Source organism: Cheilinus undulatus, linkage group 12, assembly GCF_018320785.1.
Source record: "Cheilinus undulatus linkage group 12, ASM1832078v1, whole genome shotgun sequence".
NCBI classification, from domain to species: domain Eukaryota; kingdom Metazoa; phylum Chordata; class Actinopteri; order Labriformes; family Labridae; genus Cheilinus; species Cheilinus undulatus.
In genome coordinates this window covers 8,328,949-8,561,209 of record NC_054876.1, presented here as the reverse complement: position 1 = coordinate 8,561,209, position 232,261 = coordinate 8,328,949, and the positions used below count along the sequence as shown (strand labels likewise).

Sequence of the window (232,261 nt, the reverse complement as noted above, 5' to 3'; positions counted from 1 at the left end):
TATAAAACAGTGGCTAGAATCCACACAGAAATTGCACCAGTGTAAAACTTTCAACTACCTTTTTTTTTTTTCTTTTTTTTTTTTATCATTAGGAAGAGTATACTTGGGGTGCTTTCACATTGGGTGAGATCGCTCCTCCTCCCCTCTCCCTGGCCTGCTTTCACATTAGCGACAATTTCCCCTTTTCACATTTATCTGTTTGCAATGTTCTTACTCCAGCTGTCTATGAAAGTGATGGGAATTAAGGCTCTTTTCATGGATCCGGCTCATTTGGCTCGGTTTAGAAAAAACAGCCGGCTCTTTCAGCTTCTCAACGGCTCTTCATTTGGCAGCAGTTTGGCTTCATTTGACCTGCCAATTTTAGCAGTGTGATCACATAAGACTGTTATTCGGGCAGGTATTTTACTCCAACTATGCTCTTTTTTTTTAAATTGATGAAAATATCAGGTTATTACTTTTCAAAATCTACTGTCTCCCCAAAAGACCTTGTGGGTCAGATGAAATCTGCTCACTGACTGGGATGAATGACCCACCTGACATAAAACATTCATGTTACACCTTCAAACATGAGTCCTTAATGCATGATGTGCCTGTGGTAGAGGATAAAAGATCATCCCCACTAATCTTAAAATTACACAGACACACACAATCTATATAAAAATAATGATAACAATAATGATGATAGTTATAAGAATATAAAACAGCTCTCAAACCAGATCCGGCCCTTTGAACCGGCTCGTTTAGGAACCACCCATCACTAGTCTATGAGTTGACCAGATGAATCAGAGGTACTAATGGAGGGCCATACTGCAAAATTTAATATCGATCCAATAAATGAATACAAGACCAGTATCACCGATACCGATACTTATAAAAGCAGCAGTATACATAATTATAAAATTGATAAATTTATCAATCTTAATAAATTGGACATTTTTTTATGAGTTATCTTTAACTATTAACTAAGTATTCAGACTAAAACATATTTCAATGCAGGATTTTAACTTAATTTGTATATATATATATTTTTTTTTTTTAGTAATACGGGACTTGTTTTTATCTATTTTGTAGGTCCTACTGTACCTAATGGTTGGACTGTTTAAATAAGTGAATTAATCTGTGTACTATTCAATGTGTGGTTTGAGAAAATGCTGCAAACAACGATCAAGATTTTTGAAAAAGGCAGTCAGATTATTGATGGAAAAACTAGTAAACAGTCATGAAGGGGAACAGCTTTCGAAGCATGCTCTTAAAGTCAATTAAAATAAATCACACTTGCATTAAAGTCAGAACTTATTTCTTTCCTGTCTTTTTTGTACTAGCTGTGCCTTTGGCTCAATGAAAAATGCCAGCCTGTCTTTAGTTGGAAAGTCAGCGGTGCAGCTTAGACTTGACTCTAACATCCTCTTCTTGTATCAGTTTTTTATAACTCTGAGATGAAAAGTTGTTAGACACTGAAAATGCTGACTCATTACAGTTATCCCACAAAGCAGAAGCCCCTCACTGCAGTGTGCAATAGGGGGCAGAGCTCAACATTGAGCATCACCCACTCAGTGCTGCCTTACCCTTCCTATGAAACCTGCGGGGTACGAGGAAAATAGCACTGATAAAGATAGTTTGCGACTCACCAATAAAACAATATTCAGAAGTGCTAAATGGAACAAAGAGTATCTGACAAAAATCATGATGATTGAAGGCTTAACAACAATAAAAGTGGAATAGATTGACAGTTGAATTTTATGTGTTAAAAAAAGGTTTAAATAATTGAATATTAAAAATCACATAAATCTATCTGTGAGTGTGTGACACTATATATATATATATATATATATATATATATATAATAAACTATGGTGTAATCGATTTTTGAGGATAAATGATAACTTCAGTAAATATTTGTGTTCATTTGTAGCAGTCATCTCATGGCGCTAGCTGGTTAGCCTGCTAGCTATCCTGAACTGAATACAATGAATAAAACAAAGAAAATGCATGTTCAAACATGTGAATGCCGTATGTGGAGATGAAAGCTAATTAAAACATGAATTATATCCATATATAAAACATATCAAAATGTTTTCTTTAGATGAGTCATTTCCATTCAGAATCATTTTCCTAGCGTACTGTTTACTTCCTGTTTCTTGAAAGCAGATGTAATGACATTGATCAATGGTGATGATGGCGTAATGATGTAGACCAAATGTCTGATTGGATGACAGCTTGAAAGTGGGCGGTGCCCAACGCTTGACAGTGGGCAATGTCAAACATTCATTGTCACCGCCCACTACTGCACATTGCATTGAGGGCTACTAGCACAAAGCTGCAGTAGTTTATTTATGCTGTTCTCTCCAGTTTGATACTGACATGAGGACTCAGAATTACTGTGTGTGTTCTGATGCCTTGAGGGTGTATGTGCACGTTTGTTCCATCTGATTGGTTGCCACAGTCACATGACACAGAGAGCAGTGCTACAGCGGACTTTTGGCACAACAGACAGAGGAGAATGGCTACAAGCAAACAAATGAGGTACATGGTTAGACGTTTTATTAAAGTACTCATTTAATATTGATACTCTTAAAAAGTACTCGATACCAAATGAGTACTTTGTAAATATCGATACACACACTACTACAGGTAACTACACCAGACAGCTTGGTTCGAGGTGCAATGGCTCTGTTCAGACTGCTGTGATACTGGCGCATGACAACTTAATGCAACCGTAGTGTTCAGGTGCGTTTTCAAAAAGTGTCTTTTTGCACGTTTACACGGAGCTAAAGGTGTTTTAAGAGCTTTTCACTATGGAGCCCTTTTCCAAGTTAATCCATTTTCAGGCACTCAGCACTAGCACATTTGAACACTTTCTCAGTGAGTGTAACATCTTTTAATTTTTTTTTCCTTTAGCTTTGCTTTCAGCAAAATCCATTCCCTCCCTCCCCCTCTTTCTCCACCTTTCCGAAAATGTGTGCTGAAACAAGCAATTCTCAGATTTTCCCCTCATGATGTCAGGTGGGGAGTTAGCCCCGCCCCCTGGTTCGATTGGCCCTTGGAAGAAAGTTCTGCCCTCCGAGATCTTCCTGATCAGGAGAGCCACAACCATAAAGCCATCCGTTTCCTGAGAGGGGCGTGGTCAGGGGCGGAGTCAGAAAGCTCAGTAATATTTAAAGACACAGAAACAGTTCATTCTTGGTAGGGAGAGCTTACAGCTACCTGAAAGATAGCGAGTGCTATGATGTCATAGAGCTGATATGACGCTCTGTCCACGGGTGCGGGTGTATTCACATCTCATCTAAACCATGCCACAGTTCACTTGAATCCGAACGAGACCACCTCCCCAAGTGGGCCCCAGTTTCTTTGCATTCACACTAAAACGAAACAGACTCTGGTCTCAAGTGCTCCACCACCTAAAAGTCCCTCATGTGGTAATGAGCTCTAAAAACACTGAAACAAAGAAACAGATCATTTGGTTAACTGCTGGTTAGCAAGCTACACCACAGAGCTTAATAAAAGGTTTTGTGAACGCACAACAAAATGTGTTGAGCCTAAATTACTCATTAACAAATCAATACCAACACAGAACTGTTTGATCTTGATTTTAGAGATTCTGATGTTTTAGTACTTTTCAATTCTATCAAAAAATGAAAGGACCATTTTTTAACACTTGGTATTGAAAAAGCCTGGAAGTATGGAAACTTTGATAATCTCTATCCAGTACATCAAGAAGACCCGAATGAGCTGGCCTGATCTGATGGGGTTTCGCCTCTTTTTTTGTTTTAATATCAGACTGCATATATATTGAACATTACCTGATACTGATTGATGGAAGGGACGGAAAATCTGATTAAAATCCCTGCAGGAAATGCATGAAGTCCAGATACCAATAATAGTTTTACTACTTGTGTCACATCTGATTCTTCAGTCATTTTGTAAAGCATGGTTCAGGTAAGGACACTACAGCCCACAGTAATAGGACAAGGTCATTGTACTGACTCTGTATTAAAGTAACAGAAGTTAGCCAGTGGTTCCCAACTTTTTTTCCCTTGAGCCCCTCCAAGACTGACACACAAGAAAAAGCAAATACATTGCAGTCAAAAACAAATGTCAATTTTAATTTTATTGTTTCAATCCAAGCAAAATAGACCTAAACACAAGTATTCTTACAAAAAGACCTTTGTACGAGCTATCTATTAATGCTTTAGCGTTATTTTAGTTAAATGTGAAAATCTTAGCTCAAAAACCTGTGAACAGACAAAGCCCCAGACCCGCCTGAAAACTCTGGGACCACCGTAAGGGGTCTTGGACCCCAGGTGGGGAACCAAGGACTTAGGTCATATATTGCTACAACCTTTTGAAGCTTCAAATTTTTTTGGAGTTGCATCCTGGCTTTTTTGTGACAAAAAGTGTATATATATTTAAAGATATTGTAGATAAAGCAGCACCCCCGTCCTTCTTGTTGCATAAAAAAAAAGTTGTGTACACTGCAAAACCTCAAATCCAAGCAGATTTGTCTGGTTTTCATCAAACATTTCTCATAGACTGAATATATGCACCTACAAGACCAGATAGATATCCCTCCTAAAGATATTGCAGGTGAAAAATAAGGTCTGAATTTTAGAAATCTGTAATTGCAGTGGAGATGACCAAAGTTTCATCTTATGACATCTTAGCCAGTCTGCAAATCTGCCAAGAAGAAGAAATAAGAAGAAGCAACCATGGCAAGCAAAAGGTGTGAGAATGGATGAAATGGGCCAGTGGTGCACAGATACAACAGCTCTTGAGGAGGCAAGACATTTAGAGTTATACCTAAGGTAAGTTATAACAGGCCACTTGTCAATTAGATTATTATAATTTCCACAGTGCATTTGGAAAAATATCTACAAACTGCTTTAGCCAGTGAGAGAAGTTTTGTTGCTGTAATTAAGGCGTATAGCTGCTTCTACTCTCAGTCCTGTACCAGGGGAAGGTTGCATTCATCTCCTGTATGCCATGCCAGAGTCCACATGAATCATTCCTGAGACCACGTTTGAATTCACACTGGAGTACTCTGATCCAGGCCCGAGCCCTGAATTTGAAAGCAGCCTTATTGTCAGACCTCAAATAGTGAGAGTTGGCATTAAGACCACATTGTTGTCCTTTGTGCCAAGAAATCTCAGAGGTATATGAGACAAATCAAGAATAACTGCACTCTTCCTCCCCTGTAAATGAATTTGAGAGCAGAAAAATCTCTGAATCAGGCACACGAACCATAAACAAAGCCAGCTGTCAGCTTCAAACTGTTCAGAAAGGTACAGCTCTCATTACTTCAGGTCTGTGCTGAGCCGTCGTTATTACTTTACATTTTCAGAATCATTTCCCAGGCGCTGCCGGCGACAGCTTCATATTTCTCCGTCTGATCAGGGGGAAGAATCCACTCCACCTGGATGTTGTTTATGACATCCGCTGAGTGTGGAAGAAAGTTAATCTTAATTTGTTGTGGACCTGAGACGTGGAAGGCAGATATGGATGTCATGCTGAGTAATCGAGCCTCCTGCTAAAGCCATGGCCTGTGATTTAAGATCAGGAATGTGTAATGAAGCAGGAAAGACAAGGGAGTTATGAATACAAGGTGAAAAGTGGCAGGTTAAACATCTTCAACTGCTTAATGAGTGGTGCAATTTTTGTTATTTTGGTCTTTTGCCATCTTTAACAGCATAGATGAAGACCGTAAAAGTCAAACCAGAACTTTTTACAAGCAGTTCTGTTATGGTCGCACTAGCGCTGCATTCACATCTAACTTTATTTGAACATTATGTTCTCCTTTATGATGAAGTTTACACTACCAGCATGTAAGTTGTAGCTACCCCAGCTACTCACGCTGCCCAAATCCCTGTGTACATCTGGGATGGATATTAAATCACTAGAGTTCTCAGTCTCAGGTGGAACTTGGCCACTCCTTGGTTGCTGCTCAGTGCGTTGACCTTATCCTCTCTCTGTGTTGTAGTGTCCTGAACTGAAACATGCTGAACAAGGTGCCAAAAATGGAATGTGACAAAAGTAGATATATGTTTTATTCTACATGCATTTCCTGCAGAGATTTTAACCAGTTTTCTGGTCACTTGCATCAATCATCATCAAGTAATGTTTAATATATATGCAGTCTAATATTGAAATAGTAAAAGAGGCAAACCCCATCAGACTGGCCAATTATTTATTTATTTATTTATTTTGCTGTATTGGATAAAAGAAATAAGGAGGGGAAACCTAGAACTTAAAATCTGACACTTTGTGCTTTTTTACCGTACAACACCATGATCCCCATGGAGGTATGAACCAAACTGTGACTGTTGTTTGGATTTATAATGCTAGATTTTGGTAATTGTTAAAATGTTAATGCTTATTACTGGGGCTGTCAAGAATAATCAAGTTAATCCCGATTAAACATGGTCAATAATTAGTTTAAAAATCGTGGTTAATCACATGCTTTATTGTCTCTTTCAATACACAGTTAATCCACATCAGTGTCTCCCTGCAGTCATAAAAATAAGCCAACACTGCTCCTTAATGTCTCATATTAATTTGAAACTACACAGACAGCTCAGTGGACAAGTCAGTCATCTGAACCTTTTAAATGTTTTATTTCTTAATTTTCAATCCATAATAAGTTCCCTTTTCCTGCAGTTAAGTTCATGTCTAAATTTTTGAACTCCCAATATCTGTATCCGAACAGGAAGTCAAAAAACATGTTAAAGAGAGTAGAAAATTTTAAAACAGACACAAAAACAGTTAAAATTAAAAATAGTAATATTAAAATAAAAATAATAAAAGAATAAATAAATAATACAAATAATAATATTGAAAGGGGATAAAAAGAGTGCAATTAATTGCGATTAATGGCAGAAATTCTGAGGTTAATTGTGATTAAAAATGTTATCTTTTGACAGCCCTACTAATTATTATTAAACTTATTAATGTAAATAAATACATTTATCTATCAGGATTGATAAATAACAGGGCACCACCCTAAAGAGACTGAGCAACAAACCCAAAAGAAGAAAAAATCAGTCTTCGAGTTAAATCTTGAAAACTAATATTATAAATAATGAATAAATATTTTTTTAGCCTTCTGAGCCCTTTTTTAACCATTGTGTCTCTCCTGGACTTTTTGTCTTAAAAAACTTGAAAACATCAACCCTGTGGTGCACAAACTTTAAACATCTTTTTTTTTCAGGACTACCCAAGCTTTAAGAATATCTGTGTTGCATTAATGTGACTTGAATTTTTAAAAAGTTTGGGGATTATAAAGACAAACACAAAACCTAATCAGAAATGAAAACTCAAAGATTGCTGTGTACTGAACACAGGAAACACAAACTTGTCTCTTTTGGACCAAAGAATTGAAAAGATAATTTTGTGACAGTGAGTTTTAAAATGTATATATAAAAAAAGGTCCTTGGACTTTTGGGAATTTGAGTCACTATTTAAAGCAGTTCCTGTCTGCAGTGACTCTGAGGGACACATCACAGCCTCTCTGTGTCTGTTTCTCTCCATTCAGGCTTTCTTCTCCTAGCATGACGTGAAAACGAACAGCCTACCACTGATCTCACAGCCCAGCCGCAATGCATTCTGGGATACAAACAGACAATGCGGTGGCATGCTAAGCTGCTACCTGCAGAAACTATTGAAAAATGTTAAAAAGATGTTCAATATTGATTGTGATTTAATCTTTAAAGACCCTGAAAAGTCAGCCAAAGGCAGGCTCCCTAGAAAACGTTCTGTAAGAGCTACGGAGGTGTGGATAGCGGCGTTATATGGTACAACTGCGATTTATGGTTGAAGAGTTATTTAGCTTTGAATGGCATGTGTCCCTCCTGGTCTTAAATGACAACGTCGTTCTCAGAGGGTTAAATAAATTAAAGGTGTGAAACTGTATGCTGACCTCAGCCAGCAGACTCTTACAATGTGTATGCACTATAATCACAGACAGCTAGTCTTTAAATACTGAATTTATCAAAGCAGTATCACTGTTAGCAATGACATTTATTTCAGCAGAACTAGCATAAAACTGAACTGCAACAAAACAAACATTTACAAGCAAAAGTGGTGAATCTGTGTGTGTGTGGAGGTATATGTGTGTGAGGAGGAGGGAAGATTGCCACACCATCAGGTGACTAAGATGGGGAAGGAGAGACAAAGGAGGCTCCTTGGTGTGGCCTAGGGTCTGCAAATGACAAAAGAATGAACAAATAACACTTCCTGTTCACTTCCTGTCATGGCCAAGGAGACTAAAACTCTATATAGTTATTTCACCACACAGAAACCCAGTGGCTGGACTTTAATTCTAGAGGCAGTTGTGTTTGTGTAGGTAAAGGCACTGTAGAGGATATAAACGGACACAGCAAAGTAAATCAACAAAACGTAAGACCACGGCAAGTCTCTTGTGATCACTTGTGATTAGAGTCTGATGTTCAACGAGGTCCAGGAGTGAGCAGAGGTCAGTCCATTAATGTTTCCTCCAGTTTCTCCACCCAGTGATTAATCTTATACTGTCAAGATCCAGCTTAGACGAGAGCAGGGCATTCATTTTCCTGGTGGCAGGAGGAGAGTTGTGTGTCCTTCTTCGGGTACTGCTGGGCTTTCTGCAGCATTCCTATCCAGACGACACTGAAGGAAGGAAAAAAACAATAACCATTTTCTACTCTACTGGCAATGGAATGGCTCATGAGAAGGATGGTCACGGGAGCTTTTATTATCTGTGGACACCCCCGCAGTTTTTTTCCTAAGGTATCCATCTATCAGATAAAAGAGTGAAGTGCTGCAAAGAGTCCTGGGATGATGGGCCCCTCAGTTTTTATAGCCCATTGTCTGAAATTTCCATCCAAACTACAAAATCAGGCTTCTAGAGTGCTTGCTATTATTTTTAACAGTTTTTGTGTCGTTTTTAAAATTTTCTACTCTCTTTAAAACGTTATGTGACTTCCTGTTTGGATATAGACTTTTATTGGGAGTTCAAAAATTTTAACATGAACTTCGCCTTCTGCACCAAGAGGCCTCAAGATAAAGTCATTATAGGTGGGCATGGTATGTGAAGTATACTTTAAAAATAATTCCAGTGACTAAGGTGAGTATTTAGAATGCAAACATGGTGATTGATTTGGCTGCACAGCAGTGCAGACGTTAGGGCTGTTTGCATGTTCTCCCTTTCAGGTGAGTTCTCTCTGAGCACTCTGGCTTCCTTCAGTCCACAAACAGGCCCGTTACGATGATCGATGACTGAATTGGTGAGAATGTGAGCATGCCTGGTTGAATGTAGGGATGAGCATCGACTCTGGTACGGGCATGGTACCGGTGCCGACATTGGATATCTACCAGAACGAATTGCAACTCAGATATCAATACTTCATTTCAACCTCTGCCACCCCAAATGAAAGGCAAGAAGAAAGCTATGGAAGTTACACAGGTTTCCTTTTCTTATTCCATGTCAGATGGACATTTGATAAAGATATTTCTGAGAATCATTTACGATGCTTTGACAGCTTTTATTATCCTGCATTTCAACACACTTTTTTTTTCTCTAAACTGTAATGATTCAGGGACCCTTTTAGGAACCAGCATTGTGTAAAAAGTATCTATTAAGCATAGGTATCAGTAAACCCAACCCTAGTTGTATGTCTTTATGCTGTATGTCAGCCCTGTGATTGACTGGCAACCACATCTTGGACTGGCTCCAGCCCTCTGCAACCCTGAACAGGATAGCAGGTGTAGATAAAAGATGGACAGACAAGGTGCTCAGCTGAATAATCAAGCATCAAAGTAGTTCATCCAAAATAACTCCCTGTGAATGAACTCTAGACCAGGGCTATTTAATTACAAATTTAACTGGGCCAAATTTTAAAATCAAGAAATATAGCTGGGCTAGACATGTTGGGCTCCAGTAAGCAGCTGGTGATGTCAAATTTTGAACCAATACAGACCAGTTTGATGAAAAATATGCACTTTTTTTTCATAGTCTCCCTTTGAAATTTGGCAACATGACAAAAGCACATCAAAAAAAGCATAAAAACACAACAGAGCTGTATTTGACCATAATCTGAGGAAGCAGAAATGGTTTTTTTTTTCACTTAAAAAAAAAAAAACAGAATAAATAGAATGAAAAAATAAAATGAAGTTTTCTAAATAATAATTTTGGTCACATCTTACCCAGGCATGTCTTCAAGTGCATAAAAACTAATTTTGCACAGTTGTAGCTACAGTTGAAAAGGACATGTTTTATACTCCGTATTTTGGGCTTCTTCTGTCAATATTGCTGGCTAAGGAGTGTTGCATTCACGGTCTGAAATACTGTGGGAATTTATGAAAACTTGCAAAACAGGTTGCCCTCTGCATCTCTGGCATGACCACAGACTGGGCCACTTGGGGGTTGGTTCTGGGCAGCATGTGGCCCCCAGGCTTCTAATTGAATAGGCCTGATCTAGACCCTTTACCAAGGCCTAAACCTGGACTCCTTTACAAGGTCTTAGCCCTTAAAAAACAACAACAAAAAAAACAAACAAACAAACAAATAGCTTCATTTTAGGCAAGAAAATTAGGCAAGGAGGATCTATATGGAACAATCACATAAAAAAACCAGTGGTAATATTGACTTGAACAGATTTAAAAACAATTGATTCATATTTGACATCTGTAGAGCATTTCAGTTCTATTGTTATTAATGTGAGGTGATGAGAAAGTTCTTCTAGATCACATCAGGGTACTGTAGTTTTGCTGCTCTGTGGCTTTGTTAATTGAAAAGAGACACTTTAGAAATATTTCCCTCACTTGGTTTAAACAAAGTGGAGATGGGCTCGTCTTGCCTGGGGCCTTCAGATGATTAAAACTGCCTCTGAATACCAGTTATTCTCCTAATGGTCCAATGCACCAAGGAAGCAGTATGATACTAGCCTGTAACTGAAAATGTGGTGACAGAGGGTTAACTGTGAGGGCTCAAAACAGAGGAATGATATGACTAACCAACTGAATCAGTGATCACTTTCAAATCTTTTTGTAGTGCAAATTTTTGTTCCAACCCTTTAAATGAATATCTTCTTGTATTAAATGTCTTATTTCTTCATTATTTTCTTAATCTTTGCTGAGCTCTATAGTCCAATCATGGTTCTACCAGTGAAGGCTCTAGCCCCGCCCCCTCTGTCCTCGCCTCCTCTCTGAGCGCTGTAGTTTTAGGCTGAAGAACCCCAGCTGGAGAGATCACACGGAGGCTTAACTTGGAGTGAAGAGAAGAAGCTGACACTGCAAAACGCAGGGATCACTGTCTGTTTGACATGTGGAGCCACAGCTGTAACCATCACAGAGACATGGGATTTTATTGTTTCTGTATTTCTTTGTTGCATTTCATAGCTATAAATGGTTAACGACTAAAGCTGTCATAATGAGAGGGGAACAATTATTGTTTTATTATATATAGGTTTATCTTAAAAGATAAAGAGTGTTGTGGAAAGAAAGGAAATGTCGGAGCAGAGACAGAGGAATGGCATGGACTGAATGGTTGTTGATTGGTGGTTGCACCATGGGGCCCCTGCTCTACCAGCTGAGCTACATTTATAAATCATAAGATGTTTTAATATTTCAATTTTTAATCCAAAATTTAATACAATTTGTTAGTGCGTGCCATGCAGATAAATAAATAAAAGGTTTGTACCAAGGCACTCTGGTTTCCATTTTACTGTAAGCTATGAGCTCTCTGTTTTGTAAATGGATATGTGTTATACAGGGATAAGGTCAACACAGCGCAGACTTAGACCCATTTCTAAGTTTAACCTTTCCCCTTGACACAGAGGATGAAGAATTAGTGGCGAAATCTTCTACGAAGTGGGACAACCCTTCTAGTTCCTGATACATCATCAGTGGTCACTGACAGCGGTCATAATGGCCTGAAACATTAAATTATGGCAAAGCTTTGTTGTTGTTGTAATTTTCAAAACTTGAAAATGACTCAAAAGGCATTCTGGGAGATTTCCCATAATACTCAGTTTGGAGAGTGCCTTTGGATAATCTCTGATTTATGGCCATGCAGCTCCATCAGCTCACCCCGTGGTCCCTCTCTTTTGGTTTTTGAGTAAAAGGTTAGGAAACAGTTATTAGAAATTGAAAAATGAAGATTTATTTGAAGTTTGTTTGAAAATGAATGAAAAAAAAACATGATTTTTTTTTAAACAGAAAAAGAAAATAATTATTATTTTAATTTTGTCTTTCAAAGAGAGGCTATAATGCTTTTAAACTAGGGCTGGGCAATCAATCGCAAATTAGATTAAATCGCAATTCGGCAATTTTCAAATCGCAGACAGTGCAATATTTTTTTATCCTGAAAAGTGCAAAAATAACCAGTTTGATACAGTCATTTACCTTTTTTTATGCTTTACACATTATTCAAACATTCAAGTGTCTTTTTATTTTTTTTGACAAAAATCCTACTTTTTTTGCTCGTGTATTTATTTTTCTTCATCAAAATGACAATTATGAGAAATGATCATCCTCTTCAATACAGCAATTGATATCAAATTGGCTATACGAGCCAAAATTGCAAGATGATATCTTTTTCTAAATAGTTTATCTCTAGTTTTATTTATCTAATATTGTGCTTGTTATCATATGAAATGATTTCTTTATGTTTGTTGAACAAACCATAAAATGAGGAACCTAAATAATCGCATGTTAAATTGCAATTGCAAAATTGCGGGAAAAAATTGCAATTAGATTATTTTCACAAATTGTTCAGCCGTATTTTAAACCATATTTTCCAGACCCCTGTGTCTCCAAGCATTAAGCCGGTGGGTTTAACTCAACAGGCTTGCAGGCTAACATGCTAGCTTCAGATGGTTTAAGAGCAATGCTATTAACCTCACTGATCAATTCAAATTTTTTTTCCATCTGAAATATGCAGCAGTCATATCTGCCTCACCCCCAGATTCCACATACTCTGCCTGAGCTACATTCCAGTTGCACAGTGGTTTGCTTAGACCGACAGTAGCACTGTTGCCACCTAAAAGCCTTCCTAGAGTGTAGTTCTGAGCAACAGGAGACTCAAGATCATGAGAGAACTATGAGTTCACAAGGGTAAAGTATGCACACAACAGATTATTTAGCCTTTTTGGGGTTGATGTGCATTTATTTTGATGTTGTTCTGTGATTTTTGCTTTAACCATGGGAGAGTAGCTGTTAGCAGTAGCTGTAGTAGCTCTGTGACCCACTTGCCTGTGATTGAGATGTAATGTTGATAAAGTGATGATATACTGTCTGCACTGTGTTGTTTTTGAAATATGAGCTTCATCCCGTATGCTGCATATGAGAATATGGATCATTTAGCCAAACAAAAATACAGTATATATCCAATGATTTGTCAACTTTTAACAAAATTAGACCAGACTATGTAAACCCTTTCTCAGGGACATCCCTACTTCCCTAAGATGATCGTTGTCTAAACATCTTCAGTTATCCACGTGTTTCCTCAGGTTCTTCTTTTATTAGACGTCTGTAGATTATGCAGCATACACTACAAATAAAGGCAAGATCAAAAGACACCAGAAAACATCAAAATTACTCAAATAGAAATGCCTTTTAAAATGTTAAATGTTTTTATCACATGTAGAGAGGTTGTTTTTTCCTCAACTATTCTCAGCTTGTAGTAGCTGCAGTGAAGGAGGATGAGAATGCACTGAAGAGCATCCAAACTCTTGACAACACTGCCACCTGCTGGCAGGGATGCACTGGGACAGAAATGTAGCCTGGGGCTTTGAGACAATGAGCTATAATATTAGTTTGTCTGATTTCCGTGACATTTGCCATACAGTATGTAAGCTCATACAATTCCAGCACCATATGGAGGTCCCTGGTTTTTATGTGACTGAATGCAGAGCATTAATGACATTTCATAAAATATGTAGGCTTTTAATAGCTGCCTACCCAACCCTGCACATTGCACCTGTACATGTCAGTGTTTATTACTTGTTTCATTTTAGTTCAAATTGCGAGGGCTTGCTCGTAGTAAAGTGAAGTATTTGGCTGAGTGTCACAGGCAGTGTTATGCTCTGTTCTGCACCAGACTGATTTATGCTTGCCACAGACAAAGGCTTCAAAAATCTTAACCTACTTGTCTTAAATCTTAACAGATTCTTTGCAAGGTTGGAGACCCCATACATTTAAAAAAAGAATGACAGATGTAATTGTTTTGTTTGTATGAAGCCATTTTTGCCCAAACCTCCTTCAAGAAAATCTTTGAACATATTTGAACCTTCTAGTGAAGGTGCTGCAGTCAATTAAGTCTTTGCCTAAACATCCATTCCAAATCATTATGCAAATGATAAGGCTTTTCTTATTTTACTAAATATTAATGAAAATGACAGAATATTTTTCAAGTCAGCTGCCGTTGGAGCATAATTTAAAAATTTCAAAGAAAATGGGTCTTGGGTTTCTAAAAGGTGGCAGAGGATTATGTCTCCAAACTGCCACTCACTAAGTCTATCAAATAATAGATTGACTAAAAATTTGACCCAAAATAAGGATAGTTGGGAGTCATTTCAAGTAAGGGCTAAGTGAAATTAAAAAAAAAAACATTTCTGATTTTCTCCCTCACACACAAACAAAAGGCAGTGAAACAAAATTTTCTCTTTTTCTTTAAATTCAAACACAAAGCACACCAACTGATGGCGTTGAACCTCTGACACACACAACCCAACTGAACTCCTTATATAGCCTCCCTGCTGACCACCAACAGCTCTCAGCTGGGAGCAGCTACCTCAGGAGCTCCAAGTTTCCCTAAATGAGCAGGGTGAATCTTCACTGAGTTTTTTGGTGAAAAAAAGCCGTCCAGTTTCTTAAAATTCTAAGTATTCATAACAATTGCAATTTTTTGTACTTCCTCATTGTCTTCATTTTTTTGGTATCCACATAATACACAGGCAAACTACGGTGTTTAAAGTGAGTTTTGGTGTAGACAGATGGGGAGGGGTTGGGCAGAGTGAGCAAGGCAAGAGAGAACAAGGCAATAGCCACTGATCTGAATCATCAATCATCCATCTATCCTTTATATTCTGTTATAGATCATGGTTGATATCCACATAATAAACAAGCAAATCACAATGTTTAAAGTTAGGTTTTGGTGCGAGAGAGCGGAGAGGTCAGGTGGTGAGCAGGTGAAAATGAAGCAGCGGGCACTGCTCTAAATCATCGATTTCCCGTTTATCAAACCTGCAAACATTTTTAGAACATGAGATCGAGCAAAAAATTAAGACAAAAAATGGACTCAGTCTGCAGAGGCCTTAACAGATTTTGTTATCTATCTGAGTCTCCATCGGGTTCCAAACTTAAGAACTCCAAATTTTGGTGGTCAAATGTGACTTTGGAGTAAAGAAGCTATTGTGGCTAGCTGTTAGCTACATGCTAATTTTCACCCTTTTTGTTTTTTGATTTTCGCTGCAACTGTAACGCATACAAGGACAGCCTGTTATGGAAAGAAAGCCAGCCAAAGATATTGATAGCCATGTTTGCTTTTCTTCTGAAGTCACGTTTGATCATTTGAGATCTTGTGAAATCGAATCTTCACAGTGAGGTTGTTGGCAGGTGGTCAGGTCAGCAGATCAATGGAGCTTAAAGGATTATAAGACAATAAACATTTTTAAAACTGTCCTTAAGTCTGTGGTCTGTAAATTGTTAAGATTTGAAAATGGTCATGAGAAACGGACACTCTGTAACCACCAGTTCTACCTGACATGGGTCAGCCCTTTGGAAGCCCTCCTGATGGACTTCCCCAACCCTGCCTGCAGGCAGAGAAGCAACTTAGTTACATTAAATCTTACCATTAAATCTCTCTTAAGGATGTCTGCCTTTAGGTCGGCGGTTTGTTGTTGTTATGAAGGTCAGAAGAGGTGCTTTCCTGCACAGACTGACGTCTCAAACAGTCAGCCATGACAGCCTCAACCCTCTTCATGTTTCTTCTCCTCCACCTCCACACCAGCATCAGTCACTCATGTCAAACCCTTAGAGGACACTTTGGGGAACAGCCATTTTATTAATCAAATTTGAACTTTGTGTTAGTTTCTCTTTATTCCAGTGCCACCATGGTGAACACTCATGTTAAAAATAAAAAGTGACATTTTTTTTCTTGTTAAAATGTATAATCATAATGAAGACAGTTAATCATAGAAACTAATCATAGAAACTGACAAAATGACCTCACAGCATTTTGGATCAAACTCTTCTCCCTTCAAAGAAACAGAAAGAACAGAAACGGGCCAGGGTAGACAGGAACAAAAAACAGATTCTTACGTATATCCACATTTTTTTAGATATTTCCCATAGACATTATAGGTTTGGTTTGAAGGGGGGATTCTGCTGGATTGTCTCACGTTTATTTTTTTTCCCTGTAGAGGAGCGTCACTGCGATTTACGCCGCGACCGTAAATCTACTGAGGAGAGTGAGAGCCCTGAAGACTCTACCTAGTGCACTGAGAGTAGGGGGGTCTATCTGGACACACTTGAGTCTGGGGGGGTGTTGTGAAGTGCAAACCATCAGTTCTCTAAAGCCTCCCTAGTCTAGCTAACATCATTCACCACCCTGGCAAACAAGCAGTGGCAAACTACACCTGAATACACAGCTGGAGAGCGTCCGGCCCCTTAAGTATACTCACAACATAGTTATTTCATCATTACAGTACAGTATAGAGCAATAGTTCTCATAGACTTTTCATATCTTTTTTTCATATTGCACCATCAGAGAATGGGACACAGAGAAAGATCAACAGAGACTCCATTTCCTAATTAAAACGAGATATGTGCAAACATGACTAAGGACTTTATTAACCAAATCAATTCTTCCCTGTAATATCCACAAATAAAAGTGATTTCTCTTTTTATATATATATTTATAGTAATAAGAATAATAAATCTTCACATTGGATCATTTCATAGTGTGACAAAATGCTCGACTGGGCCGTCCAGCCTCGATCGTAATCCTCATTGTCTTTTTAAATTGGTCAGTCCCCATGCATCCATAGGAAATAGATTTTTTTTTCTTCAAAAAAAGTAACAATTTGAGAGCAGCTGAAAAGTTTGGACTGGTGTCAATTGCTTTCATTCCAAGATTTCTCCAGAGTTTCGTTCAGTGTTTCAGAAGGATATTCCATAGGAAAAAAATGACTCCAAATCGTCATCTTCCACTCCAGAAAACTAAAGAAAGATGTCCGGCTTCTTATGAAAACATCGTGATCATTTGGTAATCAATAATTAATGATCATTAATAGCTGACAACTAACAATTAATAATCACTGATTAATTATAAAGAATTAACAAGAATCAAGAATAAATAATGCTCCCTCGTTACTCAATTAGTTTGGCAAAGCTCCGGCTGGAGTCGTTTCCGATGAGTGAATTTTTTCTCAAGTGAAAAAAAAAGAAAGAAATACAAAGTCGAGATAAAAGAAAGCTCTAAAATAAATAAAAGGAGATTAGTAAAAGTGACCCCGCCTTGTCAGGACGGGGCGTATATACAGAACTGCGTGGTGAGAGTCAGTTTACTGCACTTGAGTGTTAAGTCCAGTGTTAGAGTGAGTCCGAGTCCCGCCCCAGGGGCCCCTGCTGTTATACCAGCGTGTAGGACTTTGCGTACGGGTTGCTGCTCTGTTTGAGATGTCCTCGCGAGTCCAGCAGGGACTCCTGGGAGGTGCTGAGCTTGGCGGCCTGAGCCAGCTCCGAGCCCTCTCTGTGGGGGAGCGTGGCTGCCGAGCCAGGCTGCCACTGGGCCACTGGGTCCCTGCTGGCCTGAGGGGCCTCCGTGGGCGTGGGCGGCGCCATGCGAGACGGCCGCTTCAGAGAGCGGCTCTTCTGCGGCTCCAGGCACGCCTGACCCATGGCCGCCCGCTCCCCGCTCGCTGTCCCCCTGGAGGAGCCTGAGCAGGACATGCCCCGGTTTAACAGGAAGTCCATGCGCAGGTATGGAGGAAGGTGAACCAGCTCGCCTCCTGCAGGATGACACGGACAGAATCAGTCAGGTACGAGAAAAAAAAGATTACACATTTCTGCACAATATCACCGACAATCTTTAAATTAGTCTATAAATTTACCTTCACCTGTAATCTAAGGACCCAAACAGTCAAATAAATCAAATAACTTGTTCAAATAGATTTGAGTTCCTCAGCACTGGGAAGTTTGATTTTCTTAAAATATATTTTACGTGTATTACTGTCATGTTGAACTCTACAAAGAAACTGAATTTGACCTGGAAAAGCTGTCAAAATGTGGAAAAGTAATTGCTCAGTTTTGCATGGTAAACATCTTTTTGGAACAGTTTTAACAATTAATTCAAATTTATCTTGGCCATTGCTTTATCGCTTGTATTAGTGTGTAAAATTTGGGAAATATTTTGTATTCTTTTTAAAATAAAATGCCCATATTTAAGGCTTAGCATATATTTTTGCTCCAATTTAAAAAAAAAAAACAATAACTAAACAAGGGCTGATTATTGGCATGACCACAGCCACCACTAGAGGGGGCAGTGTGGTGATAAATAGAGTGACTATACCTGTGCAAAGTGTGCTATAAGTAAAAGAAAAGCTGTATAAAAGAAGCTTGAAATTCCCCCAAAATTCTACAATTTCTAGTGTGTGAAAAGGTACCTGAATTTCTTCTCATGTCAACTTAAACTGAATTTATCAGATGGGTTCAGGAGTTGGGCAGTTGTATGCTACACTGAGACAACCATCAATTATTCCCAACACTTAATCAGGATTATTGTGAGAGTCACAGTTATTGGTTGGTTATCAATATTAGACAGGAAGCTGATGTTTAGTGATTAGTGTCATCAGCATCAGTAAGTAGGAAGTAGGGATAAAGGTTAGGCATGAAGTCGGGGTTCAGTCTGACACCCCTCTGTGGTCTTTGCCAGCAGGTCTCACCCGGTCTGTGGGCCTTGGGCACGGCCATGTTCATGACCCGGCTGACGTCCTGAGGCTTGGGCGGGGAGGCGGTGAAGCGGCAGATGCCTGACTCGGACGGCGTGCTGGACGTCAGGCTGTCGGTGTAGTCGTTGGTGCCTGCCGTCATCTGCTCTGAGGAGGTGTCGGAGATGAAGCACTCGGTGATGGTGAACTTGGCGTGCCGCAGCTGCTCCTCCATCTTGGCGTGCTCGTAGGCTCGGGCCAGCTCCTCGTAGGTGGAGGAGGCGCTCTCTGTTGACACCATGCTGCTCCGCGCTCGGTCTGCACACGGGCGGGGGTTAGTGGAGGGATCAGTGTCAGAGTTAGTGGACGCACAGTTAGGATGTTAAAGTTGTCAGAGATGATGAGTGGTGTTATACTGTTAATGGTTGCTTTAGAGTTACTGATCCAGGTGTGGCTCTTACCTGTGTCCTGAGATGGGCTGACGCTGTAGCTGTCACTCTCCTTGTCCACTGAGCCAGCCACTCTGGGTGTGGGCAGCCTCCAGTCGGTGCTGAGGGTGTGTGAGGAGACAGGTGGGTGGGGGCGGTTCAGGGTCCATTGGCTGGCGTAGCGGTTACGTGCTGCTGGGCCGGCTTTGGCTGTGCGGCGGGCTGTTGGGTCTGAGAACAAGGAAGGGAGAGAGGGGTTGTCTTTAAATCACTGAAAAATAAACAACTTAGAACTTAAATAAAACTAAACTTAATCAAATGGCCATGATGGATAGAGCTTGGTGAAATAATGTCAATTTTAACAGCTGGTTCAACAAAAAACTCATGGATAAGCAGCTTTTACTCAAAATTGCAATATTTACTTAAAATCATGCAAGAAACATAGCAACAGCTTTAGTGCGTAGCTTTTAATCCATCCTTTTTAAGTAACAGAGATGACAGTAGATATATAATATTCTAAAATTTTAAGAAGATGCTAAAGTGTTCAGAATAAAGACAAACTTCTTATATTAGGGCGGGGTATCAGACATAGAGACATAAAGGGAGGAATTTTGGGGATTTACACCAAAGAAGGAATAAAGGGTAGAGTCCTTTGGGAAATTAGCTTCTGGAGTTTCAGTGAACAAACAATGGCTAACACCTTTGTTTGTCTTGTGCATGCATGACAATTAACATAATACAGAAGGGACAGTCCTGCTAGACACTAAAGGGGCTGACTGACAATAAATCAAGTAAAATACTTATTAACCTGGCCTTCTAACTGTTTCATTATGAAGGGGAATTTAATGGTTGCTAAAGCTATAGATGGACATGCTTTGCAGTTTTTAGGGTTTTTGCAACACTTAAACTTTGAACACTTGCAGTTGCAGTTTAGGGATCCAGCAGAGTTAGTTGTTAATTGTAATTGTAATCAATTTAACAAAATATACACTGCAACACTCTCTCTAACCAGCAGAGGGTGTCAACTGCAATTACTTTTTCATACAGGGCCAGATAGGTTAGAATTTTTTTCCCCTTAATAATTAAAATCATCATTTAGAAACTGCATTTTGTATTTACTTGGGTTGTCATTGTGAGGTGTTAAAATTGGTTTGATGAAACATTTAAGTGTGATAAACATGCAAAACAATGAGGAATCAGAAAGAGGGTAAATACTTTTTCACAGCGCTGTAATGAGTATTTGAGTGTTGTGGATGTTTGAGATGTTTAAACTAGCAAGCTTCAGCATTAAGTTAAAGCATTGATCACAAAAAAAAAGTGTTCACCAAAGAATAAAAAATAGGACATGACAAAAGGAAAAGTGGTTTTAGCACACACAAACTAAAGCACATGCACAGCTAATGGGGTTAAAATGAAAAAAAAGCGTCCGTACTGGACTTACTGGTTCCTGGTCTGGCGTCAGACACGTCCACCAGTGGACCTGTGGCCTGGGACAGAGACTGATAGTGGACTGTGTGGGTGACTGTGGATGACTTCTGTTTCTGGGTCTCCCCAAAGTCGTTGTCAGTCAGCAACACAGTGGACCTGTCGTCTGTGGGACGGTAGTGAAAACATGATCAGAACAGTCGTAAGGCCCGTATTTGAATAAAAGACTCTCCTCAGAGCTGCGGTGAGCTTACCGACGGTCTCCATGGTGTCTCTCTCCTCAATCAGCAGCTGGGCTCTGGGGATGTCGATGTGCATGCGCAGCGTCTGTTGCTGTTTGTTAATTGGCTCTGCTGGACGTGTGTTTTTACTGTGAGGAACAAAACAAGAAGGGATCTTCATTATCCAAAGATCCTGTCATGATGAACCCTCCTCTGATGACAGTAGCATGTGCATAATGAGAAATCTGTTCGTGAACTTTCTTACCTCATGAGCATCTCTGCCAAACTTTTTGCATCTGGAGAAAAAACAGAGAAACAGTAACTTAACTTTTTGAACATAAAAGTTTCAGACATATTTGAACCCTTAGTTTGATTGATTGGCAGATTTAGATCACCCAACTCTTTGGCGGATTTTTTCAGACATTCTTTGACTGAAAAGTGTATAAATAAATTACTCTAAAACCTAACCATTAACATTTATGTAACATTCTGACTATGTTTGCTGTTAGGCTTCCCATTTAGAGGAAAACTTGAGAGAAGAGGGAGAGGGAAAAACGTTTGGTGTATGTGTCCTTTGCCACTGCACTGTGTGTGTGGTTTGGTGCCATTTGTGTCGGTATGATATGTTTACTTTGTGAAAACATTATGTCAGCTGTTGAAGTGGATAACTGAGTTGAAATAAGTAGTCTGAGCTCAGTTTGGTGGTGTTTTCTCTGCTGAAGCCTGCTGACCCAAACAGCTGATCAGAGATTGAAGAGCACATAGCTGGTAGCTGGAGTATGCATTGCACACTAGTGCCAAGTGCTATGTGAGAAATAAAATGCTTAAAAAATGCTCAATTCAGTACAAAATTGAGCCAGCGTTGTTTTTGGCAATTTTTATCTAAAACTTGCAAAATGATGTGGAGCAGCTGTACCCGTCTGTGGAGCTATATAGCCTAGCACTCCCAACACTCATATGACACAGCTTGAAAAATATGGAAATATCCCTTTGGGGCGGCAGTAGCTCAGTCTGTAAGGATGGGCTCAGAAGGTTGCCGGTTCAAGTCCTGGTCAGACCATATCTGGACTTTGAGGTGCCAGTTCATTTACCGAGTACTGTCAAAGTGCCCTTGAGCAAGACACTGAACCCCCAACAGCCCCTGGCAGTGCTTCAACAAGACCAGCAAGGCCTTCACTCTGACATCTCTCCATTGGTGCAGGTCCATGGGGATCCTGTTTATGCATGATTACATGTAACTCAGCCTCTGTGTGTGTTCAACAATGGAGTGTAAACTATGACTTTCCCTTCAGGGATTAATAAAGATTGTCTTAATCTTCTTCTTTAACATCAGAGAGAAAAGAGCATGACTGGCAATGTTTCGAGTCTTTTTACAGTGCTGTTATCTTTTACAAAGCACAAAGCATCTTTTACTGCTGCATCATGTCTCCTGTTTAAATAGAAAATGAGCTTAAATGCACCCTACCTTTATAAGAAATGATGAATTAAGGATACTACAATTTGGTTATATTACACATTAGCCTAGACAAAACTAATTTCAGAATAAAAGAGATAACACTTTTTTGAGAGCTCCTCAACTCCTGTCTATGATTTATTTTCATTTATTTAATTCTATGTGAATCCTCAACAGCTTTTTTAGCTCTGTTTTTCTGAGTTGATAAATCACATTTTAGTTATGAGTAAAAGGTCCTCTATTACTTTAAGTATATTTTGTCACTGTAATAAAACTATTTGACAATCATCCCTTAATCTGTATTGTTTTCACCATGAGTGAAGTTACCCACACAGTTAGAGATGTACCACCTTTGGGGACCAACTTCAACATATGAAAGCTGATGTATGATTTCCATGGAAGAGGACTTCCTGGGTCAAAGGTCACCTTTCAGTCTTTGTTACTTGCAATCAATCAAATCAGCTTACTTTGGGTGGCATGATTATTTAAAATTGAAATATGTGAAAGATGTCAGGTAAAATTACAGCAGATGAGAAACATGTAAATTATTTATTTTAACTTGAGTCATACTCAAATAGTTTATTTCCATGACTTTAAAACTTCTAAATAATCATTTATGACAAACATTTGGAGTATTTTCAGCTGTTTGGTTTCACAGTGCACCTTAAAGCCATGAAGTCTGTAGACATAATTGCCTGATGGTTGAGTTACACTGCTATCAGCGGATGTTTTCACTGTTTAGATTTAAAACATCAGGTTATGGTATGATGTTTAAATTTACATCAGAGCATTAAGCAAAAATTATTTAAAAAAAAAATGCTAACGATGCAGACTGCCTGCTCTAAACAACAGAAAACTTTTTAATGTTAACAGTCTTGAAAAACACTTTATCACTGACCTCTGAATCAAACAATAACAGGTCAACTGAAACTTTCCCACATTGCTCGTGAAAACCTGAGCTCTATCATGTTGGATGGACTCTGATATCTCACCTCGAAGTCTCTTGAGCCTCTGCTCCCTCCTCCTCCTCCTCAGCACCAGCAGCCCGATGAAAATCACCACGATGCCCACCAGCACACATGAAATGGTCACCATCATCTTCAGACCTTCGCCTCCACCAGAGCTCTCCTCTCTCACATTGGGAGGCTTCACCAGAGGAGCGATGGTACCTGTGCAGAGGTCATGACATGTGTGAACTTACAAATAGCAGAGTGTAACACGGACAGCCAGCAGGACTGTCTGCATAGAAGAAACCAACACTTTTACCTCTGATATCTACACAATGAAAGTTATCATGTTGTGTAACATTTTAAAGATAAAACTGATTTGGGCTTTTTCTGTCATAAGCCAATCTGATCTGTGTGTCATGACTGGCTTCTCTCTTTCCTCCTCAGATATCTTGAGTAATTGCCAACAAGCTTATATTACATCAGGGCCCCAGGTCAGTCAGGGAGGTCACGAGTGGCTGCAGTAGAAGACAGTATTTCTTGTCTAATGGTTGTAAATTCACGGTGTGAACAGGTGGTATGACAAAAAATTGTCTGTCCCTAAAGTCATGTTCCTCCACATCCCACAGATGCTATCCTTTCACACGGTTCAGTCAGACAGAGAGACTCCAAGAAGGTAACAGAGAGTCATTCAGTTAGACTAACCCTCTAAATCCTGATCTATAGCTGAACATGGTGAAGGTTAGGGTTGCCATGCAGGGATGAATAAGCTTTTGCAGACAGGGCGTTTATTCACTGTTCTCTTTGTACCAAACTTCCCTGAAATGCCAGTGAACTCAACTTGTTTCTGATTTTTTTCTCTTCAGGAGCTACAGCATGTTCTTCATGGAAGAAGAGGAATTCTTCTGTTGAAAAATCTTTAAGTCTCCAGCATGCAATGTGAGCTGGAAGTATCTTTTGTCTTCTTTATCTCCTCAAAGATCATAATATCATTTAGCTTTTGCGTGGGCATACTCAGTGATCAAAGTGTCACAAGGAGTGATAGACACACACTAAATTTAGCCTCTGGAATCTGTGCAGAATGCCTTTTTTATTGCCTGATTCATCAACGGAAACTCAATCACCTGCAGCCTCCAGCTCTGACAGTCCTACTGAGGAAGTTATTTATTCCTCTTTGTCTCAAACTGCAAATGCTGCATCCTGGATCAAGGCGATACATGCTCGTGTTTTTGTTTGAAAGTTATTTCTTTTGTTTTCTTGCTACCAGGGGCTGAATTGTTTTGGTGAACTTTTTCTGCAGGACTTTTTTTTTTATCTTTCTCACCAGCCAGTGTGTAAAACTATTCATAGAGCAAAAAAAAAAAATGAATCAAACTGCTTCCCTGTTACCCTCAGCAGGTCATAAAAATGTTTCTGTGACTCTGAACTCTCCATATAAACTTTTAAACAGGATTGTCCCATTTTATCATGTTTACTCACTGCCGTCATAGCTCAGCGTTGCAAACTTGACCCTCTTCTCAGCGTAGCCGGCGCTGTTGTACACCTTCATCTGCAGCTCATACCAGGTGGCCTCCTGCAGGTCATACAGGATGTAGCTCTTAGTGAGGGAGGTGCGCTGGGCCGTGGTCCAGGTGGGAGAGTCTACGGGCCGGTACTCCAGAGTGAAGGAGGTGATGGGACAGCCGCCATTATTCCAGCCGTTCAGGTTGAGTTTGACTCGTGTGGCGTTGATGCTGGTGAAAAGCTCCTGTTCTTTAGAGTACTGAGGTTCTGCAGAGATAAAGAGGAGAACAGGGCATGAAAAAGGCGAGAATAACAAAGTATAACATCTGGAAAAGATCCCAATATAATATTTATTTTCTATTCCCCAGAAGTATGCTATGTCAGCTGAATGAATGCATAGATTATATGTATGTAGGTGTCTATCCTATTATCAGATAATGGAAAGAAGTTTAAGTTAATATGAATTTGAAGATTTGTGATTTGGGTTTTTTTTTTTTTTTTTTTGCAGAATTTTGTTAAAATGGATGGTCATTTTGCTTCTCTTCTTTGTGAGTTTAATGTTGCAGTTTCACTAAGTGTATATGACTCTATGTGTGCTGGACCCCAGGAAGAATATCAAATGCTAATGCTAATGCTAATCCTCAGAAAGAAAGAGATAAAGAAAGAAGGAAAGTTCTAAACAACCAGAGCACATGACAGAAGAAATTTATGGCAACAAAAAGATTTGCTAAATTAGCACAAAACTTCCACAAATTTCTAGAAATCTAAAATAATGTACTCTATTTTACACTCTACCTTTCCCATGAGTCTTTGCTTCAATAATCTCACTGATGCGTCCAGGTCCCACTGCATTCTGGGCCGTGAGTGTGAACTTGTACCAGGTGCCACACTTGAGGTTCTCCAGACGATATGAGCGCTCGCTGGGACTGATGGGAAAGTTCCCCCACTGCTCGCTGTTGTCCTCTGAGTACTGCAGGATGTAGCCTGGAAAAGCAAGAGCACAAAGAACATCAGTGTGAGTGAGATCTTTAGGAGGTAACAAAAAATAAAAGTAGAGTCAAATTGAGATGATCTGAGTTTGTGTGACCTCGTATAGAGCTGCCTCCGTTGTCTCCAGGGATCCAGGAGAGGGTGATGGAGGTGGTGGTTGTTTTGGTCACTGTGAGGCGAGGCTGATCAGGTGGAACTGAAAAGGAGAAAAGACCAGGAATTATCATTATAAAGGGTAGGTAAATATTGGCAATGTTGTGTTAAGAAAGTATTTCATTCTATGCAATGGCTCTCAGAACAAAAGGTCACTTGAGGCTAAAACTGCTTCATGTCTGTAACCCACTCCTCTAGTTTAATCCTGTCCAGTAGGTGGCAGCAGTGAGCTTCTAAGTAATATAGAATATATATTATATAGTAATATAGTAATATAGAAGCAGAAGACCAGCACTTCTTACTACCAGCTGGTAATAAGGTATTCTCATGTAAGCAAACTTTTTAATTGCTGCAAAAAGAATAAAAGAAAAACAATTAAATGAAGCAAAAGGACCCCAGTTATTTTACTACTTAAATGCTCTTTTGCATCAATAAAAGTGTTTTTGCTGCTGTTACAAAACATGAACACAAAGTTGAAAGTTCATCCTGCTTCAACACCACCTGCCTACAGGTGATTCAACCGCTTGTTTGATTGTTGAAGTTTGGAACAGTGATGCTGCTTTTCTCACCTTGAACCTGCAGGTTGAGCACGATCTTGTCTGACCCAAAGCTGTTACTGGCCACACAGGTGTAGTTCCCAGAATCCTCTGCTTTAATTGTGCGTATGATAAGGCTGCCGTTTCCGTGGACGCTGCGCCGACTGTCAATGGCAACAGGTGCTGGGGTCCCATTTCTTAAACATGAAGTAGTCATGATTAATTATGCCAGTTACAGCACTAAACATACTGTATGTGTCTGTTTATTCTGCACTCACATCTCCTTCATCCACTTGATGGTCGGGGATGGATCACCCACAGCTTTACACGGCAGAACGATGTCTCTCATCCAGGGCGTCGTCACCGTCCTGTTGAAGGTCAGGATCCGAGCAGGAGCTGCAGAAATAGAGAGACTTTATCAGCAAACAGAGGAAATACACATAAATATAGAGGTGTGTTTGTTTTCTTAAAGCTCTTTCAGGCAGGGGTTCTCAACCTTTTTAGCCGGTGACCCCCAAAATAAAGGTGCCAGAAACCGGGGACCCCAGCTGTGCCTGAAGGTGGTTGAACACAAGCAGGAGCTTTCAGGGGCCCAGGCAGACTGGGGGAGTATGGAGGTCAGCAAAATCCTGGTACATTGTCAAGTTAAGCTGGGTATCCATGTCTTATATTTAATCTGAATAACAACCACTCTTCTCATTAAATAACTATATTTTTTTAAATTCATTTGTGTAGTGAATGGCCTTCATAAAAAAGTAAATCCCTTGTGTTAAAACCAGAAATAAAATGGGTTAAAAATGGCTAAAATGGGTTAATGATGGCAAAAAATGGCGGAAAAGGTGGTGAAATGTGATTTTAAAAGTAGGAGAAATGGCTTAGAAGTGGCAACAATGGGTTTAAGTGCAAAAACGGCATAGATGGCTTTAAATTGGCAAAAATTGGTGGAAAATTTGGTGAAATGGGATGAAAAATTGATATAAACTGGCAAAAGGGTTAACTGAGACAGAAACATTGGCAGAAATTGCTTAAACTGGCAAAAATGAGCATATCAAATAGTGAAATGTAGTTAATAGAGGCAAAATTGGTGTAGAGTGGCAACAATGTAATTTAAAAAACATTCTTAGTTTTTTTAGGGCGTCTGGAGACCCCCTCTCAGTGTCTCGCAACCCCCATGGGGGTCCCAACCCCAACGTTAAGAACCACTGCTCTAAGGTACCACAGGCCAGCTTCACAAACCTTCAGCCATGGGTTTGACAGTGATGATTTCACTGGCGTTTCCTCGACCTGCAGCCGTGACGGCCACCACCCAGATACTGTACTGACGGTTCCTGCTCAGGTTGGGGATACGGTAGAAGAAAACATCCGGTGCTGCCTCGAACTCACTGCTCACCTGCATGAGAGAGGGCATTCAGAATGGTCAGAACTTTGTGGTACATATCAAATTAGAAATAACTATTAAACATGACAGCATAAATAAGCAAACCTACTTGCTTATTTTAATTATGAACTATTACTTTAGGATCTGTAGATCTCAAGCATAATATTGCATTACACCAGGCTAAGCTTTAAGATAAGCTATTCATCAAACAGAACACAGTGTGAGCAGGTGAATACTTCGAAATATCTTCAACTTAAAAATATCTTAGGGCTCAGTCTTGGGACTTGTTATTTATACATACATGTACAAACACTCATCTTCTTAGTGCTTTAAATCTTTGGATATTGCATACCATGTGCTACTGAGGTTCATTAACAAAATAAAGTCCTAACTCATCACTTCATTCTGTACGATTGAGTCGGTTGGTCATTATTTTCATGTCGTAGGCTAAATCATTGGGATATCTTCATTTATAAGGCTATACTCAATCTGTTTCCATCATACTTGTGTGATTCCATGCAAGTGGAAAGTGCTGGAAGCTGGTCTTCGCTCTGCGACTAAGCCACTAGGTTTACTTTTGCTTTTTAAAAGTAGATTGAAGGCATTAGAGGAAGGTGCATTTGGTTGTAGATGTTTTAATCTGTGACTTAGGATAGGTTGACCTGTGTTTATAACTGTTATATTTCATGTCTATATTTCTGTTAATTTTGCTCCTGCTGCTAAAGTGTAACCTGGCACGCCAGATGGATTTGTTTCACACATCCATCTGGGAAAGCTTCTGGAAAGAACTGCCCCTCGTCACTGATTGGTCCTGTCACTTTCTAACTGGGCCCAAACGGTACAGACAGGAGCTTTGCAAGATGGATTCACCAGTGAGAAGCAAGGAAATGGGCGTATCCATCTGCTTTGCAAGGTTAGCTGAAGTGTAAGTTGTATCAGGACTTCATGACATTTCTTTGTTAAAAGAAGAACAAAGAACAGCATTAAGTTGTTTTCTTTTCAAAACCGACATAAGTCGTGTACTGACATGTTTACAGTCACCATGGACTAAGCTTTCCCAAACACTGTCTATGAGTGGTTTCCCAGATGGATGTGTGAAACACATCCATCTGGCGTGTCAGGTTAGGTTTTCTTGGTTAAATAAATCTAAATAAATAAATAAATAAGAATAAACTAGTCAAGGTATTTAATAAGTCATTCATATATTTCAATCTAAAAATGACTTTGTTGGGGCGCAGACAGCCTTACGGTTGGGTCGCATCCATGTACATTCAAGTCTGGCCTGCTGCTCCTTTCTCTCATGAAATAAAGGCATAAAAAGCCCAAGGATGTATTTAAAAAATATTTTGTTCAAAAGCTTTATTCTATCAAAAGCTGACTGTGTACTTTAGCATTGTTTAAAGTGTTTTACCGTGGGGTGTGGGTTGGAGCAGAAGACGGTGTACTTCCTGATGATGCCGTTCACTTTGAGAGGAGGAAGCCATGACACAAACACTACCGAGTTTGATGCAGCGGCCGCCTTCACACCAGCTGGAGGACCAGGAACTACACAGAAAAGACAGTTAAGTTACAATCAATGAAAAATATCTGTACTTATATGATTTTTTATGTTTCTTTTAACAGTGTGATTAATAAAGACAACAGAAGCTCTATCTGCTATATGCATGATCTCTCCACTTAACAGTCATATTAAAACCCTGCTTCAGTTTTACCACAGGGCTTCAATCACTGCAGGAAAATACTGTCGAGTTAGCGAAACCTACATTTTTCACTAAATATCTGGAGTAGACTTATTGTAAATTCTTTAACAGTCTACGGCAGGGAGTCAAATTTGCTCTTCAGCACAAGTATCAGAGAATAACAGGCTTTTATTTCCACTATGTGTCTGAATCTTCCTACCGTCCTCTTTGGTGCGGGTGTAAATCTGTTCACTGCGGACTCCGTCTCCGGCTCTGGTGAAGGCTAACACCTGGATGCTGTAGTTGGTGTATTTCTCCAGTCCATCCAGCTCCAGGGAGGGCTTTGAGGTCGTCACATTCCTGATCTCTCCCAGCTCTGATGAACAGAAAAATCATTAAATAGGAGAAGAGAGAGTGAATATAATTTACTTAGGACAAGTCTGGTTAAAGGCCTTTTTAATTACAAATCTCTGATTGTAAATAATCTTCTGATATGACAACTGCTCTAGACCGGTGATGAATATGGCACACAGCAGATCAGGAACATGGAAATAGATGTCAGGCTCCAGGGTTTAATACAGCAGCCTTGGATTTGATGTCATGTTCAATCATGAAGTTTAAACAACCCTGAGTCCAAGGTCCGCCGCGGTGAAAAGCCTTGACTTCCAACCAGCTCATCTCCGCTGTTAGAGTCTGAATTATTGATGTCTCTCTTAATGTCTAAATCCCTACTTAACAATGCTGTCTTCATCCTCTTTTACATGATCTATGAGATGAGATGCTTCACTCAGACTTAAGCTTTTAATAAGGCATAAATACCTGAAATATACACATGCTGGACTGCAGACGTTTCACCGTACTGTAAGAACATTTTATGCCAGTCTGAGTGTTTGCTTTATTGTGTTTAATTCTGCTGTCATGTTCACACACAACCAGGTAACCAGGGGTTTGGTATCTTTCAAACTGACCTCACTGTAAGCATGAACTAATGCATCAGCCACTTTGATACTAAACTGATCCAAACACAGTTTTCACAAGAGCTTTTGTCTCCCTCTGCTGGTCACAGACAGTAAAGCCTCTCCTACTGATGAAGTGATCTTGTGTGGGATTGAGGGGTGGGAAAAACCAGATAGTTAACCCACAAATGACACCTCTTAACAGCGAGCTATTAACTACTGCATTTGTGACAGTTACATCAATTGTGATCAACCATTTGGATATTATACAATGTCTACTTTGCCTTCCTTGAGCTGCAGACTGTTACCAAGCAAACAAGTGGAGGCTGTCACATCTGGAGCGGTCACAGTCTGTAAGCTGGCCAACATGATGTGACAGTGCAGGGGTCAGAGGTAATCGTGCTGTCACAACCGATCCCTCTGACACAAAGCGGCATGTGACGACGGCATGGCACGCTGGCTGACTTCAACATGCAGACTGTTTGATAACAATAGTGAAAACTCAGATACCCATAATACACCTGGGCTACTAAAGCTCCCTCTCTGGCATTGATGGCAATATTTATAGCGTACTGTCATTTATGCCTTGCTTTCTGTTTGATTTTAATTCAAATAAAGCTGCCTCCTGTAAAAGTATTGCTGTTGGATTTACATGATTATTATCATACAGTAAATTCTGCATGATTATTATTTCTTTTGCACTGATAACACCAAAAAGAATTCCTTGTATTTGTGTTTTTCATTGATAATAAATTTTAGTGATTTTGATTTTTTCTCTATTCCAAAAGCTCCTGAATTCTGCACAATGGTTGTCAAACTTTTCGATATTTGAGATAGTTGCCGATATTTCCAACTGCATGCAATTGCAGAGTCTAACTATTTTTCTTATCTAATGTTGTAAATTCAGGTTATTTAATTTCAAAGTGTTCATTGTTTATAATATTATCTCCATTTTGATCAAAATATGAATTGCAATCGCCCTAATTTCTCATTAGATAACATCAGGGGTGTAGCTAGGGATTTTGGGCCCCCAGAAAGAATACTTTACAGGGCCACCCTTTAATGGCTAGCCAAGCAACAAATGTTAAGTCATTTTTACAAATATCAATGCATTTTAATGTATTTTTGAGCCAAAATTTCCTCATTTATGAACAATATTTATACTAAGGTTAAATTAAATTTTTCTGAAGCGCTGGACTACACCATTTGGACATTTTAAAGGGTGGAGCAGCCCCAGCCCCCCAACCCCAGGTTTTTTACTCTATTTGACACAAATTTGAGTCTGTTGACTGATTCATTGAGTCGCTATTGATTCAATAATGACACTAATTACTATGAAAAATTAAATTAAAACACACTTCTCATTGCAGGTTTCTCAAGGCCGCCTCCCTAGTATAGGTGTAGGTAGTGTTAAGTGTGAGCATATTCCATGGGGACTCTATGGTCAGATAATCTATAACACACGTTTTAGTAGCACTCTTTCCTGCTAAAGTTAGAGTCAAGCAGCTGGAATATTTCCCCATATTTTTATAAAGTTCAGATTCCTTCAGAAAGATTCATTCAACATCAGCTTTTTTAGCTTTTGTCAGAGACCTCTCCTCTTAAACATGATATGTTACTGAGTTAATAGAAGTGTACTGATAGTGTACCTCCATCAGGCAGGTTGGCCCAGTAGATGACTCTAAAGCCCAGCAGGTTCCCATTCAGAGCGTCTTTGGGAGGAGTCAGCCAGGACAGAGAGATGACCTCAGGAGATGTGGCTGTGGCCTGGACATTCTCCGGAGGACGACTCGGCACTGAGGAAGAGGAAAGACAAGAGACACATTATGAAAAACTCAGGGTTAAATCGAGGACCTGCAGCATGCTGCAGTACTCTCCGTCTCCACCTGGGGGTGATACAACCTCAAAAATCTCCAACATGCTGCAGTACTCGCTGTCTCCACTCAGGGGTGATATAACCTCACAAATCTCCTACACATGTGCTGTGTTGCCTTGGGAAAATGGTAAACTCAGTTTTGTGTTGGCATTATGAGCACTGGGACGCATGGGAAAAATGGGCTGTATGTCAAATTTACCACTGCTTTTATTTTTGTAAAATCTTATTTAAATGTTCAACTGCAGAAAAATGTCTGTCTGTATGTTCTATCAGACCAAATTTACCGATATTTTCAAGTATAATTCAGAGTATTCCTCATGTTTCAGTGAATTTTATATTGTCATGCCCTCTCTTACCGTCCTCTAGTGTGGTGGCAGCGACCTCTGTGGATGAAGGTCCCGTCCCGGCGCTGTTACTGGCCTGAACCACGACCCCGTACTGCGTGAACTTCTTCAGGTTGTCCAGCACCAGAGTCTCTGCGTTGTCTCCTGTTGTCTCCACGCTGATGACACTGAACTGATAGTTTCCACCTGAGCTGTACTCCCTGTAGCCCACCTGGTAGCCTCTGATGGCGCCGTTCTGAAGGTGCTTCTTGGGTGCCTGAAGACAATTAATAGATTGTATGTGAGACAATGGGGTAACACATTTTACAAAAGAAATTTCAACAGTTTTCCCTGTTCACTGTGGCCATCTGACTTAAAAAGGGGACACAGGAAGTTTCACCGAGATGAATGTCATTTCTTAAATGTTTTGTCTACAGAAGAGCTTAAAATTCAAGTTGAGGGCCCCCTGCTGTTTCCCACATATGTTCGTGACAACAACAATAGTTCAGGAGAGACATGGAGAGATTAAGATGCTAAAAAAGCTAATCCCAAACTGCCTTAAAGATTAATCCATATCTAATCCAGTTGATCGTCAGGACACAGAGGTAGAGAGAAATTATTGTGCCACATATGCAAAAGTTTGTCTGATCCTTTGCTCCTTGTAGTGAAAAGCATGATCTACTTTGAGAGACTACTTCATTAAAAACTTATCTCTAAAGTAAGGTTTTAAAGATTTATCCACATCAGAGCTTTGATGATCCTGTGTGTTGGAAATTGATTGGATCGCAACATTTGATTCGTGCAAATATCTGATATTTGCAAATCAATTTTGACCAATATCAATACTGATATAGAAATGTCAGGCCTCAAACTTCAGTCCTTAAATCACACTTTAAAGACCAAATAATGGGGCTTATTAATACGTAATAATAATAATAATATGTATGGTAGATATTTACATCTGTTTAAGCCCAGTAACAGCCAATAAATCGTTTGCAAGTATTGGGAGACATTTTCATATCTGCCGATAATATTGTGCATCCCTTATATAAGGAGTCAGAACAGAGAGTGCAGTGTCTGAAATACGTTGGAAATGAACAATGATGGATGTTTTCTTTTTCAGATATACTTGGTATTTTGTAGGGATGTTCTGATACCATTTTTCCTTCCTGATAAGATTCTGAAACTAAGGTGTTGGGTATCAGCTGATACCGAGTACTGATCCAATACCAGTGTGAACTTTCTGGACTGACTGTGCAGATTAGCAAATTATTTTAGACTTATATTTGACCAGCAAATAGAATCATAATGTACAGCATCTCTGTGACCCTAAAGTTGTTTTTCTGCTGATTATTGAGTTTATCTCCTAAATATTATAGTAACAGTAAAACAGGAGGCTGCTTCACAGGCTCTCTCTATCTCTCTCTGCTCTATCTGGGCAACATGACGTGATTATAGAACATCCTGCAACTGACTGACAGACACTAACAAAAAGTACACAACATGGTGGTAATATTATTCCCATTAGCATTCGAGCTAGCAGTCATAAATGATCGTAATTTGCTTAAAATGCATAAAAAGGCATTCAATGTTGTGTTTACTGGCGTGGATACAATAATTAAAATCCCCAAAAGTCACGCGAGTTTCAGGATCGTTGAAATTGAAACTGGTACCAGAATTGGAACAACCCCAGTATTTTGTCATTAAAAATTGAAAGTAACATCTTTAGATTTCATGTACATAATAAAAGCAAAATGTATTTTTAGCAGTAACAGCCAAACCAAGCTCCTGTTTTTTTGACAGGAACAAACATCCCTGAAACAACCTGACAGACAGTGAGCGAATGAAGATGTGACACATTTATGGAGATTATGCTTTAAAACTAAGCTTTACCCTTCAAATATTAATCATTTTTGTACGTTGGTTCCCTGAGACAAATCATGACAAAGTGCTTGGAACCAAGGTTATTATAGTTAAATAAAACTAACTAAATAACTAATACTGAAATTCCAAAGTCATTTTAGTTAACTAAAACTAAATTAAAACTAAGCTTTACCCCCCCCCCCCCAAAAAAAAAAAAAAAAACTAACTAAAACTGTATAGTGCGCTTACAAAACAAACTAAAATAAAATAAAAATAGAGACAAAATATCCCTAGTTTTAGTCTTTGATAAAACCATACTGACTGACACCTACACTCAAGTCTGGGGAGTGTAAAATGGCCTGAATTGATTGGTTAAGACTTTGCACAATGGTAGTTTTATGTCTGGGGTTGTATTTAAACATTATCTTTAAATAAATAAAATGAAAAGTGAAGAGCAGCCTGTTTGAATATGTTTTTAAAATATATGACATTCACTCACCCCTGACATGTATTCAAAAAAACTCAAACTAACACTAAAACTAATCAAAACTAAACTAAAACGAAGCATTTTTGCAAAAAAAAAAAAAAAAAAAAAAACTGAACTAAACTAACAAACCAGCAGTCAAAGCTAATTGAAACTAAACTGAAAATAAACACAGGAAGTGAAAATTCATAAAAATAAAAACTCATAAAAAACCAAAACTATAACACCCTTGCTTGAAACAACACAACCCGACCTCAGAGCAGGCAGAAATTGTCGTATCTGATAACACATAAAATGACTTTATTTGACTTTTCATTCTATACAGTATGTGAATACAGATAGTCTGCTGATAATATTGTGCATCACTAGGAATAAAAAGCCTGATATTGGTCTCAGAAACTGTAGAAACACTGGTGTAAATGGTTCCCCCAACAGCTTGTTAAATCTAAGAGCGACCAGCAGAGCACACCGACTGTTTGCCTTTAATATCCTGCTTTACATTCATGGAGAAAAACAAAGAAACACCTGGGAGCTGATCTCTCCTGCCTTAATCTTCTGCTGCTTTCTGCTCAACGGCTCACCTGAAGCATTGGCAGGTTAAATGTTGAGTTCAAAGACTCGCTGACTTACAGGAATAAAAACTATTCTGAATTTATTTAGAGCCTTTAAAAATCTTTCTTTCAGTCAGAAGCCAAAACTCTCTGCTGTCATAGCTGTTTGTATTTCTATCCAGTTACACGTTCGCCCCATGGAAACACACAAACATCTTTAACCTGCAGAGTGGGATAGACTCACCCTCCAGGTGACTCTGATGCTCTGAGAGGAGAGGGCTTCCAGCTGCACCTCCTGAGGGGGTCCATCAGGAGCTGAAATCACATCACAGACAGGAGTTTTATTTGGAAACTAAAACACAGGCATGGATTGCACATCAATTACCACATGTGGCGAAATTGGAAAGATACTCCCATTTTGTTTTGAACTATACAAAATATGATGATATAAAACTGATCTTTAGTTTGTGTCCATGATCCTTTTTGGTTTCATGAAAATTAAAGAACTACTGTGCACTCTGATCCTGCTTTGTTTACATTCTTGGTGGTCACGTTGGCTGGACATATGATTGTATAAATGACACAATAATAAAATAAATTTCAAACTTCAGACTCAATTTAGCGTTATCCTGATTCATGGTCTATATAGACAAACTCCCAGCCTGAATTATTGACCCAGTCCACCCCTGATGACACAAGTAAACATCTTTAAAAGGCACAAAAACCCTAGCCCAGATTTGTCTAGTCTAAATAATGTGATGTTGAATTCATAGGTGGATACTGAGGGAGGAGAAGTGCTCTGTTTGGGGGTCAGACACATGAGATGAAGGGATGGCGGGGGCTAATTTGCAGAAGGGGTCCGGCCTCAGTCTATTGACCGGGGTGTGACATTTACTACTGAGGCCGCTAATTGAAAAGTTCTGCTTTTAGTGCGAGGTCAGCGTGTGTTCAATAATGCAACAGAGCCGATGGAGCTGATGTCACCGGGCTGTTAATGAATTGACTCTGGCAGCTCTTTACCTCCTTCAGCCTCTTGTCTTTCACTCCACACTCACATCAGACTGTTGTCTTTTAAACTGGGGTTTTGTTAGCCAGTCATTGTAAAAATTTTATATTTTTGTGCATTTGAAACAACAACATTTGTGCATGCATGACCTCTGGGCAGAACACACTGTGGACTGGTATGGTGCAGAAAAGGACGCCATCCTGTGCTGCTGATCCTCACCTGCTTCGTCCGTGGTGATGGTCAGCTCGTTGCTGGCCTCGCTCTTCCCAATCAGGTTCTTGGCGAACATGCGGATGTTGTAAGTGGAGGAGGGGTGGAGGTCGATGATGGTGGCCTGGTTGAGCTGAGGTGAAACATCTTTGGTCTTCTGAGCTGTGTCCCAGGAGGCTGTGGAGGGGAGAGGGCGAGCTTTATTGGGGTTGCTGAAGTCAGGGGAGAGGTCAGATCCAGCTAAGTGCATTAAGACAGGCAGTATTAAATTATAGCTCTTAGACAAAGTGAATACAGTGATTTATCAACCCAAAGACAGTATTTCATACAAGCTTACTCATTTGAACAAATGCTGGCAAGAACTTAAAAGACAGAGGAACCATCCGGTAAAACTATTGACTTATTAACCTCCAATATTCATATATCAGTAAAGTTTTGTAGTATTTATGATATACATGAGTACAGAATCTCAGATACACAACACATTACTCAGAAAGCAATGCAAGAAATGAGAAAAACAGTTAAAAAGTAGCACCAACCCTGTCTCATTGTAGCCTGCTGCATTATAGATTATTTATTTATTTATTTGTTTGACTTTATTTAACCAGGAAAACCTCACTGACAATAAAAATCTCACTTACAAGAGTGTCCTGGCCAGGACAAGCAGCAGCACAATTAAAGGGGACATATTATGCAAAAATCACTTCTTCAAGCTTTTCTCACAAAAACATGTGCCCCTGGCCTGCCCACAATCCCCTCAAATACAAAAAGAATCCATTCCCCTCCACCCTCTCTTTCTCCACCTTTCAAAAAATGTGTACCGCAACAAGACGTTTTCAGATTTTCCCCTCATGACTTCATGTGGAGAGTTAGCCCCGCCCCCAGGTTTGGTTGGCCCTCCCCGCTTGGAAGAAAGTTCCACCCTCCTCTCCTGATCCTCCTCTCAGCTGCTAGCTGAGATGCTGGATAGCTCAGTGGGTTGCCCTGCTGACTTAGGCCTGAGAGATTGATGGTTCAAATCCCAGTCGGTCCCTAAACTTTGGATAAAACTGTCAACTGTAATGATGTAACAGAAGGAGTGCGACATCCATTTCCTGAGAGGGGTGTGGTCAGGGGTGGAGTCAGACAACTCAGTAACATTTAAAGCCACAGACACAGAAACAGCTCGTTCTGAGCAGGGCTGAAACAGAGGGTTTTTTTAGACATGCAAAAATCCTATACTGGAGTGTTTTTTCAGCAACAAACTTCACAGGTGTGCTTTAGGGACCTCTCAGACCAATATAAACTTGTCTTAAAAGGGTAAAATATGTCCCCTTTAACAAAGGCAGAGATACAAAAAACGAACTAACTAATAGGGATGGATCTTGCCGGCAGGGCCTATAATTCCTATGTTTTGAAAGAAAATACAAATTTCAATCCAATAATATGTCAATCAGACCAAAGTTTTTATTTAATTTCTGTTTATTTGAAAGTCCGGCCCCCTAAGTCTCTGTCAAGACTAAATCTGGCCCTTGTGCAAATGGACTTGATGACCCCTGGTTTCAATTCTGCAGTTCAAGAAGTGTCACCTCCTCTGCTCTATCGTTTCACAGGAGACTGGCTCTTAACTTTTGCATGTTTATCAGAAGACAAAAGGACCTGACGAGTGTCAATATTTGCCAAACTGTGAAATTCAATAAATCACATCTACACTCTGTGAGCTGAGGACCAAACCCCTGACTAGTGATGGGAATTTAAGCTCTTTTTAATGATCTAAGTCATTTGGCTTAACTCAATGGGAAAAGTCAGTTCTGTTGGCTCCCAAAGACTCCTCAGTTGGTACTGTTTTGGCTTAGATCAGCCAAATTTGGCAATGCTTTGACATATGATTGGTATTTATGCTTTACTTCAGTTGTAATTGTAACCCTAAAATCCCTAAAATAGCTTGCAGGCCAGATGAAACCTTTTTTATGTGACCTTTGGTTGGTGTGCCAGAACAGAACAGTGTGGAAATAAGTTGCTACTCTGCTAATCACATAACAACATCATCAACAGATCTGGGATCTGGATCAGTTCTTTGAATTGTCTTGTTGACAAGTCACCACCTACAACCTTCTGGCTTAGAGAGGACCGACTCTACTTACTGAGCAGCAATGCCCCCTTTAATCTCTTGATACAGATGGTATTAATACCGATCAGTCTGGAGATCATTCAGTCTTATTTAAGATATGAAAGTATTTCCTGGTACCTGATTTGTTCTTGCTCTCGATGTCGAAGCCTGTGATTGGACTGTTTCCATCAAAGCCCATTGTCCAACGCAGTGCAATGGTTCTGTCCTTCACCTCTCTGATCTCCACCTCTGGGGGATCCGGGGGCTCTGTAAGGACCAAATTAGACAAAAACAGTTGTCATTCCAGGGTCAGAGAATTCTAATGATATGGCAGTTTGCAATTTTATACATTTGGTGTTAAGGTGGAGGATGTCTGCTACAGCAATTGTTGCACCTTGCACTGTGAGCTGTATGATTCCTCTGTCTTCACCAAAGGAGTTGATGGCATGGCAGGAGAAGAAGCCAGAGTCCTCCCTCACTGTGGGCATGATCTGAGAAGAGCAGGGATAAGAGTGGTGAAAAAAACTCAACGCAAAAGAAACATACACAGACGTCCTTTAAAGAATAGTGCTGAGGAGAACTTTTACCTCAGAAAACTTTCAAACACAACATCTTCCAAGGTACTGTGTTGACCTGAGTGGTAAATCACTGACCAAAGCGCTATTTTTCATTTCAAAACTATGCCATTAGAAGAATTCATCCAGTCCTTCAGTAGAAGGCAAAAAGTAGAAAAATGGGCTGATAAATACAGACCAAACTTCTCTTCTGTTCTGTTCAGGTAGTGATGCCTCCTTACCTGTAGAGTGGAGATGACTTCATCGCCCACCTCCTTCACTGACACCACATAGCGGCTGGTCTCAGGGTTGATGATTCGTTCCTCCTTCTCCCAGCGTACCATGATGGGTTTCTCTCCATGAGCCGTACAGCTCATCTTCTTCTCCTCGCCCTGCGTAGCCAACGTGGTGTTCGGGTACGACGTGATCATGGCAGGAACTGAGAAGAGAAAAACACAGAACGTCAGATTTTCTAAATTAACTTCATTCTTATCTTTGGAGATATATCGTTTAAGGGAACAGGAATAAAACAGTGCAATGATTTTATTTTGTAGAGACAACAACCAAAGTGTGTGGAAAGGGAAAATCATTATGTGATTATTTCTGATTTAAAAAAAATCATGAGTGTGGACATGAATTTATCCCATTTAATGAAATTAACCTCCCGAGACCTGCATGTACATATGAAGATGCTACATTTTGGCTTTCCTACACCATGGTAATCATTTGTGCTATTGGAATTTTTGAGATAATCTTCCAGAAAGTCCATTTAAGTTTAACACAACTTGGATGAAATGTTGGAAAATTTGCTGTCTTCATATTTCTGGGAATTTACTTGGAAATTTCAAAAGTATTTTCACTGGAATTTAAGGGGATTTATTTATATTTTTGGAGAGTTTCAATAAAAGTTTTGGGAAATTAACTTTGAATTTATTTTGGAATTCTAATGGGAATTTGGGAATTTTGTCTGGAAGTCTGATCCTTTTTCATTAAGAAAAAGGGAAACTGTATTTGCAATTTTGGGAATTTCCTTGAAATTTTTAAAAGTATTTTGAGTAAATTAAGGAGATATGTTTGTATATTTTGGAGAGTTTCATTGGAAGCTTTTGTAAAATTCTCATGGGTCTTTGGAAAATGTATTTGTTATATTTAGGAATTTGATTGGGATTTTTTGGGGTACATTTTCTATAGGAATGTTAAGGCTTTGTGATAAAGTCTCAATGAAATGTTTGTGGAATATTTTAAGAACTTTTTGGGTATTTATTTAAGGGATTCTTAAAAAAAGTTTTAAGAATTTCACAGAAATTTTAAATATTTCTTTGAAATCCCAGGGGATTTGTTTGGATTTTAGAGCGGAAAATTTCCAAGAAATTCCTGACTAGAGACATGACTGATGATTTAATTAATATGGGCCAACATTGTCCCAAATAAGTGGGAGAAAAAAAATTCCTTCCAAACAAAAGCTCAGGTCTCAGGAGGTTAATCCTGACAAGCCTAAAAAAGAAGAGGGATAAAGTCTGCCTACTTGTGGACAAGCTCTTAATTTTGATCAAGTTTGAAAGATCTCCAGAATTAACACATTGTTTTGCAGGGAAATGGCGAAGAGCTCCAAAGATAACTACATTATTAGTAAAGATCTTAAGAAAACCAACACATTTACCGGCTATCAGGAAAACTGAGCCAAATTAAACACATGTAAGTATGTCTCCTTAGGGCTTCCGTAGTTGAGAGTGTTTTCTTGCATAGTTAATGTAGTGTAAGTGAACATCCAGGTTTCTTTTAATGCTGTGTTGGTGTGTATCTTGTATCTGAGGGTCTTTAATGCTACAGTGATGCTCTAACAACACTCTGAGGACACAACACTAAACACACTAACGACATACATGCCTCATTACACCTACAGCAGAGTGTAGAACAACCCTCTGCTCCCTGATGCTCCCTCCTCCTCTCATACACAGAGCCTGAGCCGGATGATGTGATGGGAAGTGTCAGGCAGGAGGTTGCAAACATTTAAGCCTCATCTCTTATTCACTCTGCAGCCATTTGGGGCTCGGCTGTGGAATAAAACGCTGATTTATTTTGCATGACAAGTATGAATTTTTTGTTAGGCACATTTAGAAAAGTGAGGGGGAAAACTAACTGCTCAGGCTTTATTTAAAACGCTATCGTTTTAGCGCACAGCTCCTTCGTTTTGCAGTGTAAGAGTCTCAGAGGAGGCAGGACGATGTTGTTGACACCCTGGCAGAGAGGGAGACCCGTGAGGTGACAAAAAGCACGGATGGAGAACCAGCTGACACGGCTCTGCCTGCTGTAAGACTTTTAGGATGTTTATACAGTAAAAAAAACTACAAGAATTTTAAAGCTACATAATATCTGTCTTTAAAGTTACTGATTTTTTAAATTTAATACTCCCCAAGACAGAAATATACAGAGATACTGAAAAAGGATGTTTTTTTTTCACTGATTGATATTGAAAACCCTTTTTATGCATCGGTGGAGGACGTGGTAGCTGAGATACACTATATGGACAAAAGTATTCAGTCGCCTGACCATTAAACCAACAGAGACTGTGATGACATTTGGAAAAACAATGGTTCCTCAAAGGAAAGAGTCTGGGAATAAAAGCAGTCGATGATGTTAATGTGAGCTAATGAGAGTCGACCAAATGAGGCGTCTCTGGTTTGGTTTGAGGGGATTATGAGGAGTCTCTTTTGATCTTAAAGCTGAGGCTCTTCTGGCTGCTAGACACGCCTTTATTCTGCTCTTTGTACCATAAATTACATTCATTTATTGATTGAAACTCAGCATTAGGATGTGGTCTTGCTAGACTCACTAAACACAAACATGTGTGGACTTAGTAGGAGATAAAAAATGAGCAAAATTTGAGGGCAGTAACACATTCATGAAAAAACCATACATACAGTGCTTAACAAATTTATTAGACCACCTGTCATATTTGTCTCAAAGACCATCCAGCATCATTAAGTGCTTTAATGCAGACTCTTTCCTTTTTTAGTGAGCTCTCTACGTTTTACCATTTTGAACAGGAATGAGGAATTTCAAACTGAATTCACCCAAATTTGAGCCGGCTCACTGGGCTTCTCTGAGAAGTCAGAAATGAATCAAGCATAACATTCAACCACTAAAACTCATTTTCTGTTCAGGAATGCAAGTAAGTAAGCATAATCTGACATATTAATCAAGAAATAATAATGTGCTTTACTATTTTTCAGTTTTTTTGTAAATCAGTGAATTTGAAAATTCATGGATAATAATAATAATTACATTTTAGCATTAAAAATATCATTTGGGTTAAAGAGCCTCTACATATTGGTGTATTAACCATTGCAGAAACATAAAAAATGATTTAGGTAATTACCAATGCTCTTAATTTAGGGCAGCTGTGGCATAAACCTTACTTTGGTTAGGGTTAGGGTCGTCTAATAAATTTTTTAAGCACTGTACATATGTAGGTTTGTCTAATGATTGGAAAAACTGATGAAAACGGATGAATTTAGGCAGCAATACATTATCAAATATAGTCAATATCATTGTGGGAAACTCATTTAGAAACATTTTCAGAAAACCTCAAATTCACTGATGAAGGAGGATTTCAAAGAAGGTAAGAAAAGATATATAAAAAGAAATATTTAACCTCCTTAGACCCTGCATGTAGATATGAGGACTTTATTTTCGCCTACATAGTGATATGTTCTTCTGTTAGTGTGTCAGTATTTGGAATGTCATTACATTTCTTCAACATTTTCAGAAATTTCATGACCATTTTTGATGATATTTTTGTACATTTTGAAGACTTGGACTTGATGTTTTGAATGAGATTTGTTTTGAAATTTTACTTACTTTCAGTGGAATTTATTGGTAAATTTTGGTAATTTGATAGGACACTTAGGGTTTGAATTTTCTTTTAATTTTTCTTTATTTTTCCTAAAAATATTAAGAGGATTTATTTGGATGACTGGTGCAGTTTATTTAGAATCTTTCCATAGTTTTCCATGGAATAGTGGGGGGATTTATTTGCAATGTACTTATAAATTTTTGTAAATTTGCTTGTAAATTTGTGGCTGACATTTTTCTTGAAATTTTCCTGAATTCCTATGGAAATTCTAGAGAATTTGCATTTTTTTGGGCAGTTTGTCTGGGAATTTTTCATTTTTTAAAGATTATTTAAGGGAATTATTCCAAAATTTTTGCTTGAAAAATTTTGGGAATTTGATTGGGAATTAGGGGTTGGAGTTATCTTTCAAATTTTTTCAGAGTTTTCGTGCACATCTAAGAGAATTTGTTAAGATATTTTAGGTAATTTATCTTGAAATTTTACATAATTTTCTATGGGATTTTGGGAAAAATTATGCGTAATTTCTTTGTTAATTTGCATGGCATATTATGGGAGTTTTATTGTTACCTTGGGGTTGGAATTTTCTTTACTATCCCCCTGAATTTTCATGGAAATTTTAGATAATTCGTTTGGATGTTTGGGAAAACTATTTGGGAGATTATTTTCCATAGAACTTTTTTTTTTTTTTTTTTTTGTAAATATCTACTATTTGCTGGAAAACTATTTGAAATTTTCATGTGACTTTGAAAGAAACATTGATCTAATTCTTTTTCAGAAAGTTTCACTGAAACTTTTGGGGAAAGATGTATGGAGGTGCTTCTTTTATAGGGTAAGAATTTTCACAGATATTTTTGGTATTGTCTTGGAAATTTGGGGGGATTTTTATGGTTTGGAAATCTGTAATAATAATAATTAAAAAAAAATCCAAGACCTCCAGAACTTTTAGTGGAACTATATCTCATAGGTCTCAGGATGTTAACTTTTCTGCTACATTCACCAACATCATATTGATCTTTCATTTTTTTCCACATTCAGATATATCTAAAAGTCCCTGATTAAAACAGCAGCTGAGCAGTAAATATGTTGTCTAAGTCAAACTATCATCCTGATGCGAATGGACAGAAACACGAAACCAGACAAACGTCATTGACATCTGCGACATGAGGAGATGAGACAGTCTGAGCGTCTGTGTCTGAGTGTTTGATCAAGAATCAGCTGGTGTCTGTGTCCATGCATGTTTGTTCAAACATGTATGTTTGTGCACAGCTGAGCTCGCCCTGAGGCACAAACTGTGATTGTTGTGTTGATGTATTTCTTTAATATCCAGAGGAATTACGGAAACATGAGTACAGGGAGGGACAAACAGAGGAGACAGAAGGAGAGAGAGAGAGAGAGAGAGAGAGAGAGAGAGAGAGAGAGAGAGAGAGAGAGAGAGAGGGACTCCCCAGTCTCATTAGGCATCGACTCCCATGATATCTCAATCAGAGCTGGAGGAAAAACCAAGTAAACACAGTTCTAACACTGAGCTCAGCTGTCTGACGCTAGAAGGAGATTGAACCTTAAATCTGATCTTACAGAGCAGTTCTGACTCACTTTAGTCACCTTTAGCTCATACTATCAGTAGAGGGGTTTCAATTCAAATAGATTGTACAACTTAAAAACCACTTGTTCTGGAAAAGCTATAAAGAAAACACAGACTCGTGTGTTTTCTCCACTAGTGAGCAGTAGGTGGCGTGACTTGTGACAAAAATGGAAGAAAAAAAAAACCTTTCCAGAAGAAGAAGGCTCATCTCAATGTTGCACAAGGTTGATAGATTCTATCTTGGAAGCTCGAGAAGAGGCTGAGTAGTTTTAGGTGAGTTTAACCCTTGAGAGCCTACACATCACTTTGTTTCCATCTACTACTGAAAAACTGTCATACCACACTACACGCTAACTGCTAACTGCTAAGCTGAGCTTCTCATGTTTATGTCCAGTAAAGTGCTGTTAACTAAAGCTACAGCGGCTTCTAGTGGCAGGAGGTTCATCACAGTTTAAAAGAGCATTAACGACCAGGATTTCAAGCCTGTGTTTTTTAAAAATTACAGGTAATAAGTTTAACGGGCAAACTTGATACAAGAAGTTAACCATTCACATGTACGTATCCCTTATTAAATGTAGTACAGACCTAAAACGTCTTTCTTTAAGTCACGCTTAAAAGTTTTGGGATGACCAGTCACATTAGATTTGATAGATCTGTACTTGAATTTACATGCAAATAACTCCATCATATACCTGCACCAAATGTCTCTGCATAAACATTAAAGTGGAAAAAATAGGGATACATGATGTTGGACAATACTCTCCAAAAAACTACAGGAAGGAGTGCTTCTTGGACTCAATAAAGACTTAGTTTGAGGCGCTCTTTTGGAATGGGATTCATGGAGTTGATGAATAAACAAGAAAAAAACTCCGACTCACTCACTTCCAGCTTTAAAATGCACTTATTTTCATGGCATGGTCGCATGTCACATGTTCCGGCATCAAGCCTTCATCAGGAAGTCAAACAAACAGAAGCCAATAGGCCAATAGGCCCACCTGGGCGTACAGGTTATGGACTGCAGAGGGTGTTAACATATAAAACCTCGTGCAGATGGTGTTACACATGATGAAAGGTATTAGGGAACAGTGCAAATAACATCATATCACTGGTTAGATGAGGTAAAACATGATGCTCAACTTTTAAAATACAAAAAAAAAAATATTGCAAAGACACAGTATGATCCAACTTTAGTGGCCTGTAGTTTGTAAATTCAGAAAGCCTCCCGTTGATTCAGTTTCTTTGTCTCCTTTCCTTATAGATGATGGGATGTGGTCAATACCAATAGCTTGTAACATTGCTGGGTTGCTGTTCTGGAGTTTAGGGTAATGTTTTGCCACAGAGTAGTTTAAGTTTCTGGTTCTGATTGCATATTTGTGTTCTGCCAATCTGTAAACATTTTTTTGTCCTGCGGATGTAAAGTATTTTGAAGGTTGGACATTCCAGCTTGTATCGGACAAATGTTGTTTTACAGTTAATGAGTAAATTCCACCCTCCTCTCAGGAGAGCCACATCCATTTCCTCAAAGGGGCGGAGTCAGACAGCTCAGTAACTTTAAAGCTACAAACACTCAAACAGCTCGTTCTGAGCAGGGCTGAAACACAGGGGGTTTTAGGCATGTAAAAATCCAATACAGGAATGTTTTTTCAGGAAGAAACTTCACAGGCATGTTTTGGTGACCTCTGAGACCAATATAAACTTAAAGGGGGTAAAATATGTGACCTTTAAGGAATGAGAATAAACATGACTTGGTCCAGCCTAAAACTTAATATGCAGAAATGGTCATATCTGCTGATACTGATCATGCTGATATCAATGTGCATCCCTAAGATAAACCGAAACAAATGCTATAATTTAGCATTCTTGTCAATCGTCTAGCTTCCTGTTTTACACAGTAGATGTTTGTATCCCATTTCCTAGGTTCAAAATAAATCAAGAAATTTTTATATTCACTGCAAATTTAGAAAACATCCCTAAATGTGCACATGCCAAGCAAGAAAACTATATTTTGTTGATATGATTTGCCTTTCTTGTTGCGATAAATGCAGATTTTGCAACCAAATTTCGCATATGGAAGTCGCAACATTTTCTTTGATACTATGAGAGCTGTCCTGAAATTGCATTTTGAAATAACTGCTAAATATTGCAATGATTTGCTTAGAAAAGAAACATACACCAGCATAAATAGAGTTGTATCTATAATGAATCTTGTAAATAAACACTATCAGTGTATGCACTGCTAGGACAAAGCGTACGCCCCATGATGTTTTGCTGTGTCAGAATAAAGCTTTAAAGGTAGCTCCTCCCAAAACATGTCTAATATTTTGCATCATGTTTATGCTGATGCTTTAGTTTGAAAAAATAAAAAATAACATCATTAGAAGAGCTATTAGAAAAAGAGGAATAACGCTGTGCAGCCTGTGCTTACTGTTGTGTATTTTCAGTGGAGGTGAGGAGAGCCCTGTTCCTCCACAGCAACCCAGAGGGCAGTGATGATACGCTTAAGCCTGCAGGGGATTGTGGGGGATAGGCTGGCTGCTGATAGGCTGCTCCCGTGAGACAAAAGCCCCCCTCTCTCTCCCTCCCTTCTCCCAGGCTCCCTTTCACCTGGCCAGGTTACCATGCCAACCAGCATCGGACAGTCTCTCCTCTCCTCCCTCCCTCCTCTCTCTCAGTCACTACTCTTAGAAAAAAACGTCCATTTCTAGTATCCAGGAATAGAACATGGACCTGTCATTGATTTTCACAGGAGTACAACGACGACAACGATGATGATGATGATGATGATGATTACACAATCACGGCCTGAATGTCGCAATGCAGGAGCAAAATAAGAAGAGTTACAAATAGAGAAATGTTCCTGGCTGGTGGTGTGGAAAACAGAATTAGCCAAATGGAGAAGGAGTCAGGAGAATTCTAATAACACATAATGATATGAGAGAGGCTGCTTCAGTGTGGGGTTATTCATGTGTGGTCAGAGGAGCAGAGACACCTCAGAGGGTTCAATGAGACATAAGAGGTGAGGAGAAAAGGCCTGGATTATTTCAGAGGGCATTGTTTAATCCAGATTAATTTTCATTAACCATGAACACTGAGATAAAAAAGGAATTTGGGAGAAAATGGATGATGATGATTTAGTCAACAGATTAAGGAATGGGAGATTGAACCTTTTATGTCAACAGAATGAGAAAATTTGACGTCAGATTGTTGTATTTTTATCTAATGAAGTATTATTTCTTTCTCTTTCCTTTTAAAGGTACAGTACGTGGAATTTCTACACCGAAATGTCTGAATACTTAATAGGTGAACACTCATATAAACTCAGATTTTCCAACATTTTTCAAATCCAGATAAACATTTAGAATTGTCCTCATATTGTACTTGTGCTCCAAAAACGTTACAACTCAAATTCCAAAAAAGTTGGGACACCGTGTAAAAAGTAAAGATAAGAAAGCCATGACATTCAAATCTCTCAAACTTATATTTTATTCACGATAGAACATAAACAACATATCAGATGTTGAAACTGAACCATTTTACCATTTCATGAAATATACTAGCTCATTTTGAATTTGAAGACAGCAACACATACCAAAAAAGTAGGGATGGGGCACCAAAAGGCTGGAAAAGTAAGTGTTACTAGTGAAGAATAGCTGGAGGAGCAGTTTGCTAATCAGGTTAACTGACAACAGGTCAGTAACATGACTGGGTATGAAAAGAGCATTTTAGAGAGGCAGAGTCTCTCAGAAGTGATGATGGGCAGAGGTTCACCAATCTGTGAAAAACTGTCCAAAACTTGAAAGAACTGCAGTAAGAATCTACAGTTCATAATCATAATCATCATAATCATGACGGATTCAGAGAATCTGGAGAAATCTCTGCCAGCGAAGGACAAGACAAAAGGCTGAATATTGGATGTTCGTGGTATTTGAGTCCTCATTCTGTACTGAAAACCACTGCATGGACTCAGGAACACTTCCAGAAATCATTGTCTGTCAACACAGTTCCCTGTGCTATCAAAAAATGCAAGTTAAAACATAAAACATAGAAACATCTGGTAAACAGGACCCAGGATTGTTGAGCAGCTAGAATCCTACATCAGACAAGAATGGGACAACATTCCCCTCCCAAAACCCCATCATCCCCATCTCCTCACTTCCCAGATGTTTACAGACTGTTGTTAAAAGAAAAGGGGATGATAAACATTGGCCCTGTCATTACATTTTTTGGGATGTGTTGCTGCCATCAAGTTCAAAATGTGATATTTTTCATGAAATGGTAAAATGTCTCAGTTTCAACATTTGACATGTTGTTAATGTTCTGTTTTGTATGAAATATGGGTTTACAAGATTTGACAATTGTTGCATCCCAACTTTTTTCGAATTGGGGTTGTAGAACTGAACATGTGTAAACTGTTGCCACAGGTTGTACTGTAAGTGACCCTCCACTCTACTTCCTGTCTGTGTTTGAACATTGGATTAGTAACAACAGCAGTAAAATGTTTAACTTAAATGAGAAGTTTCTCTTTTATAGCATTTTGTAAAACAGACACCTGTACACTCACCTATACGCTCCTGTATATTTATACGGTAACATTACATTGTTTCATTCATGTGAGCCAGGAACTTAAATGTGTCAGTTTGTTTTCATCAGGGTGTAACAGCAGGGACTCACTCAGTATTCCCCTCTGCTCTACATGATTATTATTGTTTTGATTGAGAGACCCAGGCAGCAGAATTTTCACACTGTGCATTTGATGCTCTGAGGTGTCTAAAAGTGTATATCATACAATACATCATATTAATACTGCTGTTTATAGTGGTAACATTTGTAAGGAACAGACTGCACTGATTATAAAGTGTTTAAACCCCCATAAAGATTCAAAATGCTCCAAATCAACACCTAATTCAGAAGGAACAGGACCAAGATGTTCTTATTCCTTTATTTTTTAATTTTGGTCAGCAAATTTAAAAGTAGCTGCATATCTCAACCTATGACTGGGAAAAATAATGAGTTGATGCAGGTTATAATAGACTGAAAAGGCTTATTTAAGAGACACACATGACAGACATCCTCAGACAAAAAACAAACTGGTGGAGATAGTGGTTTTGATGTGTTTCAGCTATTTCTGCAGGCCACACAGCTGCTCAAACATAAACACAATGGCAATGAGGTTAACAAAATGTTTCATACTTTGCATCATTTTAAAGCATGTGGTCTCATACTCTATACTGCAATGATCAGTAGTATTTAAAATAGGTTGAAACTTAGAAAATGACATCTAGACATGTGCATAAAAGAGGCATTCAGTACAGATAAACTATCTACATTTTTTCCAACCACACCTTGCCACTTTTTTGTGCAATCTGGAAAATGTTCAGGAGTTTCCCTGCACTTATTTCTGATAAAAATAAAACATTAAAAAATATCAGATGCCTTGTTGACCCAGACTATGCCACATTAGTACACCGGCCTACAGTGCACACATAGATTTCCCTCAAAGTCTGATTCTCTCATTTTGTCAAATTTGTAACTGTTCAATACTTTTATTTTATTTTGTAAAAGCTGAGCTTCTGAATACAAAAACAGCCTCTTTCAATGCCTCTTCAGTGTAAAGATGCTCGTCAATACAACGCTGTGTCTGTGGCTTCCTAGCTGCTCAGTGTTACCCACAGGGCGCCCCCGCTCAATGGGGGCCAGACAGGAGAGGGCGAGCTGAGATGTGTATAGCTCCCTGCCCTGCAGGCACACTGTAAGTGGGCACTGGGGAGGAGACGGCGTGGGTGCGGGGGATGGGAAGAGCTCTGTGGCGATAGCACAAAGATGACTGGTTCACTGGCTGCCTGCATGCAATGTACTGAAATAATTCCCTTAGCTGCACAATTGGCTTGGACATGGAGCATGATACCGAATGTATGCCTGCAGACTGGGCGTGCGCCTGTGCAGAAGAGGGGGCAAGGAGCGAGGTGGGGAAGGAGGGGAGGGAGGGGGGGCTTGGATGCAGATGAGTAAATAAGATGAAAGAAATAGAGATCAGAGGAAGAGGGGACTCTCTCTGGTTGTGTGAAGGACGTTGTGCTGCTCAGTGACCACAAGACCGTTTACCACTTCTGTTCAGTGAAGCCTCATTAAGTGCTCGGCCCTCATTGCTGCGTCTGCCGACATTATGATGTCTAATAGGCTTGATTGGTCTTAATTGGCCCTGATAAACATTGAGTGGCTGTTGACTGACTCTGATAGCATCCGCTGTGGATTGGTAATGAATTGACTGAATTGCATCTGTTTTGGAGGTAGGGATGCTTGACTAGAAATTGCCAGAAAACCATTTGTTTAAGCCACCATCTGCAGCTAAGATCATGACACCACAAAAACTGGCAATGAAAATAAACGTAAACACAAGCATCTACTCATGCATGACTTGTGCAGCTAGTGCAAGCAGGCTGTTAGTGCAGCGGCGGTCTTCATGCAGGATGATGCATGGAGTATTATGACGAGACATTAGCCTATGCACAGACACTCATAACAATGAAAGTGCCAAGCTAGGACATCACAATAGCTGCAATTCATTTCCCGGGGAGTCCACCACAATGGCCTTGCAGAGTGGGATCTGTCTGAACTACTGCATTAGCCTCCCAGCCCATTACTCTTTTGTAATGGTTGCACTGTGCTGCACTATATCTGCACCTTTATGTTCTGTTTTTTCCATTAACGCCCGCACGCCTTTGTGTGCAAATGTCCATCTTTGTGTGCATGTGTTTGCTCACCTGTGCCACATTTATGACCTGACTGCATGCATGTGTCCTTACAATACATCTCAGGGTTTCTGATTGACTCTATTGATTGTCCACTGTTTGTTTACGGATACATCAAAGTGCACTCGGACAGCCAATAATACACAGCCAAGAACATACTATCCATCACGTGAGCACTTCAGCATGCGTCAGCCTGTGTTCCTCCCTAATTGGCTCCTAAGCCTCTTAAGTAGCTGCCAGCGCTCGAGTGGTGGCTGGCCTGAATAAACAACATGAAAACAGCACAGAGTGTACCCAACATCACAGAAATACAACCGCAGACTTTGAACCGGACCGAACACAGATTCCGCTGTGTGGCTCTTTAATACATGGAGAGGCTTTAAGGGTTAATGGGCTCTTCGTTTATGCACACAGAGATAGAAACACAAACGCAGGGCGAGATGAGGTGTGGCTCCCCTGGCACATAGGGGGAGTCGGGTTACCACAGAGCACAACGTCACAAATCAGGACAGGACTGCAATCACAACAACAGCCTGACACTTCAGGAGCACCTGAGGGACTCACACTCACATTCACGGACTCACACAGACCATAAGACAGAGAAAAGACAAAGATCAATAGAATAGACTTCAGTTGTAAAGTCACTTCTTCACTACTAAGCAGCAGCTTATGAGCCTGCAGAAAGGCAGCATGTTAACTGTTGATTAATCGTTATGAAGCATTTTTGAGCTGAAATAAGACAAATAGAGTGTTTGGGATGCATGCAATTAGTTGGCTAAACAGTTCAATTTAGACCCCTTTATCGAGTCAGTTAAACCAATTATTATGGGTAGACTGATAATTGGCCCGGCCAATCGAGACAAATATTTTGCATTTGACCGATTATTGGTATTGGTGGTGCTGTTTTATCTTACTGAGGAAATTAATGTAAGATGTGCTGTTTTTGCTTCACTGCAAGGTCTGTCTTCCACTATGGCTCTTAAGCCTGGGTACCGCTGACACAGTAAAGGTATGGCATCACTTTGTTTTCCTGCTGCTAATGTGGTGCACTGTGCCTTTTCTTATGCTGATGGACTTAGGGATAAATTGTTTATTTTTACTTCATTTTTTGATAATGAAATTTTACTTTTTCCCTAATGAGTACAATGTTCATCTAAATATTTGGGACACATTAGTCCCAAATATCGGTTATCTATCTCATCAACTACTGATGATCAGTGTCAGTAGAGGCCCTGAAAAACCAACATCAGTTACCCCCACACATTGTCAACATTTATTGTCCGCTTAGGCCAGGGGTGTCCAAACTTTTTCCACTGAGGGCCACAAATTGAAATATATAAGAATGGTGGGGCCACTGCACCTTGAAGATGTTAAAGTTATAAACCAGTCTAATGTAGATTAAGATGTTCTCAGTAATTGAGTGTGCTCACATGGCTAGTCAGTGGCTGACAAGGCAAATAGCCAATCAATTTAGGATTTTGGGGAAGCCAGTTGGATTTTAGGGGGACATGGCCAGCCCTGGCCACCACTGGCTACGCACCTGTAACACTTTTGGTGCTGCTATTTAGTAGGGTAATTAATCAGGGCATTATAAATCAAATAATGTTATTACTTTGGTTGCCAATATGTTTAACATTTACAGTGTCATCTTAGTGCAGTCACAAATAAATAAAAACATCAATTCTTCTTGTCAAAATGTTTGTTTACAGAATTAGCATGGTAGTACTGCTTTGTGCTGAAACTAATAAGTACAATACAGGCAAGCCAAAGCTTCATGTATTAACGTGGGCCATATTTCATTTTATATTTAAAATTTTCTAAGGGCAAAACAAAGGGGGGCCATGGGCCGCATTTGGCCCCCGGGCCATAGTTTGGACACCCCTGGCTTCTAACTGCACCACTTATATTCACTACTGCATCAATTTATAGTTGCGTTTGTCACTGAAATGTCATTAAGGTAATAGCTAACTTTAAAAATGATGAGTTAGGGTATGCAGATGGTTGGGTGGCTCAAGGTGTGCACCGTGTACGTGGGCAGCCTAGGTTTGAATCTGGCCTGTGGGCCTTTACCGCATATCTCTCATCCCTGTTTCCCAGTCTATCCACTATCCTCAGCTATCTAATAAAGGCATGAAAAGGCCAAAAATAAATATATTTAAAAAAAAAAAAAAGAAATGATGAATTAAGTATTAACTAAAACTTTACTAAAAAAGTGAAATCATGCTTGAACTCATTTAAAATTTGACTGTGCAACGTTTACTTGTACTGGAGCAACATTTAACCAGGAGCATCTAAACTCTGATTCATGTAATGGAGTTGTGAACTTTGTTCATCACTGTTTTTTTTTTTTACATTTTCTCAAGTAAATAAACCCAGAAACAATACTTCATCTGAGTATGCCTTATTCTTTTATGTGGATTAAAGATGCAGAGCTCTTTCCATATTGATAAAATGTGAAGCCTGGTTGTGAATTGCAAGTAGGCTATTAAAGACACTGACATAATCAATAAGAAATTGAAAAAAGGAAAACTGTTTAGTTAATTATGCATCATATGGATAAAATCCATATCTACAAAACAATATACATATTTCTACCTTCTTCTCAAATATTTTTTCCCAACATTGTGGGTTCTTTCAGCATTATGATCTCTATTTTATCTAGAAACAACACAAAACAATATTAAATTAAAAAGTATCCATCCTCTGATTACAGTTATTATCCTTATGTTTAATATTAAAACCCCAAACCCATTCCTAATATTTACTTTCTTTCATATTGATGCACTGACTTTTCCCTTTATATCTTCTTGCTAGTACTAAGAGCAGACCTATCTGAGACATGTTTGCTTTTTTCACTGAATGAAGGATGTAAGGAGCTTTGTTGTGATTTTACAACATGTGTGCAGCATTTGCAGAATGATATTATGTTCTCAGGTTTAGAAATAGCATAGAATAACAACAGCAACAAAATAGACTTTAGAAAATGAACTGCAAAAGAACTATACTTACAAATACTCAAGCTAAACAAGTGCATACAAACAAAGAAACAATGTCCTGACTTTTGCAATGTAAACAGGATGTGTGTGTGTGCAATATTGCACTGTTTTCAAAATTGCAATATTGCTTTTGTGGATGTGAATAAATGTAAAAAATATAAATTTGCTTTACCGCAGATATGACAAAATTTAAAAGTGAAATCTTATTGTTATAAGAAGAAACACAAAAGATTTAGGAGAACTTTAAGTACACTACAGTAGGTCTCATAATATGACTCCTCATTGTAAAACTGTGAGAACATACGGGCCAGCTAAGACTCAGTGTCTGTTTCTGCACATATGTGGCCTGAGAAGGAGCGTGGCAGCCTGCGTGCAGACAGGACGGGTCATGACGGAGCCGTAGCCTATTTGGCTGAGACTCACAGACAGTGAGACTCTCAGCAGGGAGCGCTCTGCTCGGGCTTGATAAGAGTCATGGGGGCATAAGCCACATCCAGCAGTGACTGATCAAAATGAGGACCCAGACTCTGCAGACACACAAACATGCAAATCCATAATCACTACCAAAAGCTCAAACTCCAAAAGGGGTGAGTTTCTGTTGAATTCTGATATACATTATTTGTGACGCTGTGTTGTTGGTGCATCGGAGGAAATATGCAGACTGTGAAATTCCTGATTTTAGCAGCTTGAATTCTGGGCAGCTTGGGTGAATTAAATCATGTATCAGACTCTCATGGATTATTAAATGATCTATCATCCTCAAGAGGGCAGCGTTCTTAATTTAAACATTCTATTAGCCATAAAAATGTGCAATGTGTGCAGGAATTCAAAAGTAATGAATTCAGTGACATAAACATACATTTAGATTGCAAGCAAAGGTTTTTGTGTGTCTTAAAGATTAAATGTATTATTTTTTTCTGTAGAGAATACATGCATTATAAGGAGAAATGGACTAAAAGGATGAGAGAAGAAGGACATGGGATAGGTTGGATTGGACATGGATAACCTTTTCCTCCTCCATCCCTCAGCCCTCTTTTCCACATGGCAGCTCCTGCCTGCATGCAGAATTCAGGGCTTAATGGAGGGGAGCTAAGTCCTTGGCTACACAGCGGATAAATGCTGTACTTTCTCCAAAAAGATGCGTTCGGTGGCAGTGGCTTTGTGTGCCGCTTTCGTGGGATTCATTCAGGCAGAAGGCACAGGCCAGCGACCATGACGGCATCTAGCTGGTGGCTTCACTGTCACAGATGAAGCCAGTTCAACTCACTTAACCTTTGTTCTTCAGTTTAAACTTTAATGTTACCTGAAGCCCTGAGCAGATAAAATGTACAAACATTCTCTGATTTAGCTTGTGTTTGTCTTCTCATAGGACTTACTTTTGACGTTGAGATACATGGACTTGCTGACATCGGCTCCCACGTCGTTGCTGACTCGACACAGGTAGAAGCCGCTGTCCTCTTCCAGCACATGCTTGATGAACAGAGAGCCGTTGACCAGGACCTCGATCCTGAAGCCTGAGTTAAGGGGGATGGGTTTGAACTGGGGGACCCCAGCACCTGGAGAAGACAAGTGGAGTTAAAAATTAGGGAGGAAGGGTTTGTTCAAAATACAGGAAAAGATTTACCACATGGGCAACATCTAACTCTGTTATCAGAGAGGATGAGCACTTTCAGTCAACTTTAAAACATTCAGGATGACTCACTAGCTCGCAAAATGGTTTAACCAACTTGTGGGGTAACTGTGATTTATCACATTTAAACTACATGTTAAAAATCAATTATTTTGCATCTCAACACTCACATTTTTAAGTCCATATTGCCAATATGAAGCAGTTCTGTTTCTTGATTTGTGAATCAAATGAAGCCAGGAGGCTTCATTTTTATGCAGATAACTCTAAATGAGTGCTGCACTGCTATACCAGCATGGTCTAAAACTAGGACTTAGAGCAAGAAGACCGCTTTAAAGAGCTTTTAATATTAGATACAGTGTTTTAAACCCAAAACACACTGGCGCTATCCATCACGTCACATGACGTGCATCAGTTGTCCACCTTAGCTAAAACAGACAGCAGCAAGTCAATGGTCAAACTCTGGAACTGTCTGCCCACGTCGATCCGTTGTTTTGACTCGGCTGAGTCCTTCAAAAAACAGTTAGACATAAATGTTCAGACAGGCTTATGGATAATACTATGCTCCTTGTCAATCTACTGTAAATGACTTTTACCTTGTTGTACCAGTAATTGTATCTGGTCACTGTTTTTGACATTGCTTATTTTTGGCTCTGTTTGTTTTTTGCTTCTTGTGTTGTGCTTCGTTTCATGTAAGGCACTTTGTGACCTCTGTCTGTGAATATTATAAATAAATTTATTTTAAGAGTGAAGTGCATTTACCCCCCCCCCCCCCCCGAAATAAATAAAAAAGAAATTGTTATTGATTAATAGAAAACAAAAAAAGATTATTTTATTTTTATCTTCTATTTTGCAAATTATTTTAGACTTGTACACTGGGTTGTCTGTGAGTTTATGGTGAAATTAATCATTCTTGAGCCTATTTCAGACCGAAGTATTTGCAACACCAGGAAACAACTGCAGAACATCCCTGGCGTTGGTCGCAGCTGTCTGAACTGGGCAGTCATGGCTTGAATCAAGCTGTCTGATGATTCAGTTCATCTTACAGCTGGTTGCTGGACATTGCAAGAGAGGTCTCACTTTGAAAGGCCATAAAAACCACCAAACACTTGTTCAAGTAGAATATTTCTTTAGATAGCATCATGCTGGGAATTTAGGAAATGATTACATCTTTGATTACTAATCACATGGAAAATTAAGCCTGATAAACACTCCTGTCCCATCCATCAGCTGTGCACATAAGCAGGATGCACAAAATAATAAACTGATGCAGAAAAATTTAAATACAATAAAATTAAATAATATAGATTTACATCCTTTTAAATTGAGTGTCTGTTAGATTCAGTGCAATGGATGCATGCATCGTCTGCCTTGGTTGCAGTGGTGTGCACAGACTCTATTTCAAAATGTTGTGGATAAGCTTGTTGAAAGCAGTTGAAAGTTTCAGCTTATCTTGTTACAAATCTTTGGTCTGATTTCAGGTGTCCTAATTTTACATCACAGCTAGAGCAGAGAGATGCTACATTGAGTAGCATTGATGTGCTGCTACTGTAGCTTAACTGCAGCAGGTGCTAAAGCTGAGAGTACAAAATAGCACATGATGAATATAAATAAAAGCTTTATGTCTAAATGTTGGACTTTAATCTCATTGTGATTTAACGTGTTAATGCTGGCAGCCCTGGTTGTAACTGACAGTTATGAGAGCATTGCACATCCGAGCCCATGCTGCTCCTGTTTGTTTAGAAAAAAAAGCCCTGTTGATGTGGCCGTCCAGGATAACATTACATAATCTTACTGCTATTTCCTACTCCCAGAGAAATAACAGAAGCTTCTCCTTGAACTGCTCCTGTTTTCTGTCTCTGTGCTTGTTTGGACCTGATGTGGGTGTTATTATGTATTCAACCTCAAGGCTGTGGACATTATGTTTGTTGTGTTGGCATTTGTGGAAAAAAAAAAAAAAAAAAAAACGGCATCCAAAGCAGAAAATAAGTTCGCTGGAGGACAAAAAATCTGAACAAACAATCCAACAGATAGTCAGAGGAGGAGAGAGGAGAGTTCGAGTGAAACACTTTCACCAAACCTGGAAGGTAGGATACTGACAGTTGGTACTTATGCAACATGTAAGCTGATATTTATTTATGTACGTGTATGTTAATGTGCATGTTTACCTTTAGAGTACTCCCACTGGATGGTAGGAACAGGATAGCCTTGAGCTGAGCAGTTCAGTATCACAGCTTTGCCATAGATACCGTCCTGGTCCTTTGGTTGCACCACGAATTTTGGAGGAACTGAAAATCAAGAAGACATCGGTTTACCACACAAGACAATTTGATTTTATCTGCGGGTCACTATCAATTACCGCTAATGGATCATAGCAATGTAATCATATTCAAGAAGGAAGGAAAACCTCGAATCATAAACAGCTGTAACATTTAAGGCAGATGTTGAATGACCAATCTGACACTGATCAGGTCTTTCATCAGTCTTCAGGATTTACTCTGTATTTATCTCAAGTCTTTTATTGTAAGTGCGGGTTTCCTCAACATTTTCTATCACAAAAGTCAAATTGTCCATGTGTCTGAATAACTTTAAGATCCTATTGGATATCAAATTTGCATTATGCAGAAACATGTTTTATCACATAAGCTGGGGACACACTGCACAACTTTCACAGTCTTTACAGATTTTGCAAAGACTAGGAGTACACACTAACAGACTGGGTTCAGCAGATTTTTGTATGACGACTGACAAACAGGGGATCACACACTTAACAACTGCGCCTGATGAGGGATCACAGACTACATGATTTGGCAAGCCAACTAAACGCATCAAACTCCTGCGAGGGTGACAATATTTCCTGTCACCCACCATCTCTTTTTCATTGGCTGTTGGTGACACGTGTTTGCTCTGTAATTGCTTCACACAACCCAACTGCATCCAGATTTGGCTCAAAAAATTCCAACATGTTTCACTGACTGCGACTTTGGTTGGGTTTGGTCTGTTCCACTCACACCCTTGCTGAATTGGACAGAGCTTGTGTGACATTAGCCGTTTGGTTACAATAGGTGGACTCAAGCAGCTTTTCAACTGAACTTGGGTCCTTTCCTTTCCTTTCCTTTCCTTTCCTTAACTTCCCTTACTTTCCCTTCCCTTTTATTCACTTTACCTCCCCTTCCTTTGCTTTGCTTTCCATTCCTTTTCCTTTCCTTTCCTTTCCTTTCCTTTCCATTCCTTTTCCTTTCCTTTCCTTACTTTCCCTTCCCTTTTATTCACTTTACCTCCCCTTCCTTTGCTTTGCTTTCCATTCCTTTTCCTTTCCTTTCCTTTCCTTCACTTCCTTTACTTTCCCTTCCCTTTTATTCACTTTACCTCCCCTTCCTTTGCTTTGCTTTCCATTCCTTTTCCTTTCCTTTCCTTTCCTTTCCTTTCCATTCCTTTTCCTTTCCTTTCCTTACTTTCCCTTCCCTTTTATTCACTTTACCTCCCCTTCCTTTGCTTTGCTTTCCATTCCTTTCCCTTTCCATCCTTTCCTTTCCTTCACTTCCCTTTTATTCACCTCCCTTTCCTTTGCTTTCCTTTCCTCTCCTTTCCAACTTCTCTTTACCGTTCCTTTCTTGTTTTTCCTTTACTTTTTACTCTCACCCTCATTCCTCACCTCTTACGATGAGCTGGCTCTGATGCTCCACGGCGGCGGCCTGATTGCGTGCGATGCAGGTGTAGTTGCCGTTGTGCATTAATGTGAGGTTGGAGATGCGCAGGGAGCTGGTGAAGTCGATGTTGTCTATAGTGACGCCCAGGCTGGCGGGGATCGGTCTGCCGTCTTTCTGCCAGGTGATGAAGACAGGCTGGTCTCCGGACATGACCACGCAAGGGATGAAGACTCGCTGGCCGATGGAAAACCGAGGAAACTCAAACGGATGGATGGTGGGTGGGACTGGGAAAGAGATATGCAGATTAATTTCACCTTCGGCATATAAATTGGGTTTAACAACAGCAAATATTGCTCCAACCTAATCCCCATTCAGTTTCATATAAAAAGGCAGCAGGTTAATATATATGTCATGGCTGAGCTACTTATAACACACTCCCACTGCATGTCATTTTGTCACATCTCTCTTTCTGTCACCTCTCTCCCTGTCTGAAAACATTAGGCTGTGATTCTGCATAAATGAGAGAAATATTTTATTAGCTCTCTGCACACATAGCAGCTGAATTCTCTCTCAAACAACATGCATATAACATTCTCCCTCACTCTCTTTGCTCTCTGGGGACACTGTAGCCATCGTGAGAACCAGATGCTTTGGAAAATTAATGATTTAAAATAACATTGGAATAAGCGGCACTTCAGCGCTTATTTAATTCACAACAAAATAGGCATAATAGGCTCCTGGGGATTCCCTCTCGGCAGCGCTGGAATGCTAAGCAGCCGAGAGGCAAATTAGTTGAGGCGGAATGGCGGCATAGCTTTGTCTACGCTGTGTGATTTCCCCCTCGCACACTCGTTAGCACGTCGAGACCCGCCAGAGAGAGGGAGAGACAAGGAGGAGGGGGTGTTTGCCCATCCGACATTTCAAATTATGCAGCGTCATTGAAGGAAGAGAGCCATCTGAGGTTATCATCATGTGGCTCAGCTCTGCACCGCTGCATATTCAAATGAGGCCCGTAAGCAGGCCGGGATGATGGAGATGCTGCTCTGCTATCAGTGATGTGAGTCTGTTTCTCTTACAGGTTGTGACTTACAACTAAAGCTCCTCATATCTGTGTTTTCTGCCACAAAGAAAGTAGATACTGACCTGATGCTTTAATGTATCTTAAATGCCAGATGGAGGGACGCAGGGTCAATGTGGGGACAGATGAACTGATTTTATTTTACTGTCCATAGATAATTTACTAGGAAGTGTACACAACAAATACCAGGCTGTGATACTTTGTGTTTATGCATCTCAAATAAATGATTTATCCTGCTAAAGTCATCTGAGTCATAATTTTGATGAACTATAGATCATTGAAGTCAGCTACAGCCACAAAACCATGAGTTTTTCTCTTAATATCTGACTTACAAGTGTGGATCTGCCTCCACAAAAGTCATTATTTGGGTCAGAAGTTGAGATGGCTGCTTTTTTAATAACTTATTGTCAGTTAGATCTCAGCAATCTTTATTTTTGTTTTCTCTCAGCACATTTTTAATTGCATCCTTGTACACAGATCAAGGTAGTTGCATGACAGAAGGTAGATTTCACAAACATGTCTTGAGACCCCCCCCCCCCAGAAAACATCTCAAATAAACAGGGATGCATGATATCATGATATTGGTGTTGGAAGATGTTTGCTTCAAGGTGAATCTATTCATCAAAATTATCTAATTTCTGCTGTTATTGGCAGTAAGTGCCAATAACTTTGTGAAATTTTAGCCAAAACCAACAGACCCATATCAGTTAAAATCTTTAGTTGAATTCTTATTTCTTACATCCTATGGTGCATTTAAAAAAAATGAGAATATAGCATGGTTCAAGAAGGCTTCAGAGTCAAGTGCTGCCATAAAGTTGAGATCAGCTGATATCACACAAGTCCCCTTCAGCTGACGGCCAGCTGATTTGTACTAAGCCCACTATTGGCTAATCGCTTTGCTGCTATCTCTGCAAGCTGCTTATTGTAACCCTCCTCCACCCCAGCTCCTCTTTTATTCTGCCGACTTTATCAATCAGTCAGTGATTGATTCTGCTTCACTCCCTGCCTCAGGTTTTCCTTGTAGGCACAGGAAAGGCAGAAATGTGTACTGTTCCTGCTTGGTGCTTTCCACGTAAGTTTGTAGAAGGGCAGGGGTCCCGCACCACCAAATTTAAACAATGGCAATAAATGAGAAGTAATAACTGCTAGAACAACATTTATACCTGCATTTCGTGTGTTTTCCTGACAAAGTGCTTGTGACTTTACTGAAGTTGTAGGTCTGAACTACATTTAAATGTCAATACCGACACTGGTATTGGCCCTAATGACTTTTTAAATGTTGGCAGATCACATGCCGGTAAAAATCTAATATCGTGCATCCCTACAAATACATTGTTTTCAGTGGTGCCCAATGGTATTGCCCCCTTTTCATATGTAAGATAAGCTGAACCACCCCAGGACTCAGAAGAAAAAACATGTTAGATTGTTGTGAAAATTCACATGAAATTTAACTGTTTTCATTAATTAAAATTTCAGTATAATAGGCCTCTGTGATTGACTGGCGACCAGTCCAGGGTGTATCCCGCCTCTCGCCCAATGACAGCTGGGATAGGCTCCAGCCCCCTTTGACTCAAAATGGAATCAAAATGGAATAAGGGGTATAGAAAATGGATGGATATAATAGGCCTAACAGTGTTAATTTCGTCAACTAAAACTATGACTAAAAATGTTTGTCAACAGCCTTTATTTCAATGACAAAAACTAGACTAAGACTAACAAAAATAGATCTGTAATGACTAAAACTGACAAAAAGTAAATTTAGTTCCCGTCAAGATGACTAAAACTAGACTTAAATGTAATTTAGTTTTTGTCAGACATTCAGAGTTCATGATATTTCTGTACTGGTGGTAAATCTGTCAAAACAATGCATCTGTAGCTGTAGAAAGCAGGGACCCAAGGTTTAGCAGAGTGCAGAGAACACACTAACATGATTTGGTACCAGATTTAGGCAAGAGAATAAATGCTTGGACTAAAAGCAAAGACTAAAAATGTGAGGACTTCTTATGGACTAAAACTAGAGCTGAAAAGGGTAGAAAAGACTAAAATGGGACTAAAACTAAAAGACATTTAGTCTCAAGACTAAGACTAAAATTAAAAATAGCTGCCAAAAATTAACACTGAGGCCTAAATCACCAGAACACCTTTGAAACACATGCTTTATACAGCTCAGTTGTGGTTAGTGTGATGGATACCATAATAAAGGGCTTCAGGGGCTGTGAGCTGGGATTAAGCCCCCTTTGGACCATATTTGGATAACCATGACCTGGATGAAGACATAGCACCTAGGACTTCATTTGGCACTATAATATCAAAACTGGTGTTGATGTTGAAATTTTAAGTTTACATTTCTGGTATTTTAACAACGCTACAACAAAGAACCAAAAGTCAAAGCTTCACACTGAACTGAAGACAGATAATGTTGTAGCTCATACCTTTCACAGTTACGTAGACGCTCTGGTGAGTGGAGAGCTGAGGCTGCACCAGCACGTTACAGGTGTATTCTCCTTCATCCACATCCTTCTGCACGTCAAACAGCTTCAGGGTCCCGTTGTTCTCGAAGGCCCGCTGCCGGTGGTTGTAGGGCAGCAGGTTGGAGTCCTTGTACCACTTGATGGAGTAGTACGGGTAGCCGATGACTCGGCAGTGGATGTACATATCCCGACCAGCGATGGCAGTGAGGTTTTTCATTGGTCTGATGCTGGCAGGCCCTTGAAGGACACATTGGAGAGACAACTCTCTTAAAATGATTTTGAGGCGGAGGTGGTGGAAGAATAGTAAGTTGTGCTGTATTGTGCGTGTTTTTGAGACACCACAAAGATAACATGCCTTGATTCATTCTGATATTGAATGTGTTAACACTACAAACTTTAATTTAGGAGTTTAGGCTGCCTGACTAAGATTTAGATGAGAAATCAGGCCCAGAATCATTAGCAGCAGCTTAGATCTGCTTTGTTTTCTTCATTCTAAAATTGCCTTTCCCCCAGTCAGAACCAGGGACTTGTGTTCCCTCCTTTTACCTTCTGCTCCCACCTCTTTGGCGCTGACTCTGATTGCTTCTGACAAGCACTAGAGAGGAATGTTCCCTTTCCCCACTCATGAAGCTATTATCAAAACCATTACTCATGTTCCCGGCTTTCACACACACTTGTGAAAAACCAACAGAATAACCAATGGGCTTCCATGGCCGGGTGTCTATCAGGGAAATGGACTGTCAGGCTTCTCTTCAAAGCACTGCAGAAGACAGTTTAACTGGGCTCTGTAGTGTGCTTTGAGCACAAGCATGACGTGGGTTGCTACTCTCTTTAGCACGATTAAGGAGCCAACGATGTGAGAAACAGTCATTACACTTTCTCCACAATGGCACCTGTGGAGATTTATCTTCATTGCTTGGCTGCATTCGGCATCCGCAGACCCTCGCTTAAGGGCTACAGGATCGGCCTATTTAGCCTTACAACATGCACGAGTGAACACAATCAAATTAAACCAATCAGTGTGCAGAAAATACCTTTCCCTCCCTGCAATAGAGAAACACTAATAGCCTTTGCACCACGCACAGAAAGCCTGAGCGCCCCAGTATTACCGCAACATGACATCAGAGATCCAGCCAACCATGTCCGTGTTCAGAGCAGATCTCACTGCACTCGCATACTGGAGCTGAAGGTAAATCACCCTGATGGTGCCCTGATATGAAGCTATCAGCAGGAGTTAGATGGGATGCAATAGAAAGATTGGAGCTCCTGGAAATTTATTTTGAAGTAGTAATAGATGACCTCAAAGTAGGGTAGGCATAAAATCAGAAGCAAAGTAAACAGTCATACCTGCAGAAACCTGAGTTCAAAATGGCTCCTTTTTATATTGAGACCATTTCTCAAACCAGTGAAGCTATGGCACATTCTGACTGATATCTACCTACTTCAGGTAATGGTGCATGTGAAAACCAGCATAGTGCAGCCCTGAATGTTATGTTAGAGTCCTAAGAATCAGAATAAGATGAGGAACAGTGCCTAGCTATCCTTAAATATCAGTATTGGTCACATGACCGGTGGTTTAAAAAATGCAATGCAATCTATATCATATCATCATTTAGCACAGACATGTAATTAGCCCTAGCTGGTGCGTTATTCTCCACACATGAGGCAGCTACTCAAAGTTGGATGCAAACAGGCCAATTATTAACTTGATGCTAACACATTGGGAAATTGCCAAAAACAGGCTAACAGAGTTAGCAATTCAATCATGACATCTTTAACTTCGAATCAATCTATTTCAATGTACACAGTTAAGTAAAACAGATTGCTTAAAGGTGCTTAAGTTAAAGGTGTTTTCACATCAGGCATGATTGTTTGATACTGTGCTCGAGCCAGGTTGCCTCCCTCTCCTCCTCTGGTCTGTCTAATACAGTGGGAGTAGATGCCAGTATGTGCATAGCTGGTTTGCAAATCTGTTTAAGAACACAGAAAAAAAGAAGAGACAACCGTGGCGGGTTGGCACTGATTTGTGCTCTGTCCAGACAATGGAGTCCATCCCACTCCTACAGATGCTTTTGTTATTTTTGAGCAGCGAGCAAAGACCCTCTTCCGCAGTTACAGTGTTGCTCAGAGGATGAAATCAGTCTGTACTGCAAAGATTTTATGTAGAGAAAGGATGCATTTATTATTGCCTTTGCAGCTGTACTCACTGACCGGTGCCCTGTACATGAGACCACCTTTTCATGCAGACTCTGGCATAGGGGAAATGCGGGTTCACACTGGACTTGGGACTTTGGGGTCAAGTTTACAAGTATCCAGGCCAGGGTCCTTGTGTGAATCCACCCTGAGAGACGTTGTTACTGTACAGTTGTATCATTGATCAAAAGTTGGTGGCCTGTGGGCTGAATCAGTTTAGCCCAAATTATCAGCAAATCAAGGGGGTGTGTCCTAACACGTGTCAGTCAGATAAAGGCATACCTGACATGCCAGATAGACTGTTTAATGAATTCGTTGCATGGATACTAAATAGTTCACTTTCATCTGAGAAACCTTCAATACAAAGTGTTTGGGAAGGGCAGGATTTTTCAAAAAATTCTCAAAGAGTGATTGGACTAACGTTCTGTCTGCTGGTAACTAACCTGAGCTAAGCAGGCAGACGCTGTCTTAGTTCACGAATGGCGGAACTAGTTTGTGGATCAAACTCATGCCGAGGCCAAAACATCTTCACTGCTAAAAAGGCTTTCAGTGTGGTGCTTTGCTCCTTTCTCCAACAAAAAATAATTTCCAGATTTTATAGAAAACTGTCGCTAAAGCTATATCTGAGCTAAGGGCTTCACAAGGTGCAGTCATTGCTACTAGCTTGCAATACAACTAAACCCTGCATGTAGCTATTGCAAACTCATGGTGAAGCAGGATGAGAGAAGAATTAAAGCATCTTATCCACCAAGAATAGCTTTTGGTGTGGCTCTTCCTTTAATAAAATGTAGTCTAGTTCTGATAAAACTGCTGTTATACTATAACAACAGTCGAGCTAATTGCTACACCAATAGCAGCCATTACTACAAACCCGCCTCATCCTCCTAAAATGACGCTGATTGGTCTGTCAGTTCTCAGACCTGATTAACCAAGACTGGATCTTTGCAAGACATATATGTGTGTGGAGACGTTGAATCTGCCCAATCCACTGGCTTTGCAAGGTTACAGCTGTGTTTTGGCTGTGAAAAAAATAAGCTCATTCAGAGATATTACATGTATCTCTACCACCATTGGGTTAGATTGCTATTCCAGGCTTCTTAACATTCAAAACAATCTGTTGAACGCTGTCCAAAGAAGAGTTTTGTCATTTTTATATAAGAAAGGAAGGGCTCAGTTGTCCCTGCATACAGTCTAGCTTAGATGCTGATATTAGCTCTCCAAACATTTAACACAACACTAGCTCTGAGATAGTGTTATGTATTCATGAAGCCTAGGTTTCTCTCAATGAGACAAAACAAGACTGGCACTCAACACTCTCAATGTGATCCACTTTCCATGGTTGCAATGGTCAACATTTGGCCTTTACATGGAGCAAATGCTAGCCATAAGCAGCTAAATAACTGCTGTGTGACTACTTCTGGCATTGGATTGCAAATTAAGTTCAAGATTTCACATCCAAACAATAACATTTCAAACTTCATGACAGGAACGTTTGCTGATACTGCTATGAAAAAATCTCATATTGAAGTTGAGGTTTATTTTCTGTACATTTAAAATTCAAAACTGCAAAAAACTCCTGATTTACAATAACTATTTGTTGTATTTCCAGTATAAAATTCTCTTTAGACTTCCTATAAGCCTTTTTAACTGACAAGTCTTGATAAAATCTAGTTTCAAGATAAGGGCAAGCATGTTTTATGTAAGTTTTAAAATGAAATACAAGTCTTATTTCAAGAGTAATCACACATACATTTTTGTAGAGTAACTATTTTGTTCGTAAAACCCTACATTTGGTTTAAGAGGCCTACACACTGACCCAGGACAGTATGACAGGAGGACTTCTACAAAAGACTGTGAAAGAAAATCTCAATTTCTACACTAGAGGAAATACAACGAGGCTTTTAAATCTACTCTCTAAATGTAAGAGGGACTGGCAGCAAACTGAAAACCACTTCACAAACTTAGCCAGGCATTCTTTCAACATCTGCACACTCAGGTGCGTCCATCATAGCAATTAGAGACTGTGTAAAACAGAATGAATCAAGGCATGTTGATATGTATATGTGATGATGTGTTGGAAGAGTTGATCTGACAAGCACCTCTTACGTTTATTCGCGCCTGGTAGGAAACGGTCCCGGCGGAGTTGTTGCAGATGCAGCGGTACACCCCACCATCAGGAACCTGGGTCTGGCTGATGTTTAGGTGGCTGACCACATGGCCCTCTGTGTTGGTGTAGTGGGAGATGCGATGGCGGCTGTCCCGAATCACCGGCTCATCATCCAGAGTCCACGTTACCCGGGGTTCTGGCGTGCCCTTCACCGTGCATGACAGCGACACAAACTCGTTGATGTTGTAGACCTTCTCGCTGAATGAAGCCAGAATCTTTGGGGTACCGTCTGAGCGGAGGAAGGAGAGCCAAAGCAACTTTCATGTTATCAAAACCTATACAGAGAATTAGAATCCATATAAAAGAAACACTTCTTTGCTTCAAATTCAAACATTCTCCCATGCTTCTGCCCAGCAGATTAATACAGCTCATTTCTCTTGGCCCACAACATCATTGATAATCAATATTCTCCTTTTATTGGCGGTCATGGGAGGCAAACACTGCAGCAAACAAGCTCATGTAACAGTGTGAAGCCCATTTCAGAAAATCTCATTTTGCTGATGCCATCTTGGTGTTTAAGAGGACACAAAATTTAACATCATGAGAGTGTTGCTAAAGCTGAGACCCTTAAATCTTAAATCTATATCACTGTATTGCATTTTTTTAAATTTATTTTTCTTACAGTTTGCCTTTGCTGTCTAGAGTCATTAGATCGTGTTTGAGGCTGGCTACACACTGGCTGATTTTAAGGCTGATTTACACCAAAACGATGGGAAGGAGTTCCCATATTTGAGGCTCTTACCACCAATCATTTATCCAAGTAATCCACAACAGTGTGGTGTCACTAAAATCTAAAATCTTTGGTTGCTAGCTCAAATTTCACAAACTCATGCTCCAACCGTTCACCTCTAAATCCGGTTGCTTCTAGTTGTGAAACTCCCACTCTATATTTTCTCTGTGTGCGTACGAAACTTTCTCTGTAAGCTCAAAAGCTCAAGGCACGTTTCTGGTCTTGGATTGTTGTTGAAAAAAAAAAACTGTTAAAAAACAGGTGCAGGGTGGACCAATCATGTTTGCTCTGCCTGCTGTTGCTATGCTGTTCTGCAGGAGACATTTGCCTTGATCTCACTGAGATCAGTGCAAACTTCACACATTGTTGAAGTTTTAAAGCCAAAAAAATCACAAAACTTTAATAGTAATATTAAAAGTCTATAAAAGATATCAAACAGGGAATCCAGTTAAATTAGCAAATAGTTTGTCTACTTTTTAAAACAAAAACAAAAAACATTTGGAGGGCCTAAGAAAACAGGCCATAGCAAACATTATAGGTAGATCCTTTGCCTGTTTCTTATTGGTTGGTTCATTAAAAATCCAAAAGCAGAAATATGTTATGAGCATGCAGAGAAAGTTTCGTACGCACTCAGAAAAATAAGAGTGGCAGCTGCAGAAGCAACCAGATTTGGGGAGATGCTTCGAGCACAAGCAAAGAAACTTTGAGCAAGAATTTAAAAATTTGAGAGCAAGCAAAAATTTGCGCTGTAACAGAGAAAATCTAAGCACAGGTAGGCAGTTTGTAACTCAAAGGCAATTTAAACACTTTTCTTATTTGTAGCAAAAATTAAAAACTGCAATGTGCTTGCAAGAAAATTGCAATCCACTGTGCCCCCTTACTCCAGTCCACACAGAATCTGTACCATAAAAGCCACATATCCTCAAGAAAACCACTGTGAATTCCTGACCTTCCAGTATGACTTGGACAAAGTCCTGGGCGGACATCTTTCCATGCCGGGCAAAGCACTGGTAGGCTCCTCCATCGCTCTTCGCCATACCCGCCATCACTAAGTTCTCTCTGTGCTGTCCTGTCATACGAACGCTGTTACTGGGGTAGATGAGCTCTCCGTTTCGATACCAGGACAACTGGTACTCCTCAGAGCCGGTGACGCTGCAGGACAGGGACACCTGGCTTCCCACGCTGCCCTTCACCTTCCGTGGGCTCACCACCACCTTCAGGGGTTCTGTGGGTTAGAGGAGTGAGATTCAGGCGCTGATTTAAAGAAATGAATGTTAAAATAAATTGAAAACGTGTAGCAGCCTTAAAACACCTAAATGCCCACCAGTTCTTGTGTACTAACCTTTGACCTGCAGCCTGCCCACCACCTCGGCGTTGCCGTACCCGTTCCACACCTCACATACATACGTCCCTGTGTCGCTGGGCTGGGCTCTCTCTATCAGCAGGCCTGTCACACTCTGTCTGTAGCGCGTGTCGGGCTCCAGTGGCCGGTTGTCCTTTAGCCAGCGATATTTGGGCGCGGGGTGACCGGAGGCTTTGCAGGGCAGCTCCACTCGATGAGACGCCATCACCTCACGACGCTCGAAGCTGTCCAGGATGTGGGGCGCTGAATTGGTGGGGTCTGAAGGAAGGAAAGAGTTGTTTTGGTAAGAACTATGAAGAATTTCAATTTTTACTTCAGAGTAAATGCTTTTATATAATCCTTGACTGGAGAATCCTCATTGCTATGGATTCATACACCTCAGTGGGTGCTAAAGATAATTTGGTGTCTGATAGCTAAGACTGCATACAGAGGTGATCATGGATGCCTTCATCTGGACTGGTTTGGTAGTGTAGAAGCAATGCATACTGGAACCCCATCGAAGACCACCCCATCATTTTTTATCGTGTGGTTAAGTCAATCTACACTGTCTTGACTTGGTCTGATAAAGATTATGACTTGGCTTACACCTATTCAACAAAAGATCCTTAATATATAACCTAAGCATCTCCTCTGATTAGTAAAAGTGTGTTTAAACCAAATGTATTAGCTTTACAACACTAGCGTATCCATTTTAACCTAAGACAACATGACATTTAGGGTTATTTTCAGCTCTTGTCAGAGCCACAGAGGACACTATGGCTGTTTTCAGCGGCTGTTTTGTCTCCACTTGACGAGAAAAATGATTTTCATGTTAACATTTCCCCTTTTTAAATGGTTGAAGGGACAGAAGGACATTTTCCATCCTGAAGCCCTCCCCCTCAGACATCGCTGGCACGAATCTAATGACCTTTCTCACATGTCTCACCCTCTTTAATTCATGTGTTTTTTTCCTGTCACTTTTTATTCCGTTCATATTGTGTGGGTTTATTTCAACAAGCATAAAAACGTGTCCATATGCTGCAGTTGTGTTGCAAATGCCTTTAGTGAAACCGACCAAAACAGACATTTAAAACTAGACAGGATCTGCAGATGAACTAAAGAAACCATTTCAGTGAGTATAGACCAAGGTTTGATAGGTTTTTGTGCTTGGATAGTTAAAAATATTCATTTGGTTCTCTTTAGTTCTGCTGTAAGAGTCAGTTATACAAATGATCATCATTATAAACTAGGGATGCAAGATGTTATTGGCAGTAAATCGGCATCGGCCAATAATAGCTTAAAAAGTTAATTATCAATATCGGCCAATAGTAAAATGTATGCCCGGCTGATAATGTGACCTCGTTATTAAGCACACTCGATGACGCCGGATGTGCGCCAACAACAAACTCAACATGTCGGCTGTTTGGGAGAAGATTTAGGAGTGGGAACAAGACAGTAAAGTAGCTGTTTGCATCGTTTGTAAAGTACATGTGATGCAACAACACACCTATAACACCACCACTTTAATTCTGCATCTTAAAAAACGTCACCCCGATGACAACAAGGACTCTTAGGATAAAGAATGACAAGGGAAAACTCATCAGCGGCCTCTACTTGAGTCATTCAACCAAGCTAAAAAATACAGCAGCGACCACCCAAAGGTAAGGAGCTGAGCAGGAAAATCATTGATTTTATAGCTCTTGATAATCAGCCTTTCAGTGTGGTGGAATAAACGGGCTTCTGCAGGCTAATGATGCATTTAAAGCCCCACTACGTTACAATAGGCGCAATTGCAGCCACTTTTGATAACAGGTTTCAGATGTGGAAAATAGAGAAATAGAACATGCATGTCATGCTACAGTGCGCCAAACATGGCAAAGCAATGATGGCCTCCGCCGTGCCAAGTCCATTGTGCATGGTGTACACCCTGCAGCTGGCTGTTCATGAAAGTGTCCTGTCTCCAGGATTGGAGATGTGGGTGTCACTGTGTTGTTACAGAGCTGTTTACAGTGAAATGCCCATTAAACTTAGTTGCTTAGTTAGTTTTTGCTGTTTAAAGCAGAATCAGAAGTTCTACTTAAGTTGAAGTTTTATTTCTTTTGTTTATCTTGAGTCTCAAAACTTTAAAATCACATTTAAGCCCTGAATATAGCTAGATTTTTTGCATTTAAGAATCCGTCTTTTTGTTGTTGTTGTTATTTAAAGCACTTTGTCAGGAGTATCTCAGGGAGCCATCCTGCAAACTGGCTGAGTAATAAGGAGAATCAATCTAAATGTATAAGCTATTTGTTTTTGCACCGTGGAGCTCAGTGTCAGCAGGTTGTTTTGCTGCTTTTTATTGCCCTCAAAGATGCAGATGACTTTGGCTGTACTGTTAGAAATACATGTAGCATGTAATATACATGTAACCCAAAGACATTACTGTAAGTTTTTCATTAGTGTATAGCTGTATTTGAAAAAAAAAACAAAAAACATTACATCCTTCATTTCTGATAAAAATCTAATGTTTTGTCTGTTTCTAAAAAAATAGACTACCAATAATAAAAAAATATAAATGGAATCAATATTTTTTACAGTGGAAAAAATGTAATTAAATTTCAGAATCGGTATCGACAAAAACAAGTTTTAAATATTGGTTTATCGGATATCTGCAAAAAATCCAATATTGTGCATCCCTATTATAAAAGAATAAATAATTCCAGATTGCAGATGTGTTGTAGTTTTGTAAACCAGCCTTGTACTGATGCATTACTTCCCTACTCTACACCAGGGGTTCTTAAACTTTTCAGCTCACGACATCCAAAATAAGGTGCCAGAGACCGGGAACCCAACTGTACCTGAAGGTGGTTGAAAACAGTCACGCACATTCAAGAATAGTCATGTGCAGACAAGGTGGCCCAAAATGGGGGATAAATGGTAAGGCTTTCTGGGGCCCAGACCAACTGGGGGACAATGAAATTGGCCAAATGGTCCATTGTAAAGTAAGACTGTGATATCCATATTTTCTGTTTTTACGTGAATAATAACCAAGCTTATCAAAGGCAACAATATTAAACCATCTTAAAAATGTGAATCCCTTTTCTTAAAAACAGAATTAGAATGGGTTAGAAATGTCAAAAATTTGATAAAAGTGCTTAGAAATTGGGGAAAAGTGGCAAAATGGACATAAAAAGTGGTAAAAGGGGATAACAGTGGTGACAATGACTTATAATGGAGCAGAAATGGGATTAAAAGGTGGGAAAAATTGGTTTAAACTGGCAAAATAAGTTTACTGGTAGAAAAAATGGCAGGAAGTGGCAGAAATGGAATAAACTACCAAAAATGCGCATAACAAATCATGAAATTTGGTCAAAATTGCAAAAAAATTGGTGTAAAAAGCTGTGACACAAGGTTAATAGTGGCAATAAAAGCATGCAAAATTAGATGGAAAGTTGCAAGACTTGATTTAGAAGAGGCAAAAATGTGAAGATAAAGTGGCAAAAATCGGAGGGAAAAAAATGGCGAAAACGGGTTAAAATATGGCTACATTGGTGTGAAGTGGCAAAAAGGGGTAAAAAGATGTACAAATGTGCACAAATTTTGCCAAATTGATAAAAAGTGGCAAACAAAAGGGTTAAAAAGTCGCATCGACATTAGAAACCAATAATAGTTTCACACACTTTTCAGCTCCAAAATGAAGAAATTGTAAGCCAGGATGCTCAACCAGTACTACTGACCCAGCACACACACAGTGATGTTATCAATACTCACAACTGGGGAGGGCCCATTCTCCAGCTTTGTCAAAGGGCTAAGCCAAATCTGCCTGCATGCAGACTTACTTTTTACTGAGTTTTTAAAAACGTTACATTGATTACAGCATAAATCTCATCAAATGATCGTGTTCTTTTTACATTTAACAAATTTTATGCACATATTTTTCATAAAAAATAGTCAAATATACAGTTTGACATTTTTAGAAAAATGTTCTTTTTTTAAGGTGTTTGGTGACACCCTCTGGTGACCTCCAAAGGGGTCCTGACCCCCAAGATGAGAACCACTGCTCTGCAGGACATTTTGGCTGTCTTACCTGAGACGATGAGGCGGGCGCTATTGCTCTGTCGGGTCTCTCCTGTGTACCGATGGCGTGTCATACACCTGTAGTTGTACAGCCCGTCCTCCATTTGCACATCCAGGATATACAGGGCTCCCGTGGATGTGATGAGAAACCGTGACACTGTAAACAGAGAGAGACAACAAATTTAGTCACTGAACTGGACATTACAGTATCTGGAACAATCTGCAAACTGATTTTAAACTAAAAACTTGGTTATTATGCCTTTGAAACGTTTAGTGAATTCTCTTGAGTCCAGGATTCTGAGTGCAGAAGTTTTAACTGAACAGTTTAATGTCGTTTAAATCTACTGAATGAATGTGATTGCTTTGTTTTAAACTGCATGTTGCTGCAACTATTGAACCAGATCATTACAGTGGCTGACAAGTGCAATTAAGGGTGTTTTAGCATTAGGCATGATTGTTTTGTATTATGCTTATTGCTCCCCCTTCGTCCTCCACGTCTAGTCTGCAGCATGTGCAAAGTTGGTTTTTAAATTTAGTCAGAAGAAAAAGAAAAAGGAAGAGACAAGCACGGCAACTTCTCCGGTCGACATTTGTTTAAGCTCTGTGCAGACCATTAAGCCCATCTTACAGGCTACTATGGATGGTGTAACTACTCTGAGATGTCAACAGTATCTTTCTTAATACTTCCACATCTACTGTGTCTGACATCTCTTCATTAGTGCATGCCCATATGATCCTGTTATGTTAAATTGTTATATGTGCATGTATTTCAGCCAATGCTAGAGAAGCATGCTGAGAAACAGAGTGTAAAAATGTCTCTTTTGAAAGATTATATAAGAAGTTTTTCTTCTTATTTTTATCAACAAACTGTTTCACCACTAAAGGCATAGGGTCCTGGATCTAGACTTGCCTTCATTTGTTAAAGCATGCTTTAACACCAGGCCAGTAAAAGGCCTACCCCTTTAATTGGGATGTGCTTTTATTAGAAGGTTTATGGTCATTAACTAGAGCTGAAAGGCCGTTATACTGTACATGACAAGAGCAAACACAGGATCAACTGTCTGGGAGTTTCATCTTCAGAGATGTCTATCGTTTTATATGAAATAATATCCTACACTTCTACAGAAGAAGCACACTGTGTATTCATTCATATGCACTGGAAATAGCCACCTTACACATCCTCAAAGCAGAAAATACAGAAAATCCAATTTTGAAGTCTCTTAGCAAATATTTGCAAGTCAAGTGAGGTACGCAGCTCTGTGTGATCGTAGTCACCAAACATCTGCTGCAGCCCATTTAGCTCGGCACAGCTCTGAGGCGCTGTGACAAGGCTGTGTGTTGTGTAGCGGTGTAACACAGCTCGTTATCATGTAGCTCATCGCTCTCTCTCCTCTCTCTCTCTCTCTCTCTCTCTCTCTCTCTGGGGGGAAATTCTCTCTCTCTCTCACTTTCGCAGTTTCTCTCTGCTCCAGACTAAAGCGCAGGGAGCCCAGGATCACAGAGCGCTTTGATAAGGCATGGCTGCGCAGGTCGGATGTGCTAATATCATGCTGATGTTATGCTAATTTGTGGGAACACATGAAGGTAGAGAGAGGTAGTCAGTGTTTATGAGGAGTGATGTGAGCTGGAGCCGCTGGCAGCCAGGGTATTTCATGTCAGCGATGATGGAGGAGCCTATTTGAGAAGGGATCAAATGGGGCCGCCATACGGTCGGGGATTCTGGCAATATTGGTAGAGATATCATAATGCAGACTTTATGAGGTGTTGAATTACTCTCATTTAGTCCTGCCATGACAGTTTAACACAGATTAGGACTGCTGGGACAGGCGCTTTCACAGCTTGTAGTGAAATAATGGAAAGATGCATAATAATGCACAATGTGATTGGTAGGTTCAAGGTGCAACAACCCCTGAAAGCATCTTTAATTGAAGAAAACATGATGAAAACTGCATAATCTGACAATACATCTAATACTTTTTAAGACCTTCTTTAAGACACTCTCAATTAGGCCTTGCAGCTTATATTTTTAACACCCTTAAACTTTCCCAAAATTGTCTGTATTATTGCCAGGTGTTTAAAGACCACATTATACGAGGCAGTTCAGAACAAGGACTTGCCGGTGTGCACCTCTCCAGGCCAGTGGTTTTCAACCATTTTTTGCCCAAGATACACCTAAAACCAAGACAAAATCTCAAGGCACACCGTATCCACCATATAATGTTAATGTCAGTTGTTGTATAGTTTTAGAAATGCTGTATGTACAGTACAAATTTCCACGGCACCAGAACCACTGCCCTTGCCGTTTCATTCAATCCTTTAACAAAGTCCTAAAAATATCAGTGTGGATGTATGAAAAGGGCACTAAAAGTGAGTTATATGCAGCAATATTTTCACACTTTACAGGTAAACTCTCAAATGAAGTTTTCTGTTTTATATCTTTCTCTCTGTGTGTAATGGGCATATTCCTCTCTGCTCTGGTTAATATAAAGTAGTAATCCAAAACTATCTAGCAGGATCTTGGACTGTAGTGTTCCCTGTGCTTTTAAACAGTGAAAGTTAGGTCATATAATATATTTATTTTTTTCATTGAGCAACAATAGCAAGCTCCTTCCAGCCGTGACACCACTTTGCAGGAAGTTTATAAAATATCAGGATACTTGACTACCCAAAATAACCAACAACTACTGACTGATCTAAGATTAAACGTTTAAAAAAATTTGATGTTTTTAATTGTGCCTGATGTTGCTGCTGCTGGTTACTGGTGAACTAAAATCATTTCTGATTTACCCCCAGAAAGACGGATTAAAGTGTTTTAAACTCACATTGCAAAGCATCACATTACAACCAGCAGGGCATGTTTAACACATGGACTCTAGATCAGACTATAGCCATACCATACAGCACAATGCTACTGTATGTTGTGATGTGCAAGTATACATGAGTGGGTCTTTTTTTTATAGGTTCATTTTTTGACAGTTTGCCCCAACATCATTTACAGGAGTTCTTTAATCACTTTTTTTGCATCTTGACACACAGGCAGCAATGCTGCTGCTGGAAATGGACACACATTCTTGAAGAATTAATTCTACACATTCACTTATCACACAGCTTCATTTTCATGATGGTAATTAAATCAACACTGAAAATATATTTTTGAATACTCTGGGGATACGGTAGCCCATACTCTCAGTATATATCTTTTAACCCCACTGCAAGTTCAAATTTCTAAACAGTTACATTGGTGACAAAGTTCTGTGAGTGTTTTGTGCAGATTGTAATTTATAATTCTGACAACAAAGGCAAGAAAATGAAGGCAGCATTTGTTATTATAGTATGCACATAAAGCTTTCTCTGAGATGCTAGCAGTGCTAACACTGCTAGTATTACACCATGCAAAAAAGCTTTACTAACAAAAAGCTTTTTATTTGCAAAATCCTGTAAAATGTTAAAAGGTATCAACCCGAGCCTCAGCTCTAACACCCTTCCCTCCAACTACTTCTTGTATTTACACAGCAATATTTGGGGGATTTTAGCCCTTTATGTGCCTTTTTAACTACAAGAAGTCATTGTTTTTTAATGAAAAAAACAAACAAAAAAAGATGGTTATCTAAAAAGAATTAATGTCAGGTGGCTGCAGAAATTTTTAAAGAATATTTCTGGATATGTCAAAGATAAGAAACAAACAAACAAACAAACAAACAACAAAAAACAAACAAAAAAAAAAACAAAAAAACAAAAAAAATCAAAATTTTGATGCATAATACGTTTTTGTGTATATTTCAAATTTACAACCCTAGTTAGCCATTCCTGGAAAAAAAAATATCTCCCAAATCTGCAATAGAAAATAATCATGCATTAAAATATATTTTGTTTCTAGTCTTTCACTCCTCGTTTATAAACCCACCCCATCAAATATTATAAAAGGATATAGAAATGTCTTTAATTTTGGTCCTCTCGGTCTCAGCCTGTGTAGCTGGGTTCCTGCTTTGCCTGGGCTCCTATCATTTTATGGTACTGATGTCTGTGTCTTGCCTGCATCCTGATGTTTATGATGTCTTAGCTGTGCAGTATGGTTTCATGTCTGCACTCTGATTCATGTCTGTGATGTCTTAGTTTGCACGGCATCACAGGTCATCTAGGTTTGGTTCTATATTGTTGCTCTTTATCGATGTAGATGAATTATTATCTGTCTACATGTCACGTTCTGTTTCTTGTCTTTTGTCTGGGTTGTTGCTTTGTTTTTGTACTTGCTTCTGCACTTGTCAAAGCACTTTGTAAACCCATGTTTTTAAAAGTGCTATACAAATAAAGTTATTATTATTATTAGAAGGATTCACTTTATCTACACATTTTAATTTAAAACTGGCATTTAAAGGCTTAAAATCCTTAAAATGACAGAGTATCTGATAGTTTTGATCAGAACTGAATCTTAATAAAAAAAATGCTTAAAATGATCCTTTTATAATTCTTCACTGCATGTTTTTTCATGGTGGACATTTTGTCCTGGATGGCTTACTAGGGTGCAAAATTTATAGAAAACTACAGGCCCATGAAAAATTTATCAAGAAAAACAGGTTCCCACAAAAATTGAGCCATATGCAGAGACACAGATAAAATGTTTGCAAAAAAAAGTGAAAGATTCACCCTGATGTTGAAAAATGACTATAGTGACACCAGAGTTTTGATGCTTTTCAAGACCCTTCTGACACCACACTCTGACATTAAGGCTGCAACACCATAGAGGAAACATAATTCTTAAGGGAAAATAGAGTGATTGGCAAAAATGTCTTATAAAATGTTAACAGGTTAGAGAAATGGTGCAACAATAAAGCCCTGCATGAGAGGACAGAGAGAAACAAGGGAGAGACAACAGTGAAGGTGAGGGGAGAATACACAGAGGAGGGTGGTGAGGATGCTATTGTGAGCAAGTGATGACCTAGTTAGAAGTGAGAGACCACGGATTTGGTATCCTGAAGGGATTTTTTAGCTTGTGGTCGAGAGGCTCTCATGTGTGACAGACAACTGGTGGTGAAATGTGGGGGGGCAGGAGAGGTATTATACACCCACATGTGTAAGCATGCAATCCTTAAACAAATAAGCAGAGAGAGGAGATACTGAGGGTTGTCTTATGTGAAAGTGAAGGCTTTAACATGCATGTTAAAGAAAGATACAATTCAGAGAAAGCAGATCTTAAAGATCAAAACATTTATTCTGTCTCTCCTTTCAGTCTTCTTCTTTTCTTCCTCTCTTTTTGGAAGTCATCTGATAACAATAGTTAGAATATCAGGTTATGAATGAAAGAAGCGTTCATTAGAGCAGATAAGTGTATATATGTTTGCTTATGCAATATACTGTATATCAGTGGTTCTCAATTGGTGGGTGGGGACCCAAAAGTGGGTCGCAAAGCCCTTTTCAGTGGGTCACGGATGTGTGCCTGGGGAAAAAATTGCACCAAACTGTCTATGAGACTCCATAAAACATGCATGTTTTATCCTGTTTCATTGTTTTGTTTTATCTTTTGCACTCTCTTAGGCCCAAACTCTACTATTTTTATTAAATACATCTCATTTACCAATAATATCTTCCAAATTTGGGTTGCTATCCTCCTTGAGGAGTTGATGGTGAGTCCCCAGCTCAACCAGTTGAGAATCAATGCCATATATAACATGGACATAGTCTCAGTGATGTCACCCATTAGTTTCTGAAGCAAAGTTTGCAGCCCAATGATGGTGGTTGCCATATTGGAAGTGCTAATTCTACCTAACTCTAACCTCACAAACAGAAAATTTAGTAACACTTAGGTCCAAACAAACAAATTTAGACAGAATTCTTAGCTTTTAAATAATCAAAACAGATGAGATCTTTGAAAATGTGAACTCTGTGCAATTTTAACAACAATGAATTGAGCCACATATGAAAGAGTTTTACCTCCAGGCTGTCAGCTACCATTACAATAGTAACAACATGCGGTGTTGGCAGTTTGAAGCATGTAGACAAGCAGGAAGAGCTGGCTCATATGGAGGAGTTAGAGCTGCAGTAACATTTAGGAACAGGCATGTGTAAGTTTTCTGCTTTTAAACCTGATGATAATGTAGAAGGAGTCATCATTTGCAAGCAAGGCTGTGGCACTGCAAGGTAACACCACAAATCTTTATAGCCACCTCAAATGTCACCACAAAATCCAGCATGAACTAGCAATGAATGCAGAGGAATCCACATTGTAAATCCCAGCCACCAGAGCACACAAACCTCAGTAACACAGTCATTTTACATTGCACCATACATCAGAACATGACTACGTCCCTTACTGAGGATTCACGTGGTTGTTACATTCAAAGTCTAAGGTGGTGTTCATGGCAAAGTGTCCAAACAGCACAGGTGCTAGGCTTTATTTTATGTTGTGCTCATGTATTGTATTTCAAACTTAAAATTCTATGTTCTACAGTATCTAGGTTATCCTCTTTAAGGGCTCAAAAATAGTAAAGGAAAGGAGATCATGCGTTTTTAAGAGACTCCATGGTGGTTTCGCATTGGGAATCAAGGCCTGAATCTGAGTACACTTGACTCCAGAGTCTGTTTCCATTTGGTCAAAGTAAATTCAAGTGTACTGTATTTCGGCATTAGCTTGGGTCTGCTTGAGGTGGTCTTGGCCTTGGTTTATGTGGACTCAGTCACAGTAGATGACTGAGATGTAAATGACACAGCTCCAGAGTACAGGATACTCATCAGCACGGAGAGTTGTAAAGACCAAACTAAATGGTAAAAATGGACTTGAGCTTGTATAGTGTTTTTCAAGTCATATGACTACTCAAAGCACTTTTTCACCACAGGTCACACCTACCCATTAACACTACATCAACACTGATAGCAGAGGCTGCTATGGAGAATTAGCCATCAGTAGCTAATCCCATTCATACCCATTTACACGCCACAGACAAAGCAGTGGGAGCAAACTGGGGTCAAGTGTCTTGCCCAAGGACACATCAGCATGTGACTGCAGGAGCCACAACCTTCCAATTGAGAGACAACTGATTCTACCTACTAAGCCACAGTCACATCATCTCAGTGTGTCTTTAAATGTCAGGCCAGAATATGGGTACTGGAAGCAAAAAACACCCTGTAGTGTGATATAATTAACTCTTCTTATTTAGTCAATGTCCCCTGTATCTCCAAAAGCTGTCATATGCATGCATCATGGACCCATTTCTTACACTAAGCTGCACTTTAGATGTGAAAGTAAGAAGATGATCATTTTTAGACACCTTAAACATCCACAGAAACCAAAAGGACTCCGATGTTTGCTATTAAATGTTGACCGAAGTGATTACAATGGATGCATCTTCTTCTTTCCTCTTCTTGGCAGATCAGAAAGCAGACTGCATGCATACTGCTACCTACTATATTGGACTGTGTACAAATGCAAGTGTGACTGGCCATAACACAGGGGTGTTAATGTGAAAGAAGAACGGCACCGGAGATGGGATGGGGGACCGATTGCAATTGTCCCGAATGTGAAAATGCCCTCAAGTACTTTATTCCAGGCTATGTCTGTTGAAAGCTCTGGACAACATGTGGTTTTCTCTCTGAGAATTAAGATCATGTTTGTCTAACATGATTCTTATTTTATCTAAACAAGATTAAATTGCTCTAAAAAAAAAAAGTGATTCACATTTTTGCAAGAACCATGCAGTCCTGATCCAAAGCACTTTACATACTGATCTCAATAACATTTGAATACTTTAAGGCAGCTGCAGTCCACTGAAGCACCTGATAAATCCAGATTTTAGAGTAAAATTAAGAGAGGTATGCCACAACATGATGCATATTCCACTTTTAAGTCACTACTGTGGTAGCATGTTCTGCAGATTGCTGTTTGCAAACAGCTGAGTGTGGATCTTGATTGCCTTTGATTCTAACGTTGTTTACATGATGAATATTTAGACCAGTGCAGTAAAAACAGAAGGTGGTAGTAGTTGATATTAATCTAAAATATAACAGCCATTGTAATTCCTGGTTAGATTCTCTCCTCTCTTCCCAGAGGCGGCTCCTGCTCTCCACCAACAAACAGAATTGATTGTCTCTCTCTCTCTCTCTCAGAGCTGCAGGCCTTCACTACTGTACTGTGTGCGCATGTCCTTGTAAGCTGAGGGCATTTCTGTGTATGCTCGTACCACTGCAGTTATCTCAAATCCCACTGGCTTGTGTGTCTGCATATTAAAGCCTTTGTGTGTTAACACGCGTTTCTACGTGTGTGTGTGAGCGGGCAAGTGTGAATGTGTTTATGCAGCGTACAGCTGCATGCAGGAATGGTCAATAATAACGATCGAAGGCGCTTCACTACGCTTTTCCCTGCTCCTCTCTGCTCCACCTACTGCATACTAACAGCGCTGGAGAGACAGCCTCCACTGTTCCTGCAGTGTTTGTGTGTTAGCATGCTCCACATATGAGCATGCGTGTGTCCACACCTGGCTGTATGAGTATATTTTTCTAACTATGGCTTCACTTCACACCAGGTGGCTTGCTGGACCATCAGTCGTCTTCTCTCCGCTTCCTCAGCCCGCACAGCTGCTTTGGCATCGCCGGTGCCACAAACACAAGAACCTTTCTGTGCATCCACCTTCAATAGCTTCAATTAATCCTGGTTTTAGCCGCACTGAGCTGCTAGGAGAATCTTTGTTCATGCAAATTGGGCGGCCTTGCAGTTTTTTTTCCGAGTCCTGACTTGCTTGTGAGACATAATAGAAATAGGAGAAAAGGCTGAATCATGTCCATGATGAGACACTGTTTATCCACTTTTCACTGGTGATGCACAGACCCAACTTAGTGATACTAACCAGATCTGACTCCAATGTTAGATTCATGTTTATGAGCAGACAGCCAGAAACAGATTCCATAAGTATTATAAAAATGCTTCAAATCTATTTTAACATTTTTCTAATGCAGGTTGGTTGCCCTAAGGTGACAAGGTTTTTCATCATAGACATAAAATGTGCACTGATGAAAAATCATATTGCACCATGATCTCATACATTTGTGGTAAAATTCAAGTGTCCTGTTCTGGAGGTTTAAAAATATGGCTACCTTGTTGTAGAGGTCATGCAGGACATCTATAGAAACTGGTTATATAACAAATAGGGATGGCAATCAGTAGGCTGTCTTTACTGATGATAACTGACCCTGTGCCTGCATAATAGCAACTGCCATGCTGCCATAGTGCTCTTTAACCTGAGTGTAAACAGCAATGAACCTATAGCAGCGATAGCCCCTTATAATGTTGTTTATGTAGGGGGTTACATCAGGAATATATTTTTTAGAGAAAAAAAGAGCAGTTAAGACTTAAGATGGAACAAAAGCTGTAACAAAACAAAAGACGGACACCTTCAAAATAAAAGCACATCATAGATGCTACACATTTGTTTTCCAGCCATACATCAGCAACCCACAGGAAATGGCTTTGCGGCCTGCTTCTGGGTCTTAAACACCTGCTGAGAACCAAGGGGTTATAATTGCATATAATTGAAGAAATGAGTGACAACATTCAGTCCAATGAATGGGTTGTAAACCTGCAAACAGGATTGGAGGCTGGCAGTGCTAGCACTGCTAACATTAGCCTTATTCTTCACTCATTTTACCAGTTGCTCCTGTAATCCAGTCCTAAATAAATAATGATTTTTGCTAATTTCTGCATGCATTCTTGACATTAGACTAGTTATCTAGGTGCATTTTACTTTGTGTTGGATTGCATGTAACATTTTTCACTTTGGAGCATCACTAAAGATGACTGTTGCAGCATTTTGTTGCTTTCAAACCACTTTGAAACTTCTTGAGTCTTACTTATATGACAGGCGTAGTTAAATCACTGTATTTTGTTTGGCACACATTATAAAACTAAAAATGGTCATTAAACCACCATTCCTTGAGACGTTTGCTTGGCAAATGTGGAGGCTGATTTGACATCCAACACCAGGATGGCATCAAGGTGCCCCTTCTTTGACCTAAGGACAGGTTGCTTTCCTGAGGATGTGTCGTCACATGCATGCAGGTCAACATGTGACAGAGACTTAGAGAGAAGGATTTCAAATAAGGTGACACCCAGTGACATAGCTGAGCACTTTGACCTGCCCTCACTGGGTGACCATCTGCCCTAAAATCAGCTGAAAGAGTTATCTCCCTGTCTTGATTCATTTTAATATTCTATAATTGAGACATGAGTGGAGGAAGAGATGAGATGGGAGGAGGCAGAGCAGAGATGGAGAGAGAGGCAGCAGGAGAAAAAGAGAGAGAGAAAATAAAGGATCAAGAGAGGGGGAAAAAAAGCACCTCTGGGATACAACCACTCTCTGTCATCTTAAGTGACTTACAAATTAGCTTACAGCTATGCGCTCCCAGTGACGGGAAAAAAAGAAACAACTTTCATATGCTAATTCAGATCATGGCTAGGCAGAGCAATTATCAAAAAAAATCTCAGCTCTGTCTGTCTGACAGATCTCACCAGGAATCCTGTACCTCGGTCTCTTCTTTACTCTGCCTGTCTTCATCCTTTTATAAAGGCGGCTGGTAGTAAAACTGAACTGTACGCTGTACTACGCTTTCAGAAGCACTGATTTATATTTCGGTAAGTTTCCTCCCATTAAATTGCTTTTATTTAACTAGAATATGCCAGAGTTTTCACCATGTTGCTGAAGGAAAAGAAAATTCAGAATCATGACAAAAAGTTCTCCGATTTTTGAGGGGAAAAAAGTCACAATTATTTTTCACCTGGTAGGTCTTTATTCTTTAAGATTTTTTTTTTCTTTTTTTACATTTTGTGCCTTTATTGACAGAGGAGGACAGATTTAGAAACAGGGATGAGAGAGTGGGGAGAGACATGCAGGATAGGACATCAGGCTGGATTCGACCCTGGGCCACCTGCACACATGGGACGCCCCCCAAACAACTAGGCCAGGGGTGTCCAAACTTTTTCCACTGAGGGCCACATACAGAAATATATAAGGAGGGTGGGGCCACTTTCATATTCCTCACCTTTAGGATATTTAAAACCAATAAAACCAACCTAATGTAGGTTAAGATATGCAAAGTTACCGAGTAGACCTAAATAGCTTGTTCACTGCTGACAAGGCAACAAGACAATCATTTTTAGGATTCTGGGGAGGCCATTCAGATTTCAGAGGGACCTGTTCAGCTCCAGCAACTACTGGCTCTGCCCCTGAAATGTTACTGATTCTGTTTTTTGTTTCTGTAATCCATCAGGAAGTTATAAATAAAGATATTGCTATTATTTTGGTTGCAAATATGTTCACTATTTACAGTGTTGTCCCAATTTAGGCATTAAAAAACCACAAATACATCCTTGTCAAATGTTTGGTTACTGAATCAACATTGTAGCACTGCCTTGTGCTGAAACTACGAAGTGCAGTACAGTCAAGCACAATGTTACTGTTCAAATGTGGGCCGTATTTCATTTGATATCAAGAATTTGCTGAGGGCCAGTCAAAAATAGAATGTGGACCGCATTTGGTCCCCGGGCCAAAGTCTGGACATCCCTGCACTAGGCAATCTGCACCCCACCTGTATGTCAATAACAATGCATTGCTACCTTGGTACTTAGGGTTAAAGGAGGTAAAATGAATTACAAACTTGATATAAAAAACATTTTTTTTTCTTAATTCATTGGTCCTGGCATGTCCAGAGGAGGAGGTAACATCTAGTGTTGACAAATTAAGTCAATGAAGTGCAAAAAGCCTGCAGTTCCTTGAGTGTCCAGTAGAGGCTGGTTGCAAAAACCAAGTAATCCCCATAGGGTTTCATATATAAATGTCAGCAGACATAAACATGTTTCCTTGGAAGAAGAAAACAGCTATGGTCTCTGTTGGTCTTTTTTCTTTTTGCACACACTCTTTGAGTGACTTTTGAATCACTTTATTATTTAATTTATTTATCATTTGTAAAGCCTCACACACAAGGCGTTTGGGAAAGGCAAGACTTTTTGAAAATTCTCAAAAGTGATTGGACATTCTGTCGGTCACATTCATGACGTGCAGATCAGAGCAACAAGGCAAAATGCATTAGTAGACATGCATGGCTCCAGTGCTTACCTTAGCTATACAGGCTAGAATGGCAGAGCTAATCAGTGGCTAAAGATGTGCAAGAGATGTGCTAAAACATCTCTGCTGAGGAAAGCTTTCAGTGTGGCTTTTTACTTTTGTTTTGATAAAGAAATGTGTTAGGAGTCTGATTAGACTGCCACTTTTCAGCAGCTACATCCAAGCTAGTGGCTACCACAGTACAACTCAACCCAGTCACTTTCTCTGCATTGACTGGCTGTAAAACCAGATTAAAAGACACATACAATGTTTTTTCTCTACATAATTTTCATTTTACTAAAAGAAGTTTTAGCTGAAACCAGTAAGTGCCGGTGTTAACATCAGGCTACTATGCGTTTAAGTCGATAATTGTGTTGGAAGTGTATCTCAGGGTCATAAAAGTCACACAAAGTAACATAATAGAATTAGCCTACTTAACACAAATGTCAGTGACTCTGTCAAATGAGGTGAGTCACCTCGAGGACACTCACAAACACAGAAACCTGCCAGCACTGTATTAAAAGAGGCGTCAGTGATCTTAAAGCATACAAAAGCTTTGATACCATTTTGTCCCTACGTCTTCACTTAGATTTTCATGGATTTAAGAGAAAATACACAAAGAGGCATTTGGCAGCTGATAGTCACAGATAAGCAAGGTCACATTTTAAACTGTTACATCAGTGTTCGCTAGCATTGGCTCTTTCAGTGCTTCTGTTGCTTAACTTTCCTTGTGCAAAATGTGCACTACACAGATTACCAAAGGGAATATGTAGGCAAGCATTTGCATTATAACATACCTCCTTTACTGTCCAAGCTGGGGCAGGAAAGATCCTGTGATCTCAGCTACAAAAGGTCTGTCCTAGATACATAAACTCCCTCTGTTCATTGAGGAAACATCAGCTATTTTCTCTGTGTGACCTTGAACACCTTAGCCTACAACCCTCTGCCTGTGAAGATCTCTGAACAGCCTGACCTATCAACACCAACCGTCTGGACGACAGTTCCAGGAAAGCCGTGGAGTCAGCTAAACAATGCAGATAAAAATTGCTTCCTCATCACTCTGCTGGCAGCGACCCCACTGTGCGACTGTCTTGGAGTGTATTAGCATTAGTGGAGTGCCGTCCCTGGAGACAGCCGGGGCCTCTGGTGTCACAGTAACCTTGGACACTCAAAGTCACACAGCTTGACACAATAAATTAAAAGAGGATAATCCATGCTGCTTGCACAGGTGTACGCTAACAGACCAGCTCTCATCTGCATCTAAAGTTGAAGAGGAAATATCAGATTCCTGCATGTTTTGACTGCTTGTGCTCTTGATAAAATCTTTAAAAAATGTTGCAAAAATTGATCATGCATGCCTGGTTTCTGCAGGAGAGTTATAGCCAGATGCTTTTCTCTTTTAATAATCCGGAGTCTGATTTGCAGGGATTATCAGCATTGCATAAATGTGACATAATGAGAGCAACCAGGATTAATAGTGAGATTTTACCAAAAGCTCTGCCAAATGTTATATTAATGCCATATGTGGCGGCACATTGTTTCCCCACTGTGACAGCATCACACAGTGAGTGGAGCCAGGATGGCGGTGCGGTGTCTGTGAGTAATAATGAGTGTATGATGAGCCCAGGAGGGCCGTGTTGTAATTAGACCTGGTCACAGTTATTGGCAGACTGACTTGGGTTTGATCAGGCCGGGATAAGCATCTCTATGGAGAGGGGGGATCCCTCCAATTTAAAACCCCTCTAATAAAAATCATCCGTCATTCGTACAGGAGCAGCTCTGACAGCTGCTGGGGTTGCCATGGCAACACACTGGCCACCATCCGCTTAGCAAGCAATATTCCCAGTTAGAGAGGGGTGGAAACACAAACACAGGCACGTTTACTGTCCAGTCAAATCTCAGCGCTTACCAACATTTATGATCTTAATCTCCATCTAAGATATCAGTACTTTGATTTAGTAGCTTAGAAATTAATTTAAACCATTAAAACATAATAAAATTTGATGAAATGAGCACATAAATGCTCATTATACTCTGTATGTTTGCATTTCTTTGTCATGCAATGTAGTCTTAGCAATAATCTAACATTACATGATCAAATTGGGTTTGTAATTCTTGAATCTACCACTAGAATAGCCTTTCTTTTTTCCCCCTATTTTCCTTCCTAGGGATTATTATTGATTAGACCCGAGACTAAGAATACACATCTGCCCAGGCAGAGGCATTTTCAGATCATTTTTTTCTGGAAGTTATAATCTAACTCACTATAGCGCAGCATATAATTGATAATTAATAAAGTAATAATTGAAGTTACAAATGTACACCTTGTCAACACTGTATTGTAATAAAGTCATGTAGAAATCATCCTACTTGGATGTCAAGTAGCAAAGGAACATAAATTATGTTTAATGATAACTCACTCGGTGTTCAAACAGATCATTCAGGGGAAAGGGAAAGCTTTCTTTAGATTCAGGCTGCCAAACATCATCAGTTTTCTAACCATTTGTCAGGCTTTAATAAATGCCGTCTTTGTTTCTCTGTCTGATGTTTTATTAATCTAAGAAAAATAAAATCAACGAAAGTTTATGTTGTCGTGAATTATGCAACTATTAAGGTGCAGCTCTAAGTTATTTACTGTACATTAAATAAAGCTCTGACAGGAAATCTGCACATTTGCAAAAATTTCAAGATTCCAAAAGTCAACTTTCTTCTTAAATGAAGTTCTAGAAGCTCAATACTGAAACACTTATATTTTGAACTCCTACTGAAGCAGTGCATCTCTGAATTGATCCTTCTTAGGGATGCACGATCATTGATTTTTGCAGACATTCGATACGAAGATATTTACTAATTCCAGCCAATCCTGATATCGATATTTAAGTGTAGTTCAGACCTAAAACTCCAGTCCTTTAATAACACAGTTTAAAGTATAAGGTTGAACAAATTAGCAAACTTCAGTCCTTAAAACAGGCTTTAAAATGTACAGAATGATGATAAATAAAGAAAAAGACTTCAGCTGACTTGGGTCTGTTGGTCCAGAATGACACTCCACTAACTTACTTCTTAATAAAGTTATCTACAGCTGATATAGGCAGATTTTTAAAGCCACGATACACCCATCCATTTTCTCAACCACTTCTCCCGTTCAGGGATGCTATCCCAGCTGTCGTTGGGTGAGAGGTGGGGTACACCCTGGACTGATTGCCAATCAATCACAGGGCTTCTTTTGTTGCAACAAATGCAGAAAAGTTCTGAGATAAAACAAGTGCACTTAAGCGGTAACCTTGCAAAGCTGATGGACTGGTCGGATTCCATGTCTATCTTCTGGCTGATCTATCTTGCAAAGATTCAAACTGACGTGCTAGTTTCTGGATAGAGCATGACTGAACCAATCAGTGTTATCTGAGAAGAAGGAGGCAGTAGCTATGGGCGGGGCTTAGTTTTACTGAAAAACAATGGCAAACCATGAAGAGACTAGCTTGAATGTAGCCAAAGCAGCAGCTGAATCAAAAATGAACAACAGTTTTATTCTTTATTAAAATAAGAGCAAAGAACAGCACTGAAAGTTCTCCATGGAGTTAAATATGTCATGCCAACTAGCTTCAGTAAAAGTTTAATTCACCAGCTGGCTCCACTGATAGTGAACAACGACAATGGCTGCCTGTTGATCTTGCATTATGTAGTTCATTCCCTGGGAATCATTATGTTTTTTTTGCTCTGAATTGCATGTAATCATTGTGACAGGCAGACCTAACACCCGCTGAGATTTTCAAAGGTTTGTCTCTTCCCAAACACCGTCTATGGGCTGAGCTCTGATGGACGTAAACTACTTCCCGTGCTATGCATACTGTATGCTAAGCAGTATATCTGGCATGTCAGGGTACAGAAGTGGTTCTTTTCATTAAATGACAACTTGTGTTTTGTTTTGTTGGATAAAGTTAGAGGTTAGATATACTATCATTATGTTACTTTTGGTAGTGAGGGCAGAGTCTGCCTACGAGCTTGTTTGTAGAGCACAGTGAGATATAATCAGACTTTAATACGTCTGTACTTTAAAATTCTCTTTTCCTTTCTTAAAAGAGACTAAAGTATTTGTGCTCATAGTGCCAAAAATCCTAGACTTCATTAAAACAAGCCCAAACACAAAACCGTGCCCAAACTCCTCATCACACCTGAACTATAAAGTTGCAGCAGCGGATCTGGATTGAGTCTTTGCTCGCTCACAGTTGAGTCAGACTGGAAGGCTGAGCTTTTTTTATTGCCGCTCCTAATCAGCGGCAGCATCCCTCTGCTCATTAACTAGACACACGCTAGCCCCAGGCTAACGGCCTCATATGTCAACCACAGATAAAGATGTCATCTTCTGCTTGACTGAATTAAAACGAGATGCAAATGGACGTTGAACGATATTCAAATCAGGAGGCAACAGGGAAGCTTAAACCCTGAGGCGCTTGGCCTCATCTTTGCCCCACATTCCTCCATCGTGTTAAAACGGGAGAGATTTTAGATTCTGACTGTCTGCATGGAGATGTTGGAGTATATGTCTGACATAGAACAATACTAGAAGGAGAAAAATCAGGAACAATATGACAGCTGTTCACTTGTAGAAGGCATGATGTCACTCACTACTGTGGAAGTATCGGTGTTGACATTTGGCTGCTATACATCTCAGTCAATAATCACAGTCAAGGTTAATTTGGAGCCATAGAAGCAACAGAGAGTAACATAATGGAATTAACCTACTTAACACAAATGCCATGACTCTGTCAGAGGAGGTGAGTCACCTCGAGGACGCTCAAACTCAAACAGAGAAACCTGCCAGGACCGGATTGAAAGAGGCATTTCTGCGTACACAGGAAGTGATCTTAGAGCAGACAAAGCCATGATAACTACGTAGCTGTCCTTGTGGATACCTCTGACTTCAGTGTTTCATTAAAGAGTCACAATAAGCTCATCAGACCACACAAAGAGGCATTCTTGTGTTCTCTTTCTGTTTTCAACATCTTACTGAGCTGATAGACACCAGTAAACAGGGTGAGGTTTTAAACCACAACACCGGTGTTTGCTGGTGTACGCCCATTCAGTACTTCAGGTGCATTTGAGACATTACTATGGAAAATGCCGTTTAAGGCCTTATAAAATTATTTTCAGAGTTGTCATACCAGTAGAGCTTTCCCAACTTTCCTTGTGCGATGTTTGCACTACACAGATCACTACAGGTATTTATTTGGGTATATTACCACGGATACCTCCTTTCACCATAACTGTTAAGCAATAAAAGCTCATCAGCTTGCTTGACAACTATTGGAAACCTTTCTTATATGTCCAAAATGAGAGCCATATAAGCTGCTGTCATTCTGTTTCATCAGTGAAATATGACACTGATCTAACTGTTATGATATTCTGTCAATTTCATACATTGTTGAACCCCTGTTTAAACGTTGTCCATCCATTTTCCATCCATAATCCCTTTTGGGTTGGTATGAGGCTGGAGTCTATCCCAGCTTTCATTGAGTGAGAGGTGGGGTACACCCTTGACTGGTAGCCAGTCATCACAGAGCTGACATATAGAGACAAGCAACCAGCAAATTTAGGGCCACCAATTAATCTAACAAGCATGTCTTTGGTGGTGGGAGAAAGCCTGTTGAAATGCCACGCATGCACGGGGAGAAAATGCCAACTCTACACAGAAAGGTCCTGACTGGGATTAACTAGGAACCTTCTTGCAGTGAGGCTACAGTGATTTCAGCCTCCCATGATCATAAAAAAAAGATAATCTAAAATAAATTGTTACTGTGCCACATGCCGTGATACACTCATTTTGTAATGTGTGGTAAACGGAGGGCACACACCTTCCTTTTAAAGCACAGCAGCTTCTCGCAGCGTTGCGCTTGAGCATGCTATGCTAAAATTTCAATTTACACATCATGAGCGAAAATGTGAGCATAGCTCAGTCTGAAGCCACTGATTTAGCAAATCTGTGAGGTTAAGAGAGTTGAAATCCAATAGCCTGAAGCAGATTCACTGAATGCATCCTGCTGGTCAGTACGTCCCTAAGAAGATGGTGCGCGTTTGGAATGTATTTCAAAGTAAAAGTTCAATCGGCTATTTCCATAATGAAACAACCTACGTTTTCAAACAATGCTTTCATTCTGCAGTTGATTCTGGGGAGTATAACTTTGCAAAGCTAACAAATTTCTTCAGGTCCATGCGAAACAAGATGGATTTGTTTCACACACACAACTAGGAAACCTTCCATAGACGGTGTTTAGGAGAAGGGCAGAGCCTTTGGAAAAAAAAAAAAAAAAAAACGGGAGGGTGATAAGATGCTCACGTCACGACTCCGCTGCACCCAAAAGTACTGCCCCTCATTGCTGATTGGTCCTGTCACTCTCTTACAAAGCCCAATCCATTCAGATGAGAGCTTTGCAAGATGGATTCACTAGTGAGAAACAAGGAAACGGGCGAATCCATCTACCTTTGCAAGGTTAGGTCAAGCTTTCTTCAGTCAGAAATCACAAAAGACCATTTGCACATGCTATTTTAATGATTTGTATCATGAGGTTATGGTGATATTCATTCAGGATTTCTCCCATTGACTATTGCAGTGCATGCAGTGTTTGTTTTTGCACCATAATTTTCTTGAGCTCATGGGTTTAAATGTAAAAAAAAAAAAAAACTTTATTGTTTAAAAATCTGTGGCTGCCACTAAAGACAACACAATGATTTAATGAAGCCTAAATATCTGAAATTTAAGCATATATGCAGATATAAAATCAGTTAGTAATCGTGCTTAATAATTATGATCTCGGCATAATAAAAAAAATTGCAACATCTCCACAGACTCAAATCAAGCATAGGTGTCATATTTAATGATAAAATATCCGTTTTGATGGTTTTACTATGAGGCATGACTTTTTAAAGATTTGTTGACAGATTTAAATGAGGAATAAAAATGTGTAATCCCCCTTTAAAGTAACTGTAGAAGTTTTGTGCATCATGACACACTGCTCCTGTGTTCAGTAAACTGTATTTCTCTATCAAACAAAGCATTGTATAATAATGGAGTTTATTAGAACAGGATTTCTGTGTCAGACTGATGCGCTGACAGGACGTCTCTGTTCTACTACAGACTTGTTTTTTTCTGATCCAGACAAACGTTTGTCTGCTGATTCAACACTCAGAAGGATCTCCACCACAATCTAATCTATGTGTTTCTATCTCCACTGTTTGTGTGTGTGTGGTGTAATTAGCCAGTAGTGGAGTCGAGCTATTAAACCCCTGATGGTTGTGTGTTTACAATGCTATCATTGGCCCCTCTCTGGCCAACACTAAATGAGCCAGTGTTGAGCCTCAGCTGTATAATCATGAATATTCATGGCTCTGTCTGTGAAGACCTCTGTGTTTATGTGAGTGTGCCGCTCTGGCAGGCGTTAAGGAAGCTATTACTATCTACTCAATCACAATCCGTCACTTTGTGTGGATAATAAGTCAGGCCCACAACAATTCCACTTATCAACCAACACAAACAGAACAGGCTTTGTTTCAGGAGCTGAGTGTTTCAGCGGTACTGCAACCCTGGAAGATTTTATTGTGAAGAATTACGCAGGCAGATCAATGATATTTAACATTTATAAGTTTAGTCCAACTCAGGGCAGCATGTGTTTATGAATGCAATGAAATTTGCAACGTCAAAACACTGTAATCCTTTGATTTGCATGTCCAGAAATGGGGCAATGATAAGTACTGAATTGCATAATTTCATGGGTCTAAGCTTCACGCTGTCTTGAAGAAAGCTTTATGGTTATTTGAGAATAGAAGCAGTTGATTCATGGGAAATAAAGACTTTCTAGAAATGTATAAGTGTGTCACACACCATGTCCCAAAAGTTCATGCACTCATATTGGGCAACATATTTGTCTGTCTGTCTCCAAAATGGGTTGCACTTGGTCAGTCAGGGTTTTTTTCATTAGTTCATCTGTATGTGAAAGGCCTAGAAATTTCATGGTTGACCATGGAGAATGTCACTGAGAGAACCGTTTTGGTAGCCAAACAAAAATCTGGAAAGGCCACTCTGTCAGAGCCTCAGGTCCGTGCTCAAGCCATTGCCTTGCAAAGGGCAGGAAAACTTGCAGGGAGGTAGCTCAGGACCTTGGCTGAAGCATATGATGGGTGAAGGAAGTGGTGGCAGAGACACTAGAGTTGAGACCCCCTTCAAAACAAGCCCCTCAGTCCTAAGATTGAGGACCAAGGACCTCATCCTGAAAACCCCAAGGAAAGAGACACCAATCCTGCAGCAGGCTCAGTCGAAGACCGAAGAGTCTTGGGAAGCAGTCTCTAAGAGTACCATCCATCGTTATCTGACTGAGAAACTGGGTCTGAGAGCACACAGAAGACAGCAGAGTCCTCACCACCAAACTGCAAAAGGAGAAGCGGCTGGCTTTTGCAAATAAGTATGCCACAATGACCTTAAGAGAGTAGGAAAACTGGGTTTTCTCTGATGAGTGTCCACTCTGATTATTTCCAACTGTCAACAGCCAAAATGACGGCATCTACACTGATGATCGAAAGAAAGTGCCACCTTCTGAACAAGTCAAGACTTGCTAAAGTTCCCATTGCATGGTCTTTGGGGTCGATGTCATCTTCAGGTCTGTCTTGACTTGCATGTTGTACCAATAGAGTATTCTGAACACAGCCCAACCCCTACCACCATGAAGTAGCTGAGGGGGATACTCTGGCTTTTTTGAATAAACACATTCTGTTGAATATTCACAACCTGAGTTGACTTTTCTGTGGGGCATGAGGTCGGAAGACTATATAGTCTGATGCAGATTATAGTCCAATATGGAAGACATCTCGGAAGATGCCCACATCTTGAAAGCTTTCCTGCAAAAAATCTAGCACATTTTATTTTCCTTTCTGCCTTCAATGATGTTCTTGACATTGACCAATAAGAGCACAGGGAGCTGTGCACATGCAGAAGTCAGCGGCTTAAACTAACAGATTGGCAAACAGAAATACGAGTGACGATTATGGCGCTGTGAGATGGAACAATTACCTTGGAAAATTTTGAGATCTGACAACATCCCTGTTTATAATGTGTCATAAACAGATGACCATGACAGACTGAAAAAAAGGGAAATGTTGGCAAGAAATAGCAGAATTAAGCACTTAGCATTAGTATCAAGTTAATGTTATATTCACCACAACATACAGACTGACAAATAAAGTACGTAAGGGCAAATACTGTTCTTGTTTATAGTCTTCGTTTTGGGTGTCATCCTTCTTCCTTCCAATGTCATCAAGTCTGCCATGATGACAGGATGGCTGATTTATTCCTTTTCAGTTAAAATATTTGTTTACAGACAGCCTATGTACTTATTATTCATTGCAGTTTATTCTTTTCCTCTGTTTTTGATCTCATTATTTCAAACTCTGAGCTTGCAAAGCCATTTTTGGGGAAGGCTTGCTATTCTTGGTGCATGACAAAACAATCAGATCACAGCAAACATGCTAATCTGAAATCAGTATTTCCAAAACGCTGCCTGCAGGGGTAGAAATACTCTTTATTTAAGCCCTACATTTTAGGCAACCCATTCAGCAAAAGATAAACAGCCTAGATTATAGACTGCTTTTGCATAATGCAGCTAAAATCGGCTGTGTGTATTTGCACATCAACACTTAGCTTCTGCTGCTTGTCTTCAAGTTTACACCTTAGAACGTTAAAATAAGGGAAGCAAACTGTTGGAAAGTAGAGCTTCTGGCTCTGTTTGCATCCCTAGATTAAGACCCGCCTCATTCTGCCTCTGATTGGCCTGATATTCTCAGCCAACCAACGTGCTAAAGCATTAAAAAGTAAACCAATGAGGGGCAAGAGTAAAGCCAGTCATGCCTTTGCCATTCTGGAAAAACAACTGCAGTATACAACTGAATGATGTGCATCAGAGAGGATTTAGAAGTGGGTATACTCTAAAACTAATATATGCCTTCACTCCACCACTGCAGACTCATGCAGCATTTTCTACAAAGAGCATTGTGGTTTCAGGTGCACATGTGTCAGTGTGGTTGTTAATTACATTCCCTCAGTGAGAAGGAGTCAAGCCTTCAACCCTTTGTAAACTGTGCTAACCTGAGTGTAAAAGAGTTAGTCCCATAGTGGCGGTCCCATGAGACTCCATGGCGGCACATAGCTGCTTATGGAAAAGGACTTAAATACAGTGCTCATTGGTGTTTCATGGTAATTTGTGGTGGCAAGTGGAGCAGGCGATGCCGCTCTGTGAGTAAAGCAGAGGGGGCAAGAGGAGGATTAGATAATCAAACAGTGTGCCACTTTAAATAATCTCTGGCTCCTCCGGGGGAGGTGAGACTTAAAGCCGGAGCCCTTCTGATTTAATTGTCTGATTTCCCCGTCATTACGGTTGAGGGCCTCAGTAATTCAGGCCTTATTAAATATTCAGGAGCCACACTGAGGAGGGGAGGAGAGGAGGAAGATGAAGGTGCAGAAGAGGGAGGGAGGGAGGAAGTCATGGCAGGACGATGCACGTGTGAACAGCTCTACAAAGATACTTTGATCCACGCTGTGAGGAAAAGTCTGTTTTATGTATTAACAGTCTGTGATGGGGGCAGTTTGCAGGTAATTAATGGGTGTCCTCACATGATGGATCATTAGTAGAGGTACAGTCAGAGGGGACGTTTCCCTACAGGTGTCATGTGAGGATGGTTTTACTCAAAGTGTCTTCCACAGATAAAAACACAGGGCGTTCAGGACAGTCAGCATAAAACATCAATAAATGAAACAAACACCCATGTCAATGATTTTATCATCATTGATCTAAGGCTCCTTCTGTCAAACATGCAAAACATTAAAACAGCTTTTTTGGGTCAACTTGTTAGTTGCATGTTAGTGTAAAGGGCCTCAAGCCTCTAAGGTTATTTCTGATAAACTCACAATGAGCCAACAAAAAGGTAAACCGGGTAAACAAAAGATAATAAAGCTTTGTATCACCAAACACTGCCACAGCCAATCAGAAATGACTACTGTATGATTTAAAAAACTTGGCTGTGTCTGAAAGCATATGTACTGTCCAGTATAAAAGAGCTGCTTTTACCATGTTAATGTTAATTGGCCAACATTTCCATGTTATCATGGAGAAAGGGGGGATAAAACATGTCAGTTTCTTCCTGCCTATAAACTCTGTTCCATCCAAGAGCTTAAGTGCAACATTTTTATTTATTTAAACATGCATTGTTGAAAATGTTGGAAATTTGGGTAGCAATTTGTCATCAAACATATTAATGGGTCCTGAGGCTAGACCAGCTAAGAACCACTGGTATAAATACTGCAGAGTGCAAACTACCATGACCTTTATCATACTAAGTGTGTGTTCCTGGTCCATCTAGCACCACGTCAGCCAGACTATGAGACCATTTATAGAACTGAACAAAATTAAACATACATTCATTACTTATGCATATTATTTAACTCCAACCAAGTGTAATACAGTGAAGTTATTATTATTTTATGCCACCAGTTAGCTCCCTGGAGAGCCTAATAATGCTGCAGAGCTGCAATGCCTTATGGGCAGTAGAGTATGACAATAAGCTTCTGTAATTTCACCAAAACCTGGACCAAATGTCCAGGGTACACCTTAAATACAACAAACAGCATTCCTTGAATGGTATGGTAATATCCTTAGCCACAACATGCATGGTTTGAACTGTAAATGTCTCTAAAAATGTCATGAGATTATTCCTACAGGTGAGCTTTGGCAGTCATATACAGCTCTAATGTTTCTGTGAAATCATGTTTCAGTGAACAGATTCAAAATTCAAGTCAGTTGGTTTAAGAAAAAAAAAGAGAAAACAAACTAAAAAGTAGTTATATTGATGTTAAAGTCCAAAGCATTAAAATTAGTGTCCATGCATTGGTGTGCCTGCTTTATTTGGACTCCATCACCACAGAGCGGTGGGTTCTCTGTTTTTTTTACCCAAGGCACACACACAAGGTCTTGCCAAAATCCCAAGGCACATTATATCCATGTAAATTAGTACCTTTAAAATTTGTCGTGTCTTTTAAGGACACATGATACTGGATGTTTTGCAAGTATCTGATATCCAGCTCAGTCTAGCTGATACTGATAAGTATCCAACTAAATTGTAAAGAACACCAAGTGTCTCCTGTGCAAAGAGAGGCTGAGTCAAGCTGAGCTGAGAGAGCAGCGAAGAAGTAGATGGTCTGGTAGTTTTTTTTTTTTTTTTTTTTTTACTTTAACAGCTTCATTTAAAATGTTCAGTGTGTGGCGCCCAAGACAACCACCTATACCTGATGGTACACTTGCATATTTTACCATAATTTAAGGCAAATTTATGATTTACAATACAGATAAGTATGGCTGATATATCTTGGCTGTAAATATTGGTAAATATCAGTATATCTAATGATATAATATTAACAATATTTGGCATTATCAATATCATGTCAACAATATTGTGAATCCCTAAAATCTTTAGTTGTTGTATAGTTGTTGGTTAATGTATGATTCCATAAATTCCAGATACACCTCGACTCATCCCAAGTAACATCAGAGTTCTCTAGGATGACAGAAAGTGTTTGATTCTCAGGCTTTATAAACCAAAAGTTAAAACCATTTCAAATAAACGTAAAAGTTTATCTTACTTTAAATGAAACAGAAAAAAAACTTAAGATTTTAAAACTTCTGTGAAAAACCCGACTACACTGAACCTCCATGCTGGTGTGCTGAGCAGAGCTGTCCGTGGTGCTGAAATGCACTGATGAGAAACAGACTCCAGACTTAACCATCAACATGGAACTACACCATCTAAAAGAAACATTTTAATGAAGTTACATCCCAATAAAGAGACTGCTACAGAGGAATTAGAGATAGAGAGATTAACAGAGAAAAAGACTGCAGAAACAAAGCATTAAATGTTACTTAGACGCAGTTCTAGGGATGCATATTAGCTTCTGTTGACATTTTTTTAGCTAATGAAATGTGGAGCACATAATAAAAATTTGACCCTTTAACGCTCAGCTTTTACTTCACAATTAAACCTAATTATCATGGCTCTACTGTTATATATATCATGTTTTTGAGTCCAAAATGAACTTTTTCATCTGCCAATATTATTGTGACATTTTCATGCATCCTTAAACAGTTCTTTCTCTGTTGTTTCTTTACTGATGGACATCTTTTAATATTGAAAAATAACTCCTGCCATGTTTAAAGTCCCTGTGACATTCTGTGAGTATTAGTCTATAAATGAAAAGACCACATTAGAGTGATTATGCAGAGGAACATAAAGAGCTGCTCTCTAATGAGTCACCCTGTCTGATCACGGCCTGCAGCTACAGCCTCCATCCACAACATCACACAAACTAGAGCTTCACGTGACAGTCTGCAAAACCACAGCTTCTCATAAAATACACACCAGGCTGTCATTGAAGAGAAACATTTCTTCTGATCTGCAGTCTATCACATTATTCAAAGAAAAACTGTCCTGATCCTGATACCCTACTTCCTTATTTAATCATGGAAACAAGGAAATTTACCAGAAGAACAAACCCAAGAGATATCTTTCTGATTTATTCACTTGTTTTTCCCAAAGGCACTGGGTCATTTGAGGACCTTGCTCATGCTTCATCCCACCCCTCCCTGGTGTTCTGCCATTCTTCGGCCTGGCGGGCTCTCTTCACAAGACGACGTGGGCGTGGACATACTGGGTGTGATTGACATCTCTTCATCGCTCTTGTTCGTGTTTCATTCTAATGAGTTCAAGCAGGTTCATGTCCTCATTTAATCCAAACAAGCTTTGCTAAATCCATCTTATTAGCCACAATTCCTGCAGAGACCAGTGTGAACTCAGGGAATAATGACTTCAAATATCAGAAAATACCCTCGTTCTAAAATCAAAGCAATCAGAGCTGTCACGCTAATGTCAGTACATACAAGGGGATGAGAGGAAGATAAAATAGAAATAAAAGGCAAGAGCTCTTATACTTTACATTTTTGATTGAGGTTTCAGAGTATATGAATGTTATTTTGCATCCTTGCTGTTAAAGATTAAAACTGAGAGAGACTAAACGCTCCAAACTCGCATTTTAATGGAAAGACTCATTCAAAAACACACATCTATTGCATTAGAAATATATGTTGGTAGTAGAAAAACTCCATTAAATAAAGCAATTTATTTGTAACATTACCAGACCTTCAGGTGTAAGATAGGGAGGGACATCATACATATGTAGTTAGTGGCTTCAACCATGCAGTCAACCAATCATCATCATGAGTTCAATCAGCAAACTAAGCTCCTGTTTTTCATTGGTACCACTTACTTTTCTAGCCTTTTGTTGCTCTGTCCCTAATTTTTTAGATGTGTTGCTGCAATTATAGTCAAAATGAGTTAAACTTTCTAATGAAATGGTAAAATGTCTAATGTATATAAAATATGGGTTTATGACTTTTACAAAGTATTGCAAAAGTTGGTATACTCTAAACATTTTTGATACATATGAAGTGAGCAAACTGAAAATCAGACCTATCTTTCATCATCCAGTGACCTGTATTTTGTGCCTATTAATGGGGGTTGTCTTATATTGAGTGTCATTTGTCGAAACTTTCTCATAAGTAGAGCAAAAACTTAAAGAATCAATTCCATCCTTTAAAAACTATAATAGTGTTTGTTTTCCTGCTCTAAATTTTACTGCTTACATTTCAAGTTTCTAAACTTTCCATGTACAAAATGTGTACTACACATGACCTCAGGGAATTTGTATTAGGAGTATTTATTTAGCACTGGCATCCAGTGGGGCCCTATTTCCTGTCTAGTTAGGATGGGTTAAAGGTCAATAACTCAATACTTAGGATTCATGGAAACTAGTGCCGCACAATTAATCATATTCTAATTGCAACTGTGATGTCTGGCTGTCAACTTAACAAACTGCAGCAATTATTTTTGTATTAAGTAGTTCTTGAAAGTTTTGTAGAAATACCTGCAGAAAGGCCTTTAAGTTTTTAATAGCACCGCTTTAGCACTTTGCAAAATTACTTTTATCTTGAAAAAAAATCAAACAAAAAAATGATCTTTTGGAAAATATCAAGTTTTATAGAAAGCAGTACATTAAAACCTCAAACTTCAAGCATTTTTTGCCACTTAATATTTGTATCGTATTGTATTTGTATGTTTGCCTTTTCCTTAATAACCAGGCAGGTCGACTCATGATACCATTAATGCATTATATTGTAATCGCAGTTACAAATGGCAATATTGCATAATCCCAATCAAAAAACTATTACCAAATCATGCTGCCTAGATTTAGTTGTCTTTACATTCAAACATGGCATTTAAACTTTCTGAACTTTCCACATACAAAATGTGCACTACACATGACCATAGAGAGTTTCCAGGCAGAAGTGTTTATTTAGCACTGGCATCCAGTGAGGTCCAATTTGCCATTAAGGTGGAGCAGAACTGGTTGGGACTGGTAAAAGGTCAATAACTAAACATTTATAAACTATCCCGACCCTAACTCTAAACTATCAAACTCACACAGTTGCACAAAAACACTGTACTTAAAAGTACTTTGTTAAAGAAGAATATCATTTATAAGACACCAGGACAAAAATGGGTTGAGATTCTATTGTGTATGTGTTCTAAAATAAGCTATTTTCATTTACTTTACAAAAATAGAGAATATTTGGAGTTCAAGGGTTAAACGTTGTCTGTAAATGATGATTTGTCTTGGGGTTATAGTAAAGCTTACATCCAGCAGGTAAGTAATGAACACATGTGAAATGCTCGATCCAGTTCGAGTTCAGTTAAATCAACACAACAATTCCTAAAACCAGAGAGCTAATATTAACATTAATATGCAATTTAAGACATGCTATCCTCTAGACAAGCCATGCCAGTGGATAATAAACTAGCAATATTTTTTTTCTGTGTTGCATATGTCTTTCTGGCATCAAAAACTGCAAAAAAAAAAAAAAAAAAAAAAAAATTGTAGAACTAAATAAAAATGATTTTATCTTTATAAAATCGGAGGTTTGCATATTAGATTAGTAGCATAGCTGAATAGCCAGGTGAAAAATAACAAAGACTATCCTGATTATAATCAGGATGTAAAGCATGTCAGTTACAGGAAGCAGTGCAATTAAAGCAGATTATATAAACAGCTTATTTCTTACTGGATGTCACTGATAAGGCCTTTAAAATGCAGCAGGTTTGGTTCACATATGTTGGATGTTTAAGCATAATTCCAGATGAAAAGCAGTGATTTGAAGTATATAACACAGTCTTAGTAACCATGGATTAGGATACACAGTCCACTGTTGCTTGTTTACAAATGTTTAATAAGAGAGGACAACTGGACACCTATCATCTGACACTGATTTACAGAGGTCTAACAATGTGACCTCACTGTTTATCCTCCTCATATCCCCAGAGAAAAGGATGAAGACCCGTCCCTCATTTACTGGACAGCTCAACAAAAAAATGTAATCTTCCTCTCACCCCAGCATTCCCCACCTCTCCTGGCTAAATTCAACATAAAAATGTCTCTTCCTCACTTCATGTCACTGCTTTTTCAATTACATCTCCCTTTTGTCTTTGTGGCTGTCCCTCCTGTCTTCCTGCTTTTCATCTCCTGCCTTTTTCTCAGTGTTTCCTTCTCCTCCTCCTCCCTCTCCCCTCTCTCTGTCTCCCTCCCTGCAGAGCATTAGCTTGCAGTGGTCAGGCCGCTTGACAGCTGCTCCACCTGAAGAATATCAATCAATGTTGCTGTGGAGACAGAATCAGGCTCTCCTCCTTTATTTTCCACTCAGCTTTTCCTTCCCTCGCTGTGCTCTTACAGTGGCTGCTCCTGGACTGATTCACTGTTTGTTTGTTTTCATCTTAAGTGTAAATAAATCCTCGGATATAAATTCAACTGATTTATCATAGCGGAGCACTTTAGCACCTTTTTGCTGCTAATTCATCTGAGGTGTGACTAATTGAGTTGCGGATGCAAACCCCACGATGTCTCAGACTATCACTCCAGATGAGGCAGGCAGACAGGCGTGGGATGGAAGTGTCTATCACTGCTAACACATGACAGAAGAGCGAGCACTGTACAAATCACGCTGCTCAATATGGAAACACATTCAGAGTGCTACTAATCACCATTAAGGACTCTTCTGTCCATTCATGCAGGAAAAGCAAAGTGATGAAACCGTACACTGCAGACATAATGGATGTTGCATCTGCATGTTTAGAGCCTAGCTTTCAGCTGTTGTAATGTTTTTTTGGTCCAAATGAACAAATATGGTCATTTGGACAGTGCTTCTAACAAAATAAAACCCACACGGGAAAATCTAATATGTTTCATGGTCAAAAATGAGTGAAAATGTCGGCATTGTTGGAGTGTGTCACCAAAAGAAGCAATGCAATTGCAATGCCAAGTGTTAGTATCTGCATGATCCTGCAGCACTGTCAGTGGCATCAGCTACATGGCATACTGTATGTTGTACTTTGCTCATTGTTTATCACCATTTATTGGTGAAAATCCATCAATTAAAATAAAAAAACTGGGACTGAACCCTCTTAAAAACATCCTCCTCTTTCAGCCTTATGTTTTGATTATGTCACCTAGCAACAAATCCTTCTGGGTAGCCAAACTATCAGGAGACCAATCAAAATTTTCCCTCTAATTGCTCTGATCTACTTTCCCATACGGTCCCCAGTCCCACTCTGAGCCCGTCTCCAAACATGGCCCGCCTGGCTGCTGTACATAACACTGAGCGCTGAAATGACTCCCCACAGACCCATCGTCTGTGCCACTAGTGCCAGCCCGCCAGCGGAGGGTTAAGTAAATATTGGGTGAAGCAGCTGCTCTCAGAGTACCATCGTCTGCCTGTGTTCCTTCCCTGTCCCAGCCTGGTATAAATCACACGCAGCAATTAGTGCCACGCTGTCCCCCTGCCCTCGTTAAACAGCCCCGCCTGCCGAGGAAGCCCATAAACACCAGATACCAGCCTGAGCTGCTGGAGGAAGGAGGGATGGGTGGATGGATGGACCTGGGAGAAGAGTGAAGAGTGATTTTAAGAGAAATCTGTGCCACCATTGTCAAATATGTCTGCATTAAAGCACTGATGAGTGGGCAGAGTGGCAGCGCTTTCTTTGGTTCTAACCTTAAATCAGTGCAGAAAAAAGCAGCTAACCACAAGAGTGCTGGACAACAGGAACAAAACACTCTAACAGCTAAATAAATCAACACACAATTGTTTAACAGAGCCGAGAAAATTCAATCAGAAAACCCACTTTCAAGTTTCAGGACAAAAATTCAATTTTAAAAACCACTTTGGGGAGAAACAAGAGCACGAGGAATGTCCGTCTTTTCAAATATTTGACGTCTCACAGTCAAGACAGAAAAATTCAACTTAATGATAGGAATTTCAAATCAGAATACAATTAAGGATTATTGATAGGGATGCAGAAAACTGGACTTTTGCTGACATGGCCCATAGTTTAGCATTCACCCAAATTTCAGATGGCCAGTCCATCAGTGTGTACAGCCACTACATATGTTGTTAGTATCGGCAGAAATTTTCAAAACTTGATTATGATACTAAACTTTTTTAAAAAATGTACATTTGTTGGCTTTTAATGCCTATAGTTTTAGAGAGAGGGACAGTAAATATAGTTGATACTGATATCATGCTGATAATATCATTTATCCCTATTTATTTATTAACGATTTTTAACACTAAAAGAACCTGCTTACAAATTTCATCATCCTGCTAATAGAGGCTTCAGCTCAGGTTAAATGTCTGTACACTGTAAACTGTAAATAATTTAACAGGACTCAAAACATTAGAGGAAACTTATTACCTGCAAAGATTTGAGTAAACTCACTGAAATTAAGCCTAGCGTTAGCTCATGCAGGCAGTCATATGCCCAGGCGTGATCAGCTGACAGCCAGCTGATCCTAATTATCACCTCCTAGCTCCCACAGCCAATCACAAGTCTTTCTTTCAATATAGCAGTGTATTTTAAAATCACATACTTCTCCCTGATCCCTGCTTGCATTAGTGCTGGTGCACTACACTGCTGCTGCTGCTTGCAAAGCTTCACCTCCTCCACCCCAGCCTCCTCCTTTACAGCATAAAGCTTGTTGCACCCTCATATTCAGATTCATGCTACTATGGATTAATTGCTTTCGAACAAATTTTATTGTATTCAATATGCATTGTCATAAATGTATCCATACTAAGATAAAGTCAAAGCATGCTGCTTGACTAACCCAGGGAGCATCTTTTGAGCTGAGCTCTCTTCACCGAGTATACATTTGCAATAAAATGGTAAAATCTATGACAAGAGTGTTCATGATGAAAAAATAGTGTTTGTTAAGTAACAGGTGGTCAGCCATTTTAAGTTATTTCAACTCAGTTTTACTTCAACATGTATGTTAGGTCAAAAGTTATTTTTTTAAGTTCAACTTAAGAGACTTTGCTACACTTAAAAATTTCTGTTTAGATACAAATTATTATAACACATTTAGTAATATTTAGTAATTTTCTAATCCACTGAAACTTTCACTTAAATCTTCCACATTTCAAAGATTTCAAAGCCGCCAAAGTCAAACTTGGGTGACAGAAAAGTGCGCACAGGAAATAGTCTTCCCTTGAGTTAAGGACAACATCCATTGAACTTACACCCCACAGGTGGGAACCCTCTAACTGAGTGGGTAACTTCACTCATGGTGCAAAAGTATTTTAATTCCCAAAGACATTAAAGAAGTCTACAAATAATTTGCATACAATGGCAAAGAAAAAGAAACATTAAACTATCCCCTCCCCTCCCCTAACCCCCTAAACCTAATCCTAGAAAATACTTGAAATCTATTCAGGAAGGGCTCGCTTTAATTCGGTTGGCAAAAAAGAGAAATTATGAAGACAAATTTAGAAATTACTTGGTAAAATGCCACCTAATTAGCAGAGAATTGTCACAATATTATGAGGATTAGGAGTTAGGGTTTGGGTAGGGTTGGGGGTAAAATACCACCCATGTACCACAGAATTGCCACAATATGTCAAGGAATTACTTGATAAATAAGACATTATTTAAAAAGTAAAAATGCTCTCAGTATTACCATATTTCTGAGTCATAGGTCACTAGGTTATTATACCTAATACTCCAGAAATTACTCGATTATTTCACTTCTTACTATGAAATAACTAGGTAATAAGGACTCACTAAAATGAAGTGCTACCAACTAAACATTTCATTAGATTTTCTTGGGGCCAATAGGCATTTGAAGGCTTGTTGTTACTGTAAACAATCCTTTCAGAGTAGAGTTTATTCATCATTGGACCCAACAATGGTCAGATAAAGTCAAAGGAAGCATAGGAAATTTTACTTAACACATTATAATTTGATATAAACAATATTGGAATATTAGAAATATATTGATAAATCTTAAAAAGCTGACATATTGCCCATCCCTGTCTGAAATCTCTGCCTCTGTCTCTGTTCTCATCTCTCTAAATGTGCCCAATGCCCAATTACCTTCTCATTACCTCCTAATCACCCCGCACACAACAGCAACAGCTCCCACAATCACAAAGAGAGCCCGATGTAAATCACTTACATCCGTTCTGACGTTATTTGTGGGACCCCCACCCACCCCCCACCTCTGCTGGGGTGGTGGCATGTTAAATGTTCCCCTGGTGATTGTGGTAATTTAGAGCAATATGGTAATAGTGGTGCTGATGGCTATTTCTCCTCTCACCAGACGCCGGTTTTGTCCTTTCACGAGCCGTCGACGGCTAAATTACACTGAAGGTTTAATTGGCTATTTTAGATCACAGCCATCACCGTTGATGAATGATAAAAATCAGCTCAGTGATCATTGATTATCACTTCTCAGAGCATGCATCATAAATTAGCCCATCATTGGCTCATGCTGTTTTATTCATATACGCTAAAACACAGGAGCAGGCTGCAGTATGTCATCTCTTTGGCTGATAGGAACACGCTGTTTTTGTTGACCTGCTGCTATAAATCAGCTGGTGTCATATTTTTAATGATGATTTCTATCTTTACTCTATTTATAGAACACAGATGGTTTTATGGTTTTTTACAGTTCATGAAAGCAACATTATGAGAAGTTTCCACCTTCAAATATATTTTCAAAGTCGATCTTTGCCATAATTCTTGAACTGGAAGAGTTATGTTCATCCTATTTCCTGAGAGCAGGTTGTCTGCTTTCAGAACTGTGCAGCTACAGCTCTGCAGGAGCTTTATGGTACTAGTTCACACACCAGTCTTCAGCTTAAAAGAAGCCAGTTAATAGACTGAAACAGATGCTGCTTCGTCCCATAAACTTGTTATCAATATATGCCAATGACACTGACCTTGAGGAAATGTGTTGATCCTTTATGATCACACTTTGCTTAGTGATGCATGTGACTTGAGGACAAATAGGCGAGCCCTCTATTCTCTAGATTCTCCACATGTGAGACGCAGGCTGTCAGACCACCCAGACTTGTTAACATGCAAGCTGAAATGAAAATCGAGCCACGATGCCACAAAGACACGCGTCTTAGTGCCCAGTCTGAACAGGCTTAACTACTGCCAATTAAAGGAACAATCCACCTGTCCTGATTTAGCTCGCTGCCAGGAATCCTGGTTCCTTTGTTTCACTGACAGTTGAAAGTTCATTGAATCCTGTTTGTAAATAAGTCTGGGTTGTAACAGCAGGAGTGGCTGAGTAATGGTAGAAGCAGCAGCAATAGTAAAAGTGTGAAGTTCATCTGGGTTTTTTAATACTTTTTCTATGTTTCAAATATATCTTTCATATTATACCAGATCACAGTTAGTATGTTTACATGTACAGTTAACCCTCACAGATGGTGTAAAAAAACACTGTCACACTCAGGGTGTAAGTGGCAAAAAATGGAGCATGCTTTCAAAGCAATAAAATACTGTACTTGATTTTTTCCAACTTATTTTGCATTAATTTTGCAATCAGGATGAGACCCGATCAATAATATTTAATGTTTTTTTTTTTTTTGTTGGGGTGGGGGGGGATTTGAGCATTAAAATGCCAGTTCAATTGAAAACCTGGATGTAATGTAAAAATCCACATGCCACATCAAATTTGATTTATTTGAAGAGGATTGCATTATTACTTTTGAAAATATCAAGATTTTTAATAAATTCTTACACTCAGATTGTAAGTGGCCCAAAATCGATCCCTCACATAAATAGCAGAAAAAATGCTGCACGTTAAAACTTTTGAACTTTTTTTGGATTCATTTTTTAGTCAGGATCAGACCTGATCAAAAATATCAACTATCATCACCTTTTTGGGAGTTTTGTCATCCTAATGCCAGTTTAAGCACAAAAGCCTTATGATTATAATGTTTAAAAAAAAAAAAAGAAAGAAAAATGTCTTGTACACTCCATGCAACTTGGATTTCCTTTGATATACAAAATATCAATAAAGATAATAAACCTGGTCGTAAATATCAAATATTAAGTAAATTTTTGGGAATGTAATCCTTTCAATGCAGGTTCAGGTGCAAAATCCAAATGTTTGCAATATACAAAAGGAAATATTTTTCATACACACATGCAAATTGTATTGCCTTGAAGGGGATTTTCAATCTTAAAATAACATTTCCCACTTTTTTGCATTATTTTTTAGACCTTTTAAGACCTGATCATAGATATCAAATACTGATTACTCTTAAGGAATTTTACCCTTTTAGTGCCAGTGTAAGTGCAACCAAAATTATATTTTTAACAAGGAAATTGAATTTTCTTGAAGGACATTATCACAGAATGGATTATGTAAGAAAAAATAAACTTTGATTTATGCGTCATTTTTTATTTTTATTTAATGGTTTCGATAAATTGTAACACTCAGGGTATGAGTGAAAAAAAAGTACAGCATACATAAATAGACATTAAAATAAAACACATAAAAGCAAAAAAAAATGTATTTCATTATTGTAAAAATGTAATAAAATATTAATAGTGCCTTTATATAAAATCAGGAAAAAATCATGCAATTTCCACCTATGAAAAATATGGAAAAAAAAAACAGGAAAAAAATGCAAATTTTAAGCAATACAGTGTATGTTTTACTGCAGTGGCTGTGGGATCAAAAATTGTGGTTTCAATGGGTTTCAGTGGGACTTTTTGGTCACTATAGTACAATAGTGTATAGAGCTTATCATTGACCCATTACTCTGATATTAAAACTTAAATTTCTGTTGGAAAACATAACTTGTTGTTAGGACTAATATAGTCAAGACAATCAAAAACAAAGAAAGAAAAAAAAGACCAAAACAGCATTAAAATGTCCTCATCACCCTCTAAGGGTTAAGTAATGTTGTGGTTAAACTGGCTTACTGTTCTGGTCCCAGTTTACATGCCCAGTAGGAGAATCAATATTGACAGGAACATATCAGCCTGCTTCTTTGCTGTTCTAGATGACAGGATGTTGGTCTGTATCCCCCAGCCCTGATCTCAGGTGCTGAATTCCTCGTCTCAGGGAAGATGCTGCATGGGCAGACTGTGTTACACCACCTCCACCCTGACTGCCCCCTCACAGACGACGCAGCAGAGGAGCAGGGGGGATGGAGGAGGTGGGATATGGAGGAGGGGGATGGGTGAGTATGTCTGGAGCAGGTGGAGGATGCTGGTTACTGCTGTAAATGTAACATGTCATTCAAGGAGAGCTCTGATTGCACACATGTGGCCTCCCAGCACATCTTTACTCCCCCATGTCTGCTTTTCCTCTCCCTCTTTTGCTTTGTCTGCTGTTTTGTGCATGCAAAGATAAGATTGTAGAAAAGAGAGACAATTGTGAGATTTTTTTTTTTTTCCTGAATAAGCCTTTCCCAATTTCCTTTCTCTCTGTCTGTCAGACTGAGACACGCTATCCTGTTTAGGTGCGTTGTGAGAGAAAGAGATGGGGAGAGAGGTGAGCTGGTTACTGTGGCAACCAGGAGAGTGACTCTTAGGCGATGGCATATGCATCGGGAGGGAGAGGAGGGGAGAGTGCTGGTGAAGGGATGTAGTATAGTGAGGGGAGGGTGGTGGTGGAGGAGGAGGTAGAGTGCAGGAGGCAGATCAGAGGGAGGTGTCAGTGGGTTACTGCGCACACAGAGATTCTCCCTCTCTTTTTTTTTTCTCCCCCTGCGTGGCAGAAGAAAGGGAGGCAGAAACAAAAGGAGCTGTCTTTTGAACGCTCTCAGTGCTGGATTGGACTGTCAGCGCTTCCTCCTAACAAGCTCACTTAGCTCGCTGCTCGCACTCCCAGACACTTCCTTACTCTATCTCTGAACGCTGCACGCTAGTACAGGTGATCCTCACATTTTAGGTATACACCCATAAATGTTAGACATGTGATTTAAAGCAAAGAAATCCTTAAATATACTGGTATTGCACCGTTACAGTCATAGATTCATACTGTTTTAATGGAGGTTATTTAAATTTTCAGTGCTCTGATACCTTCTCAGTACCATATATCTTAAAACAATAAAACGTTTCTCATTTCCAGGAGGTCACCATGACCAATGCTTTTGTGCAATTTAAGCTGTGAGGAATGGGCAATTTTTGATATCCAAAAACAAAACAAAACAATTTTAGATGCTTGAAGCATGTTGAGGAACAGTACAGTATGGCAGTATTTTGAATTAGTAAAGGAAAATAAAGTTTTATGCAGGCTATTGAGGGTTATACTCATGTATAACTACTGAACTGAAGTGTTTAGTAACCACATTAAGCACAATAAGGTGCAAAGAGGAACGAAAGCTGTTGGAGCTACTTGCTAACTTTAGCCACACTCTACTTGGCATACTAGCCTCACATCATCAGTGATTTGTGATGAATCTGACTGCTGTCTGAGCATTTTCTCCACATTTGGCTGGATAGGGATATAGCCGCCAGTACTGAGTGAGGTACTATGATTTGATATTTATCAGTAGTTTTATTTTTTATGCTACAAGTTACATTACTTTTGCATTACTCCATTACAGAAATGAAACGGTTGCCAGTATTTAAAGATAACCTTACATATATTATCCTACTCATATTTTAATGACCATAAAAGCTGTTAACTAAAACTGCTCTTTTATATTTCGGTAAATAAAGTCCAGACAGCATGCTTTAAGAGACTGTCTACCGAGTATGAATGAGGAAAAATGTCCACAGGTCCAACAGAGATGGAAAGAATTAGATGAGTTGGCTGTAGCCTGTAGCTGTCAGACACCCCCTCCCACAGAACGTTAGTGCTGAGACGGCACCTCTGTCAGACTGGAAATACATGCTAAAACTTTCAAAATAAAAACTTTAGTGTAAGGGTTAAGATAAGGGTTGGGACACCTAGAGTTAAAAGGTAACAACCCGACCTGCAAAGCCTGGTTACAAAACGTAAACAGTCTGCTTACAGGAATAGCTACTCCTCAGTGAAATCACTCTATTACCCCTTTCCCACTGGCTGAAAAACCCGTTTAAACACGCTAACAATCTGCTCCTGTCAGCAGTGGGAAAGGCTCTAATTGGCATTCAGACCCGCGTTGACTAACCCTGCAATGAACACAGGTTTTTATCGGCTCGCCTCCAATCGGCTCCGGTGGGAACGTCACACACGGGTGAACGCAGGTTGACTTTGGCGTAACGTGCCTACGTCATAATATCGCACTCGTAACTTGGGGCAACAAAAGGACGTGGGCAGCTGAGGGACGAGCATTGTTGTTTTTTCGACTCAGCGTGTGAGATTTGTATTTGCAAGATGGCACAGCACTGGCAAGACGGCGAGATCAGAGAGCTTCTATTGATCCGTGGAGGAGAGGAGATTTGGCACCAGGTCACAGGGACTGTGCGAGACACAACTATATAAAACAACATAGCTAAAATGTTGAATAAGTGTTAGCTGTGTTTCGGCGCACTGATGATGATGTCACCAACATGATGACATCAGCTTGACGCACCAGAGAAAAAAAAAACAGCCACACAGCTCGCTGATGTTATCTATGTAGCTTATGTAGCTATGTTTTCTAAAGCTTACAATGCTAAAGTTAATGTATTTACAATGGCTTACGTAGAAACATTAACTATGTGGCTACTGTAGCTGAATTCGTTTTAGCTAAAAGCTAAAGAAAACCTTGGTTCTCATATCTATCTTTAAAACTTGCCTATACATAATTTACCCAAGGTTAGACCTCTGACCTTTTTCTCTGTCATTTATTGAGTATAACAGCCAGATTTTGTTTATCAGTAGAGCTGAATTAGAAAAAACCCTTGAAATATGCTGTACCAGCAAAATCTGTCCTGACAGAAACAGCTAGTCAGACTAATGGTCTGCGGGAGGGACCATCTGAGATCTTTGGTCTACAGCTAGACTGTCATAAACGATATATGTCAGAGAGGAGGAGACATTGCTGTTTCTCTTCTCTGCTTTCTTGCTTGAATCTCTCTCACTGTTTCTCAGCTTTCAGAGACATTGACCAGCAAGTCGGCCTAAGGAGCCCTTTAGCTGCAAGCTAATCACTCCATAGGTTTAAATCACATACGTGTTAGGAATCACATTAAACCAAAATACAGTATGCTACCTTTGAGTGTCGACCTGATGAAAAAACTAACTCCGACTGTGGGAGTGGTATGCTATACTATTAAGGCAAAGTGCAACACAAATATATATACAGAACAAATATAATATATTGAGTGGTTCAAATATGGACAGATAAACTACTGAACAAACAGCTGTACTCATCTAGCTCCTGTTTAACAGTCTTCCTGAATCTTCTCATTTCTGAATGCAGGCCTTCTCTGTTACAGATTTTTTCCCTGACTCTGAATGTAAAGTAGCCGTTTCTGTTCAAATTTGGGCTAATTAACCTTTCTCTCTGTCCAGGAGCGTTCAGATTTTCCTGGCCTGTTGTGAAGACAAGAGGAGGGTGATAGTAAGAACCCTCTGACCTTATGACAGGAGCCCACAGAGAAACAGACTGCCAGAGACAAACAGAGCCATGGGGTGGGTGTAATGAATATGCTGCCCCCTATGGTGGGGATGACCTTATAAACAACAACAAACTGTCACTATGGCCAGGCCTGCTGGGAGCTGCCCTCTGTGCAAGGGCAAATGGCCTGAAATTCACTGGACAGACTGCCAAAGCTCGCAGAAGAGACTGTTGTTAGATTTTATAACACGGGGCAAGCTTTTAGGCAGCCTGGGTTTACTCAGTGAGAAGTAACACGTTTAACCGTCTGAACTCTGCACCAGCAATGAGAGAGCTGATGCATACAGCGGTACCTACTGTGGTCTGATTTAAGGGACTATTTTCAAATGCTTCACAGCTCCAGACTCAACCTCAGCTACAGGGTCACTGTGGTAAACAGACATAATACTGAATAAAAAGGTGTCAAAAACCACAAAAAGTTGTCTCTATTTTAACTTTTACCTTAACTTCAGAGACTCTTTAACATTTAAGTTGTTATTTACCTATTAAAATTTACTTGTTATTTGGAAATGCTCATTTATGAGCAGATCACTAGGACATTTTGATAGTTTCAAATAAAATACATGATTTACAGATGTTTTTGTATTTTTTGTAAATTATTATCAAATCTCTTGGGTTATCTTTTAACCCTTTATAAGCCTATAATGATCACAGTCTCTAAACATATATGTCAACTCTTTTGAGTATCGATTTGAAGCTTTTCAAAGGTTTTTTAACACTGAACCAGAATAAAGCCAGCTGAGCTTTTATGGCCACCTGGCCGGCTGTCCAGAGCCTGATCCAGCACACCGCATTCCGGGTGCCAAGGACCTGGTGGACCAGTCCAGAAGCCAGGGGTGACCACATGCATTGTGGAGGGGGCAGCTGGAAGAATATGGGGCATGGGCTTGGCACAAGCCTGAAGGGTGGCCATCAGGAGGCTAGGCAGGACAGGACCGCGGCTGATGCAGCAGTGCCGAAACCAGCAAATGCTCCCACACCTGACCTGAACCAGAGTTATTCCAACACTGAACCAGAGCAAAATCATCAGTGATAATTCAACTCCCATAGTGTTGAATTTAACACTTTTGTCCATGTTTATGTACTGCTAAATAACTAAATCTGAGGTGTTTATAATTTAAATTTTTTACACAGTGCAAAGCACTTCTTCTGTTTGAGAAAGGCGCCACTTTGCGGTGAACACCTACAAACTCAAGTGTCTTAAAGAAACAATGGAGGCAAAGATGCAGAGCTTAAACACACCTTGAGTTCAAAGTCTGCACTTCTCTTTCATTGTAGGTCATCCCCTGAAACAGGCAGAAAGTGACCAACTCAGTGGATAACTTCACTCATTGTGCAGAAATGGTTAACAATAATAATAACAACAATAATAATAATACAATAATTCACCAGAAACATGAGTACAGAAATACTAGTTGTTTCACCAACTAGTTTGTCTCTTGCTGACTATCAAAGGTGAGGATGTTTAAGCATTTTGTTGACTTTTGTGCACACCACAGGGTGGCTGTGGGTTGGTGGGAGAGTTGGAACTCATCTGGAACATCCTCAAGTCACGTCTTTAGAAAGTGTGAGTAAAAAGAGTTCAACAGGAAGACCAGAAAAGCGCAATACAAGTAAAAAGGCCATACATCATTTTTTGTCAAATTCAGACATGGTTTAGGCAAAGAATCAGATTTGCACACTTACTAGTCTTTATGTAGTGAGATCCTGCCGACAACGCCAGTTTGATAAAAGAATTGTCCAAAAACTGAGATTAGATGAAAACGCAGAAGACAGATGGCTTAAGTATTTACTAGTCTGGGACAAGGAGAAACAGTAACTTCAATGCATCGTCAAGTTGATGACAGATTTCTAATGAAGCCCCAAGTATCAATTAGGGTAACCTTAACCTTAATCATAACTCAAAATATGATTACACAGACTCCACTGATTGACTGTTAAGAAAGAAAAAACCTTGACTGTAGGAACAAACAGAATTTTGGCCAACTCAGGCTGAAGCCTATCAGGCCAGGATGAGAGCAGAGGTCCTAGAGTCCCTCACTCCTGAGCTCACAGGTTGACCTGGAGCGTTGAAGTAACTGAACCATCCTTAGAATATCAGTGGGATGCCGAAATCTTGGAAATATTGCTCTATTGCTGTCGTATCTATGATTTAGAGTCATTTAAATGTGAACTGACAGGAGCATAGAAGTGATGTTGTAGGTTTTGTGCACATCATAGCACAAGACAAACAGCACATCATAAGTTATTTCTTGTTCTGGCTCAGGTAGATCATCAAAAGTTGCAGCGATGCTGCTGATGCAAATACGCTCCCACTGCGTGCTGTAGTGCTAAGTGACTGCTTTTATAATACACGACAAGCTACGCCTGCTACCGCTGTGATCTCCGCCAGGCGTTGTGAATCAAACGGCGGAGGAGAGACATCCTCGTGTTTCAAGGGGGACTTTCATGTCACCATGAAGGAGACAGGGAGGAGCAGCGGAGGAGGGTTAGAAGTCAGAGCGCGGCATATGGCATCTTGAATTTTGGGCAACGAGAACTGACAGGTTAACTGAACATTTGGCAGGGAGGGGCGGGGGGCATAGGGAGAAGAAAGGGTAGAGGAGAGGTGGAGGTGTGTGCGTGCTCTGGTACGGGAGTGTGTTTTGGGTGGGAGGGGCAGGTGGGGAAGGTTGCTAAACACTCCCATCTGTTCATATCCCGAGGCGCTTCGAGGGCAGTTAGCTCCCGTCTTATGCAGATGAGGTGTTGCTGTGCTGACTTCTTCCACTCACAGCGGATAAATAATGATATAAATATATAAATATATTTGAATAATAGGAATGGCAGGATGGGGAAACAAGGAGCAGCAGGGTCAAGCTGTTTCCTGGGGAGCGTTTTGCTTTTTACCACACCATGATCACAGCTCTCTCAGGATGTGTGAGAGATTTAACTATGTCCTCATTAGGGTTGGCTTCCTCTGGGTCCCAGCTCTGTCCCAGGAGAGAGATCTGCTTAACAGGGGTCCTGTATGCACGCTGACATTCATTATATAAGCATGAATATACGGAGGAACGCTTAACAATACTAACAGAGCAATCATGTGCTCAAGTGTGGATTTTTACATCAGTTTAAATCAATTTTCAGACTCCAAGAAGAGAATTTAAAGTAAGAGACGTTAATAGAGCAACCCTAGCTGTAAAGAACAATGTAAACCTTTATGAATATGGTTTTTAGGCAAGAAAAATTAAACAATTACCCAATACTGTAAGGAAATATGTCACTTTTAAGCCTGGATGTGACTGAAAACTAGCTCCTTCTGTATTCAGAACTGATTTTGCAGCAATGTTGCGCTCTTAAAACACCAACATGAAGACTTTTTATATGTATATTGACAGAGAATATTGGACTCTAATACTCTTATCAAACAGTTGTATTGCAGACCTCAGTCTGTTCAGCTGTGATGCTCTGCAGCATGTGCTGCAGACCATGCTCAGGGTCTTATAAAGTGGGTGGGAAACAAGTATGCTGTTACTACTGACTGTATATAAAGATGGATAGAACAAAAGTTGTCCAGAGTTGAAGCTTTAAGTATTTAGAGTCCCCATGCTGGCTGGCTGCAGTATAGAGGGCCCTGCCTTCTCCATGTTAGCAGATGGGACATGGGTCAAACTATTGAACTGATGCCATGAAGACAGGATGCAAAGTCATCATTGGCAACTCTACTGACAAACAGAGTGTCAACTTTAAAGTGCATGAGCCTGATTTAACTTGGACTTTACCAACCTGAAGATCTTTGACTTTTAATGTTAAGTTCAGCTTGTGTTCTGGTTAGCAGTAGGGACAGGGCGTCAGTCTAGCTTCATTTGTGTCTGCACTGTTATCAGTGCACGCATGTCAGTGCTTGTCCAGGGTATTTTGACATCACTTTCATAAAAAAATGGGCAACAGAGATAAGTTGTCCATATTAACATACAGACAACCTGCAGGATGCAGCTGTAAGAAGACTCAGACACCAGCAGGGACCAAAATAAGAGGTCTGATAAGATTCATGCCATCAAATCTGTAAAACTGTGAAGTAAATTGATATAATATTAAAGATATTTACTGTCCTTCCAGTGGACAATAAGTGATAAAATTCCCTTCTTTCCAGTGGGCAAAGTGCCTTCTCAGTGGACGAAATCACATGCGTATGACTTCACGGCTAAATAGTTTATAGTTCCCCATCGTTACAGGTTTTGGTGCTATTTCATGCTGAAATTTGACAACTTTTTATTTTAGTGCTGTAGCACATTCATCAGGTCCCCTTTAAACCATTTTTGCCTCTGCCTTCCAAACATCCACCAGCGCCCCCAGCCATCAAATAAAGACCAAAATATACTGTATACAGACATTAACCTGCAGGATGCAGCTGTGAAAAGACTCAGACATTGCAGTAATTTCAGCTTAACAATAAGCCAAAATCTACCATACAAAATTAACATTTGTTTAGTTGTCACCAGTTTCACACAATAGCTCATTTATGTCTGTATACAAAGACCTAAACTGCTGGTTTGGTTAAAAAAGACTCGAGTCTATTTGTAAAATTAGTATGGTCTGTTTTTATTTGGGAAAGCTGTTAACCAAATACTGATCAGGCCAATTAATAACTAATATGAAAGGGCAGGAGTACTTCAGCGGTAGACTCTGGAACTTCAGGAAGCAATCAAGTGAATCAAGCACATAGCATTGACTCAGACAGGCCAGCTAGGCTATATAATAGAGATCAGCTGATATCACGCTAGCCCTGGTCAGCTGACAGCCAGCTGATTTGCTTTTAAGCATACTATTGGCTAATCGCGCTCATGTTACCATATTTACACTGCCCTAGCTTGGCTATACGTTGCTGCTCCTCTTTTCACAACCCTCCTCCACCCCAGCTCCTCCTTCCTGGAACAGCCACATATGAATAACAGCAATATGTGCAAATTTACAACACAAATCATGTGTGTTTCTTGAGAAAATTGATCTGACTGAACTTAAGTTATAATATAGGTGCAGTAATTTTTGTAGACATTGCTTCGCCACACCAGTTGAGAACCACTGCTGCAGAGCATGCTCAGTACGCCCCTCTTGTTGGCTATTTTTCGGATTCCTCCTGTTAATGGCCTCTTCTGCCTTTCTTAAGTGCAGCTATTTGTTCCCATTTAATTTGGTAACATTATCACATTGGTTAATATTGTTTTGATATGTTTTGCACTTCTGCAGTGTCTTCCTCACAGGATTCAGCTGTTAAATAATGAGACTGCTGCAGGAGAAGATTAAAGATTGGGAATATGATGTGGTAAAAACCATGACTGCACTTATGCGTTGGCTTGACATAAAAACATCAGCAAATAATGTTGCAGAATGGATGTCAGAGCTGATTTTTGCCTGTTTACGGCTAGTTTAATGCTGCTATAGTACATCTACCTGTTGACTAAGAAATCAGCCTCTATCAGGCAAGCTCTGATTTGTTTCTGTGGTCAAACATGAGAGAAAATGCCAGCAATCTGTGAGTCTTGGAAGAGATAATGGGAAAACATCTGTTTAACCACATGCGCAAAAATTATGCAACATTTTACTAAATTGATCCATGACCAAAGCAAAGGAAGTGTATGTGGGGAAATGTGCTATATCCTGGAATAAGGTCCGTATAAAAAGTGAATGTGACATTTATTTGAGCAGTTAGGAACAAAAGCAGCCATAGTTTCCCCTCACAGTTAAAGAAAGCACACATTTAGTAAATGCATTCATATGAAGAGCGTGGCAGCCTGCAGTTTGTTTGTTTTATCTCTTCCCCATTAGCATCTGTCATAGCTGTGTCTAATCTTCCTGGGGGTCCATGCTGTCCTTCAAGGATTTCAATAAACACTGATTCCATCCTACACACTGAGGACTTTACAGACTGACGGGGGTTTAAGGGCTAATTGAGTGAGATTCTTGCATCACCCACATCTCTGTTCTTAGATACAGTCAGGTCATGTGTGCGTTTCCACTAAACAATCGCATATTCAAATGAGGATAAGGAGCTTTAATGGAGCGAGGGGAGGGGGATGGAAGGAGGAGGAGGAGGAGAAAAAAACGGTTGAAGAAGAAGTGGAAGAAGGAAAGCAAAGCCTGAACTGATTTGAATCTGGTAAACTGTCAGAGAGAGGGATTACCCCACCAAATCCCTGGCGAAAATAGAGGGCCTGAGTTATTTACTAGCCTTACAACCAGCTGCAAACCATCTGTACTTAATTGTAAGACACAAACTTTATGAAGATCAACTGGGGATTTGTCCACAAAGCCTCTTAGCGCTGCTGAATTGGTGTCCCTGCTTCGAGGGAGAGTATGGGAGGCGGTTCGAGACATGTCACATGTGCTTTGGAGGACGTGGACTCCACTGCTCTCTATAGACTCTGTCAGAGACCTGCTGAGGATGTGGACCAACGAGTTCAACTTTTGTGTCAGAGGAAACAGGAGGAGGGATTCAGGAGTAGACTTAAAGACTGGCAGCTCCTTTTGGATAAGATGTTATACAATGCATTCAGAATAACTGGAACTCTGGGTATAAAACTGTGTCCTTATGTACTGTTTTATTTGTCTAACTCTAAATAAAAATATCTTTAATTTGCTTTTTTAAAACCAAAAAAAAACACAAAAAGTCATGATAAACATCTTATTTTTTCTTAATGTAGGTATGAAATATAAGGCCAGGATGATTTGCAAAAATTTTACTGAGTAATTTAAACAAAAAATTCTACGTCTGGTTTGAAGACATGCCACAAGACAATTTTGCATGTTGTATTGGCTGATATTTTTACTTCTTATTTGCAATACAGGCCTTGTTTTAATGCTTTCTACCTTGATGTAAGATCTTGACCCCTTAAAGCCTGTTATTTTATATCTGATACATACTTCTATGATAACTCTATGTAATCAAAATGCTTAATAAATTACTAAAAAAACTTCTGAATACAATCTGATAAATGCTAAAAAAAAACTTTATGGAAATTTGGATTTTTTGGATTTCAGTAGAAAGTGAAATAAACATTTCACTTCCAAAAATGAGAATTCTCTGGCTATAATTTATGTTTTCAGGCTTTAATGGGTTAATCTGAACTGGTTTTGAAAAAACAAATGTTATGAGATATTCTTGAAAATGAAATAAACACATATATTTGCTAATATTTGATTTTTGCCTTGCAGAAAAGTTACAGAAACCTTTCTATGTTTGAAAGTAGGCTGCAACATTACTTTTGCAGTTTACTTTCCCACAATCAAAGACACACAGTTGTTGGCCATTATTTACAATGGATGCATGATATTGGAGTTTCTGCTGATACAAAATATACCAATAATTCTACAGGAATTATGGGGCAAAACCAATACTAACGCATACACACATCTTCTTATTTAAAACAAAACACCATGAGGCAGATTCACTAAAGAACAGCGCAGCTTTTTGCACTGCTTTTAGCTGTAAAAACAGAGAAAAAAAGATCGCTACCCATTCACTGAGCATGTGCAAAGGGAAAATCCACGATAACTGCTCACAAAATTCACACAAACTGCAGAGCTAAGCGAACAGCGCCCTGTCGCATTCACATGTATGTAAATGAGGAGTAGGAGGAGGAAAATTCAGAATTCAGTGTAATTAGCTGAATTTTGAAAATGTGGATCTTATATAATGCACCTATACCTGATTGTACCATTCTACCTTTGGCCAGTATTTAAGGCCCTGTTTAATTTATGCTGCTGATATGTATGCATGCTGATATATCAGTTTAAAAACTGGTTGACAATTTCACAACAGCCATTATAATATTTGACTTTATAAGCTTAAATCTGATACTGAAATAATACTGATATTATACCAATAATATTGAACACCCCTATTATCTACATTTAAATTCATACTCTACCTGTAGAAAACTCTGTGATTGGCTTTTGAAACAGCCTTTAAAAACACATTTTAATATATTTAAAACTGCTCTGCTTTTGGCAAAATGCATTAGTTATAGAGAAATTCAAAAACACAACTCACATTTCAATAGTTTCACAATGATTTCTCTCCAACATATGACATCAAACATTTGACTTTCCATCATTTGTTTTGGTTAAGGTCATAAATAAAGATTAACCAGAATGTTTATTTCTCTTTCAAAATAAGAGCATTTTACAAATAGGAGGTAAAGCACACTTGGTTAATGGTTCTCAATGCAGATGCTTTCCTAAAAACTAAGGGAAATTAAAAGTTATTCAAAGTGGAATATTTTAATCATTATCCTTTAAAAGAGTTCAGATGAGAATAAATCTTAGTTAATAAGTGAGACTTGTGCTTAAATGTAATGTGTACAAAAACACCCTAAAACGTAAATTTGTACATAAGGCTTTGTGCATCATTGTCCACTTAAACCACCTCCAGGGTGGGATGGTGGGGGTCTCTGGTCTTTAGTACTGTTGTTTTGGGGCTTACAGGCTGGAGGGTTTAGAAACCCCTGCCGTAGGCTTATAAGTCAGTACAGAAGACAGAATAAAAGCACTGCAAAGAGGAGTTTCCTGAAAAAATCCTTTAGCTAGCCGTCCAACATTTAATGAATAACTGCCAAAAGCAGTCATTTTAACCTAAAACATTAAGAACTATTATATCTTAGATAAGGATTAAAACTGAACACCAGCTTTGACTCTCACTTCTTTCTAAGGCTACTTTGAGTTTAATATTGTGACCCTACATTTGAACAGCGGGTGAATTTAGGGGTCACTGCTGTCAGATTTGACCCGCTATTACAGACCAATGTGGGCCAAAATGCAAAAGCAGAATTTTATTCTTTTTTGGATATTTCTTGGGCTTTTTATGCCTTTATTTAGAGAGAAGGATGGTCGATAGAGTCAGAACTAGGGATGAAAAACTGGGGGAGAGACATGCAGGAAAGGAACTGGATCTGAACTCGAGCTGCCCACTCACATGGGGCAACCCTAACCACTAGGTCCTCTACGGAGACCCCCAAGGACGAATTTTCATCCAAGCCTAGCACTTGCAATAGGCTTGATGGAAAATATCAGATGTTTTTCCAAATCATAAATAGTGGAAAATTATCTTTAAATTAAGTTTACTGTGATTAATAAACGTAATATTAATATGAATCCAAATAATAATGACTATCTTTTGTCCACAATCATGCAGCCCTTTCATAGTCATTTAAAAAAGCAATAATTTTATATTAAATTTTAACATATATGCAATCTAATTTTAAGTTGTAGCTTGCTGCCATTAATTTCTGTCCAGTGATCCTGCTTCATTTTGAAACCACAAAATCTACATATTTACAGTCAAAATCCTTAATAATGTCTGGCTGTTGCAACTTATGCAGATTAGGAAGCTAAAAGTATTCACAGTTGTAGAAATGAGACCATGTGAGGAGCTGTTAAACACGCGCAGGGTTACTCTAGCTGAGAGAAAAAAAACCTAAATACAGTTACACACACATGAATGGCCATGACCAGCATCAAAACGTTTAATTGGCTCAGGCCTGAATGGCTGTCATTAGCTCCTGATTAGGCGTGTAAATGGCCCGCTGACCTACACTCAGTCAATGGAGACCAGCGGCGTGGAGACAATAGTGACCATAAGATAGCAGCAGACCTGCGTGCGCCATTGTTTAATGTAGGTCGTTGTGCATTATGTTGTTGTTGGCAAGCGTCTGAAGACAGGAGATAAGAGGTCCTGTCCAAGCTACTGAATGGCAGGTAGCCAGCTTAATCCTATTTAACAAGATCTGGGCTGAATCTGGGGTGGGGCGTGTTGCTGGGGTCACACGAGGAGCCTGGCCGGGTCAGGCCGTGGCTTTGTGGGAGGTGTTTGACCGGACATTGTACATCTTAAAAAAAGTGCACACTACTTTTCTTCCCATGGTCAGTGGAATACATGGAGAAGGTGAACAGCAGTGGTCATAAATTCACACTTCAGCTCCTAATTCTAGTGAAAATGAGGGGATATTGATACCACAGCAATACAAATAGAAGCCCTATGGCAACCCCCCCCCCCAATTTGTGAAACAGCTGCACTCTACTTTTCAATGCGATTTGTCCCAGAATGATAAAAAATGTTGTTTTAATAGTAACTTGCATCAAAAAGTATCAACATTTTGAAAAAAATGGCATGTATTTGAAGGGAAAGTTGAAAAAGGAGATAAATGGATCAGCACTACATCAGAAACAATACAGGACAAAAACACTGCAGACATATATGTGCAATTTAGACAGTTTGCAGGAGTTTTCTGCAAATTTCCTAAATCAAAAATAAGATAGCAGCCTCTGTGGGGAGCCAAGGACCTCTCATTTTGAGCCATGGTATCAAAATATGCAGCACTTTCTTAATACAGAATATCATATCAATATGATATTCTGCTATTATATAGCAGTTCTACTCAACACTGTCTCAACTGCAGAAGCAATACTGGCGGATATTCAGTATGCTGCAGATTTTTTTGGGCAAGTTAGGCTGTGTCACCTCTTTCACCTTCTGAAATAAACATAAGTATTTTTGTGCATCTTTATGAGACACCAAACAGGCGTAATTATGTCAGTATTGGTCTGATTTGAGAATTTTTGTTATAAAATAAAGCTAAAGGGGCGCAGATGGACTCGTTGTTAGGTCACACCACGTGTACACAGGCGGCCTGGGTTCAGGTCTGGCCTGCAGCTCTTTTCCCTCATTTCTCTCCACCACGCTCTTATCCCTCTTTTGACTCTATCAACTGTTGTCCACCCTGAATAAAGCCATAAAAGCCCCAAAATATACATAAAAATGGTTGAAGATGTGCAGTTTGGTACTTTTGGATATGACTGATCATTGAACAATGGAGATAATATAAAACAACACAGCAATATTGCAATGTGTACTGAAATGGTAAAATCTGCTTTCATAATCTGCAGTATCAAAAAGTTAAACAACAAAACAAAACAAAACAAAACAAAACAAAATATGTATTTAATAGGAAAGTTGCAGAAGAGATGAATGGATCCATCACAGCTTGCAGGTAAACTCCTGCAAACAGTCTATATTAAACAGATTCATCATAAACATTGCAGTATCAGTGTTGCAGTACCAAAACACAACTGTACAAACTGCATTTGTGCAATTAAGACTGTTTGCAGGATTTGCATGCAACATTTCATTATTACATTTATTAAGCTTCTGGTGTTATTACAAGTCTTTCTGTACATTGCATACGACAGTATTGGTCTGTTTTGTTAAAACTATGGCTACAGATGTGCAGTTTTAATAAGCTTTAGTACTTTTCAAACTAATTATCATGAAAAAAATGTTTTAAATGTAAATCATGTTAAAAATAATCCCATTTATGGTATAATGGTAAAATCTGTTGTTTTCATGATCAGTAGTATCAGAAAATACCAAAGTGAAAAAGACAACAACATTTAACAAGAAAGTTGTGGAAGAGATGAATGGATCCGTTTCAACTTGCATGTACACCCATGCAATGTCTTAATTGCATATTTGCACAAATTGCATGATTGCACAAATTGTATTTATGCAGTTTAGACCACTTGCAGGATTTCTCTGCAATATTTAAGGATTAACGGTATTGAGGTTCTGGTGTTTTGACAGACTTTCTGCACACTGTCCGTATAGCATAAACACATTGGCAGCATTTCAGCATACTGCCAATCTATTCATGCAATTTGGATTTCTGTTCAAAACAGGCATCAATGTAACTCTTTTGCATTTTTATGAGATGCCATAGGGTTTTAAATATGTCAGAATTGCCTTTTTTTTGTAATAAAAAAATCTGACTAAAAATGTGTTGCTTCTATAATCTTAGGTACTTCTTGATAGTAGAAAAACTTGAGATTTTATTGTTTTAAAACACAGAGTATAAAAAGTATTGGAATTATCAGAGATTTGACAGCCTTGGTATGATTAACTGGGTCAAACTGAGGGTCTATATTGTAGTAAGTGAAGGGTTTTTCCTTTGTGCTGTTGTTGAGCAGCTCAAACAAAACCAACAGGAGAGAAAAAAGGCGTTTTGTCACGAGGGCAGCACTTCTAAGAAACTCCCAGCCGGGTCACCCAAGAACCAATATTGTCAGATCTAAGCTGCTGGCCGCTTTAACTCATTTATTTTCTTCCACTGCGCTAATTCCTCCCATCTCCATATGTTAAAGGGGGGTGAGGGCGGGGGGAGTGCGTGCATGCGTTCGTGTGAGTGTGTGTATGGGCGTGGGGAGGTGGTGGGGGGTGTCAGGGATTAGGCCATCCTGTCTGGACATACGCCTCCTGTAATCACACTGCTGGTCGTTGTACGGCACAGTCCAGTCCTGGACTGGTCTGTGGGCTCTGGGACCCCCTGTCATAACCTCAATAATTGCCGCTAAGAAAGAAAGAACATGATTCCCCGTCCCACAACTACACACTGAATCTGACTACAGCTGTTAACACAAAGGCAGGTTGATTTAGGGGACATCATTTAACTCAAAAACCTTAAAGATGCCCAAATCAACCCTAATCAACCAGACATTTTTAAGAAAACTTATAGAAATATAAGATGGCAAAGGAAGTTAAATGTAAACTATCATAAACAAAGTTTTGCATTTTTCATTTTTTTGTTTTTATTTAGTTTGTAAATTTTATTTTCGATTTCAGTTTAGTTTTTTATTAGTTTTTTCTGCTGGTTTGTTGATTTAGTCCAGTTTTTATGTTCAAAAATGCTTCATTTTAGATCAGTTATATTCAGTGTTAGTGTTAGTTTTAAATGGTAACACCAGACAGTAAAACATCAGTTAAAAAACTGAGTTGTGTTAAGTTAAAAATTCTAAAATAGCTATTTCAGCTCATTTTTTCTAAGTCACATTTTTAGTTTTAAGTAAACAGCACTCAGTCACTCTGAGTTATTTTTGTCAATCATGTTAATCTGAAGAGTTTTCCAAGAATGCCTTTGGGTATTAGACACTTTTGCATGTGCCCGTGTTTGATGTTGCCCCCTCAGTTAGGCAACCCCCTCCTCTGGGAACCAACTACATTAATTAATCATTAACTAAATTGATTGGGCATGGTTAAGAAAGACACACACCTCTCTATAGAAGGCCTCACAGCTGACCATGCATATCAGAGCAAACACCAAGCCATGAGGTCAGAGGAACTGCCTGCAGAGCTCAGAGACAGGATTGTTGCAAGGCACAGATCTGGGGAAGGCTACAGAAAAGTTCTGCTGTACTGAAGGGTCCCAAGAGCACAGTGGCCTCCATAATCCTCAAATGGAGAAGTTTGGCACAACCAGAACTTTTTCAAGAGGAAACTGAGTAATCAGGGGAGAAGGGGATTAGTCGAAGAGGTGACCGAGAACCTGATGGTCACTCTGACTGGGATCCAGAGATCCTGTGTGGGGATGGGACAACGTTCCAGAAGGACAACCATCACTGTTGCCCACTACTGATCTGGGCTTTATGGCAGAGTGGCTAGATGGAAGCGTCTCCCTATTGCAAGCCGTGTCATTAGTATCAGCTGAAATTAATCTGATGATCGGATTTGTGAAAAATCCAATATTATGCATGCCGGCCAGTACCACATGAATTCTTCTAGTATTGCAGCAAAGCTTTAATTTTACAACCCTAGTCCTAAAAGGACTGAACTAAATTGTGTTAAAGCTGCAATTTAAACTACAGTTTTTTGTGCGTATAGTTTAGGCAAGTGCCAGATGTTTAGGAAGTCACAGGTGAGAGCAGAAGACCGATTCCCACTGCCTGATTTTATCTTGATCGTCAAAAATTTAAAGAAAATCCTGAAGTCTAAATATGTTAAAAGACAAAGATATCTAAGGAAAATTAAACAGCAAAAAATGAGAAATATCTTTGTTTATGTGTCATGAATTTATGATTAAATTTAGGTGTCAGATAAGTTAGCAGAGGTTTGGAAAATATATCTTGTTGCTAGTTTAATGACAGCGAGAAATTAGAACTGCACCTTCACTAATCTTAGAATCTCTGCAGCAAAAAGCCTGTAAATCTCCAGCCCACTCACTCATAGACTCAGTGTACATACAGAGCACTGGTTTCCATGCTTAATTGGTCACATCATAACTAGTAATAAACCTTCAGCAGACCCTCCTCCCCCTCCCTCACCCACCTCCCTTCATTAGCAGGTATAATCCCTGATGGCCCATCTGCCAGACGCTGAAGCCACAAAACGGCGAGCAAACAAGGCCTGAAGAAAAGCGTCCATTACTGCTGTGTTTGAACGGGCTGACTGATCACTGACATGCACGCTGTGTTTGCTCAGGGCCCCTACAGGACACACTTTTCACATTTCCACACAGATGAGGAACTATTGGAGCTCAGGGACAATGGCTGTGGAGGATGAGAAATGCATCTGTCAGCTGAGAGCGTAGGTGTGTTTGTGGCCGTACATGGGGTCAGATCCAAGCAAGGTGGAGGTGCTACAAACCAGCAGGGAGGCCCAAACTAAAGGCTGGACCCCTGGAAAACCTGGTGGATGGCCCCTTTCCAGTTGTGATTTAATGATAATATCAATGCATGTGTTGGATCATTAGCATTATTGATTACTTTATTTATGCCACTTTTAAATCCACCAATTTTGCCCTATATACCTTTGACTCCATTTTGCCACTTTGTTATAATTTTTGCCACTTTTTCACCACTTTTCAACATTTTCTGTCCATTTGTTGCCCCTTTAAACCTCTTACTCCCATATTTGTTTTTTCACCTATTCCGTTGCCTCCTTTAAACCTATTTTTGATGCTTTTTTTTTTTTTACCTTTTTTCCCCCACTTTTTTCACATTTACACATTTGTTGCATCATTTATCCCAATTTTGCTTTTTTCTATCACTTGTTCAGCCTCTTTTAACCAATTTTTTTGCAACTTTTTAACCCCTTTTCGACACTTTTCTGTCCACGTTTTGCCCCTTTTTGCCTTTCTTAGCCAATTTTTATACCTTTTATACAAATGATGCCCCTTTTCAACCCATTTTTGGCCTCTTTTAATGTCTGTTTGCCATTTTTTAAGGCACTTTTGAACATTTGATTTTCTCAACCATATTTTCAGCTTTTATAAAATTTTTGCATTGTTTCCACCCTTCTTTTTTTTTTTGCCTCTTTTAATCTTTTGTTTTTCCACTTTTAAACATTTTTCATCCTTTTTGCCTTTCTTAACAAATTTTTGCCACTTTTATCCATTTTTTATAGTGGTGCTAATAATACAAAGTTAATAGTGGCAGAAGAATTCTGCATAAATGTTGAATTTGGAAAATAAAAAAGTTTTTTTCTCAGTGATGATTTTGTTTTACTTGCTGCATTTTAGGATTTTTTTGAATTAAAACTGCAATGCAGGCTGCATTTTTATTGTTTATCACACTATATGAATGTAAATCTATCTAATTATTGATCAAATATATTCCATTACACATTTTAAAGCCTCAACCTGCAACATCCAAATAAACATTTTGTTATGTAAAACAGCACAGACTAAGACTGGGCGTTCTCACTGGTTCCAGCATTAAACTATGTCCATCATAAGGCATCATGATGGGATAAAGCTTCGGGTTTCTGCTGCGTATGGTCTCTTTAACAGTGGAACAACATGAACTCCCTGTTGTTACTAATAAGAAAAGACTAAATAAATCCATATAATAAATATATGTCTTTACAAAAATGAATGATTGAATTCAGGTCCAGCCAGGCATGCAGCTAATGTAATGTCAGTTTGAAGTAGTCGATTCTGTTCGGTCATCAATGGATGATCACTCACATTCACATCATGTGTATAATAGAAACAATTTATTTCAACTCTCCTTGCAATTTTTTTCTATTAAAACATAATTTTTCCTAGTTAAGTGTCATAAAATGAGATATACAAACTAGTGGAAATGTACATCCCGTATCCAGACACTTGTCTTGTTTCATTGGCAGATATTTTTCCTTGTTTAAAGACATTTCTTTCCTTTCAAATCTTAAAATATGACAAAGTATATGTAGATGGTGAATTTGGCTTCAGGTAAGTGCAATGAAAATTTTTAACAAGAAAAAAAGCAAATACACCTGCTCAGATGAAAGATTTCCAGTGCCCTATAGTAATTAGTGCTGGGAAATTATTAAAGCTTCAGTTCCAATTATAATGTCAGCTTCCTACAATCATGAAAACAAGATCATTGAGATAAAATGATCACTGCGCCGTATACTGTGTTGCACTTGTTCTGACACAGAACAATGCAAAATAACTTTTTGACCGTCAAGTCAAAACAATGATTACAAATGTTAGACTGACAATTAATGCACTTATTTAAAAAATATTTAAAGGAAAAATTGAATGTTTATGATCCCTTTCAGCACACTTTGGTTAATCCATGCCAGTGTCTCCCTGCAGCCACGGTGGTGTTAAATAAGTCCACCACTGCTCCTTAATGTCTCATTTCACTATAAAAACTCAGACAGCTCAGCGGACGGTGTTATCACACATTTACCTTTTTATTTTTGCAGTGTAGACAGTACTTTCTAACTCTTTTGGTTCCAAATATGACTTAAGATGAGTAAGTGCTGCATGATGTGGTAATAACATGCAAATGCAAGTACACCGGACAATATTGCAATCTGTATGTGTGATATGCCATAAAACATAAATGATGTCAGGACAGGTTTTTAAATGTGTTTCTCTTAATTTAAAATGTGCAAGTATTTAGCAGCATAGGATAAAACCTGAAGCATCTTTTCCTCACAGTACTTCTTTTACAAAAAGCAACAAAAACAAAGTTACTTCTACTAAACTTAAAGACCTTTCTGCAGGAATTTTTGTAAACCTTTCAATGCAAAAACAACTACAGCCTTTCATGCAGTTCTGCAGTTAAACAGCCTGGCATTACACTTGCAGTTAGATGAACTGTGCTGCACTATTTGAAATTCGTACACAAATGCATGTTATAAAATTAACAAGGAATCGTGTTTAAACATGCAATCTCAAAATCACCTGAAATAATAATGGAGCAGCCTTATCCCTTACCGTTGCATGATTTTACTCCATCAGAAGTATTTTAAACCTTTCTTTAGTTTGTTGAATGCAGCTTTCTAATCGAATTGCTGTGGCGTTTAAATTGCATGTATGGCCTTGTGTGCAGAGGAGACACGTACTGACAGACCCTCTCACCTCCTGCGGAAAAACACAGTCCTCATACCGTTATAAAAGCAGTAAGCAGATCTAGCAACTGCCTTTTTCTTACTAGTTTCAGCAGCTTCTGCATTGTTAATATGATCAAAGCTGCTTCTATTTTTCTGATTCGTCTCCAGCTGCTGAAACCAGACTGATGCCACTTTGTTGTTTTACTGTACACAGCCTTTAAAGGCCTCAAACACATGAATAATGCATCTTAATACCTTGTTTTGAATGATTTGAAAGCACAAAACGCCTTGTTTCAGAGGACTTGTTCAGTGTCTCTCTATGTGAACTGAGATCCAGCTCTGTTCCAGCTCCACTCACACTGGCTCACACAAAATGGCTGCCTTGGACCGAAGGAGGCAGTAAGCCGGAGCAGCAGCAGCAGCAGCAGAGACACAGACACAGCAAACCTTTTACCTCTCTGCGTCTTTCCTCCTCACTCTTAGTGAGAGATTAACAAAGCGTCAGTAAAACCACCACTTGATTGCTTTTTTTCCTCCACAGTATCACCCTCGCACAGACACATTTGGGGGGCTGCAGTGTGACCCTGGGGGGGGGGCTGCCCCAACCAGGATTATATGCAGGGGATGTAATCCTGGTTTGGGGGGGCTGAAGGGATCAAGGCACTAGAAGACACAATGTAATCAGGAGGAACGTCTACACCCCAAGAATCAGAGCCAGAGATAAATCCAAGCAGAGGTTTATCCACAATGTCAATTAGAACATATGTTGGTGAATTAATAGACACACATGCTTCATGATGGACTCTAAAACATGCAACGGACAACAAAACCCCACATTTATCTCTAAATTTGCACCTGAACGCTCCTAATTTATATTTACGAACGAAATGCAAACGTGCAATGTGGTTCCAGTTATTGTTTTCTTTATACATGAAAAAAGTGTCATATTTTAATTTTAATCCACATATTTTAAGGAGGTGTTAGTCATAAAATAACCAACCTTAAATCACATCTCAGTATTTCTGAACTAAATGGCTCCGTATAATAATTATGTTTTGACCTTTTCTTTAAATAAATCACAAACTGTGGTCACAATTCAACAATTATTAACCCCATATATGATTCCAGTAAAAGTCAAACTATACTGCAATCAAAATAAAAATCCAAAATGACCAAAAAAAGTAAAAAATGTCAAATAACGCCAGGCAAACTCCTTGACAAAGTTTACATTTTGCTAAGCCGTTAGCTATGTTTCCACATATTGAGGTTGTTGACATTTTTTTAACTCTCTATACTGATTCAGACTGAAAAAAATCACCTTTATAGTAATGATCAGTCATTTTTTCAAATCAGAGAAACATCTCAATCTTCAGTTAAACTTTAAATCACAAGGGAGAGAAAACAAAACTGTGCAAAAAGAAAAGGAAATCCAGTTTCACCCACTTTTCCAAACATTTCTAATGTATTTGCACATTTTAGACACTGCAAGAGTTGTCCCTAATGCTTAAAGAAAAAAAAATGCTCCAATACTGGGTCATTTTTATTTTTAGTTATCAAAAATTACTGACAAAGTCCTGAGCAATGGTTCAACTCTGCATAAACATTTGCAACATTTCCATGCATTGAGGTAGTGAAAATGTTCCATACTCTCTCATACCGTCATTCAGTATAATAACAAATGCTTTATCTTAACGATCGTATGGAAACGCCAGGATCTCCAGTCATATTTTTGACCAAAAGAGAGATAAAAAGTACAAACTGCACACAAAGGCAACATTTGAAAAGGTTGGAACATGCAGGGAATGAAGGAAACTCAGTTTCAGCCACTTCAAATGTTGCCAATGTATTTGTGCAGTTTGGACGGTGATCTCAATCTTTTGCTTAACATTATGACCAAAGAGCATCAAGTGTCAGTGCATGCTTCTCCTGTTGAAAAATGAATGTCAGCTACTAAAAACTGTCTAAAAATCAATCACCTATTAATTTAATGTGAGATTATTTATCATGATCTATAGTTTATTTTATATCTCAATAATTTTTGTTTAATACAAATTTGGCCTGTTCAACTTGGTTATTATATGACTGTGATAAAATTAGATCATGACTTCATACCATTAAGATCTTCATCAGTATAACTGCTTTAATCATTTTGGTGTGCAGCAATCATTCAGGTTGTTAAACATGTTTTATGCTTTTTCCACCAATCATAATAATCTTAAAATGTTCATTATTTTACTGATTGGTGGCTTTATAAAGTATGGACACACACTTCTAAACAGAAATGCATAGTCAGGCTGTGCAATTACATAATCGTATAAAAAGCTGCATTTTTTTTTTTTTTTTTTTTGGTAGTAGAACTGATGAGGGTTACAGAAAAACCTTTAGGTACTATTACACTTTGTAAATGAACCTGTCATTTCCAAAGGGAAAAAAAATCATAATTTGGAATATTGTCCAGTATAATCACACATTATTATGATCGTACATCATACAGCAATACTCTGAGTCATATTTTAATCAAAAGAGTGAGCCAGCTCTGTCTGTATTATATAGCTGTAACAATGACAACATTGTCAAAGAGCGAGGGTTTACACTTTGTCAAATGTTGCCAACATAGTTGATTTTGAAATGAGACAATAAGCCAGAGTTTGCTTGCTTTATAGAGAGTCTATGACTGCTATTTTCGTCATCATGACATCAAACAATGTTAGATTTTTAGTAATAATTCAAATAAATTAGATTAAATAAACAAAATTTCCAGTTTAGACCCACCCACTTTTCCAAATGTTGCCAACATTTTCGTGCAATTTCAACAATGTGAAAGAGTTTGAATAAACTGAATAAAAAATGAAAAGCATGAAAATAATTAGGTGCCTATGGTTTCTTTTTTGTCATCATGTTATGAAACAGGCATGAATAGATTTTTACTAACGATATAAATGCTCCTTATTTTAAAAAATATGAAATTCTCTTTTGGACGTACCCTCAATTTAGACAGATCTCTCTTTTTTAAAAATATTATCAAAAATAATTTATTTTTTGTACTTTCAATACCACAGATCAATAGAATAATGAATATTTAATCATTAAAAATACACAATATTTAAAAATTCAGAAAATTTAGACCTCTACAGACTAAAATGTTGCCAGTTTTTGTGCAATTTAGACATTCTGCAGGAATTTGTCTCATTATATGTATTAGTAAAGGCTCACTATACGGTGTGTGGGACCTCTAACCTGGTAGTTGTAGTATAAAATGTGATAAAATGCCACTAAAACTAAATGAAATAAATAAACATTAGTTCCTCTTTGAGACTAAACATTTTAAATGGATTATTTTGTGGTCAATATGCATCTGACTGTCAGTGGTTCTTACTGTAAACAATCATTTTACTCAGCATTAGGCCTGACATCTATTTTTTCCTGGATCAATATCAACATAAACCGTATCAATACAAATGACATTGCCTTACCGTATATCTAGTTGAAAAATACTGGCATGTATTAAAAACTCAGTATATTGCCCAGCCCTAGTTCATGGTTGCATGAATATATTAAAGCCTCACAGACAGTTCAAGCTGACGTTGTGTTGATACTGAAAAAAGCTTCCTATAAATCTGTGCATGGTCCCAAACAGTAAACAGAGCATCCAGAATGAAGAGAATGAATGTCTATGTGTTTGTTTTCTTCCTGTAGGTCTGAGTTTCTGCACAAGGTCACACCATTTAGTCTCATTTTAGAGTTCTGTGTGAATGTGCAGGTGCAGCCGACACCTGGGACAAACGCACAGATAAACACAAACACTTAACTTTAAACCTCCACCTCGCTGACACCAAGCGCATCGAGGTGACAGCTTAAAAAAAAAAAATCAAAATCAAGCTGTAGTGAGAAAGAAGCAGAAACTGGTGAACATACAGAGAGCTTAATAGCTGCAGAGAGAGAGAGGAGCTTATCTTCCCACCACAGCTAATATGAGCTTCTCAATTAGATGAAAGGCTCTCTCCCTTTCTCTAATTTTTTGTTCAATTTCTCCAGGCAATTTATTTAGGGTGGGGGGAAAAAAAGAGAAAAAAAAAAAGAGGAGAGGAAGCCGAGGAAACCGTATTGGCTAAGCGCATGACGAGTCATAGCAGGCCTCAGCCAATCAGGAGAAGCTGACAGCGTCAACTCAGGCCCTCAGCAACAACATGACTATTTACTGTATGCAAGAGAGGAATCTATTTGGAGTTCATCACTGCACATCCAACAAACCAGACATGCAAAAACAGCCAATTTGATTGTGTTTAAACAAGAAAATTATTTCCTTTTGAATGCATTTCATTTATCCTGCATTCTTATCAGCAATTATGCTCAAATTTTATGTTAAATCCTGCAGATGTAACACTATTCCTAATGAGAAAAAGCACCGAACATGCAAACCAAACATTTTTCCTTCTCCTTTCTGAGATATTTTTAGACACCTCACTCTCTATTCTGCATTATGGATTAACTGGGATTATGCAAAGGACCCTTCATGCATTCACTTATCAGTTTAATTTCTTTGTCCTCTGAATTATTTTTGCACACACTCCCTCCCGTATTGTTGCTCTTTCTGTAGTTGCTCGGTGGAACTAAAGGATTATGCAAGCATTTCCAAAAAATTTGGTTCTCTCACCTTAGACAAAATAATGTAAAACGCCGTTTGGCAAGATCAATAGAAAATCTATCCATCCCTGCTTTTGATGCTTTCAATACTAGTTTGCATGAAAATTAAAATTCTTTGAAGCAATTCAGTTCAAACATGTTCAACATGTCTGTAATAAAAAGCTGCATTATTATTATTTTAATCCTGCATATAAATGATCAGGATTTCTGGATTAATTTGCATCAAAGGAGGCCGATAATAATAAACATGCATTTGGCTGATTTAGGATTCTTTTTGTTTGATAAAATAAATCATTTATTTTTTTGTTTTGTTTTGCATTTATTTTCTTATTCAGATAAATAAAACAATTATGCATGTTACAAAATGAAAAAAGGTCAGCTTTGGAATTAATAAATGACACCTTTTTTGTGGGCCCTAATCACCTAATAATTTACTGTAATAAGTGGTAATTATTTGGATATTTCCCCCCAGGAATAAGGTGTAATAACAATGTAATAAACTGGCATAATAACTAAAAAATATGGAAATATTACAAAAGCATCTACTTAGTAATCATGTATCAATATTGCAGTAATTCTTTGTTATATTGTGGCAATTCTCAGGTAATTAGGTGGTATTTTACCACATTTCTTAGAAATAAGATGATCATTATCTATGTAATTTTGCTTGATTATTCCCAGGTCATTTCTTAATTTTAAAGGGATATCTTCCTGAAAAATGTTCAATTAATTTTTAGGGTTAGGGTTAACAGGTTAGGGTAAAATGCAACCTAATAATCAGAGAATTACCACAATATTATGAGGAATTACTTGTTGATAAATTCATTATTACTAGGTGAATACTTCCTGAATATTAGAGAGATTTTACTTGTAAAATTGCAACTTATTACTAGTTAATAAAACCTTATTCTGAAAAAAAAAAAAATTACCAGATAATGACATGTATTACTATAAAATGACGGTAATTGGGGCCCACTAGAATAAAACATTACCAAATTATTTATTGTTTTATAATTGAATATGCAAAAAAGTCCGCTTTATTAATTCCTCTTGCCTTATATCTATTCAATACCACAAAAAAATAATGCTTTTTGGTTGTTTTATTTCCAGTTGCAATTTTTCGTAGGGTTGTCCAATCAACAGTCCTTCCAATAAAAATATTGGACACCTACCTGAGGCTAAAATAATCAAAGTTGGACATTTTTTCTGCTGCATTTTTTAAAAATGCATATATTTTAACTTATTCATATTTCCGCCCTTATTTATCTTTTATTTTTTTTTTTTTGCTATTTTTCAAAGCTTTCAAAGTGTTTGCATTTGATAAACACATATGTTGCATATAATTAAAAGAGATCAGTAACCATATTTAATAATCTTGATCTCAGTATGAATCAAAACAAACATTATTGAGCATCCCTGATTTCTATCTAGTTATGTTTATTGCGCCATGCAGCATTAATGTAATCAACAAAAACATGCATTTTCTCTGTCTTTTAATTTGTAGGTTTCTTTAAAAAAATGCTATAATAATGTAAAAAAAAAAACAGACATTTGAGAAGACATGTAATAAACACATGATGTGATTGTGTCTGCAGGCCTCTCCTGGTCAACTGATTGTTAATCATCCTCTCTCACCATCTGCTCCTCTTTCTTCTCTCACACTCAAGGTTACACATCACATCTCGAGAAAAACTGCTGCAGGACTGAAGCCGTACATGACAGGGCACCTGTGCAGAGATGGGGAGGGAGAGGCAGCAGCGGGAACGGGTGGGGGTTACAAATCCCAGAATGCACTCTGCATGCTACATGCATTGCTCGGGGATATCACTTCCCTGGCTGCCTAAGACGTCCATCTATCAAGGTGATTTCCCATGGCGGCTCGTCTTGGAAATACCTTTCCACAGGTCACCTTTATACCTGCGTCGGCTCCTCACTGAATGAATTCACTTCATTATTCGTAGTTTTGATTAGCATGGTGGAGCAGGAGGAGGAATCTGTGCTGCTATTATCTCTGGACTTGGACAGCTAAGGTTGGAATGTGCAAATTTTTGGTGCAAAAATCCAGTCATCATAAAAGCACAGCAGCATTTGAGGCCTGCACACAAAATACAAAGCATTACATCAATCTAGAAATCTCTGCATCAACACAAGTGTGCACAAACAATCAGACATAATTTGTTTGATGTGATAATGTGCGATGACAGCTAATTTCTTGCCTGTCCTGAATTATAATCATGAGGATGGGAAAGTGAAGGCCTGCATGTCATGAGTCTGCATTAAAGCCCAAGTCATGATTTTTCCCCCTTCTTTCTTTCCCTCACTTCCTCGCCGTAAAAATGCAGCACAGACGGGTAAAAAAAAGAGAGAGAGAAGGAGGGATGTAGGGAGGGAGGGCGGCTGTGAATAGGCAGAGTGAGTGGCATGCATGGACAGCCCCTCTGTCTCTCAAAGACACTGCAGCAGCTGCATGCACGCGATAAGAGCAACCATTCACAGCAGACTCCCCCCTTTTTCCTCCTCCCACACACCAACACACATACACCGATACTTTGCTCCTCTCCACCACACACACAGACAACAAAACGACACACACACACACGGGTTTGTATGCACATCAGTCTCTCTGCAGGTTCTTACACAGATGCAGCGATTAGGAGAAGCCTTTGTCACCTGGCAAAGGTCTCTTCTGCAAATCATTTTGTTGATTTTTTTCTCATGATTCTCTCTGACGTAAATGGACAACAGGGTTGGACGTGGCTGAGATGGAGAGGCAGAACCTTTCTTTTTTTATCAGTAGCAGAGAGCAAGCACATAGACAGTGGGACAATGTTCATACTGGAACATCCTCAGGTCTTAGAGTCAGGCATTAGACCTTAGATAGTAAAGCTTCAGGTTACTGAAAAAGCCTCTGTCATGTGTCAGCCTTCAGATATAACACCCCCCATTTAAGCCTTATTCGAAAGAGCCTCAAACAAAAAAGCTTAAAAAAAATAAATAAATTCAGCAGCCTCAGATGAAATGGCCTCAGAAAAAGCACAATACCTGAGAAAGGCAGGCTTCTGACAGAACAGTATCAGAAAAATTGGCCTCAGATTAAAACAGCCTTGGGGAAAAACAGCCTCAGACAAAACAGCCTTGGGGGAAAACAGGCTCATATGAAACAGCTTCTGACAGAACAGCATCAGAAAAAAAGGCCTCAGATGAAACAGCCTTGGGGGACAAACAGCCTCTATGAAACAACTTCTGACTGAAGAGCATCAGAAAAAAAGGCCTCAGACAAAACAGCCTTGGGGGAAAAACACGCTCATATGAATTGGCTTCTGACTGAACAGCATCAGAAAAAAAGGCCTCAGACAAAAGAGCATTGGGGGAAAAAGAGCCTCATATGAAACAGCTTCTGACTGAACAGCATCAGATGAAAAGGCCTCAGACGAAACAGCCTTGGGGGAAAAACAGCCTCACATGAAATGGCTTCTGACAGAACAAGCATCAGAAAAATTGGCCTCAGACAAAACAGCCTTGGGGGAAAAACAGCCTCGTATGAAACGGCTTCTGACAGAACAGCATCAGATGAAAAGGTCTCAGATGAAACAGCCTTGGGGTAAAACAGCCTCATATGAATTGGCTTCTTGCAGAAAAGCATCAGAAAAAAAGGCCTCAGACGAAACAGCCTTGGGGGAAAAACAGCCTCATATGAAACGGCTTCTGACAGAAAAGCATCAGAAAAAAAGGCCTCAGACGAAACAGCCTTGGGGGAAAAACAGCCTCATATGAAACAGCATCAAAAAAGTCAGCAGAACAAACAAAAAGAGGACATAATCAGCCAAATATCGGACATTCATACAGAAAAAAAACAGCCTCAGATTGAATCGGATAAAGATCAGAGAAATACAACCTAAGATGAAACAGGATAAAAGGCCTCATCTGAAACGGCCAAAAGAAAAATAATGTCCATAAATGAAACACTCTAAGCCTTCTGAAGTCGCACCATTCGCTGGTACATTTGTGCTATGTTTTTGTCAATATATTAATCATTATAAGTTGTAGAAATGCGGTTCAAACACTTCCATGAACAGGAAAATCACATCATTCACTTTCGCCCTTGCTTGCCAACCCATGTGATTCACATCTGAAGTTACAGGGCCAATAAGAGAGCAATGGGCACATGTTGTCTACTCTCACTGTGCATCATTGGATGTATCCTTTGTCTGTCAATTTTTCCCAACCAATTGACACTCTGGAATCCCTAAGGCCCTCCCTACCACAGGTTTTGCAGGATAGGTTAGGCTAGAGACCAGAGAGTATTAGACCTGTTGATCTCTGATGATGGCGAAGCATTTGAATGTTGCAGAAGCCTTGGAACAAATACTCAGAAAAAGATGACACAGCTTCATTTTGGTGAAAATAGTATGACAGACAACTTTTATGCTAAAAAATCTATAAGTCAGAATTTTATTTTGGACATGTTTTCTGCTTTTACCTATTATTTTATTCATATATACCACTACTTTTGTGAAACTAAGACTTTGGTAAACCTATGCCAAGCACCACAATAATTTGTCTACATGAGTGAAGGTGTGTTTTCACAAGAGATTCAAAAATGTTCAAAGATCAGACTTCAAAATTCACTATTTGGGCTAAAATAACTCTTTACACAGTCCTCTAGGACAAAAATGGGCCTCAGTACCTTAAAGGGTGATAAAAAAAATGTAAAAATCAAGAAATACCCTTTCACCTCAGACGATTGAAGGAAACAGCCTCAGATGAAACAGCTTATGACTGAATGGCATCAGAAAAAAGGCCTCAGACAAAACAGAATCAGGAATGGCCACATACAGAACCACCGCGGAGAAAAATGACCCAAAGTGAAATTGTAGACTCAAGAAAACAAGGTCATGTGTGAAACAGCCTTAAAGAAAAAGGTCTCAGATTAAATGAACTCAGAGAAATACAACCTTGTACAAGACAGAATGAGATCTGGAAAAATGCCTCAGATGAAACAGACACAGATAAAACAAGATGAAATTGCCTATAAAAATAGCCCCATAAGAAACAACTTCCAACAGAACAATATCAGCAGCATATAAAACAGCCTCAGGATAACTGGCCAAGTACTCAACAGTCATAAGGAAAACTGCCTCATTTGAAATGGGCTGGTAAGATACAGCATCAGGAAATAAAGCCTCTGACAAAATAGACTCAGGAAAACAGCCTGAGGGGAAAAAGGCCACTTACACAACAACTTCAGATGAAACTGGCTCAGAGCAATATGGAATCAAATAAGGCGGCTTCAAACAGTTTAACATCAGGAACAAAAGGCTCCAAACAGACCCAGATTGGCCTCAGGTGGAATGGGCTCAGGATTAGGTTTAGGGGGTTAGCGTCTGACAAAACTGCATCAAAGTGATAGTTGTGCATTGCTAATATCAATATGTGTGTTTGAAATATTCTGCTTTGACCAATGTCAACGCAGAGACAAAACTCTGACTCACAGTGAAAGGTCTCGTCAACACAAGCTGCCACGCTACCATTTGTCCATATTCAAACTCAAAGAAATAAGGCCTCATACCAAACAGCTTCAGACAACACTGCATCAGGAAAAAAGCCCCAGATGAAACAGACTCAGAAGAGACAGCCTGAAGAAACCTGGCCTCAGGAGAAATGGATGCAGAGAAAACAGAGAAATGGACTGTGGAGGAAAAAAAAACACCATATATAAAACAGTTTCAGAGAAAATCAAGCATATTAAAAAAAAAAGGTTTCAGACTAATTGGATTTTGAAAAAAGTGGTCACAGATAGAACAGCCTTCAGGAGAAATAGATGAAATGGCTTGGCCTCATTTGAAACAGCCTAAGACAAAATTGCCTCAGACACAACAGACTCGGGTAAATGACTTATTTATTCACAACTCATTTAATATTAATTTAGAACTGATCACAATAAGGATCAGAAGTTAGAAGACTGAACATCGTCAAGATGGAACCAAAACAACCCTGCCAGAAAACATTTACATTACAGTGAGTTTAAGCTGTTCTTATTCTTTCCTTTACTTCTGACACTGTTGAGATTTACTGACTTGTGGCCAGAGACTAGACTGATGCATGCTTGCAGAGAAGCAATTTTTAGCAGATCATCTCGATCATGTCTGCAGGCCTAAATGCACTGGTTGTGGCCATGTGATTGGCTGATTAGATATTTGCATTTAATAAAGTATTCAATAATGCACTCAAAGACACCACCACCTACTATAGCTTCACCTGACCTCGCTCACTGACCACGATAACAAAAAGTGAAGCAGAAGAAGCTTCAAAAACACAGAATTTAAAGTCAGACTATGTAAAGGATTGCATTGGATTGCATCAATGGTCATGATGGCTTATCAGTGTATAAGACTGTATACAGTTACCCATAGCCCAGCACTCTGCAGTTTAACATCCAGCCCTGAAGCTTGCTTTATTAAATGTAGCTGAAACTTCAGCATTTTAGCACACACACCCACACAACAGCTCCTTTTTTCCCTCCGTATGTGACATGTGAACAGTATCTACACATGCCAATCACTTTGATCCACCGATAATGCAGCCCCAAATCCATACAGTCCACAAAATGTCTAAGTGCCAATTAATTGGTGGCTCCTTCCATGATTAGCTCATGTTGCGCTTATAGCTAATCTGTATCTTGGCAGGGAGCCATGCATGACCTGGCATTCATCCAGGGCTGCGAGCCGCGGAGGCAGCAGCCATGAGCTAGCCCGGCACAGCACAGAACAGCACAGAACGGTGCTGAGCTGCCGGGAGAAGATGTGCCAAACTGCAGCGGCACAAAGGAGACCTCACTGTTTATCAAAGATTAAGCAGTGTTTAGTATCTACCCCCTCCCCCTCCTCCTGCCCCCCCCCCCCCAGGCCTGCACTAAAATATACGCATGCGTGCACACACACCACCTCCAGCTCACACCCTAATTGTTCCCAGCCCCGAGAGTTTAATAAAGAACAAATTGCAGTTATTGGTGAGCAAACAGCACAGTACGGAGGAGGGAGTGTGATCATTGCAGCGGCGGTGCAGCAAAGAGAGAGAGAGAAAGGGCATCAGCCAATTTAATTAATATGTGTGTCAGTCTGAGCTGAGGCTGCAGCAGAAGTAGGCTGTGTGGAGACACATGTAGGGAGCACATACAGTCTAATCTGAGAGTCATGTTTTACAGAGCTGCTGGACACTTCAGACAGAATCTAAGGATATTTATACACAGGATTTTATAGCTACTAATGCACAGATACCATCATGGTTTCTACCTGTAACGCTGTGATGAGACAGGGCTTCTCTGCAAAGAAGGACTTAATAGGTTGCACCTCTCAACAGTTCTTTTAATCTGCAGTACAGCAAAAACTCCAATATATAAGATCCTGAAGTTTGGTTCAATTCTTTCTTATGCTTTCAGGGAGTGAGGGTTCACAAACGAGCCTGTTCTACGAAACGGCTCATATATGTGAGCCATGGTAGCACACTTCCATTTGAGTGCCAGTTTTCTTTCCTCCTTTTTTTTTTTTTAGATTTATTTTTGGGCCTTTTTTGACAGAGGAAGACAGTGGACAGAATCGGAAACAGGGATGAGAGAGCTGGGAAGAGACATGCAGGAAAGTGCCACAGGTCGGAATCAAACCACTGACTGCATACATGGGTCAAAAATTGGCTACTAGTCCACCTGTGTCCCCTTTCCTCAATTTTTTTGTTAAACCATGTTTGTCTAAACCATGACAAAACTGTGAACCAAACCGGATACTCTGTGAAAATCAACTGTGCACAAGGGTTGTCAGACACAGCTCATCCAGACTTTAGATAACCTTGCAAAGCTGATGGATAGGCCCGTTTCCATGTTTCTCACTGGCAAATCCATCTTGCAAAGCTCCCATCTGAACCGTTTGGGCCCGGTTAGAAAGTGACAGGACCAATGAGCATTGAGGGGGCAGTACTTTCGATGCGGCAGAGTTGTGACATAAGCAAGCAGCAACAAGAGGCCGGTGCAATTATGGTGGAAGAGCTTAGCGTGGATGCTGCTAAAGCGTCAGTTTTATCAGATCTTGACGACATTTCTTTGTTAAAAGAAGAACTGAAAACAGCAGTGAGTTGTTTTCTTTTCAAAAATGACAAAAGTTGTGTACTGACATGTCTACAGTCGCCATGGTTCATGTTATGTGGTTTTCTATGGGGTTTAGCCAAGTTGGTAGGAGCGCAGGTGCAGCTTGTTCGCGGCTACGTCACGTATTTTGTTTCTCTGATTGGCCCGTAAAGATGTGACGGACAAAATGTTCACCCAACCACCCTCTGATTTTTTTTTCAAAGGCTCTGCCTCTTCCCAAACGCTGTGTATTGAAGGTTTTCCAGCTGGATGTGTGAAACAAATCCATCTGGAGTGTCAGGTTAGACTTTAGACTGAAGCCTTTTTAATTCCTGCCTACTGTCGTTTCTACTTGGGTTTTTTTCCAGAATATTTCAGTACTTTTGGGACAAAAAGCAGCTTAAAAATAAAGAATGAAATATTCTTATATTCACACTTTGTTGGCACAGTCATGAACAGCTCAGATCATGGCCTTTTCGTAACATTTCTCTATGCAGGATTCACTTCTTTCACTCCATCTGGAGTCCTCCGCTGCTGAGAGAATCTATAAAACCAATCCTACTGATGTGTGATTGGTCAATTCAGTTCAGACTATAAATTCACTAAAAATGGAATCCACCGCACTTAACATGCTGAAATCACTACCACTGTGAACAGATTCTACACCTGTATGTAAAATCTGTAAACAAATATTGGTTATGGTAAATAAAGTGTCATCATGATGTGGTAAAATATGGACTTTTACAAAGAAACTACAATGACAACAGCTGTTTGGAAGTGAAATTTGTTTTTCTCCACAATAGATAACAGGTATATTGTTCATATAACAACAGCTGGTAAAACAACTTTTCAATAGTATTAGGAAAGTATCAATGGTGTGATAAATAAGGACTATTATAAAGGAATATCAATGAGGGTATCAATTCAAAGAAGAATGAAAAATGCCTTTTCCTTTTCAAGGATAGATCTGTTCTATATGCATGGCATTTGTTGGGATTTGGTCTTCATAAATAAAAACAGAATGATTGGAGTTTCCCGGCAAAGACAGACGGCAGTAAAATTTTTGATTTAGTCAATATATTTAGACTTAATTCATCCTTTAAATGGTTTTATTCCAACTATATTATTTTATCAAGCAGAATATGGTCTAAGTGACAAATTCAACCCCAGTGGAAATCACTGGGAGGACAAACTCTCAGTAATTCTCTTCATATTTTTATAAAACTATCATTTTCTGCATTCATTGGTAGGATTTTAATATTATTTTATTGATGTTTTCAGATGTTTCTGTGTGTCTCAGTGGGCTTGTATGTGTCTGTGTTTTTTTAACCTTCCAGCCAATCATGCAGCCTCACGTTGCCCAGCCCAAGTGTATCTACCCGTCATGTTCCCATAATGCTTTGTGGCAGCTGCAGCTAGATTCATGCACACAGGTATTGATTTTCTTCCCAGTATTTTTTTTTTCCTTCAGTGCAACCCTTTATTTGTCTCGCTAAGCCCCTGCCACTGAGTGCGAGGAGAGAGAAACAGCTCGCAGCCTGTGAGAGAACACGCTGAATTCAACACGAGAGACGCTTAACACATAACCTGGATTTATTTTCATTTATCTGTTATTTATCTGCCACCAGCGCTCGGCTGCTGAGTATAATCCTGCTGCCGTGTGGGATGCATGTGTAGGTATGCATGTGTGCCAGCGTCTGTGTGTTTGTGCTGTCCGTCCATCCATCCATACAAACACTCCATTCTCCGCAGGCCACCTGACCCATTTTTCTGTGTGAATAACAATACTCCAGCCAATCATGGGCAGACAGAACGACCAGTGCAGGAAAAAGAGTCTACATCCAGCCTGTCACACGTCACAGTCCCAACCCTGCCTGTCGACAGAGCGAGCGAGGGACGGAGAGAGGGAGAGAGAGAGTTAGCCATCCTCTCCTCTCCTCTCTCCCCCTCCTTACCTCCCCTCCCTCTCCCTTCTCATCTCCACCACACAGGGACCAGTAAAACCATTACACACCCACCCCAGCCCCCAGCTCAAGGTTGTGCTGCACCAATGGCTGCGCTTCCTACATCACAGTCTAAGAAAAGGGCACAACCGTCAGCGAGTGAGCGAGCTGCAAGGCTGCTACCAACAAAAGACATTCATTATACCACAGTACCTGTAGGCTACAACACACAGTCTACCAAATATGATTACCCGCCTCCTTTCAGACTAATGTTTACAGTATGTAACTGGGATTCAGCGAAAGGATCCAAAAATACATTTTGACATAGGAGGGCAATTATCTGCAATCTATTTACATTCATAGTCTTCATTTAACTTCATTTATGTTTCTAATAATACATCTGATAATTGTTTCAAATGTGGTTAAACTCCTCTCGACACCAGCTTAAATGACTGGAACCGAAGTAGAGACGCGCAATGAAAGGGCTGAAATTTATAGCTACAAACATACAACTAATCCCCAATTCAGACTTGAATATCAAAGTACCGGCCCTATCTTTCTCATAAACTGATGTCTAGTAATCTGTGAAAAAAACGGATGTTTCTGGATCCGTGCTCCCTGGGTTGGTAAAGCATCATGCTTTGACTCTACAGGGAGTGCATGACTACAAACCCCCATATGGATAGATACACTGAAGACAATGTGTATTGAATACAATGAAATTACCCATAGTAGCATGAATCTGAATATGAGGCTATAAAGGAGGAAGCTGGGGTGGAGGAAGTGAAGCGTTGCCTGCCCCAGTGTGGTGCATAAGCACTGATGAAGCAAGGACCAGTATGAAGGATGCCATTTAAATGGACTGCAGTGTTGAGAGAAAGAGCTGTGATTGACTGTGAGTGCTGGGAGGTTAGTCAAGCAGCATGCTTTGACTTTCCAGGTAAGACATGTCTAGAAACCCCATAAATGAATATTGATACAATGACTTTATTTTAGAAACATTTATCAATAGTAGCATGAATCTGAATATGAGGGTGCAACAAGCTTTATGCTGTAAAGGAGGAGGCTGGGGTGGAGGAGGTGAAGCTTTGCCTGTGGTGCATCAGTACTGATGAAGCAAGAATCAGTGAGAAGGATGTCATAATTGTTTACTCTTACATTAATACACCTTAACTCAATCCAAACTGGCTCAAGTTCAGAGTATAGTTTTTATTTTTGTCTTTTGCTATGGCACCATGGAAAAGAAAGATGTTTTCCAGTCTTGGCCGACTGACTGGCCACACTGCTGTCTGTGATTGCATACAAGTTCACAGGTGGTTGAGGAGGCGGGTAAAAGAGTATCAATCAGAGCTACAACAGGAACGCTCTGTGTGATGCTAGCAGTCCTTTGCTCTGAAAGGAAGAAACAACAAATCAAAACCAATTGTGGATCATTCCAAAGCATCAAGAGGAGGACAATATGGATCAGCTCTGCTTCAAATAGAACTTGAGGTATGCATGCCATGATGTCCTCTGAAAATTAGCCCAATAAGCTTTGTTTATAAAGCTTGGTTAAATGTTCACATTAGAAAAAGAAGGGAACTTGATAAATGAAGATACAAAGATAGGGAGCTAATGCTCTTCTGTTGGTATTGTCTTGAATGCATCATTAATTATGTCACACTAAAAGAGCGATTGTCACTCCAGATGCTCATATTTTGGACCTGATGTTTGACGATGAGCTGTGTCAGCTGTGTGGGCTTGATTGAATAATCTAGCTGGGAATGTTCTGGGAAAGCTCAACAGCTTCCATGCTGGGCTTACCACGCATGCTAACAGACTGACTGTGCATCCTGTGATTACACTTATACTGTACAATTCTTTTTTCAGTAAAGTTGGGCTCCCCAAAAGAGCATTTTCAAGTGCTAAAAATGAAAAGTAACCTACCTAGAATCAACCTAAGTTAAGGCTAGCGGCAGTTTTGCTCACAGTCTTAAAGGCCTATCAAGAGTGTCCCGAGTCTCCTGTCCAAGGCCTGACCCATGCTTAGCCTCTATGACATGGAGATATCAGGAGTGTTCAGTGTAGTTTAGGGATATCCCTATGTAGTCAGTCTCAAATCTGACAAATACTTTCTTAAATTGTGTTTAGTAGACTTGAATGCGATAAAGAAAGCACTCCAGAAACAGTCTAAATTAGGCATTATTTATTTTACATAGGATCATAAGAACAGTGAATAAACAAAGTGAAACTGCCTGCCAAGTGCAGCTAACATCCTCCAGTCTTTCAACCCTCTTGCAGATTAGCGTGCATGTATTAAATGTGGTCATACCTCATACCAAGCCCTGGCACAGCCAAAACTCCATCTCCATTATTCTAGATCAAAACACCACCAAATCACAACGCTCCTGCAAGATGCTAGCAATACTATCCACTCACTACACTTGCACACATCCAGTTGGTATTGCACTATTGGTGGAGCAGTAGCGTTGCAGCAGTCCCCATAGTGGCTGCTAGGGACAGGCAGCAGTGCTAAAGTTTAGGCCTTGTATTTGACTGGGATTGTTGGCCTGGACTGATAAAAATAAATACTTACTAGTCTTAATGGCTTGCATAGCGATTCTGGTCCCATCTAGAGAGTGTGCAGACTTCAACTACTGGGTTCAGATAACCTCCTGAATCGTCAAATCTAAAAACTGCTTTTATAAGAATTGAGCAACAAGCAATGATAGCTTAGAACGCAGCCCCTCCTGATGAAGCGTCTTGGAGAAACTCTGCCTTATAACCTAATAATGCTTCACATTGATTTTACTACACTTTAGATAGCAAAACAATATCTGATGGACAACCTTTGCAAGTCTTAAGCTATATTCATTGTTTGGACTTCACCAGTGTCAGGACACTATCTAAGCTGGCAGCACATGTATAATGTTATTCATAGCATAAATTCTTCTACCATGTCTATTTTGAGCTGCCCAACAATAATCTAAAGTATCAAGACTGAGTTGAAAAATGTAAAGGTCATCTCAGTTTTACTCACATTAGCCATGCAATGATCCACAGGCGTCAGCACGGAGCTTTCTAGCTGCCTTGAAATAAAGAGAAGAGCTGTATGGAGGAGAAACAGTGGGCACTGAAAAGGCACGATAACGTCCAGCAGCCTTGTTTGATAGTAACTCTTGATATTTTCTTCAAAGGCCTATTATACACAGCCAATTAAACCGGCATAGTGTGGCTGGCTCTTCTCCCTCTCGGCAATGGCTGTGGGGCTCGAGGCTGGCTGCAGAAATAACTCCAACACACAATCCCAAATGTCAACAAACATGAAAGAAACTGTGAAATGCACAAGATGGTTTAGCAAATGGCCAGGCTGAGAGTGCTAGAACAATCTGTGATATCCTTAAACAACTGTCTTCATACGCTACCAGTCCCTGCAGCTCCAAGGGATGGTTTACATCAGACATTTACAGGCTAACTCATAATCATGAGTGTTTATTTAATGTAATTATGGCAGGAAAATGTTACATCTGCCATTTAATTTATATATATCTGGGCAAAAATGGGGAAATAAAGAGAGCAGAAGAGACTGAAAGGAAGAAGAGACGAGGGAGAGCTGAGCAGAGCAAAGAGAATCCGTGTGATGGCCGACGGCCCTTGTGCTTTAGCTCGTGTGCTGAATGAAAAGAAGCCCCCTTGTGGGTGTGAGTGAGTCTCTGCAGCAGTGCTGGGGGGTCGGCCCCCGCTCGGCCCTACTGCTGCTGAATGCAGAGCAGGCAGCATCAGGCCAAGGCAAATGACTACAAGGCCTCCTCAGTGACTGCAGCACAGGCTGCACCTGGGGAATGGCCCTGCTCGGAGAAACAGCCGCAGCCAGCCACAGTCCATCACTACGCATCCCATGAAGCAACACTGCAGGAAGTGCACACATTAACAACAGGCGCGGTCTTTTCACTGAAGTACAAGGTTTCCTTTCTGAGGTGATTTCTAATCTCTGCCTGGTGGGCTCCATTAACGTCAATTACTCAATCATTAATCAACGTGATCATGTGTGACAGCAGACTGTGCTACATTCTACGCTGCTTTAAAGACAGTCTGACCTCTCACTGCACCTTTTCTCTGCTGCTCCATTAAAGTATTCTCAAAACCAGGCAACCCAGGATAGGTCTGATTTATTACTACCACATTTACCTCTATACAGAAGTGATGTCAAAATAAAAGCAAGTAGCCACAGAAATATGAGACACTTACAACCGGAATGCTGTTAAAGTCTTCTGTAATTTTCTATCTGAACTAGGGATGCACGATATAATCATTATATTATCATATTGGCAGGTATTATTTATCATATATTGGCCTTAAATATACAAGTGTACCTGCATAACGTTTATGCATGTTTTGGCCTAAAGTTGGGACTGAAGTAAGGCATAGATTTGGCAAGTTAACTACCAAAGGAGGACTGACACAACCCCGGTTGTGCTCTGTATGTCCTGACATACAGAGCACTGTATGGTCACCCAGTATGTGGGTTCTGAGGACTATATTGTGAAAAATTGACTGAAACTGTCCTAATGTCTGTGGTCTCCTTTGGTTAAGATTTGAATGTCATCTAGAGCAGTGGTTCTCAACCTTGGGGTCAGGACCTCCTTGGGAGTCGCGAGACACTGAGAGAGGGGCTCCAATTGCCCTGAAAATAATTAAGAACATTTTTTAAATTACACTGTTGCCACTTTACACCAGTTTTGTCAAAATTTTTTCCCTTTTCATCATTTTTCCTACCAATTTTAACACATTTTTACCATTTAAAACCTAATTATGTCAATTTTAAACTCTTTCTAAGACTTTTTTCTGCCTGTTTTTGCCACTTCTACACCAATACTTGCAACTTAAGCTTAATGTTCTCTGTTTCAACTCATTATTGCTACTACTAACCCCTTTAAACCACTTTTTACACTCAATTTTTCCATTTGATGCCCATTTTTGCTAGTTCAAACCAATAATTGCCAGTATCTGCCAATATTTTCTTTCTCAGTTAACCCATTTTTGTCAAATTAAAGCAATTTTAACCACATTCTAACTCCTTTTTAACCACTATTTATGCCCATTTTTGCCTTTATTGACATTTTTGTCTAATTTTTGCCACGTCTAAACCATTACTGCTACTTTTAAAATCCCATTTCACCACCTTTTCCATCATTTTTTGCCATTATTAGCCCATAGAAGTAATTTTTAAACCATTTTGAATATGAAATATGGTTATCACAGCTTAACTTTACAATGGACCATGGTCTTGCTGACCTCCATGGGCTCCCAGTTTGGCTCGGCACCAGAAAGCTCTCCCATTTATCCCCCTGAATGGACGGCCTTGTCTGCACATGACTATTCCAAATTGTGCAAGGGTGTATTCAACCACCTTCAGGTACAGTGGGGGTCCCTGGTCTTTGACACCTTTATTTTGAGGATTGAGGGCTGAAAAGGTTGAGAACCCCTGATCAAGAGTGTAGCCAGGCTTACGTTAGGTCCTGTTGGAAATGTTTGGACCCAGTTATTAAGTTATTATAAGGGATGTTCACTATTAATAGCAGGATATTGGAGTCAGCAGATATTTACTTTAAAAGTTATTAGCAATTGTCATTAGCAGACGGAGTTTGGTTTATTCTACTCTGTTTTATATTGGAGGATGTCATCTTTTATCTGCATTACCCAGTAAGATAAAACTACACAAGAACAGACCAAACCAAGCTGTTCCCAGTTTGAGCTAAAGCTCACAAACATTTCTTTGTAAAACATCAATGTTGTGAAATTAAAAGAAAACCACTAATCTGTGCTTCTTTCCTCTATTTTCCTCATTGACCTCTTGAGTTCTCTTCTTCTGGGCCCTGACTTCTGATTACTGTTTGGCGTCTTGACAAAGATTAGCTCTGCTGGTGGAGCAGGAGGCAGCAGACAGATAAAAACAAGACTCACTGCCATGAAATCAATGTTGTCTTCTGAGCGACCCCATGCAATGACAGCAAGAAGATTTAGGCAGAAATTGTCATAAAAAAGCAAATAAATCATGGCTATATAAATATTTATTGTGGAGAAGTCAACAGCATCAACATGTATAAATGGCACCAAGCATTGAGCAGCAGTTTGGTTAATTTTGCCATGTTCATGTCGCCAGATTTAACTCAGAACCAAATTATGTGACAGATTTTCCTCTATTGTGTCCAGTAAACCCATCATGGTCAAACTGGGTCCTGATTGATTCCCCTCTCTAAACAATCACTAAAATCCTCTTAGTCATCACATTTTGGAGCTTTTGAAACGACGCAGAGATAAATTAATCTTTTTGTATTGTTGAACAGTTGCAAAGAGGAAAGAAAACTCATCTAAATAAAAAGTTAGTCACAGCTAAGAGGAACTGGTGATTGTCATTAACTCAGAGAAAGTCCTAATTTGTACTTTAAGTTGAACCCAGCCAAGTTTAGAAAGTAATTTCATCGCACATGGCGATTAACCAAGTCCAAGAATGAGTTTATTTGTGCACTTTTGGCTGTGATGAGCGCTAATCCTCGCTCTCAAACATTTGGTGAAGATGTGTAAAATCAAACAAGTCCTGAAAAAGCAAAGGGATGCTTACATTTCCTCTTCACATGTATTTTAAAGCATTTTTAAGCCATTTTCTGGTCCAATAATCAACACTGACTAAGATTCATAGACAGGCTAAAACATAAATGTAGTCTCAGTGACATTTCCCATAGGTTTTAAAGCATTGGAGCTTAACATTGGCAATTACAATATTGAAAATGCTGGATTACCCAACTCACAGTCAGTGTAGAGACAGGTAAAGAGTTGGGGCGAGCCTTTAACCTCCCAGCAAACAGCTACAAGAAGTCCAAGTGTCATTTAGATCAGCCTTACTGCTAATCATGCACAACTCATAGCCTCAAACTAAATAGATGATCAAAACATTCAACCTGTATACAGTGTGTGTGCTAAAAGGAAAAGAGCTGATCAGATCCTTATAAACCAGGCTGTAAATATGTTTGTCTCTCTGTCAGTATGGACATTTTTAACAAGGAGGTATCTGGGACTTTTCCAGCCAACCTCAATCAGACAACAGAGGAGCTGCAGTCTTTTATAATTCAACACTGGTGTCATTTTTTGGCCAATGAGCTTGCTGCTTGCAATCAGACAATACAGGAAATATAAAGAGTATTTAAAAGTTTCTCACTTGCTTGACAATAAATATAAAAAACACCAGCAATAATTGCATATCCTCAGCTGGCTCCAGGTACGTGGGGCCTGGGGCCTATACTGCCATTTTATCCACGACTGTTACCTTTACTAGTAGTGCCTGACAGATGACTTTTCCAGACAAAAGTGGTCTTCACCAATCAGTGACATCACCATGACACATAACTGTGGATAGTGTAGTTCCAAGATTTTTCACTCACAAAAACACAAACCAGGTTTACTTTTCTTAAATATAGGTTGATAACATATAAGCTTGTGTGTTCAGTGCAACCAGACACCATTGTTTTCCCCATTTAAAGTAATCTCTTGTAGTTTAAAAAAAAAAAAAATCCTTTAAATGCAATTGTAGCATGCCCCATCTCTCCAGGTATCCTCCCAGCTGACCCCTCCATGATGCATGCCACTGGACCAGCCCACCAGGTCCTGGGCATACAGTATGCCCATGAAAGCGCAGCTGACCACTCCCATACCTGCTCTCCTGAGCATGTCAGCATTACACTCATGGTCTTGCCAACAATACCCAAAGATGCTCTGGAAAGAAGTTGTCACAAAGAAGTCCAGTCACCGCACGTGTTTTCATCGGTCACCATCCAGGCCTCACAAGACTACATTAAGACCGGAAGGACCAAGGACTGAAACACTCTGACTTTCTGGGCCTTTCCAATTAGAGACATCTCTCTGATACTTTAGCGATGTTGGTAATGTAGTTCTTTTTCACAGGATTGAGATTAAACCACGTTTTTTACTTCAAATGAGGTACATCACTCTTATTTCTCTCTCAACACTCTTGGGTAGCTCATGCTGAGCCTACCTTAGATGGTTATGATGTTATGAATCAAATCTGCAAAAGCAGCCTCGACTGTGTGACACTGTGTCTGATGGGAACAGTAGGAAGGGGTGAATAGCTGTGATTGCTTCCTTCTACCCTCCCAGTTCTGTCCATGACATTCTAAAGGTATTTTTTTGAAATCCCAGAGTAGATGTACCTCTGCTGAAACTTTGGGATTCAGTAACTCTTTAAAAAATGATCTGACATGTACCTTACCTGTCACCTAGATTGTTTCACATACGAGCTATATTCTAAACTCATCAGGGCAACAGCTCATTTGGGAAGGTCAGAACCTTAAAAAAAATCTTGGAGGGTGTTTGGCCAAACATCCTGACTGTTTAATTCATTATGTGCCAATCAGAGCGGGCGTGTGCCGCCCTGGGGAGCAGACTGCATAACGCAAGCTTTCCAGGCAGCTGTTATCGCTGTTCACTATCAGTGGAGCCAGTTGGAAAATCAAGCTGAAGCCAAGGAAAGCTTTCCTTGCACTTATTTTATTTTTAAGATAAAGTTGGAGTCTTTTTTTGTGTCTTTATGTAGAGAGGAGGAGAGGGGATAGAACCAGAAACAACGAGGAAAGAGTGGGGGGAGGGAAATGCTGGAAAGCAGTCACAGGCCAGGCCGTACATAGGCCGCAACCTAGATGCTTGGGCATCTGCGCCCCTGTACTTCTTTAAATAAACTGTCACTATAAGTAGATGTGCTAATCTCTCCACTTGTCACCATTCTTTACTGGCCTGCAGTACAACTAAATCATGCCTGTAGCAACCGCCTTGTTCTCCTCACATAACACAGATTGGTGTATTCATTCTCTGACAGGGAACTTATGTTTCAGCTTGGAGCTTTGCAAGATGGATCTGCTTGATGACAGACATGGAATCTGGCCAATCTACAATACAAGGTTAAGTGAAATTGATGTCTTTACTTAAAAGCAAGAAAAAGTATACGAAAAATCGGTGTAAAAACTGGCATTAAAACCCAGGCTGTGGGTATTTTTCTGCAACAAAACCCTGTACTACTGTACAAACTCACTGTGATGGTACTGTCCTGGACCACTGGATGCATTTTTCATCATAATTTCCCATTCTTTTCTAATGGAAACACGGCCTCTTTGAGTGGCTCTTTGTTTGTCGACTCAAAGAGCTCCACGTCCAGTGAGACTAACAGAAGGCCCGTCTGACGGACCTGCACATCATGCTACACCTTCAACACTGAAAAGCCAGCTCAATTATTCATGCTGGAGACAGAAAAGCTACATTTCACAAAGTTTTTTGTTTGAAGCCCAAGTGTTGATATTATTTTTCCTCATTAATGATTCACATGTCGAAGCTCGGCCTTTGAGACGAGAGGTTAAGCCATCTTTCAGGGAGCTGTCAGTTAGTGTGCATATAGGCTCACAGACATGGATATACGCAGACAAAGTGCACTTAAAATGTGTGTAGAGGAGGATGAGGGGAATGGACGGTGCGTCGGTCGGATGCGTGCACTGAGACGTGAATAAAGACCATTTGCTCATGGATTCATAGGCTTCCGTCATCCATTATTTAGCATGGAGAAGAGCAGTGGATTGGTGGCTGAATGATTTTTCTGACAGCGTTTACATGGCTGACGGTGATGATTTTTACTGCTCGAGATAAACACTTTATGCTTGCAAGGCTGAGACTTTTTTAATCTCCAAAACATCCACAAACATTCAGCCGAAACACTACGATATAATCTAAGACTTTCAAACAATAAGGTGATAAGTTTAAACACAAAAATGTATTCCTAATAAAAAGAACAGCAGGATGATTTAATCACTGATACACCCGTATCTGAAAACATGCTCCGGGCGGATCCATTTATGGACAATTAAGAGATTGCTATAGATTTCAACATGGCTGATTTCACCTCAGTGGACAAATGTGAAACGTCAACAAAAAAAGCAGTCGCCAGCCAGCATTTGCCCTCCATCCAAAAGCAAAATGACATTAGCTCTTGTCTATTGAGTTTGCTAAATGCCCCACATAAAGTGAATTTGCCCCCCAGGGCTGGGAAACAATCACGCAGGCGAGCGTTCCATTTAAGTGATTTGAATGATCGGAGAGCTGCAGTGCCTCCTATCAGCCGCACAAATGGGTCAATACACTGAGACTAAGTGACATGGCTGGCAGCCCGCGCTCTCGTGGAAGACCGGGCGGAGGAAGAGGAGCGGGACCTTGCTGTCATTGGGTCAGACAGACGTGGATACACAGACAGAGAGAGAGAGAGAGAGAGAGAGAAAGAGAGAGAGAGGACAGGCCCAGTTAGCTGGTACAAGCTGGGTTCATGTCACATGATTGGTAGAGTCATGTCAGACCAAACACGAACACCTCTACTGTCACAATGCTCATCACACAATCAACACTGCTAGTGAAACTTCATTTAACCCCCTGAACTCTGCAGCAGAGATCAGCTACCAGAGCCTACAGAGTTGAGAGTACTTTCCACTGAAGCTAACAAGTGAAACTGACCTGCATTGCTTAAACCATTTACATTCAGAAAATGTGCAACAAATTCTGAAATGATGCACATTTAAAACAAATACAGTAGCAGTGAATATGGAAAATCAAGGGGTAAAAAGACATAAACCTGCATAAAAATGCAAAGTCAAAAGCAGACAAAAACAACAACTGCAATGTGAACTGTTAATCCAGCCTTTGCAATCATGTGTTACAGGCCTGCTTATTACAGTGAAAGTGAAATAAACAGAAAACAGGATGTAGATTTTTACAATCAGGTCATGTTTTGTTCCTTTTGCAGCACTTGACTCATTGCATTTATTTTGGTTTTTGCATGTGTTTTTGAATATGCATCACCTCTAAATCTGCAGATGTTTTTGTTGAATTGAATCTTGCAAATCAGTTACACCCTAAGCTTAAAGGTTACATGAGGCAAAACAGAACAGAATAATGCAAATACACTGTGGCAGAACTATGGTGGTTTTATCAGCAGCAGCAGAAAGGCTGCTCGAGGTTCTTAGAGTATCTTGGTTATAACTTTGCTTCTGGAGAGCAAGTAGCGCCTTATTTCTGCAAGTATAATATTTATTTATTATAAGTACAGTGATCCCTTGCAGCCACCCTTGTACATTTTCCACACTTTGTGACTAGATTATGTTAGTAGAAAACATACAAGCACACGATGCAAAAGACACAAGCTGTAACTTTTGGTAAGGGGTGCTATGACTATAAGTTTTGAACCAATTTTAAAAATGAGGAAGACCACAGACATAAGGATAGTTTCAGCTGGTTAAAATAGGGATGCATGATACAATCAGTATCTGCAGGTATGAAAATTGTATCTGATATTTACAGCCGATATTGCTACAGATAACAGCAGTATAAATTATATATTGAACAAAATGTACAATTTTACCAAAAAGCATGGAAGGTTGCCTCAAGTAAGCTTACCATGAGCCATGAAGTGTTCTGCATAAAACCACAACCGTCTACCTTCCTGCTCCTCCTTTAGCTCCACTCGACTCAGCTTCTCTTTGCACTGAGGATACTTGGGTGTTATTTAAAAAAAAAAAAAGGGTGTTTATGTCCTTAGAACGCACACATAAGATGATTCAGCCAGACTATGAGACCAGAAACCAGGCATTTGCAGAAACATCTTCACACTGGCCATTCCACAGACATGAGTTCTCTCAGAAACTTGTATGATCAAATGTGACTTAAAGAGAAAAACAAATATGTAGGATAAGGCTGACTGTCCTGTCATGCAGCAGAAATATAATTGGTCATCTTTGTCATCTTTGGTTTGGAACACAGTTGTGTTTATTCCCAGGTTTGGAAGTTCAGAAAGTACTCAGCATCATGTTGGCGATACCTTCTGATCACTCTTATTGGCTATTGCAGGTATTTCCTCGGAGCCTGCCAATCTGAAATTATCAAGTTATGACTTTTTGGTCAAATGTTTAGCTTTTCCACAATGATTGATTTTTCATCAAATTTGGCGACAGGTCCAGGGTCATGACTTTTTGATAAAATGATGACTCATTTATGCGTTGGTTGACTTTTTGCTCGAATTTGCTGACAGGCCTGCAGTCTTGACTGTTTGGTAAAATGTTGAGTCGCTTGTTGAGTCGTTTTTTTCGCTAAAATATCATAATTGATATTAGAGATGGGGGGAGGTTTCAACTTGATCTGGAGTAGGTAAATAATCATTTTGGCACCAAACACTAGGATTGTAGGGCTGCATGGTGTTGCAGAGGTTAGCGCTGTTGCGTGTTGTCAGGCTGTGCAACAGCACTAACCCAGACGAACCCAGGTCCAGGAACCAGGTCCAGGTCCTGTCCATGCATGGGTACTCTGACTTCCTCCCACCATCAAAGACTTGCTCGTAGGTTAATTGGTGACTCTAAATTGGCCTTAGGTGTGAGCGTGCCTGGTTGTCTCTCTCTGTATGTCAGCCCTGTGATTGACTGGTGACCAGTCCAGGGTGCACCCTGCCCATTGCCCAAGGAAAGCTGGGATAGGTGGTGTAGACAATGGATGGATGGACTAATAGTGCTGCACAATTAATTAATCACAATTGCAATTGTGATGTCAGGCTGTGCAATTACATAACTGCATAAAAGGCTGCATTTGTTTGTAATAAGTACTATTGAAAGTTTTACTGCAGAAAGGCCTTCAAGTCTACTATGGTGCCACTAGTGCAAGTTGTAGAGACACCTTTATTTAAAAAAAAAAATGAATATATTATTTTTGGGAAAAGTTGAAAGCAGTACTATAGAAACTTTGGGTTTTGTTTTTTTTTATGCTATTTAATGTTTGTTTGTTTTAGAGTTGAGAAATATAAACTTCAAAACTATTATCATTTTTAGCATTTTCCTTTTATAACCAAGCAAGTAGACTAAAAATAGCATTTATGTATTATATCACAATCCCAATTACAAACTGCAATACGGTCCAGTATAATTGCAACTGCACATTGTTACAAAATCATGCAACACTACCTATAAGTTGGTTCAGGCCAGGTTCCTCATTCATTATGGGTGTAAATCAGGCCCAATAAAGTCAGATGTGTGGCTAGCCAAATAGACACAAAAGTAATGCTAAAGAATAAAAAAGAATACGGTCATCCATCTCCTGGAGTCAGTTTTCATCATCAGTTTTCATTCATCATCAACCTGCTGCAGATTACAGAACATTGCGGACCATAATGCCATCATCAATGAATATAAAACATGAGGATAGCAGCTTTTCTAAACTTGTCATGCCCCTTTAAAGGTCAAATTGCTTTTAATCCAGTTTGGGAACCACAATACAAAATCAACCCTCATTTCAAAGCATAAGATGTCGCTGTGCCAACATTTTTTTTTTTTTTTTTTTTTTTTGCCACAAGTAGCCAAGCTGTTGAGCCATGCCTGGCATACAGAGACTACAGTCTTAAAAAGTAGGCACTTTTGGTTTGGGACCATCCTGTAGCTCCTTTCAACTCATGTTATTCTTCATGCTTTTTCCCCAGTTTCCTCCACTGTTCAATCAAATTAAAGCACTAAGGCAAAAATTGAAGAATAAAGAAGGAAAAGTCAGTGGTTATCCAGCAAAACTCAACCTGTTGCCTCACAGTGATTGTCCTCACTTATCTGTGGAAAGTATTCCTGTATCTAGAGTCACGTGGTGTTCCAGACTAACTGAATACTGATGCTGATTTTCAGTCTAATATACCCAGGATGCTCTCTGAGTCTGTGTGGAGCAGTAAAGAAAGATGCAAAGACTTACTTTCAGCGTTGATTGACATTGTGTCTTTCTCCCAGGACACAACAGTGATGTAGGCCTCCACTGAGGCGGGGATAATGCACTTGAAGACCGCCACATTGCCTCTCATGGCTTTCTGGTCCTCCACCCGGACTGTGTAGGGCTCCCGTAGGACTGTGAGGACGGACAAAGAGGAGTGATGTGAGTCAGATAGAAAACTGCTAAGACAAGCCACTTCTGATAACTGTAAAACAGAAACCGACCGGCCTTAATGTGGACATCTTGGCTCCTGATTCTCCCTGAGGGGTTCTCTGCTGTGCAATAGTAGGTGTTGTCGTGGATGAGTTTGCTGAAGCTGGAAGGGGGGATGTGGAAGATCTGAAGGGTGCCATTGGGGTGCACATGGCGGATCCCTGGCACATCATAGATCTCCTCGCTGGTGGCCAGGTACCAGCGCAGTGAGACGGGGGGCACGCCGGCGGCGGGACAGGGCACCGATGTCCCTGTGGTGCTGGCAAACACTACCTCTTGCAAAGATGCATTGACAAAATATAAGCTGGAACGTAGATCTTCACAGAAAACTACAGGAGAGGAGGGAGAAGGGGAAAGACATGTTAGACAAACAATGAGAGATTTTTTTATTTGATAAAACCTGAAACATTGTAAGACAAAAGTCTTTAAATAATTAAAGTAACAAAGAAACAACAACATGTTCTTAAACCCCAGCATTCAAGCAAAGAACTGGTCTGATACTGCGTGTGTATCTTCGTCTGAATTGAGGCCAAGTGTGTTTTTCCCTGGTTGACCATTGTGTTTGTGCTCACTGCAGTAGAAGGAGGTTGCAGGAGTGAGTCTCTTGTTGTCTATGAAGAGACATTGCAGCAAAATTCAGGGAGAGCAGCAGTGGATGTGAAATAACAGAGCAAGAAAAGAGCTGTGCAGTCGAAACAACAGGAACGTCTGCAGACACGACTGTCTGACTCTAGCATGAACATTCATTTAAACAAGTTTTTGTCGTTAATTCCCTCTGCAATCACATTTTCTCCTTTTGTAACTCTATTTTACCCTCACAGATCCTTTCAATGCTTTTATTAGACCGATCCATGTTGTTTCTATACAGGCTATTTATTTAACAATCAGCCTAATTTAACATAATTTATATCAGGACTCATTTTAGGTCCTGTTTGAAGTATTAAGCTTACACATTGTTGCTGTCTCTGTTTTAATGCACAAGCTGCTCCTAACCAATCACCCCTTGAGAGATCAATAAAGTCGCTTGAGTTTGAATTTGTGGACCCAGAAATAATCTGCTCCTATTTGATAACCAGTAAGATGTCTGTGTCTTAAAGATGCATGTCCAGCTTTTCCACATTAAAGGGATATTCCAGTATTTTTTGAAGATGGGACAGATGAGGTACCTAGCAGTAGAAGTGGCATTAGCCTCCAGTGATTTCAGTGAGCACTCGCTGGCTGTACTGGCTGCATGGAAGCTAGGCTACACAGTGTAACAGATGGGTACAGCTCCTCTGCAGACTTTAGTCAGTTTTTGGTAAAAATAAGCCACAAAAGAAAGTGGCTCAAATGAATGCACTATCAAAAATTTTGAAGCTTTTTACTTTTAACCCAGAAAGTCTCTGTGTTTTTGTCACTATGCAGGCTTTGGCTGCTGGTTATGTGCTGCTGCACTACAAAAAATTACAAAAAACATAGAGGCTTTTTTGGGATAAAATAATAAAACTAGAAAAGCACTCAGACAGTGCAGACCTCTGCCATTAGCCCTATCTCCCAACAGTAAAGAATCCTTTAAAAAATTCCTGAATCCAGACAGTGATCCGAATCACTCCCAAAATCTAATCAGTTCTTCCCTATGCCATTTCTGACATTTCCTGAAAATTTCATCAAAATCCATCCAGAACATTTTGAGTTATGTTGCTAACAAACAAACAAGCTAACTAACAAACCCCCCCATCACATAACCTCCTTGGCAGATGTAATAAAATAAAATATAAAAAGTATTTTTTCAGTCAAATTATTTAACAATCAACTCTTAAGCTCTTACCCACTCAGTTAGGGAAGTCTGGTGTGCTGAACATGATGGAAAAGCAAACTGTGGTTCAGTGTGTACAGTCAGTTAAAAATACTCAAAATATTTGCTGTAGCTGATTACGTCAAAGTTTTTAATTAGTGGAAATACATTTTTTAGAGTTAAGATATAAATAAACTACATGAAACAGCCAATCCCTTATGTCTTTAATATACTTAAAATTTGAACAACTTTGCCTCCCAAAGTAAGCTGATTTGATTGACAAGTAATCATGAATGAAAGGTGAACTTTGACCTATAGAAAGTGCTCTTCTACAGAGTTCAGCACATCATCCTTACTATTTCAGAGTTGTCCCACACAGAAGAGACTTTCTCTAACTGAGTAGATAACTTTACTCATGGTGCAAACATGCAAAAGTCTGGACATCCACAAATCCCAATACTAAATAGCAGGGCTGACAGCTTTACAAGAAAAGGTGCAGCCGGTATAAATGAGTCAGAAATAAAGTTAAGCATATTTTCATATGATGGAGCCTTAAGTAGCAATCAAACAGCCCCAGCATCTGCTTCCATTGACAGGTGTTGTAGTCCAACCCTTACATTTCTGATTATTTGGTGCTAAACTCTCTCAGCCCACATGCTACTGACTCTTGACCAATGACATGAAGTGTTAAAGACTTGGGCATACCTTAACTCAAGAACTGATCTACTTTACTCCCATCTCTAACTAGAGCATAATGCAGCAGCCAGCATTACTCGTACATGACCCAGAGTCCTTCCTTTAACAATAGAGAAGCTGAGAGGCCAAATATGACCTGACAGATTTCTCAGAAATGGCTGGCTTCAGGGCTCATTTTCCAACAATAGACGAGGTTATATGAAGGCAAAAGTCATCACTAGTCAAGCTGAAGTAATCAACCTAAATACCAACATTACATGCTTAATACAAGGAGTTATCATGTATGAGAACAAGTTTTTGTCAACAATGCCATTTTGGTTTTATTTGCTTCATTTAACCTGGAAAATTATTCAAAAAGACTTCACTTAATTTGGTCACCTTATCTGTCTTTATTAAGTCACTTCCACTTCTGCAAGGTAGGAGGGATTGTGGACAACCTAAGCAAGACCATACAGTCTCCTGAGCTTCAGAGAGCTCATTGAATGACAGGCTAAAAACGCATCTCTGCCCTGGGTGCTTTTATTTTGAAATGCTGCCTGACCTCAGGACCCCGCAGCTCCTCATGCAATGCTGCTGCTGGCCACTAATAATGGATTTAGCATGTTCGCTGTGAACAAGGAGCCGTCTAGCTTTATTTTTCTGGTAGATGCTTTCGTTTTGAAACTTTCAGACACTCATTCATACTAGGTTTACTCCGGGAAAGTGACTGCAGAATGGAGTAATTTAACTGGAGCATGCAGCTCACACTGAAGGGGAAGAATACTGTTCATTATTTGCTGTTGCCGAGCAGTTTAACTCCATAATTGAGCCATATCTATACACTTAAACATTCACCGTTAGAGTGTTCACTACAAAGATATCTGCTGTGTTTGGCTGCGCAGTAAAAATGAATCACTTTTACTGTTTTTGTCTTTTTTTTGGGCCATCACTGATCCAAACATCAAACACTTCCTCCGACAAACTCATTTGCATCGATGCTTTCATCAGAATTAAAAGCTGTCATAGCCTCCGTCACCTCCAAAATGTTTTATCTTGGATCTAAATAAGCGATCTATCATTGTTACAATTATATTGTTGCTGTGGTGTCAAACATTCATTGAGAATCTCTCCCCATGATTAGAATTTGTATTCTGGAGAAAAGAAGAGGCCCTAAAAGCTGCTGTTCCGTCAATCCGTCATGTCCGTGTACACGGTGTGCAGCGGAGGATGTTTCCAAGTCATCTTAACTAATGAAGCAAGTCAATGTAATGTGATGCACTTCCCCTGTAGTAAGTTACTGTGCTGGAGAAAAACTGACAATGCAACTCTGAGCTGTAATGGACAACCCACACAGCTGGCCCCGAGCCAGGATATGAACACTGGCTGCATCCCAGCGAGGAGAGGAGGACGTGTTTGGTACATACGCTGGCTTTTCTATGTTGTTGCTGAGTTTTTTTTCCAGTTAGAGGGAAAATAAACAGTAAAGAAGCAGAAAGACAACTCTGCAGTCTGCAGTCTTATCCATTATCTAGTCACTGTAACATATACATGCATTTATCTTTTGCACTGATTTTAACTTCTCTGCATCTTAAAATAAGAAGAAAACTAGAACTACTGTCTGATGGTCTTATGCTTTTGTGGGTTATACAAATGCAGCTCAGTGAGAGTACAGAGGAAGGTTAGGAAGAAGGGCTGGTCTGGTTTTTGTGGTTGCATGATTGGTTGGAATCTTCTGTTTTTAACCTCCTAAGACCCAGCATGCACATATTAGGACATTGCATGTTTGCTTTCCTACAACAATGTAATAAATTCTACCATCAGAATTTTTCAGATTTTTATCCAGAATGTCCATTTAAGTGTTAGTAAGTAGCTTAAAATATGGAAATATATTGCTATTTGGATATTTTGGCGAATTTGTTTGGAAATTAGCAAGTATTTCAATGGAAATTTAGGGGATATGTTGGCAAATTTTGAAGAGTGTTATTGAAAAACTTGCTTGAATTTTTTAGGGGATTTTCATGGAAAGTTTGGAAATTTATAACATTTTTAGGAATCAAATTGCGAATTTTGAGGTAGAGGCTGTTTTTTGAACATTCAGGAATTTTCATAAAAATTATAGGGAATTTATTTAGATGTTTGGATGTTTCTATCATTTTCACAGAATTTTGGGGAATGCATTGGTATTTTTTTCTTTTTTTTCAGAATTTGGTATGAAACTTTAGGGTGAATGTTCTTTCATGTTTTGGGAATTTGCTTGAAAATGGTCATGAATTTGCATGGAATTTTGGGGGATTTTGTTTATTTGACTGTATAGGCTTTATGATAAAGTTTCACTGAAAGTTTTAATGATTATTCAAAGAAATTTTGGGATACTTTTTCAATATTTTTTATTTGTTTTTGGAGAGGAAATTCTTCCAAGAAATTCCGGTTCAAAACCCACCCATGTGTTTAAACATAACAGACCCTCCCTATCATAAATAATTAGGAAGAACTCAAAATGCTTTCCAAACAAAAGCTCAGGTCTCAGGAGGTTAATGGTGATGTAAGTACATAAACTTCAGATCAAAGTTTAAAGAAAATCTGTCAAAGCTTTCATAAAACAAAAGAGAGATGAGGAACTTGACGTTTTACCAAAAAAGTCTTATCATTTCATCCCTCACTCAGGATATTTGTGAAAAATATTGAAGAAAATACCTCAAAGCGTTCTTAAAATACCCACCAGCAAGGGATGAACATGAGTCCTTTGACTTTTGACCTTTGACTTCCAAAATTGATTCAGTTTATTCCGGTGTCAAAGTGGATATTTGTGCAAAGTTTGAAGAAAATCCCTCAAAGCATTCATGAGAAATCATATTAACAGGAACGGCCTGAATGGACAAATGATGGATAAATGGCTTTACAGCGGGAGCTTCATGGATTTGGTTTAGAAAATGAAGGACTGACATCAGTGATGTAATGGTACTCATCCCTACATGAACATAATATCTCATTGCCTTCTTATTTATTTATCTAGTCTTTAATTAACCACATAGTCCCTAAAGATTAACATCTCCTTTTCAAAGGAGATCTGACCAAAACCTTTGACCTCAAAAATCCAGTCAAAGTGGACAAGACTCGCACCAAAAACTCATGAACCATCCCTAAAATGCAGGTTGTTGGCTCTTCTGCACTGGTATGAACATACCGGACATGTCTTCTTTTATTGTCTGGTCTTCAGAGTAACTAATTTCTCAAATTCCTGTTGTTCAATACGGGGCAACATGAAATCCCTGATGTAAAAAAGTTGGAATAATGTTTTCAGCTCAGTTAAAAATGCAGAAATTAATTTCAAAATTAATTAAAAAAATGTCCAAAACCCAAACCCTTTCTTCATTTAATTTCTTTTTTTTTAAGATTTAATTTGGGGCTTTTCTGGCCTTTATTTGACAGAGGAGGAGGACAGTGGATAGAGTTGGAAATGGGATGAGAGTGGGGAGGGACATGCGGCAAAGGGCTACAGGCCGGATTCAAACCCAGGCCAAACCCAGAAAATGCTTTAGAGATAATTCAACGATAAACAATGTTCCAGGTGTAAAGGTATGCTCAGTATGAGGCGTAGCAGCAGACAGAGTTACTGTATGAGCTGCCACTGTCAGTCACATACTGTAAATATTTCAGCCATCTCGGTATCCTCAGTCTGTCTGTGCTCTCTCTGCTGTGGGCTCTCCCCTCCTGTCGCCAGCCTGCCTGCCTGCCTGCCTGCCTGCGCGACAGCTGCCAATCCCCCCTCCCTGGAGACCCAACATTTTAGCGCTTCATAAATTCCTAATGAGCGCGCTCAAATCACCGGCCACTTCCACCCACCGGTCGTTCAACCTGTTACGACAAACAAACACCACGGCGTACACATGTTTCCGCACATTTGGAGCTCCGCTCACTTCACACATGCAGGACTCTGAGGGCCCGGCCCCGAGGTGTTGAAAGGAGAACGGTTGTAGATGTTGACAGCTACAAGGCTGAAGGTTCTTATCTGAGAGGTGGTGAGAGAGGGCAGAGGAGCATTGACACTGGATTTGTTTGGTTATTGATTGTTAGTTTGGCCAGGCTGAGGGCTGACCATGAAAAAACTCAGACCAGTGATTGTTGGGATGGAGAGTGAAATATTGAAATGACATTTTAACTTTTTAATGTTGCTGTAAGTCTTAATCAGACACACAAAGGTGGCACAGACTTTACATTCATGGCCTTAGTTTTTGAAAAGATCACTTTGGTAGTCATAGGGGTGCCAAACCATCCATTTTTAATGATGATTAAATGTTTAGATTTCAATTCTTTTGCAATAGAAAGCAAAAGTCCACATTAACAATATGAAGCAACACTGCAGACTCTTGATTTGGACATGAAAAGAATGCAAAGAGTGTCTTTTGTATGTTATTTTTAAATTAGTTAGATTTCGAGTCAGTGTCGGACAGCTTTTCTGTTATATACGTAAGGAAACATGCAGGACTGCATGTACAAAATGACTCAATAACAACCAATGATCCCCGCTTAACAGAATAAAAACAGTTCTGACCAATCACCTTCATTGGATATAGTAAATATGGGTGGGGTTTAGTTGTACAGTGAGCCTTTAATAATGACTGCCTTCAGCAGAGCAATTAGCTCAGATGTAGCTATAGCATAGCTGCATTTTTATCAGAACTGGACCAGATTTATTTTTTAAAATAACAGCATACAGCCAAACTGAAAGCTTTTCATGACTGAAATGATGTTTTCACCCTTCTGCCAACTTGTTTTGACGTGATTTTTGATGTTACATTTGGGGTTGAGTTGCACTGCAAACCAGTGTATACAATGACTAGGGGGTTAGCTTGGATATAGCTGTAGAAAAAGCATCAGTTTACTCAGACACCCACTGCATTTCTTTACTAAAACAAGAGCAAAGAGTCACACTAGAAGCTGCTCTTAGCAGAGATGCTTTTGCAACTCTCCCGATAGGCTTTGTCATGAATTTTAGGCACCAACATGTTCAAACATTACAGCAACGCTAGCCTGCATAGCTAATCTTAGTACTAGAGCTCTGCATGTCTACTACCTCATTTTGCCCTGTTGCTCTGTTCAGCCCGTCATGATTGTGACAGACAGAATATTTGTCCAATCACCTACCAAGAATTATTTTAAAAAGTCCTGCTCTTCCCAAAAACTCTGTATGAGAGGTTTCTCAGCATGTGAAATATATCCAGGCAAGAGAAATATGAAACAATCTATCTGGCATGATTAGGCCCTCTTATTGTGACATTTTCTCAACAAACTGTTCCTTGTTATGCTTTCACTTTTAATTGTATTGTCATAAGTTAAAGGTACTTTACTTCCTGTTCTGTTCTGTTAAAGTCTTATTTTGAAAATCTGTTAGATCAAAAGTTACATTAGCTTAACTATGGAAAAAAAAAACTTGCTTTAGATAGAAAAAGCACAAAAGTTGGCTAAAAGAAACTGAAAATTGTTTAACATTGAAAAAGTAATATTTGGGACTTGTTCACTGAGCTGTCTGGAAGTTTTTAAAAGTGAAATGAGACATTCAAAGCAGCTGTGGTATCCTTATTTTCATCACTGTGAGAGCATGAAGACACTACAGTGAGTAGCATCGAGATGTGTCCCTGTGCTAGCAGCTGAACCTCAAAGAGCCTAGACAGATTAACCTGCGCATACTTAATAGATTTTTAAATAGTTAATATAAACCTTAAACTTGGTAACGGCCCTTCCTCTTCAAAGTTAATTTGTGATGTAAGAGTTCATGTCAGTCTTATTCTCTTTGTGCTTTATAGCTTATCCAGTGTCCATATTGTTATACAGCAGCTTTTATAGTTTGTTTCAGTGTTTATTTTAAATGATTCTTGTCACTGTGTTTGCAAAGGTTTCTTTTAAATCAAAATATGGAGTCTGACAACTGTAAAAACCAACATAACAACTCAGCTGACATGTCACAGCATCTCATTGGTTGCTGTTTTTGTTTGTTATGTGACGGTCTCTCCTGTTTTTGTCTTCTAACTCTCTGACTTTAATATCCATTTATTAAAAAATTTCAACAGTTTGGAGAGATCATGTGTGGAAAAGACTAATTATGGTTCCATTTTTCTTAATAATTCATAGTAAAGCTCTGACTTCCAGTGAAAGTCTTCATTTGATAATTAGTGTATGTCAGTCTTAAAGTGTAGCTGCATGAATGCCACACAAACACATAAAAAGCCGAGCTAAAATGGCATTAAGTACATGCTATAAATGCATATTAAATGGCTCGCTACCCATAATGATACACAAAGAACTTATCAAGGGTTAATTTACGAGCTTGTAATCACACAGAGGGAACAGCTTGTCGGTGGTTTTCTCGAGTAGAGCAATCTGCCATGGAGATGATCATAAAATCTCAGCATCTGTTGTGAATCGCAGCGAGCCAGTGTGGATGTTTGAGTGATGAGTGGATGGGTATTTCAACGCAGTTTAGATAATTTGGCTTTAAAAGGCGACATACTGGCTCAACATCTTCAATACAAACGCATGAAGCTGCAGCATCTTTGCTGCTGACGTGGCTTGTCTCTATTACTCTGGAGAAAGTAAACATGTATTATCTAACAACCCTTAGCTCAATAAGACTAAAACATCAGCTTTGCATTTGTATGTTTATAGTTTGGGTATTTTAGACAGTGAACCAAGAGCTGGTCGGCATTAATGATTGTTATATCTATAGGTATTCTGTTGTTTTTTTCCACTGAATCAAGGTACCAGAATTTAAAACAATGATATGATACCAGTATAAATCAAACAATATGGATGCCTCACTGACACTATTACAACAGAAACAGATGTACTTGGCACCCAGTATCTTCAAATGAATTGTTTTCAGCATTCAGGAAACAAACCCTTTGCATCTCATTACTGTCTGAGTAAAGTCCTAGAAAAGAAGGTCAGACCATGACTCAGTCTCTGTCCAATTGGACTTTTCCATACACCTGAGAGAGCTTAAGTCCAGCTGGTGCAACAGGTATAACTTTAAGGTGATCCAAACTTCCTGTTTTCTGTTATGCCCAGACATATGACCAAATGGTGGGCTCAGACCTTAGGTGATATCTGATATTTCCATGTTTCAGACTAAAGCATCCTTTGATATCTGAATCTAAATATTAAGGCCAAAAGTGGTTCTTGTATCTGCTGGTCATTGTAAGGGTCCCACTGCAACTTCAACCATGAGAAATGAGTTTGCAAGGCCAAATCTACGACCTGTTTGTAATCTGTCCTCATATGCAGATGTCTGTTTATAGACATTAATAAAAAGCTTAATTATAGTCCCGTTATAGCTGACGGGTCTGGGGATTTTATTTCGGCCACTGAGTTTCCTCTTTAGCTCTTCAAACGGACAGTTTAGCTGAAAAGCCTGTTCAGACACTACTGTACAGTTTTACTCAGATAAAGCTGGAATCAACACAGCTTCTGACACCAAAGATGGTGTTCCTTTCCAAAGAGGTGAGGAACCAGGCCAGGAACCATCTGGCAAATCATAGTTTTCTATATCCCAGACATGACCATAAAGTGCAGAACTGTGTAGGCCAAGAGATTTGTGTTTGAGATTTACTGATCTGATCCTGGTATTGGTTATCAGTCTGATCTACACCCCAGTAGGTAGAATGGTACGGGTGACAATGTGCCGATCCATTGGGCTGATACTTGAGGCTGCTTTGTACGGTTCACTTCAACGCTGTCCTGTGCTTACAGCCAGCATGTGTGTGTGCTAGATCACTGTACCCAGTTCTTTGGTGTGCCACTGCATAGCATGAAGGAAGCTAACAACAGATTGCTAACCACTTTAGATGTATTTAACACCAACAACTTCAGTGACCACAGGCAGTCTATTTGCGCCTAGTTCCCAAGGAAGTTCCTGCAGTTGAAAAGCGACAAAGGTTCCTAGTTCCAGTGGGGAAGCTGCTGAATCCAAAAAGCAATTCCTGAGGTCAAAAAGCACACAGGTCCTCAAACAGTTTCTAGTTCCTACACTGTGTTCTTCTTTATTGAAAGTTTCAATGCAAATAATCACAGAAAGGTTCCTGGTTCCTGGGGAAAGTTCCTGAAATTAAAAACCAAAGAGTTTCTGAAAGGTTCTTGGTTATTGAGGAAAGTTTTTGCAGTTGAAAAGCACACAGTTCCTTAAAAGGTTTGGATATCATAGGCGATGTTCCTACAGTTGAAAAACACAGAGTTCCTCAAAAGAGTCCTAGTTACTAAGGTAAGCTGCAGTTGAACTATCAGAAATCATTTAAAGGTTCCTAGCTCCTAGGCAGAGTTTCTGTAGTTAAATGCGTAAAGTTCCTCAAAGAGTTTCTTATTCTTTCTTATTAGAGTTGGGAAAGTCCCTGCATCTGAAGAGCAAAGAGCTCCTCAAAAGGTTCTGATATCCTAGGCAAAGATCCTGCATTTGAAAGCACAAAGTTTCACAAAAGGTTCCGCTAGCTTTTGCATGGTTCCTACCGTTTAAAAGCCCAGAGTTCCTTAAAGGTTTCAAGTTCCTGCATATCTAGCTCTGATATTCTAGGCAAAGATCCAGCATCTAAGAAGCACACAGGTCCTCAAAAGGTTCCTGGGCAAAGTTCCTGCAGTTGAAAAGCATGCAAATCCTCAAAAGGTTCCTAGTTCCTTGGCAATGTTCCTGCATCTCAAAAGCACACAATTCCACAAAGGGATTCTAGTTCCTATGCTATGTTCTTCATTGTAAAGATAAATGAAAATACTAAAAAAAAAAAAAGTGATTGCAAAAAAAGTTCCTAGTTCCTGAGAAAAGTTCCTACAGTCGAAAAGCACACAGTTTCTCAAATGGTCCCTCGGTTCAACACTATGTTCTTTTTTTTATTGTGAATCTTAATAGAAATACTACAAAAGATCCCAATAAAGGGTCTCAGTTCCTAGGGAAATTTCCTGCAGTTGAAAAGCAGCTTTAGTTGTAGACCGCTGAACTGAAAGGGACTATGGTTTAGGAAACTCTAGCCTTTTGCTCAGTGTTTATTTGCCACTGGTAACTTATTTTCTACTGTGAAACTACTGGCTCTTGTAGAAAGTGTCCAGATGGTCTAGAAGTTTATAAATTTGAATAGACTTTCAGCTACTGTTAGCTAACCCTCTAGTAGCCACTAGTTGGGCTCCATTCAGGAAACATGTTATTATTTTGTATTAACACAGCGATGGTCTATAAAAGCCATGTGATAGTAAAAGCAGATTTTGTCTGTTCTTCATCCTGCATAGATCAAAAAAATGTATGAAAACTGAAGTGAGCAGGAAAAGAAGATTAATACAATATGAATTATTGTTTTGTATGTTCAGAGTGAACTGCATGTTCATATCCAAATAAAGCCACGTTTTATTGTTATAGCAGGCAGCACCGTACATCCTCTGGTCCGACTCTGTTTTAAAGGTGACTGAGTGAAGAAAAGGACGCCTCATAACTGCTTTTGTCTCAATCTGTTTTTCACCAGCTCATGAAAAATGTAGACCCTCCACCCCCACCCCGTCCACAGACCATTTCTGGGTGGCTGATTCCTTCAGATGAGAAAGCCTGATGGACGCAGAGCCCTGCCAGATCCCAATAGTTCAGATAGATACAGAGGGAGTGCATTTATTTTTCAGTGCATTGCCAAAGAAAAACAGTGAGGGTGGGGGCTGAGTGGGGAGGCGGGCGAGCTGGAAAGCACTCCGACAAAGACACGCATAAAGGCTGCTATAAACAGAGACTGAAAGAGAGGAAGGGAGAAAGGTAGCGGGGATGTCACGGCTGAGGTCAAAGGTATGCTCCACAACCTGCTTCAGATAAATACTTTATTCCTCCCTCATTCTTTTTCTCCTCTTTCTTCCTCCGTTTCTCTGTTGGGTCTGCTGTTCCTCTGTAACCTTCCTCTCTCCTTCACGCTCCTCTGACCCTGTCTCTCACATTCTGACTCGTTCCACCTCTACACGAGGACGCAGGTGCAAAAAAACACAATGCATGTGGAGGGAGGGAGCAGAGAAAAAGTCCTCTGTATCACCCTGCACCCAGCTGCCCACAGACTGACTCTTCTGATCTGTATTCATCACCACCTGTATGACAGAGCCAACAGACATCAGACATCTGTAGAGCAGGGTTAGAAATAAATTCATCAGTCAGTTTAACCAATGATTTAAGACACTGTTTAAAGTAGAAGAAAAGAGCCAGGATTTTCAGTTTAATATGGTTAATTTAGATACTAAGGCATGTGTCAATGGCTGCCATTTTTTTCTCCTGTTTTTCTTGGTCTTTATTTAATATGTCTGTATACTTAACATTTTCCTCTACTAGGAAATATCACCAAGAAAATATAAAAAAGTAAAATTTGTCCTGACATTAGCAGCAGATGTAGACCTGGAAACTTCACCCTTGAAAAGACGAGTCAGACCAGCTCGTCTGCTGCAGCTGTTGTTGACAAAGCTGGTATCAGAAGTCCCGCCCCAACGTTTTTTGATTGGCCAGAGAAGGAGAAAAGGCATTAAAGGGAGTATGCAGTTCCACCAGCTGAACTGTTTTCAACTGAAAACAACAAATAATCTCTGCCTCAAGCATTTGAAATTCTGGACTACAGTGGTTTTGAAATAAAAGCTAGCACTGCGTCTGCAAAAAAGCAGTCTTTGGACATGCAAAGGAAGTCTTCAAAGGTTTGACTGCAGTTTAGCAAACAGCAGTGTGCAGCAGAGTTGTCTTCATGGGGCACAGGTGGCTTAGTAGTTCAAGGTGCGCCCCATATATGCAGGCAGCCCTGGTCCGAATCCGGCATGTGGCCCTTTTCTACATGTCTCTCCCCACTCTCTTGTCCGTGTTCCTGACTCTATCCACTGTTCTCATCTATCAATATTGGCACAAAAAGCCCAAAAATAAATCTTAAAAATAAAAATTGTCTTCATGCTGTGGCTTAAACAGCAGCAATGCATGAAGTTGTGCAAATGAGTTGGTAAACTTTGTAGTGCTGAGGCCAGACTACATGCCATGGAAAAGGACTTGGATTAGGATTTCGGGACAATCAGTCCATACCTTGGGCACCCCCTGACAGAAAGTCTAGCAAGTTTAATTTTCTTCCTGCCTTCACATTTGTCCATCAGATCACTAAGGTTGTCCAATAAGAGTGCAGAGGGCTCTACACCTGCAAAAGTCACAAGCAAAATAAACCAAATGTCAGAGTGAATGAAGAAGTGAGAACATAAACGCCCTAAATGAGTCTGTATGCTGCAGAAAATCACTGCAATCATTGACTACAAGCTAGCTGAGCATGTGAGGCATGTAAAACATATTTTAAAAAATCCTAATTTTGTTACAAACATGCTTTTAATTGAGACAGGGATGTACCATCAACCAAATCAAACTTGTGAGGTAAGTAGGTAAGTAAGTAGGTAAGTAGGTAAGTAGGTAAGATGTGCTGTCCATGAATGAGCCTGTTCTACTGTTTTATGTGAGCCACTGCAGCAAGCTCCTGTTCAAGAGCCAGTTTCCTTTCCTCTCTCCTTTGTCTTTGTTTAATCCACATTAAAAAAAGCCAAACTGGCCCCAGAGTTTGGAGTCACACAACCAGCTCTAGTGAGCTGAGTGAAAGTATTTCACTACTTTTGGGTCACAAAAGGAGCTTCATAATAAATTTCCCTAATTTGAACAGTTGTGAACAGCACAAAACATGGCACTTTGAGAATTTCTCTATGCAGAAATCCCCTTTTGGCCCCCATCTGAAGCTCTCCACTGTGGCGTGATGCCATCTGCTAAGAATCTATATGAGAGAGATCTTTGAGCACAGTCCAGGAATGAATCTGTGGCTCTGTGTATGGGTGGGGCCCTTGGGAAGCCTGCAATGAAAAGTGTGTTTTTATTTATTTTTTCTTAGTAATAAGTGTCATTACTGAGTCAAAAGCAACTCAATGAGTTGTTAACAGACTGAAATTTGTATTAAATAGGGTAAACTACAATACTGGGGGGCCTCTGCTCCTCCCTAAAAATGTCCAAATGGTAAAGCCCAGAGCTGCTAAATTATGCAAGTAAATTTAATTTAACCATTGTTAAAATATTGCTCTTAAATCTGGAAATTATGGTTCCAAAATACATTTAAATGCATAGATATTTGTTAAAATGATGCAACATTTGTTACTTGGCAAGCTGGTGAAGGGGGCCCTGGGTAATATTCTTTCTGGGTGTCCAAAATCACTAGCTATGCCCCTGGCTCTGTGGTCACCTAATCTGATACAATGACTAAAATAATGGACAAAAAGATCACCTTGGCATTAAGCACAGGAAACAAACTGGTATTTAAATGCAAAAATCTGCAGTTCCTTGAGTGTCCACTTGAGTCCCAGTAACACCGATATTAAAAAGCCAACTTTGACAGGAGAAATAAACATGTCTACTGCCTGGTTAAATAGCTGAATAGCTCATGTCTTTATTGGTGTACACTAAACAGAGGGTGTATATTTCAGAACTTACAGGTTTGGATTACATTCAGGTGAAAAATTATTTAAAGTTAGGGCCGAGGCTGAAATCACTGACTGGTGGTCGTGTTGTAGCCGTTTTCTAGGAGGCTTAAGGCCCGCCTCAGCTCCAACTTTTGGCCTGTTGCTAGTACACAGAAAGTAATCTGGATATAGCCGTTCCAACAGTGATGGGCTGGTGATATCACTGAGATTACGTCTGTGTTAATATTTAGTCTTTGCTGTTGTAGAATGCAGCCGTGCAAAAATGCCTACAGAGTAAATTAAAAAAAAAAAAAAAAAAACAATCGTGATGGACTAAAACAATCTGGCTGTTTTTCCCCCCATGTTTGGTACTCATTGAAATGCCTTGTCTGCTTGGTAACACTGGTCTAATAAGTGAAAAAACCCCATCATCCATTGACTTCCCTCCTCTTGGATCACTTCTGATGTGATGCATTTGCATTATCTTAATGGTGAACACTTCCTGCAGTATATTTCTTCTTATTCAATTTTTTAAAATTACCTAATAGAGCTAAAATTGCATAACCAAAAGATGCCTGTTTAAAAATATTTTATTTGAATTCTCTCGCCCAGGACAAACCAGCCCAATTTGTTCCATTGCTTGGTTGTAAGCACAGGAGACAGTATGTGGGTGGCTGCTGGCTGTCATCAAGTGTGTTTGTGTGCAGCACCGTTAAATAATAATCTCATTAACGGCTGTCACCAAATAGTAAGATGTTACACTTACAAACGCACATTTAAGAGAGATATGTACGGCATTGTTCCTGCAGAGGGAAGAGGCACTCTTTTCAGGATGTATTGATAAAAGTGGGAACACAGGAGGAAGATCAAAACAAGAGCAGGGCTGAATGTTGAAACAGCAGATAAAAGATTTATGTGGACACTATCGATAGTCGGTCAGCCTGGCTGCAGGATTACGGCCGCAGTCTGCACACTTTGGTCCACATCTCAAAGAGTTTCTGCCTCTGATGATAGCGCTGCTTTTCTCAGTCTTAATTTGAAATGAATTATCTTCTACGGTTGGGATTTTTCTTTGCTTCCTTTTATTCAAGTGTTTCTGTTGTCCTGTACCACACTGTACATCCAGGAGAAACTGGATAAAATCATTTTTTGTAGCATAACCAAGCCTTTAGACCAGGGGTCATCAAGTACCTTTGCACAAGGGCCGGATTTAGTCTCGACAGAAACTCTGGGGGCTGGACTTTCAAATACACAAAAATTAAATAAACGTTTTGGTTTGGTTAACATATTATTGTAGTAGTATTTGTATTTTCGTTCAAAACCCAGCACATTTTTAGTCATTACCAGTGAGATCAATCCCAGTTATCTATAACGCAGCAGGCCACAGAGAGACAGTCCGGACAACACAACTGGCTGGGCCCTGACAATCCCAGAGAATGAGCCCTCCACAACTGTGAATTAACATCAGCATTAACACATTTTTTGCCTCTTTAACCCAATTTTTCCCATTCTTAAACCCCTTTAAAAAACTTTTCCTGCATGTTTTATCTCATCTAGGCCATGCTGAGCCATTTTTTCCACTTTTCTTCTATTTTGTCCACTTTTTAACCTCTTTTCATCACATTTTTTCAACAATAGTTGTAACCTTTTAACCAGTGTTTGCCAGTTTTAACTCATTTTGGCCACTCTTTAACTCCCTTTTGCAACTTTCCTGCCAACTATTTCCCTAGTGTGCCACTCTTGAACACCTTTTCACTAATTTGCCAGGCTATTTTTCTTGCCACTTTTCCCCTCTTTAACCAATTTTTTGCCATATTTGAACCTCTTTCCACCACTTTATCTGGTAATTTTTGCAGCACTTCTGCCAACCTTAACTCCATTTTTAAATATCTACTAATTATGACAGAATATTCCTGTAAAACAGATCAACTATTAAGTCATTCTCAAACTATTTCAATATTAATTGTTTGAGTTAACAGCTGCAGACATCTATGCTAAAGGATACTCTTCAAACCACAACATCTTCTTTTCCTGCTTTTCTGAATTTAATGATCTTTCGGGGGCTGGACAGGAAGCTTTGGGGGGCCTGATATAGCCCCAGGGCCGCCAGTTAATGATCAGTGCTTTAGACTATCTTTTTAAAAATATTTCTGGGTTTTTTTAGTGCCTTTAATGATAGAGGAGGACTGTGGATAGAATTGGAAACAGGGATGAGAAATTTGGGGAGAGACATGCATGAAAGGAGCCACAGGTGAAATTTCAAACCCAGGCCACCCTTGTACATGGGGTGCACCTTAGACTGCGTTTAGACTAGGACTGGCTTAAAAATAGCTCATTGGTGAGATAAACTCTGACGAAAAAAGTCTAGATTTTATCAAGGAGACTGAAACAAGACTAAAATGTTAGTGCTTTGCCGCTGGAAGTTTAAAATCCACATTTCTCCACTGTGCATGTCTGTTTTTATCTGTGTGTTTTAAATCAGTTATAGTATTGATAGCATTAACATGGATGTCTTAATTTTCTATGATTTTTTTTTTTACTTTGGCTGATTAAATTAGGTAAAAGAGGATAAAGTTGTGCCTCAGAGTGGAGTTTAAATTGACTAAAACCAGACTAGCCCTCTATAGGTTAAAAATGATTCAGCGAAAAACAGGGAACAAAATTGACACTGCTTCTACGAATCTCAACTCAGACTCCTCAAAAATCCCATAAATATCCATGTTCTGGTTCCACACAGTGCAGCTTTAGTCAGTTATGAAATCTTCTTGGCTCATGGTGAAGCCATGTGTGTCTTGATTGTTTAGTAAAAAGTTGGAAACACAGAAGTAGGTTTAAAGATAAAAGTTTCAGGAGCGGAAGCAGGAGGAACATCAAACTCTTCTCCCACCATTTCCCCTGAGTCCTGAAACTCTTGGTTTCTATCTCACTCCTCAAATGTACAAACTGTACACAGTCACTCTATCTCAGTCCTTGGCATCGCACACATAAAGCGGTTCAGTATTATGCTGAACACCAACGCACTCCCATGCCTATCATGCCCACACAGGCTCTCACTAACAGGCACCATATGCCGCCTGAGCTGCAGCCCGTCTTAATCGACATCAGTTTTCCATGAGCCAAAACCACAAAGAGGAAAAAGTGATATTGTTTAATAATGAATCACACACATGTATAATAGATGGAGCCCCTTTTTTCTGTGTTTTCTGTCTTCAAAGCTCCGAGGAGGAGGGGGGCAGGAAGAGGAAGGAGGGGTCTTGTTGGGTGAGTGAGGTGAGCCCGTCTTGCTGTGTGAAATAATGCTTGGCACTGTCCCACATGTCAGCACCTATTGGTGGCAGGCGCTACTGACGGCTCTAATCGTGGATTGCAGGTGACTCCTGATGCGGTCCACCATCGAGGAGGGACTCTGCTCAAGGGCACCAGACATGCTGCGGTCAAGGAGAGTGCACGCGGGCGTGTCAGAGATATGTGGGGGGATGAGCGTTAACGTCTAGAAGGCCATGAACACTGAGGCTGACACGGGCCCAGCTGACAGGTGACACAGTGAGGAGTCAAGGCGGGTAGTCATGAGGCTGGATGACCCAGCCACCATTACAGAGAGCAAACACAATTTTAAACTCAGCTGTTTCATGAACCTTAGCCATCATCTGTTGGTTGGAATAATCTTTCTTATGTTTTACTACTTCAGTCTTCCTTATGGCATTGTGGGTAATGGATGCATGTAAAGACGTCAGTAAGGTTAAGGAGTGGGACAAAATAGAGGTACAACACAGCATTGTCCAGACATCTATCAGTCTGGAACGGGATCAAAATCCATGTTTAAGGCTTTGAGATGTCAGCCAACTATGATGGGAGCCATTATCCACAAATGGCGAAAACTTGAAATGTGGTGCACCTCCCCATGAGTGGCTGGCCTTCCAAACTACTCCAAGGATGTACTGACGGCTCATCCAGGAGGTCCCAAAAGGACCAAGAACATCCAAAGACCTAACCTGAAATCCTGATGGAGAATGTGTGTCCATCAGTTCATGGACCTCAAGCTCAAGCACACTTGGGTTATGTAGCAGAACCATGATCCGAAACACACCAGCAAGTCCACCTTTGAATTAACCTGACATGCCAGATGGATGTGTTTCACACAAAGCTTCAATAGGAAACGTTTGAGAAAAAGAAGAGGCTTTGAAAAAACTCGGAGTGTGACTGGATGAATGTTCAAGAAGGTCAGTGAACAAGCCAAAGAAGGAGTCGGCAGCAAGATAGTAAAATAAGATTTGAGTTAACATAATTTTGGAAAGCCCATCAATTATCAACCACATATTCCTTGGCTCTATATGATCATAATTTTAAAATTTCAACCTCAACAGCAAAGAAAAAGTTCAAATGAAACAAGACATACCAAACTGACCCAGTAGTGACCTCTGAAAATTGTAAATGAGAGTAAATTTTCTTATTTGGATATGTTTAAGGCAAACATGAGGACTGGTTTGAAAAAGCCACACCACCACTGCTTACATTTAAACACAAAGGGCTTTTCTTCTCCTGTGATGTGTTTCCAGGAGGATAACTACAGCTCCTTTGACAATGCCCATCAGTGGTTGCCTCCAAATCACCCAGGCAATTTATTTAAGTAAATGTCTGATCAATACAGGTCCCACCAACAGGCTACATAAATAGGCCTGTGCATTAGTCTGTGCATTAGCGCGCTGATGTGTCAGGGGCTTTTTAGCTCGGCCTGTGTTTACCTCAACCAAACACCATTAATCAAGCGTATGGATGAATGCGGTCTGCAGCCTCTTGTTGTGCTGTTGAAAAGACAACAAAACCTCATTGAGGCTTCATATTATTTCATAACGTCTCTCTACAACAGCCTGATCCTCACCCTTTCCTTCTATTCTATCACATTGAATTAGTAATTAGCCACAACACGTCTGTCCAGCTCACGGCCACTAATGTCTTTAAACCCTGCAGTGTGATTGGCTCTCAGCCACGGTGTGGCCCTCAGCAGGTCAGAGAGCTCTGTGGTGCTACGGCGGGCACCGGGGCATCAAGACATTAGGGCGAGTCCACTGGGGCAAACAGGCACTGAACCACACTGACAGCTCATGGCAGGCTGCGCAGGTAATTAAGGCAGAGCTCTGCAGAGACCTCCCGAGGAGGGGAGAGCAGGGGGGATGGGGGAGTGCAAAAGGGGGAGGGGCTGAAGATGGGGTGGAGGACAGGACAGCCTCATGATGACAGTGAGTAAGCATCCAAGCCCCCTCCCCTCCTGCCTGGGGGCTTACACAAGAGAAGCACCGCGTTGATCGGAGAACAGGGTCCCTGTACTCGCCCAAATCACCCGCTCCCATTTTGCCGTCATGAATAATGTTGAGGGGTCGCTCAGTGCCATGCAGCAACGATGTAAAACCAATGATACCCTCCTCCGATGACAACTCTCCGGAGGGTGGGATGAGAGCGGCTGTGGAGTGGGTTAGTTTATGCATATGAACGCTCATTTACATAAACGCTAACATTAGGGGAGGGAGTTCACACGTGCTCCGAGGTTCAAAGGTGATGACTGGGCTATAAATTTATGAAATTTTAACATTGTGATGAATTACTGAATTCTTGTGGTGATCACGATATACTGGTTTCTTAATTTCATTTCTGAAATTAAATGATTATTGTGTTTCAGAAGCTATTTTTTAAGCCCATATGGACTACGGTAAGCAATTAAAGGGGCAACACACACTAAAATCCATGGAGACTAATGCCATTACTAGTGCCAAGTGGCTTATATAACCCAACTTCAAAAATACCGACATATTCCTTTAAGATTCACACTATGTGGACAGAAGTATTCTGACGATCACACCAACGGCGACTGTAAGGACATTTTTTTTCTTGTACACATACTTTATTATAGAGTTGCCCCTGTTGAAGCTCTAATAGCCTCCACTCTTCTTGGAAGACTTTCCACAAGATTTTGGAGTTTCTGCAGGAATTTGAACATTAAAAAATCTTGATCCCATTCATCCTGTAGAGCATTTACAGTCTCTGATGTTGGACACCAAAGCCTGGCTCGCAATCTGTTGCAATTCATCCGAAAGGTGCTTGATGGGGTTTAGGTCAAGGCCCTGTGCAGGCCAGTCCAATTCTTCCACACCAAACTCATCAAACCCTGTCTTTAAAGTCCTTTCTCTGTGCACTGGGGCACAGTCATGTTGGAATAGAAAAGGGCCTGTTGCCACACAGTTGGAAGCATAGCATTGTCCAAAATGTCTTGGTGAGCTGGAGCATTAAGATTAGCCTTAAGAATGGATCCAAAACCCTGAAAAACAGCCTCAATTCAGTCAGACAGGTAAAGTTGTCCCAGCATTCACCTGACCCAGACTTGCCCATCTGACTGCAAAACAGAGAAGCATAGTCCACAGAACATGTTTCCACTGCTCCACAGCCCAGTATCTATGTGTTTGACACTCTGACTCTTGGCATTGGACTTGGTGATGTGAGGCTTGCTTGCAGCTGCTCAGCCTTGGAAACCATGAAGCTCCCCCCACACAGTTTTGGTGTTTATATTAATGCCAGTGAAAGTTCAGAACTCTTCAGCAATGGAATCAGCAGAGCAGACCTAAGCAGTCGTTGGACCTGCTCTGATGTGGTCTTCCTCTTCTTGGCTGAGTTGTTTTTGTTCCTAAATGCTTCCACTTTTTATTCTATCGCTTACAGGTAACCATGCAATATCCAGCAGGAAAGAAATTTCACAAACCGTCTTATTACAAAGGTGTCATCCATCACAGTGCCATGTTTAAGTCACTGAGCTCTTCAGAATGACCCATTTAGTATCACAAATGTTTGCAAATGGCGACTGCATGGTTCGGTGATTTTATGCACCTGTGGCAACAGGTCTGTTGAAAACACCTTAAATCAATAATTAACAGGTGTGGCTAAATATTTTTGTCCATATAGTTGCATGTACAAAATGACTCAACTACAACTGATCTCAGTTAATGCACCATTTTTTGGCACATAAATATTTCTCACATAAAATATACTTTGTTATGCTTTAAGTGAGTAATTTGCACTGCCTTGAGTTAAGATGATTTTTCTCTCTGTTTAGATATAACCCTGCTTTTATTTTGAAGGAAAATAAGAAACTTCAGGTAGATTAAAAGAAATGACGACAATGGGAAAATGAACTTGCTACTGATTGAAAAGTGAATGAAAATAGGTAAAAGTTTGCAAAAAAATATTTTTTTAGTGGATAAGAAAAGGCAGCAGTGTTCTCATTTCCGTCACTCAGAGCGGTAAGATGCTACAGTCAGAAAGATGCATTGGAGAGGATTTGACCAATCAAAAATTGCAGGCAAGCTTATTTCCAATGCATTTGAGCAATGGAGACATTTTGCAGAAATTTCCCTGCAATGTTTAGAAACAAAAAAATGCCCATCATGAGTGCCTACCACTTGTATTTTTGTTATGGTATCATTTGATTTTCATTATTTTTCTATCATATTTAAATCCTGCTATCATGGAAACTCTTGTTTAATGATTAGGTACAACTCTGCCTGGACAAATCCACCGATATAGAAGCAGAAAGAGAAATAAAATGGTGAGCTGGCCAGGGAGAGAAGAGCAGAAACTCCAGCGAGTGAGTAAACAAACTGGATCTGCTGCTGCCGCTGAAGCTAATATGCAAAGGCACATGAAGAGACGGAAGAAAAAGAGGTAACAACAACCATATGAGACATTCCTAATGCTCCATTACCTTCCCTAAGTGACACAGCGCAGAAATGACAGAATGTACCCAATGTAGCAACTTCTAATATTATTCCACATGAATATCAAAGTGTGAATCAGAGCTTGATGCAGATGCCGGGTATGTTCAAGAGCACTGGAGCTGCAGAAAAGAGCTCACAAAGTAAAGAACAGAGGGATTTTTATCCTGTGATATACACGAGAAATGTTTCCTGGTATCCAAGAACGACCATTTTCTATGTTCTCTGTTTGTTTATGGTCTTGAAAATAAGCTCCTCCAGTACTTTTCTTTTAATTGAGGAGTCTTTTTAATAAAACCAGCACACCATTAGCAGTATCCTGTAAACCTGGGATTATGATCTAATGAGGGGAAAAGCTGCTCAAAAGTGGCACCACTAGCATGCACACTTTCATTGCACTATGAATGGACACAAAAATTTAAAATCATTGGATCAGTTACATTGCAGGATGGTTGTTGCTGCATTTGCAGCGATGATAGTGCATCCCTCAGCATTCGTATTTGCATATTAGCTGCATCTACATGTTGTACACAGCCAACATTTTAGATGAAATAATAGGTCTTAAAAGTTTGTCTTAGGCCAGAGATACACCGATGCATAATTGCGTGTAGTGTGTATTCTGCACAAGTGTGACTGAGGTGGAGCAGAAGTGGAGGAGGTGTGACGGTCACCACAGTAGAAGAGATGACACAGACAGACTAATAAAGCAAGTCCACAGTCCTCCATATGCAGTATGATGTGTTATTGTCACTGCACAGAGACGATTGTTTGTTAAACTAGCTGGTGGCAAACAAATCATATTTTGAAGGTCAGTGTTTAAAACTGTGAAAATAGTGACAAAAACACAACTGTTTCAGTTCAACCAACAAATATATGAACTAGAGACCCAGCCAATATCGTCATCGGGTCTGATAATGTTATTTTTATATTGGAGATCGGACTGATGGTGCTGATCCTCATTACCATTCAAAATTCCAATGTTTCCGAGGCCCCAGCACTATCTTAGCAGTATGCTAGCAGCACAGTCTGAGTCCTCTCATCATCATATTTACTCCAACACTAAAGAGAAGTCAGATAACGACCCAAACATCCCCTGCTTTTGTCCATGTGATTAATGGGAAAAAGCTGTAAAGCTGTGCTCTCTCCTCTCTTAGTTTCATATCTGTATTTACATGAAAGAGTCTACCATGTTTGCCTGTCTGTGCCTATAGCTCCTCATACTACAATTAAACAACTGTTTAAATGTGTTTTAACTCATGACTGTGTTTTAAGTCCATGATGATTCAAAGAATCTACTGTGGTGTTTAGTCAGAGAAGCAGCTATAAAGAGTGACAGCAAGGCTGACTGTAACTACAGCGGTCGTTGCTAAAGGGAAGTTAAATCAGTGATAAACATGGTACTTCTGATAAATCCTTCACAATAAAAGTCTGAATTTGATGTTTTCGTAGAGTGCTTTTATTGTGAAGGCCCACATTAGCAAATGTAATGCTTTCAGTAGCAGCTTGCTTTTATTTGTCAATTTTTCATTGAAAAAACCCGCTGCTTCCTGCTGCAAATATCCATAAATATATATGCTGTTTAGTTGAATAACTGGCTTTTATATTTATATTTGTGGATATTTATTTCTACTTATTTACCTTTTCAGTGTTGCATTGTTATTTTAAATATAGATTTTCCTGCTGTAGTCCTGTGGGGCTGTAGGTTGTCTCCAATTGTTGCTGCTATTTTTACAGTGTGATTAAGTTTCATTTATTTAAATTGCAAACATTACATTTCTTGTTCCTATCTGTTTCTATGTGAAGCAAGCACAACGTTTAAATTATTCATCGAGCATAACATGAAGTTTAATGCATTATAAAATATGTTTTGGTCATTGAATGAGAAATACTGTTTTGAGTTAACTACAGATTTGTGTCACCTTATGCACAATACCGCAAAAAAAAATCAGAATATTGATTATGATTATAACAAATATCAGATTTCATATTAAGAATCAATCGCTACTGATGTATCAGAATTAGGGATGAAAAATTTGTGAAAATAATCTAATTGCAATTTTTTCTCCAATATTGCTTTTGTGTCTGATTTGCAATTATTCCTTAAATTCTTCATCTTATGTATTTTCCATTAAACAAAAGTAATAAATTATTATATATCACAACTAGCACAATATTAAATTAAACAAGGAACACAATACTCTATTTTTGCCCTGATGCATCCCTAGCTGAGTGAGTTTGAGCTTCAACGACGACATCTATGAATGCGGTTGACTGAAAGTCACCAGATAACATGGTCACAAATAACACCGATACACTGGGAGAATTATGTCCACACAAGGAGGAGAATGTTGGAGGAACAAAGTGTAGATAGTCCGTTCTGACCATTGATTAGTCTGAGCTGATGTGATGTGACTATTGATTATTGATATTAATATTAGGAAACTTAAAGTGTATCCATGTTTGTAGTTTACATCCCACACATCAGGTAGTTGCACATGGCCTGAGCTCATTGGTGCCCCCTTCTGAGGTGTCCTTAATACCACACATCTCACATAGATAAGTACAGTATATTTACAATGACAGAGCTAGACAAATAGATACATGCAAGATTTATATCTCTGGCCTTAAACACCAGATTTTACTGTCTTTATTCATGTGCACAACAGAGTTAACAAAAAGACTAAAAGCACAACTTTATCATCAAAAATAATGAAATTCACTCCAATAGCAGCTCTTTACTGGAGCTTTCTGGTCAAAAATAAATTTCAGTATAACTGTTTCAATGATAGAAGCTGCTACTTTATGCTGTGCTCCATTAAGATAAACTATTCCAATGAGGACATTTGTTTTACACTGGAATATATATGTAAAAGAATAAAGAATTCGCCTCTTTGAGACTACTCAAACCACCACCACCATAATGTGCACATTAGCCATAAAAATAACACAGCATCAATATGATAAATCCGTTTTTCCTCTTGTAGACTCAGGAATGTCTGAACAGTTGTACAGTACTTGACTGTAATTTGTATGCAATATATCCCAGCACATTATACACTGAGCATGCTTTTAGAGAGTGAAAGAGAGGCTTTATTTCTATTTCGGTAAAATCCTCACCACCTCTGCCTGCTGTACTGTCAAGTATACTCTGGCTGACTGAGCTGATAGACGGAGAGAGGACGAGAGAGGGGAGGTGGATCTCAGGTGAGCTGAGAGGGAGGACATTAAACCCAGCAGGGAGGGATGAACCAGGAGATTAGCTGAAGGAGGACAGCTCTAAGATCGTCTACGTAATACCACAGCACAGTAAGGGAGCCTATAGACAATATACTGTATATCATCTAGATCTGAGAAGAATGGAGAAGAAGAATGGAGAAGAAGAATGGTTTTAGTATGACTTTCAGTGGTATCTGAGGTTTGTCTGCTTGGGAATCCTGACAGGGCAGTGGGGTTTTACTTAAGTGACATCTGTTAAAACTTCTGTAGAGGATTGAAGTAGCCTCCTTGTATGTACTGTATATATTTTGTGAACAAAAACTCTTATTATCCTCATGACTGACCTGATATTCTTAAAACTGTATATATATTTGACCTGATTTGACATGTGGCTAAAGGGAAATTGTGCCAAACATGTTGACTTGATCGCCTGAGAGTTAAAAATACAAAGTACACCACTGGTGGAGAGCAAACCACAGATTAAACTGTGACTGGTCAATGTTTACCTAAGATCATGCAGCACTAATACTCAGAATATCTGCCACTGTTTGCTTTAACCAAATCCCAAAGTTTGTCAAAACCTCAAAGCTGCAACAACACTTTCAACATGTACTGTTACTCTACAATAATAAAATAATTTATATAACTGAACACACATATATATATTTTTTTTGCAAAGCCAGTTTCTGAAAGCCTGCAATGACAAGTGTGTTCAAATTTATTTTTTCTTAGTAATTAATTTCATTATTGAATCAAAAGTGAATATATGAATGGGTTGACCAGATTGAAATGTCTGTCTAACAAAGTAAAACACAATACTGGGGGCCCTGCTCCTCCCTAGAAAATGTCCAAATGGTGTAGTCCAGCGCTGCAAAAAAATGCAAGTAAAATAAATTTAACCATAGTAAAAAATACTGCTCATAAATGAGGAAATTATGGCTGATAAAAACATTAATATGCTTAGATACTTGTAAAAATGAGGCAACGTTTGTTGGCCCAAAATCCCTAGCTACACCCCTGCCAACAAGGCCAGCAAGGTTGAATCACCTTGCAAGAGATAAAACCACATTCTCTGTTGATTTTTAGAATTAAAATTAACATATCAATCAATACAATGTTCATGGCACCCCTAAAACTATCTAAAACTGTGCTGATGAGGTAAACAAAACTGTAAAGTTATATGTCACAGAGTGCTGACTACAGACATTTGGACTTTGGATCCTACAGCTCATCTTTCCGTCAGTGTCATAGCGTCAGTTCAGGTAAGCCACAGAGTCAGGCGCTGCCATATAACTGAGATCAGCTGATCTCACACAACCTCACCAGCTGATGAATAGCTGATTTGCATGGAAGCACGCTATTGGTGGGAGTGTCGATACTACAGTATCGATTTATTGATATTTACAAAGTACTCGTATCGATACCAAATGAGTACTATAACATGTCTCACCACTGCTTCCCCGCTGAGTGCCTCCCTGACTCTCTCTCCTCAAGACTGTTTTGGCTTTACTGCTCGTTCGTGTCACATGACTTTGGAGACCAGTCGTAAATGAGTAACAATTTTCAGCAACTCCACTCACTTGCATATGAATTCATTTTACAGTCTGTCTTTCTCACTCAATGTGGTCCCCAAGTAAATTTCAAAATTGTAAGAAAACATAAAAAAATACTGAAACCACACGCCGATACTCTAAAATATAAGACCAGGTTGATGAAAACATAAATATTTCTATGAAAGTCTTTGATGACTTTTATTTCTTACATTTTTACTTGAAATTATTGGCTATAGGTGGCTGCTACAGCTCTAAGAAAAGAAATTGGGCATTTCTCTATTGTAGATATTTTAATTCTATATACAAGTTTGTGCTATTATTATTTTTTTATCATTTTATTTTTTACCTGCTTGCACAAACATTTTAATTTAACTGAAGTTTCTCCCTAAATGAATTTTTGAATGCCCTGCATACGCCTTTTTATTTGCCTGAAATGTGTATCTATTTAAAGTCTAATATTTTATTCTTTCTTCAAAAATATCGGTATCGATAAAATTACATCAAAAAGTATCGGTATCGTATCAAATTAAAAAACATTGTTATCGCCCAACCCTACTATTGGCTAAACACACTCACAGTGACATCTTTAAGCTGCTTTAGCCTGTCTACATTTCGCTGCTCACTCTGTAAGCCTTTTTGCAACACTCCTTCACCCCAGCTCCTCCTTTATTCTGTTTAATCAGTGTCATTCTGTTGTCATTGATGCCTGGTCCGCTCTGGGGTTTTTACAGCTTTTCTCCATGCCTCAGACGTTCCTTGTAGGCCACAAAAATATGCATAAGAGCAGAAAAATATAGAAGACTTATTAAGACATATTCAAGCAATGTAAATACAGCATTTTCTGTGGTGCAGTTTTGTACAAACAGAAGCATGCATGACTAAGTTTAAAAATATCAGTGAATGGAGGAGTGCATGGTGTGTTTTTTTTTTCATGCATTTATTTTATTGATTTGTAGGCCTTAAAATAGATGCAAGGAGAATGTATTTGCTTACATTTTAATAATCTCAATGTTTAATAAGCATGATATTAAAAACAACTTTCTCTCATGTTAAAATTGTATAACAATGAAAAATATGTCATAGTTCTGCTTTAACTAAAACAATAGCTAACAGAGCCTGGTCTACTTCCCTCTTTTGCTTTATTATTTTGCTTCCTGCAAACAAAAGCCCTCTGCAGCAGGGAGACAAAGAGGCGAAATAAGCTGGCAGTTGACAGTGGAGGGCAAATCAAAGTCCTGAGGTTAAATGGGATTGTGGGTCAGATGACTAGACATCGTTGCCTTTCCGCTCACAGCCATCCTCTTGTGCCTCAGAAAAATATCAACCACCCCCACCCACCATCACTTTCTCTCCACCTCGGCCTCCCCCTCCCCTCTGCAGCCCTCCATTTGCCTCTAAGGCGAGTATCTCCAGTAACCCCACTGCAGGAGAGAACCCTCCCTCTATTACGATGCAAACATGCAGCCAACATGCATGCATCTATGTTTGATTTTTACAAAGATCTCTGCATCAAATACAATAGTTACATCAAAAACAGGCATTTTTATGTCTAAAGTGGCACTGACTCTTGTAGTATAAGCACATATGGGGTTCTCATTATGTAGTGCTACAGGAGCCTGTCTATACAGCACTATAAATCAACCTGATGGATACACAGTCAATTGAGAGTAACACAGACAGGCAATGGCTGAGAAAATGGCAGCGATCTGCATTAGAGCTGCACTCAATCTGCACACAGATGAGAGTGATTCTTTATTAATCATCATGTTCTCTGTGATCAGTCGACCAAAGTACATCAAAAACACTGTTTCATTCATGTTCATAACCATCTCCCAGTGCAGCCTCACATACATCTCTGTGTCTTCTACCTGCACGCTGTGGATGCTGCAGCCTGCCTGGTGACAGGCGGCTCTGCAAACACTGCCAGCAAAATACATACGAACGTATTCAGAGCGTTTAGTGCCTGGGATTAATCAAATTATAATTTAATCATCCGATCAAACAGCAATTAGCATAATCACTTCTGGGGAAGGCCTGATAGAGTGGAGACTGGAGCGGAATGGAGCTGGGGGCTAGCAACACTTTAATGAAACATTTGCCCCAATGTTTGAAAATGTTACACGTTTCAGGCTACAGGACCAGAGCGGGATTTTGAATGCTAATCAGCACGAGTTTGGTTATGCATGATGAATACGTCCAACAGCCAGCCACGGGGGAAGAATTACCACCGAGGTCCGCCTCATTTTATTATTTCTTGTTGGCAATGTCTTAATGGATTTGTGCTCACGCATTATCCACAAAAACATTCCTACTATAAATGTTCTTTGTTTCATGATTTTAGTTTATTTGGTTCCCCTTCTCTCTTTTCACTCTAATGGATATTTACCCCGCTCTCTTGGAGCGGCATTTTTCAAACGTTTCATCAATGTGTTCTCTCTGGAAGAAGCCCCCGGTGTTACTGCCATCTATTTTGTCACAAAGCATTTAACCCAGGAATGAAACCTCCAAACCAACATGCCAAACAGACAGTTTTACATGGGATAAGTTAACACCCATCTGGGCATTACCCCATCGACCAGTGGTTCTCAACTGGTCCTGCATTAGGATCCACCACCAACACTTTCATGAGCAATCACAACCCAAATTTCAGATATATTTCTTTACATCTGGCCAAGGTTGTCAAAATTAGATTAGCACATATTAAGTATAATCATGATAAAACACCTAATATATAGTTTGTACAGTGTTTTTTTGGTAGGAAAATCATGTATAGAGCCTTTTTCTTAGGGTTTTATCAATGAAACTCTTAAATGGACGTTAATTTTCAGCAACATGTTAACAATTTTTTATAGTGTGGGTCTCAGCTTCACCTTCAATACTGGTGGGAGGGTTCAAGGAAAAACGATTGGGAAGCAGTGACTTAGAAAACATGATGTAGCAGAGACTAAAGAAAATATCCTAAAAATTCTGGGAAAAGTGTCAGAAGATTCCCAAAAGTTTTAGGAGATAAAATCCCAACATGCTTCCAGGAAGGCTCCCAAAATTTCCTTTATGTTTCCAGTGAAAATTTCTAAAACATTCCTGGAAACCTCCTGCTGAAAGGCTCTGTTAAAAGTCTTATAGTTGCTTTTAAAAATTCCCTAAAGTTCCTAGTTCCCTGTAACATTTCTTTATTAAGTGCAAGGAAAGTTCCTGAGAATGTTACCAAAAGTTCCTTAAAAAAAAAATAAAAAATAAAAAAAAAGGCCCACAAAAAACTCCCCCAAATTTTTGGGGGAATTACTTTAAGTTTCCAAAAAATGTTCATAAGGAAAATTTCTCCCAGATTTCAGGTAAATTCACAATGAAAATTCCTGAATAATCAACACTAAAATCTGTGAAAGCACTTTTTTGGTTTCCTTTCTGCTGTCAAAAAGTTAAACTTCATACAAAGAACAAAAAAGTCATTTAAAAAAAAACTTAGACTCTTTCAAACACTTTCTTTCCTGGCATACATCCACGATCTACTGGGAACAGCTCCACAACCCACCTACCAGGCGATAGACGGTGTTTGGAAAGGGAAGAACCTTTTATTAAAAACCTTGGAGGATGACTGGATTTGATTGGTTAAGTCAGTCACATTCACCACAGCCAATCAGTGTAAGATCATATGACGTAGTAGGTGTGCGCAGCCCCAGGAAGTAAACCACATAATGTGAGCTCGGCAGGTAGCCACTATTGTGTTCACTACCAGTGGAACCAGTTGGTGAACCAAACTCTTGCCAAAGCTGGTCAAGATAAGAGCAAAAATGCCTTTTCCACAAAGAAAAGTTTTCTTTGCTCTTCTTTTGACAAAGAAATGACCACCTCTGATCAAACCACCACTACAGCTCCATCCACATCCACGGTAAGCGTTTCACCATTCACCATGTTTACAGGCTTTTAATAGACAAAACCACACCCATATCTACTGCCTCGCTATCGTCAAATTAAGCTGATGGGGCTCTTAGTTCTCAAACCAGACTAGAGTGAGGCTTTGCAAGACTGATGTGCCTGATGATAGACATGGAATCTGGACAATCCATCTGCTTTACAAGGTTAATAACCTCTGGAGAGTCTCGGGTTTCATTTGCTCTCTGCAGTGGTGTAGTGGTGCTTGAAGAAGGGGGTACACTTGTCTTTTATCTCCCACTTTTGTTTAAGCATCCTATTCAGTATAGGATAACCACCCTCTGTTAAACAAAGACCATCTTGCATATTTAGTTCACCTACAAATAGGACTGTCAATTAACATTTTGAAGAGATAAGGATCATTATGAAATTAAAGAAAAGCAGATTTTACCTTTACCACTGGTCCACCAACTAAAGGCTGAGACAACTATTTACTATCCCATAATTTTTAGCAGGGTGATGCATTGCAGAGAACTGCACTAGTGTTCTCCTGGTACTAGTGTTGCCTTTGGCAATCTAGGAGAGGGGATTGAGAAGTAGGTTTACACTACAAAGACTGAAAAATAAGTGGGTTTACTCTGTATACCTGCTGTGCCCTACAGGGCTGGTTCTTTGTGGTTCTTGTGTGATTTGAAATCATTCAGTGTGGAGACAGTCTTAACATAAAGGCGACACAAGGAAGGGACACTGATATAGAATGTCTTTATTTGACACTACAAAGTATAGCATGAAGATGATGAGAAAGACAAAAAAATAAGATAAAGGCTTTCAGTGTAAGCCTGCACTAAATCAACAAAGACCTAGCTGGAAAAAAGAACTCGTTTGGGTGAACTTCAACATGAAGTAAAGAGCTAGGGTTTTTAAAGATAAACATGAACAGTTAAGAATTGCTGAACTTTATTTGCTGCCATCAGTTACAGTACTGTGTAGAACATTTAGGCATGTTTTGCCAAAACTGAGGCTGAAGTTAGGCACAGATGGCAAGTAAGACACTTGAGTGCACCATTGGGAAAGCAGGATTGACACAACCCCTCTGGATGTCCTCGCATGTTACCAGGGTCATGGGAAAATAAAGTCCACACCTTTAGGTAGGGGTAAAGGGTGGGAGTGGAGAGTATGCATAACCTACAGTGCCATCTAGATGGGTAGTAGGGTTGGCAGAGGCCTCTGGTCATGGTGTGGATGTTCCAAGGGCCCAGTGGTCTCTATTTGTATCACCCGGCATGAAAAGGCCGGGACATAGATGATGTCGAGCTTGACCTTGGATCGACTCTGGACCTCGCTGTAACAGATCGGGCCCATGGTGAATCCTTAGCACCCTACACGCCTGAAACTTATGCACAAGACTGTATATCAAATAAGAAATCCCAACAGGATGGCACCTTTTATTGGTCCCTTGTTTTTTAACCTCACCACCCCATTGACCAACCTTATCTTCAGAGAGACAATCTTAATGCAACAACATTATTTAGCATTAAAAATAGCTGTCAGGGAAGGACAAATAAAAATGTTAAATTGAACTAATCATAGATTCAAAAGTAAGGTTTTGGCCCAAAATAAAAATTATGTATTCTGTTTTGGATCATCTTTTCCCCTCTGGTTCTCAGATTATTTATTCCAAAAAGCAATAAGAGTTATCTAAAGCACACGAAGGGTTTATAAAACATAGATCTCTGATAAGTGAAGGAATAAAACCCACTCTGCTTAAATATTTAAATGCCACTTTTGTCTCCAGGAGAAGAATAAACACAACCCCTGATCTCTGCAGGGAGGTCAAATGAGTATTTGCATGTTAAGTAGTGATTTATGAATGTCACTCTGCTCCTGCCTAAACAATGCCATTTCATTTAAATCATCACAAATTGGCTTCTTAATGCCTCTTAATGCTTCTTAAGGCCTGATGATTGATCTCCTCACAGTTATTGTCTCCTTAGACTTCATAGCTGAAGAAAGCTCTTAACTCACTACATGCCAGTCTTTATTATGACTGTATTTGTGAAGATCTCAAAGAAGTGCACTGATCACACGAGGAATGGACATGGAAACACTACAGGGATGTTTATTAGCAGAATGCATGCAGAAATATACCAGTGAATTAACCCTTTAAAACCTACCATTGTGCAAGTCTGCCAGGACATAGTCTTACATTTTTACATACTGTAGTGCCATTTTTGGGAGTATTTTTATTTGCTTTACATCAATATAACCCTTATATTCCAAGTTTTTAATAATATGTATTGTCTTATGTCTTAACTAATACAATAAATTGCTTAAAAGCGCAATAAACCTAAAAAAATGAAAATTGTTTTTGTTTTTTCAAGCCACAAAAAAATCATTTCTTCTGACCCTTACACCCCAGCAGTACTTGAAAATTAGGAAAAGGCTTTTGTATGTTATAAAGAGGCGTCAGCACTACTTTAAGGTCAGTTGAAACCATTTAAAAGCCTCCAACAGGAGCTTTAAATCAAGGTAAGTTCATTTATAGAGCACCATTCATACGTAAAGAGATTATAGAGTTAAAAATAGAACATTAATATATAAGCATTAAAGGATGTGATATTCAGCAGAAATAAGACAATGAAATATAAATAAGATTAAAATAAAACATTTAAAAAACTTAAGGTGGACTGATATCTGATAAGGGATAATGCATTACTTTGAGATCAACACTACAGAGGCTCCCCTCTACTGAACAGGTTTAGTGGGTCATCTTAGCTGCACTGAAGCTGCAGATCAGTCAAATAAAGGCCACAGTATGGATCTAAACTGAAACTTAAGTGAGGAGCTGAAGTATTTGTTAAATGAGATAGAGGATGATGAGAGAGCGATGTTCTTTAGTTACAGAGAAGGCTGAGCTAAACTTACTTCTTGTTGTACCTGCGTGGCTGCAGCATTAACCTACTGGCCTATTTCACAACCACGCCTGCAGACACAAACAACTCCACTAATTGTCATCCTGTTAAGTAAGTAGTCTAGTTAACGTACGCCACAGACTGAGTGCTTTAACTAAGAATTCAACCAGTACTACAGCACGCTCTCACTGTGCTGTTTTGCAATGATGCATCGACTTTTTTTGCAAGATACGTAACACCAAGTAATAACCTTTGCATTATTACAGCACCTAGTTTAAATACAAAACCAGAATAGACACTTGGAGGTTATATACTCAGGGCTGCTGCACACTTTTTAGGGTCACATTTAAGATACTTTTCAGATCGAACCAAAGGCTATATTGATACAGTTTTGGACCACATAGCATCCATGCCGTTTGGATTTCCCTGTCAGTCATTCCTGGCCATTTTCATCCTGAAGTCAAATTTCCTTAAACTTGCATTTCCACGTTCCTTTCTTCTCCCTTCCATTCACTGTTAGTGAATGCATGTGCTACCTTAGATGTTGCGAATTATCAGATGAACAAGCAAATCCACAAAAAACAATGACCTAAAATTCATATAATGATAAGTCAGTGTTGACTTGATACTGACATGATGCAGTCAAAGCGCCATAAAACGTTTCAGACATCTCAAAAGTAGGGTTCACAGAGGTGACGGTTCAATTTGCTCTTCAGTTTTTAGGTCACAGTTTTATATGGGTTCATGTAGTTGGGAAAAAAGCAACATAAAATCCTAGATAAATAATTCTAGGTTTCCCTCACTTATTAATTTTAACTGACAGAAGTTCAGCCTACAGTTTGTCTCATCAACCTGTAATACTGATGGTTTTTAAAGTAAGAGAAAAGGGAAATGACAAAAAAGGTGCAAAATAAAAAGCAACACAGAAACCAAAAGTCTAATAACTCCTGATATGAAACGATAACATAAATACAGCATTAAAAATGTAAATCAAAATATGTGCATTTAAGAGCAAAGCATAATATTTTTGATTTATGGAGTGTGCAGTGACACATAGTTGTTAGTAAATAGCCGATGCAGCAGTTACTTGTGCACGTTCACCACTCATGTACATCAGTGAACTGCCAGAGTAAATAAAGGATGGGGCGTTTGCAATGGAGCCTGAGCAGAGCACTCAAATACACAATTATGCCCAGGGATCTCTACTTCTAACCTGCAATTTCCACATAGGACGAATGCGCCACGCACCAAAGAGCCATGGGTTTGGTCAGACTGATGGCAAGCGACCTCGTCCACTGGAAGCGAGTCTAGAGCGCCGCGCCACTGCGAGTTCACATAGGAATAGTATGTCAACAGCAGACTATTTTACCTTTAGGGCTTAATTTGTCATCCTGTCTGGTATAAGTCCATGTTACTGTTGCTTCCGCCATGGGGTGAGTACATTAGGAAGTTAAAAGGTTAAAGTTTGCTTCCAGGATCTGTAGTTTTATGCAGAATTCTTTGGCTAAATATCCCCAAAAGTGAACTTTTGCTCATCAATGGCACTGTTGTAGCTCTGTGACCCACTGACCTCTCTGTGACCCTTTGCTCTGGCTGCAGAATGAAACATTATGTTGATATAGTGATGATTTGCGATCGAGAGTCCATCCATTGTGTTGAATTTTGAAAGACCATATATTCTATGCTTGTGACTTTCTCTTCTGGAGCTTTCTGATCGACGTGGTTTGGCAGTGGCCGTCACTGAAAATACACCTGCAGCGTCTCGAACGAAGCAGAGCGAAGTGTCGGTCCAGGCACGCGCTGCTGCCGGACTGGAGCGCCAGCTGTAGAAATGCTCTGATAGACTAGACTGAGAGCAATTTGCTCTGCAGTATAATTCGCCGGCGGTTTGCGGCGCATTCACTGTATGTGGAAATTGGAGGTAAATGCATGTGTATACTAGAGCTGAGTGATTTTTTAAAAATATATAACCCTGATTATTTTGACTTACATTTCAAATGTGATATGAATTGTTGTATTGAAGGGAACAATCATTTTTGAGTTATTTCTATTTTTGAAAAGCTGAAATAACCCAGCAAAAGAAAAACAAGATGAAGCAAGAGGGCTGCAGACATCAGGCATTCATGAATGCATGTGTAAAAACAAACTTGATTTTGTGTATTCACCAGTAAGTGAAATAATGTCAATAATCAATGAATTTCTCACACTGTAGGAGAAAAGTTGCGTACGCCTTTTGGTAGATGTGGACTTCATGCAAAGCACTTTGGAAGCCTGAAGCAGGGAGATGCCGGGAGGTGTTGGCATTTTCGAAAAAAAAAAAAATCTTTCTTGATATGTTAAATTCATCCATGAAAAATAAAATGTAACACAGAAGTGACACGGAAGTGTCCAGTGGGGCCTTACATTACAGATGCAGTGCAAATGCTTTTATGGATGTCTGATATCTGCAGGAAGAAGACAGTGTTTGTCTTGTCCTGACCCATTTTTATCCATTCATAAATCATCTTCATAAGTCAAAAACTGACATTTATACTTCTGTTATCACAAATACAACTATTAAATATATGCCATTCTCATTTTGATTAAGAAAAACAAAAATAAAATCTACAATAACAAGACAAGTATGATTTTTTAAATTCTAAAAAATTGGCATCACTTCTCTGCTGTATAAAGATGTATGCACCGATATTTTGACCCACGTTTCTGCACCTCCTGTCATTTGAAAATTGTGGTAGGACATATTGCAAAAGAACTAAATTTTGATGAATTCTTCAGCCTCTGAGTAAGCCTTTAAAATGATCAGTATCTGTTTTGGCTCCCTCTTTCTTTGTGTTTTCATGCAGAGGCTTTTTAAAACAGCACAGAGAAGTTTCAGAAGAGGGATGAGAAGTCGGCATGTCTTGCAGCTCCACAGCTCTTGCTACTTAAACTTTTCTTTTCATTTTGTTGTGACTGCTTCTACCTCTGTTTTACAGCGGCCTGCCACAGAGACTGGCTTGTACTGTTGCTGTGCCTCTGTGTTGTTATCTTTTTCTCCATTTAGACGTATTTTTCGTGCACAAAATCATGACCCCTGAACCAATGAATGCTGATACTATTGCAGCCAATGTAAGGTCATTTAGGGATCTGCAGGAACCTCGTAAACTCCAACAAGGTATGCAGTTACTTGTGAAAGATCAGTGGTTGGTCAATAAGAAGGGCTGGGTTGGCTTATGGATATCTTACAGACTAATGACCTTGATGTTTGACCTCCAAAATCACATTGATTCATCCTTGAGTCAGAGTGGAAAGTGGAGCAAAGTTTGAGGAAAACCCCTCAGTGTTCTTGCGAATGACCCGGCCAGATGGACAACCCAACCCTGGCTATTGATGGCATGGAGGCATAGCATCACAGTGTTTCTCTCCATCTTTTCTCCATCTTATGAGGACAAGTAAACACTAATTTGAGACTGATTTTCTCATTAGCATCTGTAAAACATTCACAATCTTTGTAATCTCTCAGTGGTTGCCTTAAAATCTGGCTTTCTAATGACTGTAGAGAATTTTAAACCCAATTTTCTCCACCTGATTTCATTCAGCTTCGCTGACATTTAATAAACTAGCACTGCTCTAATATGAGCAGCATCAGAGATTGTCACTAAAAGCCTTAGGTGGTATTTTTATGGTTGAATGCACACTGTAAAGCAACTTTAGTGACTTAAATGACAAAAAATAATTACATAAAATGGGTAAAACTCTGCACTAAAGCTTCAGCAGACAAAATAATAACATGCAAGCTGTGCTGGAGATACAATAAACGCTTTTAAGTCTTAATCCATGTCTAACAATACAAGTGTGTGATATAACCGTGCCTGAAATAGCCGTTTCTGCATGGAAAACCAGGCTGATTGGATATGATTCTGTGAGCTTCAGATACAACATAACACAAGCTGACTCTTTGTCCCTCTCCTCCCTCTCTTCCTCCTCTCTTTCTGCCTCACTACACACCATCATCTCCTTAAGCATTCTGGTCTGGGTTAAATGAAACCTTTAACAGTTCAATGTGCATCCATTAACATATGCTTGAGTCTACTCGTCTCAACGGCCAGGCTAAGTCGTGAGCTCACACATGCACATGCACACACAGCGGAGTGACACAAAAATCTTGACCCGATGGCACTGACAAATCCGGCTGTGATTAGTGAGTCCATGAAAACAGTGTGTCACTAATACCTCCTAATGGTAAGCCTCCTGCAAAATGAAAACAAAATGACTATAAAGACCTCCCTAAACCAGACCAGAACACTTTAATATGCGGTCCATTAGAATTCAAAGCAAAGATCTCTGCTAACTTTCAACCTTCAGCATCAAATGCATGCAAGGATAGAGTTGCTGCTGTCTAACAATGCAGTAAATATAGGCTCAAAGATTTAAATCTGTTTTAAAACACTAAATCACTAAAGATAATGTGATGAATACAGTGGAGCGGCGTCAGTAAATACAGCGGCTCTGCTCAGATGTAAAACACATTAACACATTATTAGTCGTTCCCAGTGGCCTACATTGTGTTGACTGCTGTGCTGATTCTAACGTGCGCCTGACGAACTCAGCTGGGTTGTTGTTTGCTGATGTGTGTTTCTGTGACTCCGTCAAGCCGCCCTGGCTGGATGTGAAGTGACAGATGTAAACCAAAAGACACCAGTCTGCACAGACCCAGTTTCCCACTGGCCTTAATGTGACCTCTAACCAATGCACCCATAATCAATTAAAATACTAACCTAGTGTTTGACAGTTAGTCTTAAAGACAGTAGAAAGGTTCGTGTGTGGCACAAAGAAAGGTCAAAAAGATCAGGGTTGTTTCTTAAATTTCAAGTCTATTCTATGTCTTTTACCTTGTTTGAATGTAGCACATTGGGTTTCAATTGCCATAGTTGCACATGCATAGACATTTTTTGCCTTTACATGCAAAAGTGGACATTTAAGTATTTTACATTGTCTCATTTTTTTTACCAAATGTCTCCATAAAACCACAACAAAGTTGAGTACTTCACCACAATGGATGCTATTTCAATCACAACCTTTGTACAAACTTCATCATAAGACTTCCTGCAGAAAAATGTATGCTCAAGAGCTTTAGATTCATACTCAGCATGTGAACATTTGACCAATCAGATGCAGGCACAAAGACACTCAGCATATATTCACATCATTCAGCCAATCAGAAGAAGCCCCATCAGCTTTTCTTACAGCTTGTGTGCACATTTATGCACGTATGTTCAGTCATTACACATAGTTTTAGCATCACAGTACTGACTGCTGTCATTGCATATTATTGATTATGCAGATATCCTGCAGTTATTAAAATAAGACTGCTTCAGATCTTTAATGAACAAAGACATTTTTAGAAACATGGCTGTAATGGTGGTGATTATAAGAAATAGTGTATGAATGTGTCGCCTATCAGCTACTTTCTATGTGAAATTTGAATGAGGGATGCATGATATTGGATTTCTTATGTTGGTATGCTGTTTTTTTTTTTTTATTCATTCTAGCCAATACTAACATCAATACAAATACTGACATATAAATGCAGTTTATGGCTTAAACTCCAGTCTTTAAACACATTAAACTTCAAGGACTGGTGATGAACAAAGACATGTAGGCCACCTTGTTGATTATAAAAGTAGAATATAAATGATTTCTATGGGGCAGAGTTGTGTTTGATGATCATTTCATAGATTTGTATAATTAAACCAATGAGCAGGAGTCACATCAGCTGTTCTTGTAGGGGCACGTTTGAATATTTGGTCATTTATACAACTGTTTAGCCATCTGTGTTGAAAAATGTTATTACATATGGGATGCACATTATTGGATTTTTGCTGACATTCAATTTGCTTATATTTATATACTCTTCTTTAATTTTTATTTTTAAAACCTTAAGTCACTGAAACAGAAGCTAAAGCTTAAGGAATGTGGAAAAATGTATAACAAGACTTAAACGGATGTAGGTTTGTTGGACCTGCCTAAAATAGGGTAAACTTAATCATACATACAACTGATGTAGGCTGAGATTAACAGCTAAAATGGGCCGATAATTACAGTCGATTTAGGCAAATATCAACAGCTGATATGTGCTGATGTTTAAAGACAATATTGGCTGGTATTTACAGTTGAAATAGCCCGATATTTACAACTGATAAAGGCCAATATTTGCAGCTTATACAGGCTAATATATACAACTGACATGCACCAACATTTACAGCTGATGCAGGCCAATATTTACAGCTGATATAGGCCAATATATACAGCTGACATAGACAAATATTTATAGCTGATACAAGCCAATTTTTGCAGCTGATATAGGCCAATATTTACAGCTGATACAGGCCAATATTTGCAGCTGACACAGGCCAATATTTACAGCTGATACAGGCCAATATTTACAGCTGACATAGACAAATATTTATAGCTGATACAAGCCAATATTTGCAGCTGATATAGGCCAATATTTACAGCTGATTTAGGCCAGTATTTGTAGCTGATACAGGCCAATATATACAGCTGATATAGATCGATATTTACAGCTTATACAGGCCAATATATACAGCTGATACAGGCCAATATTTGCAGCTGATACAGGCCAGTATTTACAGCTGATACAGGCCAATATTTGCAGCTGATACAGGCCAATATTTACAGCTTATACAGGCCAAAATATACAGCTGATATAGACCGATATTTACAGCTTAAACAGGCCAATATATACAGCTGATATAGACCAATATTTACAGCTTAAACAGGCCAATATATACAGCTGATACAGGCCAATATATACAGCTGATATAGGCTGATATTTACAGCTGATACAGGCCAATATATACAGCTGATATAGGCTGATATTTACAGCTGATACAGGCTGATATTTACAGCTGATACAGGCCAATATATACAGCTGATATAGACCGATATTTACAGCTTAAACAGGCCAATATATACAGCTGATACAGGCCAATATTTACAGCTGATACAGGCCAATATTTACAGCTGATACAGGCTGATATTTGCAGCTGATACAGGCCAATATTTACAGCTGATACAGGCCAATATTTACAGCTGATACAGGCCGATATTTGCAGCTGATACAGGCCAATATTTACAGCTGATACAGGCCAATATATACAGCTGATACAGGCCAATATTTACAGCTGATACAGGCTGATATTTGCAGCTGATACAGGCCAATATTTACAGCTGATACAGGCCAATATTTACAGCTGATACAGGCCGATATTTGCAGCTGATACAGGCCAATATTTACAGCTGATACAGGCCAATATATACAGCTGATACAGGCTGATATTTGCAGCTGATACAGGCCAATATTTACAGCTGATACAGGCCAATATTTACAGCTGATACAGGCCAATATTTACAGCTGATACAGGCTGATATTTGCAGCTGATACAGGCCAATATTTACAGCTGATACAGGCTGATATTTGCAGCTGATACAGGCCAATATTTACAGCTGATACAGGCCAATATTTACAGCTGATACAGGCCGATATTTGCAGCTGATACAGGCCAATATTTACAGCTGATACAGGCCAATATATACAGCTGATACAGGCCAATATTTACAGCTGATACAGGCTGATATTTGCAGCTGATACAGGCCAATATTTACAGCTGATACAGGCCAATATTTACAGCTGATACAGGCCGATATTTACAGCTGATACAGGCCAATATTTACAGCTGATACAGGCCAATATTTACAGCTGATACAGGCCGATATTTGCAGCTGATACAGGCCAATATTTACAGCTGATACAGGCCGATATTTGCAGCTGATACAGGCCAATATATACAGCTGATACAGGCCGATATTTGCAGCTGATACAGGCCAATATTTACAGCTGATACAGGCCGATATTTATCGTCCATCTCATTGTTGTTCATTATTGGACATCTCACTTAGTCTTGCATTTCGAATGATAACCCCACTTATGTTGCTAAAATACAGAGATTTCACTGTGAAAGTCTGCAGATAAATTTATATGAACACAGCATGGTAGAACACTTTTCAACACAGTGTTCATGATAGAAGTCATAACTTCTAGGGGACAGAGTTGTGTTAATGGTTGATTAAAAAACAACAACAGATGTCTTCTTCTGCATTATTTCATACCAACAGATAGTGAGAAGATGCCAGAGGTTCTCAATGGAAAAACTGCATGGATATACAGCACCATGTGTTCTTCATTGCCCGCCCATATCCTCTCTCTGGGCTTTGCTGTTTGAGGTTTTGGTTCTTATGAGGGTATAATTTTGTTCCCATGATTAAAATAAACAGCCTACCTGCTGCAGACAGACTGTTTTTGTCTTTACCACTCCTGAATCTCTGTTCAGCTTAAAGAAAACGTGTTCAATCTGTTGCTACGATGAACTGAAGCGGTAAAAAAATGCAGGCAGAAACAGAGAGATTCTGCTGCTACATTTATCATGTTTGAAAACTGGATTAAGTCAGACTGAAAATGCTTATGTTTTAATAAGCTGAGGAACCTTTTCTCCGGCAGCCCCTCGCCATCCTAAACTGAAGCTAAAAATACACACGCACAGAGTGATGCTAAGAGCCAATTGAGGAGCTCGCTGTATATTTACACAGCTTATTAGTGTCCAATTGAGCATGTGTCAGATTTCCCCCCTCTGGCATAGCCGAGCAAAAACAACATTATGCCGTTCCCCCAATTTTATCTCTTCATCACTGGAATATGTTGTTCCCATTCCATTTAGCTTTTAATAGACACTTCTGCAAGAGCACTTTAAACGCTCAAGCACTGCAGAAGTGAACTCCACGGCAGCTTTTACTCGCTACATTGCTGAATTGTTTATATCGACTGTGGATGAGATTGCAAATGCGTGCTCAAATTGGCAAATTCAGAGCAAGAAGGAGTTTGAACATTAGATAGTATTCATGAAACATGAGTGCACAGCTGCAGAAAGCTGCGATTGTAATCTTTTTTAATGTTTTCGACTAACAGATGAGGAAAATATGGGTTTAAGCAGGCTTTAAAAGAACAACCTGAAGAGACAGGAATCAATTTAAGCATTCAAGCATCAACGAGGCTCGTAGCTCTGTTATCAGGCTGGAATCTATCAGGAAGCACCACCAGGGTCACCTGAGCAGAGTGCAGCGTTGCTGGAGCCCAAAGCCCACACTGCAGCAGCACTCATTACCCAGTCTCCATAGAGACAACCTCAGCAGCCTGTACTGGACCCGAGCCCTAAAAGCCTTTATTTCAGAAACGCACATCTCTGTCAAGAAGAGGTACAAAACGTTCGATTGTGATGGAAACCGCTCATTAAGACTACTATTATGTGCATCAGTCGAAGATCAACAATCAAGGCCCTTTTTAATTCAGAGAATTTAGCGTGGCACAGACAGAAGCAAAAATACAAAGAGAGGCTTGTCGTAATGAATGCTGGCTTTTTCTAATTTTTGCCACAAAAGCTACATCTGAATGTTTCAGATCGATAGAAAAGGTCAGCGTGGAATGAACCCAGTCTGTCGATATATGAATGGCACCGCATCAGCAGCGACCACAAACGTAGCATTCATCACAATCACAAGTGCTGTTTGCTGCCATTCAAAGTTTCCATGTAGATGTCTCGAGCAGCAGCCATTTTGCAGCGGACCAAAGAGGCTGAAAGAGCCGTTCAGAAGCAAAGCGCTGATTGTGTTCAGCAAACAGACATTTCTGCAGGAATGGACATTGGTGTCCTCTGTTTTTTTTTTTTTTTTTTTTTTTGGGAAACAGTGTGTACTTAGAGAGCCGTCTTTGCACCAGCGTCGCTGCTTTGCCTCCATTCTCTCCTAGAAATAAACACAGCCTTCGTTGAACCCTTCAGCACGGCCACAAAATGGTTTTCCTGTCATCTTTGCTTGACGCATCGCCCTCTACTCTCCCTTTGCATTGTGTCCACTTTGATTTTTTTAACCCCTTTCTTTCCGTCGACCTTTTTCAAACATCTCCTAAATACCCCCAATTTTCTTTCAAGCTGATTTCTGCCCCCCAACACGCGCACATCATCCCACCCCCCTACCCCACAGCCCCCTTGTCCTCCTCACTGCCCCCCCTTTCCTTACACACCCTTCTTGTATTCGCTGTAAAAAATCCAGTCACCTTTAGTCTACAGAAAACAAACAAAAGCCACTTATCGAGGCTATCTCTGGAGAATTCGCCCAACTAAATAGGATCTGGATGCGTTTTGCAAGACGTGCACTTGGGCAAGGGTGATAAGGGCTTGTCTCTTTTTTTTTTCCCAATCCAAAATGACTCCATGTCTGTGCTTCTAATATGGCGGGTGCAATGCCAGAAAAAAAGCACAGCAGACCTATTTAATCCTTTTTCTAGGAGACACTCGATAGATCCAAGAGACAGCATGCAAACAAGCAATCATACATGCAAGGTAGTCAGATATATACTTAAGACCAAAATAAAGCTTTGCTTTAATCATGGCGTGCAAAAAATAAGCTGCACTTTGCATCAAGAGCCTCAATTTTTGAGTTTTTGAATTGGAATTGATTGAAATGTATGCAAAGAAACTACCTGAGTTGGATTTTGTGCATAAAAGCTCTGTTTGAAATCGATCCGCAACAGGATAAAGATTAAAAAATAAGCATTTAATACACAAAAATGAAATGCAAATATGTTTTAACTACATGATTCATGTAAAGATAATTTCTCATGAGCTTTATGCTTAAAAAGGGGCCTCAAATCTGTTGATATGCATATTAAGCGACCACAAATGAGGTCTAAAATGCACCCAGACTCAGGCCTAATGCAGCTTGTTGAGACTGAACGATTAATCCGTCATGAGTCCAACTTAAAATGAATTAAAATAATTGTCCAAATTTATTTTTAGTCCAAAAATGCCTTTGATTTCTTGATAAAAGCACAAAAGTGCATTTTAGAGCTGTTTTCCTCATGCAGTACAGACTGCACCTATCATTCAACCTACATTTCTCCTCTCTGTCTGTCTCCCTCTCTGTTTGGCTAAAGGCTCAGCTTTAATGTTGGGAATGCATGCGTATTTAAAGGTTTTTCAACTTACTAGCCATTAAGGTGAATATAAGTGTGGCTATTAAACACCTAAAATAACCCCAGCCTCTGTCAGGACATAGCAACAAGCTGTTCCTTCATCTTAAAAAATAATCAATACCTTCATTGTGGATGTTTCTGCACTTATTAAAGATTTCAGCCACTAAAAACCACAATATTTAGGCTAAACTTGAAGTTTGGAGCACAAATGCATCACCTACCATTCAAGATGCACTGGGAAAAGATGAGAGCCAATATCCACATGCCCCGCTCCGTTCAATATCCAAGCTTATGCTTTTTCTTCTTCTCTCCCCGCACTCTTTCTGCTTGTTTTTCCTTCCTTTTTATTTCTTCAACAAGTCAACTGCTATGAAAGAAAAAAGGGAGCTTGCAAATCTCTCTCCCCCGTCTCTCTCTCTCTCTCTCTCTTTCTTTCAATCCTTCACGTTGAGAAGAAGAAGAAGCAGAAGAAAAAGAAGAAGAAGAGGAGGAGGTTTGAGCTTCTCCCTGCTGCTGATTGTCTCCGGGTACGGCGGGAGATACTGTATCATCCACAGCTGTGCGTCTCCCACCGCGCCGGGCCTCAGTGCAGCCGTCCCCCCGTGTCGGAGCGCTGCTCTGCGTGGATCATGAGGGAGCTCGGCTCGGTGCGCTCCGGTCCAGGTGAGCTGTGCCGCTGCTGCTGCTGCTGCTGAGTCAGAGGCTCCAGACGCATAGGACACACCGCCTCTGCGCACACCCAACTCCACGGTTAAACAATTAAAAGCACCAAACAAAAAAAGCTCCCCCCTAAAAAAAATCAGAAAAGAATCAAGAAATAATGAAGAAATAAATTAGAAGTGAAAACAGCCGAGCATGTCAGCCCAGGTGCGTGGAGAACAAAATGCGTAAAAGTTGGATATTTTCGAGGATTTCAGAGCGCATGGAGTTGATTGTTAGCTGCGCTGGAAACTCATTCTCTCTTCGCCGCCTCTCTCCGTCCGGCGAGCAACAAGCACACGCATCTTCCCCACACAAACTGCGCACACTATAGTCCCTGCGCTGAAGAGCTGCGCTGCCTCACAGCACTGTGGAATAAACCCTCGCCTCCTTCTCCGCAGCCGCCTTTCTCCCTCTCCATTGCCTTAAAGGTGCAGGGGTGGGGGGGCTGCGGCTAGGGCTGGGCGATACGGACCAAAAATCAGAGCTTTCTACACAGCGTGTACTTTTATATGTCTGCTGTAAATAAATAAATGGTTATCATCACACCAGAATGATAAACTTTGATTGGATTCTAGTGAAAATCAAGTGACATTAAAACCTCTACTTGGTATCAAAATAAAACCCCAAATACTCAAGACTGATGAATTTTAAACCTCAACATTTTTGAGACAAATATTTAAAAAATGAATATTTTTGTGGTTCCCAACCAGTGGATCAGCACCCAAAAACAGGACGTTGCAAAGAAGGATGCACAAAAGCTGCTCCATTATGGCCAAAAATCATCCTAATGATTATTTTAATTGATATTGAGATCATGATTATTAAACCTGATTACTAGGATTCTACATTTACACACCTACATGAATTTCACACACTTTAAACCTAGATTTGTTTGCCTTAACTTTTCCTGTTATTATACATCCTGTTATGTTTGTTTGAGAATGGTGCAAACACTAAATAATATTAGTTGTCTGCAATGTTCTGATCCTTTTTTTGGTGCACTAATCATGTTAAGCAGAGGTGACTTAGGATGTTATGTTCCTGTGTTGGTGCAGAAAAGGGTTAAACATCTGAGTGTTGATTTTAACACCTATAGTGTAATTTTAACTCCATTCAGAGTAAATCAGTGTTGCAGTTATCTGACAGTGTTAATCTAACTCTGTAGATAGTCGGTTAATCCAAGCTCCACCACCGCCAATTTGAGGGGCAGTTTTCCCATCATGCCTTTGTGCAGCGTGTTTTATATTTTTTAGATGTGTTTAGATGTGTTTATAGATGTTGCCTGTTGTACAGTGATCTTCTAAATCCCAAATTTGTTCAATAGGATTCAAATCAGGACTTTGACTTGGGGTCTTTGTCTTGTTGGTATATGAACCCACGACCAATCAGATTCAGTCCAGATGCACTAAGATGTTGTGGTAGACGTTCTTGTTCATGATACCGTCGATTTTCACTGATTTACCCACGCCGTATCCACAAATGGAACCCCATACCATAATGGAATCTCCACTGTGTTTCACTGTGGGTGCGATGCATCTGGCATCAAAACATTCTTCAGCTTTACTGCGGACATAAACACAACGATGCTGACTGAAGAGTTCAAACTTGGACTTGTCCGTCCAGAGTACTTTCTTCCAGTCATCAACAGTCCAGTGTTTGTGCTCCCTGGCAAATCTGAGGCATTTCTGGATGTTTGCAGGCCTCAATGATGGCTTCTTAGCAGCTATCCTTCCCTTTAAGCCTTGTTCTGTCAGTCGTCTGCTTATGGTCATTCTGGAGACTTTCTCAGACTCTGATCTAGAAGCATTCATCTCTGCCTAAAGATCAGCAGTAGTCTTCCTTCTGTCTCTAGTACTTCAGATCTTGAGGTGTCTGACATCTGCTTCAGTTAACTTTGGTTTCTTGCCTCTTCTTTGGCGCATTTTGTAAGTACCAGTCTCAGCAACTGAGTCCAAAGCATACTTGACCACACTGTGAGAACACTTTATGTCTTTCCCTATCTGTCTCAGAGACCATCCAGCATCATGAAGTGCTTTAATGCGGACTCTTTCATTTTCAGTGAGCTCTCCACATTTTACCTTTTTGAACAGGAATGAGGGATTTCAAACTGAATTCACCTTTTTATACCCAAATTTGAGCCGGCTCACTGGGCTTCTCTGAGAAGTCAGAAATTAATCAAGCAAAACATTTAACCACTAAAACTCATTTTTCTGATCAGGAATGCAAGTAAATAACTATAATTTGACACATTAATAAAGAAATATGAATGTGCTTTACTATTTTTTCAGGTTTTTTAGTAAATCGTTAAATTGGAAAATTCATGGATAACAATAGTTATTACATTTTAGCATTACAAATATCATTGGGTTAAAGAGCTTCTACATATTGGTGTATTAACCAGTGCAGAAACATAAAAAAATGATTTTGGTGATTACCAATGCTGTTAATTTAGGGCAGCTGTGGCATAAACCTTACTTTGGGTGGTGATGTAATAAATTTGTTAAGCACTGTATTAGGTCGTTTCCACCAAGCGGTCTAGCTCAGTTCGGTGCGGAATGGCACACATTTTTTTTGCATTTCCATAGAGCAAAAGTTGGAAAGAGTCCCAAAAAAGTGGACACGTATTCCATCACCTGAGGAGCTGTACTGACAGCAGTTAACATCATTAAAATGTAGGGGCTAAGTTAAATGCATACCTGTGTTGATTGAACACGATCGTTTAAATTTCTGCCAAAGCTGAATCCTTGTGTGCAGCTGATGTCCACTATTGAATTAAGTTAGTCCAACATGTTTTTTTCAGTGTAATTCAATTAAAGGGGAAAGATAACTTATAATAATAGATTTTTAGTCATTTAACCTAATCAAATTTGTTAATATATAAGAGTAAGTAAGTTTTACCTAAAACAATTTTATGCAAGTTAAACTCATAAACATGGTCATCACATCCAGTTGAGGTTCCATGTTAGCACAACTAAATGTGTTTGGTTCCATCCGATGTAAAAACTTAAACAGGTTAAGGCAGGGTTGCCAGGTCTGGGTGACAAATCTAGCCCAAGTGCCGATAAAAACTAGCCCAAAACCAAGCCTAACGCTGACATTCAATACCCTGACATGCCAGATGGATGTGTTTCACACATCCATCCGGAAAACCTGTCATAGGCAGCATTTGGGAAAGGGCAGAGGTTTTGAAAAAAAACTTGGAGGGTGATTGGATGAACGTTCTGTCACATCTTTACGGGCCAATCAGAAGAACAAAAAACGTGACGTAGCCGCTACCGAGCAGCACCCCTACCAAAGAGTAAACTCCATAGAGACAGAGCTGCATAACGTGAACCACAGCAACCGTAGACATGTCAGTACACGACTTCTGTTGTTTTTATAAAGAAAATAACTCACTGCTGTTCTTTGTTCTTCTTTTAATGAAGAAATGTCGTCAAGTTCTGATAAAACTGGTGCTTTAGCAGCATCCATGTTAATGTCTTCTGCTGTTACTCCACCAGTCTCTTGCTGCTGCTTGCTTACGTCACGACACCACCGCTCCCGAAAGTGCTGCCCCTCGAGGCTGATTGGTCCTGTCACTTTCTAACTGGGCCCAGACGGTTCAGACAGGAGCTTTGCAAGATGGATTCACCAGTGAGAAACATGGAAACAGGCATATCCATCTGCTTTGCAAGGTTAGAAATTCAACATAAGCCAGTCAATCCTCTGCCACACCTCATATATTGCTTGTATGTGTGTGGGTGTGCTGCTTCTGTGTGTGGCGTGTGTGTCTACATACCAGTGTGGCACAGAGGATCTTTGGTTTTGTGCCATGTATGTTTTCCTGCTTCTCTGCTGGTTAATGTAGTTATATTTGAGGTTCAAAAAAGTAGTTTATTCTGCTTTGGTTATTAAATACACATACACAAGACATTAAAAAATGGGTCCGCTCAACCCACCAACCAAAACATCTAACCACAGCAGTATGTAAAAAGTAGCCCAATTTCGAGGGAAAACCGCTGATGTGGCAACTCTGCGGCAAAGCAAGGCAGGCTGTGCAGCACCAGCTGATGACTTCAGCCTAGAAGAGAAGTTTAGTGAAGTCTCTTCAGATTCTATGATATTATTACAGTTCAAGTCCAAAACTTTGTCATTATTTTGGATTGGAGTGGAAAAGGAGTGGTAGAAGCTAGGCAAGAGAGCCTTTGCCACACTTTCATTTTGCATCATCCTACCTGTTTGAGGATGTTGCAAAAGGCTGTTGCTTCTACAATAAAAAATCAAATTATGGCTGCACATTGGAAATGAACTGAGAGTGGCAGTCTCACAGCTGCACCCAAAAAGATCTGTAGCACTAAATAAGCCCACAGTTGTCACTGAAATTATTGCAGGACTGGGTTTATAAATCTTAAAGGTCACATATTTTACTCTTTTAAGACAAGTTTATATTGGTCTCAAAGGTCGCTTAGCATTCCCGTGTAGTTTGTTGCTGAAAAAAACACACCAGTATTGGATTTCTGCATGTCTAAATCCCCTCTGTTTCAGCACTGCTCAGAACGAGCTGTTTCCGTGTCTGTAGCTTTAAATGTTACTGAGCTGTTTGACTCCGCCCCTGGCCCCACCCTTCTCAGGAAATGGATGTGACTTATCGGATAAGGCTGTCCTGATCCTCTTCTCAGCTGAGAAGAGGATCAGGAGAGGAGGGTGGAACTTTCCGTCAAGTGGGTAGAGCCAACCGAACCTGAGGGTGGAGCTAACTCCCCACATGACATCATGAGGGGAGAATCTGAGAACAGCTTGTTTCAGCACATACTTTCTGAATTGTGGAGAAAGATTGGGGGGGTTCTGATTCTATGGGGGATTGTTGACAGGCCAGTGCCACATATTTTGTAAGGAAAGCCTGAAAAAGTGACTTTTGCATAATATGTGACCTTTAAAGATGTTCATTACATTTTTACTTTCAGGGAATTTTTCATCTTCAGAGTCAGATTTTTTAAAACTCAAAATTTGTAGGTTTTATGGTGTGGTAAATTCTAAAAAAAATGAATTTGCTAAAATTGTGAACAATGGTGCATTTGTCATACATTTACATGTATTTACATGTGGATATGTACGGTGAGGGGTGGGGGGGGCCTGAAAACATTTTCATCTGCCAAAGTGGGGCCTGATAGAAAATTCTGGAAACCACTGGGTCAAAGCAACGGGTTTCCACGTGGTTGTTTAGTAGAATCAACTTGCTTGGTTTAAAGTGCAAAATTTGGCCTCAGTAAATCGCTGTTTTCCCTTAAGAGGCAGCCGCAGCTTTGTAACGTAAAGTGTTGACATTTCTTGTTATTGTGACTTTCATAAGGAACAGTTCAATAATGGAAAGGTTAAAGAGATGTGCAGCCTATTTAACTTCATTATGCATGTCAATAACACATATTAATCACCATTACATTTTGCAGGCTGTTTGTCATACCACATAGCAATTATTGAAGATATTGTACTGATCTCAGAAAAACATTCTTTACATCTTAAAATGTGAGCTGAAGAAACATACAGGTGCAAAAATAAATAAATAAATAAATAAATAAAAATAACACTGCATGCAGAGAGAGTCAGAGAGGGAGGCAGAGAGAAAGAGGGACCTCTTAAATTAATATGCATCGCCTTTAACCTGATTATTTCATTCAAGTTTTCATAAAAGTAAAAGTAAACAGCCTTTGTGATTTCCGACTGTCTTTTGTGAAAAAAGTTTGACAGGAACCTGAAGAAAGCTCTGTGAAGCTTTGCAACGTGGCTTCAACAGTGAAATAACTGCTCCAGAAAAGCAGTGTTAGAAAACTGGGGTAGTCTTATTCAGGACTTTACTAACCTGACACGCCAGATGGATGTGTTTCCATCCAGAAGGATGCATCTGGAAAACCTTAAATACTAAGTGTTTGGGAAAGGGCAGGGGCTTTGAAAAAAACTCAGAGTGTGATTGAATGAATGTTCTGCCTGTCACATCTCTACGGGCCAATCAGAGCAACAAAACACATGACATAGCGGTGACCAAGGTGCACATGCGCAGCTACCGAGGAATAACGCAAAACATGGCAACTATAGACATGTCAGTACACAACTTTGTTCATTTTTGAAAAGAAAACAACTCAGTGCTGTTCTTTGTTCTTCTTTTAATGAAGAAATGCCGTCAAGTTCTGATAAAACTGGCGCTTTAGCAGCAGCCATGCTAATGTCTTCTGCTATAAATGCACCGGCCTCTTGTTGCTGCTTACTCATGCCATGACTCCACTGCGCCTGAAAGTACTGCCCCTCGTCACTGATTGGTCCTGTCACTTTCTAACTGGGCCCAAACTGTTCAGACAGGAGCTTTGCAAGATGGATTCGCCAGTGAGAAACAAGGAAACGTATCCATCTGCTTTTCAAGGTTAGGACTTTACTGGGTCCGTCTGTGATCTGTCACTGCTGTGCTGTGAGCAGCACTGCTGGACTGCCCGACCTGTGAGACCGAGGAGTTTACGTGTCAATAACAGAATCACACCCAGAAGGCCAGCTTTAGTGATAGCTTTGATGACAGGAAGTCAAGCTCATTGGGCGGGCTATTGTCTGCTGTTTGTTTTTTTTTCCAAAGTTCGGTTGAGACAGCGATTTCAATATGGAGGCCACCGCGGATTGGCTTCTAAAGCTGTTTGAGTCAGTCTATAGTAATCAAACAGCTGATGTCACTCAGGCTTTGTCCTGTTCTTTCTACATTCTTCGTCTTGCTGGTTCCCACACACTTGTGCGCACATTTAATGTCTTTTTAAAGTTTCCTCACAAGTTTCCGTAATCCAGCAGTAGCTGTGTTTACTTGGCGTTCAGCTTCTGTCACAAGATTTGACCTTTACAAAAATAATGGCAATTTACAAGTTGCGTTTCCATCCGCTGAGGTGTTTATATGAGTGAATAGAGCATCACAGACACCAACAATAAATACAGTTAGAAAAAGAAAGTTTTTACAATCCCAAGCAGAGTTGGATTCGATCTCACGAACGCACACAGCTCTGCCGCTCAGGTATCTATCACTTTGACTTGGGATGATCTAAAACTACAGTTTACCTCGAGTTTGAGTCAACAAATGCACCACACTCCTTATCAACATTTAACTTTGACAGAGATCCCAGGAACACAGTTAAATACTGTAAATTACTGTTTTTACTCAGCTCCAGTAGAACAGGACAAGAGATAGTGTCCACACACAACACAGTGATTGAGGAAATGTTGGTCCAAGTCAGCCTTAGAAACAACAGATAACCTAAATATAAGCAGAACATCACACCTGTTTGAACTTGATTTCAGAACGTTACAGGATGGAATTATTAATAAACCGCTAAATTAAATCGTTTGAAAAAAAAAAAAGGTTATTTATATGAAAAAAGAAGTCCAACTGCAGATACAGAATCACTCTAAACATTTTAACCATGAAGTGTCCATGAAAGCCAACAATTTATGTTCCTAGTACTGTGTAGTGTGTGAAATTTTTATTGTTCCTGATGTTAGGTGGAAACAGATCTACAGGTCTATTTTAATGTGGCCCTTTCAAAAAGTGTTCTTCATTTTGATCATCACCTCTTCATAATGTTTGATTCTCCAGTAGTCTAAATCAGAGTGGACTGGAAGTTTGGAATAATGAAAGCTTTTTAAAATTGTTTTAGGGAGTGTGAATAAAAATGGGACCTGATTGTTGACGTCTGTGGTAAGATACATGACAGACTAACCTTCAAATACTCTCCAACTTTTATACATTTCCTGGTCATGGATCAAGTCACTGTAAACTGAACGTGGGCTTCAGGAGAGTTTAACTTTCTAAACTTTCTAAACACTTAAATACTGAAACTCATTTCCACCAGTTGAAAAAGAAAAACGTGAAAGCAAATTCTAAAAAAAAAAAAAAAAGTATGAGATAAAAAGTCATCTCATAATAGTGAATGTTTGTCTCATAATTTTATTTTTTTATCTCATAATTTTTACTTTTACCTCATAATTTTGACTTTTATCTCATAATTTTGACTTTTTATGTCATAATTTGTACTTTTCATTTCATAATCTTGTTTTATCTTATGATTCTGACTTAGGATTCTTTTTTTTTCTTTATAACTGCCTAATATTCACATTTTTCTTTTTAAGTGGAGGAAATGGGCTTCCATACTTAGACAACTAATGAGAAAGCTAAAAATCTCTGGAACTGTTACAGAAGGCAAGACATCTGACGTGAGTCCTCTTTTGGCACTTCATTTGGGTCTAAATTTCCAATAATATTCATCTTTTCATATGTTTCTTTGCATCAGGTATGAGTTTGTCTCTGTATGAACTCTTTTCTTTCAAACTTCTTCTTAGCCCTATTAGAAACGCTAAAATAATGCTCGCAGTGCCTGTTAATTAGATAGTACAGTACAACTGATGACTCTTCAGTATGGTGGTTCTAACCCAAACAAATCCCATAATGCACTGCACAGTATGCACATTATGATGAAAACCGGAATAAAATGAAATGTATGCATGTCCTCCTAGGGCTTCTGTAATCATACATTTTTGTCCTTTCTCTCTTTAAATAATGTTTTTTTTCCATCTAAGGTCCAAACTTCAACATTTATTATTAACTAATCACTGACTATATTTTAGTGGCTGAACATTTAAAGAGGTTTGGGTTATGAACCTCTCATTGAGGAGGCAGTGGTGGGTCATGTGACCTGCTGAGAGTCATGGGTCTAAATGATAAACATTGGTAACTTTTTTTTATTTTGTCAAAGTTTTCTCTACTCTTCATGGTGTGTGTTTCAAAATGGTAAAATCTCCGTTATGGTAATGATCAATGGAGTTAAAGTTCAGGGAGGTGATGGTCCTGTTTCTACCTCACTTTTGGAGCCATGGTTCCAGTTAAACAGGAAAAAGTCTTAATTTTTCTTTAATTGTTCTGGGTTTCTCTTATTGATTATTTATGATTGTGAGTCTGTGCATTGTGTTGTATTTTGAAGTTGACGAGATACTTTTGGATCAATCTTCTCTACTTGGCACAGCTGTTGTAAAGTGAGCATTAAAATCAATAATTTGCCCAATATTGGATGTCTACAATTTTTTGGTTGCTCTATCAAAAGGGTTTCAATATCATTTGAGTTTTGTAATAGTTAGGGATGTCCAGATTAGTTGCACAGATCCATAATAATTCAGGTCTACATTTAGTGCATTACATTTTTCAATCCCAGAAAATTGCATGTATTTATTGTCCCATTCAGCACACTTTGGTTAATCCACAGCATCTTCCTGCAGCCGCTGTTGCTCCTTAGTGGACAAGTCAGAAGACACCTGCACATCATGTTATCAATCCATAACAAGTTCCTTTTCTGTGGTTAAATTCATTTTACAATCTTAGATCTTCCTATAAAAGCAGGTCTGTATCCAAACAGGAAGTCAAGTTTAGGACAGTTGAAAAATCCCAAATGACACAAAAAACATTTTAATTGAAAACTGTAGAATTTCAAAGAATGCTGGTAACGACAGAAATGATGATATTAATCATAATTAAAAATTATAAAATCAAAATCAACATAAACTATAGTAATATAAACAATATAGTCCCCGCCTATACCTAATTTAATATTATATCAATATGCTGTAAAACCCAGAGTACTGCCCAGCCCTAGCTACAGCTGAACCTCAGAGGGAAAAAAACTCTTGTTGGTCTCCATCACAGAGAAAGAGGATCACAGTGTTCGACTATGAGAGAAAAAAAAACTGTCCTGTCATATGAGAGAGAGAATCAGCCCATGCGGGACATCCTTGGTTTTCTGACGCTGTAGCGGGCTGGAGGACGGACGCTGCTGCTGCTGAGGGAGGAGAGAGGAGGGAGGAGGGGGAGGAGTGATGTAGGCTACACCTGACTGGCTACTATGGAGGCATTTGGTGAGGGGAAAAAAGGCTAAATTATCTTAATTGGAGGAGATCAGATCCTGTCTTTTAATGTGTTTTCTGGATAATTTATGAGCCCCCAGGGGCATTTTTGGGGAACCTGCCAGCCTTGCCCCTGCATTCATTAATTGACCTTGACAAATATAAGCAGCAACCCCCCCACTGCACCAGGGGGCATCAAACAGCAGCCATGTCAGGCATCCACAGCCCCCCGCATGCTTCACCTCCACTCAAGGAGGCTGTGGATTGATATGTGAGCACTTTAGAGCATAAATGTTTTTGATTTGGAATTATAATCTAAAATACAAATGATTACTTGGAGTATCTGGAGGAACAATGTGCTGGATTTTCACTCTTAGACATCTGAATTAATTTAAAATATGACTAAACCTTTCATAAATTCAGTGTTTGTATGTTTAGCTGAGTCTGTTATCTTTATTTCCTCACTGTCTTACCATCAGCGACAGTGAGAGGATCTCTGTGTGTTTTCTTCTGTGGGTTGTAACTGTGAGAATGCTTAAGCACGTCTCAAACTCTTCCCAGATTTTCCAGCCGGTCGAAGATGGCGGTTTATTGGTTCTTCTCAGCCCGCTGGGTTCTCTTTTAAAACCCGCCTGATGACCTTTGTGTTTATTTAAAGAGTGATTGCTCAGTCCCCCCAAGGGTTTCATTTTCAGTCAGCTGCATGGAAACAGTGATTTACCGTTGGGTGCTAACTTGTTACTATTTTGTTCTTTTGTTTCTTTTCATCTCTCTAATTTAATCATTTGCAATTTTAGTGGTTATCCCTCTAGCAGGGCTGCTTAATTATGCCAAAAAATCATTATAATGATTATTTTTGATTGGTATTGAGATCAGGAATACAAAACAGTTACTTTATTTTACAGCCCCTGCAACACAGGCACTCATAGAATTTAGACACTTTTTGAAAAACAGTAAATGAAAATAAATGAGGAAAAAAAAACAATATATTCAAAATAATGATATATATCAATCAAAAAAGAAGAACCTTTATGACAAAAACATAACAATTGTTGACAAATCCTATCAACAAGACTACAGGTAGTAGGCATGTGCAATAATCATAACCCTTCAAAGATAGGTTGTCCAGATTCTGTCATCAGGCAGATCCATCCTTCAAAGCCCCAATCAGAAACTATCGGTCCAGGTCTGACACAGACCTGACCAATCAGCTTCATTCGAGGAGAATGAGATGATAGCTACAAGTGGGATTTTTCTTTGTCAAATGAAAAGCACAGAGCAGCAATGAAAGTGAAGCAAAGAGGTTTTTTTTTTTCCTCACTTCTTCCAACCTGCTTGAGAGGGACCTGGATGCATCGGAGGACCTCCACTTCACACGGCCATATCTCGTCTTCTACTGGAAGTCACTTGAACTGAAGGTCTTTGTTGTTTTCTTTGTGCATCGCCACCACATTAATATAGGCAACATCGTCACATAAGGAAATGTAAGTAGACGAAAAATATGTGACTTTTCAGACTAACAAGCACAGCGATTACATAACTTTAATTTAATTAAATCAATTTATGATCCAAATTCAAGTATCATATTGCACAGACATTATATGCAACAGGAATTTGGCTGGCCGGACGCTGACGTCGCCGCCATGTTGCCAGAGGCAAGTTCACTACATCATTCAATACAGTGAACAAGGACTGTGCACGTTTTCGGAATAAAAAGCTCAAACGATGAGATTACATGGATTTTAATAAACCATTTAATAAATGATCCATATAGAAATACTAACTGATAGTGAAATATAAGACATATAAATAAGTCATACATCGTTTTACTTGCAGTCTATTTTGGTGGAAGTGGTCCAGAAAAAAGGCTTTGTTGTGCAAGTTATCGGAATATAAAGGTCAAACAATCAGAATAATATATAAATATGTATATATAGATTCAAAATAAAAAATATCTATACTTATATGAAACTGTGTTATATATAAAATTATTTTATTTTAAATCATGTACATCTTTTCATTTAACTGAGAAAATACAAGAAAGCAGATTCTGCTTTTATGGTTCACTATCAGTTGTTATTCTTATTTGGATCATTCATTAAATGATTCATTAATATCCATGCAATCTTGTCATTTAAGCTTTTTATTCCGAAAACTTGCACGATCCTTGTCTACTGTATTACATAACGTGGCAACTTGTCTCTGGCAACATAGCGCCGAGGCTCGGCCAGCCAATCCCCCATCGCATATTATGTCTGTGCTCGGTGATACCTGAATTTGCATCATAAATCGATTCATTAAAATAAATGTAACATTATCATTGTGCTTGTTAACCCAAAAACTCCCAAATTTTTCTTCTACTTGTATTTCCTTACTTGGCGGACTTGCCTCTATTAACATTGTAGCGACACACGGTTAAAACAACTAAGAAGACGTTCAGCTCAACTTCTGGTATGAGAAGACAAGATATGGCGGTGATTTTCTGACTTTGGGTGTGAAGTGGAGGTCCTTGGATGCATTCAGGTACTCTTGACCTGCTTTGCTATGAGTTTGTGACAGATGGGCAGGGATAATCATACTCTAAGCAGGTATGGTAACAGTATCTATTCCCCCCTCTCTTTAATGAATTCTAACATTTTATAAGTATGCTTATAACCATGGTTAGAGAGCATTATAGGTGCATAATAACACATGACTGCTTATAATGCCTTATCACAGTGATCATAACTAATGCCAGATGACTTATAAGGTGTTATAGTGCATGTAGTTATAAGTCATTATGGACACAAACATTATAATTAGGTATGCTTACTGTTATAAGGCATTATAAAGAGCCATGAGTGCTTATAACTATGGTTCTACAACATTATAGGTGCATTCTGACACATTTTAAGTAAACTTATGTTATAATGCATTATAGAAAGGGGGCATAGAAAGTGTTACTGCAGAGGTAATATAGTGGCTGCTGGTGTAGCCATTAGCTTGGATGTAGCCACAGCGGCAGTTTAATCTGAATTTTGCTACACATGTTTAATAAAAGAAGAGCACAGAGCCACACTGAAAGCTCTCCTTCATGGAGAAAATGTTGTATTTCAACCGACCGGCCTCTGCAGTTTTATCCAACAACAAGCTCCACCTTTCGTGACCTGCTACAGTGCCTGTGAGTTCAAGCTCACCTTACTCCTGCCTGACTTACCTCAGTTTGTCTTGTTGCTCTGATTGGCCCTTAATGCATGGAGCTGAAAGAATGTATGCCCAATCATTAAAGAGAGGTTTTTGAAAAGTCCTGCCCTTCCCAAACACTTCGTCACAGGTTTCCCAGACAAATGTGAAACATATCCCATGCCAGCTTCAAACCAGCTTCAAGTGGCAGATTTTTTCACGAAAGTGTTGCTTTCATTTTTTGACACTAGTTGTTGCCACTTGGTACTAAAGTAAGGTTTAAATATGCATTTTGATTTTGTGCATTAAAAATAAAACAAATTTGAGAAAAACCTTGACATTCCATAAGCTTTTGGCTAAGTGGAAGAGTTGGTACATGGAAAAAGAAAATGTGACTTATTTTGGTGAAAAAATATCCAGAATCCAGGGCTGGAAGTAGAACATTTTCAGATGAAGAGTTCTTCAAAATCCTCAATTTTTGCAGACAAAATCCTCTTTGTCTTTGTGTGTGTTCATAAGTGTTTTGGCTTCACGGAAAAATTTCACATAATAAGAGAGAAAAGTTGTTAAAAGCTTGCAAGTATTTCCAGTATTAATGGCCACTTTTAACTGCTTTTCTCCATCATTTTGTAAAATTCATCTATGCTCTATTGCTGGAGTGGCCTGTGTTTCTTGAGAGAACAGCCATATCTGTTCATCTTCGCTGTAGCAGCTAAGTTCAAAGGCAAAGAAAAAGAAATTGAATCCCAAGTTTGACCGTTGACGTGTCGAGGTGTGTAAGGGACCACAGTTGAGGTGTGTCATATGCTACGAAGCAGTGGTCCCGCCAGTGTGTTTCAGGCATAGACTGTAGAAAGAATTGGACAAACCCCGTGTGACGTCAGTCGTCTGCTTACAATAGGCGGGCCAAAACGGCTTTTGAAGCCCATTTGTGGAGGCTTCCGTATTGAAATCGCGGTCTCAGCCGAACGTAACGCCCGCCCACTAAGCGCAACTTCCTGTCAGCCTGCTAGCTAGCATTCCGATTGACAGAAACGATGCCTCTGCCTGCCAAGCTATCTGTCAATCAAATGAGACGCGCTAATCAGCTTTCATCCTAAATATCAGCCAAACGATCGTGGTACAAAAACATTCACCCCCCCCCGCCGTACAGTGGGAGCACAATAAGACACTAGCTAATGAGACACGTTTGGTGTTTTAAACCAGGTTGTAAACCAGCTTATTTTGTGTCTCAAAACCGGCTGTTTAACATGTGTGCAGACGGAACTTCCGGTTTTCCTGCAGCCAGTCTCAAGTGGACAGTCGCGGTGTAGCAATTTTTGGCACTTCTGCACTGGCTTCATTTTTTAAGGACCGGAGGTTGCCGCTCGGTTTCAGGCTGTACTGTGAGGGGTGGAGCTCAGTAGAGTGTGCGGTCTCAGACCCTGCTATAGACCCTGCCATAACAAGCTACTGAGCTTGTTATGGCTTTTACAGCAAAATCTGATGCTCCTTTACCACCACCGTACACACCATATGTTCTTAAATCCAATGCAGACAACAACCAGAAGGGCAGCTTGTGTCAGTTTTCTGTGATCTTCTTCTCTCTTTTGGTGCATTTCTGTTGCAGCTATACAGCGCCATGGAATATGAACTACAGCGTTTTCTGTCGTTTTCAGAGGTCTGTGCTTTCATGGATAGTTCCTGAAACGATCCCATCTTTACGTAAAAAATTTTTAAAAAACGAAACAGCAATGTATCGTTTTCGTCACCGTGTGGATGGGGCCTCAGACTTGACCTGGAAATGTCTTGCAGGGCTACAACATTACTTCATTTGGGCAGGGGGATGGTGTTCTGCATTTAAGGGGGCACAGAATGCACGGATGATGATGCGTGATAACCATGCAAGGAAGCAGGACAAAACATGAATGGGATACGGCAACAGAACAGCAGCTTCCAAAAGCAGATCATGTCTCAGCAGTCTTTCAAGAAACATCTAGTGTTTCCATAGCATATATAAACATATCCTGCCCTTCACAGAGGCTCTCTGAAGGCAGTCAACCTTATAGTATGTCCTGTTACAACTACATAAATATGGTAGATTTTTTTTGGTAATTAATTTAGATATATCAGGACAAAAATTCTACACATTTGACATTTTAAAATATTATTTGGACTATTAAAGGAGGCATGAAGGGAGCAGACATAAGATGAATGCTTTCTTTTGAATCTCCATGTTTTCCAGGCATAGCAAAGTCATATTTGAATTGTATGTCGCTGAATTCTGAAGGCACTGACACAATGCTAACTGCTGTGACATCCGCTGCCATGTGACTCTTTGAATTTAGTGTGGCCCATTTCTGTTCAAACAGTGAAGCAGGCGAGCCAGGCTTCAGCCCAGCGCCCGGATGCACTGTCTGTCTCTAACACTCAGCATCCACATCAGACCTGCACGAGCACGCTCTGCACCAGGAATACACGACCTGTCACCGCCTGTCTGGCCCCTGCATGTGCTTCCAGCCAGGCATCCCCCAAAATAAAACAGATCATTATCACCGGCTCCAACCATCCAAACCGAGGCGGTGGGCTGGAGCTATTCCCCCCACACTGAATACAAAGTGTTTTTTTCTTTTTGTTTGTTTTGTGTTGTATTTGCCTAATCCCCCTCTCTGTCAGTCTCATTGGCTCCTAGTGTTCAGGGGGTCTGTTCTTCTGCTGTTCATACTTAAGTGCACGCTTCCTCTTCCTCACTGTGCTGGTCTGCAGCCTGGCAAACTAATCACACCACTTCTCTTTTCAAATCCATCATTATTAGTAACCATACTTGCATGTTTTGCCTTGGTTGCAGGAAGCTACAGGAACATATGAGGCTACCCGAAAATATCATGGAACACCTTACAGTATATAAACTGGCTTTAACAATGACACTCTCTGATATCTGACTGCATACTCTGGTGACTTACTATAACCAAGAAAGAATGGGAATTTTCATCTAAATCTAACTCTCTACGAATGTTTAAGGCAACATCAGTCAAGAGACAAGATCAATCAATCAGTTTTTTATCTGAATAGCACCAAATAGTGATCAATATTATCTCAAGACTTTTTACAGAAAGAGAAGGTCTTCACTGTACTTTGTGAAAGTTTGTTTACAAAAGTCTATTATTCCACCATGAGATCAGCATTAGGCAACATTTAGTTTCAGAGGCAAGGAAAAACAACGCTTTACAGGTGGAAAACTCAAGCAGGAGCAGACTGATGTTGAACAGTCTCCTGCAAAACCTTAGGTTTGAAAATGGATAGAGGGAGATGCAGAAATACAGAAGAGGGAAATGCAGAATGAAAAAAAAAGTTTGATGCAGAACGGGGATATAGGAAGGTGCAGAGCAGGAGAAGAAAAAAAGAATAGCAGGAATGTAATAGAGGGGGATGTAAAAAGAGTAAAGAGGGAGATGCAGATAGAGAGTAGAGAAAGATGTAGGAATAATGTAGAGGGGGATGCAGAAAGATGTTTGAGGGAGATGAAGAAAGTTAAAGAAAGAGAGTAGCGGGAGATGCAGAAAGAGAGACTTGAAAGGTGCAGAGAAAGAGAAAATGGAAAGAAGGAACAGAAAATCAAGGAAACAGAAAGATTAAAGAAGGGGATGCAAAATTAGAAAAGAGGGAAATAGACAAAAGGAAGGAGATACAGAAAGAGAAAAGATGGAGGTTCGGAGAGGAAGAAAGAGGGAGATGCAGACAGTGAAGAGGGAGACGCAGGAAGAGAAAAGAAAGAGCGAAGGACAGAAAGGAGAGAAATGCAGAAAGAGAAAGGTAAAGGTCTAGAACAAGAGAAATGCAGAGAAAAAACAAAGGGAAATGCAGAAGTAGTAAGGAGGGAGATGCAAAAAAAGTGAAGAGAGAGATGGAGCAAGAGTGTAGAGGACGAAACAGAAAGAGTGAAGAGGGAGATGCAGGAAGAGTAAAGAGGAGATGCAGACAAAGTGGCAAGGGAGATGCGGAAATAGAAAGGAGGGAGATGCAGGAAGAGAAAGAAGGGAGATGCAGCAAGAGTGAAAATTGAGATGCAGAAAGAGTGTAGAGGAGATGTGGAAATAGAAAGGAGGGAGATGCAGGAAGAGAAAGAAGGGAGATGCAGAAAGAGTGTAGAGTGAGTTGCAGAAAGAGTGAAGAGCGAGATGCAGAAAGAGTGTAGAGGGAGATACAGAAAGAGCGTAGAGAGAGATGTGAAAATAGAAGAGAGGGAGATGCAGGAAGAGAAAGAAGGGAGATTCAGAAAGAGTGTAGAGTGAGTTAAAGAAAGAGTAAAGAGCAAGATGCAGAAAGAGTGTAGACGGAGATGCAGAAGGAGAAAGAAGGGAGATGCAGAAAGAGTGTAGAGGGAGATGCAGAAAGAGTGAAGAGCGAGATGCAGAAAGAGTGTAGAGGGAGATGCAGAAAGAGTGAAGAGCGAGATGCAGAAGAAGTGTAGAGGGAGATGCAGAAAGAGTGTAGAGTGACTTGCAGAAAGAGTGAAGAGCAAGATGCAGAAAAAGTGTAGAGTGAGTTGCAGAAAGAGTGTAGAAGGAGATGCAGAAAGAGTGTAGAGGGAGATGCAGAAAGAGTGTAGAGTGACTTGCAGAAAGGTGAAGAGCAAGATGCAGAAAAAGTGTAGAGTGAGTTGCAGAAAGAGTGTAGAAGGAGATGCAGAAAGCGTGTAGAGGGAGATGCAGAAAGAGTGTAGAGGGAGATGCAGAAAGAGTGTAGAAGGAGATGCAGGAAGAGAAAGAAGGGAGATGCAGAAAGAGTGAAGATGGAGATGCAGGAAGAGAAAAGATGAATATTTGGAAAAAAGGAAGAGAGAAGGAAGACAGAAAAGGAGAAAGGAGAGAAATGCAGAAAGAGGACAGGAAAGGTGTAGAACAAGAGAAAATCAGAGAAATGCAGACAGAGGGGAGAGGGAGGAACCACAAAAACTTCTGTGAACCAAAAGTATGCTAGAGGATCTTTAAATTACTATAATCAGATAGCTAATACTTAAAAAATGTATTTCAACAGAGTTTTCTTGGCATTCTTGGACCCCTATTTGACCACAGCCAAATGGGGGTGAAGGTGTCTTTCCCCATTCTCTCTCCCCACATTTCCTGTCTCGCTTCAGCTGTCCTATCAAATAAGAGGCAACATTTCCACAAGAAATTAACTTCATGTAAAAATTTTTGTTGGAAATTCCACTTCTTTGGAGTATAACAGGGATTACCCTCCATGTCACTGTAGTAATTTTAATCATCATTACTGCTGGGGACTTTAATTTCTTCATTTTAGTTAAAAAAAAAAAAGGCAAACGCATTTGTAGCTGCTGTCATAAGTCAACAAAATCCAACTAAACCACATTTAAAGTAACATTTTTAGACACAGACATCATTTTGGTGGGTTTTGTCTGGATAAATAAAACTTTAGAGTACATATTAATCACCAGTTTTGTTGATATTCTGTCTTTTTGTCTTCTTAAGTCCAGCCATGCTGCCATATGGTAACTGATTGTTCAGTGTTTATCCATGTGGATGTTTCTGCACAGATTGGATTAAAATCACTGGCTGTATGCTCATAAAGAGCTCAGCCCCTCTGTCTCTAATCCCAGCTTTAACTCTATGATATGTTGTGAGGTTATGATCGAATCAAAGGTTTTAACCTCTTTAAACCTCTCTGTTATTTACACTTTAAACCCTCGCTTACATGTCAGCGCTACTTTTGATCTGATAGCTGGATTTGTAGATTTTCAACTGCTTGATTATGGCTGAATTTAAGCAAAAATCTAATTTGAACGGGTCAAATGTTAAATTTATGATTGAATGACATCAGCAAAACTGTTATCTTTCATCTTGAAGCTTGTTTTATTTTCAGGGCCCTTTTCTTCTAAACAGATATACAGACCCGTGTCTTTGTTTGACAGGCATTTTTAGTTTATCTCACTTATTTGAGAGTAGAACCAAATGAGTTCAAAAGATCGGCCTTGCCTTTAAACAGGAAGCAGATCTGACCAAAAATGATGCCCACAAATCTCCTGAAGGTCCTGGTTCTGCTGAAAATACTGACAATGAGAAATGGCATCTGTCATTGAGAGAGGCATTTTGGAAGAGTTATTTTTCTTATTTTGATGAGGGACCACAAAGACTCAAAGGCCAAGGAGGGAAAAAATCAACCAAATGTTCTGAATTTGTTAGAATTCTCTTTTTTAAAATCCACACAAATTAAAATTCTTGTGTTTTGGCCAAGTGTTCCTTAAAAAGTAACCAAATATTTTCCAAGAATATTCCTCGAATGTTTCAGCGAAACTTGATCATAAAACCTAAAGAGTGGAATAAAATGTTCCCCCCAAAATTCCATGTCTATTCCCAAGAATTTTCAAGTAAATTCCCCCAATTTGTTTTTATCAAATTCCCAATAATTTGCAAATCCATAGGGCTGGGCGATTATGGCAAAAATCAAAATCACGATTAATTGAACTTTTTACTTCGATTATGATTAATGAATGATTATTCCATCCCAAACTCTGACTCTGAAACAGCTGAAAGGAACAGGTAGATTAACAATTTATGTTTATCTTTTGAAACATTTGAAATCAAAACACACATCAGCTGAAATTAAAATGTTTTTTGTAAAAAGTCAAAGTTTTCCAAGAAAATGGGAAAAATTGAAATAATTAACATGGCAGGTTTTCACCGGTTAGAGGCTCTAAATGTCAGTTTTGATTATTTTTTTGATGAATTGCCCAGCTCTACAAATCCATTTCCAAGAATTCCATGAAAAGGATGGAAAATTCATTCCCAACAAAATCAAAATAGGGTTAATTTCTCACATTTTAAATTGTTGTCCTCTTGGGCTCAAACTGTGTAGCTGGGTTCCTTTATTTCCTGGGTTCCCATTGTTCCTTTGTGTTTATGGTACTTCTGATGTCACTGTGATGTTTACATTCTGATGTCTTAGTTGTGTATAATGTAATGATGCCTGCACTCTGATTGTGTCTGTGATGTCTAAGTTTGCATGGTATCTCATGACCTCTGGGTTCTGGATGTCTTATGATGTTGCTGAATTATTATCTCGGTTTTTGCTTAGGTTCTTTTACTCTTTGAGTTCTGCTGATGTTGTTGGGCATCATTTGCTCTCTTTGTCTTTTGTTTGGATTTGTTGATTTGTTCTTCTGTTTACTTCTGTACACTTTGTAAAAAAACATGTTTTTAAAAGTGCTGTAAAAAAAGCATTTTTAATTATTATTATTAAGGGGCGCGCTGGTAGTCGAGCACCATGTACACGGGCAGAATCCGGCCTGAGGCCCTTTGCCACATGTCTCTCCCCCACTCTTGGCCCTGTTTCCGAGTCTATCCACTGTCCTCCTCTATCTAATAAAGGCATGAAAGGCCCCAAAACAAATCTTAAAAAATATATATATATATTATTATTAATTCTTAAGGTCAAACCCTCCCAATATTTCCAGTCAAAACTTCCCAAATTTTACAAATATTTTCCAAAAATTTTCCATGAAAATACCAAAGATGTAAATGCAAATTCCCCACAAAAATGGAAGGCAAATACAAATCTAAATATTACAAATGCATTTGCAAATTTTCCATAAAAATGCCTGAAAATGTCCTAATTAATTTCCCAAATTTCCTTAAAAATACCAAAGATTTTAAGTAGAAAATTAGGCCAAAAACTTCCAATGAAACTCAACAAAATACCCCCCACATTTCCATGAAAATACTTGAAAATTTTAAAACAAATTCCCTAAAACATCCAAACAATTTCTTTATAAAATCCCATGGAAATTTCAAGCCTTTCTCAAGAATTTAGCCAATCCAGGACCAGGATACATAAGTTTTTTAGTTGTCACGGAACGAAAGAGGCAAAAGAAGACAAACTAACTAAACAGTCTTTTTTTCCAGGCTCAAAATTAGCGTACCTAAATAAATCAGATTTAAACAGTCATTCCAGTTTTGCTCAGGACACTGCAAGGCTTGGTCGAGTGGCTTCATGCAGTAATAACCATCTTAGATCGTCATATTGTTTATGGTGCAAAGAAGTGGGACTCACTTTCCCCTTCGATTAGATCACACAACTACAGTAAAGTTGTTTATACGCCGTGAAGCTGGCTGGATTAAATAGATGTTTGGTCATGAGCAATCACAGGGCTAAACATGCTGTTTCCAGCTCATCCAACTCTGCAGTAAAACACAGTTATCAGAGAATCTCCTGTGCCGATGCTAAGCCTAACAGAGCAAGGCCACAGATCTATCAGTATTAACTAAACCAATAAAAATAAATCTATCTATGAGGGACAGAGCGACTATCAGCACCTGATGATAAACAGGCACAAGTAAAAACACACTTCTGACCAGGGAAGAGAAGATACACAAGAGTTGTAATGCCTTATAGTGCAAAAATTCTCTTCAATTAATCCTACTGCATATTAATGTTGTCTTCTAGCAGCTCGTTTACAATAAAATGTATATATATGAGCTCATCAAGAGGCCACTTTACAGCAGGCCATAATAATATCCATAAATCTTTACTACAAAGAGCCGTGACTCCCTAAGGGAAACTTTTATAGCTCTTATTAACAAAACACATCCAACTACTTTGATTATATTCAAACAACCCAATAAAATATAGATCTGATAATGTCTTAAAGATGGCAGCTTCATCTCCATCTGTGACTCTCAGAGAAAAAAGAGCTCATCTGCCTGGGTCAGGCTGCTGAATAATTCACGGCACGTTATGAGGTAGAACAGGAGTCTAACGTACATCCTGAGACCCTGGTTTTATTAGATCATCTTTGAATCCTTCTCTCTGCCCATAAATCCAGGGCAGAACGTGAGACAAAGTCACAATTCAAGTTTAATGAGTCGACATGTCCCCGGAATAAAGAAATGGAGAAACCATGTTCCTATGAGAGTAATTCCTGGCCATTAGAGGGAAGAAAGTGCTGTGTCTGCTTGAAAATAAGATATGTGCCATAAGCTTTTCAGCACAGTTTATGTGTAACCAGATCTGATACTCTGCTTTCAGAGCGACGGACAATTTAAAGGATGGGCTACTGGTGCAGGTACCAGGTATACAGGCAGACACATAAAGACCTTGATTTTAGGACGCTTTACTCTCAGGTGTGAATTGTAGAGGTGGGCTATGGCTTATTTATAAGACAGATTTCTTGTTTGTTTGCTTGTTATTGTGCAGGGATGTTACTTCAGGATTTTAAATGCATGTTCAAACACCCAACCCCTCTTCTCCCCCTACAAAAACCTGAGCTATGGTGAACTCATGCCTTAAGATCACAGGAAAGTTGTAGAAGTTGATGTAGCTTGTCCCTGAATCTTCAGTTAAGATTTTTGTTTCTCTCCTGTTAAGTTGTGTCAAGGTGCCACTGAGAACATCCCATTTTGGCTGTTTCATTAAAAAAAAAAAAAAAACACTCAACATAACAGGTGGGGACTTTCATTGTGAAGAAGCTGTTGAGGAAAAAACACAGTACACTGTCTCCATAATGCAGCAGTTTGGAGCTACAGTGTTTACAGCTACTTCTTTGACCACGAACAGAGCCACAGCCCGGTGCTTTAATCATCCTGAAATAAAAACATGCCAGTCATGACATGTAACGACTTTAAAGGATCTAATCATTGTAATGGAGATGTAAATTGCTGACTCCTTTAGCATATAATTTCCACATACACTCTGTAGTGCCACAGTTTTGCTGCGACCAAAGGTGATCGACCTTGCACACTGGAAATGTGTCTAGAGGGGTGAGCTATGCATCCCAGCTCTGATCAGCTTGAGACCAGAGGGCAGAGATCATGGGAGGACTGCGAGTTCATGCAGGAGTAGTATGTCAGCAGCAGATTATTTAGCCTTTTTGGGGTTGATTTACTGTTTATCCTGACATGATTCCATGATTTTATTTCTTATTGCCATGGGTGAGTACATAATGAAATTAAAGGTGAATTTTTGCCACAAAGGATGTGTAGCATCATGTAAAAATTCCACCTCAAAAGTTAACTTTTCCTCATCAGTGGTGCTGTTGTAGCTCCCTGACCCACTGACCTCCTGATGACCTTTTTCTTGTGCAGGATGAGACGTAATGTTGATATAGTGATGATTTATAGTTGAGAGTCCAGACTGACGCGGTTTGGCAGCAGCTGGCATTGAAAATAGAACTGCAGCATATCACCGACGAAACCAGCAGAGCAGAGCCTCTGGGACGTGCTGAACCGGTGCTCGGGGCAGTGGAACTGCTCCAATCCGGTAAGGAGCTAAACTGACATGCCTGATGGATTTGTTTCAGACATCCATCTGGAAAACCACTCATACACAGCATTTGGGAAAGGGCAGAGCCTTTGAAAAAAGGCGGTGACTGGATGAACGTTCTGCCTGTCACATCTTTACGGGCCAATCAGAGCAACAAAACACGTGATGTAGCCGCTACCGAGGAGTAAATCCATAGAGAACTGCATAACATGAACCATGGTGACTGTACACATCAGTACATGACTTTTGTCGTTTTTGAAAAGAAAACAACTCACTGCTGTTCTTTGTTCTTCTTTTAATGAAGAATTGTCGTCAAGTTCTGATAAAACTGGCGCTTTAGCAGCATCAACGCTAATGTCTTCCGCCATAATGGCACCGGCTTCTTCTCACTGCTTGCTTACGTCACGATTCTGCCACGCCTGAAAGTACTGCACCTCGTCACTGATTGGTCCTGTCACTTTTTATCCAGGCCCAAAAGGTTCAGATGGGAGCTTTGCAAGATGGATTTGCCAGTGAGAAACACGGAAATGAGCGTATCCATCTGCTTTGCGAGGTTAGAAATTCAGCGGATCGTGGTGCAGCAGGTGTACGTGAAAATGGGGGTAAGACAAACCAACAGAGACAATGTGGGCATGTGCAATATTAACACCACAGGACATGCAATGTTAGTCACGTGACCTGATTTATGCAATCCAAAATGTGACTTTTCTTGTTTAAGAACTGAGCTGCTAGAGTCTGTGTGTCTCCATGTATAAAGGTCAGACTACAGGTGATGCTGCTGCCATCACAGACAGGCAGGAGACTTCTTTAACTCTTGGTCAATCACGGTCCAAAATCTCTGCTTATTTTTCTTTTTGGGGGGGGGGAAATTGCAATTATACACATGCTTTATTGTCACTTTGGCAATGTCTTCCTGCAGTCACAGATAAATAAACTAAGTCCACCAGTGCTTCGTGATGGCTCATTTCACTTTAAAAACTCACAGACAGCTCAGTAGAAAAGTAAAAAGTCATCTGCATCTTGTGTTATCGAACATTTATTTTTTCATTGTCCCCTTATTTCTTTTCCAATCCATATCAAGTTCCATTTTCTGCGGTAAAGTTCATGTCATAATCATGGGCTACTTGAAGTCCCTTATTTTATTTTAAAATAAAAGCATGTCTGTATCAGGAAGTCATTTAACTTTAGTTTAAAATGGTGAAAAAAAAAAAAATCCATATTGAAAGAAAAGCAGTTGTAAATGCAAAACAGTGGAATTTAAAAATGTAATAAAATGTTGAGATTAATCACAATTAACTACAGAAATACTGAGGTCACAGTTAAAATTTGTCATTATTTGACAGCCCTTAAATAGATTAAAGTCATGCTAATTTCCCTTTTAAAGAACATGTTTTCTTCATGTCGACTGAAATGCCATTTAACTGCAGACAGGCATTTATCAATAACTCCATCTGCTCCAGACACAATCCTGATGCTGGTTCTTTCTTGTTCACTGCAGCAGCCATTATATGGATGAGCTGTATTTAGGAGCAGAGGACTAAATGCCAGATAGAACCCTGCTTAACTAGACTGAAAAACACTAATTCTCCTTTATTGGTTTCTATAATCACCTTGCCTCATATGCTAGCGACAAAGTGAGTGGATCCATACATTGATTCCCCACATTGACTACTTTGCATCTCACGGCTCAATGCACTGCTGTCCAGGCCTGATTGAGTGGACAGCAGGGTCATCCAGAGGTAATTCAAGGATTTTAGAGTGTTTAGATTTAGAATCATGTTTACTGTGTTCCAATTATTTTCAACTCTAGCAAAAATCTGTATTCATGTCAACATTTATATTTTTGGACTGACTCAAATGCATCAGACATGATCAGTATGAGCTCCTTTCAACAAACAATGGTTTTAAGAGATGATTTCTTTCCTCTTAAAGGGATACTTCAACATTTTGGCAAATTCGCCCATTGCCATAATTCCTATAGTCTTAGTAATAGGTTTGTTACCTTCAGTTGTCGGTGCAAGCTATTTTTAGATCGCCGCTGCCGAGTTCGGACCTGCTGTGCCAACTCAATGTAAGCAGACGGTATTCTGGCTTTCCCTAATCAAAATCATCAAATACACAATCCAACAACTCCAAAACGCTCTCATGGACAAGTTGTGACCTGCACATTCACAACCCTATGAAATAATCATGGAATATTACGAGACGGAGATGTTTTAAAGCTAAATGCAAAGCCGGAACTACACTCCAGGCATGGCTGCTGCACTGTGTCACTCCGCCCAGTGGTTTACTCATAAATAGTTCCTAGTATTTGCTTCATGCGTCGTAATGTTACATAATTATACGTTATTATTTCATTATTTCATTTTCTTAGCGTTTTCTCACATCATGTGAAGTTAGGACACGGTGTTAGCCCGTTAGGTGCTCGTTAAAAAAACAAAGACTGAATAAGCATTGTAGCTGATAGGTCTAATCCATTCGGGTATTTTTCCTAAACAATGCTGGTCCAGCCTAAGAAATGAACAGAGGTACATGGGAAAGTTTGGGTCATTTGCAATTTAAAAGTCCAAAATATGAAAGCTGTACACTTTAACATCTATTTAGAGCCTAAATCCAGTATTGGGCTATGCATTAAAAATATGACATTTCAAAGTAAGCATTTGCATCTTAAAATAATAAAAAAAATAGTTTTGGGTGAATATGAGTGTCTGTTCAGACTCTCAGTCAAAATGGCCCCATCATGTGACTTTGTGTATGTCTGTATTTTAACCTAGGTAAATGAGTTAAGTCACAACTTCTAAAACATCATAAATACGCTGGTGAATCTGTAAAAACCTGTTTATAAGCAAGGAGACAACGGCTGTTGTTGTGATCATTAGCTTAAAGTCAGTAGAAACACAGTAATGGTCTGACATTAGACCACTGTAGTCCTCTCTAGTTTTGACCAAAAGACACAGAGCTGTTCTCTTTCAACTGAGGAAAAACTGTGGTAAATTATGACTTTTTGCTACCAGTGTTTTTCAGATGACTGCCAATCAAACACAGAGCTTGCTTTCATCCAAACAAGGGTGCTCTCTCTCTCTGGAAAGTGGGAAGGGATGTTGCACTGGTTCTGCAAGGCAGCGTGGCATTCCCAGTATCTGAGCATGCAGTCTTGCAGTCCTTGGTCCACCTGGCCTTACTGGATGTTTCCCAGAGGCTCTAGCTGGACTCCTCATCACATCTTTGGGTATCATTGAGAAGATGTTTGTCTAATGCTGTGGAGAGGAGATGGAAAGGGTCAGCTGCCTGATACGGGAATGGAAGCTGCACTTCCATGGGCAACTGGTGCACTTTCCCGGAACTGATCTAGCTAATCATAAACTGGGTGGACTTGACGGGCTGGACTCCCTGGCGGGAGCACCTGCATGACTTGTGGAGGGGTCAGCTAGGAGGATACCTGGTGTAGCTCTCTTCACGACAACAGACACAGGTAGGTTCTTTAAAACGGGTGTTTAATGTTGGAGAAATCTTGTGGAGCGTCATCTTAGTAACATCATCTTGCTCAAGTCTTGTAAACACACCAACATGCCACCAACTCGCTGTGAGAACTGCAAATGTACCAAAATACATCCAAGTATTTACAAAGTGTTACATTTCATCATTTGTGCAAACATTTTAAAAAAGTGCAAAAAAAATAAAATACCTCGATGCACTGCTTGTCATGGACAGAGATTCTTTAGTTCTTTAGAGTCCTTCACCTTCTTCTTTTGCTTCAGATGCTAATGGTAACAGTCCTTATGCATGTCTGGACAAATTCATGGAGGTAATGTGCTCAGCATCAGTGCAGTCCATCACTTAATTGTGTCATACCGGAATCAAAACCCAGAACATTAGTTCCACATACAAACGTAATTATTTTAACAGTTTTTAACCCTTTTTAAAATTACAAAACATCAATTATTCATGCATTTATTCCTCACATGAA

General features: G+C 39.5%; 1 protein-coding gene across 3 annotated transcripts; it reads right to left on the bottom strand.

The window, feature by feature from the left end:
• Positions 1-16,061: 16,061 nt before the first annotated feature.
• dscama (Down syndrome cell adhesion molecule a) lies at positions 16,062-204,594 on the bottom strand. Of its 3 annotated transcripts, none has more exons than XM_041800575.1 (33): positions 204,507-204,594; positions 158,998-159,315; positions 158,759-158,908; positions 74,029-74,175; positions 69,963-70,241; positions 69,570-69,845; positions 67,823-68,119; positions 63,492-63,767; positions 59,987-60,265; positions 58,500-58,619; positions 56,081-56,260; positions 39,764-39,960; positions 39,362-39,458; positions 39,106-39,234; positions 36,888-37,055; positions 35,907-35,977; positions 32,798-33,041; positions 32,215-32,361; positions 29,830-29,985; positions 29,342-29,475; positions 27,789-27,942; positions 26,831-26,948; positions 26,586-26,749; positions 25,961-26,059; positions 25,669-25,857; positions 24,850-25,140; positions 23,416-23,592; positions 21,236-21,266; positions 21,004-21,119; positions 20,757-20,915; positions 19,358-19,555; positions 18,912-19,214; positions 16,062-17,978 (listed from the first exon to the last, which is right to left on the bottom strand). In XM_041800575.1, the coding sequence occupies exons 1-33, from the start codon at positions 204,547-204,549 to the stop codon at positions 17,599-17,601; spliced, it is 6,087 nt and encodes a 2,028-aa protein (XP_041656509.1). In that variant the 5' UTR covers positions 204,550-204,594; the 3' UTR covers positions 16,062-17,598. The 3 variants fall into 3 exon arrangements, with proteins under 3 accessions (XP_041656509.1, XP_041656510.1, XP_041656511.1); XM_041800576.1 differs by having other exon boundaries at positions 20,766-20,915; XM_041800577.1 differs by lacking the exons at positions 69,570-69,845; positions 69,963-70,241; positions 74,029-74,175; ... (1 more) ...; positions 158,998-159,315; positions 204,507-204,594 and adding an exon at positions 68,633-68,713.
• Positions 204,595-232,261: the final 27,667 nt, after the last annotated feature.

What these genes read in the sequence shown, in the direction of transcription:
- dscama (XM_041800575.1), bottom strand. Translation starts at nt 204,549, where the DNA reads ATGTGGATATTGGCTCTCATCTTTTCCCAGTGCATCTTGAATG. An exon ending in CGCCCGCCTCATCGTCTCAG is followed by an intron (nt 70,242 to 74,028) that starts GTAAGACAGCCA and finishes TCCTTCCTTCAG; the next exon opens with ACCCCACCAATTCAGCGCCC. An exon ending in TGTCCAAGTCATACTGGAAG is followed by an intron (nt 68,120 to 69,569) that starts GTCAGGAATTCA and finishes TCCTCCGCTCAG; the next exon opens with ACGGTACCCCAAAGATTCTG.